The sequence below is a fragment of the Argiope bruennichi genome, chromosome 11 (assembly GCF_947563725.1).
Source record: "Argiope bruennichi chromosome 11, qqArgBrue1.1, whole genome shotgun sequence".
Classification (NCBI taxonomy): domain Eukaryota; kingdom Metazoa; phylum Arthropoda; class Arachnida; order Araneae; family Araneidae; genus Argiope; species Argiope bruennichi.
The window spans coordinates 7,803,850-8,092,207 of record NC_079161.1 but is presented as its reverse complement, the minus strand read 5'-3'; the positions used below and the strand labels follow the sequence as shown (position 1 = coordinate 8,092,207).

At 29.7% G+C, this 288,358-nt stretch overlaps 1 protein-coding gene across 3 annotated transcripts; it reads left to right on the top strand.

Moving 5' to 3' along the window:
* Nucleotides 1-96,086: 96,086 nt before the first annotated feature.
* On the top strand, nucleotides 96,087-269,240 carry LOC129957470 (sodium/potassium-transporting ATPase subunit alpha-like). 3 transcript variants are annotated; one of them, XM_056069789.1, is made up of 22 exons: nucleotides 96,087-96,169; nucleotides 199,514-199,579; nucleotides 203,850-203,993; nucleotides 211,162-211,221; nucleotides 211,964-212,167; nucleotides 217,156-217,269; nucleotides 222,925-223,177; nucleotides 227,124-227,392; nucleotides 231,074-231,272; nucleotides 235,254-235,365; nucleotides 237,510-237,642; nucleotides 240,192-240,384; nucleotides 240,920-241,095; nucleotides 243,659-243,795; nucleotides 244,715-244,932; nucleotides 247,328-247,429; nucleotides 247,621-247,775; nucleotides 255,850-255,944; nucleotides 259,509-259,683; nucleotides 262,877-263,007; nucleotides 264,536-264,637; nucleotides 267,221-269,240. In XM_056069789.1, the coding sequence occupies exons 3-22, from the start codon at nucleotides 203,931-203,933 to the stop codon at nucleotides 267,339-267,341; spliced, it is 3,012 nt and encodes a 1,003-aa protein (XP_055925764.1). In that variant the 5' UTR covers nucleotides 96,087-96,169; nucleotides 199,514-199,579; nucleotides 203,850-203,930; the 3' UTR covers nucleotides 267,342-269,240. The 3 variants fall into 3 exon arrangements, with proteins under 3 accessions (XP_055925764.1, XP_055925765.1, XP_055925766.1); XM_056069790.1 differs by lacking the exon at nucleotides 255,850-255,944 and adding an exon at nucleotides 249,665-249,759; XM_056069791.1 differs by lacking the exon at nucleotides 96,087-96,169 and adding an exon at nucleotides 96,381-96,524.
* The last annotated feature ends 19,118 nt before the right edge of the window (nucleotides 269,241-288,358 follow it).

The window sequence follows — 288,358 nt, the reverse complement described above, 5'->3', positions numbered from 1 at the left end:
ATTTCGATCAGAGATTCGGGCATGCGCAGACTTATTCCTTCTCATATATACATGGCTTTCTAGCAGGGATATGCACCATTATAAGATATAAATAAATAAATAAGCATGTGGCTTTAAATTCCACCTAACAACGGCTCGTACTTTGCCTTCTGGTCAAAGTGTCGAGCGGCCAACCAGTGGTCGAGCGTTCGAATCCGGCTATAAAAATGCGTTTTTTTTTCACTTTTATCCATTTTATTTAATTTTTTTTAATTTTAAGTATAAGGAAAATAATTATTATTCTTCAAAGTTACTATATTTTCACAAGAAATTAAAAAGACTTCAATATCTTATTTAAAAATACTTCCAAACTAAAGAAATTCAAGAATAAGAGTCTAGTTTCGATCATAGATTCGGGCATGCGCCGACTTATTCCTTCTCATATATACATGGTTTTCAAGCAGGGATATGCACCATTATAAGATATAAATAAATAAATAAATAAATAAACATGTGGCTTTAAATTCATCCTAACAGAAGCTCGTATGTTGACTTGTGGTCAAAGTGTCAAGCTGACAACCAGTGGCCGAGCGTTCGATTCCGGTCATAAGAATACGTTTTATTTTCAATTTTATTTAATCTTTTTTAAATGGTAAATATAGTGAAAATTATTCTTTTTGTTTCACTAGTTGCTATATTTTCACAAGAAATTAAAAAGACTTTAATATTTTATTTAAAAATACTTCCAAACTAAAGGAATTGAAGAATAAGAGTCTAGTTTCGATCATAGATTCGGGCATGCGCCGACTTATTCCTTCTCATATATACATGGTTTCCAAGCAGGGATATGCACCATTATAAGATATAAATAAATAAATAAACATGTGGCTTTAAATTCCACCTAACTACGACTCGTACCTTGCCTTCTGGTCAAAGTGTCGAGATGTCAGCCAGTGGCCGAGTTTTCGAATCCGGCTCTAAAAATACGGTTAATTTACACTTTAATCCATTTTATTTAATTTTTTTTAATTTTAAGTATAAGGAAAAGAATTATTGTTCTTTCAAAGTTACTATATTTTCACAAGAAATTAAAAAGACTTCAATTTTTTATTTAAAAATACTTCCAAACTAAAGAAATTGAAGAAATAAGAGTCTAATTTCGATCTTAGATTCGGGCATGCGCAGACTTATTCCTTCTCATATATAAATGGCTTTCAAGGAAGGATATGCACCATTATAAGATCTAAATAAATAAAAAAACATGGGGCTTTAAAATCAACCTAACAACGGCTCGTATGTTGCCTTCTGGTCAAAGTGTCGAGATGTCAGCCAGTGGCCGAGTTTTCGAATCCGGCTCTAAAAATACGGTTAATTTACACTTTAATCCATTTTATTTAATTTTTTTTAATTTTAAGTATAAGGAAAAGAATTATTGTTCTTTCAAAGTTACTATATTTTCACAAGAAATTAAAAAGACTTCAATTTTTTATTTAAAAATACTTCCAAACTAAAGAAATTGAAGAAATAAGAGTCTAATTTCGATCTTAGATTCGGGCATGCGCAGACTTATTCCTTCTCATATATACATGGCTTTCAAGGAAGGATATGCACCATTATAAGATCTAAATAAATAAAAAAACATGGGGCTTTAAAATCAACCTAACAACGGCTCGTATGTTGCCTTGTAGTCAAAGTGTCAAGCTGCCGAGCGTTCGAATCCTGCTCTAAGAATGCGTTTTATTTTCACTTTTATCCATTTTATTTAATTTTTTTTAGATTTTAAATATAATGAAAATTATTCTTATTCTTTCACTAGTTGCTATATTTTCACAAGAAATTAAAAAGATTTCAATTTTTTATGTAAAAATACTTCCAAACTAAAGAAATTCAAGAAATAAGAGTCTAATTTCGATCAGAGATTCGGGCATGCGCAGACTTATTCTTTCTCATATATACATGGCTTTAAAGCCGGGATATGCACAATTATAAGATATAAATAAATAAATAAACATGGGGCTTTAAATTCAACCTTACATCGGCTCGTATGTTGCCTTGTGGTCAAAGTGTCAAGCTTCCAACCAGTGGCCGAACGTTCGAATCTTTCTCTATGGGTATGTTTTATTTTCATTTTATTTAATATTTTTAAAATTTTAAGTATAGTGAAAATTATTATTCTTCTTTCGCTTGTTGCTATATTTTCACAACAAATTAAAAAGACTTCAATATTTAATTTAAAAATACTTCCAAACTAAAGAAATTGTAGAAATAAGAGTCTAATTTCGATCAGAGATTCGCTCATGAGCAGACTTATTCCTTCTCATATATACATGGCGTTCAAGCAGGGATATGTACCATTATAAGATATAATTAAATAAATAAACATGTGGCTTTAAATTCAACCTAACATCTCGTATGTTGAGTTGTGGTTAAAGTGTCAAGTTGCCAAACAGTGGCCGAGCGTTCGAATAAGACTATAAGAATACGTTTTATTTTAACTTTTATCCATTTTATTTAATTTTTTTAAATTTTAAGTATAGTGAAAATTATTATTATTCTTTCTAAATTGCTATATTTTCACAAGAAATTAAAAAGACTTCAATATTTTATTTAAAAATACTTCCAAACTAAAGAAATTGTAGAAATGAGAGTTTAATTTTGATCAGAGGTTCGGGCATGCGCAGACTTATTCCTTCTCATATATACATGGCTTTTAAGCAGGGATATGCACCATTATAAGTTTAAATAAAAAATAAACATGGGGCTTTAAATTCAACCTAACATCGGCTCGTATGTTGCCTTGTGGTCAAAGTTTCAAGACTAGAACCAGTGGACGAACAATCGAATCTGGCTCTTAAGATACGTTCTATTTTCACTTTTATCCATTTTATTTAATTTTTTTTAAATTATAAATATAGTGAAAATTATTCTTCTTCTTTCACTAGTTGCTATATTTTCGCAAGAAGTTAAAAAGACTTCAATATTTTTTTAAAAAATACTTACAAACTAAAGAAATTGAAGAAATAAGAGTGTAATTTCGATCAGAGATTCGGGCATGCGCAGACTTATTCCTTCTCATATATACATGGCTTTAAAGCCGGGATATGCACCATTATAACATATAAATAAATAAATAAACATGTGGCTTTAAATTCAACCTAACATCGGCTCGTATGTTGAGTTGTGGTTAAAGTGTCAAGATGACAACCAGTGGCCGAGCGTTGGAATCCGGCTCTAAGAATACGTTTTATTTTCACTTTTATCCATTTTATTTTATCTTATTTAAATTTTAAATATAGTGAAAATTATTCTTCTTCTTTCACTAGTTGCTATATTTTCACAAGAAATTCAAAAACTTCAATATTTTATTTAAAAATACTTCCAAACAAAAGAAATTGAAGAAATAAGAGTCTAATTTCGATCATAGATTCGGGCATGCGCAGACTTATTCCTTCTCATATATACACGGCTTTTAAGCAGGGATATATGCACCATTATAAGATATAAATAAATAATTAAACATGGGGCTTTAAATTCAACCTTACATCGGCTCGTATGTCGCTTTGTGGTCAAAGTGTCAAGCTTCCAACCAATGGCCGAACGTTCGAATCTTTCTCTACGGATATGTTTTTTTTTCACATTTTTTCATTTTATTTAATTTTTTTTTAAATTTTAAGTATAGTGAAAATTATTCTTCTTCTATCGCTTGTTGCTATATTTTCACAACAAATTAAAAAGACTTCAATATTTAATTTAAAAATACTTCCAAACTAAAGAAATTGAAGAAATAAGAGTCTAATTTCGATCACAGATTCGGGCATGCGCAGACTTATTCCTTCTCATATACACATGGCTTTCAAGTAGGGATATGCACCATTAAAAGATGTAAATAAATAAATAAACATGTGGCTTTAAATCCCACCTAACAACGGGTCGTACTTTGCCTTCTGGTCAAAGTGTCGAGCTGCCAACCAATGGCCGAGCGTTCGAATCCGGCTCTAAGAATACGTTTTATTTTCACTATTATCCATTTTATTTAATATTTTTTTTTTAATTTTAAGTAAAAGGAAAATAATTATTATTGTTTCAAAGTTACTATATTTTCAAAAGAAATTAAAAAGACTTCAATATTTTATTTAAAAATACTTCCAAACTAAAGAAATTGAAGTAACAAGAATCTAATTTCGATAAGACATTCGGGCATGAGCAGACTTATTCCTTCTCATATATACATGGCTTTCAAGCAGGGATATGCACCATTATAAGATATAAATAAATAAATAAATATGGGGCTTCAAATTCAACCTAACATCGGCGCGTATGTTTCCTTGTTGTCAAAGTGTCAAGCTGCCAACCAGTGGCCGAACGTTCGAATCCGTCTCTAAGATTACGTTTTATTTTCACATTTTTTCATTTTATTTAATTTTTTTAAAAATTTAAGTATAGTGAAAGATATTATTCTTCTTTCACTAGTTGCTATATTTTCACAAGAAATTAAAAAGACTTCAATATTTTATTTAAAAATACTTCCAAACTAAAGAAATTGAAGAATAAGAGTCTAGTTTCGATCATAGATTCGGGCATGCGCCGACTTATTCCTTCTCATATATACATGGTTTTCCAGCAGGGATATGCACCATTATAAGATATAAATAAATGAATAAACATGAGGCTTTAAATTCATCCCAACAGAAGCTCGTATTTGACTTGTATTCAAAGTGTCAAGCTGACAACCAGTGGCCGAACGTTCGAATATTGCTCTAGGAATACGTTTTACTTTCACTTTTTTTCATTTCATTTAATTTTTTTTTAATTTTAAGTATAAGGAAAATAATTATTATTCTTCAAAGTTACTATATTTTCACAAGAAATTAAAAAGACTTCAATATTTTATTTAAAAATACTTAAAAACTAAAGAAATCGATGAAATAAGAGTCAAATTTCGATTATGGATTCGGGCATGCGCAGACTTATTCCTTCTCATATATACATGGCTTTAAAGCCGGGATATGCACCATTATAACATATAAATAAATAAATAAACATGTGGCTTTAAATTCAACCTAACATCGGCTCGTATGTTGAGTTGTGGTTAAAGTGTCAAGCTGACAACCAGTGGCCGAGCGTTGGAATCCGGCTCTAAGAATACGTTTTATTTTCACTTTTATCCATTTTATTTAATCTTATTTAAATTTTAAATATAGTGAAAATTATTCTTCTTCTTTCACTAGTTGCTATATTTTCACAAGAAATTCAAAAACTTCAATATTTTATTTAAAAATACTTCCAAACAAAAGAAATTGAAGAAATAAGAGTCTAAATTCGATCAGAGATTCGGGCATGCGCAGACTTATTCCTTCTCATATATACACGGCTTTTAAGCAGGGATATATGCACCATTATATGATATAAATAAATAAATAAGCATGTGGCTTTAAATTCCACCTAACAAAGGGTCGTACTTTGCCTTCTGGTCAAAGTGTCGAGCTGCCAACAAGTGGCCGAGCGTTCGAATCGGTCTCTAAAAATGCGTTTTATTTTCACCTTTATTCATTTTATTTAATTTTTTTTTAATTTTAAGTATAAGGAAAATAATTATTATTCTTTCAAAGTTACTATATCTTCACAAGAAATTAAAAAGACTTCAATATTTTATTTAAAAATACTTCCAAACTAAAGAAATTGAAGAATAAGAATCTAATTTCGATCATAGATTCGGGCATGCGCAGACTTATTCCTTCTCATGTATACATGGCTTTCAAGCAGGGATATGCACCATTATATGATATAAATAAATAAATAAGCATGTGGCTTTAAATTCCACCTAACAAAGGGTCGTACTCTGCCTTCTGGTCAAAGTGTCGAGCTACTAACAAGTGGCCGAGCGTTCGAATCCGGCTAAAACAATACGTTTTATTTTCACTTTTATTTAATATTTTTTAAATGGTAAATATAGTGAAAATTATTCTTCTTCTTTCACTAGTTGCTATATTTTCACAAGAAATTAAAAAGACTTTAATATTTTATTTAAAAATACTTCCAAACTAAAGAAATTGAAGAAATAAGAGTATAATTTCGATCAGAGATTCGGGCATGCGCAGACTTATTCCTTCTCATATATACATGGTTTTCCAGCAGGGATATGCACCATTATAAGATATAAATAAATGAATAAACATGAGGCTTTAAATTCATCCTAATAGAAGCTCGTATGTTGACTTGTATTCAAAGTGTCAAGTTGACAACCAGTGGCCGAACGTTCGAATCCTGCTTTAGGAATACGTTTTACTTTCACTTTTTTTCATTTTATTTCATTTTTTTTTAATTTTAAGTATAAGGAAAATAATTATTATTCTTCAAAGTTACTATATTTTTACAAGAAATTAAAAAGACTTCAATATTTTATTTAAAAATACTTCCAAACTAAAGAAATTGTAGAATAAGAGTCTAATTTCGATCATAGATTGGGGCATGCGCAGACTTATTCCTTCTCATATATACATGGCTTTCAAGCAGGGATATGCACCATTTTAAGATATAAATAAATAAATAAGCAGGTGACTTTAAATTCCCCTAACAACGGGCCTTACTTTACCTTCTAGTCAATGTGTCGATCTGCCAACCAGTGGCCGAGCGATCGAATCCGGCTAAAAGAATGCGTTTTATTTTCACTTTTATCCATTTTATTTAATCTTTTTTAAATTTTAAATATAGTAAAAATTATTCTTTTTCTTTCAGTAGTTGCTATATTTTCACAAGAAATTAAAAAGGCTTCAATATTTTATTTAAAAATACTTCCAAACTAAAGAAATTGAAGAAATAAGAGTCTAATTTCGATCAGAGATTCGGGCATGCGCAGACTTATTAATTCTCATATATACATGGCTTTCACGCAGGGATATGCACCACTATAAGATATAAATAAATAAATAAGCATGTGGCTTTAAATTCCACCTAACAACTTCTCGTACGTTGCCTTCTGGACAAAGTGTCGAGCGGCCAAACAGTGGTCGAGCGTTCGAATACGGCTCTAAAAATGTGTTTTATTTTCAGTTTTATCCATTTTATTTAATTTTTTTTTAAATTTAAAGTATAAGGAAAATAATTATTATTCTTTCAAAGTTACTATATTCTCACAAGAAATTAAAAAGACTTCAATATTTTATTTAAAAATACTTCCAAACTAAAGAAATCGATGAAATAAGAGTCTAATTTCGATTATGGATTCGGGCATGCGCAGCCTTATTCCTTCTCATATATACATGGCTTTCAAGCAGGGATATGCACCATTATAAGATATAAATAAATAAACAAACATGGGGCTTTAAATTCAACCTAAGAACGGCTCGTATGTTGCCTTGTAGTCAAAGTGTCAAGCTGCCGAGCGTTCGAATCCTGCTCTAAGAATGCGTTTTATTTTCACTTTTATCCATTTAATTTAATTTTTTTAATTTTAAGTATAAGGAAAATAATTATTATTCTTCAAAGTTACTATATTTTCACAAGAAATTAAAACGACTTCAATATTTTATTTAAAAATACTTCCAAACTAAAGAAATTGAAGAATAAGAGTCTAGTTTCGATCAGACATTCGGGCATGCGCCGACTTATTCCTTCTCATATATGCATGGTTTTCAAGAAGGGATATGCACCATTATAAGATATAAATAAATAAATAAGCATGTGGTTTTAAATTCCCAATAACAACGGGCCTTACTTTGCCTTCTAGTCAATGTGTCGATCTGCCAACCAGTGGCCGAGTTTTCGAATCCGGCTCTAAAAATACGGTTAATTTACACTTTAATCCATTTTATTTAATTTTTTTTAATTTTAAGTATAAGGAAAAGAATTATTGTTCTTTCAAAGTTACTATATTTTCAAAAGAAATTAAAAAGACTTCAATTTTTTATTTAAAAATACTTCCAAACTAAAGAAATTGAAGAAATAAGAGTCTAATTTCGATCTTAGATTCGGGCATGCGCAGACTTATTCCTTCTCATATATACATGGCTTTCAAGGAAGGATATGCACCATTATAAGATCTAAATAAATAAATGAGCATGTGGCTTTAAATTCCACCTAACTACGACTCGTACCTTGCCTTCTGGTCAAAGTGTCGAGATGTCAGCCAGTGGCCGAGTTTTCGAATCCGGCTCTAAAAATACGGTTAATTTACACTTTAATCCATTTTATTTAATTTTTTTTAATTTTAAGTATAAGGAAAAGAATTATTGTTCTTTCAAAGTTACTATATTTTCACAAGAAATTAAAAAGACTTCAATTTTTTATTTAAAAATACTTCCAAACTAAAGAAATCGATGAAATAAGAGTCTAATTTCGATTATGGATTCGGGCATGCGCAGCCTTATTCCTTCTCATATATACATGGCTTTCAAGCAGGGATATGCACCATTATAAGATCTAAATAAATAAAAAAACATGGGGCTTTAAAATCAACCTAACAACGGCTCGTATGTTGCCTTGTAGTCAAAGTGTCAAGCTGCCGAGCGTTCGAATCCTGCTCTAAGAATGCGTTTTATTTTCACTTTTATCCATTTTATTTAATTTTTTTTAGATTTTAAATATAATGAAAATTATTCTTATTCTTTCACTAGTTGCTATATTTTCACAAGAAATTAAAAAGACTTCAATTTTTTATGTAAAAATACTTCCAAACTAAAGAAATTCAAGAAATAAGAGTCTAATTTCGATCAGAGATTCGGGCATGCGCAGACTTATTCTTTCTCATATATACATGGCTTTCAAGCAGAGATATGCACCAGTATAAGATATAAATAAATAAATAAACATTTGTCTTTAAATTCAATCTAACATCGGCTTGTGTGTTGCCTTGTGGTCAAGGTGTCAAGCTGCCAACCATTGACCGAACGTTCGAATCCGGCTCGAGGAATACGTTTTATTTTCCCTTTTAACCAATTTATTTAATTTTTTTTTAATTTTAGGTATAAGGAAAATAATTATTATTCTTTCAAAGTTACTATATTTTCACAAGAAATTAAAAAGACTTCAATATTTTATTTAAAAATACTTCCAAACTAAAGAAATTGAAGAAATAAGAGTCTAATTTCGAACATGGATTCGGGCATGCGCAGACTTATTCCTTCTCATTTATACATGGCTTTCAAGCAGGAATATGCACAATTATAAGATATAAATAAATAAATAAACATGGGGCTTTAAATTCAAACTAACATCGGCCCGTATGCTGCCTTGTGGTCAAATTGACAAGCTGCCAATCAATGACCGAGCGTTCGAATCCGGCTCTAAAAATACGTTCTAATTTCACTTTTATCCAATTTATTTAATTTTCTTTAAATTTTAAGTACAGTGAAAATTATTATTCTTCCTTCACTAGATGCTATATTTTCACAAGAAATTAAAAAGACTTCAATTTTTTTTAAAAAAATACTTCCAAACTAAAGAAATTGAAGAAATAAGAGTCTAATTTCGATCAGAGATTCGGGCATGCGCAGACTTATTCCTTCTCATATATACATGACTTTCAAGCAGGAATATGCACAATTATAAGATATAAATAAATAAAAAAACATAGGGCTTTAAATTCAACCTAACATCGGCTCGTGTGTTGCCTTCTGGTCAAAGTGTCGAGCTGCCAACCATTGGCCGAACGTTCGAATCCGGCCCTAGGAATGCATTTTATTTTCATTATATTTAATTTTTTTTTTTAAATTTAAGTATAGTGAGAATTATTATTCTTGTTTCGCCAGTTGCTATATTTTCGCAAGAAATTAAAAAGAGTTCAATATTTTATTTAAAAATACTTCCAAACTAAAGAAATCGATGAAATAAGAGTCTAATTTCGATCAGAGATTCGGGCATGCGCAGACTTATTCCTTCTCATATATACATGGTTTCCAAGCAGGGATATGCACCATTATAAGATATAAATAAATAAATAAACAAATGGCTTTAAATTCCACCTAACAACGGCTAGTACGTTGCCTTCTAGTCGAAGTGTGAATCTGCCAACCAGTGGCCGAACTTACGAATTCGTCTCTAGGAATGCGTTTTATTTACAGTTTTTTAATTTCATTTAATTTTTTTAAAATTTTAAGTATAGTGAAAATTACTATTCTTCTTTCGCTAGTTGCTATATTTTCACAAGAAATTAAAAAGATTTCAATATTTTATTTAAAAATACTTACAAACTAAAGAAATTGAAGAAATAAGAGTCTAATTTCGATCAGAGATTCGGGCATGCGCAGACTTATTCCTTCTCATATATACATGGCTTTCAAGCAGGGATATGCACCATTATAAGATATAAATAAATAAATAGGCATGTGGCTTTAAATTCCACCTAACAACGGGTCGTACTTTGCCTTGTGGTCAAAGTGTCGTGCTGTCAACCCGTGGCCGAACGTTCGAATCCGGCTTTAGTAATACGTTTTATTATCACATTTTTTCAATTTATTTGATTTTTTTTAAATTTTAAGTATAGTAAAAATTATTTTTCTTCTTTCGCTAGTTGCTATATTTTTTCACAAGAAATTAAAAAGACTTCAATATTTTATTTAAAAATACTTCCAAACTAAAGAAATTGAAGAAATAAGAGTCTAATTTCGAACATGGATTCGGGCATGCGCAGACTTATTCCTTCTCATTTATACATGGCTTTCAAGCAGGAATATGCACAATTATAAGATATAAATAAATAAATAAACATGGGGCTTTAAATTCAAACTAACATCGGCCCGTATGCTGCCTTGTGGTCAAAGTGACAAGCTGCCAATCAATGACCGAGCGTTCGAATCCGGCTCTAAAAATACGTTCTAATTTCACTTTTATCCAATTTATTTAATTTTCTTTAAATTTTAAGTACAGTGAAAATTATTATTCTTCCTTCACTAGATGCTATATTTTCACAAGAAATTAAAAAGACTTCAATTTTTTTAAAAAAAATACTTCCAAACTAAAGAAATTGAAGAAATAAGAGTCTAATTTCGATCAGAGATTCGGGCATGCGCAGACTTATTCCTTCTCATATATACATGGCTTTCAAGCAGGAATATGCACAATTATAAGATATAAATAAATAAAAAAACATAGGGCTTTAAATTCAACCTAACATCGGCTCGTGTGTTACCTTCTGGTCAAAGTGTCGAGCTGCCAACCATTGGCCGAACGTTCGAATCCGGCCCTAGGAATGCATTTTATTTTCATTATATTTAATTTTTTTTTTTTAAATTTAAGTATAGTGAGAATTATTATTCTTGTTTCGCCAGTTGCTATATTTTCGCAAGAAATTAAAAAGAGTTCAATATTTTATTTAAAAATACTTCCAAACTAAAGAAATCGATGAAATAAGAGTCTAATTTCGATCAGAGATTCGGGCATGCGCAGACTTATTCCTTCTCATATATACATGGTTTCCAAGCAGGGATATGCACCATTATAAGATATAAATAAATAAATAAACAAATGGCTTTAAATTCCACCTAACAACGGCTAGTACGTTGCCTTCTAGTCGAAGTGTGAATCTGCCAACCAGTGGCCGAACTTACGAATTCGTCTCTAGGAATGCGTTTTATTTACAGTTTTTTAATTTCATTTAATTTTTTTAAAATTTTAAGTATAGTGAAAATTACTATTCTTCTTTCGCTAGTTGCTATATTTTCACAAGAAATTAAAAAGATTTCAATATTTTATTTAAAAATACTTACAAACTAAAGAAATTGAAGAAATAAGAGTCTAATTTCGATCAGAGATTCGGGCATGCGCAGACTTATTCCTTCTCATATATACATGGCTTTCAAGCAGGGATATGCACCATTATAAGATATAAATAAATAAATAGGCATGTGGCTTTAAATTCCACCTAACAACGGGTCGTACTTTGCCTTGTGGTCAAAGTGTCGTGCTGTCAACCCGTGGCCGAACGTTCGAATCCGGCTTTAGTAATACGTTTTATTATCACATTTTTTCAATTTATTTGATTTTTTTTAAATTTTAAGTATAGTAAAAATTATTTTTCTTCTTTCGCTAGTTGCTATATTTTTTCACAAGAAATTAAAAAGACTTCAATATTTTATTTAAAAATACTTCCAAACTAAGGAAATCGATGAAATAAGAGTCTAATTTCGATCAGAGATTCGGGCATGCGCAGACTTATTCCTTCTCATATATACATGGCTTCCAAGCAGGGATATGCACCATTATAAGATATAAATAAATAAATAAGCATGTGGCTTTAAATTCCACCTGAACGCGGCTCGTACGTTGCCTTCTGGTCAAAGTGTCAAGTTGCCAACCAGTGCCCGAGTGTTCGAATCCGGCTCAAAAAATACGTTCTAATTTCACTTTTATCCATTGTATTTAATTTTCTTTAAATTTTAAGTACAGTGAAAATTATTATTCTTTTTTGACTAGATGCTATATTTTCACAAGAAATTAAAAAGACTTCAATTTTTTAAAAAAAAAATATTTCCAAACTAAAGAAATTGAAGAAATAACAGTCTAATTTCGATCAGAGATTCGGGCATGCGCAGACTTATTCCTTCTCATATATACATGGCTTTCAAGCAGGGATATGCACCATTATAAGATATAAATAAATAAATACGCATGCGGCTTTAAATTCCACCTAACAACGGGTCGTACTTTGATTTGTGGTCAAAGTGTCATGCTGTCAACCCGTGGCCGAACGATCGAATCCGGCTCTAATAATACGTTTTATTATCACATTTTTTCATTTTATTTAATTTTTTTAAAATTTTAAGTATAGTGAAAATTATTCTTCTTCTTTCGCTAGTTGCTATATTTTCACAAGAAATTAAAAAGACTTCAATATTTTATTTAAAAATACTTCCAAACTAAGGAAATTGAAGAAATAAAAGTCCAAATTCGATCAGAAATTCGGGCATGCGCAGACTCAATCCTTATCATATACACATGTCTTTCAAGCAGGGATTTGCACCATTATAATATATAAATAAATAAATAAACATGTGGCTTTAAATTCAATCTAGCAACGGCTCGTATATTGCCTTGTGGTCAAAGTGGCAAGCTGCCAACCAGTGGCCGAACGTTCGAAGCCGTCTCAAGTAATACGTTTTGTTTTCACTTTTATCAATTTTATTAATTTTTTTTTTAATTTTAAGTCTAGTGAAAATTATTATTTTTCTTTCAGTAGATGCTATATTTTCACAAGAAATTAAAAAGACTTCAATTTTTTTAAAAAAAAATATTTCCAAACTAAAGAAATTGAAGAAATAACAGTCTAATTTCGATCAGAGATTCGGGCATGCGCAGACTTATTCCTTCTCATATATACATGGCTTTCAAGCAGGGATATGCACCATTATAAGATATAAATAAATAAATACGCATGCGGCTTTAAATTCCACCTAACAACGGGTCGTACTTTGATTTGTGGTCAAAGTGTCATGCTGTCAACCCGTGGCCGAACGATCGAATCCGGCTCTAATAATACGTTTTATTATCACATTTTTTCATTTTATTTAATTTTTTTTAAATTTTAAGTATAGCGAAAATTATTCTTCTTCTTTCGCTAGTTGCTATATTTTCACAAGAAATTAAAAAGACTTCAATATTTTATTTAAAAATACTTCCAAACTAAGGAAATTGAAGAAATAAAAGTCCAAATTCGATCAGAAATTCGGGCATGCGCAGACTCAATCCTTATCATATACACATGTCTTTCAAGCAGGGATTTGCACCATTATAATATATAAATAAATAAATAAACATGTGGCTTTAAATTCAATCTAGCAACGGCTCGTATATTGCCTTGTGGTCAAAGTGGCAAGCTGCCAACCAGTGGCCGAACGTTCGAAGCCGTCTCAAGTAATACGTTTTGTTTTCAATTTTATTAATTTTTTTTTAATTTTAAGTATAGTGAAAATTATTATTTTTCTTTCACTAGATGCTATATTTTCACAAGAAATTAAAAAGACTTCAATTTTTTTAAAAAAAAATATTTCCAAACTAAAGAAATTGAAGAAATAACAGTCTAATTTCGATCAGAGATTCGGGCATGCGCAGACTTATTCCTTCTCATATATACATGGCTTTCAAGCAGGCATATGCACCATTATAAGATATAAATAAATAAATACGCATGCGGCTTTAAATTCCACCTAACAACGGGTCGTACTTTGATTTGTGGTCAAAGTGTCATGCTGTCAACCCGTGGCCGAACGATCGAATACGGCTCTAATAATACGTTTTATTATCACATTTTTTCATTTTATTTAATTTTTTTTAAATTTTAAGTATAGTGAAAATTATTCTTCTTCTTTCGCTAGTTGCTATATTTTCACAAGAAATTAAAAAGACTTAAATCTTTTATTTAAAAATACTTTCAAAATAAAGAAAGTGAAGAAAAAGGAGTAAATTCGATCAGAGATTCGGGCATGCGCAGACTTATTCCTTCTCATATACAGATGGCTTTCAGCAGGGATTTGCACCATTATAAGATATAAATAAATAAATAAACATGGGGCTTTAAATTCAACCTAACAGAGGCTCCTATGTTGCCTTGTGGTCAAAGTGGCAAGCTACCAACCAGTGGCCGAACGTTCGAATCAGGCTCTACGAATACGTTTTATTTTCACTTTCATCCATTTAATTTATTTTTTTTTTAATTTTAAGTACAGTGAAAATTCTTCTTCTTCTTTCAAAGTTGCTATATTTTAACAAGAAATTAAAAAAGGCTCCAATCTTTTCTTTAAAAATACTTCCAAACTAAAGAAATTGAAGAAATAAGTCTAAATTTGGATTAGAGATTCGGGCATGCGCAGACTTATTACTTCTCATACACACATGGCTTTTAAGCAGTGATTTGCACCATTATAAGATATAGATAAATAAATAAACATGTGGCTTTAAATTCCACCTAGCAGCGGCTCGTATGTTGTCTTGTGATTAAAGTGTCAAGCTGCCACCCAATGGGCAAACGTTCGAACGTTTCTCATGGAATTCGTTTTTTTTTTTTTTTTCACTTTTTTTCATTATATTTCATATTTTTTGAAATTTGAAGTATAGTGAAAATTATTATTTTTCTTATAGAATTGCGATATTTTGACAAGAAATTAAAAAGACTTCAATCTTATATTTAAAAATACTTCCGAAATAAAGAAATTGAAGAAATAAGAGTCTAAATTCGATCAGAGATTCGGGCATGCGCAGACGTATTCCTTTTCATATACACATTGCTTTCAAGCAGGGATTTGCACTATTACAAGATATGAATAAATAAATAAACATGTGGTTTAAAATTGCGCCTACAGCGACTCGTATCTTGGCTTATTGTCCGAGTTTCAAGATGCCAACCTGTGGCCCTACGTTCGAACCCGACACTTGGATTTCGTTTTTTTTACTCTATTTTTCGTTTCATTTATTTTTTTTAAATTTACGGCTTGTGTAAATTATCGTTTTTGCTTTAGAGGTGTAATATTTTTATAAGAATTTAATAGATTTCAATATTTTATTTAAAAAATAGTTCCAAAATAAGTAATTGAAGAAAGAAAAGTCTCAATTAGTTCAATTATTCTTTGCATGCTCAGACTTATTGCTTTTGATATGTACATATCTTTTAAATGTGATGAAATGTCTGTAAATAAAATAAGAAATTCACATTTATTTATTCTTGTTTGTATAATAAATAATTCTAATCGTTAAGCATTTTTCTTGAGATTTTATTAATCTGAAAAAATTTAGCAATTAATAATGATAAATCGTTTAAATTAACGAGCATTTTAAACAGCTGCTTCTTTTAAAAAAATTTTTGTGTGATTTAAATATAAACAATAGAATGCTGTCGATTTTCATATTCAAATTTCAACCAAAATATTCCTTAAATCATTTTTAATTCTTTTTATATGTAATCTTATTTCAGCGAAAGAATATTAAAGAAAGGCCATTCATTTACCAAAACAGTTTAAAATAATACTATCTGATATTCAACCCCTGACATTATACTAGCACGTCACATATTCTTTGGTCGGCAGCGATGGAATATGTGCTAATTCACAAGAACGTAACAGGAATGTATTGTGTATATGGAGAGCCTGATTGTAAAAATAATCATTTTTGAGGGATATTTTGTGGCATAGTTTATTAATTGAAGTGGAAATGATGAATGTTTTGTAGATATATTCATAATTATATTTACAATAGCAGAAAAAGTCGGTAAAATGAAAGAGAGAAATTCTGAATGACACGATTCAGATAAGAGCTGAAAGTCTGAAAAATAAGAGGAAGCTCCACGACATCACACTACCACGCCACAAGATCATTGGACGGCGGCCAAGTAATAAGCGTATTTTGTAAACAAGACTTCGCGTACTATATTACGGTATTTGTATTCTAAAGGCACAATGGATTAGATAGAATCACGTATTGTGCATATGAGGGACCCTGAAATCTAAAAATTACAATTTTTGTGCAGATGTTTTGCTGTATATTTCTAGTGTTTGAAATGAAAATAACAAAATGTTGGGTAGATATTTTCACTATTGTTACGAATCTGTGATGCGGCTTCCCAGCATAGTTGGTTCTTAGGAGGTCCCAGAGCTTGGCGACAAACTTAGTGACCATTTGGCGACTTTTGCTACTTTGGCGCTAAAATAGATTATACCCGAAACATCGAGAATTTTTTGACCTGTCCAGTAGGAACCGAGTTACGCCTCGAACGTTCCTGATTGGTTGAAAAGCTTCTAGCCCCCGCCTCCTGAGACCGATAAAAGGAAGCAGCCGCAGCTGCCGGGCAGTCGTGAACCAGAGAGTAGTTGAAGAGTGGTCGGGAATTGGGTCGCCGTCGGAAGCAACAGAGTAGTAGGAATCGACAATATAGAACTGGCCTTCCAGAAATAAGCGGAGCAGCGACGGAGTGAAGCTAGTGCTGAACTAAGCTGTGTGCTACTGTCTGCAGTAGAGTCTGTTGTATGCTACTGTTTATGCTGTTTTGTATGCTTCTGTGTATGCTGTTGTATGCTGCACGTCTCGGCTGAAGATAATCGTCTTCTGTGCTGTATATAGTTGTCGTCTTTGTGCTGTACTGTGTATCTTCGTGTAAATAAACGTCGTTGTTTTTATTTTCTACTGCCGCCTGGTGATTGAGCGTTCTTCACACCATATAACCCCCACTATCCAAACGAACCCCGGAAATTTCGTAACACTATTATATATAAAATAGCAGAAAACATCTGTAAAAAAAAGGAAGAAAATCCGATGACAGGATTCACATATTCTTCTGACGGCCTGTGAAATAAGAAAAAGCCTCCTGGCATCCTACCACTAAGGTACATAATCTTCTGACGACAGCAAAGGTATAAATGCTAATTTGTCAATAGGAATTCGTGCACTATATCATGGTTTAGCTATTCTAAAAGCCCAATGTATTGGATAGAAGAATGTATTGTGCATGCGCAAGATCCTGTCATCTTAAAACTGTAATTTTTGTACAGATATTTTGTAATATTTATTTGAAGTTAAAATAATGAAATATTTGGAAGATATATTCCTAACTATATATAAAATAGTATAAAAAATCTGTAAAAAAGAAAAAAGAAAGAAAATCTGAAAAACAGAATTAAGATTTGAACTGAAGGCCCGAAAATTAGGAGGCAGAAAACTGACACCATACCATCACGACACATACTTTTCTGCACCATCGAAGATATAATTTCTAATTTATGAAAAGGAATTCGTGTACTGTATTATGATATATCTATTCTAAAGGCATAATATATGGGTTAGTAGCAAGCATTGGTAAATATGGTTGATGTTAGTGATTTATGCATAATTTCATGTTCTCTTTCATATTCGACAACCATTTTTAATCTATTTTCGACAGAAAACGAGATTTGGAAATTTTTGACGTGTCGATTGCTTCTCGCAGAGAACTGACGTAATATGCATGTCTCTTCAATGTTATAGCATCGCATATTAAACAGAAGTTTTGTTCACAAATTAGAAGTTATTTCTTCTCCGTTTCTGAAAAGGCACGTGGAGTGGCGATATAATTACAATTATCTTACTCCTATTCTTCCGACCTTAAGTTCGAATCTGAAACTTGTTGTCCAGATTTTATCCACTTTTTTTATTTCGGAGATTTTTTTCTACCATTGTGTGCACAATACCGAATATATCTACAAAATATTTTATTATTTTTGCTTTAAATAATAAAAATATGCTTCAAAATATGCTTGTGAAAATCATTATTTTTAGATCTCTCACATGCGCAATACATACTTCTATCTTTATATTGTATTTTTAGAGTGAATATACAGTAACATAATACACGAAGTCCTGTTTTTAAATAAGCACTTATACCTTCGCTACCGAGTTTAGTTATATTAGCCTCCCGTTTTTGGAAAGGACCTCGTCATTTTGAGCCGCGGTCAGATGACGAGGACGGCGCCTGAACTGGCACCCCCACTTCACACCACACCACACCACACCAGCGGGAGGCCGTTTGGCTCTGACGGATTTAACGCGCAACAGGCTTCCTTATACGACGGTTCTTCGGTGGAATATCGGGTCACGAACCTGAAACCCACAGCTCACAAGCCGAGGCCTTACCACCAAGCCACCGCGGCCCCCCTTTCGCTCTCGATCAAAGAGTATGGGGCGTGGTGGAATGATGTCAGGGGGTTTCCTCTTATTTTACAGGTCTTCAATTCGAATCTGAATCCTATCTTTCTGATTTTACATTTTTTTTTTATTTTATAGATTTTTCTACAATTGTATATATAATTCTAAATATATCTACAAATTATTCTATATAATGAGCAGAATTTACCAGCACTTCTATCTATGTTTTAAATAGAATTAATAAATCTTTAATTCTAGGTTCAAACATCTATAAAATTTAGATGGATAAAAAACCCATAATAAAAAATTGCTCCCAGTTGAAGCGTGCTGGGCTCATAACGTGATGGCAATATTTGTTTCAGGTTCTCGAACATAGATGGCGTTTCTGTCGCGTGAGAATTTTTTGTTCATTCGTTGTGTATTTAACTTTCAGTTGAAGAACGGTATTCGAGACGTGGCACCTAATGCACTAGCATTGAGAGAGGTGTCCTAATCTGTGATTGTCAACTTGAAGTGGCACAAAATGTGCACGAAAATAAAATGGTGTTATTAGGCAAGAGTTTTTATTTGAAGATATTTACAATATTAAATAGAAGCTGATATGAATAAAAAAGAAATGAAAACAATAATACTTTAAATTGTTTGCAATGAAAAAATAATGGATGAGTTAAAGCTGAGAGCAATAATAAAAATGCTGTTTGCCAAAATAATATACGATAGATACGAAAAACAATCCATTGTTGTCATGCAAAAATGAGTCAAGAAATGTACAAAGGAAGAAAGTAATCACAAAATTATTACGACAGTGTTTTGTCATCCTGATGCACGCCAAATAGGAATTCAAGGATCAAACGTTTTCCCTCTAGCATTCTCTCGTCATTTGGCCACTGTTAAAATCGTCCTCATGTGGTTCCTAAACGGGATATAATATTGCCGTTCATTCAAAGTACGCCGCTATAATATTAAATGTTATTTACCGATACTAAAACGTATTTTTTGAGCAGAATAAGAGTTACTAGAGAATTTTGTTGTAAAGTGGAACCAAGTGCAATCGCCAATTGGCGGCGACGTTATGACGTGAGCATGCGAATTGACTTATGAAAGCAGAAGGACTTGAGACCTCGGTGTGAATACAAAAGTTTTACATGTGCACTTTGTGATTTATGTCGTCCATTGTCAATAAATGTTTTGTCTAAATGTCTTTTTAATAATCGGTACTTAGAATTCCTCAGCAGGATGCAAGCCCTTTATTGATATTGGAATCTGAACTAAGAAATTGGCAATGGATCTGTCACACTTGAAAGGGGGCGGAAAGCAGAGAAAACCGTCTCGCATTTCCATTACACAACGCACTGTTTACAACATTTTTCGAAAGCTCCCGAGCTTTAGAATTTTGTTCGCAAGGAAGTGAATGGACAAGAAATGAATAAATGATCTCTGACTGGTTTCGAATCCGAGCAAAATTGTAGAAGGATGGAATCCGTGAACAACAACAGCGGCTTTAGTTAAGCCTTGAAATATCACGTAAGAGAACTTATAAGTGTATTTTTTTTTGTGATAAGTCGCATTCCAGTTAAAATGTTTATATCTCTAAGAAAAATGTCATTAGCTACTTTTTTCTTTTCTTTTTTTTTTTTTTTTTTTTTGCTAAATAGGTGCATGTTTTACTTATTTAGCCATCGTTGGCGATCCATTTGCTCGCCTAGATTATTGAGTTTTTTCTTAATTCTTAATACTGTTAATTCTTAATACGGTATGTATTTCTTTAAAAAAAAGCCCTTTCCTTTGTGATTTCATATGGCTAAAACATATGAATTTGATAAAAGTAATTTAGGGCTAATGAAGTGTATATAATCCGAAATAAAAACGAAAGTGCAAATTCTGCTACAAATTTAATGATTGGCAAAAGCATACGCCTGAATGTTTTGATGGAGAGTTTGTTTTAAAATGCTATGATGAATTCATAGTTTCAAATTGTGCATTAAAGGGCTTATCTAAAATGGATAATGTTTTAACAATATCACATTTGCATTAAATGAATGTATCAGCAAATAAACTTAGGTAGCTTGAGGCTTTTAGGGATATCTAACTCATCAGAAAAAAGGATATATTGATTTCAATGATTTTAATGACACTATGAAAATCTGCCGAGGAATGTAGCGGATGACAAAACAGCCGGAGCTCTATGAACTCATTTCTTTTCCTACCAATACCAGGAGACAAAGTTTTAATACCAAAACTCACTGTTGTAATGCGTATTTTCTCGCTTCTTATTGAGTACTAAGCCCTCCATTTATTTCGAGCCACGTAGAATGTGAACACGGCTCATTGAATCGTAGAAGTAGTCGTCGGTTTTTATTAATACACCAGAGATTAGTCACTGTATAGCGTGTCATTTCTCATCCATAGTCACTACAACAATTTTTCGGTTATTGCCCATTTTGAAATCTTCACCGTGTGGGAAAGACATAAAAAATGATTAACACATTTTTTTTATACAGATTTTTTCTTTCTGATTATCAGGAAGGCATTTCAGGATTGGGAAAAATGGAACATTATTGAATGTGTGCCAGAATTAAATAGAGAATGCCCTTATTTATTACATTAGAAGTGGTTAAATTAGAAAGCCAGACTACAAAAATTGGCTGTATTTTGGTGTTTGTCTCTGAGAGGAGGAGTCCTTTGAACGAACGTTTATTTAAGAAAATAAATATTATAGAATTTATTCCTCATATGCTTGATCATTTTAGCATGTATCCTATCTGCTTACACAGTTGCGCTTGAAAAATAAAATTATGCCATGTGCGGTTAAGTCTGTATTAATTTTTTGGAAGTATCTGCAGATACATTTTTCCATCTGTTACTACATATTTGTCAGCTGAAGCTTTTAGTTTTGCCACTGAACTTAGCTGAGAACAGACGCCAGGCCCTATTGTCAGAAATCTGTCCTGTCATCTGAAGGTCAGCTTTACCGACAATGTTTTTTCTTTTTTTGAAGGAAATAACGATACACGTGAATTGTAAATGGCTTGTAGTCAAAGTAGAGTAAAAAAATATTTATTTGAAATGAGATGATATCTTAAAAGACACTTTCATTCATGTATATGAAATAATTCCAAATAAAAGATGCAGTATTATAATGGTTATTTTACTGGTTTGTGTAACGCGACAATTAGATTACTTTATTAATATATTATCTACATCAAAACATACTGATCGGCTATTAAGACTTAATGGAATGGAGTTTTATAATGGTTATTTTACTGGTTTGTGTAACGCGACAATTAGATTACTTTATTGATATATTATCTACATCAAAACATACTGATCGGCTATTAAGACTTAATGGAATGGAGTTTTATAATGGTTATTTTACTGGTTTGTGTAACGCGACAATTAGATTACTTTATTGATATATTATCTACATCAAAATATACTGATCGGCTATTAAGACTTAATGGAATCATACACAAATCAAGCAATCAGTACAACACAAGAAGAAAAATAAGAGCGTTGTTTCTTTATTATTATTTAATTTCTTGTTATTTAATTCCTTATAATATATAATAATTAGGTCCATGTCTAGAGAACAAACATAGATGTTCTTGTATGACTGCTTAGTGATAGGAAAGGATTGACAAACTTAATTTGTTGATAAGGGCTAATTTTTGCAATTAGTTAATTTATAATACAGGTTAAAAGAAAATGTATTCAATCACCAAATTTTAGCAAAGAAAGCATCTTTGCTAAAATTTTATGCTAAAAATGATCTTTTATTGAAGTGTAGTTTAGTGTGCCCCCCGAGTTTGTCGCCAATATGGCAACCCAATGAAAATATCTTCTAGCAACCCTAATACTGTTTTGTTTACTCCTTTTTGCAATGGTTGAGTTGTACATAAACTACGACTATTTTATGAAAAATGTTAAATTAAAAATTATATAAAATATTGATTAGATTTTAATTTAGTTCTGTATTATAATTAAAAGTTTTTACTACTAATAAGACACTGCAATTTTATTTTTAATGTGAATTCGAACAGAAAATATTTATTCTTTCGCAATTTTCAACAGTCGGTATGGGCTTTAAAAAATCGTCTGAATTCTTACTTTAAAAATCTTCTGCAATGGAATTTCTTGCAGTTCTCGTAATTCTTTTTGTCTTCCGATGGTTCCCTTGATAATTTGTTATATCAGTAATTGTGCAAGAATGGATGTCTGGTGAATGGGATGGCAGGAAGTATTTTGAACCTGCAGAATGGATGAAGGGTGAGTGGAATATATATATATATATATATATATATATATATATATATATATAAATATGAAACGAGCTGATGAAACTAAGAAAGGATCTTTGTTTGTATGTACTGTTCCTGTTATCCACACAGTCCTTATGCTCAATGTGCTAGCGAAGCTACTAGGTTCCCGCTCCCGCTGCTAGCGAAGCCGTAAGATGTTCTTTTAATGAAGCATCGCTAGCATTAAAAAAGCATCCATTTTTTAAAATCAAAAATGATTTGTCAGAAATCTATTTTATCTTAATGAGTCGGAACGCTCACTGTTTTAAGTAGGAAAAAATATAAAATAATGTTACTTAGAATTTAGAAGTGAACTTTATGGAAGGATTCTGATTCCCCTCATTTACTGTGTCAGTGCTGATGTACTAAATAACATTGCCAGGGATTAAAATCATTCCAATTTTAAAATCTCTAACTCAAGCATTACTTTTGTACAAACTATTATTATACACAAAATCCTTTTCATATATTTATATTTTAATTAAAATTAAGATATAAGTTGAAGGTGGTTAAATAAACATTCCATTTGCCAACCAGTAAATTATATTGACATGGACAGCACCCAAATGAGTAATCATAAATGACATGCAGATGCGATTTTAATCATTCGTTCGCATATTAAATTTAGTAGAAGCACGAGATTTTGAAAAGCAACTAACTATATCATTGTTTCCTTAGTTAAAAAAATGAAAAGAACAAAGGTTATGTAGAATAATAGCTTCCCATTATTTTAATTTTTTACACTCGGCTGGTACCTCCCTCGCTATTCAAGACCGTGCATCATTTTGACGTTTTATGTGTTTATTTTTTAATTTTCATTGTTCAAAATACCTATAGAATGACAAGAAAATATAAAGTAATTTTTCTGGTTAATTGGACTTCAAAAAAAATTAAAAATATGTTTATTTTTCGGTGCAATAAACAAGTCCGTGTATTAGGTGAATGATTTTGCATCGAATTACTTTTCCGAGTGCATTGGGTTAACATAGATCATCGCAATAGCAAATAATGAACTTAATTTGAAAATCATGGGAGATAAGAATTTCTATTCCAGCTATAAAGCATGGCAGAAGGTTTGAAAGAAAACTGAAATACTTCATAGAAAAGAAGTACACTTTATTATAACTTCGGAGATGTTTATTTCTGAAGTGAACTATCTCTATATATTCTATATCTTGGAATAACTTATATACACGTCGAACGCAGTGAACTCGCTAAATAACGCGGATACAAAAATAAAGAATTCAGTCTTGAATTTCTTTTTTGAACACTGAAATAATTATTTAAATTTTACTAGAACTTTCGATTGTTTAAAATGTGATTATCCCGTTTCTATAAAATCACTAAAATAAAAAAGTTATATTTTATATGTTACAAAAATGTGATTTTTAAAAATTGTTTTTTATTAAATTTATTTTCTATTCTTAAGATTCTGCAGATTTTCTTGCAGTTTGTTGGCAGTTTGTTTCTAATTACACTGCATTTCCTTATCACTAATTGATTCTTACAATTCTGTCACTGAAATTAAAATTGAAAGTGAAATTTTTCAGAAATAATGGAAAAAGGTGACCCATATAATAATGATTCTCTTTATTGTGTTTTAAATCAGAATTTTGGTTTGTACAATCATGATAAAATTTTTAATAACAATATTAGAATCTTTAAAATGAATGATTTAGTGTAGTTATTTAACATTAGAATTAATTCTTGTTCCAAAGATAGAGATCGAAATGGATCCAAGATCAAATTGCTGAATCCACGTTGCAAGATGAAAAAGGACTCGATATTACTGCACAATATAAATCGGTAAACAAGTAGATGTTATAAGTGTGTAACTGCAATGTCATCGAAATTGTGTTCATTCTCTAGTTGAAAAAATACTCTTAAAAGTATGGTAAAGCATCGCATAGTTTAATATCATAAAAATATTTATCCATTTTTTATTTTATAACTATTTTAATGATTTTGGAGATTACGATTTGAATTTTAGTTTCCATTATAAGCAATAGATGGCGGCACGATATGATTCATTCTAAATTTTATAAAAGTAAATCTCTATCAAACAATAATGGGATAAATTAAACACAAAGCTTTATATAAAGTACCAGTTAATCATTTTTGGAATAGAATATTTTTGATCAGTAAATTGCTCAATTTAATGATTGATTGTAATGGTTATTTTCAATTTTGATAAAATGATTTTCATACTGCAACAATCTTTCCGTCGGTGGTCTTAACCTTGCTTCAGTTTAAATTCAGAAAAAATCCTATTTGAATTACTTCTGGTAATAAATCTCATAATTGTGAAAGCTTTTCATACTATCGAAAAAAATTCTAGAATTATAAAAATGTTACAGAAAATTTAAAATTTCGTTATATATATATATATATTTTTTTTTTGGCAATTAATAGGGAAAATGATTCATTTTTTAATAAAGCTACTTGATTTATGTACAATTCAAGACGCGTTGCTTTTTGCTTGTAAATGTAGATTGGGACGTAAGGAGTTTGATTATTTTACCACCAAGATTGAAGATACAGTCAAAACAAAAATAAGATTCTTGGTGTTTGAAGGTTCGAAAACCCTGTTTAATTATACAATGCAACCTAATACTTTGTAAGGTAAAGTAATACATTGATTAATTTTTAATCCGATTTTGTTATACTGGTATTATACTAAAATGAGATTTCATTTTTAGTACAAATAATATGGAAACATCAAAAGACATTTCCAACAAATTTCACCGGGCGGTAGTTTTATAACAGTAAATTATTCTGTTTTAATAAAATGGACTTAATAAATAGCATTTTTAGAGAGAGGAAGAACATTATAGACCAAGCCGGAATAATCCAAGTTCGGAACTATTTTGGTTCTTCTGCAGGACCTAATGATCACAGTTAGTATCTCCAAGAAATAATTTACTGAAAGGGATGCCAAAAGTTATCGATCCACCTACGCAAGTAGTCAAATATTATTATTGCTCTCAAGTCGTAATTAAAGTTTATTTTGAATATCTAATTCGAAACATCGCAACATAATAATATTACCATGATAAGAAGAATCTATTTTAACGTCTGCGTTTTGATAAGAGTTTCCCGCCATCGTTACTAAATAAAGTTTATAAATACATAAAATTATATCAAAATGTATGATGCTTCCTATAAATTCAAAAATAAACTTCTTTCAGCAAATTGGAAGGCAAAGGTAAATCCTTATCTAAATTGTTGTTTTCAAACTTTTTTCCTTTCTTAGACAAAAACAATGAAATTTTATATTTTGAAGCAACAATAGATGATTTTATTGCTATAGCATAATTCTGTACTTAACTGTATATATATATATATATATATATATATATATATATATATATATATATATATATATAATATAATATAATATAATATAATATTATAAAAATCATATACAAATGTAGATTTTTCACAAAGTTTTTCAATAATATAAACTTTTTATGGGATGGGCAAGTTTCTAAGCAAATACCAATAGTTTGTATCAGTAGGAAAGAATTAAAGTTTCTCTACATTTTAAACAAATTTGAAGAAAATAAATAATGTTTTCAATCACTCTGTTGTTGTTGCATATCCTCAAGAACATCAAAGCTATACTAAGTCTATGAAATTGTGCACCCTAAAGAAGTCAAATATTAACAATAAATTGTCAATACGATCCAGCCTGGACAGACCCAGACAAATAAGAATGTGATCAGGTGAAGAATCTACCGTAAAAAACTTAAGACATACTACAAAGCGCTTAAAACCTTCAGAATTCAATTACTCCTCTTTCAATTCAATGCAAAAACTACCGTTTTATGAAACGAAGTATCAATTTAATGTTTGTTTTTTCAAATATATTGGAGGGAAAAATCATTTGCGCTTCTTAATTAATGTTAGAATTAAGACCTTATCTGTTAGGCTTCTGAATATTTCAATCCTATCTATTAATTGGAGTAAAAGGGTATGTAATTTAACGCATTCGCTGCCACGACTGGCGCTTGAAATTCAGCTATCTATCCTATTAGATGACCCCTTCTTTGCCATCTTTTAACTATTGTTGAGAAGGGGTCATCTAATAGGATAGATAGTTGGGTACAGTTACATATGATCTGTAAGTACAAGAGCGTAATGCGGCAGTCAATGTGTTAAAAAAACATACATCAATATCTGCGTATTAATTGCATTCTATGTACAAAGATAGTTAATAAACTAATTTAATAATTCTTACTTCATCAAACTGACATCCTATCGAGGCGGTTGGCCATAAGTCACAAGTGGTCAATCCCTAACCTTCCTCCTCATTTTCTCCTATATTTGTTATCCTGTTTTACGAGCAGCAGGTAACACTTTCAGAAAACCTGCCCAAATTCTCTGTATTTCTCCAAGTATATGTCCCACAACAGAAGAAAGGCAAACACTTTTAAACTTTAAATATTTGGCAAAAAATTGTCAATTTTTTAAAATCATGTCTTTCAGTATTTCAAAATTTTCTGGCACCATCAGCACTGAGCTTAAGTGATTATTTTCAACTTTTCGGTTCTTTCTTAGTTCTGAGATTTCTATGCATTCGTTTAAATAATGCTAAACAGTAACGAAATCTGAATATACATGGTTGGTAAATGTAAACATCCCTTTTCATCTTTCCCCTCGCCCCTTTTTTGATGAACTAGATGTTTCTTGACTCATGCACAAAAGATGGAAGATTTCCGAATCCATGAAAGAACACTATTGTAAGATTCGTGCTTCAACAGATGTAAACAAAAACTATCTCTTATCTGTTGACATCTCTCGATATACGAAACGTAATATAAAACAGTATTTGATACTTAGATTTATCTCAAGAATCAAATGGAACAGAAGAAAATAATCTTTGAATTATCGGGAAAAAATAGAAAATATCTTAATTGTCATAGCAAAAGCAAATTGTGATTGGTCATTACGCAATCACAAGACCTTCATATAAATTCGAAAACTGGCATGGGAAATTTAATAACATTAAGAAAATTTTAGTGTAATAATTAATGTTTGAGGCTTAAATAATGAAAACTTAAGAAAATAGATCAGTAGAGTGATTTAAATAGTGAACACATTCATTTTGCAATTGCTTACCTTTTTACGGATGCAAACTTCCTTACGTATATAGGAAGGAATCTTTACTAGTGTAAGCATCATTTAAATTCATCGTCATATAGGCTTGTGTATCTAAGAAGTAATCTTTATCAGCATAAATATAATTTAAATTCATCATCATATAGATTTATGTATCTAAGAAATAATTTTTGCTGGTATAAACATCATTTGAATTCATCACCGTTTAAGCTTATGTATCTATAAAGTAATCTTTACCAGAATAAACATCATTTGAATTCATCACCATATAAACTTATGTATCTAGAAAGTAATCTTTACCAGTATAAACATTATTCGAATACATTATCAGATAGACTTAAGTATACAAGAAATAATCTTTGCTAGTATAAAAATCATTTGAATTCAAAATCATCATAGGCTTAGGTTTCTAGGAAGTAATCTTTACCGATATTTGAATTCATCATGATCAAAGGTATCTAGGAAGTAATCTTTACCAATATTTGAATTCATCATGATCAAAGGTATCTAGGAAGTAATCTTTACCAATATTTGAATTCATCATGATCAAAGGTATCTAGGAAGTAATCTTTAACGGTAAAAATATCATTTGAATCCATCATCAACAATATTAATATGGATTTTTTGATACTTTAGTAGGCTGTAGCAATTTCCCGCTTCAGCTGAATGGTTCTTCTATTAAATTTATTTTCTTAATTTTTGATTCTTTGACCAGATTAATATTAATTATTACTGGAATGCATTTTTTACATATGTAATTTTTATCAGTTTATGGCTCGTTCCCGGTAGCCGGAACCAAGTAAAGGAATGAGATGTAGCGAACAGAATCGAAGGTTTTGTTTTGGCATTTACCTTTCTCCATTATATGCGTTTTCTTTGAATTATTATTTTTTCATTATTTTGAATCGTGGTTTTCTAATTTATTTGGGAACTTGGTTGATTTGATAATATTTATAGTTCATATGACTAATAGTTCAATTTTATTTCTTATCCGCGTTAGTTATTCCCATTATAACTGCGATTTATTGTATTACTAAATCCGATGTAAACATCTTACACTTTTTTTGGTGAAATCAAAGCCATCGGACACAAACGCGGAAGTACGAAGAGGCTTTGGATATGAGAATATAACGCATTTTCTTAGATCTTTCTCGTAATTTTTTTCTTATCATTAAATATTCTAGTGCATATTCTAGAGACAAAGCATCTCTTCCGCAGGCTACTTTGAAGGAAAAATTCAAGGAATATACCCTTTATGGCCTTATGGGACAGTTCCGTTACGAACTATTTCAGCCAAAATATATTTTAAAACAAATATTTTAATCAATGTTAAATCGCAGATGCACACTTCGTAACTTTTAGTACATTTCCTCCACAACAGATGGCGCTGGCTGCTAGTAAGGTGATTTGAAGCTTATTTGTAGGGAAACCTGGTGAGGATCCTTTCACTGAAAGATTTCAGGAATAGAAAATATTAATTCTAAAAATATTTTTATTCGATTATTTCTACATTTTTTTTAATCAAATGTTTCATGCTGTTTAGAAAAAAAAATATTGAAAGAATGCATTAGAAGCTATCTAGTACTTGCATTTATATATTACTGCAAAGCAATAGCTTTCACAGTATATTTTTACTTCTATGAAATACTTAAAAAGCACAATAACACGATGTGGGATAAAAGTCGCCCTTCTATTTTCTTTCTTTTTTCAAATTTTGAAAATTTAAGACGTACGTGCTATTATTAGTTATGAAAGCTATCAAAACGCACGATATTTTGTCAATTTTAAGATAGTGAAAGAGCGAAATTACAAGGACCACATATCAAACTTTATGATACTAGTCGCCTATGGCGTCCAGCTTGCTCGTCCAGGTCATTGACTTTTTAGATTATTACAAGATTGATATGGGATGCATTTTTTTAAATTTGATTTTTTATATGACTTAAAAATATGAATTTATTTGAAACAATCTGCATTAAATTATTATGACCACAAATTAAAAGTGTATTTACTACAAAATAAAAACGGTAGTGAAAATCCTATTTCTGAATGAATGCCCGAAAAGAAATTTTTTATTTCAATTTTAGCATTGGCAAAAAGTATGCGATTGAATAGTTTTATGGATGAGTTTTAATTTCAGAACATTAAAAGCTTCCTAACATTGCAGCTAAAACTTGAAGAATTTATTAAGAGAAAAGAAGAAAAAAAACTGTACAGAAATGAAATCGATATCGTCAAATATATAATTTTTTGAGTTATAAGATAATGCATTAGATATATTCATTTATTTCCATAAGTAAGTCATAACGAATATACGTCTAGTGACAAGGAAACCTTTTTTAACTCTCGATTAAACTTTCTGTTTAATGGCTATTTCTTGATTTCTTTAACATATTTTGACTGAAGTATTTAACGCAGTGAGCAGCACTTATATAATAATTTTATTTAATTTGCTAAGTTTTGAATTAAGTGCAACTTTAAAATTGCAGAATAAAGCAGTCTGAAACTTTCGCATATCGTTAGGTTTACATTTGATTGCTGCCATTCCATAAGTAATAAGATTTCTGTGTCACGTACGTTTGTCTTGTATAATATTGTATCTTGAATTTTAGAATTATTGTGCTCATATGCACACACAGAATAGAAACAGAATCCGCTAAATTTGGAATGTATGAAATGTGGTTATGTATAAAAGTCTTGAAGTATATTTATAGCAATTTATACTCTTATATATAATATAATCATTGTTGATTTTCGTAGCATTCTTTAAAATTTGTTTCAATAAATTAAATATATAAGAAAAAAATTTCAACAATTTTTAACCCTCTTCACTGCATAATCTTTCCCGCTATCAAAATAGATGATATATTTGTCTTAGGAAAGATATTGTTGTATTGATAACATTTGAAATGTTTGCGAGATTTGCGTAATTTATATTTCGAATTCTGTGAAAGGCCTAATTTCAGTTTATTTCTTGAAACAATCGGTTATTCGATACAATAATAACCATAGAATTATACGATCAAAACAGTCAAGGTGATAAAAAGTAAAGTATTGACTATATCTTATTGAGAAGGAATGGAATTTAGAAATTGTTTCGTGCGATTACTATTTCTCACTTTAACTAAAAATAAAGTAATAAACAATAAGAGGATTTTATGCATAAATTATTTTAAGATATCCGATTAGGTTGTAAAGATGCTTTTTCGAGAAAAACGAATTTCTTTTCATGATCTGAAAATAAAATCCAAACTTCGAGGATTCTAAAACAGTTTGGTTTTAATATATGAAAGATATAACTATTGATATAATAGTTTCAATAATACAGAATAAATAAAAATGAAATCGGAAACAGTGGTATTTTTAACCGAAAATGAGTAATTTATTTTATTTTTACCGTAAAATTCTCCAAAATAATATTTGGTATGTTTATATTAACTCTCTACCTATTTAGCTGAAATTTACTTATTTTTGGCATTTCTGTTAAAGAGTGAAAACTGCATTTGTTTCCAACACATTTGAATGAACTAATTTACAAGTAGAATATCTAAACGCATTTTTTGAAGAACGAATATTTCACTGCGATTGATTCAGGGAAAATATGATCTCAAAATCAATTCAATAAAATTTCAAGAAATGTGATATGAATATATCCAAAACCTTTTGAGGGTGTTATAGATCTCAGATTTTAAAATAGCTTCCTTTAGGCATGTTTTACAGGCACTTTAAGTTCAAAACATGGATAGATTTTGACAAAAAACATCATTAAGGGCAATTTCAAACGCTCATAAAATTTTTATTTATTAAAATAATTTTTATTTTATCGTCTGTTATATTTTATGTAGTTTTAGCTGTGTAAATAAAAATCAAATATTTCCATTATTTTTTATCTTTCTCTGTTTTTCCTAACATTGAAAATGTTGCTAATTTTTTGTTTGTTAAAGAAGCAGTTTTTTTCAAAAACTAAAGGCAACTAGTGTATTTTTGTGACCTTTCAGATATTTTTAGCTATCTGGCACAGTAAAACATGTTTATATATCATTTTTTTAAAACCATTTCCGAACCAAGTCGGAATAAAAAATAATATCTTAAATAAAAAAAAAATTCTTACATTAAAAATATTATGTATATTTTTCAAATGTGATTATCCATCTCTTCCTATATGTGTTAGCATATTATCAAGTTTAATTTAGACGTGAAAATTAAACGCCGCGCATATTAGCTGGTGAAAGCTTCAACTCGTTTCTTTATGCACTTTGAGACAAATGGATACATTTAAGAAATGTGTAAAGAAAACACCTTGCAGCTGCTTGTGTTTCCTTGAATAGGAAAGTGTTCCTACTCTCGCTTTAATGCGTATTTTCCATATTACTGCTTACATCTTTTTTATCGTCTGAATATTTTATGTCACGTTCAGCAAGAGGCGGGACACCAGCTGGAAAAATAAAATGCCAAAACCTCGAGTTTCCATCACTATATAATCGATGAACATTCATATCACTCATATAATTATTTTTCTGAAACACTGAGCCACAAAGTCGCCGCACGCTTTTAGTAACCACCGACAACAGAATTTCTCTTTTCCGGGTGGCAACGATTGTTCCCATCCAGTGGGAAAAGTGTGATGGACGTCCCGCTTGCACTTTTCCCAGTGTAACTGGCAACCGTGATGGAACGGCACTTTTGTTCTTTCTTTTTCCTTTTCTTTTTTCTTTCCTGGCTGCCATTTCCATAATTGTTCTCGCTTTTCGACCATACGCGGATCGAAGAGCCAATAAGAGGCTCACTATATTTCATAAAATACTAGTCGAGCACCCTGGCGTTTCTTAGACTTCTCTTCTTTTTAAGTGTTTTGGGAGGTAGGAAAAAGACAATTTTTACTTATAAAAGAAAGTGTTTATGTGTGTATCGAGGTTCTGCAGTACAAAACGCTAGCTCTATAATCACCAATTGGGACATAAATGCACAGGGTGTCCATAAAAAAACTGCGTACTTTTCATGTATTTTTTTTTTAATTCAACCATTAAATTAGGTTAATGTTTTATATATTAAAGGTTGATTTATCAAGTTTTTTACCGTTTCATGATTTTAATATGGGATCCAAATGGTATTCAACTTCTTTCCATGCCCTGGTCAGCATATGTGGATGATGTTTGCCACACAAGAGATTATCCTTTGGCTGAGATGGTTTACAGATTCTTGACATGTCCCCAGAAGAAAAAAGTCTATGGAGAAGGATCCGAGCTTCTTGTTGACCAAAAAATAGGCCTTGCCCTTCCAAACCACTTGTTGACGAATCAAGTATCCTATGCTTCCCGTACACGCAAAACGGTGTGAGGCGGTCTCTATCTTGCGAAAAGTAGAAAGGACCTTCTCAGTCTCAATATCAACTGAGAGAAGACATACTTTTGTAACATCTCACGGTAGACATCAACATTTATTGAATTTTCTACAAAAATGAAGGGACCAATCACTTGGTTATGCATAAGGCCGCACTAAACATTCACTTTGGCGAGTCATGTTGATGTTACACGAACTCATGAGGCAGCCGTGAACCCCGAAATCTAGAGTTGTGTCGGTTCACAACTTACGTCCACTTACATAAAAGATGGCTTCATCAGTAAAAATCGCATTTTTTTTTTGAAAAAATTGTTATTAGTATCTATCATGTCTAGCATAGTAACAGCAAACTTCAGTCTCTTGTTTTTGTCTATTGATGCGATTTTGTGTACAAGTTGTAACTCGTACGCAGTTAGGCGGAGACTTTTATGAACAGTTGATTTGGGTATGCTCAAGTGAAGACTGCGTCGTCTCATCTATCTTTTCGGACTTCGTGTACATGAAGAGCGGATTCTATTGACATTCTCTTCACACTCTTGGCCAACCAAAAGACTTTTGTTTTAACGCACTTCCCGTGTCTTGAAGCGCATGTAGCCATTGACAAATTGTTTTGTCCTTAGGCGCATTACCACCTTATCTGAGCCAAAAGTTCCGCCATACAGTGGTAATAGATCCGGTTTCTGTAAGCCCTGTGTTGAATAAAAAAAACTGAAATTAGTGTGGATAAAATGTAAGCTTCTGATTTATTCAAAATTAGCTGATTGCTCCTGATTCATAGCGTTAACTGGATATGACATTTTAAAACCCTTGAGTTCTTTTATGGACATTCGATACCAGCGATTCTCAACCTGTGGGGCGCCCCCCCTAGGGGGGCGCGAGCACACTAGAGGGGGGTCGCGAGAATATCCAAGATAAAATATTATTTTAAAAAATTGATCAACTGACTGAAAGGAAAGCACAATACACATATAAAACAAAATACATTTTGACATATTTAATAACTTATTAAAGTAAAACGGCTTACTGAATCAAAATTTACTTAATTAAAACATACTAAATTAAAAACAAATTTAATAACTACTAGTGACTTCCTTGGGCCTGTCTTGCAGAGCTAAGTTTTTCGAAGGAAGACTTAATGTTAGAAATAGTCCCTCTCAGCTCTTTTTCTATATTTAGCCGAGATCTGTATTTTGTCTTCCAAGAAGCCACACCAGAAAATCCAGTTTCACAAAGGTAGGATGTTGAAAATGGTAATGGAATGCGAAATGCACTTGTTTTTAGTGCAGAAAAATCATCCTCTACTACTGCCCAAAATTCAAATAGGGATTTATTACTAAATTGTCTTTTATTTCGCCACTTGTCGTGAAGTCTATAAATTTTTCTTCCTCATCAATTGAGAGTCCTTTGGGAGTCTTATGAAATGAATCCATAACCCACTCGTAACTTGCTATCAGTTTGTCTTCAACAAGAATATACCTTTTAAAATTCTTTGCCAGAATAGCTAAATGATTTTCAATGGTTACAAAAACAACTTTTACATGTTCTTCTTCAGCCTTGTAAGCTTTAGTACAATCATCCACATTTGCAAACATTTTTAGGGTTTTTTTGCTTTAAATTTCTGTTCCACAATTCCAATTTTCTAAAAAAAGCATTCATCACTCGTATCCAACATATGTCTATTTGCTCCTTGGAGTTAAAGATTCAAGTTATTTAATTTCTCGAATATGTCGACCCAGTAGTTCAATTTCATCACAAATAAACCATCGCGAAAAGTCTCGGCCTCTGGTCTGTTTTTTTTTCTAGGAAAATGGTGAATTCTTCTCTTAATTCATAAACACGTTGAAAAATTTCCCACGCGATAACCATCTTGCCTCGCAATAAAATAGTAACGCTGTATGTACTGAACCCATGTCTTTTCAAAGTGCAGAAAAGATTCTCGATTTCAGGGGTCTCATTTTTATATAATTTACTACGGTTACAACCGTAGTTAACACAATATTCAGACCAGGACTCATTTCTTTCGAAATCAAAGCTCCTCTGTGGATCATGCAATGTATCCAGACCCACTGAGTCGATTTTTGTTTTACAAGTTCTTGTATACCTTGGAATCTACCGGACGTTGAACGAGCACCATCGGTGCATATTCCGACGCAATTTTTCCATCCTATGTTTGCCTCATTCATAAAATCATTTAAAATAGCAAATAATGCGAGGGCCGTTGTTTTGAGTTCTATTGGTTTGCAGAAAAGTAGTTTTACTACTGACATATTAGCACAAAATCGAACACAGGCAATAAAATGAACATCTTTATTACTATCTCTTGCTTCATCAAGCTGTACTGAAAACAATTTGTCACGCAACTTCGAGAAAAGCTGACACTGTACATCTTCAGCTATATCACCAATTCGACGAGCAAAAGTATCATTTGAAAGAGGTATGGACTGCAATTGTTTTAAAAAAATTATCTCCAAACATAGTTTCTGCAATCTCAATTGCTGCTGGCAAAATAAGCTTTTCACTAATAGTGTGAGGGTTTTTACATCTGGCTATTTTATATGAAACTTTGTAAGATGCAATTAAAGCTTTTTTTATTCACAAAGTTTCTTTAAAAAGTAATTTTTGCTTTTTATATAATTTTAATTTTAATTCGAAGAATTTTCAAGGGTTTGTTGTACTCACTATGAAGCGTTTCCAAATGTCGTTGTTTAAGTTTATTTCATGCTGTCTGCGATCAACATTTTTGAGCAAATGATACACATGGGCCTTTCTTCTTCATTTACTTCAGTACTGATAAACCCAAAATTTAAGTATTCTTGAGAATATTTTCTTGGTTTTATTTTCGGAGCCACGCTCGTATGTGTATTTGTTGGTGCTTGGCTATTGTCTAATTCTCGCTTACTTCCGCTTAAAAATTTATCCACGAGTGTGCATAAATCTGCTGCCGTAAGTATTTAATATGGTGAATTGCAATTAACACGAAAACATATATAACATACACATTCACGATATATTCGATAGCGATAGAAGGATCGATTCGAATGAGACTGGCAGGAATTGAAACTTGCGTTATTGAACATTTTTCTTCTTTCTATGAGAAAACATTTGCTCTGCGCCTGCTCGAGACTGCATCGGTCGTGTGGATTCCCTTCCATAAACATATTTTTTTTTTGTTTAGTCGTGCTTCTGTTTTATTTCTTTTATTATTCGAAAAAGTGTATTCCCAGTTTCTAAATTTAGCTCACCCCGTCTAGGTTAACTTTCATTAACGAATTTTTCTACTTTCATATTCTTTTAACGTTATCTCCCTTTTTGGCGTTCATTTCAAATATAATATTTAAATTTTCCCCACTTTCATTCGCTTCATCTGTTCACTATCCGCTTGGCAAAATGCCAGATGTGGTTTCTCGCCAACGTTGGCTCGCTTGTGCTCTTGTTTTGGCAGTTAGTTAAAAATAATTTAAAAACAAAATCTAAAATACTCAATATGCATTATTGTTGTATACGTTTTATTGCAAGCGGGGGGGGCGATGAAAATTATGATTGAGACCTGGGCCGCGAGTACTGAAAGGTTGAGAAACGCTGTTCTATACTTTACTATGGAAGGTGGAAAATCAATGACAATATTAGGATCCACTTAATCTTATTGCACTACAGGCCAATGCAATTAAATTTGGTCTATATGTTATTCCGGACATGGAAATAATTTGTAATTTGTATTAATCTACATATTATTCCGGACCTGGAAATTTGATTTATGAAAAAAGCGCCATTGGCATAGTCTGTTAGCTGAAAAAGTAGTGAAATATTGTCAGAATTACATGCAAATCTCATTTGGTCAAGTTTAGCTGAAAACATCTTGTGTAATCTAGTGGAAATACTTCGCGTTATCTAATGAGCATTTGCATTTTGCGCTTTGTTTGAGAATGTCGTGAAATCCATGATTTTACTTAAATTTGTTTTTAAAAAATGATTCCATACTGCTCAACATGACCGCGGAGGTCTTGTGGAAAAAATCTCGGCTTCTGAATCTGATGGTTTCAGGTTCGATCGAAGTTGTGTGTGTTTAAAGCAAACCAGTAAAGATATGCATAAAATGTACTAGAAATTCATAACTTTATTCATTCTTGATGAATTAGATATTTTGTACACTCTTTAGCTCAGACCTGAAAATGTTATGGAAGGTAAAATTAACTCTAATATCGATATGAAACAAAATATAAAAAAATAGAATAAAAGGTTTCCTATTGCTTCTTGAGAAACTGCTGTGTGAATTCCGATTACTAATGTTGACAATGGCTGAGGTAATTCACTTATTGTTTTGGCAGTTGTAATGAGTGTGACAAAAGAACTATTTCTACCGGCCTGGAGATCCTGAGGGATTTTTGAAAAAACTATATACGAGGTAATAATTCAGTTAATGTCATATAAACTTGCTTTCTATTTCTTGCTTATTATTTTTTCAAACTAACTTTTATATTTTTAAAGAATGAATGAAGGTCTTTACAATGACTTTTTTTCATACTTTATATAAATAGCATTTTTCCTTTCATAGAATGTCTACTTATTATATTCAATACCTCTGTAAAGTATATAATAATTCATATATTTCATGCTTTCCCTAAAAACAACATTAAATAAAATTCCTAGGCATTCTGTAGAATGCTGGTATTTCATATAGTATTCAAAGCAAGCTCGCACATGAAAAATGAAACGGTAATAATTGCGTATGTATTTGAGAAAAGTTATTCCTAGGCATTCTGTAGAATGCCGATACATTGCCAATAACATATATATATATTATTCAAAGAAGCAGGCTAACACATGCGAGATGAAACAGTAACTTCCTACATATGCATTCGAAAAAAATTACTCCTAGGCATTCTGTAAAATGTCGTATTTCGTACAATGTTAGTAACATATATATTCAAAGAAGCAGCTCCCACATGCAAGATGAAACAATAACTGTTACTATATATTCGAAAAAATTATTCCTAGGCATTCTGTAAAATGTCGTATTTCGTACAATGTTAGTAACATATATATTCAAAGAAGCAGCTCCCACATACAAGATGAAACAATAACTGTTACTATATATTCGAAAAAATTATTCCTAGGCATTCTGTAAAATGTCGTATTTCGTACAATGTTAGTAACATATATATTCAAAGAAGCAGCTCCCACATGCAAGATGAAACAATAACTGTTACTATATATTCGAAAAAATTATTCCTAGGCATTCTGTAAAATGTCGTATTTCGTACAATGTTAGTAACATATATATTCAAAGAAGCAGCTCCCACATGCAAGATGAAACAATAACTGTTACTATATATTTGAAAAAATTATTCCTAGGCATTCTGTAGAACGTCTTTTTTTTCAGACATCGCAAATAATATATATATTATTCAAAGAAATAAGCTAACACATGTAACATGAAACCGTAACTACTACGTATGTGTTCAAAAAATTATTACTAAACATTCTGTAGATTGCTGGTAGCGTATGCATTTTTCAAAGAAGCACGTCACGCATGCAAGATGAATCTGTAGTTATTTCGTATTCATTCAAATTATAAAAATGTATCAACCAAATTCAAATTATGAAATTCAAAATTATGGAAATGTATTTTTGAAATATGCAATTACAGAGAAAGACAAATTTAATCAGATTAGTTTGCTACGTTTTCTCAATTATGGTTTTTCTTAGAAATCTTAATTCTCATAATTAATTTTTTTCTGACAGAAATATAAAACTTAGAAATTCGCCAAGATCTTAATGTCAAATTCTACGACGATGGCAAAAATTTCGATATCTGAATTTTGTGTACGATGAAATGACGATGAAATAAAAAAAAAGAAAAATCTGACGTTAGTGTATTAAAGCACGCCAGGATCATAAACATTATTAATTTCTGAATTGAAATAAAGGCAGGCATACTTCCATGACTTAACGGATCGAAATTCTATTGATCTTAGTAAAATACCAGAGGCCATTTTCGTCTGCCGATCATAAATTTTCAGATGATAATCAAAAATGCTTTTTTCCCCCAAATGTTTGCAACGTGCTGTTCCGAATTTCTCTTGGTTCATTTTCTTATTGATGTTTCACGTCAAAGTGTGCTGAAGCAACTTCTTAATCGATGTGGCTTTGGATCATTAACTTCAAATGAGGGAAATGTCATTCGTTTGATGATTGACTTTTGGTTTATTGATTATTTCTTTTCTTGTTTATAGCTACTGTTTCTATCGTGGAGGTGAGACTTTGAAGGTTAAATAAAATGCCATTAGTCCACTTAATGGTCTGAAATATCTGAGCCGAATTGATATATTTTCCCTTTTTGTATACTAAAAAAATACTCAGAAAGGAGTGCACGCGAAAAACCTCGATCTCTTGATTTATATATATCCCTGTTCTAATTACGATAGATCATGATATTTGCCAAGTCCCGGATTAAGCTTGTCTTCCTACCTGTGAATACGAAAACTCAAACACTAAATAAACTATAAAGTTTCGATTTGCAATCATTTCACATGTTATGCAGATTTCCATGAAAGTTTGGAAGAATTCTGTCCATCTTAAGGTCCAATTTGTCCGTCCATAAGGAATCAATAATTCAAAAGCACAAATGAAAAAGGCCAAATATATATAAAACACAAATAGGCACACATATATATGAAATTAAGCGCATAGATTTTTTTTCATTAAGATTGCAGGTTTTTATCAAATTTTGGATCTTTCCGTCTAAAGGCTGGTTATTTAGAATTGTAGTTTTGTATCAAATTTTGAATCTGTTTCGTCTAAAGACTAGCGATTTAAAAATGTAGATTTGTATCAAATTTTGGATCTATTCCGTGTAAAGGCCTCGCAATTTAAAATTGTAGTTTTGTATTAAATTTCGAATCTATCCCATCCAAAGTCTGGCCATTTAGAATTGTAGTTTTGTATTAAATTTTGAATCTATTCAGTCTAAAGTCTGACTGTTTAGAATTGTATTTCATATCAAATATTTAGTTTATTCCGTCTAAAGGATGATTATTTATCGATCTGTAAATTTGCATTTATGGGAACTCGATAATTCGAAAACGTATCTATTCAGAAAATGAAATTCGGTATGCTGGATCAGATCTACACTAATGGTAAAATATCTATCTACGTATATGAGCTTTTCAGTAACATTGGAGATATGTTTTAAATTTTAGGTTGAATCGGAAGAAAGGATGATATTCAAAATCCAAACTCAGAGCTCTTCATGGCAGTTTGAAATAACCAGTACGAATGTTCTTTTCATTTTTTAAAATAATTCTCCACTTTTCTAATAAATGTACTTGTATATTATTAACAGCATACCATTGCCAAACACTGGTTACGAAAGAGCTTATGAGTGAACGATCTTAGGCGATTAATCGCTTGGATGCGGTGAATACACTGCTACAAAACCAAATGTGTATTTTGGATATCTTAATACCAAATTTGGTCTACATCTTCAATTATAGCCACAAGATCACTTTCCAAATTTCAGCAATTTAAATCTTTGTGTATTTGAGTTATCGCGTTCCAATGTATGCAGAAACACAGACTGATAGATGGTCAAACCCCTGACAGGTTTGAATTTCAAATTTCAAATAATGACATATAATTTAAGTGCTAAATTTATATACCAAATTTGCTGCATCTAGTTTCTTTCGTTTGGTGGTAATCGTATTATCTTATTTTAGGAGAATCGGAAATCCTCTTAATGGATTTCGGAAATCTACAAATTTGCTCTAAAGACCATATATCAAATTTCATCCATCTAGCTCAAAGCGTTTTTGAGTTATCGTATTCACAGACAGACAGACAGACTGTAACCTGAATGTCGTCCATCTATCATGCTGCATTTTTCAATCGTCGTATTCACAAGCATGTAGATGATCAGATCCGTGCTACTTACGAATGATTTCGTTAAAAATTCTATAAGGTCTAATATGATATATGACGCACCGAATTTCATTGGTCTAGCTCGTTCTATTTTGGGATAATTTCGTTCCTAGACTGACAGACAAACATTATTCACAAACAGGTAATATGGCAGCCAATAAAATCTAAAATAAGTCGATCCATTAAAATCTCGACAATAAATTTTGATTTCCTTGCATAATTTTATATTAGAAAATACAATTAGATTCGAAATTCTAAGCTATGCTGTGAGTACTTCACTTCATTTGCGATTAAAACGATATTACTTCTTTTCAATAATTATTTCTCACTAAAGTAATACGAGTCTTTTTAAATTCTATTAAATTTCTATAGAAGGTAGAAAGCTGATTGTGTCCTTTCAGAAAAAAAAAATTAGTTTAGTAGGTAAAAGATTTGAAACTTGAAAACGTTTTTTTGAGGAAAAAGTTATTTTAGTAGATAAAAAGGATTTTAACCTTTCTGAAAAGGAATTTCCTTTATTTGATAAAAGAAATGGTTTTTTTATACACCAATAGCGTTCTGCTGCAGATGAAGAATTTCAAAATTCTATTTCTATCGCATTGTGAAGATGAATTGCCCAAATAGTATTCTCTCAAATTTTTCTATTTTAAAATGTTACTCAGTTTTTTGAAATATTGAGCTATAGCGAGGAGCAATGTAATTTCTTCAATATTGAAATTATTTTATTCCGTCTTTTTAATTACTGTTTCTTATTGAAGCTATAAGAGATATTCAAAATTCTACATTATTAAAATAAATGGTAAGTACGAGCTGCAAATTGTACTTTTAATAACGAATTTTACAATGAGACAACATTTAATGTTTTCAATAACGTCTCCTTTTCAACTCTTAAAATAAAAATAAAAAATTTGATTTATTAATCAAAACGAGTTCAAATGCAGAAATATGTCTCAGAATTTAATAAGAAACTGTTGAGAATTCGACTGCTTTGATTAAATCCATTTGTTAAAGAAGGTCATATGAAAGTCATAAGTTATTAGAAAATGGGGATTTCATAAAATTATTTTATATCTCGTAAAAATATAAAACTCATCGTTATAAATACCAATATAATTTTGTCGAAGATTTGTTGAAACATCCTTCCGATGAAATCAAATTGGCGTTATTTTAAAAGATTAAGAGTATTAAACTATTTGAATAGTTGCCTTTACTTTATCTTAAAAAAGGTATAAAGAGGATTATTAAAATCAGGGGGAAATTTGGTGCTGGTGTTTTCATAAAAATGAACATTTTGAATCCCCTTAAGTTTGAAAAACTATTCTTGGAATAATTTTTGTTTGTCTGCTTGTCAACGTGATAATACAAAACTTAGCAAACTATAAAGATAAAATTGTATATTTCTATCCAATTTTGGGCAAAACCACTAACGATCAACAATTCGCAACAAATGAACTCTGTGATATATTTTGAATTTGATAGCTAAAATTTGATGTTTTTCAGATTTTGCATCAAAAGCATTACAGAGTTGATTGTCTATTGTTCCTTGGATTTGAGGGAAAGTGCACAGGATAAATTATAAATGAAAGAAAGCTGGATATATGAAATTCTGAATGGGTTTTGACATTAAAATAAATAAATATCGTATTTAGGATGTAACTGGGCAAAAGAAATTACCTAATTTTTTCTAATTATTAGAAAGATTAATATAAAACATCATACTGATTATATAGTGAGAGAGAACTCTGGGGTTTTTTAATGTAGTCCTCACCTATGCATAAGACATGAAATTGAAACAGTAGTGCTGCATATAAAACTATCCTTGTTGCATTAAATTTCCTTCAATTTATCGTATTTCTTTCGAAGATTGTACTTCGTTTTCCTTTTCATTAATTTCTTAAGTTTTAAATTCCACTTCCATAATAATAATAATAATAAAAGGAATCAGCAGCATTTTCTCCCCTCAAGTCGTTCCCTGCTTTCTCTTTGAGATAAATAATTTAATAAACAAAACCCGTCGTGGAATCTTATTTATTCAAAGACATTCGATTCCTAATATCCCTGCATTCATTTTTATATTGATTTTCTCCATTTCCTGGAGAAGAACGCCTCCTTTTTATTATCGAATTACAGGCGCGAAGATTAAAGTCTTAAACAGAAGTATAGTGGGAAAAAATAATGAATTCTTTAAAATCCTGCAAAAATATATGAAATTTATTCGACGGAATAATTACAGATGGCATCGCTTATTCGACTGAGCAAATACATTGCTAAGCAACAAAAATTCCTAAAACAAAAAAAATCGTTCAGAAATATGATGTTACATTTCCATGTCAAAAAGAATAACTTCAATATAAATTCCTTGAAAAAATAATAAACTTAATAAAATAATTTTTAAAACATTTTTGTTAATGTTCTAAAAAGTAGATTAAATTTTTCACTATTTTATGCCTTTTAGATAAAAAAAAAATTCATTATTCCATTATTATTCCATCCATTATTCCATTTGAAACCCGTTATCACATTCATCATAGAATCGAGAAATGAATCTTTCTTTTAATCAGTTAACTGTTTCTACCTCTTCGGAAAATGCGTACTTGAATTATCATAAACATATACACTCATGTCCAAAATTAAGGTCACAAAAATGTTTTACAAAGTCATTCTAAATGACTACCAGTAAAATTTAAACAAATTATATTTTGTATATTGTGAAGGACCGACAACACGATATTAACCTTTGTTGTGGGAAAAAAATGTTGTTTAGCATTAGTTTTTGAGGAACTACTGAAATTAGACCGTTTAGCCATCTGGGATTTTTGCCTTCAATTTTGTGAATATTGCATTAAAACAAAAAATTTAACCTGTTTCCAGTGAGAATGAGTTCTCATAATCGTTTAGACGATGCCTTGAGATGGAGAACCGTTGGCAGGCTTGAAGCTGGGCAGTCTCAAGCGGAGGTGGCTCGATGGTTACAAGTGGCGCCGAAAATGGTATCCAGGTTGTGGAATCAATTCCAAACAAGTGGTATTGTAACCAGGAAGGCCGGCCAAGGCTGTCACAGAACAAAGAGGATCGCTATTTGGCATTAAGCGCACGACGGCATAGGCCGACAACGGCTCCTCAACTTGCTCTTAACCTTGCTGCTGTGTCTGGAATACGAATTTCCAGACAAACAATATACAGACGTCTAGAAGAGAGGGCCCTTTATGCCCATCGACCAGTGAGTGCGTCCCTTTGATTGCATCCAACAGAAAAGCCTGGTTCTTGTGGTGCCTAACACAGCAGTCTTGGCCACAGTAATAATGGGGGCGTGTTCTTTTCAGTGATGAGTTGAGATTTACCACATAGAATGACACTCGTCGAATCTTCATCTGGAGAGAGCAAGGAGTTCGCTATCATCCCTCCTACGTAAAAGAAATCGACACATTGGATGGCAGAGCAATCCTTGTCTGTAGTGGCATAATGTTGGGCAGTCGTACACCACTGCACGTCTTCGATGCAGGTACTGTCAATGCACATCTCTATAGAGATGAGATCCTTGAAGCCTCTGTGAGGTTGTTCCGGGGTGCTTTTGGCCGGGACTTCATATTTATGGATGATAACGCGCGTCCACAAAGAGCCCAGATAGTTGATGATTTTCCTGAGGAATAGGATATTCGACGTATTTACTGACCCTCGAGGTCTCCGGATCACAATCCTATTGAACATGTTTGGGATGGTCTCGGAAGAGCCATTGCACTGCGTAACACCCCTCCTAATACCATCCAAGAGTTAAAAGAAGCGCTTTTGGAAGAATGGGTTTTGTTGCCCCAAGAATTTATTGACACCCTCATAAACAGTATGAAAGCTCGTTGAGAAGCCTGTATAGCAGTGCACGGTGGTCACACTCCATATTAGACAGGCTTTTCCCGAGATAAATGCTTTATCTCTGATTCATAATGTAACACTTTTTGATATACCCTGTTTCTTAATTCTCAATTAAAATCTTTTCAATGTTGTTATGTGTCTATGTTCTTTCTTCCATTATAGTGTACCTCTGTGCCAAATTTCGTGGCAACACAGTGAATAGTTTTTCATTTTTCTCAGATTTTATGTTTGTGACCTTAATTTTGGACATGAGTGTATATATGTAATGATATTTTAAACTCTTAATTTCAACCAAATTTATTTTCAAAGCTTATCTTAATTTAGCTTATAGTAATTTCATTCTCTTATTTCTTGCTGCAATTCCAATTTCGGTTTAATTAATTCCTTTGTAAAAATAATGCGCCATCAGTATTACGTATCGAGTGAAAGTGATACTACCGTTGCCCTTCTCAAAGGTCAACACATGTTTTTAATTGGCGCGTGGCCGGAAATCCCATGTTATATAAAGCTAGTGATCATTTGTTTCGTTCCTTTTGCCCTTTTTTCTTCTGCTTTTGTGCCGCACTGCGTCTGCTTGTAAATAAATTGTTTTCCCGAGATGGATATTAAAGAGCATAAAACGAAATTAAAATACAACGTCTCGTCTATGTCTTCAAACCTGCACTCTGCTTCAACCAAAATAATGTTACATGTTGTATAAAATAAATAAAATAATCAATTATAAATATAATAATTAAACATTTATTATATAGATATAATAATTAAACATTTATTATATAGATATAATAATTGCCATTGAATAAACTCATCATAACGCAAAATTTTTCACTTCTTTCATGACGAGTATACTCGTCAACAATAGTTAACTAGTTAATTATCATATACTATGAAACTATTGGACTCAGAAGTTCATGAAATGAGTTGATAACTGCAAATTAGTTAAGTTCTGAAAGTATTCAGGTAGTGTTAGAATAGAAATGAAAGAATTAAATCCTTCTCCAAAAGAAGGATTTAATTATTTCGTTCAAATATACAAACGATCAAAATTTTAGCAAAGGAGGAAATAAAGAAAAAAATGGATTTAAAATTTCTTCTCAATAAACTTGAAGTGAAATAATTGAAATAAAAGTTTGTAAAAATGTCGAGAAAGCTGGAATTATTAAAAAGCAAATGAAATTTTGTTAAATAAATAAATACCATAAATAAATAATATTCTAGCAAGAGTTTTAAAGATCAGGCTTTATTCCCAAATTCTAGAAAATGGGTTTACTAGAAAATATCAACTTTCGTCGGCTTCTCAATTGTATCATAAGAAATGCATTCGCATCATATTTATTCCTAAAATTTATTAATTTCGTCTGTAAATGCACGAGAACTTTTTTAAGATGAGATTCCGGCAATTTTATGCAATTAAATTTTGACAAAAACTATTTGAAAATCCATCTCGTCCTCCAATTTTTATTGATACTCATTCTGATGTTACTTACTGATAAAAGGTGTAAAGTATAAAAAGCGCCAGGGGGGGTGAAAGAAATTAAATAAAGGCAGTGTATGTATAAAATTATCTAATGGTGTAAATAGTGTATATGTAAAGATATCTCCAGAGCGAATACTAGGTAAATGAAATGTAGTGTGTGGTTTTCATTCCAAAATTCAAGGCCTAAATCAAATTTTGGACGCTATCTGTCAAAGGAAAGAACGTAAAATGCACTCTCCATTTTCTTTGGTAAAACACAATTTATCACAAAAACATATCGCATTGTTTAAGTATAGAATGCAAAAATTCAGAGGGGAGAATACTCTTACTTTTTTAGAAAGAAAAATGAAATAGTTTTAGAGGAATATTTCTTGATCAGCACTGCAGTATTATCATAGGCAGTCAATCCGTTAACTCAATCACCGTATCAACTGATGTTCACGGTACGTTTTCGTCGCCAAATTCGTCCATCAACAAACAAATTTGCCGCCACGCGTTCATTTTCTTAAAAAGGAGGGGGGGAAACGCTTTGTAGGGTTACATTGAAGATTTCTAGACTGTCGCATTTGGCAAATTATCGGTTGCAAAAAATTATAGTTTGATGTCCGTACCTTTTGATGTATCTTTTAATTAATTATTGAGACTAACGGGGTATTCAAGAGATAAATTTCTCATTTAATTTTTTATCAAAAAATTAATACCGCTAAAATGTTTATCGTAAAAAAGCAGTAAAGCTGAACAGTTTTCTTTATGAACTTTTCAAACTTTTTACGAGCTTTTTAATAATAATAAATTCACTGAAAATATTGTCCAATATAATATAGAAAAATATGAAAAATTATTTTATTTTAAAAAGTCAGTCATATAAAGTAATAAACTATGGCAATTTGAAAAACCAAATGAAAGGTGGAATGAGTCCATCTAAATTATTCGGATGCTTTAAGATATGGAAATACTTTACAAAAGGATAAAATTATCTGGAATTTATGAAAGAAGTCCATTTTGTCAGTGAATGATGGTAAAGTTTAGTTATACAGATACCAGGATTATATGAAACAACAAATCATCTTTGTAGATCTTATATCATGAAGTTCTCCAAGAAAAGCTGGCAACTCACCAAATGGTTTTTAGTCTCATGAATCAAAAAGGTATTCAGAAATGGTTCCAGTTAAGTAATGTAAAGTAACGCCTCTGATTTATTTACACAGCAGAAAGCAATTTTTTAAACTTTTTGAAAAATAAAATTATTCTAGCTGAAATCTTTTCATTTACACCCATGTCGAAGAGCTATTTGTAATCGCTGTTTACAATAAATATAGTGATATTATAATGTTATGGAACTCTCCGAGGGCAATATCACAATTTCGGCTTCAAAATATTTCAAGTTTCAAATTCGCTTCCAATGAAAAACCACCATGCAAATGGACAATTTCGGGCTGAGAATCCAACGTTATTCCGCTGATGTGGAGTGGAACTTCGGAGAAAATTCTGATATCTCGCATGTCGATCTCGTCTTTTGACTGCTGCTCAAAAGTACGAAGTGCGAGTACAGCTCTCGGATTTCTTCCATGCTGAAAGTAACCATAAAGAGTAATTTTCTTGAATGGAAATTTTTGTGAAAATTGCACGAGAAATCCCTAGTATTTTTTTAACCTTTTGCACTCGGATGGTGCCTCTCACTCGCCATTCAAGACGGCGCATCATTTTGACGTTTTATTATTCATTTATTTTTTAAAATTTTTTTATAAATAAAAATATTTACTGAGTGGTAGGAAGATGTAGATTAATTTTTCGGAGAAATTCAGCAATTATAAATATTTTTTGCGGAGCAATAAACAAGTTCTTGTATTAGATAAATAATTATATATCGAATTACTTTTGCAAAGGTTAAATGTAGGATGTCATACAAGTCCATTTTTTTTTATTATTATTTCGTGTCTCTCTGATGGGACCTTGCCACTTGTTGAGAATTATAGATTAAAAAATATAAATTAAAACACAGTCAATAAATTCATATACTAAATGAAATCAATGAAAGTAATTAGTTATTTTTAATATAATAAGTCTAATAATTTATTAAAAATTAGAAAATAACTTTTCATCTAATATATGGATTTCCAAATAAAATCCTAAAAACATGATGGATTGTGATATTTCCATCGGAACAAATTCTAATTTTAATTAACATTTAGATTTTTTATCCGATTTTAATAGAATGTTTAATATTTTCTTCCCAGTGATATTCATTGCGGTTTAATTTTTTTTAGAAAATAACAGTAAGCATCCCGCATTTTTGCTATTTTGTTTTGTTGTCTATATTTCTGATTAAAAAATCTCACTTTTTTTCTTGAGTTTATCTTCATTAATTTATACTACGAAATTTTCAAAATACAGGGAGATTCATAAAGAGTATACAGTTTCAATGCATTATAAATGAAGAAAAATGTAAGATATTATGTTACCTTAACAGAATTGTAGGGGATTTTTTTTTTGTTAGGGACAGCCAAACATGTCCTATGTGTGACCTCTTAGAATGTTCGTACACTTTCTTTCTTGACACTGCACAGAACAAATTTACTTTAGGGGAATCTCGTAAGTTTGTGATTCTCTCTTTCCCAAAAGGGAACATTGTGCTTGTGTACCTTCCCACCGACAGGAAATGTTGCTTCATCAATGAAAATTGAGTGATCGGCAATACCATCATTTTCGAAAAGAAGCTGCACATCGGCACAGAATTCAAAGCACTTTTGTTTGTCAAAATCATTCAGGTTTTGCAACACCTGCAGTTCGTATGGGATTATTTTCAGCGTCTTTCTCAACATTCTCTAGATGGTGGGCTGAGAAAATCTACGTTTCACGACTCGCCCTCTGCTTTGATTTTTCCGGGCTTTTCTTGCGATGAAGTCTGTCATCCAGGACTTATATCTATGCCCGTAGTTTTAAAATTTTCATGATATTGATAGATGGATTTTCTAATTGGAACTTCTTTTCCTAATCGTGATCGAAAGGGCCATTGTACAATAATTGCGTATTCCGTTTTGCTAAATCAAAAAACACAAAGCCTCCTTCACTGCAGACGCCGCCATTTCGGCTGACTAGTCACGTGATACACATGCTGCCGCCTATGTGACTTCTGTCAAGGGCGTGACACGAACTTTAAGAGGACATCTACCTTACGAATCGCTAAAATGATTCCATGGAGCTGAAATATATCTCTATTTTAACTCTTTGGATGGCTTGTGTCTTTGACTGTTACAGTTTTACAACATCTGGAAAGTGTATATTTCTTTATGAATCATCCTGTATTATCATTTAAAATGCACTTTTAATATGTCTAGAATATCTTTAAATGATTTAACAATTCTTTTACCCCTTCGGATCTTTCGTTGACAGACTTTCAATTTACTTTCCACCCAGAGGATTCCATTACATATACAGGCAAATATACTTCTATGACAAAAGGTTTCTTTGTTTTCAAAGTAATGAATAATTCTTTGTGTTTTAACGCAATTTAAAAGAAGTTTGCAGAAATCTATGCTTTAAATAAAGTTGGGCATCAATATGTAAAAACTGAAAGAATCTCAATTACGTAAGATGTAAATTTGAGTCCGAAATCGAACTTTCTCGTTCCACTTTCGAAGCGATGTATCTGTTGGTTCTTGCCACCTCGTCCTTAAGTAAAGCACTGCAAACATTAACTCTCGGTCGAGTGAGTGAGTAGGGTCCATTAAATCTTTTCGGGAAAATTCCAAAAAGATTTTCTTGGGTGTCGTCTGTCCAATCGATAACCTAACGCAGCGAGTAGAATCAATAAAGTTAACTGACCTCATCGTTCTCATTCCAGCAATCGACCTACCTCTGCATTTGTCGAATATAGGGGACATTTTATCTTCCACTTTTGAAAACAATCCTGTCACTGATGCCACTAAATGTCGAATATAGGGGACACTTCCCTAACGAAGTATTTTTGCACTGTTCGAGAACCCATACCCTGTGTTCCTCTTTGCAAAAATTAGAAGATTCTACGCAAGAGAAATCAGGAAACAGTTTTCTTGACTATTCCTCCATTTATTCACATCGAGCCTCTCCTTATTTTTATATAATTTTCTGATAAGCAATTCCATATTACGGTTACGAATATTTCTTAAAGACAAAACAAATTATTTTCTTCATAAACTAATTTCACAAGAAACTCGCTGGGTCTCCGCGTGATAGTTAAAATAAATTTGCTCTGCTCTTCCTCTTGAGTTTTTGATCGCTCACATCCACGTGAACATCTACTTTTCTTGACTGCCAATCAAACAAGAAATCTTTTCTGCATAACTCTCAAGACAACGGGAAGGCGCTGCCATCTGGGGTTAGCAAGGGGAACCAATCCTGACAGCATTACATCTGCTATTGACGCTAAATAAAAAAAATTCAGATATGTGCAAAAAAGGTATTTGCTTTTCCCGTATATAAGATACAGGAGCTGTAACATCAGAATTATCTTTTATGTAGAAATTGATGAAAATGATTCATCACAAATCGCACACTATCTACTTTTATCGTGGTACTAGTTTTGCTCCCCATTGATTAAACTATAAGCCATTTTGTTTCGTAGTTTATCTTTTAATACTGTAATGAAACTTATACTAACTAATAAATAAAGTTGGACATTAATATGTTAAAACTGAAAGAATCTCAATTACGTATGATGTAAATTTGAGTCCAAAATCAAACTTTCTCGGTCCACTTTCGAATCGATGTATCGGTTGGTTCTTGCCGCCTCATCCTTAAGTAACGCACTGCAAACATTAACTCTCGGTCGAGTGATATACTAACTTGGCGTGATCTGAATGGCTCACTGGTAAAATGCTATGAACTGAAAGCGACAGCTCGCAAATTCGTATCTGACCGCTGGCCTGTTGCCTGAAAATTGTTTTGTTATTGACTTACTTTCTGTTATTTCTAGTTCTTTCTAGAATGTTCTTATGATTTCTGTATCCTTCTAAACTGGAAGATTCGAGTCGTTTCATCTTGTGTATATAAACAGATGCAATGTTTAGTTCCTTGAATAAAGTCTCGTGTTCAGAGTAGCGAGTGTTATTCTTTGTCTTTAGCTAATACACGATTTATTTACGTTCACTTCATCTACGCTACAATATCATAACACACTACACGCTGTGTAGCCTAACACTGGCTTGTGGCCTTGGTGGCTTCTGCTTATATGTGGATTGGATGTCAAGTTGACTCTTCTTTATAAGGAAATACTCGCTTCACGCATAAACATCTTATTTGTGGTGAAAGGGCACCAATGCGCCCAATATGTCAAGTTAATTTTAGTACAAAACACAATTTAATTGAATACTGTACTACTTTTAATTCTTATACTCTCTACTTTGTTCAAACATGGTTATTACCCATAAAGGACTTGGTGGGTGAGGAACACCACTGAAATATTTTTAATCTTTTAAAAATCATTTGCTTTTTAAATTGCATTTAATTCTTTCGCCAGTTTTTTCTGTATGTATTTCATAACTCGAAATCATTTTGAATCATTGTTCTCGCGTTTTGCTTGCAATTTAAATCAATACTTCTTTGCATTTTTAATATTTGAAATTTATAAATTTATTATTGTTTCGTCATGTTTTATAATTTTTATCACGGTCTTAGTGCTTTTATAAGTGTGATTTTAATAATTAATAAAATTTCTTTTACATTTTGCTTGGAGCAGTTCGACCAAATATGGATCTCCGTCATAAAATCCTACAAAATAATAACAATCCCGATCTTTAATATCATCTTTTGGTGCGGTCTGAAAGTTCAGATAGAAAAATAAAAACCAAAATAGGACAAGATATAATTTTCACCTTCGAAATAAGTGACCTCTCCGTTCTTATTCTACCATTCGACTAACTCCGCATTATCCCTGCAACTGATGCTAAATACAGAAATAAGTTTTTGAAAGGGATATAAAAGTTATTGACAGTTTCCTTGTGTAAGAATGCAGGAGCTACAACATCAGAATCGGTTCTTACGTAGAAATGGGTAAAAATGCTTCATTTCTGACCAATCATTATCTACCTTCATAATGGAATCAGCTTCGCTCTCTTTTAATCATACTGGAATTGTTTGTAATTCCAGTATGATTAATTGATTGTAAATCCAGTATGTTAATTTCTCCTTTAATCATACTGTAAATGAATTCAGTTCTTAGTCTCTCCTCTAATATCGTCTTCTGATATGATTTAAAAGTTTGTAAAGAATAGTTGTGACAAGTGAATATCATCGTCAACATCGAAATAATTTTTCTCTTTTGATCAGCTTTCAAGTGGCTAACTCTCTAATTACTTTGATGCTCGACGAAAATTTGGACAGAGGGGGAGGAGAGGATTTTCTTTTATATCATCGAAATAATTTTGCACTCTTCTAACTAATTTAAACGCATTTTTACTCCCACATATCTCTTACAATCACCGTTTTCTATATAGCACTAAGAGGAAGGGGAGAGGGCGGCACAAGATATAGAAGGTGGCCATAAAATAACTCCCTGTTTAGCGGCATCTACAGCTGAAACGAATGAACGAAATGAAAACACATGTCATATACAGACTGCGGAAAACATAGTAATATGAATTTCGCAGAAAAAAAAATTAGTACTAAAAATTGCCGATAAGTGAAATATTGGCGCTGCTGTCACGTACAACTAGAAAATTTGCATATCGAGATGGATGATGCAAAATTCCTAGTGCAAGCGTGACAGCAGCGCCATGTATTCCTTGTAAAAAGGGAAGAAGAAACAAACGACCTGTTAACAGTTCTTGTCTATTGTTCGTGATTGATTATTGATGTTTTTTTAATATGAGCACAACTTTACCTCAGCGTGCTTTACTGGTAAAACCGTTCTACACTATACAGTGCAATGCCGGGGCTGCTCCTAAGCAAGCCTGCATGTCTTGAAACAGAAAATAAGACTGGCTTTTATGAACATCGAAATTGGCAGCTTATACGCAGCAATGGAGAACGTCATGCACCGTATGCAATAGGTTGTACACAGAGAAGGTCAGCATATCGAAAATGTTGCGCGGCGTCCAGGTATCCTTATAATATTGACGAATAAAAGATTATTTTCCGTGAATTTCACGAATTTCTTCATAACTGTATTCCCACAGATTCAATATTTTCCCTATCGGTAACTTTTGGTACTAATTGTTTTCAGCGGAATTCATCTTCCCATGCCTTTCACACTCTGTATACGAAATGTGGTCTCATTTCGCTCATTGGTTTTAGCTGCAGATGGCGCCAAACAGCGAAAGTTATTACTAATTATGCCAGAAATTCTGCATCACTAACCATAAAGGATTTCCACTTCCACAGTCGATCTAATTTTACAATCAACTGATTATAAGAGAACAATATTAGAGAATCAAATCTCTTTATTGTAAATGTTCATCCCGCCTGACTGCTATTAAAATGTCTTTTTCAAATGAACCTCCAATCAAGCAACTTGAAATTTCGATGCTTTTGAGAGAGGAGGGCTACTGAGACAACTGTAAATGTAACTACATGAAATTCCATGAATATTCGAGACAATCAAAGTGAGTTTTGCATTTAAACGACTGAAAATTCTTCACAACTGCATTCCCTTCAACGAAATATATTGAATCTGTGAACCTATCGAAAAAGTCACCTCCCGTTAAATTTAGTTAGTATGATATCTGTATAGGATTACTGCCAATGCTAATGGAAGCACATTTTAATATTAAGAAAAGGAAGAAACTTATTCCGATACAAAAGTATCTACACCAATACTAATGGAATGGGAAGACAAATGAATAAAGAAAGCAAATTCAAGCTTGTCAGCGAAAAATCTGAAGGGTTGGAAGAAGGATTGTTAAGTCACGTCTCGTTTGGAAGGAAAAGGAGAAAATTATTGCATTTCTAAGGCAATTTCGAACAGAGTTAATTCAGAATCCCCAAATCGTGGAAATCAAAAGAGATTCCGCCTTCTTGTTATTCATGCATTACGTAGTGATTCAGGTCTGGATTTCTCGAACACTCGACTCCTTTTTTTCAAATTCTGATACGTCAGTCGTTCGGGCTTTTTTCTGGTCTTTTTTTCTATTGTCATAATATTAAAATATCGCATATATTTTGATTAGTTTAAAGCAAAGTGGAATTTTTAAAAAAATTTCGGAACTGTTTCTTTTACTTAAATGCGTCCGCATTTATTTTAAATAGTCCGTGTATGCAACAATAACAAGAGATTATAGAAGAATCAAATCTCTAACTTGAAATATCAAAATGTGACGAAGTTTGAAATCTGTCTTTATATTATTCAAAACAATTAAATTTAACACTACGACACATTTCATTCTTTAAAACTTCGATATAAAAATAACACTTTGAGAATAATATACTCTAAAATTATTAAATTAAAACATTAAAAATTTGATTAACTATTAATTAAAATCTATATACATTTCTGAAAAATTCGTCCATCGATTACTCAAGAAATAATTACGTGCCAAATTACGTGATAAAGAATATCGTATATGAAAATTACTCATTTTTTTAGTGGCTTTGAACTTATTAGATATGAATTTTATTACTTGTTCTGAATTCTTCTCGAATATTATTTATTGAAAATTAATTATAGAAAATAAATCACAAAGAATGTAAAATTGAAGTTAATATGCAAATTTAGAAATCGACAAACATCGCTACAGCAGGGTGAATTTTTAGTAACAATAATAAGATATAATTGATATTTTTTAGAAAAAACTTATTGTATCTTTATATATTTTTGGCACATTCTTTTTTGTCTACTTCTAAGTTAGGAGAAACATGAATAAATATTTTACAAGCATATTATGTTATTTGGAAAAGGTTTAAAGAAATAAAATATTGCAAAACAGTAGATAAATTTTTGCTCGTCTTATATATATAATACTTTTTGTCGCATATGAAAATATCGCTAAGGAGTATTAAGAATGATTTTTAAATATTCATTTATGATGATGACATAAACAATGTCGAACTTAGGAAGGAACCAGCAGCAGTTTCATTCTTTGGCGTGTTATGTATTTTGTTTCTTAAATGAAGAAAATGAAACATACATTTAAAACTATTTCCCGCAGAAAGCTTTTGACATAGAATTTTACCTTTAGTTTTATGGCCGCATACCGCATGTCTATTTCTATCTTATTATTGACTGTAGTTCTCTCATTCACATGCAAATAAATAAATACACTGACAAGATACAAGATATTTACCGCTGATTTTTAAAATCGTGCATTAACATAGTTTGCTGCATTTTTGAGATACCGCGTTCATATTAAGTAAAAACGGGTACAAAAAAACCATCCATTTGATGTATTTGATCAAACATTAACATAGATATACTATTAAAGGAATAAAAACACATGACCCAGTTTCACAGGAGATCTCGGACATAGTTATTCATTAAAATCTCGTGTTCGACTTTTTTTTTGTTATATTACGATTTGTTTTGTTTTTCCAACTGCAATCCTTTTGGCCTATATATCGCTTTGCACTCTGCTGCTAAGGTAGACGGACTGGTCTGTGTACGTTACTACAGCAATAAGCTTTTTTATGTATATTTCGTATACTAGTAAGTAAATATATTCAGTATCTTTACATCAGTATAGATAACTAGTCGCATGGATAATGTATTTTTTATTACAAGCCGCCTTTGGCGACCAGTTAGGCTGTCCACTTATTAGGCTGTTAAATTATTAATATAGGATGCATTTCTTTTTAAAAAACATTTCCCTTAGTTACTTAATACGACTAAAACACATGAATTCAATTAAAACAGTTTACTGCAATTTAAAAAGCGTGTATATATTACAAAATAAAAGCGGAAATGAAAATCCTACTACGGATTATATGATTGGCTTGTATGTACGGATATATGTTTTGATAGAGAGTTTGAATCCGTGAAAGCATTGTCTCTGATAATATATCCAATTGATTAAAAAATATTACTAAAATTAAATGAAAAATTGTATAAAAATGAAATTAAAAAGGTAATTTTTTTTAGTCTTAAGATTTCACAGTGCGATACAAGATTAAGTAAAAAAGCATTTTTTTTATAAAATAATTGTTTCGGAAGATATGAGTAACAATTACCGAAGGTAAGTGATAGTGGTTGTGGCTAGACATAAGATTAATATACAGAAAAAAAAACTGAAAAATATTTGAGCGATTTCTCGCCAAATATAATCGTGACAATTTTTGATTGGAACTTTAAAAGCCGTTTGTTAGCATTTTGGTATACACCTAGAATTACAGAAACATTTTTTGGACGATTGGCCCGATTTTGATGTGCTTGACGAAAACTCGTACATTTATTTTACCATGATTACATATCTGACACAGGTTAAGCGTACTTTTGCACTTGATTGAACTTTTTGTTTAAAGTTTATTTCTTGACTTCTTTTATATCTTCTTTCCTTTGACTGATTGTCCTCTTTAATGACACGGCGAGCCATCTTCAGAACACTTCTAATAATAGTTTACAGATTCATTGAGTAGCTAAGCGAAGCCTTTGATTCAGTACAGCTGTAAAAATGTTCAATAAACAAAGCAATTTGAAAATCGTAGTATGTTTTGCTCATATTCAACTGTTGCCATTCGGCAATTAGTAATAAGCTCGATTTATGTTATGTTAACGTTCTTTATATATAGAGATATAAAATTTGTTAGACTCGAAATCTTCATTAATTTTCTCACATACGGTCATAATTTATTTCTAGTTCAAGTTTCCCTTCTATCAGAAAGCATGCAATTTAAGAATAAAAGAAACAATTAAAAAATTAAATTAAATTAATTGAAATATGTTTAGAATTCAATTGATGAATGTCGTATTATCTGCCCAAATAAATAAATGTTGTTTAAACAGTATTCTTTTCAGTGTGGTAATTTTTAAATATGTGCAGATGCTATTCAGCTAAAAATTAATTTGGCGAATAAACATTAAGAGGAGAAAAATATGAAAACGGGCAAAACCCAGAAACGAAGAGCAAAGCAACAACTGAATGATAAAATTAAAAATGCAAAACTAATATTGGTTGCCATGGATACCGCGCACGATAGTCACGCATGGATAGATAAATGATAAGTGTTTTATGCTAACAAATAATTTGTCATGACTTAAAAGTTGTGGCTCTTTAATTCTTACGAGCGAACGAACTATCCAAATATGACTACATTAACAGAACTTCGCACGCACTTTCAAGCGTCATTCGTTGGCTTGCTCTGAGTTTCTGTACTTTATTTCCGAATAACAACGAATATTCGTTTCGATTACGTTTATTGGCGAGAAATTTCCTAATAAATCCAATTAATAAATCGTTTGTTTTCTGATTCTTTAAAGTATATTTTTACATAAAGAGTTGTAAAAATTTTATATTTCAAATGAACCTTTTCATTAAAAATACAGTCGTTGATATTTAAAAGTTGTTCTTATTAATTTACTTAGTATATTTTATCGAAATAACTTCCTTAGATTATTTAGGGTCGCGGTGGCCTGGTGATAAGGTCTCTGCTCGTGAGCCGTAGGGTTTCAGGTTCGAGACCCGATTCTACCAAAGAACCGTCGTGTAAGGGGGTCTTTTGCACGTTAAATATGTCAGGGCTAAACGTCCTCCCACTGGTGTGGTGTGGAGAGAGGGGTGCCAGCTCAGGTGTCACCCTCGTCATCTGACTGTGGTTCAAAATGACTACTTTAGTCCCAAAATATCCCTAGTGTTCCTTTACAACGGGACGTTAATATAACTAAACCAAACCAAAATATCCGTAGATTATTCCTCCTATATAAACTTCTGATATTTTTTTATTACGAATAGGTTTATGATTATGGGACAATTTTATTATGAAATTTAGTTTTGCCTTCTCGTAGTGTTTAGATGCATTTATATATAATACCTGAAATTTTTGAACAATGATTGTTTGAACAAAACATTGAAGCAAGTGTATTTTTTTTTTAAATTTTTTCCCCCTTAAAATGAAGTGATAAACATAACAATACGAATATTATATATGTTACGGTCAATTTGAATAATCTGTTATTATTAATACTAATCGGTTTGGTTATTATTAATAATGACCGGTTAGAATTAATAATAACCGATTATTCAAATTGACCGTAACATATATAAAATACAGTGCAGGAAAAGAAATCGGCTTTGAGTTTTGATAATTCATTACGTTGGAGACGCTCTTGGGGCTAAAAAAACATATTCAAAGTTATGTCTATAGGTTTTATGTTATAAACATATATATATATATATATATAATATGTAATGATATTTTAAAATATACTTTAAATATTAATTCATTTCCCAATTTGTATCTTAATTAAGCCCTTATTGACTTCATTCTAAAATGGTCTCTTGTTTCCTGATCCAATTCCACCTTTTTTATTTAATGAACGCTACTCGGTCCCTGTAAAACTGCTTTAATCAACAATTTCACACGCTCCGAGTGAAGGGATAAAAATCCATTAAACATATCTAAATTCCTTTTCCTAAATCGGCACGTGTCAAAGAAATGCCTATCAAAATCTCATAGTATATATACAATGACTAAGGGAAAAAATTTCGCTATCTTTTCAGTTTTTTTTGCTCTAGTTTTATTATCGTTTCTTGTACCTAATTGATGCTTCCCGGGATCGCATAAATCGAGTTTAAAAATTCAAGTGTTTTCTGCCTTGCAACTGCTTAAAAATAGGTTTTTACATGCATATATATGTGCAATAATATCTGGTAAATTTTATTCCTAAGTTTTTCTTTAGCCCACATTAATATAATTCTAAAGTGTTTTCCCATTTTTTGATCCAATTTCTACTTTTTTATTTAATTAATTCTACATGCTCCCTATAAAACTACTGATTTCAGCACTTTCTGACGCTCTGAGTGAAGGGGTAAAACTCCCTAATGATTACAACATTCTTATAAAGATGCCTAAGATTCCCTTTCCTAAGTCAACACGTGGCAAGAAATCCCAATAAAATGTCATATTAACCCTTTAAATAGCCATTTTTTCTAGTCATATTATATTAAAATATTTTTAGGATTGAAATTGGAATAAGAAAAGGGATTCATTTAGCTTATTAGATAAATTTAATTTGATTAATTAATTAATTTGGTTAATTAATAAAGTAACAAATCAAGACACATCATTTTGTCTGAGATAAAGAACTGAAGCATCTAAGTTTTAGACTTACTAAAAAAATGTGTCAGAACTTATACCAACCTACATAATTTCATACAAAGATTGATAAATTTGGTGGGAAGCATACTTCCCACGGCCCTATAAAGGGTTAAAATCTCTGAAGGGAAAATTTCTCTCTTGCTCTTGTATAACGATTTGGACTGACGCATAGCTTATTCTTTATATGGATATTAGGCCTCCTGTGAGGAAATAAATCGAAGTTGAAAATCACACACACACACATCGAATTATGACTCGCGTCAAAACTCTTCTGTGAATAAGCTATGCAAAAAACCAAAAAAAAACTTTGGTTTCCGTATCTGTCTAGTTTTTCTTCAGATGGTTAGGGTAACTTTCAGAATTACGCCTTCTGTCTGGTTGAATGACGTTTAAAGTAGTGAAATGCATCGAAAGTTTGAGGACAAAATTTTTGAATGACTGAAAAAATGGATGATTATAATACTTTCGAGTTGTTCATTTCGAGTATAAGAAAGTAAGAAATTCATTGAAAATAAGAGGCAATTTAAAACAATTTAAAGAACGGTTGTTTAGGAAGTAAATAAAAACATGTTTGCAAATTTTTCATTATTATTTTACATGTCAAAATTATCATTATCATTTTATAATTCGAATCTTAATAGTATGGTACAAATAAAAATTTTCCAAACCCAAAAAATTTCATTACTATTTAAACAGAAAAAGACACGTTTTAAATATATCTTTAAGAGTTAATATAAACCCTTTACATTTCCCAAACATATAGTTTAGAAAACTCATCTTGACAATCGGAGAAATATATCAATCCACTTTTTCACGTTTTTATATCATTTTATTTATAAATATATATCTCATTCTCAAAATTCTTTTTCCGATTCCTTATATAAGTTGAAGTCTCGCCAGCAAAATAGAGGATAAATGGCGTCTTTCGAAATAGAGGGCGTGACAAAATGATGTTCGCCTCATCACTCACCATCCAGATAGAGAACAGGTAATTCTTGGGAAAAAAAAGATTCTGCTGATCGCTGCGCCGTCTGGAGACTGAAAAAATTGGCTTTCTGTCTGTCACACTCGCCTCGTATTAGCAGAGTGGATTCGTGGGAGAGAAATAAGGCGATGACGTAAGACTTGGCTTTAATGGATAACAGACGGATGCTTATCTTTCAAATGGCAGACGCATAGATAAATAAGGCTTCATTTTCAGTTCCACTGATCAATAGAATTACAGTTTAAAAAGCACATAACGGCATTTGGTTATTGAAAGCGAGTGGAACCACAATAAAAATTGGATTAACCTAAAATTCGAATAATAATAAACTGTGTCTCAAAATGCGACCAATAACAAGAAATGATAATTTATGAGCAAAAAATAGCTATCAGGATTTAACTTTAATAAGTGAACATTTTAATAAATAATGTATTTTAATTCAAGAAGTAATTTAATAAATAAAATAAAAATTGTTATGAGTTTTTTTATAGTTTTTAAAAATAACAGTTTCAATAAATAAGTAAAAAAAATTTTCATAATTTTTTTTCTTAAATTCAACTTATAAAAAAAGATGAATGTGTGTATGCTTCTGTATTTTGGAGTTCTAACGCTAGACCAAATTTGGAGCAAATATATTTGAATGTGCACACCGGAGCGATTTTCTTAAAATTTTAAATTAAGTGAAATGTTGGCATTTTTCGGTGATAACTTTCAAAACTATTACAGCGCAAATTGATTTTGACGTCCTCTTAAAATTAAAAAATTATCTTTTCAATGATATCTATAATTTTGTTGTATAATTTGTTTCTTACTTTTAAGAAATTTTCTAAAATATTTTAATTATATTTTTCAACAATATACTTCAAACAAAATAAAAATAAAATTTAACTTGCAAAATCAGCTTACGAGTAAGAGAAAAAGAAATGAGGTTGATGAAAAAGAAAAGAAATTGGTTTCAGGCTGATAAAATCGCAAATTAAAAGATTAAGTTAACTCTCACAGGCAAACCAAATCTAGAAAAGTATAAGTTTCAGCTTGTGCCCGTATGAAATGAACTAAATATGAAAGTTGATATTTTCTGGGAAAATAAATGCGAGGTTTTCTGTAATCTTTTAAAATATCTGTATTAGGATCCGAAAATTCTGTATTATTGAAGGCAAATATGGTTCCTCTGTAGATATATAGGATATCCACTCTAATCGGGATCCAACAGTTAACTTCTTAACCTTAGTAATAGGCATATTCATCTAATAAGAAAAGTGGTCTAAACGAAGAAAAGATTTATATGTAGTTTGAATCAATAAATATTTTGATGAATTACGAATTTAAAATTTTTAATATAAACCCTTGATATTATGTATTACGTTTAATAATTTCTTTCATTGATGTAATAAATTTAATTTTATGTAAAATCATGAAATGTTTAATTGAATAATCCTCTGAGATATGGCATAAATTATAAAGAATATTTTACAGTGCATGTAAAACTTCAACGCTGGACGATTTTGTCTTCTGTACTCATGTTTCTAAAAAAGTGTTTGGTTTCAGCAAAACTGCTCTTCTATTAGCTAAAATGTAATCATTTCCTCTTCAAAATAAGTTTTCAAATTTAAGGTAAGATGACAGAAAGTTAGAGAAATGCATAGCACAATAATGAGAAGGGTGTAAAACTAAAATCTGAGTTATTAGACTATAAAATTATGAAATTTAATTATTTTGCTGAGAAATCTATTAAGATCAAGTGACATAAAACAGTAGAAAATTTTAACTACCATTAATCTCGGTAAACCAGTTGGTTGTTATGTAATTAAATGCGATGAAGGCGGCTACTAATAATTAAACTTCAACAATACTAAATTAATCTTTTAAGGTTGATGACTATGTTGAAAAGTTGTTTCTTTTGCGAAAATAGGAATATTTTTAATTTAATATTCTTAATGTTTAAACAGATTTCCTTATAAAAATCATTGGAATTTTGTTTCTATAATTTAGGAAGATACTGATTTTTATATATGCATTTACCCACGTTTTAATGCGATTTTGCATCTTTAAATGCTATTTTCTCATATAAAATTTGTTAGAATTTTCTTATGAAAAGCATCGTTAATGAGTATCTAATGCATAGTTTTTAATCAAATTTGGTATGATAATTTCTCAATGTGTTCGAAAATTTCTGAACTGGAGAATAAGTAATCTAATCATTTAGAAAAAAATTTATAGTTATTTTAGTACTTCACAATGTGAAAAAAATTGAAAATTCAGTGTCACTTATCAAGCAAACACCAATATTTAAAGAATGAATAGAAATGCAGTTAATTTTTTTGCTTCAGGAAATAAATAATATATTTATTAAACTATCTACAATATTTATTAGTCAAGTTCCAGTATTTAATGAATGAATAGATATACAGCTAATTTTTTTATCTGTATATCTTTAATAAATATATAATTTAGTTCCTAATTAACGATATACAGGTAAAAAATTACCTGCATATCTATTAATTCTTGAAATATTGGTATTTGACTAATAAATTTTGTAGATAGATTAAAATATATAATTTAGTTCCTAATTATATAATTTAGTTCCTAATTAATCTATCTACAAAATTTATTAGTCAATTACCAATATTTCAAGAATTAATAGATATGCAGGTAATTTTTTACCTGTATATAGTTAATTAGGAACTAAATTATATATTTATTAAACTATCTACAAAATTTATTAGTCAAATACCAATATTTCAAGAATTAATAGATATACAGTTAATATTTAGCTCAGGAACTAAATTATATATTTATTAATCTATCTACAAAATTTAAACAAATAATTTGATAAACCTATAAAATAAATTTTTGCTTTATACCTCTTTTTACTAAAAAAAAAATCATTTTCTCTAATTTTTTTATAAAAACTTTTGCCATTTAACTGGTATATTTTGGTTTCACAAATGTTTCTCCAATGTTTTTTATATACATATTTAAAAATATAACTATTTTCGAACGTTTTTCAAAGAAAGTATCCCGATCGAAGTCACATAACTTAATTAACTATGTGTTGCTAAATTTAAATACTTAGATGCAAATGCGATAATGAAGTACAAAGAAAATCTGTGCCAGTTTCAAATGTAGGTAACAAACCTGTAAACTGAATTTCAAAATTAAAAAAATATATATATATTTTGGCTTATGAAAAACTCTTATTTAGGATTGTGTGAAGAATCTTTTAAGAAAGTTGATTTAAAATTTATGATCATGGCGAAATTCCAAATTACTAACTCCCTAAACTAAGTTTAACCGCCACCATGAGTATTTTTCAATCAGAAAAGTGCTTTAAATGACTTATGTTGCTTAACATTCCGTTAGTTGCGCCTTATCTGACAGATACACGATTAATTCTATTTTCAATAACCAGATGCTATGTCTAAGATAATTTTTTTAGTTCGTTTTGAAATTTATTGTGTTTTCGTTTCTGTGTACTTTAAGTTGTGTTTATATATATATATATATATATATATATATATATATATATATATTATTCTATTACTAAGCTAAGGATTTACTAATGTTAACAATATATATTGTTTATTTGATGAATGAGCGCTACTTTGCTTGAAAAAAATACGACTACCAGAATGTTAATTCAATAAATGCACTGACGAAAAAAAATATGAAATTTAATTTTTTTATATAGTGGTCTAGACCTATTATTGAAATTTAACAAACATTATGCTTCATATATTAATATTTTAAACAAAAAAGCATTCTTTTGTGACGGAATCTAACCGAATGATGAATGAGTACCGAATATTTAGACGATCTTTGAGTATTTCAGTGATCGTCTCAACGAATCTTCACCAATAAACGGGCAGCATTTGATCGAAGCAGTTGTTGATTATCTTAAAATAATGAAATTCAAAGATTCATATCTCGACGAGTTTTGGTGAAAATAATGTAGTTTTTTTTATTGTTGGTTTAAAACGCTACCATGTCAATTATAATTAGATAGGGTAAGTACATAAAAATTTAAATTTTCAAACATTTTTTTTTGCAAAATACATCTTTTGATTTAAATAACATAAAACATATCGTTCGCTTCAGGATACTATTCCCATCTCTATATTACTCACTCCACAAAGGGGTACTGTAAATAGAGCAAGAACACCATTTTCTTGAGTATTATATCAAAGTTCTTTCCCGTTTGAGCAGTTGGTTAATTAAGGTGAACAATTGCAATCTGTTGTCATAAAATATGAAATTATTTCAATGCTCTTATGGTCCGATATTATGGTAAAAAAATGGGGTAAAATGAAAAAGAAACCTTACAGTTGTGATTAAATAAATTCGAATTGTTTAATTCTTATGATAAAATAATTGCAAAAAGGCATTACTTTATAATCTAGAGATTAAAATACATGTATCGCAGTTGATTATAGTGTAAGTATTTTTGTTAGGAAATATTGATTCCAATCATCAATTAAATATATAAAGTATTATTGACAAAATAAATGGAAGAATGTACGACTCACACAAATCTAATTCAAGATGTTAAAAGGTTTTCTTCAAATAAAAATTAAAGGTAGAAAATTATACAAATGTCATAAAAATGTATTATCGTTTGTCGCATTAAATATTAAAATATACTAAACGTAAAAAAATTGCCTGGTAATGTTTAAGAAGTTTAAATAACCTTGCAAAGAAATCGGTAATGTGAGCAACTTGTTTACTAACTTCTGTTTCCACTTTTGGCATGGTTCTTAACCTACATTAAATTTTTTTGATACGTGGGTCTTCCTTTTTTTAACGTTTCTTCATTTATATTTGTAAGCTGTTTCATTGTTGTAGGGTTTTCTTCCTTTTGTTTTCGGTATTTCAAAAGGCTAAAATTTATTAATAGATGCATTTATTGCGCTATTGTAAATATGCATAAAAGCTTACAATGGACATTATTAATCAAAGACATTTTGTTGTTTTTTCTACTTTGTGGGCATTTAACAAAACAAACTGCGGATAAAGTATTGTAGTGAAGCTTTTTGTTCCGCATTCTATTTTGTTAAATAGCTAACCACTATTTACTATATATTCAAAATTTGCTTTTTATCCTTTAGAAAGATATATATATATAGTCAAGACCAGATTATTAAATAGGAAAAGTAGGCAATTGTCTCTAGACCCCGACAATCTTTTTGCGATATTTTGAAAATTATTTAATTTTATATTTTATTTAACTTTATTTAGCCATACACTCGAACCTATTCAAATTATTGTTTAAATTAAATTTTAACAATAATTAATCTAGTAACCGTTAAAATTAGAATTATTAATCCAGTAACCATCATTAATTAGAATTATTAATCCAGTAAACATCTAATGGCCGTTTCAAAATTTTATATAATACTGTTTTATAATTTAAAATTATATTTTATTCTAGATCAATGTATTTTCTACCAATTTAAAAAAATCTGATTCTATTGTGAAAAATTATTTTTTAAAGTTTATATTTTTCTTATTTTATTTAAAGTTACTTTAAAATTTCAGATGCGTTGCTTTTATACGCGATATAATGAAAAAGTCGCTTTTAAAAGTGATCTGCGCTGAAGGGATCTGCCATTACAGTTTGTAAAAATGTGTTCATTAAAACTACTTATATAATGTATAAATTTGGAAACAGTGAAAGTTTGGAACAGAAAAGGAACAACAGAGATTTGCATTGAAAATGGTAGCCTTGAAACCTTAATAGTATATGGAGCCTTCTAAATTCTGTGCATTTAAAAAATTGTTGCATAATTTGTAACCTTTCAATGAAGCTTTTCAGATATAATAGAAGTTTAATTTTTTTTATAAAAAGATTCAACTTGCAAATACATTTCATTTACATTTGCTTAAAAAACACTATTTTCAACTTATTTTGTGGTTTATAATGACGCAGAAAAATGTTTAGATATTTATGAAAAATGGATAAAAATTAGATTATTTTTAAAAAATTATTTATATGCTTATTAACTAAATGGTATCAAAAATAGTCATTGAGTAAGGAATTTCAAACAATTGTTATTTTTGACAAAAATGAAAAGGGACCGAAAATACTCAAAAATGTAATATTAATAATTAAATGACAGTAACGTTTTCCTATTCGCATGTACCAAGTGTACCAAGAACAAATATATATCGCATTCATCAAAAATATTCGATCTCGAGATTTTTATCAATCTCCCCGTTTCAGACCTCCCTGTGTTCGTAAACACATTTTTGACATCGCGTCTTTCTGTTTTTACGTATGTTTATCTGTTCGTCCTTCAGTCTGTGATTGAAACGCTGAAGTTACAAGGATGAAATTTAGAATACGGTCTAACACGTTAGAAGGGTGGACTTTCGCATATGATTTTTACATTAAAATCTAAGATTTCTGGTTAATACAAAATTAACTGCCCACTAACGATCAATCGTCAAAAACAAAAAAAAAAAAACACCGAAGATCATGCGCTCATAGAATTCTTTCGTAACCAATGCTCGCCAAGTATTGATTTCTGTTAAAATTTGGACGAATTTCATTAAAACTTGTCTATCTGTTGTCCAAAAGTAGGCTATGAAAATATGAAAGTCAGAAATGTAAAAGGCTAAACGGATGAAATTTACCACGCAGTTGGATCATTGGGATTGTGAATCTGTATCGCTATTTGGAGCAAGTTTGTCAACCATCTGCGCACGAGAACGTAATTACATGAAAGCGCGACGTCACGAGTGGGAAAAAACAAACAGAATCCCCTTACAACCAGAAACGTGAAATCTGGCGGAAGACGCATCTGGTTGAATGTATAATGCGCCAGCATTTAATATCTATAAAGTTAGAGTTTGATTGTTTCTTTAAAAAAAGCATTCGCATTGCAATCACTAGATGTGATGGTGTAGAAGTTAATAACATTATTATGATATTATTTAGCAATGGAATAAAATAACATTATAAATTAAATAAAATAACATTATGCAAATTCTAAATGCTGCCGTATTTTAACTTTCTCGTGTACAAGATAAAGAAAATATTATAATCATAAAAAAATTCGAATTCAAGTTTTTGACGAATATCAACTTTTTAAAACCTGCTTGAACTTGAACCACACATTTTCAGCATCATGTATATCTATCCGTATGTGTTCTATGACAAAGAGAACTCAAAAACTCTTTGAGCTGGATATATGGAATTTTGTATACGGCCGTTACACCAAATTTCTTAATATCTATCAAATGTTGAGCAAAATCTATTCAAAAGAAATCTGTCTGACAGGTTATTCGGATATAGGTTAACACTATAACTACAAAATGAAGATTGCTGGGTGAGTGAAATTCGGTACACAGATTTAACATCTATAGTGTAGCCATCTATCGAAATTGGAGCCAAATCCAACGAAAGTTTAACCGTCTGTCGGTCTGTACTTTCAGAAACATATAAACGCGATTACTTAAGTATATCGAATTCGATAACTGATTTTGTGACTACAATTGTAATTCCGTGTCAAATTTTTGTATCAATCGGTTGGGAAAAATACGCCTAAAATACGAATTCGATTTTCGGATACTATTAATATTATGCCAGGGATTAATTGCCAAAAATTCGTCAAGGGTCACCCAATAGATTCAGTAAAAATGCCAAATTAATATTTCGTAACTATTGTACGCCAATGACAAGGTAAATGCAAGGCTTTTCTTGGGTACCTTTATTAAAGACTATGTGGGAAATTTTTTTTCGTTTGTTTTGTTTCCATTACTACCCACACTTTTAGAAGGTAATTATAATTTGGGTTAGTGATTAAGGGTAATCGAATAACTCACTTACATATAGTTTTGGTAAATGATATGAAGTTATAAAAGCGAATATCTTAAAGGATATAGCAAGTCTAAAAAGTTTGAAGGCCACTGACTTAGATGAATGAAATTTGGCATAGGGTCTTTCTGACAAAAATTGCCGTTATTAATACGTTGTTACTGTTGGAAGCGTTTATGTCCAAAATTCACATTTCACTACTTCTCTATACTACTATATAATTTACGAAAAAGTATTGGAGAAAACACTTCTGTTAGTTTTCAGTAAAATCTGAAAAGGATAATAAAAAAAATTTCTAAGGTATATCATTTTATACTAAAAAAGTAATTGGTAATGAAATTCAGCTTCGTTTTTCAAAAATTTCGCAAAACATTGAGGTTTGCCGTTTGAATGAATATATAGACGCATTTGCATAGGAATATTTTTACAAATAAAATCAGTTTAGCAACGAAAACCCCATTTCTTCCAAGCTCCCCCTCCAAAAAAAATTCTGCAATATTTTATTGATTACTTATCCGTACAATTTACATTTTATTAAACATTTCTTCCGTTTTTGACTTTCGTATCTCTTATATGCATATAAACTGAATTCAAGATCATAAAACCGGAGTGTTACTAAGTTTCGGTAAATGACTGTATCCACTGGTGTGAAATTCGTAAAGCCCTTTAAAGCTGTTGCTTTATGATGTACTGACTCGTAATATGACGAGGTTACAGAAGCTTATAACCCAAATATAATCTGGTGTTAAAATGGAAGCCGCCAAGTACTTTACATTAATATATGTTGAATAAATTTACAGGAGAGATCATGATGTGAATATGTCTAGAATTTCGATTTTTTTCTCCACTTTTCAAACCTGGAATTTGCAAATATGCTGTATTAATATACAAGATCTTTCTTGATTTTTCTTTTTTTTTTTTCTTTCCTTTCCTTTTTGAAGTAGAAGTCCTTCATGTTTTTCGAATTTATTAAAAAACTTATTAAAAATTCCTCCGATGGTATGATGAATAAGTTTGATAAATCACAGCTTAGTTTTTTTTTTTTTTTGCAGATATTTTTTAATATGTGGAAGATAAAAGCGAGCACTTTGGGATAGTGCCCTTTCTCCGCATTCAACATAATACTTATGGTTTGCACTGCTGCTTTTAATGTCTCGCTTAAATGCTAAAACCATCAGATTTCGGAAATGCTCAATTAGGGCAGCGATGGCATGTTGGTAATGTTCCGGCTTCAGAACCGGAAGGTTTCACGTTCTGGACCCCATTCCACAGAAGAATCGTCGTATAAGAGGGTTTAGGGGTCTTTAAATCCGTCGAGTCTAAACGCCTTCCCGTTGGTGCGGTGTAGATGCTTGGTGAGGAAGTCGCAGATCAGGTGTCGTCTTTGTCATCTGACTGCGGCTCAAAATGACAAGGTACGTTCCAAAATAACTCTAGCGTTGCTTTAAAACTGGACGTTAATATAACTATAACTAAAACTAAACTCGGAAATGCTCATTTTTGTCGACTTTATTCTGCTTTTGACTGATCTGAAAATATAGAAGAATGGATAAAATTAGAAAATGAAAATATACTATATTGAGAGGTATTAAATTTACCTTCTAATGCAAATGATTTTTTAGTTTCGTTTTATTTTTACTGGTCTTTTTAAATATAAGAAAATATATTATCATGAATTATGACTCAATCGATAAATCAAGTGTTTTTACAGAAATTTCATGTGCAAACTTTTTATTCGAAGTTAAGATAAGCTAAATTTCTTATCTTATTTGCAATACTCATTTGCCAATTTTTAAGTCGCGGTGGCCTGGTGGTAAGGTCTCGGCTTCGGAACCGAAGGGTTTCAGGTTCGAGACCCGATTCCACCGAAGAACCGTCGTGTAAGGGGGTCTGTTGCACGTTAAATCCGTCCTGACCAAACGTCCTCCCGCTGGTGTGGTATGGAGAGGGGGGGTGCCAGCTCAGATGTCGTCCTCGTCATCTGACCGCGGTTCAAAATGACGGGTCCGTCCCAAAATAGCCCTCGTGTTGCTTCAAACGAGACGTTAATATAACTAAACTAAACTAAACTTTGCCAATTTTTACTGAACTCTTTTCCCCCAGAATTATTGCTATAAAACAACGGAAATATTCTTCTTGGGACGTTTTTGTATACTCTCTTACAAATGAGTATTATTAATCGCATGCCATTGGCGAACAAATGAGAAACTAATAGTAGACGATTTTTGGCTATTACATTTTGGCCACTGTGGCCTGGTGGTAAAATCTAGGCTTAGGGACCGGAGGGTTCCGAGACCAGTTCCCACAACAGATCCGCCTACTCTAGGCTGATCCGGTGTGTGCTTCCGGCTGTCTGAGTGATTCTATCACCAGCTCCCCTTTTTTGCCTTACACCCAACCCGGGTAGGCTCGCGAGTCGAGGGTATGTTCTATAGATCCGCTGTGTTTTCGAGTCTAATACACATTAAAAGTGAAGTCATAGGTCAGATGATCTCTCGGTGGTATAGTGCGGAAGTTTTGAAAGAGGTTGTTCGTTCAGATGTCTTCCTCGTAATCTGAACGAGGTTCAAAATTATGATTCCTTTCCAAAATAAACATTATGTTGTTGCTTCCGAACGGAAAGTTGATATAACCAAATTTCATTTAATACACAAATACCAGAAAGCTAGATATGTATTTTGGATGCCTTTCTTTCTATCGCTTGAAATCAAAGTTTGATCTAAAACTGCAGTTGAATTTCAGTTTAGTATCACACATCCAATTTTATTTATTTAAATCATTGTGTTTTTGAGCTATCGAGTTTACATGCTCATGTACAGGACGACATAATATTAACTCTTTAACAGACATGGTTCAAATTCTGATAAAAAGCTACATTTTTAGACCCTAAAACTGCTAACCATATTTCATTTACCAAATTTATTATACCTTTAAATGTTGAGTTTAGATGTATGTAAAAGAAAGACCTACAGAAATTCCTTGACGGTAAGTACCAAATTTTACCAATCTAGCTCTCTTTTTTATAGTTATCGTATTAATTTATATTGGAGCAGATGGATAAACAGAGTTATTTTGAATGAATGCGTTCTCAACTTAATAGAAATATATCAGTTTGTTATAAAATCCAAATCCCAAATTACATCCGTTTATACGAGAGCATAAAATGGTTAAATGGTTAATGCGTCGTAACACAATTTAGTCACCAAAACCATCAGAAAGTTTGAAGCACCTTTGGGAAATTTCCAAACATAATTAATTTTAACTGCTAACAATAACTTAACTGCATAGTTAATAAACTTAATTTTAGCTGCTCTCATTACAATTTTTGCAAAATTTTGAAATTCAAAGTCACTAGAAACGATACACCAGCATTCATTTTGAAAGCTATTCAATACTTTAATTGCCTTTCTGATCCATCTATCTTATGTTGAATTTTACTAAAGCTGGCAGAAAAGTCTGAATGAGTAATTTTCGCTAAAATTATCGTGCATTTTAAACTATCAAAGTTAAATATATAACGTCTTAAATTTCTTCTATATCTTGAAATTTTCACTTCAAAACACAAGACCTTTATTGATTGAGTATAATTGTGCAAACTTTTGTATTTTTGAACTTTTTTTCTTGTGAATTTTAAAAACTAAAGGACTATGAATAAATAAATTCTAGGAAATAATTTTAGGATTTTAAAACGTAAGATATTTATTGATCAAATATAATTGAGCTTAGATAGTTTAATTTTGTTAACGTCCCGTTTTTAAAAAAAACATTAGAGCCTATTTTGGGACGGACCTCGTAATTTTGAACCAAGGTCAGATGACGAGGACGACACCTGAGCTCCCACCCTCGTCTCTAAGCTTCCGCATCACATTAGCGGGAGGACATTTGACCCTAATGGATTTGATGTGCACCAAACCAGCTTACACTACGGTTCCTCGCTGGAACGGTTCTTTGAGTCTCGAACTTGAAACCTTCCCGTTTCGAGGCCGAGATGTAAGTGAGCATAACAGTACAAGCAGTTATGTATTTTCACTTGAGCATTTTTTCCTTTTAACAACTTAATGATTTTAAATAAATAAATTAAACTAAATATATAAATCGTGAGAAAATTCTTTTAAATACAGAATATTGGGAAAATCTTGAACAGACTGCAAAATTACGAAAAGCAAAAACTATAAAATATAGAACCAAAATGTCTCTAATTATTTACAATAGATCATTGAGTCTAACAGTTAGTTAATAGATCTCAATATAGGAACCCTTGATTGCCTACACCATCTTTATGTGAAACTCAATTTCAACCAGTGCATTTCTGAACTCTTGAAAAGCTATAGATTGAATATCAATTGTGATATTCTTCAATAAAACCTGAATTACTACAAGACATCTGATATATTCAGTCTTCCCAGAACACCACAAACAAGAAAGACTAAAATCGCATGCTATAATTAATAAATGAAATTCTCTAATTCATTCGCACGCCATGTTTAGTGCATATTAAGTATTTTTTTCCATTAAATATAATAATTATGCATATAAATATAGAATTTTCAGAACATGTTTGAAGGATAATTATATTGAAAACTGTCCATTCGATTTACGACCAGTTCCCCCACCCTTAGGGAGAACCTCGTAATTGAGGATGGGAAGTTTCCAATATGGTTATAGACTCTCGCCACCCTGGTGGTACAGAAAGAAGTGGGGTTCTATCTCCTCCCATCGATGATGGGACATACTTCTTTTTGGAAGAGTTGCACTGTGGTCAGTCATGAACTTCGGACTCAACCATAGTTCTCAGCAGTGTTGCTGTTGCGGTGATCCGGACATTCAGATTTTGCCATGTGCCTCAGGGTGGTTCGGAGTAGCTAGTTTGTGGTTAAAGTTACGACCAGTTCGATTTATGATGTTTCAATTGTAAAACAATTCCATCATAAATCGATTCTTAGTATATTTTATTAATTATATTTACGTCCTTTTTTAAAGCAGCGCATGGTTTATTTCGGGACGAATCTAACCATTCTAAACTTTAATCAGATGATGAGGAAGATAACCGATTTGGCTCACCTCGTCCTTACCTTCTGCACTACTGCGATCGGAGGGCACTTCACCCCAACGAATCTAACTTGCACCAGCACACCTACATATGACTGGTTTTTAGAATAAGGTTTCGAAGTAGAAACCTGCAGATCTGCAGGGAAAAGTTGTAAATCGGGAAATAAAATGCATTAGAAAAAGAAATAAGTATCACTAACAGCCATGCTAAAAATACATGGTTTTTGGCAGCATCGAATCGAAATTACTTTACTAAAACAAATATTTCTGAAATGCCAAAATGTATCCAGTATAAAAAGACAACAAAAAAAACCCTTTACTTATTAACTGACAAAAGAGTTTCGACTTCCGCTGAGAACGTTCAGACTTCCCTAAAGAAATCTTCACAAAAACCAGAGCTCGAGTAAATGTCAAAAGTTTCACTTTATCGGAAAAACGAAACCTGGGAAAAGGTAATTCGATAGGTCAAAATGTGTGCTAAATAAATTCCGCCTCCTGTTCACGTGATCACTCAGCTCGTTTAGTATCTGGACCGTGTCCAGCACAGTTGAATAATTCCTGCAGAATAATATCGTAATCGTTTTCTTCTTTTTTCCAAATCAGCGCCATTTCCAAATTTGGATTTATGTCGTGCACAGAATATAAAGCGCAAATTAGTGCTTACTTCATGCAGAAGTTGTGTGCATTCTTCTCTTAGGAATATTCTTTTTTGTGGCTGCATTTAGTTTTCTCTAAATGGCAACAAGTGATAAAGCACGCGATTCATTCCAGTCATTTGTCATCGTCGGAGTACAAGATGTATTGGATCGCTGAAATAATTAGAATGCGCAAGTTGGCAGAAGTACAGAGCACGCCAACAGCAAATAAATTAACTTTTCAGCTCGGAAATAAATAAATACAGCTCAACTTTTCTTTTATCTTTATTGTTTACGAAAGAAAAAGATTTGTGAATGGAACTTTTTAAGCTGCGAAGTTGCCCTAAAAATAGATTAATGTTGAAATTTGTTGGTTTCTTATAATGAGATAGAGAAAATACTACATTGTCGGATTTTGCGTTCCTGGGAGGGCTGTCATTTATTGATTGGTTTAATTTAAACTTCTATTTCTTAACCAGTTAACTGTTTTAGACAAGTATAATCGTCATGGAAAAAGTACATTTTGCGTTATTCATCTGGAGTAATAAGTAGTGACAACTTGCAGTTTGAATTATAATTTTAATAGAAACTCAAGCATATTAGTAAATCACAAGATGTTTAAAATATTTTGAGATCAAGTCGAAATCAAAAGAACAAATAAAAGATTATTATGCGTTGTACCATGCTTTGTTCAATACCATTCTCTAACAGCAAGTGAAATAATAAATTAATTTTTTACGTTTCTTTTCGTTCATATGCAATAAAAAATATATGTTAGTTTAAATAAATAAATAAATAAATGTCATTATTGAAATAAAAAAATAAAGGTCATTTCATTACAACATAATTTCATATTGCAATACTCTGTATTTGACATGTGTACTCGTCGTCGCTAAATTTTCGCGTCACAATTTAAATACGCATTTTCCAAAGAGGTTGAAACAGTTGGCGGCTTAATTAATTTTGAATAATTCTATTAATAGTGAATGAAGCTAGTAATTGAAATTTGCTTTGATATGGGTAAATTTTAACAATAACTATAAAAATGTAACATAGCAATTATTTTTAAATAATGTTAATATCAAATTGGAGTTTAAAAGAAGTTTTTTTTTTCTAATTTTATTTCCATCAATCCTTATTTTTTTAAATAAAAATTTAGCTAACTGCGATCGAACAATAAAAGTTATGAAGTTGGAATCTTATAATCAGCATACATGTAAGAAAGTTATTTTCTTAATTATTTGAAAAAAATTCTTTTACTGATTATCAAATTTCTTTCATTTTATTAAACCTGAAATTTATTTTCAAATTTCATGCTTGTAAAGAAAATATTTCAATGTAAAAACATTAAAAATACAAGTTTTAATAATTATGGTAGTGTTTCTCCGGTTGACAAATCAGCGTTACAAATCAAGGCATGGCATGAATATACATTGTTGTTGCGTATGGACAAATTCCTCCTGAATTTAAACATTGTTGTTGCGCATGGACAAATTCCTTCTGAATTTAAACATTGTTGTTGCGCATGGACAAATTCCTTCTGAATTTAAACATTGTTGTTGCGCATGGACAAATTCCTTCTGAATTTAAACATTGTTGTTGCGCATGGACAAATTCCTTCTGAATTTAAACATTGTTGTTGCGCATGGACAAATTCCTTCTGAATTTAAACATTGTTGTTGCGCATGGACAAATTCCTTCTGAATTTAAACATGGTATTTAGGGAAGTATTCTCCCTCTACGAAAACAGGCACATCATTTTTTTTTCAGATATTTTCATGAAAACTAAAATCTCTCACGCTATTAAATAATAGGTGCAAAATTTGTTAATTTGTCATTCAATTTATACACAGGAAAAAATTGGCGATAATGGAGTTCCGAACAACTTATCTTTGAGTTATTACTAAAACAGTATAAATGTCAAAGAATTTCGATGTCCAGATTTTTATGCCTTAGAACACCACACCATGTTTAAGAGCACAGCAAATCTCAAGATAAAACATTTCTGGAGTCATGCCCGTCTGTCTATAAATATGGCCACAAAAAAAGAAAATTAGCTCAATAGATGAAATTTGATGATAACAAAACTCACTTCATCAAAATTCTAAATCCCGATTTTGGTCGATATTCATGAAAAGAATTTAGATTTTCTTCTTCTGTATGCGCCCGTAATAATTCAAAACAGATAACAGGTTAATCATGAAGTTTGCATTTCATTTTGTCGCCAAGTTGTAGATTTGTAGATTAAATGCTCTGGAGTTGGCGATTTGGAAAAGCTCAATACGCACTTCATTTTGTCGCCAAGTTGTAGATTTGTAGATTAAATGCTCTGGAGTTGGTGATTTGGAAAAGCTCAATAATCGGGTCGTTCTCGATGTAATCAAGAAAGATTGCTCTGTGATCAACACTTTAAAGAAAGATACCCTTTGAATAGCTCGCTTTTACCTTTCTCATTTTATAAAGATTTTTTTTCGCAGAGTATGAATTTTTATACAAGAATCTCTTTATCTAGGTTCTTGATATCGTCATAATTCTTGTATTTTCTAGAATCTCATTTTTTTGTCTCCAAAGTCGACAGCAGATTTTCATCTAAGGTGATGGAGGGATTATTAACCTCACATCCATTAAAATTATTGATAAGTCTTTTCTCAATAATAGTAATTTCAATAATAATTATTTCAATAAAAATAATAAGATTAATTTCGCAGGAAACCAATATTACAGACTCTTGAAAATACGTATAGAAATCTTTTTCATGTGTTTGAGTTGGTTATGGTACTAATTGATGGCAAATCTCCACATTAAAACTACTACAATATCCTGTGTTTAACATTGTTATGCAAATCCATTTTTTACCACCTCAAGCCGCTCTTGTTAAAAGTTAGCCAATTTTTTCGTTCATTCATACTCCACACATGTATGGACCTTAATACAATTTGAAGTAATACCCGTGAGATCTCTTGACTGGCTTATATCAAGAATTTTTCAGATCGCTCAATTTCCAATACAATCCACTTCGATTTTCACCAGTTTTAAGTTATTTTTCACTTTAATAGGAATATTTTTAATGTAATATATCGGTAATATTAAAGCTGTTTTCACAAAACATTTCGAAACACTGAGCATGTGGGTTATTTATTCTACGATCCGAAAGTAGTTCTGAAAACTTCGAATAATTCTCAACAAACATTACTAGATCTTCACAATTCACACATTCAATCTGCGAGGCAGTCTATTATCTTTAATTTGAAATGCTTAAAATTGTATTATCCAGATGGGAGGACTCAATCTAATTCTTGTAGATTTTTCTGATGAGCCCTCTCCTCCTCTCAGAAAATTGTTTAACTTTTGAATTTTTAATTCTCACCAAACTTATGATAAAACAAAAATGCATTCATAAAATAGCACAAAAATGCATAATTAAAACAAAATAATATAAAAATGCATTCACAAAATTAGACAAAATAATAGAAAATTGCATTCTCAAAATTAGACCAAATAACACAAAAATGCATTTACAAAATTAGACAAAATAACATAAATGCATTCACAAAATTAAACCAAATAAAACATATGTATTCATAAAATTAGACAAAATAACACAAAAATGCATTCAAAAAATTAGACCAAATAACACAAAAATGCATTCACAAAATTAGACCAAATAATACAAAAATGCATCCACAAATTAAAGAGAATAATATAAGGATGCATTCACAAATTAAAGAGAATAATATAAGGATGCATTCACAAAATGAGACAAAATAAAGCAAAATTGTACTGCTCCATATGTAAACACTTCTGCAGACGCTAAGCTTTCCTGAAAAATTTCTGAAACAAAAAAGAAATTACGATTTGTATGCATATCTTTTATACAAAATATTATTTTAAGAAAAAGGATTTTTTTTTAGATTTTATCATAAAACCGTGTCAAACTTATTTTCATGAAAGTAATCTCACAACCCGAGGAAGTTTTTTAAAACACTTCATTTGACCGAAATTAATTTCCCCTTATAGCCGAGAGCTACTGATTTTCGAAAGACGGTTGATTAAACGCATGATTAAATTCTTAAGTACAAAACAGAACGAGACATAAAAACTATTTGAAACCGTTTTTTTTTAAATATATGTATTAAAATGTTCTGAATAATTTTCTTTAATTTCAGGAATTAGTGTTCTTTTGATGAAATACTTAGGAAAAGAAGTATAATAAAACTTTTCAGCTGAGTTTGATTATATATTGAATCTATTTTTATCATTTAAGTGAAGCAAATGATAAAATTAAATTTTGCTTTGTGGGTAGAAATAGAATTAATATAAAAACTTAAGGGCTATTTTGGGAATTGCGTTTTTTATTTCTATTTCATGAAAAATAAATAAATAAACGGAATCCGGAATATCTAGTTTATAAGATGAAAATCAATTTCTTTTCGTTAACGTCCGTTTTCAAACTGCAAAGAAGCTTCTTAAGATACACGTTTTAATTGTGAATCTTGATTACATGACAAAAACTATACTTGAAGTGGCGCTGCAAACTCCAAGCTTTCAGATCTCGCTCATTCTGTCATGTACATTTAATCGGATTAATGAACTTTATCGAAAGTCCGCCAAATCTATAAAGCAGTATCTTCAGTAAAATGCAGTGTATAGGGAGTTTCTAAAATCCTCAGGCAAAAATACAAAGTTCTGCCCAACCCTTTTTCGAGCATACAAAATATAGATCTTTCAAACATATGCCACAAGAATTTATATCGTAAGCTAAATGTAGAAATCTGGAGCTAGTGTAAAGTAAATTTTTGTTTTACTTCTTTTATAGGACTCGTGTTATTTTTTCTGGATATATTATTACTTATATTTGATATGTTTTAAAGCCCATAGTTTGAAATCACTTTGAGATATCCTTTGAGTGTTATTGTTCTGTTAAATTACTAATAACATAATAGATTGCACTGAAATACTCTCTTGTATTCGGTCTTCTGTACAGGGGACAGAACACTATTTCAGAATGTTTTTATCAAATTTAATTATTCCGACAATTTTTCTTTAATTAAATTATATAAATTTTTTAATAAATATTCAGATTATTCTGGTATTTGCTAGATGTGCTTTTTAATATAATGTTTATATTGATCAGTGGCATTAAATATATTCTGTTTGCCTATTTTGTGCTTGATTGTTCCTTAATTTCTGAATTTTCTTTTGTATTTATTTTATATATATATTTTTTTTGGCATGGGACAATGTGACTGTAATTGTAACTAGATATTTTTATTTCTGAAATACGTATTCCCAAATAAATTAATAAAACCTTACGCTTAAAAATAGCACAATAATCCATAGAGTAGTGCACAACATGTCGTCAACAACAGTTTGATAATTTTGGATCAAATCTTAATAATTAGTCAAATGATTCTATAATTAGTCCTTCTAACTACTCCAATTGCTGTACAAACTGTAAATAACAGCATCCTTCCTATGAGCTCGCCCGAATAAGTTTAGCGATCTTTCCAGATTCTTCTCCTAGTTTTATACATTTAAAATAATATATCTTTTTTATATTTTGTACTTTACACACGTTTATCTTAAATTTAATAGCGGTTTGTGTCTATTTTTTATTTGATCACAATCTTTTTCTTTAAAAAAAATATTTGTAAATAATCTCAGTTTACAATATAGAGATAATACATTGTCACCTTATGAATTCTTGCAATTTATGAATCTGAAGCTATCTCGTACATGAATCTAATTCTCATCCTACTTTGGCTCAGTACAGTTGAGTCCAATTGGCGCATCAAAGGCTGGTAATGGAGAAGAAGCGTGGGATTGACTGTTGCCACATTTCTACTAGAAGCGACATAACCCTCTGTTGCCATACACATCTTGAAGGAACTGCAAAAGAACCTTAAATATATACATGACTTAGTTGCTGATTGAAATAGATGTATATTATAGAATTAAGATAATTTCTTGAAGGACATTCAGGGGTACACTGGGCCACATTCCTGCTCCTTTTTCAAGGAAATCTTTTCATAAGAATAGCGAACTGAACTTTTAACGTAAGAAAATAAAAACATTTCATTCTTAACTCTACATTATGTAACGATTTATATTTGCATCACCACCATTTTTATCTAATTTCAATTAAATTTGACTATAATTACTTGTTACATTTTTTGATTAAAAAGAAGAAATGCGTTTCTGACAACATTTTAATTGGACAATTAAAGTTTTTATTAAAAAGCAAATTAAAAATTTGTTCAATATTTATTTAATTTTTAATTTTATCTACGCATTCATTTATACGGAATTTTTTCAATTTTCATAGAAAAAACTGTATAATCGAATGATGTGATTTGTACATCGAATGATGTACATCGATAGGTTTTTGACACCGAAGGATATCAAAAATGTATAATCAAATCGATTCATTTACACAAATATGGTAATTAGAATGAGTTCTTTAGACAAATATGGTAATTTGAATTTTGCGAAAACTCAGTTTTTTTTCAACTTATAGTTAAAATATATTAATGAATATCTCGGTATATTTGGTATTCATAAAAACTATTTTGAACCTTTATTAAGAAAACCTGTAGAATGATATAGGTTTTCTTTCATGTAACTTGACTGCATCAGGCATTGCATTCTGTGAGTGACAGTTTTCGCAACGTGCATCAGAAACTATATTCATCTCTTCTATCTTGTTTTTCTTAAAGCAACCCTTTAAAATATTTATCTATTCCTTTAGTTCATATTCAGTGAAAGAATTTCGCATGACGAGTCAAACAATTAAGTCATCTTAAAATTACATTTATGTTAAAATAAACATCTTGCTGCAAAAATAGTAAATTTCAACATAAGATTCAATAATTAACCTTAGCATATACTGAAATATTTCATCCTCCTGACTATAAACAAACTGGAGTTTACATTTTTCTAATAACCTCAATTTCAGTTAAAAGTTTAAAAAAAGAATATAATGGAGTATCATTATTATTTGCAAATCATTATTATTTTCAAAATTTAAAGACTCTTTCTTAATTTCCCATGACCCAAAAATATAATGAAGTTCGTATTCCAATTTATGGCATCTTTTGCCCTCTTTCATCATTTGTATTTATTCATTAAAAAGAAATTCTGAGAATTATTGAATGTAACGTAGATTTCAAAAGTGTGAAATCCGCTAGCCTTGTGTCATGTTTTTTTTGCTATGACAATTCATTTAAAGTTTGTTAGTACACATTTGTTTTGAAATGATTTTTCTTCTTCTTAATTCTACTGAAACTCACTTTATAAATAAAATATAAAATGCTCCAAGTTTAAAGTTCGTTAATGCGATTTAGATTATTATAGTATTTTAGTATTAAGTTCCAGAAAATTTACTATTTATTAATTGAATATTTTACTATTTATTAATTAAATTTCTTAAAAGTTTTGAGAATTTATGATAAGTTTTAAAAATGCTTTAAATATAAGTAAGCATTTTCATAGCACACTTTTCCTTATAAGTCATTACCGAGTAATTAATTACATGGGAAATAATTTGGTACCTCAAAATCGCGATAGGATTTTACGGAAGCACTATTTTTGTAATAACAATATTATATTATTTGATAATATTTGAAACTTAAATGGTAATTGGTAATTTTATATATGGTAATTTTATCAAATAATTGTGGTAATATGTTATATCGTAATTATGGTAGTACCATATATGGTATATTACCTTATGGTAATTTTATCAAATTACTATGTGAAATTTTATGATAATTATATGGTAATCTTATCAAATTATGTGAAATTTTATGATAATTATATGGTAATTTTATCAAATTATTATGTGAAATTTTATGATAATTATATGGTAATTTTATCAAATTATTATGTGAAATTTTATGATAATTATATGGTAATTTTATCAAATTATTATGTGAAATTTTATGATAATTATATGGTAATTTTATCAAATTATTATGTGAAATTTTATGATAATTATATGGTAATTTTATCAAATTATTATGTGAAATTTTATGATAATTATATGGTAATTTTATCAAATTATTATGTGAAATTTTATGATAATTATATGGTCATTTTATCAAATTATTATGTGAAATTTTATGATAATTATATGGTCATTTTATCAAATTATTATGTGAAGTTTTATGATAATTATATGGTCATTTTATCAAATTATTATGTGAAATTTTATGATAATTATATGGTAATTTTATCAAATTATTATGTGAAATTTTATGATAATTATATGGTCATTTTATCAAATTATTATGTGAAATTTTATGATAATTATATGGTCATTTTATCAAATTATTATGTGAAATTTTATGATAATTATATGGTAATTTTATCAAATTTTGTTAAATTTTATGGTAATTTTATCAAATTATGTGAAATTTTATGGTAATTATATGGTAATTTTATAAAATAATTATGTAAAAAATATTTTAAAATAAAAATGAGAGAAAAAATAGACATGTAATTTACTTCAATGCAAAACAAATAAGTATTTGAGTATAAATATGCAACATATGGGTTTATAGGCTTCCATCTGGTCTTGTATCATCTTATATATTTCATAAATATATATATAATATAATCTTATATGCGTACAATGCAGGCTTCTATAGAGAAATAATATTTTACCGCGAAGATTTTTTATCGCGATAATCTAATTTTTCAAATATTCTTTATGACTGTGACACTTCTTTATAGTTTCAGAGAAAAATAAGTCAAATGAATATTTATTCAAGAACGTAATCTGCATGTGGTACAAATTTTGGTCGAAATAAACTTTACGGCTTATATCCAACGATCATATGTTCAAATTTCATCCACCTAGTTCATTGCAGTTACATTCAATATTCACAGATAGATGCACAAGCGCATTTCCGATTACAGCTAAAAAGTTAAAAAAAAAAATCTAGAATTTTGCTCGAAATAAACTTTACGGCTTATATCCAACGATCATATGTTCAAATTTCATCCACCTAGTTCATTGCAGTTACATTCAATATTCACAGATAGATGCACAAGCGCATTTCCGATTAAAGCTAAAAAGTTAAAAAAAAAAAATCTAGAATTTTGGTCGAAATAAACTTTACGGCTTATATCCAACGATCATATGTTCAAATTTCATCCACCTAGTTCATTGCAGTTACATTCAATATTCACAGATAGATGCACAAGCGCATTTCCGATTACAGCTAAAAAGTTAAAAAAAAAAAATCTAGAATTTTGGTCGAAATAAACTTTACGGCTTATATCCAACGATCATATGTTCAAATTTCATCCACCTAGTTCATTGCAGTTACATTCAATATTCACAGATAGATGCACAAGCGCATTTCCGATTAAAGCTAAAAAGTTAAAAAAAAAAATCTACAATTTTGGTCGAAATAAACTTTACGGCTTATATCCAACGATCATATGTTCAAATTTCATCCACCTAGTTCATTGCAGTTACATTCAATATTCACAGATAGATGCACAAGCGCATTTCCGATTAAAGCTAAAAAGTTAAAAAAAAAAATCTAGAATTTTGGTCGAAATAAACTTTACGGCTTATATCCAACGATCATATGTTCAAATTTCATCCACCTAGTTCATTGCAGTTACATTCAATATTCACAGATAGATGCACAAGCGCATTTCCGATTACAGCTAAAAAGTTAAAAAAAAAAAATCTAGAATTTTGGTCGAAATAAACTTTACGGCTTATATCCAACGATCATATGTTCAAATTTCATCCACCTAGTTCATTGCAGTTACATTCAATATTCACAGATAGATGCACAAGCGCATTTCCGATTAAAGCTAAAAAGTTAAAAAAAAAAAAAATCTAGAATTTTGGTCGAAATAAACTTTACGGCTTATATCCAACGATCATATGTTCAAATTTCATCCACCTAGTTCATTGCAGTTACATTCAATATTCACAGATAGATGCACAAGCGCATTTCCGATTACAGCTAAAAAGTTAAAAAAAAAAATCTAGAATTTTGGTCGAAATAAACTTTACGGCTTATATCCAACGATCATATGTTCAAATTTCATCCACCTAGTTCATTGCAGTTACATTCAATATTCACAGATAGATGCACAAGCGCATTTCCGATTAAAGCTAAAAAGTTAAAAAAAAAAATCTAGAATTTTGGTCGAAATAAACTTTACGGCTTATATCCAACGATCATATGTTCAAATTTCATCCACCTAGTTCATTGCAGTTACATTCAATATTCACAGATAGATGCACAAGCGCATTTCCGATTAAAGCTAAAAAGTTAAAAAAAAAATCTAGAATTTTGGTCGAAATAAACTTTACGGCTTATATCCAACGATCATATGTTCAAATTTCATCCACCTAGTTCATTGCAGTTACATTCAATATTCACAGGTAGATGCACAAGCGCATTTCCGATTAAAGCTAAAAAGTTAAAAAAAAAATCTAGAATTTTGGTCGAAATAAACTTTACGGCTTATATCCAACGATCATATGTTCAAATTTCATCCACCTAGTTCATTGCAGTTACATTCAATATTCACAGATAGATGCACAAGCGCATTTCCGATTAAAGCTAAAAAGTTAAAAAAAAAAATCTAGAATTTTGGTCGAAATAAACTTTACGGCTTATATCCAACGATCATATGTTCAAATTTCATCCACCTAGTTCATTGCAGTTACATTCAATATTCACAGATAGATGCACAAGCGCATTTCCGATTAAAGCTAAAAAGTTTAAAAAAAAAATCTAGAATTTTGGTCGAAATAAACTTTACGGCTTATATCCAACGATCATATGTTCAAATTTCATCCACCTAGTTCATTGCAGTTACATTCAATATTCACAGGTAGATGCACAAGCGCATTTCCGATTAAAGCTAAAAAGTTAAAAAAAAAAAAATCTAGAATTTTGGTCGAAATAAACTTTACGGCTTATATCCAACGATCATATGTTCAAATTTCATCCACCTAGTTCATTGCAGTTACATTCAATATTCACAGATAGATGCACAAGCGCATTTCCGATTAAAGCTAAAAAGTTAAAAAAAAAATCTAGAATTTTGGTCGAAATAAACTTTACGGCTTATATCCAACGATCATATGTTCAAATTTCATCCACCTAGTTCATTGCAGTTACATTCAATATTCACAGGTAGATGCACAAGCGCATTTCCGATTAAAGCTAAAAAGTTAAAAAAAAAAAATCTAGAATTTTGGTCGAAATAAACTTTACGGCTTATATCCAACGATCATATGTTCAAATTTCATCCACCTAGTTCATTGCAGTTACATTCAATATTCACAGGTAGATGCACAAGCGCATTTCCGATTAAAGCTAATAAGTTAAAAAAAAAAATCTAGAATTTTGGTCGAAATAAACTTTACGGCTTATATCCAACGATCATATGTTCAAATTTCATCCACCTAGTTCATTGCAGTTACATTCAATATTCACAGATAGATGCACAAGCGCATTTCCGATTAAAGCTAAAAAGTTAAAAAAAAAAAATCTAGAATTTTGGTCGAAATAAACTTTACGGCTTATATCCAACGATCATATGTTCAAATTTCATCCACCTAGTTCATTGCAGTTACATTCAATATTCACAGATAGATGCACAAGCGCATTTCCGATTAAAGCTAAAAAGTTAAAAAAAAAAAAATCTAGAATTTTGGTCGAAATAAACTTTACGGCTTATATCCAACGATCATATGTTCAAATTTCATCCACCTAGTTCATTGCAGTTACATTCAATATTCACAGATAGATGCACAAGCGCATTTCCGATTAAAGCTAAAAAGTTAAAAAAAAAAATCTAGAATTTTGGTCGAAATAAACTTTACGGCTTATATCCAACGATCATATGTTCAAATTTCATCCACCTAGTTCATTGCAGTTACATTCAATATTCACAGATAGATGCACAAGCGCATTTCCGATTACAGCTAAAAAGTTAAAAAAAAAAAATCTAGAATTTTGGTCGAAATAAACTTTACGGCTTATATCCAACGATCATATGTTCAAATTTCATCCACCTAGTTCATTGCAGTTACATTCAATATTCACAGATAGATGCACAAGCGCATTTCCGATTAAAGCTAAAAAGTTAAAAAAAAAATCTAGAATTTTGGTCGAAATAAACTTTACGGCTTATATCCAACGATCATATGTTCAAATTTCATCCACCTAGTTCATTGCAGTTACATTCAATATTCACAGATAGATGCACAAGCGCATTTCCGATTACAGCTAAAAAGTTAAAAAAAAAAAATCTAGAATTTTGGTCGAAATAAACTTTACGGCTTATATCCAACGATCATATGTTCAAATTTCATCCACCTAGTTCATTGCAGTTACATTCAATATTCACAGATAGATGCACAAGCGCATTTCCGATTAAAGCTAAAAAGTTAAAAAAAAAAATCTAGAATTTTGGTCGAAATAAACTTTACGGCTTATATCCAACGATCATATGTTCAAATTTCATCCACCTAGTTCATTGCAGTTACATTCAATATTCACAGATAGATGCACAAGCGCATTTCCGATTAAAGCTAAAAAGTTAAAAAAAAAAATCTAGAATTTTGGTCGAAATAAACTTTACGGCTTATATCCAACGATCATATGTTCAAATTTCATCCACCTAGTTCATTGCAGTTACATTCAATATTCACAGATAGATGCACAAGCGCATTTCCGATTACAGCTAAAAAGTTAAAAAAAAAAAATCTAGAATTTTGGTCGAAATAAACTTTACGGCTTATATCCAACGATCATATGTTCAAATTTCATCCACCTAGTTCATTGCAGTTACATTCAATATTCACAGATAGATGCACAAGCGCATTTCCGATTAAAGCTAAAAAGTTAAAAAAAAAAATCTAGAATTTTGGTCGAAATAAACTTTACGGCTTATATCCAACGATCATATGTTCAAATTTCATCCACCTAGTTCATTGCAGTTACATTCAATATTCACAGATAGATGCACAAGCGCATTTCCGATTAAAGCTAAAAAGTTTAAAAAAAAATCTAGAATTTTTTTATTAAAAAATATTGGTAACAAGATATCAATACAAAAACGCCAAAGTAAGAGGCTTTGACAGAATGACTCAAAGCACATTGGAATGTTAGTCACTTTATAAACATTGAATTCACAATTTTTTTTTTTTTTAATTTTAAATGCAAGAATTTTTATTTAATTTTCAACGTAGATGGATTTTTTAAATAGTTTATTGTTTTTATCGTACGTCTAACGCTTTCGTTTAGATGTTAATAATCTTTGATTAAATTTCCTACTTTTTAGATCAATAATTGTAAAAATAAAATATTTATATTTTTTTGTTCAACTTAATAAATTTCATAATTCTTTGATATATGCATTGATGATTCAATCAATCCTTCATTTATTTATTACCACTCATTGATACGCAATCTCGTTAATAACAGTCGAGTGTTTTATAATTATGTTCTAACTAAAATATTGCCTTATCATCGAGAGCACAAAATAAAACAATTTCAGAATTCTGATATATCGAGAATTCAGTGAAAAATGTATTGCAAAAGTTCCTATTTTGAAGAATGCAAGTGTCACCAGCACGAGGATTCTTCCAAAAAACTTTCCGCATACTCTTTAATAAATGTACTTCTGTATTACTCGTATCCATTTGCGAACAACAATAACTCATTTCACATATTTAAGTCATTGTGTTTTGGAATTTTCACTTTTACATACTTTTGAAAGTACATATCAACAGATGGTCAATTCCTTGATATATTGCATCTTAATACGATACAGATTTACACATTAAATATAAAATCTGTGTGTCAAATTTTGTCCATTTAGCTCACATCATTTTTTAATTATCGTGTTAACTTACAAACAAATAGCCAAAGTTTTTTCAGATCAGATTTTGCTAAAAACTTGATAAAAATCTACAAATTTGGTGTGAAGAACATACACCAAATTTCATCCATCTAGATTAAAGCATCGTATTCCTAGACAGGCATAATTCAAAAAATGTGTTTAGCTGACAGAGAAAGTTCTGAAACCTGAAGATTCACTAAATTTTCACCGATTAAAATATTTTCTCTTTAAATACGAGAAGCAAAAATGTTTCTTTTTTCGTATTAAAAACTTAAAAACCATTAAAAATTTCAGTTAGAATTTTTCATTGAGTACAAAACTCAGCCTATCCGTATCCTGTATTCGATAAAGTTAGAACGGACGTATATAACTAACATAGACTAAAAAGAAAACCATTTTGTAACCCTCTCAATACGTTGCAAACTACAAGATGATGACAATTTCTCACAAACATCATTCGCCATGCTAATCGGTTTAACTGCTATTTGCCGAGTCACGCCCACCATTCCCCGACAGAATAATATATTAGATACTCTAGAGCGCTTGGCCTGCATTTTGAGAATTTGTTTTGAATAATTGGATTGTGCAAAGAGGTGGGATTGTATTTTTCTCGGTTTGACGAGTCTCTTGTGTATTAGCAAAAGATATGACGGCAAACCCACACCGAATGTGCAGCTTACTTTCGAACATATATTAATTCAGAACATCATGAAATTAGCTCTAAATATAGCGCTGTATCTTAGAATTTGTTTCTATGATAATACAATTCCAACTAATTCAGGACATGATGGTATTAGCTCTGAATATAGTGATGTATCTCACAATTTTATTAATACATTTTCAACTAATTCCGGACATGATGTAATTAGCTCTGAATATTGTGATGTATCTCACAATTTTATTGCTTAATAATACACCTTCAACTTATTCAGGGGATGATGTAATTAGCTCTGAATATAGGGCTTCATCTCACAATTTTATTGCCTAATAATATGTTTGTCCAATTCAGAACACGATAAAATTAACTCTGGAAATAGTATTATATCTCACAATATTATTGCTTAATAATACACCTTCAACTTATTCAGGGCATAATGTAATTAGCTCTGAACATAGTGCTTCATCTCACAATTTTATTGCCTAATAATATGTTTGTCCAATTCAGAACACGATAAAATTAACTCTGGAAATAGTATTATATCTCACAATATTATTGCTTAATAATATGTCTTCAACTAATTCTGAACATGATGTAGTTAGCTCTGAATATAGTGCAATATCTATAAACATATATTAACATATACATATATAACATATATTAACATATATAACATATATTAAACATATATTGCCTAATAATACATTTCAACATTTACATGCAAAAGTAAAAAATATGAGAAATTGTTTGGCTTATTAACGGCATAAATACAATAAATCATATATTTCTAGCTATATTTCTTATAAATATAATATCCGCGACTTTTTTTTTTATTTTATTGCATAGGAAGTATTGTAATCGCCAAATAATTCGGTCTTGACGCATTTCCGAATTTGGAAAAATCCCCCTAGTCTGGAAAACACATTTTGTGAAATATTCCTATCCGTGAAGGGAATAACCGAGATATTTGTTTTGTGTCTTTACTATAGATTTATAGATTTAGATACTAATGTCAAATTTTGTGACGAAATCCATTGGCAGTTAATTTGTCTGTTTTACCGAATATAATGAAACCCGATAACTATAAAATGCAAAGAGCTAAGTAAGTAAAATTTGGTATACAAATTGAAAATTCATATCTAATTTTGAATCATTTGGCTGACCATCAATTTGCTTATTTTTGTCTTTATCTATTCGCATGAATATTAACTAATATCTCAGTAGCATTTTACTGTGCCTCTCTCAAGGAGCTAGGCAACTGAAATGAGTTATTTTATCACGAAAATTATAAAACTGGCAAATTTCTAATTTAATTCAAAATGTATATTTGAATTTATTTTTATAATTTGGAATGCAAGATATTTTACATGGTATAAGAAAAAGATAAAATCGAAAGAAGAATCTTTCTGTTGGTTATCAGCGAAAGATATGCAGACAAACTATTCATAACAAACATTTCTTTCAAGACAATATTCGTTCCTTGGATCCTTTATTAACTTTCAATCGATTTACCATAACTTTTTGAGTAATTTCTTAACGGAAAGCCAATGAATAAATATATCTGGATATTTTTTCTAATTTAGTTTTAAAGCTATAGTATTAATATGATATTTCATGAAATTCGAACCTCCAGTCCGAAGCATGGTAATATTATACTATTTTATATTTAATTTCATTTTTATTTAATTTTCAAAGTTGATCTTAAGGGGACTTGGTACTTCCCCCCCCCCCCATTTTCCAAATTTTGTGATAAATAGATGTAAACTGTGTGGAAACATGAATTTCAAAAAAAATTTTTAGTTCCAAAAGTTAAAAATTTAAATATTTTAAATTTTTTAAAAAAATGTTAAGCCTTTTTTTAAAAAATGTTTCTTTTTGTACATTTTTCAATATTTTTCAGCAATTTTTTTCAAAAGTGACCTTACTGCATTTAACAAAATTAGGGATCCGATTTTTGATATCTACATTAATTTCTGAGAACAAATATAGTTAATCAGAATTTTTTGAACCTTTTTCGAAAATATGAGATTTTTTTCACTTTGAATATTTTCAGAAAAAAATTCTAATCAAAATTTTTACAAATCCATTCTTAATTCTATAAAGCAGGCATTTAAAAGTGATAAGAAAAAATTTCATGAAATTATAATTAAATATGATTGATTTCCAACATTTTGTATCAAACAGAACTTTACAAAGAATTAAACAGAAACAAACTGAGAGAAACGTCTTTAAAGATTTCAACACGAAAAAATTGTAATAAAAATGCTCATATCAAGTTGGGTTTTTTCTCAGAACAATAATGTGGCATTCGTAAGTCCTAAGTTATCAATTTCATTAATATATGTTATTGTCATATTTATTAATGACCATTATTATATATAAGAATTATTAGAAAAAATTCGAAAATGTTCACTTTTTTTTTTGTTCAATAAAATATTTTCGTCAAAATATTTAGGAAATACTCTGCGTTTCTGCTTATCACTTATTTATCAATACACAGCATATATTCTAGATCATTTCATTGAAATTCAAATGAAGTTAGTAATTTTGAAGAGGATCACAATAACCAGTGGGAAATTCAATCGAAAAGAAAAGCGAAAGCAGTCAAACTATAAACAAAGATTACAGTATCAAACAACTGGCCTGCTTTTTAATTCGTGGAAAAAATTAAGCGGTTTGGTTACTTGCACATGAAATATATATGATATAAACACTGAAAGTGGGCGTGGCACCTGATATCGAGTGAGGCAAAATAATTCCATATCTCACTAAATATTTTCCCAATTGTTTTGAAATTTTCAGATTAATAAGTCAACGGTTCAAGGTTCCTTTTTCACACAAAATTGGAAAATCTATATATTCGTCAATTTTCCGAAATTCTCAGGGTACCGAGAATTTAAGAGTCCCCTTATAAAACAGCAATAACTCGGACACAAACATAGGTAATGTATTTAATATCATAGTCATGCGCATCTATATCTATCTAGTAAATAAAAAAATGAAGAGTGATGTTGTAAAATATATAATTTTAATAAATGTTCAAAATAAGAAACGGAAATAAATGGATATATAAAAAAAAGTATAGAAAAAAGTCATTTTTACGAAAGAGCATGAAGTCACGAAAGAAAAGACAATAGCAGCTAGTTACGTGGGATCCTTTATTTGATGAATTAAGAAAAGAAAGCGGACACAGAATTAATAAGCAGACTAACAGATATGATAATGGCACGTAGAATGGAGTATCAGCGACAAACGTGTGAAACTTGAAAGTGTTCAAAGGTCTTGTCAACTGAAGCTTCATGCTACAGCTGCAACCTTCATGTTGCGTTGTTGTAAATTTGCATTCCATTAATTCTGTGTTGCCTCTTTCGTGTGGCGTATCCGCTTCCTTTTCTAAATTTAATGAAAGGAGTGTAGCTACTATACTATACTCTTTTTTTTAGTTTGTGTTCGTTTTATTATAAAAATGACTTTTTTTTATTCGCGAATAGACAGTCAACCTGTAAATGGATTTAGTCCAAAATTTGGTACAAATATACAGTTCTGCTGATAAATCTGCACGCTAAATATTTTATTGTATTCTGAAACTATCGGGCCGTTTAACAAACTTCCTTCAGGCTGATAATGCAGATTTGGAATTTTAAGATCAGATATCAAATTCCATCTGTCTAGCTTTTTGTATTTTTGAGTCGTCGTATTCGTAAGCACCCAGACATGATGCCAAATTTATTTTCTTTGATTTATTTTTCAGTTATTTAATTTTACCGGAAGTCTAAAGTACGGAAAATACATCCAAACAGCAAAGTTTTATTTTCTGAAGGTTAAAATATATTCTCTTCCTCTGGTTTTTATCCAAAAAAAAAAAAAAAAAAAAAAGATTCATCTAGGCAACAATTATCCTTTTCTGTGAAAAAAAAAATAATAAGCTTGAAATCACAGTGCATGATTATTAGATAATACAGAATGAAACCAACCTATTTTCTCATTATAAGACTACGAATTTAGTGAAGGTACAGGAACATTCTTACTTCGTCGTCTGATGTAATCGTAGAACCAGATCTGAGTTCCTTTCGACTACTCGAAGGATTTCTTCTTCGTGCCATCAGCAAACATCCTGTTGGCGTGGCGTGGGAGGGAGTGCCAGCTCAGGTGTCGTCCTCGTCATCTGACAGCTTTTTAAAATTATGAGGTTCCTCCCAAAAGAGCCCTAATGTTGCTTTGAAAACAGGACTTTAATATAACTAAGCTACATTTTTCAACAAAGAATTTATCCGTCCCTTAAATCGTGTCACAAAAGATAAAAGTAGGTTTTACATCTACAGTGTAATTAAAAATTCAATAGATGACACCGCCAATTATGTTCCAGTTCGCAAGTAATTATAAAAAAAAATCTACTAATAAAACTTGTCTTTGATTAAATAATTAACAAAGTTTTAAAAAGTTTGGAAATTTAAAGTTTTCTCAGAATATATGAATAACAGAAAGAATGGAAAACATTAAAGTTTGTGTATTACCTTTAATATTTTCGAAATGAATCGCATTAATATAACAAATTATGCCAGGAGTCGTACACATACTTTGAGCGGTTTGATGTTGAAGATTTATTTTCTTACTATCAAAAAAACCTTGCCTCAAAATACGCACCAAATTTATCGAAGTAACAAGTATCAAGAAGCTGTAGGCGATATTCCGTCTATTCTTTCCCTTTACCTCATGGCTTAAAAATGGAAGAGAACATGTGATAACAGCACATTTAACTATCCGAATGATCATTACCCTAGCTCTACTGAAAAAATGTGCACTTTATAACAACCCTGACTGTCTGCCTTTTACCAAGAAAATGACATTGAACCTATTCTCGTGCCCTATTGTTTGAAGTATTCAACTCAAAGAACATACCTTTGGCACAAGCTCGCTTTCAATTACCAAGAAATTTCGTCTCTTAAATTTCTGATCCAAAACACTGTTTTCCATAAGCGCTTTCTTCAAATTTTTCTTCGCTCACTGAAATTTTTTGATATTTATTAACTCTGACTCTCTGGCATTAGGGGACGAGAGCCTTCGCTCCAAAAATCACAAATTTTCCCTTTAAATAATAATAATAACAAATTGTATTGTTAAATTTACGTTTCATTGTGCATTTTTATTGTCATATGACAAAATAAAATAAGATATGAGAGTGAAATAAGAGTAAAATAATATAGTTCGCAAACTTTTATCCATTTGTATACACTCTTCATATCCAATACCAAAAGTTCAAGAATTTTTATTTTTAATAATACCGAAACTGGATCAGATATGATAAATCTAATATTCTACAGATTTTACATTTAAGTTTTAAGAATTTGAAATATCAAAACTTCGTCACTTGTCTCCAAGTTTATTTACAAAAAAAAAAAAAAAAAATGCACTTTAGTTACTGAAAACAATAAAAAATTGGTCTAAGCCTTTATTTCACTTTTAATTATTTTGACCAAAAATTTCTCAGACGATATATTATATCAAACTTTTGACACATTAATGGTAAGATGAATATATAAGCACCATATGTTATTTTAAAATCTCATTGGTTGTCTTTAAGTAAGGTTAGTATTTAATTATATACTTTAGTAAAAATATCATGGAATGACTCGGTGTCGCAATTCTGCATAAATCCAACAGTTTTTGTATTGCTACATGTAGGTAATGGTAGTTGCAAGAATTCAAAACCGCTCTTAAATCCGATGGTTTTTGTTAACAATTGATCCAAAAAATTTTTGTAAGTAAAATTGATAAAAAAATGATTTACTTTAGTTGCATTCAATGTCATATTTTTTTAATATTAAAAATCAGTCAGATTCCCTGATTAAATTATAAATCTTAATAAAAAAAGTTTATAACCGTAAGAGTATGTTTTTTTATTTCTCTAAAAGTTTCTTCATATGTACATTTAAAATTGTATAGAACTAAATGGCAACTTTATTACCATTATTATGCATTGAATGCGCAAAATAAATCGGAATACACGAAGAGCTAATCTGCTTCGAAACGAATAGAGACGATTTTATATCTCTGCTTGATTTATTTTAGACCAAGTATACTCAGATATATATTTTTTAAGACTAAGATTCATATTTTCCACATTATTATAAGAAGCATATAAAAACATATAATATTTAGCCTCAAACAAAATGCATGTAATTTTGTGTTAGCGATATGATTTATACGGCTAGTTATTAAACTGTGTTTACAATTTTAAGATGAAAAAATTGTAAAGATTATAATTTTTAAATCTTAGATAAAAAGTTAGGATGCAAATTATAGACAATGTCGCCAGCTATGTATATGCTTATTATAAAGACAATCATTCGACATATTTTGCATTTTTATTAAAAATATTATATTTTTATTACATCTATCTTATATTTTATATTATTTGATTTAAAAAAAATCAGAATACATATGCAACTTTAGTTATTATCTTTCATGAATAAAAATATCGATGTTCGATAGAGTAAGTTCAGAATTTTTTTGTAAATATTCCAATTTCCTTTTCTATTAAACTATTACTAGCTGTGATATGTATAATCTTATAGTTTCATCTGTATTTTATATTAGGTTTAAAATATGGCTGGGAAATATTCTGCCAATTACCCAAATTTCAATTATAAAAAGAGATAATCGAAAATTCAATATAATTAGTATATAGTCAATATAATAAATATTTTTATTTTCATTTCTAATATATAAATTAAGAAGTTAGAAAAAAATTAATTCATAGCCTTTCAAAAGCATGAAAGAGGATGATTGAAAGAATGTTTTTAGTTATTTCTGTCCAAGAATTTCGATTAAGATATCATTTGCAGCTTAGTTCCAAAATATATTTCACAAACTATATCGAAGTACATATAAAATTGAGTATGAAATATTTCGTATCTATGTAGGTAGGTGCATGGCTTGAGTTCCGTGGGAAACAATACAAAGTTCATGATTCTCGTAATTTCATGATTCTCGTAAAATGAACACGTCGTTAATTTTTTGAATCTCGAAATCTTCTACAGTGTTTAAACTGAAGTTTTAAGAATTCCAAATATCGATACGAGATACTAGGGGGCTGTCATTAAGGCAAGGGGGCGATTCCCTCTTCCTCGGCCGGGGCGGACAGTTCCAGGAGGAGCTGACGTCACAGCCTTGCGGTCTCCACCGCCATCTTTTCCCGTGACGTCACGCCGAACACCCTCCCACATTTATAAAGGACCCGCGAACCGAGAGAGCAGCGTCAGATCCAGAATTCCACTCTTCCCAATATGGCGACCACCGACAACAGGGAACACGAGCAGGTATGGAAAAATCCCACTTCTTGCATCGCTTTCTCTTGCCTTTTTTGCCATCCGCACCATTAGTTGTACTTGAATTTGCCTCCCGGCGCTTCCTAGGAACATATGTGTGCCTCACTTTCTGCCAGAGCGCGCAAAATTCGCGAAATCTTCTCACCGGTAAGCGCTCGACTTATTGATTTGTTCGATCTAAAAGGAGCGGAGAACGTTCTGAAGGGCTGCTTGGTTTTTGCCCCGTTTAATTAAATAGCTTCGCTTCTATTTGTCCCGATCTCGAATTGTGTAAATAATTACTTTCTGCTGTTTGAAAACGATTCTTGCGGGAAGATATTAGGTAAAGAGCCGTGGCAACATGCTGGTAAGTATGAATTGTCCTGCCGGGATTCCGTTGCCCGTGTTTCATTTGACCTTTCGGAGCTGTTTCTTTGCTACAAGGTTATTGCTATGGCTACCGTCCTACTAAAAGTATTAACGAGTTCTTGGGGAATATTTCCACTTTTTTTAATTTTAAAATTTTATAAGTATCATCTACTACTAAATTTGGTTATAATTATTAATTTTTAAGTGTTTTAATTGGTTTAATTCTTGCATCCATGAACATTTGTTAAACAAGCATTTTTTTTCCACCATAGTTAAAATATTGCTACTCATTTTGTCTAAAATTCTAAAGCGAATGTTAAATGTAATTTTTCCTTTTAATTATTGAACATTTATCTGTAACTTTACATAACATTGGCATGAACTCTCATATTTAAAAACAATTTTGTTCTCGAGAATTATTTTTTAGTTCTTGATTTGGAAAAATACTTTATCTTTTAAACTCGCATTTCTTTATTACACTCTAGATATTAATAACATGAAATTATATAGCTTTATTACTTTATTCTTTGAAGTCACATTATATTGTGTTAATATGATTTTTATGCATGCTCAAATATATCATAAATAATTTTAAAAAATCTTCTTCATAACATTTAATTGTATTTGTATTAATACATTTATTAAGAATGCCTTATAAAAATTCTTACATTCCATTGTATTGTATCAGTTACTTTTAACTGATAAGTTTTGAAAATGTAATTCACAATTAAAATTCAGAGAATTTTTAGAAAGAACTAAATTAAATTTTAATAAAAATGAATATAATGATATTGCAAGCTTTATTCTCTGTACTAATTTTTTATTAGTAGCATTAGAAACAGGTTGGTTAAAACTGATAATAAAAACGCAAGTTTTCTTGTAGAAATTGTTTATATCAAATCTAGATTTAGATTCATGCAATTTAAGTAATTGACTTTCATTTTAATCAAATTGTTTAATAAAACATGCTAAAACTCAAATTTTTAAGAAACTATCAACTATTTGCTGTTAAGTAATCAATATATGTTCTAAACTTGAAGAAAAATTCAGAATATTAAATAAATGGCCTAAAGAAGATGTATTTAATCTTAAAAAATGACATTGATATAAAATTTGCTTGAATTGATTGTTAAAATTGTTTTCTTATGGTTATAAATATAATTTCCTGATTTCACAGTTTTAAGAAATCATGCTCATATCTTTAAAAAGTTTTTCTAAACACGTCTTTAAGTTTCTACAGAAAGTAATAAGTTTCAAATTTGAAGTATGAATAATACATTAATATTTTAAATATATCACTTATATAATTTTAATTTAAACAATAGTATATAGTTTAAATTAATGTTTATGATACTGAAAATTACCATCTGTGAATAAAGAAATAGATATAGTTATTTAAAAAATAATATCCACATAAAAATTGCTTGAATTAAGTTAAAATTTTGAAATGCTGAAGATTTATAAAAAGCCACTAACTAATTAAATAAAATGATTGTAATTGTTTTTTTTTATTTCTTAATAGGTATTAATATAAGAAAAACATACATTAAAAATTGTTACAATGAAAGTTTAAGGATATATCCTAATAACTCTAAGTTTGATTTTCACATACGATGATTTTAGGAAGCTACGGTTAAAGCCAGCGAAAAAAATTGCCTTTTGGAATTTAATTTAACTTACATTTCCTGAAGGATAAAATACTAACATATTATCTATTTAATATACTATCTATTGTTTAAGATTTAAAAATAAATATTTAAAGATATGTATTTTATCTATCTATTTATAAGACGATTTAAGATATATCTATATTTATATGATATATCTATTTATCAGATAAATATTTAAAGATATGTATTTTATCTTTAAAAGCGAAACCCTTAAAGACAGAGTATTAAATACATGACGATTTTAATAATAATATTTCATTATCTTTTCATCTTATTTCTCATTATAATATTATTTGCTCACTAATGGTTAAAGTAGAAAAGCTTTTAATAGAGTTTTATGAATCAAAATGAGCTCTAAACAAATGTACATCACATGCTTTTGCTATTGCATGGACGAAATAAAGTATCTTTTAATATTAACAAATAAATTTTTATAATCTATTTTTGAAATGATTAGGCAATAGATATTGTAATGATGATATTTGTTTGGTCTTAAAATCAGAATTTATTTACTTAAATATTGGTTCATTGCGAAAATCCTTTTTCAAAGTAAATAGAATTAAAAAATTTCAGAACATTTTATGATAAAATGGAAATACAGAGTAAATGTGAAAGCTGTTATTAAATATCATATGAAATGGTGGTTTCTTAGCATTCTCGATAATTTAAGCTATAAATTTATATATTAATCATTAAGATTATGAAGTTACGATTTGCTCTGTAATATAAGAAAATTATTATGGTTTTTGATTTACTTTTGTTATTGCATCGATAGAATAAAGTATATCTTTTATTCTTAGGAAATCAGTTTTTATAATCTACATTTAAAATAATTCTGCAATATACATTCTAGTATAAATCTAAAGATAAAAAGTATTTTTTATTATGCAAAAATTGCAAGCATTTCAATTTTAAATAAAAAATTAATAAAAAAGTGGTTAAAAGATTAAAAACCGGTGTCATTTAAAGACAGTATTATAAAAATTTATAAACTATTCAATTTATACTTCAAAACTAAATAAAATACACTAAAGTATAAATAAATGATTACCGTGAAACTAAATTTTCCATTTATCATTTACAAATCTATGCTGAAATAGTCTAAGCATAAAATAACTGTTATTTTATCACCTAAGTACTTAATTTAAACAAGACAAAACTAACATAAACATCATCGCTCGTGTACTACAAAATGATATGGTAATAGGTGTTGTAAAACACATTCATTAATGCCAATTATACTGCGAACATGAAGTGCCCGCGATATTTATCATACGACGTGGAATGCTGCCAACTCAAGACTAAATCGCTGCCCGCAGCACTTTGCCAACAAAATAACAATGGAGCGGTTTAGGATTTAACTCTTCTGTTATCTTAATGATATGGATGGATCGTGAGAGTTTTAGAAGTGTTTCAAACGGATGTCACACTTTCGAATCTTAAACTGCCTTTAAAAGACCTATATAAATAAATGAAGAATTGTCAGATTTTTTAAAAAATTAGAACACGAAAAGAAAAGCCAAGGTTTTCATTCATTGTATAAGATGGCTATGAAATTTCTGAGGACTTAAAATACAGTAACATTTGGTTAATTCGAAGCTGATTGGGCCACAGCGAAAAGCGATTTCATATAAAAATATTAATAACTATAGGAATCTAAAAATAAAATCGATAGTTATCTCAAATAAAATTTTTATTAATTATAAAAATAATAATTTCAATAAAAAATAAGTGAACATAGAATACTCTGATATTAAATTGTTTAACCCTTTAAAGGGTCATTTTTTTCTAGTTATATTATGTTAAAATATTTTTAGGAATGAAATTAGAATAAGAAAAGGGATTCATTTAACTTATTAGATACATTTTATTTGATTGGTTAATTAATTAATTTGGTTAATTAATAATTAAGTATCAAAGATAAAGGACCGAAGCATCTAAGTTTCTGTCTTTCTAAAAAATTTTGTCAGAACTTATGCCAACCTACATAAATTCATTCAAAGATTCATAAATTTGGTGGGAAGCATACTTCCCACGGCCCTAGAAAGGGTTAATGCAATTTCGAAATGAACGATATTATTCACGTCTCATATGTTCAGTGCATTTTGAATAAGTGAAGGATTTTTATTCTTTTTCGATTGACTTCAATTATTAAAAGTTCTGGAATGGATGAAAGACTTTAAAAATTATTTACTTACGATTTTAGAGGACGCAGTGTACGAATATTTTTTAAATAATAATTTTTCAGAAATAAAAGCCTTTTTTCTAGAAATTTCAATTTTGACAACTAATTAAATGAAATAAATTCAAATTATCGAATGAAATTTGACATTTTGCTTATAAAATATTCAAGATAGCATAGAAAAATTCGAATGAATTTATTTCACTGTAGTTTACATTTCTAATAAAAAGAAAAAGTTAGAAAGCAAGACTGAATGGTTTTGTAAGTGATTGTAGGAACAAGACTAGACAAGATATGTGTATAGACATTTTTCTGTCTTCAGCATTTTTTTAGACCTTTTATTCGTAAATTCTTACTTTTAAGAATAATTGTTGATCTATTTTTTTAGACTTTTTATTCGAAATTCATATTTTTAAGAAAAAATGATCTACTTTTTTTTAGATCTTTTATTCGTAAACTCTTGCTTTTAAGAATAATTACTGATATATTTTTGGACCTTTTATTCGTAAATTATTACTTTTAAGAATAATTGATCTAATTTTTGGAACTTTTATTTGTAAATTCTTACTTTTAAGAATAATTTTTTATCTACTTTTTTTAAAACATTTTTTTCGTAAATTCTTACATTTAAGAAAAATTGTTGATCTATTTTTTAAGACTTTTTTTCGTAATTTTTTACATTTAAGAAAAATTGTTGATTTATTTTTTAAGACTTTTTTTTCGTAAATTTTTATTTTAATTAACAATCGCTGATCTATTTTTATACCTTTTTATTTGTAAATTTATACTTTCAAGAAAAATTGTTTATCTATAGATACTACTAAAAAAATTTTTTTTTCATTCATTTGGATTTAAATTCTTTGTGTAGTGTTTTTTATCCTGTAATACGAACTTTACCATGTTTGGATATTTTATAGACTTTAGTTTAATTCCCCCAAAAAATACAGTTTACTATCTCTTTTATTAAACCCATGGGTCTAGACATAAAGATAAGGGATTTTTCAGTTTAAATTTTTCAGATAAAATACTGCTTTCAAGTGCATACATTTATCAAGTTATAACCACTTAATTTAAACATCTATTTAAATTATGGATCTCCCACATCATTTGAGTTTATTTGATTATACATAAAAATAAAAATATTTAATTTTATAGGTTGTTCCATAGTTATCAGAAAGAAGACATATCTTCGTTGATTATCAGTTATTGAATTTATAATTTAAGAAATATTTCTCTAATTAATAAAAAAAACGTTTCTTTTATTACTGTATTGAACTTCTAAAACAAATTCTTTTATTTAATCTTAATATAATTGTATGAAAAAGAGTTGATATAAAAAAATCAGACTTTATAAAAGATAAATGTTTTAAAATGATAACAGAAGCAAACGCAACGAACATTTAAAAAAAACTAATCTTAAAATTCAGCCCTTCTCATTCTATTCCATTAACCGTTTCTCAAATTTTGTTTGAAAATAGAACTTCTAAAAACAGAAAAAAAGAATTGTCCTTTAATTTTTCTTTATTAAATGCCAAACGATATTTTAAGATTTGTTTAAGAATTGATAAATGAATCAGTTAATCAGATTGAAGAATATGGCTACATTTTTTAAGAAAATTTAGAATGCATTTTATTTATCTTGGATATGAAGGATAAACCTCTATCAGAAATCCACTATAGATTTATATCTATATTGGATTCTGTAGATTTAAATTCTATTTTATCTTTATAAAGTCATCTATTTCAGAGTGAAAAATGCTTCATAAACTATTAGTATGTCGTGTCAACAAAATCCATTTATTTAAAAAAATGTCTGATTATAGTTAAATTTTATTCGTCTTGTTCTTGATTTATCGTGCTCACATGTTCACGGGCGAGCAGACAGACAGACAAACTTCATACAGAAGGAATTCATTTAAATGTATCAGTATCAAGTGACGGAAAGTCACTTATCCTAATTTCAGTTCTCCAGCTCATACTGTGTTTTTATTATCATGTACAAAAATAGGTATATTTTTTTAATGTTTTTTTTTTTCCTTTTTATTTTAGGGACGGTATGAAACAAACAGACGGTAATATATAAAAAAAATATGAAAAGAAATGGTCATAACGCATTTGACCGTCAAACTCTGAAGGTCAAATATTTTAATGGTTACAATCATTTTTTTAAATATCTTGTTATAAAAGAAACTCAAAACATACCTGAATATTTCAACACATTTGCATAACGGCTCGAATTCACAAAAGAATGCCCGAAGTGATTTGCTTTTTCATGCGATAATACATACCTCACTGATTAAAGAAAAATTGTTTTTTTTTTTTAAATACATGCCCATTATCAAACATTTGAAAATTCTGCTAATAATATGTAAGATAAACTGCCGCAACAAAACTAAACTATTCCAAATAATTCAACCACAAAGGAAAGGAAAAAAAATAGCAGAACAATAAAAAGGATGAATAAAGAATTTCCTGGAAAATCTGCAAAGAAAGAAAAAACTTTCCACAAGAAAAATCAAGCAGATATTAAAGAAAGTCATTATCGGTTGGCTCCTAAGTGCTTGAGAAATCTCGCAAAATATTTGTCTAGAAAACTGGTTTTTCATTTAGCTTTTCAAGAAGCATAAAGGAAGAAGCAAATAGGAAACTTTGCGTGGGATTTTGCGATGAAAGTATACTCGGAAAATCCTTTGTTTTGCAAAAAGGCGCCATTTTTCAGAATAGCCTTAAGGCAAAAAATTAAAATTCAGAAGTTCGCTAATTAGAATTTGAAAGGGAATCTTTTGAAGAAAGGTCATTAAATTTAAATTTGGAATCTTTTATGAATAACTACAAAAATCCTTTATTCAGCATTTTATAAGTGTTAAAAAGCTCAAGTTTAGTCAATTAGATATTAAAATTCCTAACATTTATCTGAATTAATGCATATGGTTATATCAAAAGATATTGAAATAGGGATACTAATTCACTGGGGACGAATAAGTTTTTATTCCTAAGGCAATTAAGTTATCTCAATAATTAATTTATAAGAAATTACATAATATATCGACATTCTAAGAACTTTTCTTAACTTAATTATGTGTGAAAGGCTTTCCTAATATTCTGCCAGCACACTTTTAATTTGACTTGGTTCATGATTATAATGATTAGATGTTTTATGACGATATTAATGGACATAGATCTGATAGTTGTGTGCTCAAAGAATCGGGAGTTTCGCACAGTTATATGTTCTAGATGTCAGCACACTATTTTAACATTTTCGGCACTCCATTATTAATAAATCGATTTATTTAATTAATTTTTGATGGAGGATACATTAAAACAAATTACTTTCATGATTCCATAATTTTTATAATAATGAATTATAAATTAAACACAAAAAGCCAGAAAATAGTTTTAAAAGATTCTGCTAGCTAGCATACTGATAAGTGTTTTTTTAATGCTAAATTTATTTCTCTTATTGAAGTTTTCATTCAAGAAATCATTCAAGTTTTAAAATTCTCTTAGTAGTTCATTTGTTCTGTTTTGGATTTCCGACTTTAAAGAGTTCATAAAAAGTCAATCATATGCTCCTGTAGTATAATAGCAAATATATCATTAAATGCTGTGTAGGAAATGTCTGCGAATCTTCAATTTCATTCTCTTGGCATAAGAGCGTCAAATAAATTATCATTTCTTACTTTATTTATATGATTATAAATTTGTATCACTAACCAAAAGACATAAAAAAAATGTATTCACTAATATATTAATCATTATATTAATTACTTTTGAGATGGTGTTAAATGCTATCAAATCTAACAAAAAGGCTTTTGCAGGCTTTTATTTTATTTCATTTCTTTAATATTTAGATTGAATTTTTATAATCAGTTTTTTAAATTACCTTCAAGTGAACTCAAGATCTAAAATTTTGTACAGCAGTGTGTTACCGATAAAACTGCAATATTATTATATTTTCAGAACGTAATTGCCACTTAATTGATTACTGTTAATTCATATCACAGTCTCAGCCTGGAATTAATTTAAGAGACAATTGGATAGAAAGCCCCATAATATTCAAAATAATAAATTAATTATGAAATATATTAAGGCATAAAGTAAAAACGAATGAATAGATAAAGATTTTTAAACAGTTTTCATTAATGTCCTGGATTATAAAAATATATATATAAAGTTAAGAAAACATAATAAAAGCGAGAATTACTCATATTAACTATTAAAAAATTTAAAATGTATTTCAAAAATCAATGAAATTCAATTTAGATATAGTGTCTATACCAGAGGCTTCATGACCTTGCTTTGACATCCATATTTTCTATATTTCAGCGCAGTAATATACGCTGATTTAATTTTATGTTTTCTTTGTTTTCCTACTAGTCAATACAGAAGAGAAAATAATGATAGGAATTTAAATATTTCGTAATTTTAAACAGAAGCTCACTATTTTTGCATGAAAAGTAGTAAACTTCAGCTCATTAATCGGCATTAAATTTCTATCTAATCATTAAAAATAACGATTGCATACGTTTTCCCCAAGAATTATTTCATCAGTCATTATTTATTATTCTTACGCCTCAATTGAGCTTTTCCCAGTTTCCTCAAAGGTGGATTTGGCAATTTCAATTTTAATGTCAATATTTGAACTGAAAGAAAATTAATTAGATTTCCAGAAACTCAAAGCACTTGCTTTCAATTAAAATAAAAATTTATTGATATATGTGTATGAAAAAACACCAAAAATTCATTCTTAGTAAAAAGAGCCAGAATTCAAATTCATTTAATAATTCTAAAATGACAGAATTCTTTTATAAATCAAGAATATTTTTTGATATTATTGACCTTTTATAAATTGGCAATTTTATGTGAATTGCGTTTTATAAATTGATAATTTAAGGAAAATTACCATTTATGAATTGCCAATTTTAAGAAAACAGATTTTTGCAATATACTCTTAACTCAGCCGCCTGATATTTGTAATACATAAAGCGTACAATCTAAGACAATTGCGATTTTGATTATTTGTTCCAGTTTCAAAGATTGTTCCAGATTATAGCGGTTTTTTATTTGTATGCAATTTACCCAAATTAAAGAATAAAAAAAAGATTATCAATTGTGAATTTTAATAAAGCACTATATGCATCTTTTTCACTTCTTGCCATGGTTAGAATATGGGAAACCTCGTCTGCAGAAAAAAATTTGTGAAATATATTGTTAGTGTTCTCAATTCCTCGCATTTTTTTGCCACTTTTAATATTTTTCATATTGTTTTAATTTTTTTAAAATTTTCACAACTTGGCAACATATGTGTTATGTCCTTTACGAATAAATGAACTGGCTTACAGTTTCAAGTTTCAATATATCTCTTTTGCTCTATTTTTATTAAACTATTTTCTTCAATTCACTTTGAATGTGAAGACGGTGACTCGTCACTTATTTCATTATTTCCGTGATGGAGAATATATGAATAGAATATTTCACCCTTTTTGAGTTCCAAATATATAGCGTACTGCTTGGAAACGGATAATTTGCTGTCTAGGAATTAACGTATTATACAAAGAAAAAGAAATGGAAATTGTTTCATGCAGTTTGATTTGTTTGGCTAAGACAGAAAAATGAATACTTCCCCATTCACCAGTTATGTAACCAGGAATGAGTTACCCCTGCTACATATGGGAATTTATAAGGGACTGCCTTCATAATAACTAAAGGCGGTAATTTTTTTAGTCTTAAAGGCCACGACTGAAACTCAGTTATATTGATATTACCACGGCTCTACCGTTCCCGTAGGAAGAAAGTTTCATCTTTGGAATGAAAGTTACTCCTAATATTGCAATATTCACCAGGGAAACAAAAGCTTTCATAATTATCTGAAAATTCCACATTTATGAACTCATGATGCTCTTCTATGAATAATTAGAAACAAATGTAAATTGTTCTGTGAAAATTAATTTGGCTAGAATTTCAGGGCATACAAGCCACTTCCTGCGACAAATTCAAAACATAATGTACAAATAACAATAAGAAAATAGCTTAAATTCAACAAAATACATAAAGGATAGACATGTCCAAAAGATTAGATTTTAAAAAGAAATATTAGTTATGAAAACAGAGAAGCAATATTTGATTCATCGTAATATTAACAAGATTGGCAGTCATATGTGTGATTGAAAAAGTTACAACATATAAAACTATTCACTTTATGATAATTATTAAATTTTTTGTCCTTTATAAAATAGCAAATATTCATATGAAGAATATTGGATAGCAAATCATTTGAATTTGAATAAAACTGCAAGAAAAATAGTTGGCCACTTCTTATGGAACGTGAACATTAAACGCAGACATGTACCTCAGAGTGTAACAAGTTCCTGTAATAAATGTAAATAATATGTTATTGATTAGGATATCTTTGTTTAAAAGTGTGGCAGATTTTCTCATAGATAAAGCATGCAATAGTTTTCTTTTAATTTAAATAAGCAGAATTTTACTAAAAAAATCTACATCCCAGCAATTAGTCTTTAGTAATGAAAAGTGAAAACTGCATTCTTTTTGATATCAAAAAATATCCAGTACCATGTCGACAGAGCAACTAATATGTCATCACGGATTCGTTATGAATATTTTTCCCAAATCAGCGATAGCTTATTTAGCACAATAACATTTATTTTATGACAAAGTCAATAAATAATACAGATCAGCACCATTTCGAAAGTAAATAGTTCAGGTTGTCAAAGAAAGTGAAGTCGTTGTGAATACTTTTTTCCAAAAGCAGCAGCACTTTGCCTCGCAGCATGGCGTTTATTAATAGTTAATTTCTATCACGCAGGCAATGATACAATTCCTTTCACAAACATACTGAAAGAGTGAACAAATAACGTTCAGAAACAAGTAATATTGTTAAGAAAAGTGGAAACATCCAAGAACAATGCCCTTACCATAAATAATATTTATCAAAACCCCCCAAAAGTTCTTTTTTTTTCTTTTTTTTTTTTTTTTTTTTTTCAAAAAACTTTAGTATTTTATATAGTTGCATGCTTAAAACGTACAAACACGATATTTTTATACATCTGACAAGAACTGAAACTTTTCTGCCTTCATTTTAAATTTATTACATATTCCTACGGATGTGAATTTAACTTTTGCAATCTATGATTTGCTGTCTCCACGAAACATTAAAGATAACCCAAAAAATGAAAACTTTCTTTTCAATAGTCTCTTAAGGAATAAATTTGAGGTGATCAACTGATATAGCCTTATATGCAACTAAAATATAGCATGAGAAATTCTAAATCTAACTTCATTTTATCTGAAAATCATATATATATTTTTTTAACAGAAAAAGTCTCAAGGAGAAAGTAAATAAAATTTAAAAATACCACATTAGATTTCATAAATCATTTGGAGCATTATATGAACATCCCTATTTGGCCCTTATCCAAAGCGCATTCTTTTCAACAAATTTCAGAATTTGAAAAACGGAGAAACTGTTTCTCTAAAATATCTTTATATTGAATGTGCACGTTTTCTGGAAGCAAAGGATTTTATTAACCAAACTTTAAAACAGTCAATGCACTCGGGTTTTCTTTACAGGTTGGTACAGATGTCATACCAGCAGACTTCTTGCACATTTTTTTCTTTGTTTACAGGCTTACATATTAAGTCCATAGAATTCCAAAGATTTCATAATATTGAATTCTATTGATAAAATACAATATTTTGAAAGGAAATAATGAAAATTCAGAAACAGAAAACATTTAAAGACTAATTACTTTAGAAAGTAGCTTAAATGATTTATATCTAGATATGGGAATCACTTCTCAGTTGGATCAAAGCTTCACAAACTTGGAATTAAAAAGCACTTAGGTGTTATCGATTATGCCCTACATTAAATGAGATATCGATTTTTTCATCAATCGCTGTAAAAGGCGAATGTTTACTTAAAAATTTTTTTTAAGTTTTCATTTGATGAAGGTTTTTTTGAGTCTTTAAAGTAATCCTTCGTTAATGAATGATAATTGCAGAGATTTTTTTGCAGGAAATGAAGATAAACGATGCTGATTGTTTTTAAATAACGACTCAAATTAAAATTTTCAATCAAATAACTACAGAGGGACCATACAATCAAAGTCACGCCCCTCCATTCACCCGTTCCCTGATTGGTTCTTAGCAACTAATATATACTATACTCTCACTCTTTTATAGATTTCAGTTATCTCTTTGCTTTGCCAGGTATACGACCTTTTTCGGCCCGATTTTGTCGAATAAATATAAATTATATTTTATGATTTTATGTAATTTTGTTGTTTTTTCTCCCTATTTTACGGTCTTTATTCACTCCGCTTTTCCACATTTTCAATATTAAGTAACTTGACTCTTTACTTTCTTCAACAATCAATATCTTTTTTCCATATAATTGCACCTATTTGGTATTTTTTCTACAATAGTGTTAAGTCTGGAGGTTAAGAACTTCGAATTCAAGTACTCCGCAATCTATCCTTCAAATCCGCAAATCCCTTACAATAGTGGTCTAATAACGAATTTCGAAACCGCTGGAGGTAGATATATATTTCAAATCTGAAAAATGCTCTAAATCACATAACAAATTGAATTTTATATTGTTTGAGTCAACTAATAAATAACTAGAAAAATGACAACCCCTAACTTTTTATACAAACTATTAGTTCTATTATTTATATTTAGTAAAATATTGTTGCCCAATTATTAACAATTTAAGAAAAATTTTCTACATTGTTACGAGTAAAACTGTCTTGGTTATGAAGTTTTCAATATCAAAAACCTTTAATATTACTTCAAGGGCAAATTATACAAACAACGCACGATACTTCCTTGAGATGGTTATTGATTAGTTACATTTAGATTATGAGATGAAGAAACAATACTTAGGCTATGATTATATTGCTTTTAAATAATGAAATCCAAAATGGTCATTTTCTGTTGCAGATGGGTTGAGATGCGAATTATGATGGGTTTTCTTTTCTTTCTTTTTTCATGCTTAAATGTTAGAGTCAAGAATATTTGCAAAATATAACTTAAAGGAAAGTGTATAAAATCATAATTTTTCCAGTAGTACATTTATGGATTCATGTGGCATAAAATATAATTACTGATATCATTTAGAGTTTTTTTTTAAACTGAAAGATAGTTTTATGATCTCTCAAAAATGCTTTTGAATAACATTTTTAAAGGCAAAAAAACTCGTTGAAAAGAAATATTTCTTCTTATATTACGAAGACACAACTTAATATTCTAGTATGCAATATATAAAATACTTATCTTAACACATCAAATATTACAGTTAAATTGCAAAAGTATTTGATTTAAGATATAGTGTTGAAAATGAATGAGTTCTTTGATAAAGCTGTAAATAGCTCAACGACTTTTTTGGTTTTCAAACAGTAAAGCAAGTCGATTCATTTTCAAACTTCAGTTATATAAAGAAGTCTGTAATTACAAACTCGCAAAGTTATTTGATATTTAAATCAAAACCAAAACTTTTTTGGAATGCATTTGCGAAATGAACAAGCGTTGGTATTAACTTTATAAAATCAAGCATAGAATTCAGTAATCACTACATTTTGCATTTTTTTATTTTCTATGGCAGACTCGTAAATCAAAAAATAATAATAATAAGCATTGCAATAAACTAATTGATTTCTATGGTATTCACAAATAATTATATGTATATTGTCATATATAATACAAGATAGATTAAAAAAATAACTGATATAATTTAATAATTGAGAAAACAAATGCGAAATCATTAAATTTTTTATCATAAAATTGGCATATTGCTCTGAAGTAGTACATTTTATAAATTAAATATCGCCACGATAAAAAAAATTAAAATTTTTAGATTTTAATACGTTTTTAATAGTCGTTAATTTGATTCTTCATTTTTTTATTTTAAATTCTCATTAAAATTTATTGAAAAGATTTGAAAAACTAGCATACTTCTTTGGCGAATTTCTTAATTTCATTTTCTGATAATTTATTTCCATTTTAATTGATAAGGAAATGCTATAATGAAATTTGGGATAAGTACATGCTTTTAATTCTTTACTTCTATAAATGAAAAATGGACTTCAATTTTAATAGTTTTTTTTGACAATTTAATTATAATCTGTAAGTTTATAAGTGCATATTAAGTTTATCTGTACATATTATTTTTTCAATATTTTATATACATAATTAAATTTTAATACTGATGAAATTTCTACTAGAAAGAAAAAAGAATTGGCAATTATTCCTTTTCAATATAAATTTATAATTTTTTTAAAAATGGCGAAATTAAAAATAATAAATTCTTGAAATCAAAATATTAGCCTCAGAATATAAATTTTTACTAACTTGATTATTTTGATACAGAATTTCGTATTCATTAGGCTAAGTTTTAATTTCCAGAAAATAAGCTTTTTTTCATTTTTTTTAAATCTTAATTTTTAGTACGATAAAAATAAGACGGGAAACTAAATTTCTTGAGTTATCGGATTTAGCAATGGCACTTTAAAATCAAACCTCTCTTTTTCTGGTATTTCACGGATTGTATGTGTTAATTAAAACAAATACTAAATTTAATTCCACTAAAATTTTTTTATCATTGTCTATCAAAATTGCAGTTAATAATTTCAATAAAAATCTTTAACAAGTATGGAATCGGTTCTTCTTTCAATTTTTTAAATTGCCTTAAAAAAACTATTAGTTTCCTTTTTTTTTTATCTTTTATATCTAATTGATGAAAAATATCGTACTTGATTACCATTTAAATTGAATATGCAACAGTTCCTCAATTTTTAAAGCCTACTCGCGTTTAATGGATCATTTATCTGAGTTAATTTTATTTCAATCTTTCGATTTAAATCTTAATTCCATTTTAGTACTTTTTTATTTTTAATTATCCTATTTCACATGAACAATTTGAAAATAGTATCTACTATGTTCATTAAGAAATTGTTTCTGAAATTATAGAAGTTCTATAGCGACGGTGTGAGAAAATTTTTATCATAAATTAGTGGAATAATGTCTTCTAATCAAAAACAAAATCAAGAATAAACTTTCTCCTCATAGATATATAAAAATAGTACCTTCAGAATTTCTTTCTTTTTTTTTATAGGATGAGCAAATAACGTAAGATTAAACTACAATTTCCTTTTTACAGCTCTACTAATATATATTTCTTCTAATCAAAGAAAAGAAAATAATCTAATAATCTATTTATTATTAATAGAAAATAAAAGTGCTTGTGAAGCTGACTTTTGTGGAAAATGTCAACACATTTTCATTTTTCAGTAGTTAAATTTAGACTTTTTATGTTTTCAGTCTGTTAAATCCTAAATTTCAGCAATTTTGAAATAGTTTATGATTTCTTTTTAATAAATCCGCTGTAAAATGAAGCACTTCCTTTCGGAAATTATTTAACTGCAGCGACGATGTTCTTGGAATGAGCTTTGGCATTAGTATTTTTGATTTATTAAAATTTCCATTTCAATACATGGTATTAAATTTTTAAAACGCAACATAAGAGTTTTTTTAAAATTTGGCAATATGAATGATTTTGCGTTCAATCAAACGTATTTATTTAAAATCAAAATTATAAATCTTGATATATTTAAAATAGATAGATATAGCATCAAACAACTCCTTCGACATAGTGGCTTAGACATTTTACATCATACGGCATTTTTAAAAAGGAATCAAGGCATATTTAATGAGCGGTTATGTACAAAAGGTAATTAGATTTGTAATTCAGTAATGCTTAAATCAGAATTCATGTTCATTTAAGGCAGTATAAAATTTTCACAAACAATTTTTTGTTTATTGATTTTATTAATATATTAATTCTTTGAACCCTTTATTATTATTTGACATATTATGTAACAGGAAAAAAAATCAATGTTTAGCATTTTAAAAAAGTTCTCCTGAAAAAAAAGTTTAAACGATGTTTTTTATCTTCTTCAAATTACGGATCAATTCGTAAGAATTCACATTTTCTAATACACAGACGGCACACTCTTATTCAACGGTATGTAAATATAAAACAAATTTTCTCAGTACGAAATTTTAACGGAACATTTTTGCACTTTTTCAAAAGATTTGAGCTTCTTAAGCGTTCCAGAAGCTTTTATTGCAGAATTACAGGGAAACGTTTTTTGAATTCCTTAATGCAAAACATAAAAGTGCCGGACGAATAAAAAAGAGAAAAAGAAATCCATAAGAGGGAAAAATTCTTCGATAAGAACTGTTTTCCACAAGTCTCTTGTGACTTGCAAGAAAAATTCAAGAGTATTTTTCACTCTTTTTTTAAAAATATTTTTAGTATTTCCTCCTAACTTGAAATTCAGCCAAACAGAGTTGAAGATACATTCTGATGTAGATCTCTGTTGATAGTTTTTGGTCACCTTATTTTTCATTCTTTTGTAGAAGGTGCAACTAGTTGCCAGTTTTCTCCGTCTTATAAATGGGGCGAAAAAAATGTGAGTTTGATTAAATCATTTTATTATTAATCGTTTTTCACAAAAAATAAATTCTTAATAAAATAAACTATGAAATAAAAATTTCATGATAAATAAAATTATTGGCAACAGAGCGTATTAAATCTCCTAAAATTTAGAAAAATCTTATACTAACAAAAGAATTTTGAAAAGAAAAGAGAAATATGAGTATTAATAATTGTAAATAATTTTAATTAATTATTTTATCACACATGAAATTCTGCCCCTAAATGTTACATTGAGCCTTCCTTCACTGGTACACAATCGGAATTTCGGCTTTAAAACAATGTATTTATTAATTATGCTTCATTATGCATAAGATTAAGCTCTAAAAGGTTTCATTAAACAAAAGAAAAGCCTTAAATGAAATAAAAAAGCTTTTTTTTCAATTTTATCAATAATTTTCAAATAAATGAATAATTTACATGGTTCTTGTTCAAAAGTTTTTTGTTTTCACTGAAGCTACTGTCTAAAATTTATTTCATTTATGAAGATTTATCATTAAAGTATTTTGCGTGAAATTTGATATTAGTTGAATTAATAAAGACATGATAAAAACGTTTTTGGCTGAAAATTATAAAATCCTTTTATCTACATAAATTTTAATAATAATAAAGTCTTCAATAGAATGAAATCCATAAAAAGTTTGAAACTATAAATTGTTCATTACATAAGGCGTTTGATGAATTTCAAGAAGTTTTATCAATAAAATTTTGATTTACATTAAATATTTCAGATAAATATAATATCTCTGTGATTAAAAAATGTATTTTAACTAATAAATTAATGCTAAATTAACATAGTATTTTTTTTCATTCAGTCTTTTTCACTTTCTATCATTCATCTGAAAATTCATTTAATGGACTGAAAAAATAGTTAAAATTTTAAATATTGTATAGTAAATTTCCTATTTTTCTTATAAAAAGGATCAATTGTTGCAAAATTTTAATAATTTAATCAGATTTTGAACGCATATCGTACCAATTTCTTTCTTTCTTTCTATTTTCATATGATGAAACGTTTAATAAAATGAAAATACCCTGAAAAATTCATTTGAAATTTCTTCAAACCATGTTTTATCCCAAAAGTAAGGCATTATATGAAAAGGAGAGCGTTTTCACGGATATTTTTTTCAATAAAGAAAAAAATATTTTAGGCGTTAATCATCGGTACAGTACTGAAAATGAAGTAACATAGGAGTTATAACTTATTTAGATAATTTAATAATTTCCAGAGGTTTTCACCTTGATATTGTTACATATACAAAATAAATATTCAAATTAATTTGACAATTTTTACAATTCCCTACTGCTGAATAGGAAGAGATCATATATTTATTATAATTCGTATATGTTACTAAAAGTTGCATCGATATTATTTTAATTATGAAAAAGAGTTAGAGTAAAATAAAGTGTAAAAGATGTGCTGTCAAAAACGCATTGCTTAGATGATGTTGTAATATATTTCATGCCTCTATTTCAATTTAAATTACTACTTTTAGAAACAAGGCTTGAATATATTACAAATTGCTCCAAAAGAAAATTTTACAAAATTAAAATTTTGTTTATAAATTTTCATTTAAAACTGCTTTAGTGTTTCAGTATCTTATGTTTCTCCTTTCTTTTCCAAGAAACAAATGTTCATTGAAAATTCTTTTTTTTTTTGCAAGTAAAACAACGATCTTTTTCAATATCATTCAATATATTTATTCCATTTTAAGTAAAATCTGTGCGTGAGTAGAGACTTTAGTAAAAATTGAATACTTTCAATTTAGTTCTCTTAGATTTGTGCAAAATATACCATTTAGATTTCAGAGAAGAAATATAAAATCCAATATTTCCATAGTTTTCCAAAAATATCCAGGACACGTTGCCCAATTTACAATCTTAATAGACTTTAATAGATCTAATTTTTAATATTCGTTATTGCAAGACACCAACATTACACTCATGTTTCTATGGTGAGATTCACTTCCCTGAAATAACACCTAAATATAACAACTCATAAATAGAGAGTTGATAACAAATAATCTGTATTTCTCTTTAATCTCTTTTTTGAGAACAAAGTGTAAAAAATGTAATCGAAGGATTATCTGATATAGAAGCAAAATGATAAATGTGTTTAGTATGTTATCTTTTTTAATCACACCAAATACTGTTCAGGAAGTTTATGTTCGTTCTTCCAGAAAATTTCACATTGGATTTCTAAATTAAATTAATCCATTGTAACTAACTATCTGCAATAAATGAGTCATTAAAAACAATAGTCTCTTTATAAACGTGATATACAACCGAAAGAATTGAATTCTTAAGATTAATCTAGTTATCTGTCACTTCATATTTAAAAAAAGATATTTCTCACTACATAATTTTCCAGACATAAACCAAAGGGAGTAGTCTCTCTAAAACTTTCTCGCACACTCGTTAATAAAAATATTATCTCAGCAAACAACTTTCATGGCATTTGAGTACAATAGTTACAAAATATTAATCTTTTGGGTAAATTTAGCATTTTTACTGAATCTGTGGTGTGTGCCTTCTTGGTTAATCTCTGGCATGCATAATCTTAGCAAATCGAATTTGTATTTTAGGTGCGTTCTTCTTAGACGATTGAAACCAAAATTTGGCACATACTTGTAATTACTACACTTTTAATTATAAAATCGGATACCAAATTTGATGTATTTAAGTCATTGAATGTTCGAATTATTTCGTTTACATGTTTTTGAAAGTACAGACTGGCAGGCGGTGGAACATCTGTGGGATTTAGCTCAAAATATGAGAGGAGTTTATATTATACATATTAAATCTATGTACCGAATTTCATCTATCTAGCTGTCTTTCTTTTGTATTCGTATCATGTTAACTTATATTCAGACATCCGAACAGTGAAACCATTTGACACAAAATTTGATAGAAATCTGCAAATTTCTTGTGAGGACTGCATACCAAATTTCATGCGTCCAGCTCAAAGCGTTTTTGATTTGTCTTTGTCAAAGTTATCAAAATGTATTTTTCGAACTCGGAGAGGTCTGGAAAGTGAAGATCGTCAAAATCTCGAATTCGAATATTTTGAAGATTATAATACTTTCTCTATCTTTAATATACGAGAAAGTAAAAAGATTCTTTCCAGATATTTTTCATAAAACTTCCGCATCAAATGAATTCAAAAGGTGTTTTTTAATGCTTTTGTTGTCAATATCCCTCCCAGCACTTCAACCCTTAGCGCACAGACGATCTTCCCAATTATCTGCCTCGAGTCGCGAGACACCTTCCGCGGAGAGCCTCACTTTCGGCAGCGAGGGAGACGCCGCACCTAATTGAGCGAGGACAACAACTCACGATGGAGAGCAAATACTCCACAATCTGTGTCTGTCGTAAATCTGTCCTTCCTCGGTAACCAGGTGGTAGTACTTCTGTACCCAGTACTGGAGGTGCTCGCGAGTGAGGCCTAAGAGTAATGAACAAGGGGTGGTGGGAGGCACCGATTGCAGGGTATCGATCCAGCCGCAGTACGCCAGTCTCGTTTCCTATCTTCCACCCCCGTGTGCGCCCCGGCAAAAGGCAGCGATCCGTTTTCTTTCGCTATAAATACCTCCAGGATGCATATGCATACGTGGCATGTCTTGTGATGTGAGATGATAATTTGGCGCGATGGTGATGGATGCGGGCGCGTGTCTCGGGTCACTTTCAAATGGATTTTTGATGCTGGATGGGAAATGGAAAAGAAGAGGAGCTTAAATTTAACTTTTTGGCACGGTTCTGAATTGTCAGAGTAAGCTCATAATGATCCATGATAGGACCTAACGATTGTAACATTTTTATTAATGGTTTTCAAAGAGACTTTTTATTACATTTTTTTTTTTAAATTTATCTATCCCTTTACATTCTTAAACACTTAATACTTTTCAGTTGAATTAAAGGTATGTGACTACGATCGGGATGAATTTTTTGAAAAATGTTCTAAAACTGTTAAAATTTTTAACATTTGCATGGGAAAGATTGAAAAAACTTCTATAAAATCAAAATATATTAGTTAAGTGCCAAAAGTTTTTTGAATTGGAAAAGGGGCATTTTTTTTGGCTAAAAAAAGTATAAAGCAAAATTCTTCTAGTTTAGAAGTTCATCAAATGATTTGTTTAAACCTTTGCAGATAGGCATATATTATCTTGTTCCTGAACTAACAAACAATCTGTATTTTTATTCATTCTTTAAATATTCGCGCTCAACTGACAAATAACATAAAATTTCAATATTTTTTTTTACATCGTGAAGCACTAAAACGAGCATAAAATATTTCTAAATGAATAGGCTATTTATTGTTTAGCAACTGCAAAATATATTAAGAAATTATTATATCAAATTTAAACAAAAAAATATGCATTTGATTTTAATTTATGAAATTTATCGTAAGAAAATTCTATCACATTCTATATTTCTAAAACAACATTTAAAGATATAAAACATGTGTTGCAATATGTTGTAACAATGCAAATATAAAAATAAATCTAATTTTCCAAAAAAATAAACTTGGAAACAAAATTCTAAAAACTTTACAAAGAAACCAGTTTAAATATTAAGCATATTCAATAAACAGAAATTCATAGTTTCGCAAAAAAATTGAATTTTCAACGTAGCCTACCTTAAATGTACAATATAGCTGTTTCCCGTGTAGATATCTAAAAAGGTGAAACCATCGTCCCAAAATGAATTATTACGATTACTTATAAACGCAAATTCATCGCATCTTCCACACTTAACTACAATATCTATAGAACTGTCGTCTTTGCATTAACGCCAATTTCTATGAAATAGCTATATACAGGTATTGTCTTTTTTTCCTATAATCGAGTTAGCTTACAACAGAAGTCTGTAGTACAATTATCTTTAGATAAAAACAAATTACGGGAAAATATATCTATATTCATGAAGTGCCTAATGAATGAGACGACAAAATTTCGAAAATTATTGGTATTAATTTTGGCACATATATCTTTCTTACTCAATGTGGGTCTTTAATCTTCCTACATCGAGTTTGTTACTTCACATATCTACATATTTATTGTAATTTGTAGTAAATTAAGTTATTGACAATGTTGGTATGGTTGCACGACGGTTCTTCAGTGGAAGATAATTTCTATTATTAGATATAGAAGAGTACTTTTAGTACTTTTTACATTACTTTAGTATCTTTTTTTCTAACAGATGCAGTTGAGATTATATTTTTTATAATTGATCTTTCCCATATAAAGTTATATTATTACATTTATTATTACAAACATAGAGTTATCGTTGAAAATAAATAGCTGGGAAAAGCATGTACATGCATGAGATATCTAGATTAGATCAAGTAAAATTAAATGAAAATTCTTTGATGGTAATTGATGTTGGCTCTTGTATATATTTTAGTTAGAATTTTTCATATTAATTGAAAAGAGAGATAAATAAGCATCTTAGCACTTTTTATCCATTTAGAACAACAATGAAAATATATTTTCTTATAGTCTACAATATATATTTCAATTAGTAAATATTAATATCATATGGCACAAATTTAAATTATGCACTTTTAAATAAATTTCTGTTAACATTCTAGGATAAAATTTTAGTCATTTTTGATATTTTAAAAATGGCGAAAATTTTTATAGTAGAATTTTTAAATGTACAAATTTACATACAACCGCTGCCCATATTTTCTCTAAAAGTTAAAACATAAGTAATCATGCATTTTATAACGTTTATTATTTTATAGCGTTAAATGACTTATCAAAATATTTTCCAGTTTTTAACTTTAAACCTTACCCAATATTCTAGATTATTTTACAGAAAATATAATCCTAAAAAATTGATTGTATGTAAGAAAATATAGTTGAGAAAAGAAATATTCAATGTTACAATAAAAGAGAAACGAACTTCAATAAGAATTGATATAATTACTTTACATTATAACATGTATCTTTATTTCGAAAAAATTAAATAAATTTAAAAGTTTTCATTAATAAAATTTCTTATTAAATAAACGCAGCAATCTCTGATAAATAATCAAGAGCACACTTATTTAGAATTTTCATTATTTTATATTTTCTACTTCTCAGATTTTTTAATATATGATGCACTATTGTAAATATTAATATTATCTAGACTATTATGAAATTATAATCTTGAAATTTTTTTTAATTCATTGTCTGGTTATGTCACAAACTTGAAATAAAAAATTAAATTAATATATTAATTTAAAAATTACTCTCTGAAAATACTAAAATAGTGTATTGTCACCGACAACCCAAAAATGTTCACAATCTCAAAGCTCTAATGACAGAAAGTGAATAAAAAATTTCTTACAGATAATTCAAATAAAATTGTCTGAAAATGCATTAAAAATGACTCCCAGTTTTTATTAATATCTTCAAAAAATATCAGAATATTAAATCTGGCGATTACCAAAGGACAATGTTTTCCATAGTTATTTTATCGTTAAGAGGAATATTTTGTTTTAATTTATCACTAATGACTCGTTTGAAACTAGGTCTAAAAAAATTTTCCAAAACGTTGAGATGATTATTATTTCTAAAATAATTTATAAATTAACATTCTACTATAAGATAAATCCATAATTCTTAATCGAAATAAATTAATTGGTTTTTGCTTTGCTTTAAATGTCTTTCTATTCAAATTTAAAAGACAACAGAATTTCAAACGATTAAAATCTTTTTTAATATTTATTTTGGTATCTACAATTATCATAAAAGTGTTCACAAGAGATTGTTTGATGAAAATGGTTATTCGTATTTCATTTGTAATGAAAGCTACTTCTACTTCAAAAAATCATTTATTATTAAGTTTCAATTAAAAATTGTAAAATAATATATATATATAAACGGTCTAATCACAGTGTATCGTCGATGAGAATATTAGTTCATTTTCTGTCCATTGGGGACATTAAATTCTTAAATTAAATTAATAAATTAAAACTAATAATATCAATATAATCAATAATTGATCAGATTGAAATTATTGATCAATAATTTTAAAAAATGCAATCAATTAAATGCAAATACTTTTGTTAAAAAATTCAAAATAAAAAATCTGCAAACCCTGTTTTCTTAAGCTATTGATATATGAATTCTCTACTTCAGTAGAACATTTTAATAGTATCCTTTTATTTCACCATTTTTAAAAGAGCTGCCGTAGGAATGTCTTTATTGAATCTTCACATAACAAATAAGCAATTTTTTCGAATTCGTGTAAAAATATGCATTTTGTAACACCTTCAAAAGTAATTTATATTTAAGAATAACGTTGCGCCGTTAAAAAAACGTAAGGAAACAAACATTCATAAAATCATACTATAACAATTCATGCTTATATTTCAGTTCAGCTCGTGAAACCTCCAATTCTTTGATTCTTTCTTTGATTCCAATTCTGTGATTTCCTTACAACACGACAGTAACTGTTAAAGAGCAACATTTACAGAGATGAGACACTGGAATCGGGCATCACTTACAAAAGGACTTTTTAGGACCCATTTTTAAACTCTGTTTTAGAAGGAGGGAGTCCTAGACTAGGACTAAAAATAAATCATAAAATCAAAAATTAAAAAATGTTAATAAAGATGGTTACTTAGCAAATTTCGTTGAATTTTTTATAGAAGAAATTATTTCTTAAAATTATTTACTCCTTTAACCCTTTCTAAGGCCGTGGGAAGTATGCTTCCCACCAAATTTATCAATTTTGGTATGAAATTATGTAGGTTGGCATAAGTTCTGACAAATATTTTTAGTAAGTCAAAAACTTAGATGCTTCAGTTCTTTATCTGAGACAAAATGATGTGTCTTGATTTGTTACTTAATTATTAATTAATTAATTAATTAATCAAATTAAATTTATCTAATAAGCTAAATGAATCCATTTTCTTATTCTAATTTCAAGCCTAAAAATATTTTACCATAATATGACTAGAAATAAAATGGCCTTGTAAAGGGTTAAGTGAGTGAAAAGGAAACCTAGTGACAATTATCAGAACTCTTAAACAATGGCGCCACGTGGTATTTAAGAATCTCTTAACTCACTAGAGAACATTTTTAGATTATGACACAACATTTTTACAATGAGTAGAATTACGTATTCTCCTTAGTATCTTCTTTGTTTTAGAGATTATTTCGAGAAAAAAATGACCACAAAGAGATTTGGTAAATTAAAAAAAAAGAACGCGTTTCTTAATTTACTATTCTAAACAACGAGAATTGGTTCATCATTGTAAATTATCAAATTATCATATAGTAATAAAGGAGATTTTATGGGAGAGTTTTTTCCGATTCTCGACTATTGTCCCTATTATAGTATTGTTTATTATAGTTCATTCTGTTTCCTAATGCTAATGTGTTTTCAAAGAATCAAAGCTTATTTTTATTTTTTATAATCGCTTTATAACTTTTTTTGGAATGCTAAAGACATAGTTTGTAGATGATCACCTACTACCTTTGCAGAACTTTTTTCTTTAAATTTTATTGATTATTACCTGAAGATCTCTTATGTTTCAATATAATGTGAATTATCTACCAGACATTTGAAAACATCTGGAAAAAGGAACAGTATTATATCATTACTTGTAAAATTGCATCACTATTCTAATTTATACTTTAATACTTTAAGCAAAAATTAAATAAGGCATTAAATGAATCACTTGTAAAATTAAATAAAGTCGATAAGCAATTATAATAAATATTAGATACATTCTGTTATTATATAACATATCGATTCCATTTTTTATATTTAAAAGATGAATTAAATATAATCACATTATAACACTTTAATTGCCTAGGGTTTAATTTTCGATCATTAATTATTTTTAATAAGCATTTACAGCGGTACATTTATTCTAATCTCGCATCATGGAAAAAAAACTCAAGCTGGTCAAATTATTATGAAACTCTGAAATTAGATTTACGTTTTATGCAGTTTCTAACGATTATTTTTTAATTCTGTGTATACTTAATAAATAGATAAATCTCATTTTACACCATAGATAGAGCTATTTTAATGCCTTTTTTAAAAAAATAATGGCCTTTCATTTACAGCTTAAAAAACAAAAATTCAGCATGCATTTATTATGCCCAGAAGTAATAAAGCCTTTAAGTAAATTTCAAGTGGTATCAATTCTGGATCCCACATAGCTCAGAGCAAATTCTAATAAGTTCTAATCAATAAAGGGTGAAAGTAATTGGAAAAACGCTGCCAAAATAAACCTTGGAACTGCTATTGAATCAATACCATCAAGTAATCTTGGTATCCTGCAATAACGGTCATCTCAACTTGGAGAAGGGGAATATTTTCGAGTACTGCAGTAAACTTATTTATTATCCGTAGCAATAAAAATGGCTCCGTAGGTCTACCACTAAATGAGACTTAGTATTTTCTCATTCGTCTGCAATGAATATTGACCTTATTCATTACTGCATAAGAGTACTTGGAAAATAATTGGGAAACTCTACATTTAACTATTAAATTCATTTTAAATTTCATTTAAAAGGGCATTTTATAAAAACTGAAAATTTTGAATGTATATTATTTGAATTATGAGCATTCCATCAAAAAATATAAAAGTTGATAGAATAAATAATCAATTTTACACCAAGACATAAAATATAGTCTTCATCCGATGTTATTTAATAATCCGATAAATAAATGAAAATAAAAAAAATAATCATTTTATATCTAATAATCTAGAATTTTAGATTTAAGTCAAATCTGTCTGAAAATTTTCTTATTGAAAGAGCTTTTAAATAAAATTAAAGACACAGACGAGAAAAAATTCCATATAAGTGAAGTTTAGATTTAATAATAACTTTCACTTAAATTTTTCTAAAATAATGTATTTGTATTTTATTTATATTTTATATTTAAATGTTTTAATATATATATATAATATAATATAATATAAATATATAAATAATATGAAATAAACATATAATTTAGTTGTTTTAACTTCTGACATCCAAATTAATTTTTAAAAAAGACTTCAAATCGCTAAAATTGAGATTTTGATGAATGTTAGCGTTTTAGACTGCAATAATAAAAAAAATACAGTTTTCTTTTTTTCTTTCCGTTTATAGATGGATACAAAAGCACAAAAATTCAATTAAATTGGTAAATGAAATTTATCAGTGTGTATTACATGAGAATTTTAGGTTTGTTTTAAATTTTGGACCAAATTTGCCAAAAGAAAGAGTTGTTGAATCGGAAAACATATTTGGTTTACGCAGTTTAAAAAGTCATTAGATTATAAAAGGAATGTATAACATAGAATTTCAGACAGCTTTTGACCTAACAGTTAGCAGATAGAATTTCAGTCATATGTTGCCTGAAGCCATTCGTATTTCATGTAACTACTATTATTGAATTCATTAAACCATTTTTAATTATTACTTAACTGTGCCTGTAAGATATTTACATTCTAAGAAAGCATTATAATACGTTATAATATAATAGTTATATTATTTTTGAGTACATCGCCACTTCTCAGAGTGAAATAAATCAGAACTTGCCATGGCAGTAATTAAAAATATTTTTTAATCATGTAAATTATTGAAAATTATTATGCCAATCAAAAATATGTTGATTTTGTAAAATTAATATGATAATCGTTCCTTTCAGAATTATTTTTATTTTGTTAATTTCTTCATTGGAATACTTTAAGTTTATGAAACTTTAAAAAAATGATTGTTTAAGAACGCCTATAGAAGTGGCCTTTTTAAATTTTTCTAAGGAATTTTCGAAAAAAAATGATTTTATCCAGCAGCATAATACCCAAGTACAATAATTTTTATTAAATATCGTGATTGCAGCGGTGCACACAGAAATCGATGTTCATTTTTAATAAAAAAAAAATGTTTTTAATTCAAAACTTAAATTTTTTATGTACTAGATTACAGCATGGAATAAAAATTTAAAAAATACTGAAGTATCGTTCCTGCTCGATTCATTTAGTTGCGTGCACATTCTTTTAGTTTTATATCATTAATTTTTGCATTATTTAAGTGGAGAAAAGTAACCAAAACTTTTGTTAGATTGCTACACAATAGATTCGCTTAAAAGATCCTTATGTACCAATGGAAATAATTCAAGTTCACGTGATGTATGGATCAAAATATTTTAATTTTGTAATCCTTTACACATGTTGTCGAAGAAAACTGGGTACAACATCACAGTACAGGAAAAGACAGCAATTTATTTGGTAATATAAGCAATTTTGCTTATCATGTGCCTGTGAATGGACTCCCTACTGTTATACATTGCCTTCCATATTGAAGCTTTATTCTGGGTATGATAAAAGTAAGCAGCTAGAATTCTATTGAAATTATTTTTAATTGCATCTTTTATAATTTTTTTAAAAAAATTTCCTTTGAACCCTTTTGGTAAAAGCAAGAATCTGCTTGAAATGAAAAATTTATTTTATATGCAAAAATGGAATATTTTTTCACGCCGAGAGGCCGTTTTAATATATAAACAGCAACATTTATAAATTAACTATTCCTGAAAGATGTTTTTCAACAGAAAAAAAAGTTCCATTTAATATTCATATCACTTTTTCAAAGTTGTATCATATTCATATGTATATCTAAAATAGAAAGAGAAAAAAAAGATAAACATTTGTTGCACCAAAAAATATTTATTTTAATTGAAAACGGAACCTTGCGGTCGAAATAAAACGCAATCATAAAAAAGGGCATTCGCTTGTCATCCACTTAGAATAATTAGATTATCGGGCTTAACCTCCCCCATTTGGGGAAGTTCATTATGCACTGGGGAAAAAAATATCCATTTCGTTTAAATTACAGAAGCTAGTCATAAATGTTGCATATGTAGAGAGAAGGTTGACCATTACTCTGGAAGAATGTGGGTTGTTTGAAACTTTGAAGTCGTAAATCCTCGAAATTGAGTCAAGTTCTGTTGTTTTTGTCTCAGGATATTTAGTGGAGGAAGTTTTAATAAGTCAAGGGGAAATATTCTGCACCGTTTGTAATTATTTTCCTTTTTCTAAAGCGGGATTTGTCTTTTTACAGGCTTTATAGGAAAAAGGATGTTGTGGTTAACTAGGAATTTTAGTTAAGATGTAATTAAATTTTTTCAACGAAAACGGAGTTTTATCTTTAAAAAGAATATGGTTCAAATATATTGTTTGCTGACTGAAAAAGAACACATTCCTGGATTTTTAATTAGTAATTAGTGGAGTGCATTATTAAAACTTTTTTTTACAATCTAAAAGGTTTATTTCCTACTTTTAACTCTTAGTATACCTAAATAACAAATATTTTTGATCCTAAATAGTTTATAAATTTATGAACAAATATATAAATTTTCAGAAGTTATTGGAAACTAGGTTTATGTAACGAATTCTTTTAAAATAAAAAAAACGATCGGAACAATATTATTTAAAATAATGTAAGTATAATAGTTTTTTTGGCACATTTCTTCCACCAGGGACACTGTCTTAAAACTCTAAGACCCCATCTATATACAAATTATTACTCCGGGAATTATGCATAATAACCAATAGATAAGAAAACGAATCGGTACTCGATTAATACTATTTCCTTTATTAATCAGTTCATAACAGAAATTCGGTTAAATACGGATGATTTAGAAATCTGGGGCAAGTTTAAAATTCAATAATTCACCAATGAATGAAGACAGGAAGTTTCCATTTGCATAAAAAGCATTGAAATGAGTTTGAGAATTTTTGTCACTATACCAGAATCCATTTGCTGAAAAATTTATGATGTAAGCCAAATATTAGTGTTTAGATATAAGAAATATACGTTATACATTAAAGGAAAACAGGCGAAATAAAACAGCCTACAAATGCTCAACGTATCGTAGTCTATTTAAAGCTATAGTTATCGAATGAGGAGAAGCATTTTTTTTCATAACATTAAGCAGCAACAGTATCTGTTGTTTTTTTTTCTATCATATTATCAGAAATGGTATTAATATTACGTAAAGAATCTACTTTTTCTCGGTTAACAACTATGTTCCAGAAAGGAAATCAACAGATTAGTCATTTGTAAGTTTTTATTCCGACTTGTCTCATCCTATATAAAACATAGGCCGACAACAGAAGTGCCATCTAGTGGTTTAAATCGTAAACGGTTCAGCCAAATCAAATCAATTTATAAACAAAATAAATTCAATTTTATTTTCATTCAATTATTTGTAAAAAAGAAAAATGAAAGGCTGGATATTTAGCACGATTTAAGATTTATTCAATATTTTTGCTACCTAATATTGATGAACCAGATTTTCTAAACGACTTGGAATCTTTATCTAAGATTCCAGCAGTAGAAGATTCCAATGAGAATGCTGAGATTTAAACCTGGGTGATTTCTCAAATAGCATCAGGCTGAAAAAATAATTTATACAGTAGAACTTTATTCCCAGCGGAAATTACTGAAATGTTCAATGCTGATTGTAACACTGATGTTGCCCTTCTACATGAAAATGGATCATATTCTGTTCAGAAATCATACAGAAAATAATATTTTATTTCATTTCTAACAAAGAGTCAGTTAAGTCTCTTATACAAATATTTATTATTTTCGATATTGGCTATTACCAATTATAGCTACCATTATGGGTCCTGTTCCTACTTTCATAGGACAAATATATATTCGCCCCAATAAACATGAATCACTGATAAGTCTGCAAGGTCCAGTAGTTCAAGAGTCAAGTGTAAATGCATGGAATAAATATGTAAAAATTTTGCTTTCTTTATCGCATATTGGAGACTAAACCATTGAAATATTTTTAAGTAATTTATCCATTCACCAAAGGATTTTATGTTCGAATCATGAAACATGGCAGAGAATCTGTTTTTATTTCAATCTATTGGTGACTAACGCATTGAAATCTTTCACAGATATTTATACATTCATAGATACCGCAGGAGTTTAGTTTCGACTTATGAAATATGGTTCGATAATTCGGCTCTAGATGTAATGTTTATTTATTGTCAAAAATTGTTTATTATGCTGTATTGCTCTATTTGCTTCTACTAGCTCTATTGTAATATAAGATTAAAGAAAATAACTACTGAGGCCATTTTCCTTGAACTTATTAATAAAGAAGTCTAAAGTCTTTAAGTCCGAAAATCAACAAGATTTCTTAAAAGTTTTTACTGAATTATTTTTCTAGTGGAAAAATTAAATTCAGTCCTAAAATTGAAATCAAAATTGGAACATAACCCAAAACAGAAACTAATATGAATCTATAAGTAAATAAAAAACTAAAAATACTTTGAAATTAACTCAAATTTTGAACAAATTTCGTCAAAATATTTTATGTTAAGTTTATTTTCTTAAAAATATTTCCTACAATGTTTTTGCAAAATTTTCTTTTACACTAATAATAATTACTTTCAATTCACTCTTTGAATTACTATCCATGATTTAAACCGCACAGCTACAAAAAATGTTTAGTTTGTATAGTATCTTATAAAATACTTCTAAGTTGGATGCAATGTTAAATTTGGAATAGCAAAGCAATCAGAATTTTTTCAAACAAGCATATCTCTCAAAAAATGTCAGTCAATTAAAGAAAATTATAATTTTAAATATTTGATTGAATTAACAAAATGTAAAGTTCTTTGCATTGTAATCCATGGATTTATTACCATAATTTAGTACTAGCAAATAAAGTTTGAATATCAGTCTTTAATTTGTATTGTCCAAATTAAACTTTTTAAACCAAATGAAAACAATTGTAAATTATATTCTTCTTCTCTTAATTTCTGTATTTATATTTTTTGAAAAATAAAAAAGCATTTAATATATGCAATGTATATTTCTCAAAATTCCCCAATCATTTTAATGCAATATTCGTGCAGTTAAAAAATACTTTAAATAAAGTAACTATAATCTTCTAAAATATAAAACGTGTATAAGACTTAAGAAAAATTTATAATTAAAACTGTATGTGTAAGACAAATTTGATGAAGCCTTAGATGATGTAAGATTGGTTATTTAGTTTATTTTCTTATTTATTTTTTTTTTCGTAACGAAAAAAAATTGCTGTATAAAACTGCCAACGCCAATCAAATAAAAAATGAGTGAAAAATTCTTTCAGACGCGTTGGCTTTGACAGTGATGGATGATTACCCTCATAAAAGTCAACAGCAAGAGCAAATATAAAGCATTAAATTTAAGGTCCAAATATAAGAAATGAAGAATTTAATAGTAATTGGTAATATCAGCATTGGCTTTTCTTTTTTCTCTTGCTCAAAGAAATTTTAAAAAATCAATGATAAAAATAGTTTATGTTTTAACAAAGAGTTTGAACCAGATTTTTCTTAGAATTGTATTTAGAAACATATTTAAAGAAATGTTGAATGCACAATACATTAACAAAGAAAAATAAATTTAATTTTGAGATTAAAAATAATGTACGAATTATTTTGAAAGCAAACTTTAGATTTTATAACTTGATATATCTGATTTTTCAACAATTTCTCTAAGGTAAATAAAATAAAATTAATTTAGTGCATGCATTAAATTTTAAAAATCAAAATGTGAAATCTACTTAAAATAGTTAAAATACCAATAAACCTGATTGCAAGAAACAAAAAATAAGATGTTTTTATTTTTATTGTTTTCTTTTTTAAAATCTAGTGTCAATAAATTTATTTGGCGCTCAAAGTTTGTCAGGTGAATTTCCCATTGTTCGCTTATTATTGCAAATGAGTTCTAAAATTTTTGTTTCAGAAAAATGTTTGATAAATCATCTTAAGATTAAGCATTCATTTTAACATCTTAATTCCTTTTAACATCATCATAATTTTCATCTCCCTCCCCAAATAAAACTCAAAATGACACAAACTCAATTTCCTCATGATAAAATAATATCAAATATGTAATTGTGTTATTGTTCCATCTCCACTCGTTTTGAACAATATTAACCAGATTATTCATTCTATTAGAGGACAAAACTTTCCACCAAGTAAACACAAGTAGTGTAAGTTGTTTTGTCATTTTTCTACTCATCAAATTTACATCTTCACATATTAAATGTTAATTTAAATAAAAAAAAATTATTTCTAAAACGTATGATCAATTAGTTTCTGCATAAATATAATTTACAAGTGTTAAAAGACCCTACAGATTTCTTGACAATTTTTTTTCGCCAAACGATTCTCATTTTTCAAAAGAACTTTTTCATTTTCTTTGTCAAAATTATGTTCTTTTGAAGATTTTTTCTTTCTTTCTGCATCTCATGAGTACTTTTTTTGATTATCTTTTTTCTAAAGAAACATTTAAAGAATATGAAAATACAATTGCATATATTTTTCTTTATTTTTTTCTTTCAGAATTAATATATTCTTCTTACACAATAGATTCATTTCTTTCAAAACTAGAAGAAAAAAAAGTAATCTGATGAAGTGAGCGACATACAATTAATTTTTCACAAAACTGTCAGAAACATCTTAAAGCTATTCAATACATATTCCATTCTAAAATCTTAATTCCATCTCTTTGTTAGCTGATATTTTAAACTAACTCTTTATTCGGTTGGAGACATCCACAAAGAATTCGATTTCATCGAACGACATTTAATTTGCATCAGAACACCCTCCCAACAAAAGGAAAGAGCAAAAAATCAATAGCGTTAAACACAAAGCTTGTCTTCCTTGAATAAAATATGCGCCTACGCCTTTAAACAAGTCCTTCATACATCCCATTACATTCTCTATATCGACTGACACCGCGATCTTGGATTACTCGAAGAATTCTTCTTCGATCAATATCCGCTACTAAACATATTTGTTTTTGTTTTTTTCATGTTCTATAATAAATTCTAATTCCTACTGGTAATAAAAAGTGGGAGAGAATTTCTAAATAACTGTTCATCGAAAAGCATAAAAAAAAAGAGAGAGATAGAACAGGAACTATGCACGGACCGAGAAAGCGAAAAGAAAGACAAAACTGGAGAACATAGAGAAGGACAAAGTATTTCTCCGACAAGGTCTCTTGAAGGACTTTCAGGACGAAGTCGGAGAAGAGTTGTTTGACGCCGGTGCTAGAAGAATGGATTTTCTTCTCGAGTAGCCATAAACTAAGCCTAATTCTTATAGCGCTTGCTAAGGGAAATTGTGTTTCTTCGACTGAGTGCTATCTATTTAACAACAATGTCATTTTTATATCGAATTATTAAATAATCGATATATTTAATTAATTCTTAGGAATCGTTTGCTTTATATTGTAGAAAAACGTTCCTTGCGATAGATTCCTTGCGATTCCTATAGATAAAAACAAAAGTCATGGTACTAACATACTTTCGTGATTATAAAAATTTTTTATATAATTTCAAAATAAATTGTCTATTGAACATAATGAAATAAATTTTGCAAGATTTTTATTATCATTAAATTTTTACATTCTTAATTAATTTTTACTTACTGTTTGCTTTATAGTCATAAGAATATATTCTTAATTGATAGTTTTTCATTTAATCCATAAATTAGGATAAAAAAAGGAATTAAATTCTTTAGGAAAAAAATTTAATCAGAGAATTATAACCTTTGTGGTTGGTCATTCTTATAATATAAACTATTTTAAAATAAACGTCTTGTGATTTAAAGAAGAGAATGTTTCATTAATTAAATAAATTCGTGCTTTTGTCATTATTTATACTTTTAAAAATATCGAAATTTTTAATTAGTTAAAAAATATCTTGCTTGATTGATACTATATTCATACATGGAAATAAATTTCATACAAATAATAAATGAACACTTGTCAACTAGTTGTTAAACGTGACATTCTTATATCACTTTTTAACGAGTCATCCATTTTGTTAACATAATGGCTTGAATCATCGAGCCCTGAACAGTTTTCTGGGAATCAGTTTGACTCATATCAATAGTCACTTTGATTCCTTGTATTTGAATAACTACCATATAACCTACCTAAGTAGCATTTGAATAACTACTAAATAATCTGCCTAACTAAGTAGTATTTCAATAATTAAATGAGCCTACACGAACAGAGCTTGTTTCTTTACTAACACCGGTTAGTAATATAAAGGTTTTTTTTTTCTTCTCTCTCTAATGGTGGAAACTAAATTGGAATTAAAAATGTAGACTTACTATGATTCAAGGTTTCCATAACATTACAAATGGAGAGCAAATATAGAAAGCAAAATAAAAGGCATTCTATTTAAATCCTTGTTTAGAAAATACGGTCGTTATATTCAGATATACTTCTGAAAAAGAAATAGAAGAATTAAAAAAATTAATTGTTATTTTTTATTCTGGTTGATAAGTAATAACTGTCAAAGAAAGGCTTTAATTCGTTAATCATTACTCTACCAAGCAATTCGCTTTCATTGACGAAAACAGAGTTGAGAAGAAATCGTCTAGATTATTTTATAGACCAATTTCAATCCGGGGATTATTGCTTTATCAATTGTTCAATTTTGTATTAAAGCTTTAAGTGATCATCTATATGTATTTAACACTATAATCAGTTCCATGTCTATCCGCCGAAATTCATATTTACATGTAAAAACTTCAAATTATCTTTTGCCAGTTTCAATTTCAAATTTATTACAGTTAGGTCCTTTCTTAAATTTAAAATTTCGGCAAAACTTAATTTTAAGAAATTTAAGATAACTTCAGAAAATAAAAGATGATAATGAATGTATTTTTGTTGCCTTCATTTCAGAGCTTTCAATGCTTGTTTAGTTAAACGAACAGAACACTAAGCCTAAAAAGTAATTCATGTAAACAATATTATATTTTACGTTCATTAATATTTATTTCGTATACCTAACATCAAAATTCTAAATGTTTGCTTTGTTGCAATAACAATGCATTAAGCCTAAAAACAATTCTACATTTATTATTTTTCTAATGATATCGTATTTAAAATTTAGAGATTGTTTAGATAATTCTACTCAATGTCTATTCTTCGTAACAAAAAAAAAAAAAACTATTAGCGACATTTGTCAACAAAATAATAAATTAACAAATAAATAAATAAAAATACTAAATCATAATATCAAATCACGTTCAGTATGCAAATAGCATTTTCCAAATTTCATTTGTAAGGTTGAGAGGCTTTATGAAATTTAGATTATATCCACACTATCGCAAAAGTAATTTATATCTTTTGATACAAAGGCAATTTTTTTCTATTCCACGATTTAAGTTTCTTTCATCCAATAGCTATATTAGATGCAAATTCCATCAAATCAAAAGCATATTTAAAAACTTCTCAACAACTGACATTAACTTTCAAGTTTAAAGTATATTTAATTCCGTTAACGTAACAAGATTTGAAACTAGCGAGAAAAATTTTAAGATGAAGGCAATATTTTATGTATAACTTGTAATGGTAATTTCACTTCCTTGTCTCCACTTAATTTAAAACCTTTTTCCCAAACACTCCAAAGGGATACAAAAGCACTTCTGAGAATGAGAATTACAAAATTTGAATAAATCGAATCGTATTAAGAGACCAGAATGAAATATAGAATGCAATTAAGAAAAAGCAACACATTTCAAAATGGCCGTACGTATCGAAATTAAAAATCATATTAATTTCATCCAAGCCTTTTGCGTAGATTTCTAGTGAATCATAATTTTAATTTTTATGCTTTTCCTTAGAAAAAGTTTTGTAAACAAAATTCCTGAAAAGTTCCTTTTATATAATTCTATCTAATTTTTTCTGGAATTTCCATGGAAAAATTCATTTCTCAACTTTACGAATACCAGTTGATAATTTTTCAAAACTGTTTCAAAGAGGGAATTTCAGAAGAGGAGTAAAAGGATTTACAAATTATTGTGAAATAAGATTTGTTATCAGTTTCAGATGTTCATGGGATTATCTATTTAATCAGCCATTAGAAATCGATTCATCTATTGTGCATTATTAGATAGGAATAAAGGATTGTATTACCTATTAGATGATTAACTACAAGCTAACTACTCCTGCCCCACCTTAAGATAGTCGAAAAATCCAATGATCTGGACAATGTCATAGCCTTTGTTTCAACTCTGTTGAATTACAGAAGCTAATACCAGCCATGATACAATCACTCCGGTGAAACGTACGTCTCATTATCAGCAAGGCGTTACCAGCCCCCACACCATTTATTATATCCAAAAAAGTGGAAAGAACCAATAAACATTCTTATCTTCTTCTTATCTCCATATCTGAGGTGTTCCCTGGTTAAGCCCTTTTAAGTGATTAAAAATCCAACAGATTAGCTCTGCAAGGAATATTGAAGAGATTAATCTTAATAGTTTATTTATATAACCTGCGTAACGTTCTGTAGGCAATATAAAATGTAGACAATCGTCCGATTGGGAATGTAAAATATAAAAAATAAGTCTATGGATACATTTTACGTTCCACAGACAATGTAAAAAAATCGACGCCACAATATGTGTACAACCTGCATAAAATTTTGCAGCTCAAAAGAAATACTAAATATTATGTAAGTTTTAGGTTTCCTTTCTCTTTAAATTACGATATTTCAATATGCTATTATATGTGTCAATAAATGAATTATAAAATAAATCATTTAATTAGTTATCAGAATGAATAAATTCAGTTATGAGTGAAAACTATTATTTAAATGAGTGAACCCAGTTTTCTCTACAGCAATTTATGGAATACTTTTATATTCACGTGATAAATGTCAAACACTCTGCGTTCAACATAATTTTGGAATCCATTTATATGTTAAATGCCGCACATAATGCCTGTAAGGCCATGTAAATTAAATACTTATAAAGCAAATCAAAATAAATAAGTCGTAAAAAATCAAACTAATGGAAGTATTTTCTCTTAGACATTATCATCCACTTACATTGCACACCATATTTTATGTTTAGATTCGCCATACTATAAAGAGATAAACCTATATGGATTTTTGACCTTTCCCGGGTCGGAAGTGCTATATCCATTGATGAATTTATTGCAAAATTAGATATCCACGTGTATTTCTGATGATAAAACTATATCCCTAGCTAGCCGCCTTCGGTGACCAGCTGACTGGGTTTCATTGCAGTTACATCTCTTAAGCATAACATGATATTCGTGATTCCCACAAAGAGCATTTTTAAGCGTCAAAATTGAGAAAGACATCAAAAGCACGTTCATTTAATGGTCTTTCAGTTTATTGTGCACATGAACATTACAAATCAAATCGCAAGATATCAGAGTGTCATCACAAACTTAAATATGCGGATAATCTGTTTAAAATGGCACACTGTCTTTTTCGGCAGTATAATTTCACTTTTCAAATTGTCATGGAAACTGCGGAAACAATAAATAATATAATTATTTATTAATTTTCAACAATAAAAGAAAGTCAAGCGATTAAATACTTGATATCTCAATGAAGGCGGCATTCATTTTTATTCATCAATGATACCAGTTGTTAAAACGAATAAAAAAATATTTTTTGAAAAAAACGCCAAAATAATTTTTCAAAAAACCCTTGATTTTAAACTGATACAATTAATTTTTTTTATATATTTTGAAATGTTAAAAGGTCAGAATGTAATAATTTTTCAGACGTTATCGAGGGAAATTTCCAAAATTTTATTTAATTTTTAATTTTCTGATTAGAGTTTTTAAAAAATCGCTCCAACCTATACAAAACCTAACAATATAAAAATTTATAGGTTTAGGATTTAAGGTTTGCTCTGTTCAACGCCAATTTATAAACACAGACACAGACCTTTATTATTAGTTGAGCAGAGATAAAGATTTCGCCTACCTGCCTTTAAACATTTTGAGATATTGTACTGACAAGCGCATAGGAGGACAGAGATGCAAATTTACTAATAGAACCTTGATACGAATCTAAATTTTCAAAGTAAAGATCGCCATGTTAAATTTCATCCAGGAAGCTAGGTTGTATTTATGAGTCTACAGAAAAACCGAGAGACAGTCATAATCCTCAACATTTTCATCTTTGGAAAGTCTTGGGAATCTGAATTTTTAAATTAAAGATCGCCTTGTTAGATTTCATCCAGGAGGCTAGGTTGCATTTATTACTTACAGACAAATCGAGAGTGTCATATTCCCAATAAATATCTTCGTGTAAGGAAAGTCTGAACCAGAAAATTCATAAAAACAACCAGAATAAATTTTTCATTGAGTATTAAATCGAAAAAGAAAAGAAAAAACAATATATTTTCCACTTCGAAAAGGCCTTCCTTATGTAACTTAAGAAATTTCACTGGATACCGAAATTAAATCACCCTGGACCCGAAAAAAATGACTTTATCCAGCTTTCTTATTGGTCTGAACTTTTCTCTTGAGTGCAGATACATTTTAATTTATTTTAGACTTTCACGATCCACCTTCCGCCTTGTCTAATACTTCTCAGCGACGTATAAAATTTAGGCGCCTTCTTCGAGACCCGATACCTCCCCCCTTTCCCCTCCCTCTGCCCTGTATGGATCCATATTGATCAGAGTGAAAGGTCCCGAAACGGGGCGCCCGCCTGTCTCCAGACCTTCCAGGAAGTGTCATTAGTTGAAAAGCACCTCTAACTAATGTGGTCCCAGACGCAGAGTTATTGATAAAAAGGACTGAGGTATTTGTCCAACAAGACAGGGTATTGGTACTCTTTTCAATTGGACATAAAATCGATTATTGGGAATAGCCATTTGTCTTATAATTTGTCTGTAATTATTTAGCGTTTAATAATTGAGGATTAAAAAAAGGATAAGTGCGTGAATTCGAAAAATATTTGAATACCTCGAAAATCTCTTCATTTTTAACTGAAAGTGTGTTCACATTAGCGATCCTTCAAGTTCTGTTTTGAATTATGAAGATGGCCATAATTCAATTTCATGTTTGAAACACAATAAAGCATCACAAATCTGAAACTTTAACCCTTTCACTGCGAACCCGGCGAAATCCGGCTATTAAAGTTTTATACTAATGGACCCTTTTCTGTTTCAAGAAAAGGGTGCAGGATGTAAAGCATGTTATCACTACGGATGCTCTAGCTTTACTTCTTGAATTCTGTGATTGAAAAAGAAACTAGTCCAATAATACCGAATTGGCTCGACCAGGTTGGGCTGAAGTAGTACTGAGAGGGTTAAAGTGATAACCCGTGATAGAATTCTTGCATCTGTATTCTTCGAATTTACAAACATATATTAACAATTATAGCATATTAGAAAATAGTTTAATAGAGGATTTTATAACGCGAGGTTGTTGTGCGATAATGCTGGCCAAATTGCGCAAAATAGTCATTTATAATACAGTCATCCATCAAAACACCGTCCAGCATTACAGCACTGTCTATAATGCTGGAAGGAGTTTTAAAATATCCACGCTATTTTCATATGAGTTATTTTCGGATGCAAATTCTAGACTTTTGTTTTGATGTTAAACAATCAAGAGATTTTTTTATGTTTAGAAAGAATAACATAAAGAAAACAGTGAAATGTATGTGAATAAATCTAATCATAAATAAAAATGTTACGGAATCGTAAACTTATTTTATTTATATTATTTTATGTTTCATCTACATTATTTTATGCTGGACTGTAACAAAGGTCATTGAGCTGAGGTCTAATTTTTATTGTTTTTTTACTTAAATTAATTCATTATATACTGCCTCGTGATTAAGTTACAGTTTTTGCTAATATTTTTTTCATTCTCTTTTTCATTTACTGGATCTCTATTTACTTCGAACAGTTTTTAATTATTAAATTTGATCTGAATGTTGGTGAAGTTAGTTCACAGAATTTTGGGTCTTTATTGTTTATCTTTAATATATAGTTGCTGCTATATAGTTTTATCTAAAGTGTGTTGCAAACAATACTTTTTTTTTATTTCTTAGACATTTTGCAATGTGCATGAAATTTCCTATTGCTACGTCCGTTTTTCAGTCCATGACAATCAAATCTAAGATACTGTTGATAGAATAAAATGTTTCTAAACAAGCACATCTTCTAGTCGGTATAATAATCAAAACCAATCCCTGAAAAGCGATCTTTAATCTTTATTGATCTATAAGCGGCTATAAAATTTTGGTAATGAATGTTAAAATTAAAACATGCTTAAATGAGGAAATGAAATTTTGTAAAACTAGGGAAAATCCAAAGAGCTTTAAATAAACACCAAAGGAACAAAGAAATTTATCAAGATAAATACAATTACTTATTCCATCTTCCTCCTAGTTTTAAAAATGCCTTTTGATGTGCGGTGACATCTGATGATAAATGTAATGGACTTCGGTATTAAATCATCGCAATGTATACACATGAATTGTTCATATCATTCCTGAAAAACAAATCAATAGATATTTTTTTCAAGTCATGAAATATCCGTGGATGCATTTATTTTACCTTTATTAACCTCCAGTTTGACGAAAATATTTAGCATTCCAATGAGATGGCGCATTCTTTTAGATTCTTATTTCAGTCTTTCTAAGACTGTTAAAGGAAAATTTAAGTGCTTAAAAGTGTCTCTATCTAATCGGTCTTATAATTAAATAGCTGTTTTGACAATAACAAATTTAAATATTAAAAATATTGTTATTCAATGCATGGTTCCAACATAATAATGTATGGAAGTTTTAACAATACATCTGTAGATATGAAACATTGATTACCTTACATTTGAACTCTTCTAGAGTTACAAATAGAAATAATTAAAAATAAGATGGATTCCAACTGTTGTTATTTTTCAATAAATACATTGAATTCTGAAGAATATCTATTTTCAAAGATCATCAAGCATTTTGCTATCTTTCATTGAAATAAACTTCTGAAATTTTACAGTTAACTTTTAGAGCATCTTTTTGCATTTGAAGAATCCTACAAGATTTAGTCAAAATTCCATGCTTTCATCCAAATTTCAAGTAAAATTATTAAAACAATATAAAAAATTTTTTCTATAAATGTGAAATTTTACCCATAAGTTTCAAAATAATTTTGAGGGAAAATATAATCCGTTAATAAATCGAAAAAGGCTATAAATGTATAGTTTTAGTTAACTTCAACTGTTTAATTTTTGTAAAGTCATTGTAATGTAAAGTAATTGTTTAATTTTGTAAAATTAATAATCGATTTTTAACTCGCAACTTGATGTCATAAGTTAATTGAAAACATTTATACTTTTTTGTGCACTAATAAAAGTGCGTTTTTAAAAACTCTTTTAATTAAATTTATTTTAAATTAAATTTTGGAAATGTTCATTTAAAATTTACATAAGAGTAGAAAAGAAAAATAATAAGGATTTAACTAAAAAAAATATCATCGCAGTATTTACTACAAATAGAAATATCACAAAAAAGAAAATGAAAATTCGAAAATAAATCGTATAAGGATAATATAGAACATTTTATTGTAAATGAGCTCGTTTCTTTAAGGTAACGTAGCTCGTAAAACGACATATTATCAAATTTTCCTCTAAACTTTTTTTGTTTCATTAGTATAATGGTATTCATATTATTGCAACATTTATTATTTCTAACAAGACTATGTTCTCAAAAGATAAAAATGTCTTTCCTGTATTTTTCCCTTGGTAATTGTCTCAGGAACAAACGATACTACTCACATATTACTTCAAATAAGTATCATTATGTTTTTTCAAAAGCTCTATTGCCTTCGTCTGGAACCTAAATGACCTCTTAATCGTGTCAGTTTCTCGAGCAGATCCAAGCATCGGATCATCTTCGACGGAGAGTGTGCCAATTATTTTGAGATTACTTTTCGCAATCGAGTGACAAGAATCCGGTTGCTAGGATTAGAGAATATAACAAACACTTCTAACACCAAATCGCGACGGAGAGCTGGAATTAAGAAATATTTCTTTTTATGAGGAAAAGGTTTCAGAATGAACCATCGTTTTTTAATTGTTTAGGTGTCTTCTGAGAAGTAAATTATGATTATTATTAGAAAATAATGAAACCTTTTTAAGTGGTCTTCCCCAAACTTCCTCGGATATTCTCTAATAAAGATATTACCTCAGAGAACGCCTTGCATGGCAATGGCGAAAAATAATTATGAAATATTTATCTTTGACGGGAATTCAGAGTACTCTTTGGCGATTAATCCGTAGCATGCAGTTAATAGTAACTGAAAATCGAATTTGTAATTTAAATGCGTTTCCCACCCGGTTAAAACAAAAATGTGACACAAAACTACAATGATGGTCATATCAAATTTGGTAAATTAAAGTTATTGCGCTTACATGTTTCTGAAAGTACTAATTGACAGATGGTTAAACATCTGTTGGATTTGGCTCGCAGCGTCTTCCCGTAACGCGTTTTCCCTTAGATCTGCTCGTCCCGGGTTCGAGCATGGTTTTTCTCTATCCTCTGTTCTATCTGTGAGGGGTGTGAAAGATCCCCCTGTAAAAACGGGTTGTGCAAGCGATTGTGTAGGTGTCATCTTCATATGACCTAGAAGTCTGACTTCTGCCCTCGGGTGCTCAGGGATCTTTACCCACAGAAACTACTGCACCACGTTTCCATTGTAACACGGACACGACATCATCATCATTTGGCTCACATCTTGATAGGTGTCTACAGTATAGATGTTAAAACCTATGACCCAAATTTTATTCATCTAGCGCTCTTTGGTTTGTAATTATCACGTTAACTTATATTCGAACAGCAGGACAGAATGACAGATATATTCTGAACAGATTTGGCTCAAAATTTGAAAGAAATCTACAAATTTGGTGTTAAGACTGTATATCATATTTCATCTATATAACTAGAAGTGTTTCTCAATGAACTTTGTCACAAACAGCCATATTCTAAAAATGTATTTTTTCGAACGCAGGAGGGTCTAAGATGGAAATTCTTCAAAATCTCCAGTTCCAAATTTTTGATAATTATAATACTTTCTCTATATTCTGTATACGAGAAAATAAAAAGGAGCAAATTGGATGGAATCTGCACTTGCACACAACAAAATCATTTTAATATCTTACCCTTGTATTCACAAAAAGAATTCAATTATGTTTAGGAAAATAGTAAAAATTTGAAAAATTTGAAATGTTTTAACAGCTTTCTGGCGATTCAAAAGTATTTGAAATTTCAATTTATTATCCTTTTATTTTGCAATCTTTTGATGGCAGCTTTAGACTTTATTCTTCTGTATTTCTTACGAAATTATGTCATTATTTCTTTCAAATGGTTCTTCCTACAATTTTTTTCCTTTGCATGAATTGATTAACTTAGTATTATGGTGAAAATTAATTTACATAATACTCACATTAAATGAAATGTTACCACTAAAATTTTAAACTTGCCGATGACTGCTCATGTTTTGATGCACATGTTTCGAAATGAAATAATTATGCTATATTAATTTCTAAAATATTTTAAAAGTATGTTTCATTTCTATATTTCCACACATTTTAAACTTGCCGATGACTGCTCATCTTTTGAAAGCAAGTGTTTGAAAATGAAGTAATAGTGCTTGTTAATTGTGCTCTAAAATATTTTTAAAGTATATTTTCAAGTCAATGTAAAGGATGCTCACCTTTTTTTTAAGCCAGTATAAAAGTATATCCGATATATTAAATATTTTATTATTTAGTATTATTTTAAAAGTCAATAGCAATAGTGCGTAGTTTAGTTATTTTCAGTTAAAAATAATTCTTATATGTATACTGAAACTTTCATTTATATTTGACATATGCAGTTAATTTCAAATAATTATGTAGAAATTACATTGTTAATTATAATTCAAATTTTTTGAATTACAATTTCAAATATTTCAATGATTTCCTTAATATGAAATGGATTCTATTTTTTAAGGTTAAAAACGGATCTGAGCACTATAGGAATGAAAATTATGAAATATTGTCTATTTTAAATCATTAAATTATTAAAATTTATTTGATGCCATCATAATGAAGTTATAAATATTTATTTATGAATTAATGTTTCCACATTCTTTTATATCAAATTTCATAAGAAATGAAAGAACTGTATGGAATCAGCTTCCAAATAAATACTCTCGTTTTATAATTCTTGACCCAGAAGATTGTGTGTTTTTTAAATAAAATATTGAAGGTTTTAACATAAATTGATTCTATTATATTTTAAACAAAAGTATTATACCTTTCTCGTTCTTTTTTCAATAGTTTAGATATAATTCCTCGTTCTGGTTATTCCAAATGTTCAAATAAGAAAAAGAATAATGAATTCAGTTTTTATGTGGCTTATTTTTAGGATTTATAATCCAAAATTGAGAGGCTTTGCAATACAATTCAATCTGCACTTAAAATAAATTCTTTACATTTCTCCTTTGTTAAAAAAAATAATTTATAAAAAAATTTATCTTTATCTTTCAGTTGCAGCACTCAAAAATGAGCCATAAAAGGCTTAAGCCCCTGTCTTATTATCTATTTTGAGAGAATATTTTATTTGAATTGCGTCCTCACATATTTGAAGAAGAACTCGAGGAGTAACATTTTATGACAAAAAATGGTTTCTTTTCGCATTCACGCTTCAGTCGTAAAATGGCGCTTTTACTTCTGGGCAATTTAAGTACAAAAGAAAAAGAAATAATCGAACGATTTTCCTTTCAAAATTATGGTATAACTCTTTGGCATCAATGTGTGTTTTTGATCTTTGCAATCCTATAAAAATGACTAGAACTTCTACAATATTTTATGTTTCCTTATTTGAAAACAAAAATATTGGACTTATAATAGAAAGGTAATAACAAAATCTATTTTATCAAATTCGAAAAAATGTATTAGATATTTTTCGAGCTGAAAATCCGTGTTTTATTTTAATCAAACAGACAATTATATTCTATTTTAATAAAATGAAATGCTCTTAATTTAAAAAAGAAAAATCTCATTTTTGTTAATAGAATTGTCTTATTTTTCTCAGTAACATATTAAAAGCGTAAAAATTGGTTGAGTTGAAATCGTCTGAAGAAGAAGGAAATCGAATAGTGAAATATTAAACCTATGCTTTTATTAATGTATTTGTATAATAATATTAAATTTTATAAATGCCAAAAAAGGTTTTTTAAAAATTTATTCTGTAACTGAAATTTTACATGAAAAAATATTACTTTAATCAAACAACATGCTATGAAAACATTACTTATTCAATTAATTTGTAAAATGACTCTTTTAAGCACTTAAATACTGAGATATATAAAATCTCAAGACGATGGAAAGAAAATGTTGTTTTTATTCATGCTTATGAAATTTCATCTTTCAACAAATGAATTTTGTGTAGGCTAATCCTTCGCACTTATAGTACCAGATAATTCACAGAAACGCTAAAAAATTATGTGCAATAATTTTAATTTATCCACATTCTAAAAACAATTTTCTGTTGTTGTGCTTTCTTACTGTATTTGTCATTTAAAAAACCCGCTGAAGAAGTCAGCGATTTTAAGCCGATAGAGCGTCTCTTCTTACAGTAGCGCCATCTAGGTCTATCCACTAGGTTTTAGCTGCTCATTCGTCACATTCGCTTGCATAACCCTTTTTTTGCATTCCACACCTCACAGATGAAGAACAAACATGCCCGAACAGGGCCTTGAACCCGGGACGCCCAGATCACGGTGAAGCCGCGCTACCCCTATCCCAGGACGTCGGCAAATATTTTTCTAATCACTAGAATGCATTTTTCACTACCAAGTTGCATGTCTCTTATTTTCTCAAGTTGAGTTTAACAATGCCGAACCAAAAATGTTGTATCCGCAAATTCTCTTCTTAAACTATAAAAGTTCAGCACACTTTCTCATGCTTTTCCCCTTTCTGTTTTTTTATATAATTGGAACTACATGTATTCTTGACCATGGTTCTAACAAAGAATTTTTCAGCCGCATATTAATAATAATTGATTTTTTTTCCTTAATCGTGATATAAATAATAATAATAATGTGATTACAGTGATATATATATATATTCTTCTTCCCGAAGAATCCATTTCACGCATACGAAATTAAATATTCATTTTTTCAATAAGATTCAATTCTAAAACTTTAAAAAAAATAATTCAAAATATTGGAAAAAAAATCAAGATTTATTCGACTTTAGCAAACACAAGAAGTGTCAATCTAATTTATTTTTAATTCATAAATTTCATTTTTAAGGGGTAATTATTTAAAATAAATATCAATTTCAGAAAAAAAAATCTTTTTCAATTTTAATAGAAAAAATTCAGGATTGCATGACAGTAAGAACACAATGCATTAAAAATTTCAAAACACTAATAGATCAAGAAATGAGAGAAAAATTTATCTCAAGATTCCATTTTTGCATTCAAGAAATAAATCACATGAAATAAAAGTGTGTTTATATTTTTTTAAAAAGTGTGTTTACATTCAAATCTCTATCCATGCTCATAATTATAAACAAAACTAATAATTTTAAAGGGTTAGAACTAAAATTAAACTAATAAAGCTTCAGAATTTAGAAAAGAATTCAAGCACATTTAGAAAAGAATCCTTTAATACACTGAAATCGGGAGCTTATTTAAAAAATTCTTTTATTTAATCTAAGTTATTATTGGCTTCGTTTCTGAAAAACGAGCTTTTCCGCCATAAAACATAGTTCCGTGCTTTATTGAATTCTTTGAGTCAAATTATTCCAAACAACCACCGCTCACTTGTACCTTTACAATACTTATGTGAAACAATCTAAAACACCAACTTTAACTAGTTTTAAACAATACCGAGAAACTACTTCGGCTTTTTACAGAGAGCGACGACTAGAATTTTAACTAACGAATATTATTTCTGTTTATTTTTATTAAAATTTAGTTCGTTGCTTCGATCCATATCTCACATATACAAATATATTCTATTTCAAACAATTTCCTTTAAAAAATGTCTTAATATAATGTTCATAAATGACAAAAAAATGTTAGATTTTATTCATTTTATAGTTTTAAAAAGTGATTATTAGATATTATTATTGATATTGACAAATAATTGAAAGATTTGAATAGTTTATATTAGTAAAATAAATATACAAAACGATTTGATATTTAACAGCAAAAGCTTTGAGCAGCATAGTCATGATAATATAGCAAATGACTCGGTTTCAAATTTATAAATTAAAATTAAATGCTTATAAGAGTAGAATCATCAATTTTATGTATTCTGAAAAATGTCCAATTAATCGAAGCCGCGAAACGTATTCTACATATTTTAAAGTATAACAAATTTTTACGGTATTCTTCAGTTAAATAAGAATGATCAGTTATTAGAGAATCAATGAATATGGCATTGGAATAAAGCATTGATTCTAAAAAAAATATTATTTTAATTAAAAATTATATAATTGCCGTTAAAAATTATTATATTATTTAATTAGAATGATGTCACTTCGATGGCTGAGAAGATTAAGCATTATTTATATTTGTTGCTAATTATTTATCTAATATTAAATTTACTCGCATTATTATTATTATATACATTTGAGACACCGTACAAGAACTCAACTGCTATTTTTCCTAAAGCCATTATAGCCATTTACGTAGATAAATAAAGAAAATTTTTAAAAATATAAATAAATTATTCAAATTTTAACATATTTAAAACTGAATCTGTTATTTAATTTGATAGCAAAGAAAATCTGATAGTAAAAAAAAATTAATATAAGAATTATCAAATTTAAAAATCGTTTCTTCTTTACAAGATATGTTTGTTCCTTTCATTAGATGACTATAATTATAAATTTTTACATAAAATATCATAAAGCATCATTTTTAAATTTTCATTATCATTAAAACATAACATCTTCCATATTGTGGCGGAGGGCATGGTTTTTTTTATGTGTGTTTTCAATATAATTATTCAATAAAATTTGTTTATTAAAATATAAAAAAGGAAGCGAAAATAAAACCAAATGATTTCTTCAAAAAGGATAATGATCTTTACATTAATATTTCAAACGAAAACAAATTGTCTAAGAATTTGTATTTATAACTGAATTCCTACGAATGAAGGTAAAAAAAGTTTCTAATGCAGTCCTCGTTAGGGCAAGCGATTATTCCTTCCACAAAAGACAGTTCTTAAATAGCGCTGGAACTTTTTCTTTTCGCCCATTAAGCCCAAACCAAGAAAATAATTCAAATGGAAGCTTAACTACAGTTTTGACGTACGCCCACGCTACCAGTATAAAATAAATGCACAAAAACTAATCTTCTACTCCGAAATTGGAAACATAGAATAAAGTCCTCTGCGTTCTGTTTCGTTAGAAAATCAATTTGCATTATAGAAAATGGCCACAGCGAAGGTTGCAAACGACTTTCTTTTATGCATTCGTTAGCTTTATTTGTGACTCAAATCAGACTCAGTTATCATCTCGAGTTGTAGCGGATTTCACTGCTACAACTTTCTTTATTATTTTTTATTTGGATGAAGTTATAAAAATAATATGTTTAATGGGTTTGTTGAATGGGCAGAATGATCTCGCGAGCATTTCACTGTCGTTTTATTACAGATATAGAAGCGAGTTTTTGCTGGCGCTCATGCGGAAATGAAATGGGTTTAAATATGTAAAAGCTCTAAAGCTATTTGCTCTATTTATGTCATTCCAATGAAATATATAAATATTATGAAAGAAACAACTTAATGAGAGGTTTTTTTTCGTTTTAAAATGGTTTAGTAGAACAAATTTTCCATAATTAAATAATAAAATTTTAGCAAATAATTTATAATTATATGATTCTTAGATTTCTTTGCTTTTTAAATCAAAATAAATTTATCACATCCCGTTTTGATTAAATAGTGTCTAAATTCAAATGAACGAAGTTTATCTAATGCTTAAAACACCCTTTTAAATAATTAAAATAAATCAGCCTTAGCTTATAAAGATGATTTAACAATAAAAATCAAATTATATATGTTTTTTTTTTTTACTTTCTGAAATGGCAATAAGGAATTTATCATACTGCTTCACGATTAAGTAATTTATCAGAATCAAATTATCTGTGTTTGGTATTTGTTATTTATTGCTTCTATAAAAACATTTTGTAATTAAAAAGTAAAAGGTTATTTTATTCTTTTATGATAAAAAAAATACTATATTAATGTAAAATAATATCAAAATGAATACAAATGTAATATTTTATTCTTGTATTCATACAGTATGCATAATATTTTATTGTTGGCTTAAGAAATTATTTCGAAATTAAATTAACTATCAGTTGTTCGAAAAATTAATTTTATAGCATATTTCTTTCATAAATAGGCCAAAGAAAGAAATTCTTTTTTTTTATTTCAAAAATTAAAACTCTTTCTGATATGATTAAATTGAAAATATCTTAATATTATTAATTATTCGATTAATTGTATTGAGAATTGTAATTGTATTGTATGCATATATAATTTAAAATATGTTTATTTTCAATGAAAAACATTTTCCTATTTGACGCGAATTAATATCTATATTTAAAGAAATAAAGCTAAAATGATATTTTTAACAATTTAGCAACATTATACGACAAGTAACAACGTTGGAGAAGTCAATGTTTTGAGAATATATGAATTTTTTAATATTTTTATATTTATATTTTTCAAAATAATTTTTACATATATTTGTATATTTATTTAATATTCTTACTATTTGAACTGTTTTTTATAGAACTGTTTGTATTTTGCTTTCCGGAAGTTAATTCTAATTTGGGAAGTTTTGGAAGTTAATAGGAAGTGAAATACTCCATTTTGGAAAGTTGAATTCATTTTTATATTTGCATTTATATGCTTTGAAGTACTATTTTTCATCTTTAAATGCCATTTTCTCACATTCTAATCTCTGATAGAATTTTCTTAGTTTCATAATGACTTCTCAATATGTTCTGCAGTTTCTGACCTACAGAGTAAATAATCTGTTCATTTAGAAATAAATATTCTACAGTTGTTTTAATGCTTCACAATTAGAAGAAAAAAATTTTTAACTTCGTGTTACTCATCAGTCGAACCCAAATAAATAAAGAGTGAATTGAAGCAACTTATTTTTTAGTTCAGGAAATAGGTAATATATTTTTTGAGCTGTCTATAAAATTCCAAGCAAATCATTTGATAAAGCCCTAAGCTAAAAGAGATTTTTGCTTTATAGTACTTTTTAGCCACTGAAAGACCCATTTACCAAATTTAAAAAAACTTTTGTCATTTAATTGGTATATTTTGATTCCACAAACGAATTTTTTTTTAAATCTTTTTTATGCAAAATTTAAAGAAACTATTTTCGAACGTTTTTCAAAGAATTCATCCCTAACGTAGTGACATTCCTTAAAATGCAAACAATCCGAACTTAATATTCCACTTTATGTCGATATACTTATGAAAAAGTTTTCTATATTTTAATTCACCCCTTTTAAGTACATGTCATAAAAAGTTCCTCTCAAACATTTGAAAGTGTGACCTCAATAAAGACATTTCCTTTCTGGCAGTTCTGAAAACTACTTTAGCTCGCTACTTCTTTCTTCAGAGAAACGATATCTTTGGAATTCGTAGACTTCTCCAACTGCACAGTGAGTGGAACTGAATGAATGTCAGGCAGTCGTCCTAAAAATTAAATTTGTCTCTTTTTCTTGATCAAATGGGTGGATGAAGCAGAGATGGCTTTTCTTTCCCCTCTCTAAATGGGTCAAAGCATTTAATGGCTTAGTAACAATGATTCGATTTCGAGTTCCGAGTAATAAAGGTTTGTTCTTGAAGGGACTTTGCTTTGATGTATCAAATTAAATAAAGTAAGCCCGCTTTTGGTTTTCTGATACACGAAATAGAAAAGCAAGAGTATTACACTCGTCAAAACATTTGAACTCAACATTTTGACTCATCTCCCCCTGTTCAGATCCCCCTGAATCTGAAAAATATATTTTTGGAATGATGTCTGCCTGGCTGTCTCTGAATACGATAATTCATAACCGCTTTCAGCTCGACGGATGAAATTTGGTATGCAGTCTTTACACCAAACATATAGATTTCAATCAAATCTTATACGAAATCCATCCAAAAGAATATTTTAGAGTAAATATTTAAAAAATGCAGTTTTTTGATGATTTTGAAACCCCTCTATTTTATAGAAGACAAGTTGTCAGAAATGGGAGAAAAAAAATCTCGTTTCTTTCAAACGTTTGAAAAATTATGTCAGTGCGAATAGCCAATATTTGATCCTGTTTCTTAAATGTGTTTTGCTAATTTATTTAACATACTATTTACATACAAAGCATACTTTTTAAATTTACATATATACTGTAATATAATTACTAATAAAAATACTTTTGATCAAGCCAATAAAAAAAGATTTTGGACATAAATGATCAATATTGATAAATGTTGAGAAATTTAAAAAAAACTGATACATTTCTTTTATATTTCTGAATGAAAAGAAGTGCACTTTTTCCTTCTTTTTATTTGAAAATATAAAATTTATTTAAAACTTTTTAAAATATAATATAAATTCTATAATTAACTTCTTTTTAGATCCCACACAAACAATTTGCAATGTTTTGTTTCAGCTGAAACAAAACATAGCAACAAGAAAAGTTATCTTTCTTTTAGAATAGATGAAAAATTATAGAATTAAGTATAAAGTATTTTATAAAATGGTTCATAATTTAAACAGTTGGTCGTACTTAACTCATAAACTGAATCAGTTCAAAGCAATCAGAGTTATTGAAAATTAAATAAGCATAACCTGCGACAAAGTTAACTGAAGTGATGCTTAAAAATTTAGATTCTTTGAATCAACTATGAAGTAACACTAAGCTTAAAAATATTTTCTAAAATTACTACCAAATTCTTCTTTTTTATTATCTTTAATGACTTTGCACACTAAATAGGATAATTTTTTTAAAAAAATTGTGAAAGTTAAGCAAAATAATGCATACTTTGACTAACTTCTTGGAAAAGATATTTGTTTACTGCGATATTACATAAATCCTTTTCCTGAAATAGATATTTCAGAATATCTTCAGTATAAACTGAGTAAAAACAATGAATTTTTATTATTTAATCAACTTTTAAAGAAAGAAATAATCTCGATAGAAGAAAATAGTAAAGAAGACTTTGAAATGAACCCTATATTACATATGAAATATTATGTCACTACTATTCTCAATTTCGTTGTAGTTTTTGTGACAAACAGGCAAACATTATATATATATATATAATGTTAACATATACTATATACTATAACATATACATTATACTATATATAATGAAAACATATTTTAAGTAGGTGCGTGGCCGAAGAGAAGACACTTTTGTATTTTTAACTTTGATTTATTCCATCCCAGTAGGCATAATTTGCGCACAAAGAATAAATGGGCAGAAATACGTCAGTCTGCAACACGACACAAAAACAGAAGAGCGGGGTAAGAAAACGAAATTTTTTCCTCAGTGATTTTACACTATGAGATTCTGATAGGGATTTCTTTGTCATGCGCCGAATTAGGTAAGGAAATTTAGGTATCTTTAAAAGAAGCATTAAGGATTTTTATCTCTTCACTGCGAGAGTGGGAAAATGCTTATTAAAGCAGTTTTACAGAGCTCGTGTAGCATTAATTAATTAAATAAAGAAGGTGGAATTGGTTCAGGAAATAAGAGACCATTTTAGCATGAAGTTAATATGGGCTAAATTAAGATAAAAATTAGGAAATTAATTGTTTAAATTAGATTTAAAAATATCATTACATATATGTTACGGCAAATGTGATTAAACTGGTGCTTATGTTCAATTACCATCGATTATTCAAAATCACTATTAAATTTATTAGTGATTAGGAATAATCACTTGTAATTATTTGTAATCACTGGTTCACTACATTTACCATAACATATACATTTGATTTAAGGCATCATATATTCCTCTAAAGCTCACAGATAAGTCACAAAGAAAAAGCTATTTTGAAGCTTTTCCCTTTAGACAAAGCATCGTAGATTTCACTTATTATTTCTTGGCATCTGTAATACTCATCTGTTGCTTTCTTAAATCTTGTGTTTGTGAGTTTTTTCTTCCGTTGCTCCCAATAACAAATGGCCCAGGCATTCTGCCAAGCCATGCAGACCCATTTATTTCCTGGAATCGAGAATGTTTATTGTGTCTGAGATCAGATGTTGCCGTTTCAGAAGATTATTCTTCCTTTTTGTCATTTCAGAAGCACACGGGAAGTGAAGGAAAGGCTCAACACGTTTTCATTTTGTTTTTGAAAAATTTTCTTGAACTTTTTAACTTAGTAAATATTGTATCTTTTATAAGCCTTTGTTTGCTTTCTAAATGGCTCTAATTGTGTTAGGAAATTTGCAAGAACAGTCATCATAATTCTATATTTAAAATACTTCAAAATATATAATCTGCATCTTTTAATTTTGTTTTGATTTTGTTAGTACACGTGATAGAAAAAAAATTAATCAAAAGAATGAGGAAATATTGCTAGTCAATGACTTATTTATTTGAAGCAAGTCGTCACTAAAAAAAGTTTTCGTTCCAGAAATTTCACAGATTCGCTTGTAATAATAAATGGAAAGTCATATCTCTAACTCTCCGACCCGCCCGAAAGTACACGGATAAAAAATACTGAATGACCGGACAACCGCAACAGCAACAGTGGCGGGAACTGTGGTTAAGGAACATCACCGGTCACGGTACAATCCTTCTCGAAGGAAGTACATCCCGTCATTGATAGGAGGAGCCAGATGTACCTACCAGGGTGCCGAGATCCAACCACCATACCGGAAGCATCTCATCTTCATTTCGAGGTGTCCCACGGGGGTTATAATAAATGGAAAATTAGACTTTTGTAACTAGCAAAAAAAATCTCAATTTTATCACATTTTAAGTGGGTTCGATCACAAAATTCAATCTTTATTTACTACATCTAGATGATATATATGCACGAGAACAAACAAACAAAATAAACTGCCTCTTGAACACTTGCTACCAGAATTTTGTAAAAAGGCAATGAGAAATATTTAAGTCTGTAGAGTGCCTCATACGTATTGATTTGCTTTTAGAAGAAAATTTAATACAAATCTAGAGACTTAAGGACAAACTAAAGTTTTCTTGAAACTGTAGTTCGTTTGTTGTTTCCATATTTCCGCTATACTCATGCATTTATACTCGCTTAATTATAAATATTTTGAACTGCATGCGTATTTTTATTTCCTTTCCTATATTTGAAATGAACCACAAGGTTCATATTATTTGAATAACAGTAGAATCCTAATGATTCAAGTTTACAGATAATAATGGCTCCCACATATTTTGTTAAAGTAGAGGAATTCATGAAATATGTACGTATATAAGAAAAATAACTATATATATATGTAAGCATAATTTTGAAGCAGAAGGCAGTTTCGAAGAGACTGAATTATTTAAGTTCACTTTATTGCGTCCCGGGAGGCATGACCAGAAGCGACGAGCACAACACAGAACGATACAAAACGAATTGAGGGAAAGCTGATGAAAATTTTATCACTGTGAATATATACTGTGAGATTTTTATAGGGATTGCCATCACATGTCAATCACAAGTAAGGGAATCAAAAGGATCTTTTAAAAAAAAGTCTTATCTGAACAGTATTTTATCCTTTCACTCCGACTGTGGGAACCTGTCGGCTTATAGCCGATTCAACAATTTTAGAACTCGTGTTGACTAAATTAAATAGAAAAAGTAGAATGGGATCAGGAAATAAGAGAATATTTTAGAATGAAGTTAATATGAGCTAATTTAATACAAAACTTTGGAAATTAATTTTTTAATTAGATTTTAAAATATCATTCATATATATATCAACGAATTGTCAAAAACATATGATAAATAACATTTGCTCATTAACTCAACGGATTTAGTAAAGTCAAATATTAATCCGTAATTATCAATTATATAGAATTTATAATATTGAATTGGTAATATAAATTCGTATTGCTTCAGTATGAAAATTGTAGAATCGATAAAATTTAGCCATTATTCGAACTCAAAAATAAGAATTACAAAAAAATTGCGCCCTAATTCAATAATGATCATCTAGTAAAGTGTATTATATACTCATAATATTTAAATTACGGAAGATAAATTATGCAGTGAATTTCAAAAAGTATTCAAACAGAATATTAGATTACAACTCATTATTTAATCAGTACATCTTGTCATCAAGAAACTAAAACAATTTGAAGTTTAAACAGATCTCATGTACAAAGTTTTATATTATATATATGCGAAGTATAGAGAAAGTATTGCGATCATTAAACAATTCAAGCTCCTGATTTGCCGAATTTTCACGTTTCAGAGTTATATGAGTTTGAAAATACATTTTTGGAATCATGCCTGTCTTTCCATTGGTCTGTAACAAAGATATATTAAAACCGCTTTGCACTAGGCGAATGAAATCTGGCATACGATCTTTACAACAAAATTAGAAATTTCTGTCAAATTTGGAGCAAACTTTGTCTGTTTGTCCGAAATCTGTCTGTTCAGCTGTTTGAATATAAGTTTACACAATACTTATAATATGGAGTGAGCTAGATGGATAAAATTCGGTACACAGATTTAACATCTATAATGTTGAATTTTGAGCCAAATCCAATAAGGAGTTGATCATCTGTTAATTTGTGTTAAAAGAAGCATGGAAACTCAAAAACTCTAAAAACGCAATGAATTAAATATATCAAATTTGGTGTGTGGTTTTGTGACTACAATTATAGTTCTGTGTCAAGTTTTTGTTTCAATCGATTAAGAAAAACTCATCTAAAATAAAAATTAGACTTTCAGTTACTATTAACTGTATACCAAGGGTTAATCTCCAAAAAAAAATCTTCGCAAGGATCACACGGTAGATTTAGTAAAATTATTTAATTCACTTCAAAGGATAATATTTCGCAAGTGTTATATGTCACTGCCATGCCTTTATTAGAGAGTGCACGAAAAGGTTTTGAGGAAAAACACCTTCTCTGGATATTTTCTTTTAATACAGTGTTTTATTTTTTGATTTTTAAATCGCTCTGAACCATTTATCTTAACGCATATTTTAGTGGCAAACTTACAGGTAATGTTTTTACAATAATACCAAATTAAAGGCTTTTCCCATTCATTGATTTATTATTCTGGTTTCGTTTCTCTTTAAAATAAAAGTGAATACAAACCACATTTTACTTCACTAACCACAAGTAAACTCTTCTTTTTAAGTTTAAAATAAGAACAGCTGAATGACAACATTTTCACATTTTTTTGGTTTTTAAACGCTGTTGATAACATTCTAAAAATGAAAATTCCCATCATTCTGACATGGTAAATCTTGTCCGATTTCTTGACATAAAATTTTATTTCTACCGATTGTTGTCTAGTCGGGCGGATCATCCAATCGCCTTATCGTTTCCCTCGGCATTAAGGTTTTTCGTTTTATGATTAGTTGTCACATCTCCACCAGTGCTCATTATTCTTTTCACTCCACTTCACTCAATGAAGTTCTAAACCGTCATTTTTTTTATCTCTGGTTCTTTTCGAAGATGGTTTTCTTTGATTCTGTCACGTCCGCGAGCTTACGAAGTTCGATGTTTTCTTTATGCTGTCTTATCGGCGGATTTTCTTTGAAATACAAAGTCTTTTCTATTATATATTTTTGGCTCTGAATTCCTTTTCGCTGAATTCATGTGAAAATTAATACTGACATTAAAGTTAATACTCCTTTCGCCCAATATTAGTTACCTGATTTAGATTTTTTTTATAAACTAAATCGAACAGGAGTTGCCACCCAGGAACTTTCCATTTATTCTCTACTAAAAGTGCTACCCTTCTTCTTCGTCCAGGAAAAGAGGATCTTGAACAGGGCTATGAGCACCATCAGATTTTTATTTTCAGAGCACCACAGATGGGAGAATTCTATGTCATAGCACAGTGAGAGAAAAAAACTTGAATACACATTTTGTATGGATTTTGCCTACTGATTGAAATTAAAATTTGGCACAGAATTACAAATTTAGTACCAAAATAATATACCAAATTTTTTTCATCTAAGTAGTTGCATTATTTTTTTCTTTCAGTCAATGCATTTATATACATGCTAATGAACACAGCGACAGGTTGTCGAATCCTTTATAGATTTAGTTCAGTCTTTGATACAAATCTATACAATCTCCGTATGTTTTGCGGAGTGAAGTAAATTTTAATGTACATAAATCTACACTTTAGGTGCTAAGTCTGTGTACCAAATTTCATTAATCTATAACTTTATATTTTTAAATGATGCGTTCAGACAGACAGACAGACATTTCTGTTAATGAATTTCGCTCCGAATTTGATAAAAATCTAGACATTTGGTAGAGACTACTATCCAGATTTCATACGTCTAGTTCAAAGCGGTTTAAAGCTATCTTTATTAAAGTCAGACAGACATAAGACCAAAAATATGTTTTGCAAATTCGGGGTGGGGGGGGGATCACTGCAGAAATTCGTCAAAATCGTGAAGTTGAGTTTTATTATTATTATCATTATTATTACAATATTTCCTCTTCGTATATTTCTTATCTAAAAGAATAAAAAAGATCAAGTCAAATTAAGAATATCTTACTTCAAATTGCTATGTATGCAAAGTACGGGCAAGAGCCACATTTAATAAAATTAAAAATGGCACATTAGAATACAATATTCGATTCTTTCTTTTTGTGAGTAAGGAGAATTATTTCCTTTTCATATATACGAAACGTTTTTTATAGTGTTTGTTGCATTGAAAAATATAAGAAGAAGAGGCAAAGCAATAAAGACTGATGGAAATTATTTTTTAATCCATATGGCAGAGGACATTTTAAAAAGATGGATCATTTTGTAATTTCCTCTCTGTGTCAAAGACTCAAGAACCGCTGTACTTCCGTGTGATATATTTAACCCTTTAACTGTTTAGTTTTCTTTACTATCCAATTAGACAGTAAAAATGTATTTCATTTAAATCAATAAGGGCTCATTGGAAGCTGGAGATATACAACGAATATAACATATGCGAACAGTGCATAACATATAACTATTGATTCCACATCATTTCATATCGAATGGCAACACGTATGAATGATGGCATAAAATCTGATTATTCGATGCTTCTGCACCACTCAAGAAATGCAGTGAAGAGATTAATGTTATGATTAAAATATAACAAGGCCAATGTATTCGCTTTATGTGTTTCCTTGCATTTTGGAAAAAATGAATAGTGGATTCCTTAGTTTTCTGAAAGTTTGACGGGAAAAAAGAAGGAAATAGGAAAATTAAATTCGGAAGACTCAGATAATAGATATTACAATAAAAAAATGAGAGGCGATTGTATGACTCTGGTGATATGTACTATCCAAGTGTTTCGTTTATCGCCAAAGAAATACTGATGCATCAGACTCGGTAATTTAAATACGAATTTTATAGATGGATTTTTTTAATTCTTAACTTATATTTTACTACCATTTGTTCATAACATTAATTTCTTTTATTTATGAATTAGATTCTAAATTTTAATAAACTGTGATTAAGTTTAGTTCATTTTAACCATTTTCTTGTCCTATAAATTTAGTTATGAATTATATAATTATGAGTTACTCAACGCATTTTAGGATTAAAGGATTAAAATTTAAAGATAGTTTAAAAAATGAAAAACAACTATGATATTTTGCGTAATAGATATTTTGCATTCATTCCAGTCTTCACAACGTTTTTGAATCGTTCCAATATATATTTTACCTATACAAGTAGTTTTCCAAGATTTATATTTTCCTTCGATCTATAGAATTATTTTACTGGTGTTTTGGAAAGTATAAAATTTGTTTAATACTGCATATATTTCGATAATAGTGTTAATGTTCACAAAGCTTTGATATTTTTATTTCACCTCTTGCGCCAGAACAAGAAAGTTCATTGTCTTTAAATTTAAAAATTAAATTTACTAAAAACCTACAGATGGCATGTTTATTATATTTTAATGCAAGGAGGTAATACTTTATGGTTCCAGTTCTTTAAAAAGAATGAGCGATACAAAATCATAAAAAAATAGGAATTGTATTTGACACAAAAGTCTAAAGACAAAAAATCTTATTAAAATTGGCATTTTGTCTTCTAATACAAAATAGTTCAGACATTGCACTCATTTTTAAAAACTTTTTGCTCCGTTTCTTGCAGAAAATTAGTTTCAGAAATGTACCATTGGTATTCTCTTTCCTCATTGTTTATTTATAACGAATAAAACATACAAAACATTTCAAAAGCCACAATTTGTCACTGAATTTGTAACAGTGGTAGTTCCGTGTCACTTTTCAATCCCCGCAATTGTCGTGCTTACAACGAATCCATGTGTTGATATCGCACTGGCACGATAAGTAGCGTGCGCTGCATGACAAAAAAATATTAACAGTGAACTCGAGCTGAAAAAAACATTAGGTCTTCACCTTTTACCAATATTGACAAAATAAACAGCAAAATGATATACAATTTGGACAATGATATAAAATTTTGTCACTAAGAAATCGATTGATGTTTTGAAAACGCCTATTCTTTATTCCCTTAAGTGCTTTTAACTTGGTATTTGTATTTGAGTCAACCAAAAATTGATAAAGCGAGAATGTCATTTAAATACAGTTATTCAACATTGGGCAAGTTCATATCTTTTCTAATTTGAAACTTTTTTTGTTTTATTATATGGAGATATAGAGAAATGATCGTGCTTTAAGGTTTTACAGAAAACCTAATGTTTTTTCTGGCTATAGCAAATTAAACGATTTCTTTCGGTTAGGTTTTCCGTTGATGATATGTCTTTGATCCACAATTTATTTATTTGATTTTAGCCTAATTCTCATCTATTTTTACTCATTTAAATTCAAATTAATTTATTTCTTTCAGTGAATAAGATTTGTTTCCTCACACATTCATTGGGCCAGCAGTCTTTTCATATTTTTAAACTTTTATTATTCACATTATGTTTATTTTTATCCTTATTGTTTATCGCTTTCCATTTGTATCACATTTCTGAATTCTTTTCAAGCTTTATTCTGGATTTAGATATAGATATATATTATTATATAGATATATAGATTATTGGTACAAAAACATGTTTTCATCTACAAATTCGGAAGTATTCAGATCTTGCATTTGAGTTGAGAACATTTAATTATGCATTTGATAGATTAAATCTGTCTACTGTACTTCTCCTTCAGCCAACTATTATTGCCACTTTTTACATATTTCAGGCTGTTTTTAATCAGTACGCATACAAATGTAGCCTTAAGTTAGGGCATAAATAAAATAATCATCGAGAGTTAATTGCTAGTTTCACAAGTATAAAACAAAAAAAGCAAACTTAATTTTTTTTTGGTTGTTTAAGTAGTAATACAATTATTGAATCAATCTTTATTAATTATTTAATCCAAGAAAATTCTTGGATTTATAACTCATCTGCACCAATAAGCAATTATCACCAATTATCTGCACCAATAAGATCAAATAATTGCTTCTTTAGCAATGAAAAACAAACTATTAATTATTTAAGCAATCTGAAGAAAATTCTTGGATATTCTATTCGTATTGGATTTAATAATGTCCAATTTACTTTGTCTCCAACATTCCATTTCGGCATTCCTTAAATTCAAAAATAATAAATAATGGCCTGATTAGTTCCAAATATTATATTTTACGAATGTTTCTCAAAAGTTTCTACTTGTCTTTGTTGGCTTGTTTGCCTTTTATAATAACAGTTTCTAGGAGCTATATTAATATTACATGAATGACTTATAAATGTGTCATATTTTTTTTTCTTTTCTTAACTATATAATTAAAAAAACTCAATGAGTAAAAGCAACAAGAAAATTACGTTGAATGCATGCATACCAGTTGTTTTGGAATGCACTTTCTTCGCTAGAACGATCCCGACGGATACAATCTATTCCTTCGAGATTCATTGGTTAAATGAACCGCATATTCAATTAGAAGATCACTGATGCATTGGGAAAAAGACAATCTAGGGGGGGGGGACCTTAATAGAATCAGATAAATTGACTGGATTATACAAATCATAGGTGATGCTTTGCTTTATATGCAATAGGTGATAGATTGATGAACATTTGCGATTGAAAGCAAACTGGATATTGCACCCTCCAGAGGATGATTCTTATGTTCAAACAACGACCATCTCACAGAAGGATTAATCGAAAAACACATTATGTTTTTGATTTACGAACACTTCTAACAGCGAGCAAATCGCACATTTCACCTACCTTCCAAGAAGGATTTTTGCATTCGTAAAACGAATATTCACAGTGTAATGAATAGAAAAAGACGATGTGTGGTTGGCTAATGAACAACTCTTATATCTAACAAATTGAACATTTCACCGTCCTTCCAAGAATGATTTTTGTATTTGGATAATGAACATTCACAATGCAATGAATATGAAAATACGCTGTGTAATTGATTGAAGAACAATTCCGATAATGAATAAATCAAACCCTTCCAAGAATGATTTTTACATTCAGAAAATAAATATTCATAGTGCAATGAATAGGAAAATATGATGTGTGATTGGTTAAAGAACGATTCTGACAAGAACAAATCGAACATTTCACCACTCTTCCAAGAATGAATTTTACATTAGGATAAAATAATATGAATAGAAAAATAGGAAATGTGATAACTTTATGAACAGTTCTGATTGCGAAAAAATTAAATGCTAAACAATTACGTGAAAGAATTCAAATATGATTTTTTTATGGTCAGAATTCGGACGTCTAAATCTAAACATAAAAAGTCATTCGTTATGTAACATTTGTAGAACTATATCTAATTGCCACTCGCAAAAAAATTGAATAGACGAAAGTGATATCAAAGATATAGCAGAAATAGCAACGAACTCGTCAGGCGACAGATATGACAAGATTTGGATAGAGTGAAATGTGAAATTTCTAGAAAATTCTGGCAGCTATGTTCATAAAGTTTTGAATTCTACATAATTGATTCAATATTTATAATATCTGAGATTCCATAACAACATTTCTGACCTTTTCATTTAAAAAATTTTGACTATATATATAGTTTTCGTTTTTCTTCGAAGGATAAATTAAATTCCTATAAAATTCTATGGTAAATAATGATAGGCAACCGGACACTTCTAGTAATAATCATTGTCTGAAAATGAAGTTTAGTTTGGTTTAGTTTAGTTACATTAACATCCCATTTTAAAGCAAAATTAGGGCTATTTTAGGATGTTCAGATGACGAAGACGACACCTGAGCTAGCACCCCACTCCCATACCACACCAGCCTCTAACAATAGAATATGTTCTTGAATGGTCTCTTACTATATATAAAGCTTATTAAAGAAGAAGAGAGTTAAAGATATAAAATTCTGAATTTTCGAAATGATCTCTGTCCTTGTTAGCTGAACTTCATTCTAATAATGATAATGATAGGCAACCGGACACAGGATTGTTTAAGGGTCAAAAGAAAAATGATTCATTAAGATACTATCCTCAGGCTTCGATACGTATCTCGAATATGTAATGTAAATGTATGTAACTCGAAATGTAAATGAATTGAAACATACGCCAATTTTGGCCACATCATATCTTGATACGGAAGTAAGCTAATTTCTGTTACACTCCATTGCATGAAAGATAATATTTTATCCCTGACTCTTCACATGTTACAACCTGTTTGATACATTACCACAATTTCAAGCTGTATTAAATAAGATTTTACTACAAAGTAGTAAATAACATAAAGATATTAAAAAATTGTCCTTTTACATATAATTAATGATAATTTGATTATCACGATTTTTAGATTTTACTCCAATAGAAAGGCTGTTAAAAAAGTCATTCAAAAAAAAAAAGTGGCGGAAATTTGAATATTCAAAGAACGACGGATTTTGCTTAATACTCAGAAGAATACTCAAACACGAAGCTCAAGCATTCATTTCGATTTTACTTTTTCCCTAGGATTATTTTACACAATTCATGTAATATCTATAAGCAGTTATTGTTCTCTTTGTATTTCTCCAGCTAAAAACATCGAATTTCTCGTTATTTCTCGGTAATAGATATCAGCTAACTGTGCTATGTTTGCATTTCAGTATGCGTTACATATTCGTGACTAACTGCTTGTCGGACTGCAGACGATCTTAATCACTCTCTAATATATGTTCATCCCTTACAAAGACAGCCTCCTGACAGAAGGCTTCCACAGAAGCAACTATTCACTAAGTTATCACAGGAGATGCGTTCAGGCGAGTTAATCATCAGGAACGATCCCCCCTAATTGTCAGATTTGAGCCTAATCGAACACATTCCGGACATTTCAATAACGTACTATCACAGAATGAAGGAGTACTGTGAAATGTTGAGACAATTATACTTTACAGAAGGGTTTCCAATAGATGATGTTCATTAAATTCAGTTCTGATTTAGGTTCAAAATCTGCCTCTGTTTATTATTTTAAAATGTCTCGTCCCCTTTTAAGAACACATCATGTTGGCTCTTAAAATTATGAAGTGTCCAAAAGTAGAGAAATAGAAGATATGGAAAATATATAAAAGATAAAATGTTGTGTTTGTATTTAAATGCGCAAGAACAAGATGTGATTATGCTGTATTAAGCATACGATAAAAAAAATTCCAACATATCAGTTTTAAAAGTTAGCACTGATAAAAAATACAACATAAGACTTACTGATTAAAAATTCCATATTTTTTATTGCTATCGAAAATTCAATAAAAGATTAACTTGTGGATATGTCCTACCCTGAGATTTTTCCATAATTGAACTCATAATTTTCATTATAAAAATCATACACCAAATATCATTTCGTTTGATTTTTTGAATTATATATCAAAAAATAACCAGACAATCAATGATCTAACGGATTGTGATCCACTTTTGACACAGATCTAAAATTTTAATGAAAAAAATATTCGACAAATTTTATTCGTCCAACATCTGTTGCATGTTTGAATTATGTTACACTCTAAAATACATTTAAGAAATGTCATGGATATAACGACGATTGTTAACAACACATTTTTGTTTTTGAAATTTAAAAATTTAGGCAACTTATTGGGTAAAGCAGAAGCTTTTAAAGTGCAATTTCTTGACGAATATTTTTTACATTATCGCTAAATTTATAAGCCTGTGAGGGGCATCACCTGATGCAATGGCTATTGAATCAAGTGAAACGTGATCTTAGTTTGAAAGTTAAAATATTTCCTAATAGTTCGGATGATGATGAATTATAATGATGGTCATATGTATAATCAGATAAATATTTATAAAAAAAAAAATTTTTAAAGCTTTTTTTCCATAAAAGTCCATGATTAAAAACATAAATAGTTTTAAATTTTAAAATAAACAGTTTTAAATTTTTGATAGGCTCTGAAACAGTTCAGTCAATGCGGGAATAGGAGTATGGATTTTAGCAAGGAAAAAAAAAGAATTCTTATGGGCTTTCTTCTATTGATGTTCATTGAACAGCAGCTGTCAGAAATTTCTTGATGGAATGAACAACATTGAAATTTCAGAAAAATTTGTATCTGAAGTAAAGGAAATAAATTTCAATTTCCTCTGCTTTTAATACTCCAAAAAAACTATTCTAGGCATCAACTGATGCACACATGCCTCTTTCAAAGCATTCAACTGAACTAAAAAAAACTTTCAAAGTATTCAACTATAAACTAAACCTCTTTTTCAGTAGCAGGTCCGCAAAAATAACACTTTTTTTTGTCCGCAATTCCATTTTCGAAGAATAAAAAACAACTCTAAGGACTAAATGGAAACAAGCTATAATAGCAGAGAACAAAAAGTTTTTGGTGAGGATTTAACAGCATCTAGGACAACAAACATAGGAATCGGTGTCCGTAATCACATGACAGGCTGTAACCATATAAGGTGATTCGCTTTCCCTTCATTTTGCTGGTAACCGTATTTGCTGGTCCGCTTGTGGTCTTATTGAAGTTTATAGGAAGCCTTTGACACCCTCTTTAAAGAAAAAAAGGCTTATAAATAGAAAGTGAGCTCATGAGATTTAAGCTACCGAGCTTGAAAATCCTAAAAGGATAAAAGAACAGAAAACGGTTTTTTTATGGTAGTTGCAGAGATATATTTTCCTCCTTTTTCTCCATTCCCGAACAAGTTCTTATAAAGTCTTGTCGAAATAATCCATTTACTTGCAAACTGAAGCATGAATCGATAGTTTAAATTTCATAAAGGTTTTATGTTTTTTCCAGAGATATTAAATATCAGAAAATTTGACTTTTCTATTTGCGAATTCTGAAAAGCATTTTTCTGCATTTCAGTTTATAAGATGTTCGTATGATGTGTAATATCTTTATAAGCGAAATGAAAGCCATTCGGTTGTTAATATTATAAGATAAATCCTAAGTGTTTTGCAAAAACCTTCAGGAATTTTAGTGCCTTAAATAAATTTGTGAATACAGTTATTAATGCTTTTCATAAAATCAAATGAAGCCATGGCCACTATTTCAAGTCAGTTCTAATATTGGAATCCGCAGGGCAATTAGTTCAAGCAGAGAGATTGGACTGTCCAGAACTTTTATATATATATATATATATATATTCTCTAATAATGATGTTATTTCCCTCTCCCAATAAAATTGCATATCTTGGTGAAAGCCATGAATGCTCATATTTTTATTTTCAGATTCCAGCTAATGAGATTTTTGTGGTTTCGTTCATATAATAAAGAAGGCCGAATATGCAGTTTGGGTGTTTCTTTCGAAAAGCTTATAACAAAATTTGACACAAGACTACAATTTAAGTAATTTTATCTATCTGGCTCTTTACTTTTTGAAGTTGTGAAGTACTGAATTTTCAGTATGTTGTATTGAATTTTATCTGTCAGACAAACAGATCCAATAAATGGATTTCATTCAAAATTTCATAGAAATCTAGAAACTTGATTAAAGACCATATACTAAATTTCATCTGTTTAACTCAAAACGTTTTTAAATTATCTCGTCCACATATAGGTTGACACAAATCTAAAAATATGTTTTTTATTCAAGGAAGTCTAAAAAGGAGAAATTCATCGAAATGAATTTTTTGATGGTCACAATATTTTTTTTTTATCTAAGAAATTTTTTTTTAATCATGCGATCACTGCATGCTATCAGATAATAACTGCCATACGCATGGAAGAACATGTTTTTGAAATGTAACCTTTATACATATATTTTTCCCTCATTTTTTTATATTACTTATTAAATTATTTTAGCTGATACCGGTATCCTAATAGCTGATTTGCTTGAATTGAAATGTATGGTAAAAAATTAATTTTTTCAACGAAACATTCGCTTCTTGTAGTAGTTTCTTATCTTAAAAAGATGTTCATCTCAGTTTTTGATGTAATACTTGATGGATTAAGCGGAAGACCATTGAAACTTGCCACAAGCGACAATTATAAAATAAAAATTTCCAGCATTTATCCTCTTCACTCCAAAAAAAAAATGCAAGCTAAAATAAACTATAATTTTTGAAAAGATAACCATAAAGATACGAAACTTCAGATAATTTATTGAACACATGTAACTTCCTACATGTGGTAGTTTGCTAAACCAATTTAATTAAATATTAATTATTTTTTTAATAAATTTGCAAAATTACATTATCTTATTTCATCAATGGAATAATTTGAAAATATATCCGAATGCATGCGTATCATATCAATAGATATTAAATCTATGAATATTTCTATATAGCAATATCTCATTAACCGTATGAATAATCTTAAATTAATATGAGTCGGTGAAACTCAATGTTTTGAGTGAATTGAAAATACACTTAAATGAGTGACATTCTGAATTTATTTAAAGATGAGATTTTTATTTATCGCCATTAATCCGAATTTTTGAAATTCGGCCTCCATCACCCGGATAAAAATAATATAAGTAAAAAAAATCAAAGGATCTCAGAAATAGCAAAAATCTTAATTTTTCTTCTATTTCTCGTCTATCCATATGTATGCATTTATTTCATTAACGAGCTAAATTTCAGCGAGGGAACCAAACTTTTCGATTTCCCGGGATAAACCTTCCTCGATTCCGGACCTTTCCGAAACCGGACGGAGCCCTTTTCTTGACCCTTCCCTACCGTCTCGAAAAGGGGTCACCTATTCTTAAGGTCAACAATCCGGACACCACGTTACGTCATCGTTCCCGTGGAACGCCGGGAAATTTGGCAAGTGGCCAATCCGGGATCGATACAGCAGGCGCAAAATGTCAAGGGTAATACAGCCCTTCCTTTCTGAGGGGAAGGACGTACATCCTGAGTCCGACCCAGATGAAATATGAACGGTAGATAGGATGGAACTCGTGTGGGGCGATTCTTTTTTAACGATCCAATGAAAGTTGGTTTGCGGTTATAGTCCTTATCGGGGAAAAATGACGACAATAAACCTGTCTGGATTTTGTCGAGTGGGTGATTTTGCCCCATTTAAAAAGGTTTTTTCGTTTCTAAGTATACAGAAAGTATTGTAATCGTAAGAAAATGAGAGCTCGAGATTTTGAAGAAACTCCACTCTTTAGACCACCTTGAATTTGGAAAAACACATTTTTGATATTAGTTTGTCTATCTGTGACAAGGATAACTCATAAACATTTTGGGTCATAACATTAGAGGGATGAATTGTCGCACACGATCTTTACAATAACGTCGTAAATTTCTGTCAAATTAGGAGCAAAATCTGTTCAGACGAAATCTATCTGCCGGCTGTTCGGATATAAATTAACGCGGTAACTACAAAACGAGGAGAGCTATATGGATAAAATTTGGTACACGGATTTAGCATCAAAATTGTAGACATCTTGAGCCGACTCCAACAAGTGGAGTTGAAGGTCTGCATTTTCAGAAATATGTAAAGCTCAAAAGTGCAAGGATTTAAATATATCAAATTCGGTATGCGATTACAATGTGACTGCAATTGTAACTGAATGTTTCATTTTTATTTCACTCGGTTGGAAAAAAAATGCATCTAAAACACAAACTCGCCTTTATCAGAAAACGTGCGAGAACGTTTGGAGGAGACTACTCCCGATGATGAAGAGGAGGGTGTCAGTTTCAAAACATTGAATATCATTACTATATTGTGTATTCCTTTTATAAACCACAATTGGTTTTCCTCACTTTCTCTTTTAATGACGGGAAATAAATGAGTTTTAGAAAAAGAAATTCAGCCATTTCCATCCTTTATCTTTATAGTAGGTACTCTTAAGGAAGAAATTCAAGTAGCATGTTACTATGAATGTTCATTCCGTAAGAAAGAAAGAATGGATAGAGCGGATATGTTTAGGATTTTTTTTTTCGGTTTTGTTACTGCTTTTATCATTATTACTATTAGCTGAGTGTAAGTTTATTTTAAGTTATAAGTTCTTATGACGAAAGTGGAAGCTGACTTTCGGTATAAGATCTTATGGTGAAAATATAGCTATAAATCCATTTATATCTGTCAAATGAATAATTTTTTGTCCTGGAAAAATGTATTTGTTTGAAATATTGGATTATTGCATATATTACCATATTTAGTTAAAGTTTGAAAAAGATCAGAAACCTAAAACTATCAAATAGAAAATTCAACTTATTTTATTATCAGGATCATTAAGTGGGCAATCAGTAAGGAATTTTGCTGAAATTTTTAAGAACCGTGCAACTAAAACTAATTCCTGGCTTGTGAACCAAATTCCTTTCAGTTTCTAACCACCAATCTAAGAAATATATTGCAAGGAGCCTTTTAAATTCTACGAGGTAAATATTTTATCACTGCGAAAAATGTAACTTTTAAAATAAAAGCTTATTACAAACAATGCTATTTATTCTATTTAAAGGCCAGTTAACTGTTTTTGCCGAGTATACTCGTCTTGGAAAAAAGGCCTGATTTTGTGTTATGACGAGTTTATTCGTCAGGAGTAATAAGTAGTCATTTTAAAGTCGGGAGTCATTTTTGTGACACATTTTAAATACGGATATTCCAAAGAGGTCTAAGTAGTTAACTGGTTAAAAAAACTGAATGGAAACTTAAATTATTATTAAAACTTTAATGCAGTCAAAAGTCCCAGAGGTCGGTAATATTTTTGAACAATTAAATTTTTAAAAAACTTAATACAAAGTCAAGAAATAATTCAACACGTGCGAATATACACATAAAACACAACAAACGCATCAACCATTCGTTGTGTCAGCTGACACTAACAGTTAATCCGGCTGTTTAGCGCATATTGTGTGAGTCGTCATTAAAGTTTTAAACGAAAAATTCAAGTGTTCTTTATTATAACAGACGTTAAAATGAGTAAACTCTGAGCAGAGTTTTGACAGATTATTTTAAATTCTATACGTAAATATTTACTTCTGTACTTACCGTTCCTCTATTGAAGGTCTATACTGAATTATATCCATTTACGAATCCTAATATGGTCAAGGTGCATCTTTTAGATTCTATTGAATGATAATTTTTTTTATTAAAAAAGGAAACGTTGAATTATTGCAAATAAGTTTAAGTTTTAATCCTTAGTTTATAAGTTTTAGTTTTAACAATTAAAATTTCAAAAAATAATTAAATAAAATGTCCAAATGATGCACCGTCTTGAATGGTGACAAAGAAGACATTCGAGTGCAAAAAGTTAAATGAATTCGGGATGAAACAACCACATGTTTAACTTTAAAATCAATAAAAGAGAATTCTAATACTTTCTTAAGATTCAATCTATTAAACGGAGTTCTCAAAAAAGCTTCAACTTTATCCATAACTGTATCAAAGTCAAGTAAATCCAAATTTCCACTTCTTAGAGTTATTAGACTTCCCTGAAGGAGAGTGCAGTTAATAAAGAGAGGATCTCTCGCGCGTCTGTAGATAACGACATGAAGTTGATAGTCCGCAAACTTCCGAAAAAGGCCGCTAATGGTCGTTAGGGTAATATGATCGTAAATGACATTCTAAATTCATTATACTAATGATATTCATTGATAACAAGCGGGGGGGCCCTACTCCATCTGTGTTTTATCCCACTTAGGGTCGTGATTTACTACTTTATGAGTGGCAAATACATTTACTTAAGGTACATGACGATGTTAAAAAGTCGATTTTTTGAGAATTTATAAAAATATTATTTAATATTCTTATGTTTGAGGAGGTGTCTTTTTAAAACTGTTTGAGTATTCTTTCTTAGTCTACTTTTTGAAAGATTACACTGATTTTAATATCTGCAATTACTTACGTTTTAAAATTATTTAAATCTTTACATGCTATTTTCTGAAATTCTAATATTTTATAGAATTTTCTTATAAAAAACCTCATAAATTAAAATCAAATGCATATTTTTTATTCAAATTTGATACAAAAATTTCTCAATATGCTCTACGTAACTAGAGAATACTTAATCTATTCATTGAGAATCTTTCTATGATTGAGTTTATTGTTCCACAATGAGAAAAAAATCGAAATGTTTGCACGTTATTTATCATTTGAAACCGGAATGGACAGATATACTGCTTATTTTTTACTTCAGGTATTATAAAACGTATTTCGTAAGCTATATATATATTTTTAAGCAAGTCACTTGATGAACCTCTAAACTAGAAGTTGTTTTTTTAAACCTCTTTTATAGCCAAAAAAAACTTTTTTTCAAATTTTTTAAACTTTTATCACCTAAATTTTAGAGCTTTTAAAAAAAATCATCCCGAATGTAATGGCATACCTAAGTAGGTTATACCAAAAAAGGTTAATAAAATATTTAATTAAAATTGATAGTATAAAATGTTTACTACCTACTTTCATACCCTAGAATAAATTTTGTTGGGTATCTAATTTAAATATTGTTACGAATTTTGATATCGTTTCTTTGCCTATCTATTGTTTCTTTAGTTTCATGGTAAGGAAGAGAGTATTGAAGATAATTTTAACATATGTTAAATAGCTGCCAGTTCAATACCAATATGTTAATATATGTAACTGTTTAACATAAACAGATTTTAAACGTTCAGTCGTTGGTCGCCAGTGTTGACGACAAATTTGGCAACAAAAATGGAGACTTCCGATTATTCGCGAATTTTGGCGATAACTTTATTAGGATTCAAATTTCGACATTTATTCTAGAATATTCGATGACTAATTAAGGAAGCTATAATGGCATAGGAGCACAGAAAAACAGATTGAACTTTTAAAAGAAATTGTATTTGACTGATGCCTTTCTTTGGAATACTGACCTTTAGCAAATTTTCTGAGTGCTTTATATTATTGTCTAATAACTATTAACAATTTGCGTGTTGTTTCATACAACACGTACTGTTCTTATGCACGTTTTAATTATATTTTTCTACTTGCGATTTCGTGCTTTCTAGTCAAATAAAGCATCGTTATTTTTTATTGATTCTGCATGACTTTACACTATATTTTTACTAGGCGTATATTTCCAGTAAAAAGTTGCGTATCTCAATCAGATTTCATACCGTAGTTTGTTTAATATGACAGAGTTGAAATCATTTAAATGTGACTATTTGTTTGTGGCAAGTAGGTTATATAATAATTGCATTTTCTTATTATGGTTTTTAATTTTTTTCTAAAGTCTCTTAAATTATGTTTTAACGTTTGATGTATTGAAATATTGTTTATTTTTTATGTTTTTTTATATAAAAATGTTTATTTTTATCAACGAACTTTCTAATTATTTTATTAGAAAGTTTATAACATTCTTCATCAATAATTGAGAGAGGATTTAAGCTCAAAATGATAAAGAATCATTCGTTAATAAAAATAAACATTTTTACATAAAAAAACATCAAAAATAAACAATATTTTCGTATTATATTTTTAAATTTTTTTCAAAGCCTTGCATAAAAATCTCTTAAATGTAGTGAAAAATTATTTCAGAAGTTGTCACATATAATTAAGAATAAATATTACTTAAATAGTTTCTTAAAATACCTCCTTAATAATTGGTAGATAATTAAAACTTCAATATAAATCTATTTTTCATTCTTCATTAAAAAAGAGCTCAAGGTTAACATTTATTTTGAACTTCTTTTACCGGTAGTAGGCGAAGATTTTTGTCATCCTATATGTTGGATAAATCCACCCAATGTATTGAATTTCAAATTCAAAATCATGTTTTAAGTTTTAAATATATCTCTTTCTTTATATTATCGATAAAAACCGAAATTTGAAGAAATCATAAATTAAAATAGATAAACCTTAGACAAAATAATTTGCATAATATCCATGTTTGGTTCACCGTGGGAATTCATCTGTTTGGAAACCTTATCTTCCCATAGATTTCAATATTCATTCGCTAAGAGAACATCTATTTTTACTACTTTTTATCCAAGTTGCAGTTTATTTGACCAGCACATGCCCTGATTAACATTTAAGGGCTTAACATTTTAAGGGCTTCTCTTTCACTGTCACCGAAATCACAACAGGAGGCTGAAAACAAGCCTTTTCACTTCCGTCAAGAAAAAATAAAAGAAGTATAAACACTGCAAAGGATTCGTGTAAAATCACTTTTAAATGGCATCCGTTCTTTCTATTTATCCGTGAAAGATACTCTCTGTTATTTAGAAGTGACATGATTGGAAAAATAAGACGTGACCTGCTTGAAACCTAACTTTAACCATTAACCATTTAAAGAGAACGTGCCGTGATTCTGATACGAGAGATACTCCAAAAAATATATAAAGTAACATAAATAGTCTTTCCACAGCATTTCAATAAACCGTGGTGAAAAAAGAAAATTTTTTTGTAATTTTTTACGCTGATTTCTAATAGGAATAAAGAATTTTTTTTTATCATTCTTAAACAAATAAATCGTTTGTCATTGTAAAGGAGACTATTGCAAATTAATATTGCTTTAAACTGTTTGCGATTCAGAGTTAAAAATTATATTTTACACCTGGTTACATACTTGAAAACTAGAATTTTCTTTCGAATCTGTTCTAATTTATATGCATGTTTTCCTAGATCTAGTTCTTATTTCTTAGACATTGACCAATATTACATATTTAAAAAAATGCGAATCTTATTCTTAATACGGAATTTCATATATTTAAATTACATTGTTTTCACATTACTGGTAAAAGCAGATTTCTGTATGTTGAACTATATGAAATAAAACTATATAATGCAGATTTTTTCTACTTTTTATATCTACTTTCTTTCAATGTCATTGCCAAAAGAAAATTTTTGGCGCTTCTTAAAGAAAAGAAATTTTATTTTAAATAATAAACACTAAAAGTAAAAATATTTTAATTTTTAACTCATTCTTTATTACTATCACTGACCTTCTAACAAACAAGTACCGATCTTGCAGACGATAGTATTAGAATTAAGTTGTTCCGTATATAAACTAAAATCTTTATTCTTTGGAAAAACCACTATTACTACATTAACTATCCAAGCCACTGTCTACCTGACCAGTACATGCCCTAAAAACAGCTAAGAGTAGTTTCTCCTTTCACTGTAACCGAAACCCCAGAAGAAAGAAAGCAAAACCTTTTTACCGTCGGCGGAAGGGACATAAAAAGAAGCATCATCACGGAGAGAGCATAAAGATCCCCCACGTGAAATCACCCCTAAATTATACCTACCCTTTCCGGCAGTCTCCGTGGCATTTAGAAGTGCAAGGCATGGAAAAATAAAACGTGCATTGCATGAGTCTTGGCACCAATAACTGTTAGGCTTCGAGGAACGTGTCGTTTTCTGTAACGTATCTTCTCCCTCAACGCACTGCTTGCACAGGAAAAAGTAAAAAAAAAAGACAAAATGGAGAGCGAAAAAGCCTTTTTTGCGGGTTATCGTATAAAGCTTGCAAAAGAGGAGAGAATTGAAAAAGGAGGAGATCTGAATTTCATTTTCAACCTCCTCGCTTCGGGCCTTTTCCTTACCAGGTCTCCCTTTTCTAGTCACATGTAAGAAGAGGAAAAACTGATAAGGAATATTCTTTTAATTTTAAATCAGACAGGTTCGAAAAATTGAATCTGTAAGAAATGACAAACTGTTTTAGCGAAATAAAGAAAGTGGAAAGTCCATTTATTTTGAGTTTTCTTCTTTCGCTCTTAGGACAACAGCAGCTGATAATGAAATATTTAAAAATAATATTAGAATAGATGGTTGTTTTACCTTACAAATATGGCGATTATTTTAGTAATGAAATAAAATTTAAATAATTTTGATTTTAGAGATCATCGCACAGTTTTTGAAAAAATAAATAATTTTTTATCTTAGTGTCAAAACTCGTAAACGATATCTTTCAACTATTTATGGTGCCATTATTCTGGTTGTTTTTCAGACTTTGTATCCTTCATGCATCGTATTCAAAAAAAGATTTTGCTTATATTTAAAATGCCTCTTTAGCATTATAAGGTTTATATGTAAAATACTTCTTCGGTTAAATTATTTGGTTATATTTCTTCAAGTAATAAATTTTTGACATATCAAATATTATAATTCAGTCAGTACATTAATTTGATCAAAACTGTTTTTCAGATAGACTTCATAATGCAATATGCATACCAATTTATATCTTGATGATTAACAAAAATATAATTTTGAAATACTCATCAAAAGCATCGTTTTAGCTAAATTAAAAGTAATATTTAGAACTGTTTCAAGATTTTATGCTTATCTACGTAGAATGCTTTTACTAAATGCTAAACTAAAACGTTAAAAGCCACATGAATATAAAATCAATCCATTTTTTTTCGCAATTTGCATGTAACGCTTGAGAATATATCTATACTTTTGAAACACAGATAAGTGCAATGGCATTAGCTGCACTTTTAAAATAAGCGGAATTATTGTATTACTTTTACTCATTCATAGAATATTTAATAGAGGTAAAATTGTTCATCCTTACTAAAGCTTTAGTTTATGAGTTTTAGAAAATATTCACTGCCTTGTCTCTCAACTCAGAATCACTCTTTAGAGTTCTCACCACATAGTGACACTGCTCTTGCAGATGGTTCAAGTGTTATGTATTTATTTATATGCAATTTATTGGCAACGTTTATCTGTTTATCAATCCTTCAATCTCAATGTATTTATATGCAATGTTAAAGTAATGTAATTAATTTAAACCAATATATAAAAACGTAGTCATCGAAATTATATAAAATGCAACGCTTTATCGTGGTATAACCAATAGCATACAGTGCAGAATATAGAAAAATTGAGACGCCCTTTGGTGGTATATTCAATAGCACACAGTGCAGAATATAGAATGAAACTGTACAATAGCCGTAATATTTCGTGTTAAAGAATGATATTGTACAATATTGTATAGCATGATGTGCCATACAAGCTTGGAATCGATAAAGAATTAAATTACCAGCGCTAATATGTTAAAAAGATTATTTACAGCAACAAAATAGAAAAAAGTAATATACGATAACACGACTTTTAAAGGAATTTTAATAACATTCACGTGACATTACTATTCCGAAATGACGAAATAGAAAAACCCACAAGAAAGTTGTATAATTGTAATAATACATATTAAATTACCAAAGCTAACATAATAAAATTATTATTTTCAACAACATAATAAAAAATAGTAACACACAACATTTAAAGGAATTTCAATGATATTTAATGGCGTCATTCACGCGACATGACTATTTTCACATGAGGAAATAGAAAATCCACAAATAAGATTGTAATAACGCATTTTAAATTACCAAAGCTAATATATTAAAATGATTATTTTTAACAAAATGGAAAACAGCAATACACAATCGCACGACCTTTAAAGGAATTTTAATGACATTAAAAGGCTTCCCTCATGCAACCTCCGTATGATGGAACAGAAAACCCAACGACAAGGTGGAGTGTTGTATCAATACACATCAAGCCAGTGTGCGGTTCTTCAGCTATAACAGAGCAAACATTGACTTACGTATTCCAGTGCGTGAGCCTGTACGCGACTCTCGTTTAATTTTCGGACCAATACGTGCGAGAGGGGATGATTAGTTGCGAATCAATTATTAATCCGTCTCGCGGGGCATCTCGCTATAATGAAACGCGGCTATCCCGCTGCCAGATACAAACATTCCCATTTAGGTTGGATGGAATTATTAGTGCAACAGTGTTTTACTAGAGATGTCTGCCGCTTATCTGTGTGAACAGAAATGGCAGTTTAATAATTTCCACCCGGATTACAGGCAGTTTAAATCCTCGAGTTTTAATTTAAAAGTCAATCCGCAGGGAACTGTTGGAAAGCATTTAAATTAAAATGCCTGTAAATCATTTGTATGAGGGTTACTGTGCAGATGAAATCGGCTTAAATGCCACATTGAAAGAGGGCGGGGAGCAGTGACTGTGATGATGTTGAAAATATAGAGCATTTCTCGAACATATTGAATTAGAATGGACCCTTCCTATAATAATACGATAGTTGCAATCATTACTATGTTGCAAACCGGCGGAAGTGGTCATTTCAAAATTCACGCGGTATTTAGATTTTTATATGCAGAATACCGCACATGAGCGTTTTTTTACTTTGCAGTATAACGAATAAAAATGCCGGCGTCCTAGCATAGGGGTGGCGCGTCTTCCCCGTGATCTGGGCGTCCTGGGTTCGAGTCCCGGTTTGGGCATGGTTGTTCTTTGTATGTTCTATCGGTGAGATGTGTGAATGTGCCCTCCTGTAAAAAGGGGTTGTACAAGCGAATCAGTGATGCGTGAATAGCAAAGTCGTACTCTTGGCCCTAGTTGGCGCTACTAAAAAAAAAACAAGAGACGCTCCCCCACCGGCTTAAATCGCTGTCTTCGTAATAGCGGGCTTGTCCATGGCAAGTGCCATGAGAAACAACAACGAATAAATTCGAATATGGATTATGGAATATGCATTTTACTGACCGATTAAAATTCACATGAAATTACAATAGTAACAAGATTATATACAAAATTTCATTTATTTAAATAGTTGCGTTTTTTAGTTATTGCAGACCAACAGACGGTCCATTCCTTGTCAGAATGTTTGCATCTCTTACGTTTCGCAGTTATGTTCTCAGAGAGATTGACAGATAGGCTTCCTATGAATATATTTAATTCAAAATTTGATAGAAATCTATAAATTTGGTGTAAATAGTAAATACCATCTACTAAATTCCATCGATCTAGCTCAAAGCCTTTTTTGAGTTATATTTACAGGTAGGTATAATCCCCAAAATGTATTTTTTGGACTTAAAAAGATTTGAATCGAGACGATTCGTCAAAAATTGGAGTTGGAAATTTTTAACAATTACGATATTTTCATACGTCATATTAAAGTTCTAGATTTTTGTCAAATTTTAGCCAAAATCCGTTCAGAAGAAGTCTGTTTGTCCGTCTGCTCGAATATAAGATAAACTGATAACTACAAAACAGGGAGAGCTAGATGGATAACATTCAGTATACAGATTTAACATTTATTTTGCATCTATAGAATTTTGAGCCAAATCCAACAAGGTGTTGAATGCCTTTCGGTCTGTTCTTACAGAAGCATATAAACGTGACACTCAAAAACTTAATGATTTAAATATATAAAATCTAATATGTGATTTTGAGACTGCAATTGTAATTATGTCTTAAATTTTAATCTTTTTCTGGATAAAACGTGTTTGAAACATCAATTCACCTTTATTAAATAGTGTGCGAAAAACTTTTGTAGAGACCCCCACCCCCATCCCCACCCCGCTGGTTGCTTGTAGAAAGATATCTTTTTTAGCAGAGAATGTAACTTTTTCCTTGCAATTTCTATGTGAAAAAAAACAGAAAATTAGGAATTTAGAAACAAAATAACTCTAATTACCCAATTATAGTTAACGTTTAAAGAACTTTAAAGTGTGTAAAACTTTATTGTGAATCTTTAAGTAACTCACAATAAGTATGAAATATTTCCTCAGAAACGACAGTAAAGGTTATACTCCCGACATCTATATTTAGCTTCTCGATTCGTATTTTACTACCAAATTATAAAGAGTGCAAATTCAAATTTAGGGAAAAGCTTTCTAGGTCATATCTTTTTACCGCCATTGTCATTTTTTATGATTAAAAATGACAAATAGGGTCATTATTTTCAATTTTGTATTCTCTTTTGTCTGCAATTTCGAAATCCATCTGATGGTACTTGTGCAAATAATGAAAAATGTAGAAAAAAGTGAAGTAACAAAAATGGATGGAGTTAATAATTACCGTTAGCCGGTAATGGCAGATGGGAATTTGGAAAAAACTAGCCAAACTCCAGCAGAAATATGTTATGACTTAGACTTGGTATCGAAGACATAACTTACCACGTATTTCTACGCAATAATATTTCAAGAAAGCTGAACAATTCACAGAGCGTAAAAGGCTTCTCGTGTAGTTGGCCAACATCCAGCTTTAATTCTGAACTTTTTTTGGCGACAAGAGACTTATAAAATTCGCAGATATGACGTTATTAACTTCAAATCATATTATCTTTTAAGAGTCGGTAACTGAATTAAGATAATTTACTGAATGTTTGCATCAAGCTCCTAAATTAGAAAAAAGACAAACTACAAAATATATATGAAGGTATGTGCTAATATTCAAGATAAAAGTTTCAGAATTATGTGTGGCTTATCTCTTTGAAAGATCAGTGCAGAGATAGAGAAAATGACTTAATGATTTCAAATCTTTCTACGTTTTAAATGCTACAGAAGACAAGCAATTGTATAAATTGAAACAGCATCATTGATTCTCACATCAAAAACTGAAACAGCATCATTGAATTGAAACAGCATGATTTAATCTATTCTTTCTAACCATATGATATACAACAATATATTCAAAATTTGACAGTTAAAAAAGATCTGCAAGGGGCATGGTTAGAATAGTTAGAGTTATAAGTCAATGCCAGTATGGTTTTTTTTTTAAAAAAAAGGGGGGGAATTATTTCTTAACAATAAATAACAGATATAAAAACGAATGAACCGCATCGGACTGAAAAAGAGGGATTTCAGTCTGTCATTTCAATTTAAAGCTAACTAAACATTTATTTTATTACTAAAATGACCATTATATATAGGGTAGGGGATTTTTAAATCCAATACCTAAACCTAAAGACACCAGATAAGATGTGCAACACAGGTTTAATGGAATGGAAATTTACAAAGCATAAAATTCAGTGGCATGAACAACAACGTGCGAAGTGTGTATCGCTTTCGACTGCAAATTCATTGGACAATCCAGAAGATAATGACACTTCTTCCTAATTGCCATAGATCTGTTATGTCATGAATGATTTGTAATAATAATGTTGTCACTAAAGTGCTTTTACCACATATTGACTTGAGAAAGGCGGCAACTATTGACACAAACTTCTCTCTCTCTCTAAAAAATTTGGATAGTTAAAATGTTCGATTAAATTATATAAATTAGTTATTGAAACAATTAGTAATTAAATGACTAGCAAACTAAATAAATAATTAAATTAGTAATTAAATAGTTAGTAAAAATAATTAAAATAAATTATATAAAAATAAAGACTTAATGCAGTGGCAAAGGGCTTCCATGACTCACTTCTTCCCTTCCTGCGTTTCGTAATCAATATTCTGTTTAAAAAAATGATTCATATCTTTCTGCCTGAACCTATTCTAACATTTGTTTCATGTTTTTAGAATAACTTACATAATATTTTTTTTAAAAAACATTACCTAATAGCTCACAGAATTATTGTAGGACTGAGAAGTCGGATTTTTTGCACTATAGATTCCATTTAATTATGTATTTGCACTATAGATTCCATTTAATAAAGGCTATATACAACTTACCATGAACTTTTCGTTTCTTTATTATTTCCTTCCTTCATAATACATCAAATTAAAACTGTGATCTGCAAAATGATTAAAATTGCAATGTTTCAAAATTTATTTTTACTATAAATTTTTATTTAAATAAGTCTAATGATGAAAAATAATGAGAAAAAAAAAACCTTTACATGATTTAAAAATTTTATAAGAATGGTCAAAAATTATGTAAGAGTTGTCAAATGAAATTGAAAGGAATTTTTAGATTTCCTGGGTATATTTGCACAACTTTTCTCACTGGAGAAATGTACATTTAGTACTTTTTAATACATATGAAATTTATATGTATTTTATAAATCCGAACTTTTATATATCACATATTGTATACCTAACCTATTTTAATTTATAAAATAAGAGTTCATTTTTATATTAGATACTTAATGTCTAATATGTAAATTCATTTGGTAATTTGGAAGATAGTTCCCTGATTGTAAGGCATTTATTTCATTTTTTGAGTTTGTCTAAAGTTTAGATTTTTTATTAACATCTGCTTATTTCTTATTGAGACATCTGAGTAATTTTCTGCAGTGTCACCGATCGACTTTGGTCTTCCAGTTTCTTACTTAATTACTGCTATCGGAGCTTAATGTGTCAATGCAGGCAATATAAGCCTTGCAAATATAAAATCAAAAGTTATCGGGGATTTTTCAAATTACTCTCCCAAAACTTGGGAGGATAATTAATAATGGTGAATCAGGAAATGTAACAAATGTTTCGAAACTCGTTCCGAATTCTCCGTGAAGAAAAGTTGTGAATACGATAAGTATTGCCACAAAATTTTGCCGAAAAATTCAGAACCCTTTGAGCGAATAATCATTTTTATTTTCTCGTATACGTGGTATAAAGTACTGTAACCTTTAAAAAATTAGAACTCGAGATACTGACAAATCTCTGCGTTTTCGACCTCTCTGAGTTCGATAACTCATATTTGTAATTATGTCTGTTTGTCTGTCTGTGACAAAGATAATTCAAAAACGCTGTGATGGTTGAAATTTGATATAATTCTTTACAACAAACTTGTAGATTTTTATCAAATTTTGAGAATATTCCATTCAGAGGCAGTTTGTCTGTCCGGTTGTTCGAATAAAAGTTAACATGATATCTACAACAGATATAGCTTCAAATATAATAACACTCACTACTCATATAGAATAACGCAAAATAAAAAATCGTAATTTGGAAAGCTTATTACCTTCAATTAGGAGAATATTAAATTTTTGAGAAAGCACTTAATTCATTCGTTAACTGAATATAGAATAAAAAAATGACGTCTGAAAACAAAAGCTGAAGAACTATCAAAAATAACAAAACCCAGATAATACATTAGAGTACTTTTGCTTTAAAATATCAATACAAAGACTGCAATTATTTAAAATTTTAAGCAGTACGCCGTAAACATTTGTAAGTTAGCGATAACGGTGTCATGAAAATTTCAGATTAACACTATATTAATAAATTAATATTCCGAAAACAAATTATTTCAATTAATTTTATGAATACGGTTAGGGAAACAGCATTACTTCATTTTATGAATTTCTTACTGAGTTTACAAACTGTGTTGCCTTTTTCAACTTAGTTTTATATATTTTTCATCTCTTTCATAAAAAAAAGGAACTTTGTTTTGAAACAGAAAAAGATCTTTTTGGATGATATACATCATTGCATGCAAGTAAGAGGGACATTCTTTAAAGAAAGTAATAACTGAAATGGATTCACCCATTCAGGTTTCTACCTATTTTATATCCATTGTAGAAATATTTGGGACATCCATTTAGATATCTGATGCACTTGGGATTTATCTTTATTTTAATTTTTAATGGTGGACGATTTGCCTCATTCTAACTTCATTTTATTGGGATTAACATACCAGATTTTTAATGCAGATAAAGCATTTTTTGTCCTTTTACAGACGAACAATAATCTCAGTAATATATGCGAAAGATAAAAGAGTCGGGATTTGTTGTTTTATAGCTTGGGATAATTATTTTAATATAGGCAGAAAAATTAGTAAAAATGAACCAGGAATAATACAAATGTTCAGTTTTGTTTTACTTTAAACTTACTACAACTTTAAGGTATATGATTACATTCAGGATGAATTCTTTAAAAAAGGCTCTAAAATAGACGTGCTTTTGAATTTTTCTATAAAAACAGATTTAAAGAATATCTTTGAAACCAAAATATACCAGTTAAATGACAAAAATTCTTTTAAAAAATGGGAAAAGAGCCTTTTTAGGCTAGCTAAAAGGGAGTATAAAGCAAAAATTATTTTAGTTTAGAAGTTAATAATAAGCTGTATTTCTATCCGCTCTTTAAATATGGGGATTCAACTTATAAATAAAGTGAAATTTCAATTTTTTTCGTATTATGAATCATTAAAGCAACTACAGAATAATTCTAAATAATAAAATTATATATTCGCTATCTCATAAATTGCAAAACATATTGAGAAAATTATTATACCTAACTTGAACAAAAAATATATATTAGATTTTAATTTATGAGGTTTGTCTCAAAAATATTTTACCAAAAGTTAGAATTTGAGAAAACGGAATTTAAAGAGACAAAATAATATAAAAATATATAAAATTCAGATATAAAAATCAGTTTAACTTCTCAAATAACGAATTTAGAAATAAAATCCAAACTGCTTTATAAAAAAAACTGTATGGACATTAAAAATATTAGATTTAAAAGATTTAATATTTTCAAAAAAAAACTTTTTAACGTATTTACCTACCTATAAATTTAAAATTTTCATTTAGAAACATGTACCTAATTTTATTCATGTATTTAATGTAGTTTTTCAGCTTTCATCTTTATGAGCTCAGTAACAGATACAAAATTATAAAATTAGGTTCAAACACAATATATACCAAATTTTATCAATTTTGTTCTATCCGTTGCCGGTTCATCATATTCACATATATTCAGATAGACAGAAAAATATTGAAATATAATTATAAAAAAATATTTTTTCAAAAACTAAAAAGTCTGAAATATTGACCTTGAAGTCGAATTTTTCGTTCATTACAATGCTTTCTCTTTATATACGAGAAAGTTCCAAATAGCGATTTTTTTTTTTTTTTTTTTTTTTTGTAAATGGCGAATGTATATTTAATTATTTGCATATCTCCCGAGATTAAATATGCGGAAATATTTTTAAAGAAACCCTTTATGCTAATTTTTTAATCTTTCGACTTATAAACTTGAAGGAAATATGAAATTGAAATTATCAAGTTTTAAAATTTTGCAAACTAGTAATTGCTTATTTTGATACTATCAAAGTAAATTCACTTGTGACGCTATTCATTTTATGAAGCAGTAATATTACAACTTCTAATTAGATATCTAAGAATAAAAAATATACAAAATAACAAAGACTTATAGCATATCTTAATATCATTAATTTATTATTTTATAAAAACTATCCGCATCAAGAGGTAATCAGTCAAAACATACATTTTAACAAAGTAATCATTGTAAAGCATCTTCAACTATTAATGGAGATTAAATAAGATCGGATAACATAATATGACTTCGTGTTCACAACGATTATCTGAGTTGTATTAGAGCTTAAATGAATTATGTAAAACGAACAATCTCATTGCCTTATCGTGGTTTTTAAACCTGAATATAATAAGAGTTTCAAAGGCTTCTTAAAACAGCAAACTGACTTAATAAGGGTGGGGAAATGTTTTATAAAGCTCGATTTAAATCGCCTATTCTAATTTTGAGTATTGCTTGTTTAAAAATGGTTCAAAATGAATACAAAATTCTGGAAATATACAAATTTTAATATACTTATTCAAATATTTACACTAAAAATGCATCTTTCAATTTCCGTTAGAATATGTAAAACATTTCATAAAAATTTTCTTTTAGTTTTTATCCGATTGGTTTTATTTTGTCCATTTCAACAACTCAAGAAAACGATTCTAAAAACTTTGGAGGGCGGGAAAAAATATTCAAAATGTTGTACAGATTATTGAACTACAATTATCGCATTGGGCACGTAATTACTTCTTGGATAATGGTGTTCATTAAGAAAAAATTACTCAACATTTTAATCTGATTTATTTTAATATGAATTTAATTTAATATGAAAATTAATCGAAATTTCCAAGTTTTTCTGTCGTTAACTTCGGACCATATTAATCCCCAAGAAAATATTTTTGACATGATTTTAAAAATTAAAACAACACAACAGTATTTTATAAAGTTTTTTATAATAATACTTTTTAATTTTTCAGTTATTGTATTTATGCACAGGCAGTTTTGTAACAAAATTGAGTTAAAATTTTCTGTGCGAACGTTATTGTTGCTACAATTCAGAATGTCTTTTAATAAATGTATAGTTTTATTTAATCAATTACAAATTTTAATAATAAAACAGGTTAATAGGAAACATAATAATAGTAAACATGGTATTGAATTCGTTCGAGTCTTGAAATTATAATAGATTTGTAACATATATTTGTAAAACATTTATGTTTGATATAACATTTGAATATTTTGCTTTAATCTAATAATATTCCTAATTTGCTTGAACACAGGTCTATTTCACTGTATTTGAATAAAGCCATAATTTTAAATTGTCGTTCGTTAAAATTAATAATATAAATTAAAGATTAAAACACCATTTATTTGCTTATTCCTCCATCTTATTGTCCTTATAAAGCAACTTAATAACAGATTTAATCTTTAAATATCAATTTACTAGAAAAGCGACAATTCGAAAACGAATCAAATGAATCAAAAGCGGTAAAAAAGATTCTCAAAAATTTAATAAACAATATATTGAAACTCGACCTTTAAGATTAATTGAAATATTATAGGTTCAATTTCTAAAGATCTCAAAAAATTTTAACCAGCAAACACGATGCATGATTGATTCAATTATTATAAAATTGGAATTTAAATTTTTTTACATTTCTCCAAGATCATCAATAATTTAAAAAATTGAACTTTCTTAGCCCAGTTTTTTTAACAATTTAACTCAACTAATCAGTCATGTAGCAAGAAACAACAGACGTTCTAAGTATTTATTCTAAAATGCCTTCATTTATGACTTGCGTGTTTCTTTAGTATGTTCAGAAGATAGTATTCAATACACAAACTTTTAATGAATCAATACATTCACCCTGGCATATAAAACAACAGAAATAGAACAAAATAATCTAATAGTTATTAAAATAAACATGTTTATTTAATTATCTAATAAAAACAAGAATTTAAGTAACTTTTCAACTTTATTTTATTTCAAAAAATTAAAAGATCAAAATTATTCATCATAACATTTTACAGTAAAATGCTGTCCATTAAATAGAGTAGCAGAAGATATTTTCTGTCTTTAAAACGTGGCTTGCAAGACGAAATTCGATTAGCTTATTCGACTGAGAAACAATCCCGGATTTATTTTCGCTCCCTTTGTCGGAATTTTTATTATCAGCAAGAGAAAAGAATCTATTGTTCCCCCTCTGTACTCTGATTTATTAAAAACAATTATTCCCCGAAAGTGAACGAAGCACAAATTTCCGTAACAATTGCAGAAAGTAATTGAAACGGCTCGGAATCAACTGTACCCGGTGACTTTCATCCAGTCGATCGATTCGGTTCACACGATCGATTCAGTCTAGAATGCGTTCAGTGAAAGTATTCGATTCATTAACTTCTTTGTAAACGCACATCTGTCTTTTATAGTCCTCACTCCGAGAGAATTCGGGTTAGAGGACTATTGCGGAAAGCTGGTCCTCTCTCAGGAATCTCATTTTGAGGGAAGCTCGAGCTCTGCTTTCTGGATCTCATCTTCCGAAGGTGACATTGAGGAGTTCTCACAGGGACAGAAATGGCGATTACGAGTATTTCGGCATTCCGAGCACGTTTGAGAATGACTCCTGCTGAATGATTCGGCAGGCTTAAGATGTAGTCTCTAGATTATACCGTATGTTGGCCGGTGAATACTCGGAATACTAAAAGATCACGATCTTGCACGTTTTGTGTAAGTGAAAACGGATTTGACTAGCTTTAATTAAGGTCAGAAAAAGTGAGAATCCTGTAGCGTCGCAAGCATTTACTGTTATTTTTTCCCCTTCTTCTTAAGAGTCCAAAAGAATATTTGTTATAAAGCAGAACAGAATTTTATTTCTTTTGGATATGACAAAGTTTTAAATCTATCCTTAGTTATTATCTTTAAATTATCATAAAATGACTTAAGTTAGCTTAACCCTTAAATGTTAGCTTTGCCCTTAAGCAACATGTTCAAATTTGTTTTCCAAAATATTATGGAAATAAGATGAAATTCTACTGCCTTTTGTTGACGATTAGATACATATTGAAAATATTATTAAATCAAATTACAGCAAATACAAGTTAATACGAATGCTGAAGAAAAAGTTTAGAAAAAAAATCGATGTTTTTTTTCTCTTGTCGCTGCGAATCCTTTTTGCTTCCTTTGTGCAATTAAGAATGCCATATTTTATTCTGTAATATTAAATTAAAAGTTTCTATATGAAAAAAAAGTTTATATTTACAATTGTTTTTCTTCAACTAAATTCTAATACTGCCTACTGGCAACCAGCTGTAGCTTGACTGTAAAATCTACTTAAAGCAAAATATAATTAACTATTAGTCCCATGATTTATTCCAGAAATAAAAATAGACAAACATTTTTAAATCAGTTGTTTGGGGTATTTGAGGATTATGTTTGGCAGTGTTGAAAGCTATTTATAATTAATATATCACGAATGAGAAGGGAAAAACTTATGTCCTATAATCTTACATATTTATTTCGAGATAAAATGAAATTATTTAAATTATTCAAAGACTAACTACGTTTTCGGCAATCAGTTAATTAGTCTCGAATATTTATTGTGCTAAATTTTAAGCAATTTTTTATGAATAACATGATATTCATAGTTCTCTTAGAATTACAGTTTAGATGAAAATTTAAGTAATGTTAATGAAATTGCCTTGAACTCGTTTTCATCTTCATGTGCATGAATCGTTTTAACGAAATTACATGTTAAATTCTCACGAAAATCGTATCTGTTTACTCTAACTTCTAGATGCACGTTGTCTCAAGCAATACTGTGCTTTCACTTTTTCATATTCTGTTGATTTTGCCTCGTTTTGTAGCTTGAGGATTCCTTTCTGGAATGGTAGAAGAGTTTTTTTAGTGTCCGTGTTCCCAAGGACCTTAAGAAACCTTAACGTCTTTTATAACATATTTATTCTTCTGATTTATTTAAATTTAAAAAAAGAGTTATTGTAATTAAAAATATGCTCAATTTTTTTTAAATAATCACGAATAGTAACACGTATATTACAACATTATTTGTAATTAGGCACTTATTCATGTAGCTTTTAATCTAGGTGTAGGAATATTTATGTAGATGTCACAATGTAGATTTTTGTGATTTTAGTTTATCATGCTTTCATTGACATAAACAAATTGATACAAAAAATATAATTCTTTTTTTTTCTTTTGTCTCAGAAAGATAGAAAAAAATCAAAACAACAAAATTAAAAGTTTTAATGATCGCCAAAAGTTTATGTAACTACGCATATGAATAAATCGAGAACATATATCTTAAACTTATTTTACAAAACTTTAAATCTTCTGTAGTATAAATATTAAAAACGTAATCACGAGCTTCGCAAGTTATTTAATAAAATTTAATTAGTAATAAATATGTATAATAATTTCTCTTTTCTCTTTAATTGCTAAAGCTTCCATTACTAAACAGTGCTATTATATAAATTATACATTGTACGTCGTGAAAAACTTTTCGTTTGTCAATATAAGTTACAACTAATCACAAATAATGAAAAAATATTAAAACTTTTGTTGCAAAAGTTATGGTCGATTGTTTATACATTTTAGGGGACAGTGGACTTTGTTAGACAATTTTGCGAATTATTGACTATTAAGCATATGTCTTTCAATTTAAGTACGTTAAATACCTTTAAAAAGTCCTTAAAAATATATTTTTTAAGAAATTAAAATTATATAATTTTTAAAAATTTCAACTTATTTCAAGCAGTATATATTTTTTTTTTCTATTTTTTTTTTTTTTTTTTTTTTTTGTCTTATGAAAATATAAATTTGTAAAACATTATTTTTAACAAATTTAGATATGGTTCTGTAATTCCAATTAAAAGTTCAGCAAACGTACCAAATTTTCATAAGAATTTTTTTTTCTGAACTAAAATTGACCTTTAACTAATTAAAAAAAAATCAAAACAAAAATGCACACCACTTTCTTTTAAATTCGACCGAAATTCTCCCCTCTTGATTTTCTTTTTCAGATTTCTTTATTATTATTTTTTTTCACTCCCTTCGGTGATTAAATTTCATTTCGCCGTTTCTTAACTCAAAAAATATAGAAGAATACATATTTCAATTTTGGACGCACCATTTTCAAGTTATGGAAAGTTCATAATTTTATTCGCAAATATCTCTGTCAATTTTAACGATAACTCCATGAAATTTTCAATGCGTTTATATTATCGCACAGTTTACAATTTTTCTTATGGTCTTTTTCGGCCGATATCTCTTAAGGTTTTTCGTTATTTTGCCTCAATAAATTCAACACAGTCACTTTACCTGCACATGTATCTCATACGCCCATCTAATCCATACTTGTACCAATAAATTCACCATAGTCAGTTTAGATACACGTTGTTTACCTGGTTATATGAAACACTGTTTTAAATTTGAAGAGATGAAAGGAATTCATTCTGTATATGTTTTAAATTATGGAAAGTACTGTATTACATATTTTGAATCTCACTATTCGATTACAAAACATTTTAAAGATGTTTCTAGAGACCGAAAATTATTGAAATTCTTAAATTTGACAAATGAGATGAAACGATATCAAAATGGGCAAAAAACGATCCTTTGCATTAGCATGCTTGTGACTTCTAAGAATGAAACAACTGAACATGCCACAAACTTCAGAATTTCTAACTTCTAATCCAGTTTCGAATGGAAAAATAAATTTAAAAAGTGGCGCAGAATTCAAGAGAATATAAAGGATGGAAACAATGACGAATTTGTAATTCGTCGAGATTTCTATATACCTATTTTTCTAGGAATTTTTAAATTTTACGCATAAAAATTCATTTACACTTATGCATTACCTATAATATTTTCCTTACAGTTGTTCCTTGTCTGAACTGAATATTAATAGATAAACCACACAAAATATAAAACAGCAATAATATCATAAATACTTTTTTAAACAAAAATAAATTTTTCAAGCGTAATTTTAATATAAACAAAAGTTTATGAGGTTATGTATGTATATATTTATTATATTTCCCCAACTCCACCTAAAACAATGGACCAAGTACAAACAAACTTTAAGACAAGAACAGGAATATTATCAACTTTCCAAAATACTAAAATTAGTTAAACATTCAATAAATTAGGAATCAACCAAATTCTGCAATTTTTCTGTAATAACCTTTGTAGCAAATTATCCCACAAGAAATATTTTTATGTCATTTAAAATTCAAAAAATTAATTTTTGAATAATATTACATTTTTTTCCTTCCAATCTTTCTATCAATTTTTTATTAATGTTTCAAAATTCCATTGATAATCGAGTTGATACAGAAGAATTTGAAATAATAACAGAGCAATTGCAAAAGATTTTGAAATAAAATAATTAATAAATAACTTTGAAGTAGAAGATTATGAAATAATATAATAATAAATAAGTAACAGATTATTTGCAAAAGATTTTGAAATAAAATAATTAATATCCCTCTTAAAATGCAAAAATTTAAAATTTTAATTTTTTAACAATATTACTTTCATTTCCTTCCAATTTTTCTATTAATTTTTATTGAAATTTCACAATTTAATATATAACTAAGTTGATGCAGAAGATTTTGAAAAAATAAAATAATAAATAAACAATAGGGTAGTAGCTAAAGATTTTGAGATAAAATAATCGATAAATAACTCTAATGCAGAAGATTTTGAAATAATAAAATAATTTATAGACGATTTTTAGAATCGTCTAATTTAATTGATTTTCTCATTTGGATTGAAAAAGCGTTTCATATGATAGCATATTTCATATATTACAATATTTCATGTAAAAATAGATTTTACATTAAAAATATAAGGCATGAAATAAGCTTAATCTTAAGCATCGATGGATAAATTCGCTAGTTTGCACAGCTCCGACACTAACAAGCTTCACTTTTGTCAAATTCACAAAGAAAAGTAAAGGAGTCTAAAACAAGAACTTAGTATCCAAGGCTAGAGAGTGCGGATCAATTTAATTTAGCATGCTATTCCTCTTTAATCAGAATACGCTTCAGAAAGTTGTACCAGAAGAACCTGATTGAAACGAAGCAGCTTTGAACGCTTCATTAACTAGCATTCCAACCAACAAAAGAAAGGAATGCACGGATAAAAACTCTTGGAAATTGTTTTAGAACTAGGGCGAGGAATAAAGTGCAAATGTTCTGAAGATTCGGTCCATACAAGTACTTCGGAACTCTAATTAACGTTAATTATTTTAACTACTTCAGTGAATTTACTTAGAATTTCAAATAATAGTTGGCTTATAGCAGTTATTTCATTCTTACGTTGCAATGTCCCTCAAAGTTAAGAAAGTTCTTTGATGTCAATAATTGTCATGGACAGAATTTTAATGAATATAAGATATCCATTCTAATTTGTAAGAATTCCATATAATTTTAAGAACATAAAACGTCCATACTAATTAATAAGAAATCTATTTAATTTTAAGAACATAAAATATATATATATTCTAATTAATAAGATATCCATATAATTGTAAGAATATAAAATATCCATTTAAATTAATAAGATATCCATATAATTGTAAGAATATAAAATATCCATTTAAATTAATAAGATATCCATATAATTTTAAGAATATAAAATATCCATTCTAATTAATAAGATATCTATATAATTTTAAGAACATAATATATATATATATATATATATATATATATTCTAATTAATAAGATATCCATATAATTTTAAGAATATAAAATATCCATTTAAATTAATAAGATATCCATGTAATTTTAAGAATATAAGATATTCATTCTAATTAATATCTATATAATTTGAAGAACATAAAATATCCATTCTAATTCAATCTGAATAGTTATATTCGAAACTGGTATTTCATATTGGAAATATTCTTCACATTTGGAAAACGCATAATAACGTTAAATGGTGTTAAGAATTAGATTTTATGTTTTGGCGTCAATAAATGAATTTGAAAAAATTACGCTAGAATTTTTATGCTAATTTTATAAAGACCCCTTCCACTCTCTATCTTATCAATCATAATTACAGAAAACAATAACATTTTAAATGAAAATATTTTCATTTTGGGAATTAAATTGGTCGATTTATGAAACTTTGAATATCATGATTTTAGACTATTTCATGTACCGTCTCGAGGAAGATCAGCCAATCACCATGCGACACTTTTTTAAGGCAGCCGTTCATTCATATCAAATATTTAAAATCAATATTTCATTACTTGGTCAATTTTGCTCATAGAAGAGTGGAACTTTGAAATGTAAATGTGCAAAATTATTTTGCAAAATCCAATCTATAAAACTGCATAAGAATTTAGATGCCTTAATTCTTTTCAGCAATGCATTTAATTGGCCTAAACAACAACAACGAAGTTCCTTACAACATTCAGAACATTTTTCTATCAGGAATTAAGTGTCCTATTTCCAACAATTTAGAAGGGCGGTGGAGGCCTGGTGGTAAGGTCTCGGCTTCAGTGGACTTCAGATTCGAGATCTGATTCACCTGAAGACGGTCTGGTGCAAGCGAAATCCGTCGGGGCCAAACATCCTCCTGCTGGTCTGGTGTAAAAGTTTGGAGAGGGGGTGCCAGCTCAGGTGTCATCCTCGTCCATCTTACCTCAATTCGGAATTACGAAGACCGTCCCGAAATAACCCTAGTGTTGCTTTAAAATGGGACGTTAATATAACTAAACTAAACCAAACCAACAATTTAGAAATTAGTTATTAGACCATGATATCAGAGTGAATACTATATCTTTTTATAGTAAGAAGATGGCCTTATTCTTGTACATTTATAATTAATATTTGAATTCCTTTCCTGGATATTTAAAAACTTATATTTCTCATATAAGAAATTTAAAAATGGAAGTATTGTAATCGCAATATATATATCCGTAATATCTCTTCATTTAAATTCTACTTAATTTCCTAATTTTTATCTTAAATTAGCCGATGTTACTTTATTCTAGAATTTTCTCTTATTTCCTGTCCGAATCCCGCTTTTTTATTTAATTATTTCTAACACGCACTCTAAAGTGTTGATTATCGCATTTCCCATGCTTCAAGCGAAAGAATAAAAATTTCAAACACTTATGCCATAATGTCAGAGAATTTCTATAAGAATTTCTCTGCACAAAGCACCGAAGAAAAACTTCTCACACTTTCCAAAGGGTGTCTAGGCGTTTTTATCTGTTCTTTTTTAAACTATCCAATCTATATATCTTTTTAAACTATCGAATCTATATTGTTAGCTACTCGAATCTTTTTTAAACTATCTTTTTCTCAAACAGACGGAATAAGGCGAAAAAGGGGAATTCCTGAAGGTCTAAAATGAGGAGACTCGTCAAAATCTCTTGTTCGAATTTTTTGATGAATACAATACTTTGTATTTCATATACGAGAAAACAATAACAAAATGCATAGCTTCATAGAGTATTTGGCAACAATATGTAATTCTTTGACGATTAAATAACTTTATTTGAACAAATATGACACAAAATTAAATACAAATTATCTTATTTATATAAAAGAAAATGCTTTTTTTTTGGCAAAATTTGCTTCCTGTTATTCATTAACCTTTTTCCGCATCCAAGGATAAACCTTTCTTGGTAAAATAAATAAACTTATGTAGACAAAACTTACTTCTACCTGCTAAGAAGAAATAACAATAATCTAATTTATATCGTCTGCCCACATAATTTGAGTTTCTATGCTATAAACGTGTTAGGTCCTTTTGTTTTCTCGTTCTTTCTGAAGTTCTCTACTTAGTACTTCCGCAGGAAATAATTAACCACTTGTTGAATAAGAATATTTTCTACTATACAATAGCTTGCCTTCCATAAACTTAAAGAAATTGGGAAACACATATTGTACTACTAATGAATTGCATATTTCAGAACAACTCAAACTGCACTTCGTGATCTATAGACAAGTAACCAAGGAAATATTCAAATTCCGTGTTTTGTAAAGCAGTAAAGAGTTATAGATTTAGATGCCTCCTCCCCAACAAATGGATCCAAAATTTGAAGTAAAATCTGTAATATTGTTGATGTACCAAATTTCAGTTATCTATGTCATTGCGGTTATGAATTCCAGCGTTCCGTTTCTCAGATCCATTCTTTAATGAATAAAGTGCAAATTCTGATGGAGATTACAATTCCAAATGTAAATTAATATGCTTCATTTGATTCATCTTATTATTTGGCTTTGAAATTTATATGTATTCGCATCAGTATAGAAGGAAGAATAGATAGATTTACCATACATAGATTCCAAATTTTAATAGAACTCTATAAAGACCGTATACTAAATTTCATGCTCATGGCTTGAAGCGTTTTGAATCATTACATTTAAACAAGCAGACATAGAATACCAAAAGAATGTGTTTTCAAGACTGAGGAAGTCTGATATTTATTAATATCTTGAATCGGAATCTTTTAACAATGATTTTATCGTTGTATATTGTATACAATAAAGTAGATTCCATTTTGCTAGTGATAATAATGAACTGAACAGTTTTTCAAATATTTATAAAACAATAATATAAAGAACTTTAATATAAAAAAACTTTAATATAACCTTATATAACCTTAATATAAAGAAACTTTAAATATTGTGGAATGCTACAATATGTTCTTGTTTCGTTTGGATTTGTAAAATTTAATTTTCGGGACTTTAGCCGATATGCACAAAAACAGATATATAAATTTGCAAATCTCGGTTTAATTACAATTATTTTTTAAAAACTTGAAAAATTTCATATATTTGAACTTTTACAAAGTTATCAGTTTAGTTTTATTACTATTTATTTAATATTATGATTACAATCATTGAATATTTCCTCCTAACAAATATTTGCAATCTTAATGGATTACCGTAGAGTCCTTTAGGGCATTGGAAATGCACTCGTTTTGAATTCACACTAATTAAAGTTTTGCTGCATTTCCTGCATTTGCATATAATTGGGTATCGGTTAGTTAGATAATAATTAGTTATTTCATACATATATTATTATTTTACTAAATTAAACTATTAATATTATGCATATTACAGATTTAATTATAAAAGTCACACATTATAGATACGAATACGTTCAAATTAATTCAGCGCTCTAACGGATATGTCGATAAAGTCAGAGACCATATTTGGCACGTATAGATTATTTTGCGAAAACTGTGCTTTCCTAAATCTTTTTATAATAACTGATCAACTTTATTTGTTAAATTTTCTCCTCGTTCATTTACCTCAAATTTTCTGAAAGATTTATTCTTCTAAAATTCATCAATTAATTAAATCAACCAAATTAATCATTACATCATTTTTCATCTAACTTTTCAGGTTCCGCCATTTATTCTTCTAAATTTATCAATTAATTAAATAAACCAAATTAATCATTACATCATTTTTCATCTAACTTTCCAGATTCCGCCATTTATTCTTCTAAATTTATCGATTAATTAAAAAATCCAAATTAATCATTAAATCATTTTTCATCCAACTTTTCAGATTCCGTCATTTATTCCTGCAAATTTATTAAAAGCTGAGTTTAAAAAAATTAATAGCTACATCAGTTTAATTAATCTAGTTTTTGAAAGTCTGAGAGTTTTCAATTAGTAATAAATTTATGTATCCTCATAAATTTATTACTAACTGAATAAAAAAATAAAAACATAGTCATTATATCAAATGTAAAATTCAATAAAAATCAATCGAATAAGCTTCAAAATTGAAAACGAAAATCACATTTCAAAAATCGTCTTCATATTGGAGATAATTTATTTTTTTAAATTTCATAAGAAAATATAGAAATATTTCCATGCTTAGTTTTTTTTTTAATTTCGAATTCCTTTGTTCATTAATACATAATGCAAACTTAATCAGTAAGCAGCAATTAAGTTTAACAAATAAAATAATAAATGTCAGAATAGAAAATAATTTCATTTCAAAGTATAAAAGTTTCAATGAATAAAGAAAACGTTTACTAAACAAACAGCATATACAACCTTACAAACTAATAATTGCACTATAAAATTTCAAAATGAGCGATAAAATTCACAATTAAATTATTCAAAACTTGCTTTACAAAAGGTAAGAAAGTTATTCTTGTTTTTATTTGATTATATTTTACAATCGTAAAATCCTAGAATGGATGAATATACTTCAAAAAAAGTAATTCCGTACGAACCAAGACTAGTTAATTAGCAATTCAAAAAAAAATAATTTCTTTTCAAAAGGAATTCAAAAATAAAGATAGTTGTTAGTTTTAATTTAGAATTAATCAAAATAAATTCGAATGATAGATGACATTTCAACATTAATTTAGAGAGAAATTCAAAGGAGAAGGGGCAGAGAAAAGTTTGAATTATTACAGAAATTGAATAGTAAACATTCCAAAAAACTAAATTCCAAAGATAAACAAATTTTATATAATTGATACAAAAATTAAATCCTCTTTTCAATATTCTACAACTATCTCAGAAACATTTAATAAAACTGAATATTATCATTTTCACCGAAGGTACAAATCATCTACAGGGATCTAAATTTTACTTTTTGCTAGAATTTTTTTTTTTTGCCCGAAACGTGCGTTTCTGCTTTCTTCCCGATTATATTTCATTAAATAGACAGCATTCATTCTTTATTCGAATAAATTTATAATATATAAATTTTTAAAAAACTATTCATATTGTAAAATGATTTATATTACCTTCTTGATAGAATAAAAATCTAAATTTTTAATAGCATAATATAGTGAGGTAGCAAACAAACTCTTTCCTTAAATAAATAAAGATCGTTCAAAGTCTTATTTATAAATGGGACGGAAGGTTTCAAAAATGATGGCACTTATGTTAAGGATAAGTAATGCTTACAAAAACAAATTTTTGGTGCAGAACGTGGGATTGGAAACGTAAAGAGTAAGAGGCGTTACAGAATGAAAGAGGGGGGGAGGGGCTTCTTGTCGGAGAATTGAGAGCAAGAAAAGAATATTGGAACATATATAAAACAGGTTTAGCAGAATAAAAATTTACAATAATCAAACAAAAGAAATGTACAAACGAAGAGTACACTTCAAATACTTTTAAACACTTAGTTCTTCTTAAGTCTGTTTGAAAACATTTAATTCTTCTTAAGTCTGCCCCTATTCCTATCACCCTGTCTATTATCTGCTTACGATTTTAATGGTATCATTTAAACAGTTGTATTATGTAATTGCAAATCTGCATTCTATTATTTCTGTGTTGTATATTTTTTCAGTGCATCAGTCTCTTTTAATTATTTCTATGGCAATGTGTCCTCTATAAAGATTATCTTTTTTCGTTTGAGACCTTGAGTTCTTTTGTAGAAAGGCTTGTTTTGCGGAATGATTTTTTTGAAAAATCTTGCCTTTTTGAATTTTACTCAGAAGCGCTTCTGAAATAAAAAGAGTACATTTTTAAAAGACAAAAGTATTAAAAAATATTGAGAAAAAAACATTTTTTTTGTAGAGAGAAGGGTACAAAGCAAAAGTATTCTAATTCAGAAGTGATCAAATGATATTGCGAGTGTTTCAAATGATTTATTCAAAATATCTCGGGTAACTTGCGACATATATTACTTAGTTCCTGGACAAAGAAATATACTGTATTTCAATCCAGTCTTTATATTTGGTCCCACTTAAATAACATGAAGTTTTTAGTTTTTTTCACATCATAAAAGCACTGGAGCAACTGTAAAATCATTTTTAAAGAATGGATTGCTTGTTCTATGCATCAGGAACTTCAAAACATATCAGCAAAATTATTGTATGAAATTTGAAAAAAAAAATGTGCTTTAGATTTGAATGAATGAAATTTTTCGTAATGTTACGAAAATTTAGACTTTGAGAATATAGCATTTAAACATGTAAATATAAAATTAAACATAAGATATGAAAACACAAAAAAAGGCAATGTAATTTCTCAATTAATTACCATAGAAATAAAATCCAAGTGGTCTTATAAAAACACTGTTCAGAGATTAAGCTCGAATAAAAACATTTTCGATATTTTCGCCAAAAATTAACCTTTCATCTACTTTAAGTAATCCTCTTTTATTGCTATTTTTTATATTTAGTTCTAACTTTCTATTTCATCCCGACAGAGAATAAAATAACTTATCCGTAAACCTGTTTTTGTTTTTTTTAACATAAAATGTGAGCGCATATATTACTTGGAGGCAACATGAAGCTTATTTTATCCATAAAAAAGGTATTACTTCAACTTCTAGGAAAAGAAATGTAGATGTATTCGTATTTTTTCTCACAACGAATAAATTTTTATCCTAAAAAAAATCCATTGATCTTCTTAGCTTGTGACATTTGGCGAGCAAAAAAAAAATTCAATATATAACTTTGGCGACTAAAACGGAAATTGGAGGCTTTATCGTAAGTATTAAAATAACGCTAAAGACGAGAAATATGGGACGAATCAGGCAGATGGGATTTTTTTTTTTTTTTTTTTTTTTGTTAAGAGGTTTTTGCAAGAAAATATGACATAATTTTTCGAGGCGTTTCCCGATATTATATCTTACCCGATCGATAAACCCACAAGATAGATGGGTCGAACCTTTCTTGGTAGAAGTATCACGCGATGTCCCTTTTAGGCCATTCGATTTACTTTCGCACGTCACACGAGTATTTGCTTTTTCTGATAGATGTGCCTTCCATTTCAAGTTGGCGAAAATTTCCCAGGGCATAATTACTAAATCGATCGATCTATTAGTGATGAAATATTTATTTATTACCACGCAATATTTTCGGCGTCATTTTGTAAGTATTTGCTGCATGTATTTCGCAAGTCTTAATCTGAAACATTGAAACGAGAATAGTGGTTTAGCCAACATTACAAAAATAGTAACGTTTTCGGCAGGTACTAGTTATAAAAATTAGTTCATCCAATGTTACATAAGTAATAATTAAGAAATATACCAATAAATAATGTATCCATGGTGCTTAGGTAGAAGCCACCGAAAATAACAGTGTATCCAAGGTTAAAGTTGCAGTTAACAGTGTATCCTATATTACCTAAATGGTAATTGCAAATGTTATAGTATATCCATTGATACTCAAGTAGCAATTACCAACGTTATCAAAGTAATTTTTATCAAATTTAATGCTGTATCTATTGTTACCAGTATTGTAATCACCGATCACAATGGTGCGTTCTATATTACCTATGTTTTAAATGCCACAGTTAATCTAGCATAGTAGATATATATAGTAATATACTTTTCAATATATGCAGTACCCCAAAATCATAAATATTATGATTAACAGTTATGGAAAACAGTAGTCAAACTATTAGTTCAATATCTCCAGTTATATAGTTTTTCTAACATAAAAGAACACTAAAATAGTAGCTATCAGTAATTAATATAGAACTTTGAACATTTCATGAGAAGCAATTATTAAAGTATATAGTTTTTCCAACATTACAAAATAAGTAATTACTACAGAAAATCGTTAATCCAAAAGAGTAGCTTTTTGCATTGTTACATTAAAAACCAATTACTACAGGAAATCTTTAATCCCAAGTAACAGCTTTTCTATTATCCAATAGTATACCAAAATAGGGTCCCTAAGATTAATATTGCTTTTAACATTTCAAAAATATTTGGTTTCAAGAATCTAGTTTCATACCATCATAGTACCTGCCAGTTATACCATATAGATAACCTCTATAAGGTAAACAATTTCTATCCGATTTTTAGAGTTTTCTAGAGTAATTGTTATTCAAGTTAAAGTACGTTAAATATCACTGAAATAGTGTTTCAGCACAAGTTTTATACCAAAATATGATTACCATATCTAATAATATTTTCTGCGGTACTACAGTAATAATTTTTAAAGTTCTTTATGAACTAAGATTACCGTTACAATAATTTATATAACATCTAAAAGTATATAAACAGCAATAATTAATAATTCCCAAAATTGATAAAGCATCTAACATTTTCCCCATATCCAGAAATCATTTCAGAGTAGTAGTGATCAAAGTGTCCATATTACTAAATTAGAATTTTTTCCAATATTATTTCAATCAATCACCAAATCTAATAGTGCATCATTCAACATTCAGTATAGCCAAATAGAATTAAACTAATTTGGTAATTCAGACAACATTATATTTAAAGTAATTATCCAATGTTCCCATTGTTTTCTTATTAAGGCACTAAAGAAGTATAGAAAATGTTTTTTTCTTAAAATAAACATGAATATCCTTGATGTTTTAATAGGCATTTTCTGAATTTAATTCGCGCACATTAGAATCAAAACTTGTAAAAGTGAAACAGTAATTTATCAGACATCCAATATTAATCAATTTTATTAAATTCGAACTTATATAAAAATAATACCTCCCAAAGTTAGAATTTTATTAAGTTATCCAAAATCGCATTCAAAATATCCGACATTTCTGGTTTCTTCGTAATTAGTTGATGTGTAAAAAACCGGTGACTACTTAGCAACTGAGATATTTCCTATTTTCCAATGAATGAATGTCTTAAGTTTTGATTTGTTTTCCTAATTGACTATATAATTATGAATTCCTTTACAGTATAATACGATTTTGGAAAAGAATACAGTACCTCTGGGATTACACTTCATTAAAATTCTATATACATGAATTTCTAATAAGCTCTTGTGATTCATAATATTATATTCTGCCTATACACATATACATTCTGCCTACATTATTATTATTATTATTATTATTATTATATTCTGCCTTTTTCCTCTCAAATTTCTATCTTCCTTTAATACAAATTTTATGCATATATGAAAGTTAAAGTGAGAAAATAGGGTAATATACATAGTATCTAAGTAAATCTGCAGATAAACTACTCCAATTTTTTAGTGAGCGGGAAATAGTTTCATTTCTCAAATTGCATTGGGTATTATTTACTAGGAACACGTTAGAGTGAAGATATTTGCTTGAAAAAACAGCAATATTTGTGTAAGCTTAAATTAGTGTTCAAATATAGAACGCAATGCACAGCCAATTTAAAAAATATGTCATACTTTTTTTTCCATAAATTTATATATAATTTATTACTGAAAGTGAAGGTTTAGTTATTCCTTGCAAAGAGGGAAAATGAAAATGGTGAAACACTAACTAAATTAACTAGGTAAAGTTAGGTAAAACTCCTTTTCTGTAAATGATTCTGCACTTAAAAGGAACAAAGTTAATCTGCAGAGTACACGGGTATTTCGGTGTTTGACGGTAGCGCGTGTATTTTCACAGCGCTAGATTATTTTTAAGGTAAAGCAACAACTTATTTTAATTTATAAGTATAAATATTTACATCTATCAAGTATTCAGAATTTGAATTGTAACTAATCTCTATATAGTTCAAAAATTCTTAAATCTGTCACACGTTTTTAAAAAAAAAACAATTTTAATTAACAAATTTCCTCCTTTGTCGTCTGTATTCTTGGGACTTTTTAGTATAGTAGTTTTTTAAAAATTCAAATTTAGATAAATTTGCAGTCCTTTTTTTATATTATATATACTTACGTTCAAATTCGAAAAAATCTAATTTTTTTTTTTTAAACATATCAACCACTGACAAAGATTGTGAAGTAATGACACTATCGGACAATGTCCAAACTAATAAAGCATTTGATGATGACATGAAACTAGAAATTGATGAGAATATGAAATGGATCATCAGTAATTATAAAATGTAATAGCTTTTCTGTACTTCCGCGAATCGATACTAAGAAACAGGTCATGCTCCAGTTATAAAACTTTGTCCATTACCTCCTGTTCTCAATTGCAGAATATCAGTTGGCTGGTAAATGTGAGCATTCAATCGTTTAAACTTAGAAAACGTTTTCATTGGGAAAAATATTTTTCTTTTATTTCCGAAAAGGAACTAGAAATGATTACGATCCATTTCAGTATCACGAAAACTACTATGGCATAGAATTCAAGAGAATTCAAATAAAATGACATAACAATAAATTGATATAAATACCCGCATACTTTCAAAAATTTCCATTAAAGAAATAAATATATTTATTTTTAATGTATTAGGTATGAATCTCTCTTTCACTGTCTTGTGTAGTAAAGTTAGCTATTATTTTGATTCTTAAAAAATTAAATAATTGCCGAGGAAATTCAGAAGTTATGAGATATCCGTTAATAATTTAAAGCTCTTCATAATCTAAAAGGCATTCTCATGCAGATAATAGCATCACCTGTAAACCGTCTAATGGGAAATTAGAACTTTCAAATATTTCACATAAAACGTGGGAATAATATAGAGCTGTCCAGCTATTCAATAAATAATTTTAAAGGTATTTACAAATAATCCTGAAATGAAATCTCTGACCTAAAAATTTCATTTGAACTCCATTCTTTTTAAAAATTAATAGTGTTTCCCAGTCCAGATCGATCAAAATGCCGACAATGTACAATAAATATTGTTTGATATTATGCAATATTATATGAGATTGTACAATATTATAATGATGTTGCAAATTATCATAGGATACTGTACAATATTAAAATTATGTTGCAAATTATCATATGATATTGTACAATATTATAATGATGTTGCAAATTATCATACGATATTGTGCAATATTATAATGATTTTGCAACTTATCATACGGTATTCTACAATATTATAATGATGTTGAAAATTATCATACGATATTGTACAATCTTATATGATATTGCGAAATGTTATGTTATACAGTATTGCGCAATGATATTTAACAATTGTAATATTGTGCAATATAGCACAATATTATACAATATTGCATAATATTAGGTGATATTACATAATATTATATGATATTGCATAATATTATACAATATACTATAAAACAACAACTAACTATACTACTTTAAACAACTAACTACTGTTTTTAAAATTCTTTCAAAATATATTTAGGAAGAAGCTGGATTATTTTGAAACTAAGTTTTTATACGCAGAATGTTCATAGTTGCATAACTCAAATATTATTTATTAGAAGTCCTTAAGATGAACATTACAGAGAAGGATACAAGCTTTCACATAGAACTAAAAATGATTGTTCGCTTAGAATATTTAGTATTACTGTATAATTTAGAAGTTATATCGTCTATAAATGGTAAAGTATAATGTAGCGTTAATACTGTCATTTATCTTAGACAAAAGTTATTAAACCATAGAATGCTAGAGAAAACATTAAAATTTAATTATCAAGGAATAATGAATCATAATATTAGAATTTACTACCAAGCTTAGAAAAGTTACTGTCAGAAATCTTTCAATGATTGTAAACTTAAAATACTTTTCAGATATAGAAAGTAATGGTAGAACAATGCAATCTGGCATAGGCTCTTAAATACTTACAGAATATTTGCAATCGCTTATGGCACTTGTAGAATAGTAGCAATGGCTATAAAATGTAGATGCAATTAGATTTCCCCGCCAAGCACAGTCGCAGTGATATGATGTTAGAATAGCAAGTTGAGATGTGGGTTTTGAAAGAGCGTTTTCTTTCCAGGTTGACTGAATGAGCGATCGGGATCTTAGAAGAGCGTTGTCACCTAAATGAAGAATTGCTCCTGAAGTGAGTAGCATTTATCTGAATAAGCAGCACAATTCCACTCTTTTTGCGTTCATTTTTGTGAAACAAAACGCGCGTACGAGTTAACACAAGAGTGCCAACTATGTGTTAATTCGTAAAGTAGCAGTCAACGTCATTTTAAACTTTCAAATTTGCCAAGCAATTTCTCTAATCTTACAGTTCGAAACGTGATCTGTATTATATTTTTCATTTAAATACCCATAAAAACATGTTATAGTAAACGTTATTCTATTTTCCTCACAAAAGGCAAAGGTACTACAGTAGTGAACTTCATTTCACCTTCATAAGAAATTATTCTGATTTATGATCTTGCAGAAGGCCAACACATAGACAAGCAAACATTTTCTTATATAATTAAGAGATTACAACTGTGATTGCATGACATGATTGTATTTGACAATTATTTTATTATGTTTATTTTAGGAATCGCCATACATACATTAAATTAAAAAACTTTTTTTATTCCATTCGAATTCTCAGATTCAAGAATATCAGCCCTAACCAATTGGCATATATACAACTTTTAGAGAAAATTATATTCTTTACAAATCTCTAAATAGAGACGCACTAATTCTAGTCACCCAACATATGCATAGTTTCTTATAGAAGATTCACTACAAAATTGTTTAGTGGTATATTAAAACAAATCATCTCATAATGCAGGATATCCTAAAAGTATAGGACCTTTTCTACAAAACTCTGCATAGAAACATATTATGTTAGGGAAAAAGAAATCCATTGTTTTTACGTGAACTTCAAGACTTTATTTAACATATTTCGGATTAGCAATTCTGGTGAAACATGCAATGTTTTCTTCTATAATTTGTTTCCATTTTAAAGATAGCTTTATAATACCTCTCTCATAGAAGTTTTGGTCCTTATTGGCGAAACACTCTAGTAATCGATTTTTAAAATCTTCTCTTGAGGCCAATTTCTTATCACTAAGAATGTTTTACAATGCAAGAAAAATATGGTAGTCGCTTGGTACCATGTCTAAACTATATGGCGGATACATCAAAACTTCCCAACTAAGCTCTCGGGGTTTCTGGCGAGTCACTATAGATGAATATGGCCTCGCGTTGTCCTGATGGAACACAACACCTCCCCTGTTGGCCAATTCTGGCCAATCGCTAGCTTTAAACGATCCAGTTATTGCCAGTAGAGACCCGAATTTAGCCCTTGGCCATCTGGAAGCAACTCCTAATAAATTATTCCTTTTCAGTTCCACCAAATGCATAGCAGAACCTTCCTGGCCGTCAGTCCTGGTTTGGCCACCGTTTGAGCTGCTCATCGAGCTTTGGCCAGGGGCGTTTCCACACAATGTTGTCGTGTGTAACCCATCTCTTATCCCCCGTCAGCATCCGTTTCAATTATTGGTCGATTTCATTCCGTTTGGCCAAAGCTTTGCAGATAGAAATTCGATCCATCACGTTTTTTGTGTTAATGGGTGTAGCACCCAAACATCAAGCTTCTTTTTGAATCCAACTTTGTGCAAATGGTTTAAAATTGTTTTATGGTCGATCTCTAGCTCCTAGTCGATGCAACGACTGCTTTCATGCCGGTCAACTTTATTTCTGTGATTTTATCGACATTTCCGACGACGGACCTAGCTTCTTCTTGCGTACAGCCGACCACCCCGCCACCACTGAACGTAGCAATATCGACAGGATTTGTTGTGGCCGACTGCTATCTTTAGCATTGTCCATCCTTGCATTGACCGATTTGTCAAACTGACATTCTCTTCGAGGTAATTGGCCACAAAGTGGTCAATTACTGTCCTTCTTCCTTATCTACAAACTCTCAAAAAATTGACAATTTTTGACATCATGTCCTTCAGAGTTTTAAGATTACCTGGTACCATTAGTACTGTACTTAAGACATTATTTATAATTCAACGGCGGGCCTACCTGAACGGAATCGGGGCGAAACCAAAATTGCTCGTAATTTGCTGATATAGTGTGGGGACTATAAACACTATTCAGAATTTCAGCCGCCTGGCTTGCCTTTTCTACTTTATCAAAGAAAAACTGTAAAATGTATCTAATTTTCTCTTTGTTGACTTCCATTCTCAACATTCTGTAACTCGCAACTGAAAGGACCAAACAAAAAACAGCAAAAGAATTTTGTTTAGTCTGAAATATCACATTTCCAACAAGCATAAATCTGAAATTGTTTGATCGATACTTCATGAGATATCGATCACTATAGCCATCCACCGAAAAAATAACGGATTTCTTTTTTCCCCAACTTAATATTAATTCTACAATAATATACATGATTTTTTTGGAATTATTATGCATTTCCTACGGAATTATGAATAGGAAAATAATAAATCTAACCCTTCAGTACAAGCATAATTTCGTTAAATTATAGTTCAAAAAAGAGGAGAGTTGCTGAAGGCCTTCTACCTGTGCATCTCCTCCAGAGGTACTCAGGGCTCCAGAGACACTTCCTGGAGCTATTGATTTTCAGATCAAAAATGCCAGTCATTGGTTTTCTAAAATAAGGATCCAGGTATCGACGTAATTGGGTGGGGACGTGTGCGTGCCCGACTTGAAATTGAAACTGGAAGGCAACGCCCAAATATTGACCTACCCTGCAAGAAAGGAGGCCACTTTGCCTGTACTTTTCCACCGAATGACCTTTTGCTAGGGCCAAAAATACATACCAGAAAATGGTTACTTTTTTTCAATGTGTCCAGCTTTTACCATTTTGTCCAAAGTATCTATTTGTCTGCATTAATACTTACATAAAACTTTTGCCAATGGGGTATTTCAAATGGAGAGTATTGAGAATACATAAATTTTTCTATTTTGGAAGTACTTTCATTAGAAATGAAACTACAGCTGCTTAAGTTTCACTTTCATTCAATTAACTGTCCACAATTTGTTCATTCTTTAAATATGTTACAGTTAGAAGCAATTTATCAAATTCTGTTTTACTTTTATCCCTTCACTAATGCTGATAATTACTATGCGTTATGAAGAATAAAAATTACCATGATCTTAACTGAAGAACTTGTGTTAATGATACTCTTTCGGAAACTATATAGTATTTGAAACACATCAGTAAAATACAAGCTATCATAACCATAGAAGTTAAATAATTCTGCAAATATCACTATATTTGTAAAATTAGATAAAAGTGAGGAAAACTACTTAACACCGAGGTTATCGCAGCATTTTTTGTTAAATGATCTTTATCTAAAGATAGTCTTGAGAGATACTTCTAAGAGTTCCACCAAATTTAGTAAAAGGGTCCACCAAAAAAGAGATATCCAGAATTGCCTTTCGTGAGGTATTTACAGTAACATGATGTCTTGCAACATTTGGTGCACTATTCTTTTACTATTCTCACCAACCTTGCAACGGTCAACGAAGCCACATGATCGTATGAAAAAAAAACTGGCTTAACAATAAATGCCAATCTCTCGGAATGCAACATCACTGGAAGACAGCCGATTCTTGCCTCTCTTCGGGTATAGTAATGGTGATAAAGTTGTATTGGCTGCATTTTCATTTGCGAATCTACACTACAACAGAAGTTGATGCTGGAGCAGATGATCATCAATAGGCAACAACCCACAATTGCCATCTCTATTAGTGCAAGATATTGTACGATGTCTCCAAGACGTTATTTTATATTCTGAATTCCATACAGTATCGTGTGGAAAGTTGTTAGGCATTTTATGCTAAAAGGGGTGTTACTACTGCGGAGATTGATCATTCAATAACACAAGAAATCGAGTAGAGATGAGGTATATCTATAATGATTATCAGCAAAATGGTGACTTGCTTTTTAGTTGTGTGGTGATGAGGGGACAAAGGATTATAGATTGGCGATCTTAGGCGTTAAGGATGCTAACTACTGGTGTGTATTTTTCGTTTATTTATGAAAAAATGGTATTACAACTGAGGCGTCATTTACCCTTAAAGTGCTATTACTCGGAGAGAGAAAAAATATTATGCCCTAGGTATTAACATCTCTTTCTGAGCTACTATTCCTTTCAAATTACTAAACAATTACTCTAAATTCCCCTTATCTGATTTCTGAAATATCAGCGTATAGAAATGAATCTTTTGATAAAAAAGGCTGTAATGTCTTTTAACCGAACGATAAACTGATGACGTTTTCCTTTCGTAGCCAAACGATGCGGAGAGTGTCTTTTAACCGAATGATATACTGATGATATTTTCCTTTCGCAGCCGAACGATTAACCGAATGATATACTGATGATGTTTTCCTTTCGCAGCCGAACGATTCGGACAGCTACCGGGCGGCCGTGACTGCCAACAGTACTTGGAGTGAAGAGCGAACCAAAAAAGGCAAAATCATGTTGAACAAAGGGAAAAAGGGGAAACCCGACCTCAACGACCTCAAGCAGGAGGTCGATATGGTGAGTCAACCTTCGTTCCTGTCTCTTTTTCTAGCGTTTTGTTTATTTAGGGCTTCCGACAAACCAATTCGATTTCCGGCGTGATATTTCTTAGAAGGTGATATTTTAAAAACATCCTTTGAAGAAGATTTCACATCCTTTATTTGAGGCGTCTGAACTTGAGGCTATTCTGAAAATACTAAATTTCGGGTTTGTACTTGTAATGCATTTTATATTTATTGAGTAAGTGAATATGTTTTTACGAAATAGTGCGACTATAATTGCTTTACCATCGCTTTTTATTAGTGATGTACAAACTTATCTTCAATTCATTAATACCCTGGTAGCACACAATTACTGTACAATATAGTATGACATGGATTAATATTCATAACATAGTATAATATTGTGGAATATTAATTAATATCATATAATATCGCACAGTATGGTGAAATAATGTGAAACCGGCTGTGCTACTAGGGTAGTCAGATGATACTAATCGTTTAAATTCTGTAGTAGTTAATATGACAGTTTTTTTTCCTTAGTTAACGAAACTAATAGGCAAAAGTAGCTTGGAATAAAATGAGTAATGAATTTGATGTTTTGTTAGGATGAGACAATACCGATTTGAGTTTGGTGCTCGAAACAGAAACCGAATGAATTTGGCGATTATATAAATTGGAAAAATATCGCATAGCAAAGTTTAGTAACTCTGTATAACCATCGCAAGATAATCATCTACATTTAATGACATCACAAGAGATCAACACGTAGAAGCTAAGCCAATGAATGTGAACAACAACATGTGAAAAACATATTGTTGTTGAAAAACAAAAACATATCTTTATTGCAAAGGAAAAAAAAAATTACAAGCAAGTAAATGACTTTAGCTTTAAACCTAAAACATCTTTGACAAAAGATATTTTTTTCTGATGCTTGCTACTCTGTTACATCAAATATCTTTTTCCCTTTTAAATGATTTAGACTCATGTTTAAGACTATTTAACTGTGAGTAATAATACGATGGAAAAAAATTTTCTCACGCTATCATCCTAAATTGCTGTTAAGTAAGTTGACGGTGTTTATATGGAAACCTGTAAGTCAAGCATTCACAAAATTATTGCATACAGGCTGCTACACTTAATTTTGAAATTAAATAATTTGCAACGGAAATCGGTAGATGAATAAAATCAGGATATATTCATTTTGAAAGCCACAAAAATGTCATGCTGAAGTTTCTGATTTACAGACTAAAATTGCCTAGATGTTGTACTATCTGCTATTGCAGATCTTCAAACAACATGCTCCGAAAAATTCATGCTGAAGTTTCAGATTTACAGACTAAAATTGCGCAGATGCTGTACTATCTGCTATTGCAGATCTTCAAAGAACATGCTCCAAAAAATTTCTTGAGATAAATGAACTCCATCAAAAGGTGCGTTGGATTTTCACCTCACTGCAAATGTATAAAGACATCTTCAATTATGGAAGATAGGGATTGAACACATTGTATGCAAGTAATTTATCTTCCTTGATGAATACTTTACCAAATCGTTGTTTTGAAAAATCCCATATTTAATGGCTCAGGAGTGGATATGTGTCTAAACTCATCTGATCTTACATTTCTTAAGAGGCTCATTATTATATCATAAGATACTGCAACACTAGATAAGCTTAAAAGCATCTACGTACATTGCTGTTGCCACATTGCAGAAAGTAACTTTAAGTTTCATTCCTTGTATGCGCCATTTATATGCCGAGAATATTGTACGTTCTGAATTAATTGGGAAGTAACTGCCACGAAAATTTTCAATGGGTATGCCTCTTTTCTCGAATTTCGTTCAACAACTTTAGAGTACGCCATTATATGTTGGCAACATTCATAATTAATTTTAAAATTTTTGTACTAGATTTTTCAGGCTTTCAAAATAAACAGATTATATTTCTGATTTTGCCAGGGATCTCTATTGGTGAATTAGTTAATTGAATGAGAAATCTTTTATGGGACATCCAGTAAAATCATTCGTTAAAACAAGCACAGCATCACTCCAATAACATTCATGAAATATTGAACAAAATGCTTGAACCAAACAGCTCAAAATTTATGATTATGTACAAAATTAGTAGCTATATTGTACAGTATTGTATGAAATCAACACAGTATCTTTCAATACATAAAACATTTCAATGTTTCAGAAATGTATTCAGAAAACCTCCTTCCGTTAATTTTTTAAAGAAGTTTGGATGTGCACATGTAAATTTTCATTAAGAATTCTGGAGATTTTCACAATTTTATATTTATTTTAAAAGCTTCTTGTTATACGCATTTTTTGTTACATGATATCATAACAGTAAAAAAACTATGATCATAGATAATCCACATAAAAATATATTACATGATATTCTATAATCATAGACAGTTCAAAAAATGGTATAATCAAATGCATTATAAAGTGGTTGATAAGTTTGAGAAAAAAGAATATTTAGATATTGTTAATCAGTATTCAATATTACTTAAATCTAAATTTGAAATAAAAGAATTCTAAATTTAATTACGAGGTATTTTTCTCCGCGTCAAATAGAAATATGCACTACATATTTTTCGGTTATAAAGCTTGTTATAGCATTCGAAGTACTGGAACTTGGATTGTCATTAAAATGTAATTTTAATTCATTCATTCATTTTTCTTAATTATTGCGATTTTGATATAATCTTTTAGTTTATTTCAATTTTATCTTTTTTGATCGTAGAATCAAATGCAAAATGTGTTTTTGAATTTTAACTGAAGACTTTAAAAAGATGTTTAATTACTGTTTAATAAATTCGAATCGATATATTTCTGCAAGCTTAATTAAATGTCATACTTTGATCTTGATGTTTAAAAATTCATTAATTCATAATAAAAATAAAATCATGAATTTAATTAAATAGTTTTCAGAAAAATACAAATAATGTTTAGAAAATAAAAATAATAAATAAACATATATTGGTATTATGAATTAGTTTTTTAAAAGTTAATTTATTATCTGGAAATAATTATATTTCTTTAAAAAAAGTCCCTTGCTGGAAAAAACTAATTCACGCACAGATTGCTTTCATCAGACTAGTCTTCAAAATAAATTTAAAAAATTCAGCAAATAATTAATTTTTCAACGCTACTGATTTCGTCAATATAAAAGCATTGTTGTGTTAGTATAAAAAAAAACTTTTCTTTTCATGAATAATTTTCTTTCTCTTAATTAAAGTCATTTAATAATTCAATTAAAGCTCATTTAGCCTTCAAATGAGTGATTAATTCTGACTGCCCCATTAATTATAATCCTTAAGTGATGATTAATGACTATAATTGTTAACTCGAAGGCAAGTTTCAAAATGATTTATAGTTTAATCAAGAAATAAAAACATAACGTCTCCCTTAGGGAGAACAAATTATGTTTCATCATATTATAACAAAGCATTCTTATGTTACTAAATTATTTTCATGCAAGTAATTTTTTAATATTTAGTAACGCATTGAAACGAGTTTGTGAGCACACAAAATCATGAAATTTCATTAAAGCATATATGATTTTTCTCTTATAATTAATTTAAAAGTATTTTTGTAATGAACATCAATTAATCCGAAAAGATTGCAAGAATATATCTTGCAATTAAAAGTGACATCAAGTAACAAAAGCAACATGATGTTTCGGGTGTTTAAACATTAATATTGAAACTGTTTTGAATAGTGTCTCATTTGAAAATACTAATACAAATTAATGAAATACTTAAAATAACCAGAATATTGTCAACTATTGTCACCTATGTACTCATCAAAATATCTTCTGAAAAAATAAGAGTTAAGAACATAATAATAATAAAGGAATACTAAATAAATAAAATAAAGAAAAATTTTCGAAAAATTAAAAATTATAGATTTCCAAGAAAATACTTTTACTATTCATTTCATTCAAAAAGCTCTGATAAATTTTCACTAAACAGTCATCTTAAAATAATGACATGAAAATATATATAATAAATCACCATCTCTGAATATTTGATAAAGCACAATGTTTAGTAGTAACTAACTTTTTCCTCAACTAAATTGATTACTCCACCTTTAATTTTCTGTCTCAAATATATGAAATTGTAAATACAAATAAATTTACATATGAAGTATACAAAATACATATTAGCTTGAAATGGATGTACATTTTTTAAACTAAAAATTTCCTTAAAAACATTTATACGTGGAGAGTTGTGAAAGGAAGCCGATTATTGATGACAAATCTAGAAATCTCTAATTTTGATGTCGAAAAAAATTGCCAAAATCGGTTCAATGTTGCGGCTGGCAGACTCTGTTGCGTGTTTTCTGCATGGAGAATGTGCCAGAACGTACATTTTTTTCGATTTTCCTCGAAATTGCTGAGAGAAGGAGGGCAGACATGAAGACCCAAATAATAAGTAATTATAAAATGCATAACTTTGAAATAAAAAAAATTAAAGAATAAAAACTATAAAAAAATTTAGTGGTGAGTTGACAGCATAAATATATCTTATTTTTCGCAATTTCTTCAAGTCTCTTTTCCAAAACAAGCTTTAATATCTTTGTTTTCATTCATAACAAACGAGGCGCCTTACCATGAATGAAATATGGTAATTACATTCGTGGTAAACGGAATCACAAAAATAGCCTTCTGTTTCCATCTGGATTTAGTCCAAACACTAGAGAATCTAACGCATTCTTTATTGACTAGCTTCCAAGCTGTTCTGTTAAGACACGTTACAGCTTGGTCATTCTATTCACGATAGGAAACCGACACCTGTGGCGCAAGAAAATAGCGTCGTTACGCACAGTGAGCATGTATACAAACACTACTAGTAATGCGTTTTGGCTTCCGTTCAACAACAGTTTCTGTGTATTTCATTGACTGGGTTTTCATTCACAAAAGTGTTTCTCGGATAGGTTTTGGAAATTTTTCAAGATTTCTCACGATAGTTCCCGAGAGTACTCAACTGTAAACATGCAATTATATTGATTAAATACTTAGTTGCCACAACAGATGGGTCAGTAGTGGAGATACTCGTGCAGTGGTCATTCATTTTGTTGCTACTTTGCGTTTTCAATAATGCTTGTCGTCACGTACATGAAATGAATTTTTATGAATGGATTTGAAACCAGAAAGAGAGTTCGATTTCTTTGTTATCTGCATAGCGCAGTACATTTTATGTTTCACTTCGTTTTATAATAAGGAGGACAGAATATGCATTCTGAGCATCTTCCCAATGATCTACTGGATCCGGGTCAACGTCAGAAAAAAAATAACATTTACCCTCCGTGTTTTGTTTTTCAATTGTCGTGTTTTCATGCATACAGATAAACAGACGAAAGTCAACCAAGTCTTTATCGTTCTAGTTCATATGTATGAATATGTCTGCAATTCGGGTCTCAATCCCATAAACGAAATTACATTTTTTCTAGCTTGTTCCATTAATTGATAATCAAGTTCATAAGTATAGGAATAAATGGACATACAGACAGTCAATGACAGAAATTTTCACAATTCGATACATATTGACACTTTTGGCGATAAAAAAAAATCATGCTAAATTTTCATCTGTCTTCACTTCTTTTCCACTTACACAACAGCCCATATGGTACTTGCGCCTCTTCAGAATTCCATTCCAAACCGTCCTATCCTTCATCAAAGTTTTCCAGTTTGTCACCTTAACGATTTTCCAGTCTTTTTTCTGGCAGTCCACCTAAGTTTTGGTCTTCTTCTTTTTCGGATACCTAATGGTTTAGCCAAAAATATCTTTCTAGTGGCTCGATTTTCATTCCAGTCTTATAAGCATCCTGCCCAGTTAATCATCTGCATTGCAATAAATTTAATAATATCTGCCTCTTCATAGAGTTTGTTAATTTCTGAGTTGGTTCTTCTCCAATTTTTATCACATTTAATGCCACCAAATATTCTGCTTAAAATTCCTCTTTCAAATATAGCAAGAGACTCTATTTTTCTCAGCCATTGCCCATATTTTAGCAGCATATGTGAGAAAGGACCAAAATGCCATCTATCTAGCTATATAAAATTTTCAGTAACTTGTTCATGTGCACATTACAGAGAGATGGGTTAAGATCCGTAGATCTGGTCCAAAATTTAATAGAAAATTACAACAATTATGTTGTAAAAATCGCATACAAAATTTCCTTTGTTTAGCTTTTTGAGTTTGCGTGTTCACAAATAAGCTGCTTTCCAACAAAAAGTATTTATTTGGACTCAGATATGTTTGGGCAGTAATGGGCAAAATTTTGAGATAGAATTTTCCATTATTTGCAATACATCTTTAAATTCTTCGTATGCAAAAAAGTAAAAGTATATAAATTTAAACTAACAAATTCAGATTTTTTTTTTAATTGAATCGTACAAAAAGCTCAAAACTTATTGACATATGAATATTGAAAATACAAAAAACTTTCTCGCTTCAAATAATTTTATGTAATGAAGTAAATCATATAGTTTCCCTTGGAAAAGTTCTAATGCACATTTTTCATATTAAAAATTGTTGGCTAAATAATCTAAAACTTAGCTGACCAAAATTAAAATATTTTTCTTTGATATTAACGATAATCGTCATGAGATATTCTCGTGCATGAAAGATTTTAAAGAGATGACGTATGTAGTAAGACCTGGATGCTAGGAGGCCAAGTATCGACGGCCAGCTTCTTACAGCAAGCATTCAACAATCAATTAACATTCACTTTTAAATCTCCTCCATTTCCTCTGTTTAAATGTGATTCACCACTCTTAGAATTTTTGTCCCACTTGCTTTCTATTGCTATATTAACCGATTGTATTTATATCTAACTTAGGGCTTCTATTTTTATTCAATCTTATGACTACATCCCTACACAATGTATGCTTTTGCAAATATTTTTATGTAATTATATTCTATCAGTGTATCAGTGCGCTTCAAAAAACTCATTATCTGGAATTCAATGGCATTATAACTGTTCGATAAAGGACAATATAATAATACCGGTGCTAACTTTTTGTGGAAAATATTGTTAACAAGCGTAACAACGATCGAAAAAACACTGTGATATAATATAAAACTATCTTTTTACAAAAAGGAAGACGCCTATTTCTTCTTTAATAGAATCATTAAGTGTATTGAATTCTGAAAATTCTTTTCCCTTTCCTACAGGATGAGCACAAGATCACCTTACAAGAATTGTATTCAAGACTAGGAACAGATCCCGAGAAGGTAATGTACTTTTTCCTTTTGAATTACTTTCCAATTTTCAAAGCTAAAAGAATTTGAATTAATATTAGTAAAGTATATAGAAATGTCTACCCTTTTATAATGCTGCACTAACAAAAAAAAATACAGGACAGAACTTTACCATAAATATTGTTTAGTTTTCCACTGATAATAATATTGCTGTTTTAATATTTCTTTACTATAAAAAATATCCATTTTAATCGTGACTAATAACTTATCGCTAAATCTTTACATATAGGCATATATTTCCAGTTGGAAAAATGTTTTGAATAAAATAATGATTCATATTTTATGTGGTTTGTATTAATAAATGTAATTAAAAATTTATGAAATTTTATAAAATTCTTATACAGCCTTCAAGTCATATTAGTCAATTTTTTAAAAAATATTTTTGGCACGACAACATTTTAAATTTAAAAAAGTCAGCACATTTATACAGAGCTTAAAATCATTATTTTAATTCAACCAACGGCCACTTCAAAAAATCATCATGCTTTTCTTCGCAGAACAATGTGCTGTTGAAATGGTTTAAAAACCAACTAAAATAATAATATTAGAGATGTTGTGAGAAAAGAAACTTTCAGTCAATTGTAATATATCTGGAATTCAAATGTCTGGACTTCCAGATAATTAGTAATATATTGGTAAATAAAAGACCGTTTTCACCGCTCACTCAACGCCCTTAAACACGAACTGTGCATCAAGATCCTTCTGTCTTTTCCAGGGATTGACCCAAGCTCAAGCGCGGACGGTGTACGAGAGGGACGGTCCCAACTCTCTCTCGCCCCCAAAAAAGACCCCCGAATGGGTGAAGTTCTGCAAGAACCTGTTCGGAGGTTTCGCCCTCTTGCTCTGGATAGGCGCCATCCTCTGCTTCATCGCATATTCCATCCAAGCTGGCACTTTCGAAGAGCCCCCAGACGACAATGTAAGCATCCTGAACAATCATTCATTTATTTATTTAGTTAGTTATTATCGGACTTTTATAACATCCTGAGAAATTATTGCATTTTTATTACATCCTGAGAAATTATTGCATTTTTATTACACCTAAGAAATTATTGCATTTTTATTACACCCTAAGAAATTATTGCATTTTTATTACACCTTAAGAAATTATTGCATTTTTATTGTATCTTGAATAATCATTGCATTTTTATTAAATCCTGAAAAATTATTGCATTTTTTATTACATCCGGAGAAATTATTGCATTCTTAACAATCGTTTCATTTTGATTGCATCGTTAACATTTATTGCATTTTGATTGCATCCTGAACATTTATTGCATTTTGATTGCATACTGAACAATTATTGCATTTTTATAACATCCTGAACAATTCTTTTGTTCTCTCCTAATGTAAAAAGTAAACGTACATTTAATTTTTAATGTACTTTTAATGTTTTACAATTCCATATGTAATGTAAAATGTTTGTTTTTTCCCCTGGACCAATATACTTTTTCTCTAGAGGGTCCTTTCTTGTTTGCAAGTGTCCAATATCATAAAATGTCGTTTGTTTCATCGTGCTAGGTGGGGCTGCTCTTCGGCGGCCCCTCAAGTTTCCCGCATGGCCTCTGGTTAGGTTCGGAGTATTGTTTGCATTACATCCTGAACAATTATTGCATTTTTATTATACGCTGAATACGCCTTCTAAACAATTATTCCACTTTTATTGCATCCTGGACAATTATTGCATTAGGACTTGAATAGCTATTACATTTTGATTGTTTCATGAACAACTAATGTATTTTGAAAAAGAGCATTGGTTATATCCTGAACAATAACTGCTTCCCAATTCCATAACTATTCCTACTAATGACGAGTTACATAATTAAGAACCAACTGCAAATTATTCATTTAAAATATAACTGTTTTCGCTAAACATTGAAGAAATCAGCGAATTGCCTTCGATTTGATTTTTTCGAATTATTTATTATGTCACTTTTTAAGTCAGTTTTATGTTTACTGAATAGTTGCAACAAAATTTTTTATACAGGTCTAATTCTATGACTTCTAAAACAATACTCAAATTTATATTCCTAGTTTAGAGCCTTTTAGGGTCATCGCATTCATTTCCACACTAACAGATAGATCAACAGAAAATAAGCCAGCAGATAGATTCAAAACTAAATCTGACAATTCTAGTAATCAAATAATTCCAAATTTCATTTATTCTACTATCTGTGCCCAAATATGATATTACATGCGCATATAATATGTCTGGCGCAGTATAGCCGTTCCTGGCTCTTTTGCTAGTAAAACCAAACCCACAAGCACACGGACGGACAGACAAACTTCCCTTCGACGAATTTCAACTAAAATTGATAGAAATCTGCATTTTATGTGTGAATGCATGTCACATTTCTTCTCACGACTCGTTGTGTCATGAAGCTGTTGTTACTAACTGTGCACTTTTAGCATGATCATATGAGACAACGTGCAGTTATATTTTAGATTATATGCAAAATGATTACGTCGACATTGTATTATTGTAATGTCATGAAAGTGTGACTCCATTGGCTTCTTCAAAGAATTATTACTTAAGAAATAAAATATAAGAAGTTTTATTGCGCGAAATAAATGCATTTGTAATTTAAATAAAATTTAAGCAAAGAAACGCTTTACTTTCATTTCTAATATTTGCTGACACAGAACTCTTACTGTTACCAAGTATTGTAAGGAATTTTCTTTAAATTAGTAATCAGATTATTCAGAGGAAGTGATATCAAGGCTTTATCATCTACTTCGACAATATGGGGCATTCTGAGTTTAACCTTGTCTTATAGTAATGAAATTTGAATAATCAATCTAATTGTTGAGTGCCCGACTTCAAAATTTGATACAAATTAATAATGTTACTGCCAAAACCATATATCGAATTTTATTTATCTCATCGTGTTTTTGAATATCGAATTACAAATCAGACCCCGAATAGACAGATTGATAAAGAGACAACTCCTCAACTGATCTGATTCAAAATTTAATTCCTATTTAAAATATGATTGATCAAACAATATTTTAAATTTCCTCCATGAAGTTCGTTAAATTATTAATTTACATGTTCACATACAAGCAAACAGACGGATTTCATCAATAACTTAATAGAAACCTAGATTTTTGGTGCTAAAACACCATGACAAATTGCATATATTTCGCTTTTTACTTAACATTTTTCTTTATTTGAATTCTCGAGTTTTGTGGGAAGATAAATATGATTCCAAAAAATGGTTCTTTCGTACTTCGAGAAGTCAAAGACATGAAGGTTTCATCACAAATTAGATGTCAAACTTTTTGACAATTACAGTTCCTTCTCTTTACATGCTTCAAATCTGAGAGAATCACTTAAAACAACTTTTTCAATTCCAATCGTAGAAACTTTTCAACCCCAAGTTTGAACTTCTTTTCAAACTTGGGATTGAAAAAAATTCCACGAAATTTTTTTCTCTAGCACAATGCTTCAATTTCGTACATCTTAATTTTGCTTATAGCTCAGACAAAACAAGTCACGTTATAAGTGACATACGAAATATTTACAGACGTGTTTTGGCATAAAAATTAGGCTTATATTGTTGGTAGTTCGTAGATCCAGTTAACTCATAGGCAAGTATTTAAAATCTCCTGGCAAAATTCTTACAAAAACCTTTTTAATTAATGCTAAAAACTTATTTACAAAAAAAATATCTTCCACTGATCTTTAACTCTCATCTTTGATCTATCTTCCACTCATGGCTTATTCATCAAGCCGGTTTCTATCCAACGTATTTCTTTTTGATTTTTCCGACTTTTTTTTCTTAGAATAACTGCGAATAAGTATTCCTTATTCAAAACTTTCTTATTTCTTTTCTTATTCCTTTCCATTAAAAATCGCTACTTGAGCACGAAATCTGACTCTTTTTTTTATTATTGGTTTTCATTACCTTTCTTTTTCGCAAAGTCAAAGAAAACATTTAGTTGAAAGGCTCGTTCGCGGCTGCTGTTATAATACTTTTCGCATCGTCTTTTTTGAATTCGTATTCTTATATCTGTGGGACATATTTTGATCAACATTTTGCTCTTTTTTTTTTTTTTTTTACTTTTTTTTTTACTTTTTTATTGCTTACGCGAAATAATTTTCATTTGTCGCCTCATTCTGAAAGCTTAGATCTTTTTTCGCTTATTAAAACTGATTATATCATAAATTAACAGGGAGGGATTTAAACATTTTGTGACCGTAGACAGTGGGTGTTATGAGATCAATCAATTGATAAATTAATCAAAAGACTGATTCATTTTGCAGTATATTTCAACATATTTTTAACTTAATATGCTGACATTTTATTTTAATTTCTTTTATTTTAGTAATGTGAGAATATGTATGTGTGCGTGTTATTATTTAATTATTTTAAAAAGATACATTTAAAAGAACTAAAATAATAGAATGAATGAAAAATTAATCATAAATATTCATTTATAATTTTCTTATACATAAATATAAGTAATAATAAATTTTTAGCAAATATAACATTACAAATTATACCTACGAAATGAAATATAATATATCCCATTAATGTCTCATTAATATTCCATCATGAAAAGTAATTATTCTCAAATTAATGATTATAACAATCCAATATGTACAAATATTATAACTCTGATGTTTTCAAAAAAATTAGTATTTCTTACATATTTATTTAAAAATTAGGCTAATAAAATATTTTATTATTCAATCTACACCTTTCTTCAGCGGCCCCAGACAATTGCTTAAATGAAAAGCTAAATCATTCTATCTAATATAACCCACCTGCTAAGTTTTTATAGCTTTATAAACAAACTATATTCTAACTGAAATTAAATGTAACAATGAAAATTTGAATTCTATATGGAATTGAAAATATGCTAAAAAAAGATGAGAAGTATCCTTGCACATCTCATGTGTTTTCCACATTTATATAATCCAGCGATTCCTTCTTTATGCGTATCTTTTCAAAACATGCGAAACAAAAAGAATAAAAAGAAATGGAAGAATGCAATTAATAAGTATCACATGCACGATCTGGAACTAACTGTGCATGTACACTGAGTTTATATTTTGAAAAGTGCCATGCCTCTAACCACCACGTAGCTGTTCTGGCCTTAACTCTGAAGGAGATGAAGTGAAGAGGTAGAAGCGGAGTTACGGGAATTGGTGGCTGACACTGTGTGTTAGTAGGAGCTCTGGTGGGAACTCCTAGAAATGAATTTAAATTTTAATCGGAACATATATAACATATCGAATTGTGCATTAGTAAGTAACCATCAATCATTTAATCCATAAGTTATAATCACAATAATCCATAATAAACGTGTGTTGCCAAGAAAAGTGTCATCATTTGTGTCACGGCATGCATCAAAAAGTTATGATTGCATACAGTTTTTCAAAAGAATAATTATTTTATCTTCAGCTTTTGGCTCTTATCATGTAGAAGAAAATGAAGAATGTCGTAGGAAAGCGATTTTAAAGTTACCTCGAAATAATTCTGAGTCATAGAAAGAACGCCAAAAATCAAGAAGAAAAGTTTTTAAACCCTCATTGCATAATGTATATATACGAAAAAAATTTAAAATATTAAAAATGTAAGTTAAAAATAATAAAAAATAAGAAATATATTTGAGTGCACATGAAAATTTATTTGAAATAATACGAATAAATATATACGAAAATATATATTACTAAAAATATATGCGAAATATATACGAAAACATTTGAGTAAATATATACGAAAACATTTGAGTAAATATATACGAAAACATTTGAGTAAATATATACGAAAATATGTATGAAATATATTTGAGCCTCATATTTAATGAAATCATTTCATTATTTTTATTGAAAATAAACAATTATGATATATATTGCATCAAAACATTCTTCTAAACTCTTTTTCTATTATTTTTCAGCTGTATTTGGGTATCGTGTTATCGGTTGTAGTTATTGTTACGGGTTGTTTCTCCTATTACCAAGAAGCTAGAAGCTCCAAAATTATGGAATCCTTTAAAAATATGGTTCCTCAGGTAATGTAGCTTTTTCTTATATATTTTTCATTACAACTAAATTTGAAAGCAATTTGAAATTGCATAAAAATTATTTTTGAATAAAATGCTCTTCCAATTTTATAATTTTCATGTACGGTTTTTCTAAAATCATTGGAATAAACTTTATGGGTAACCTTAAACCGACTACTCCGACCGCCCGAAGGCACGCGGAAAAATCTGAATGACCGGATCGCCGCAACAGCAAAACTGGCGAGAACGGTGGTTGAGTCCTAAGGGCCATCACAAACGGTACAACCCTACCCTTGGGAAGTACGTCCCTTTATCGTGAGAAGCAGTCGACCCCCATCTTTTTTTGTACCTACTAGGGTGGCGAAAACCAACCACCATACCAGAAGCTTCTCATCCACAATGATGAGGTGCTCCCCATCTTTTTTGTACCCACCAGAATAGGGAGAACCAACCACCATACCAGAAGCTTCTCGTCCTCAATTATGAAATTATGAGGTGCCCCCCCCCATCTTTTCTGTACCCAACAGGGTAGTGAGAACCAACCACCATACCAGAAGTTTCTTATCCTCAATTATGAGGTGCCCTTCCCAGTAGGAGAAACTTTATGGGTAAATAAGACCTACAAAAAATCACTTTTTTGCAACAACAATTCAGAGGGAGTCATTTTTTTGTAACAGACTCCTTAACACCATAGGAAGCTCTCTATATATTATTATCGAAGATTTGGAGAGGGGGGGGATCCCTACAAGATGATTAGGAAAGAATTTTGCCCATATTTATGAGTTTCCTTGTGATCATACTGTCTTCTCTTGTTCAAAAAAAAAAGGAAATTAAATTTTGTATGCAGATTTTTAAGGATATGCTCTCGAGAATGATGCTAAAATCAGCAGTTCAGCTCTAAAACTTATGGTCACTAAGATAAAAGTCTGCAAACGTCGAGTGGTAGCACTTTTCATTGGAATATAATCTTTATAAATCGTAAATAATATCAGTATGGTGCCTCTAACTTGCAAAACACCGACTCAAGGCAGTGACTAAGAAAAATGTGGTAATGAAACAAATGAAAATATTTTATTATGTTTCAGAAATTTTTATGTGTGTCGCAGAAGATTTAATGAATGAAAGCGAGCTTCATATATAGCCGAAGTATTGGTACTGCAATTCAGTAAAAGCTGCCCTCTGTTATCAGCCACTCTTTACGTTTGCGACCCCGTTCTCTATAGTAAAAATAATTCTTCTTGATAGGCGTACCCTTGAATTTTTCTCATGATTTTAGAAACACCCTGAATATGAACCAGCCTATATAGATCAGTCAGACTTTCTGGATCATGTCTAAATTTCATAAAGCTTTATTTAAGAGAATTGATATGAAGAAAATGGTATGCATTTTTCTGTCCCCTACAGAAAAATTGATAAAAAGCTGTAAGTAGTAGAAGGTAACGAAAGCAAACAATTTTTCTTAAAAGAAAAGCTCATTATCTTATATATTAAAATATGTTAGTTTATGATAAATAGGATTAGTTTGAATTGAAGAAGCAACGCTTTGATAAAGCCAGTATACAAGTTAAGATGACAATAAAGAAAATGCTATAAATTATTTTACATACTTAAATGTGATCCATTCAAAATTAAATTTCACACAGAAATTAATATATATTCTAACTGTTGGAGACTTATTTTTATCAATTGCTTGCTATGGATTCATTTATAATGGTATGTTCACCCTAAAAAGAGAATTCACGGTGGATTTGTAGATGGAATAAATGTTAACATCAAGTTATCATTATCTGCTTTACTTCTCTCAACATAAAAATCTTTCAGGTGTCTTTTCTAAACTTTGCTTATTGAACTTTCCGTGTTTTACTCCAAACTAGCCGCCTTTGGCGACCAGTCGGTTCGAAAATCTTAATGTTCGTTAAAATTTTAATAATTAAATATTTTATGCAATTTCTACTTTAATAGCTTCTTCATCAAAATATTTTAAAACTTCAAATTTTGATTATCATATAATTCATTCATAATATTATAAAGGCCTTCAGTCATAACGTAATATGTATCTCTCTCATTTTCTGTTAGCACCCGTAGAATTTATGCTTTAAATTAAAGTGGAAAGAATTTATCTTCAATTAATATAATAATATTTTTTACTTAAACAAAGCATTTTTTTATAATCTGATTACTGAAAATAGAGTCACTCAGCGTTTAAACTTTATGGGCACTAAAGAATATCTTTTTTAATTTATGTAATATCTCAAGAGTGGGTCAACAAAATTTTCTTAGATTCATTATGAGCAGACCGATTCATTAACAATGTTTAAATTTAAATGCATCAAACACTAAGAAAATAAAACGAATCGTTTAAAATAAACGGTTGAAAACAGGTTTTAAAAAAACTACTTAAAAAACGATGTACTTAAAACTATAAGCATATACAAAAAATATACTATAACTAACATAAATACAATTTACTTACAAAAGCATGCAACTAACCCAAAAATAATTTAAATCATCCATTGATAACATTGTCATGGCAACAATCAGAACAGAATGCGCATGCGTGAATTTTCTTCGCCGGTTACGTAACGCAAATACGTGATTTTTTCTACGCCAGTTGGGGTAACGCTATGCGGATTAGAAATTTTTAATTTCCTTTATTCTGTTTTATTTTAATTCAAAAGTACTTCAGAATGAATCTGAAAGATTGATTCATTAACAATGTTTCATTTTAAATGCATCAAACATTAAGAAAATAAACAGAACCGATTGAAATAATCCGCCGAAAAATTTTAACCCTAGCCTCATTACTGTTGGGAGAAAAAAAAACTGAAGCCTTTCTCGTTTGGCGCTGGGGATAATGGAAGATTTTTTTGGCGGAAAAGTTGGCGGTGGGGAAAATGGAAGATTTTTTTGGCGGGAAAGTTAGTTTTTAATTAATAATTAAAATTCTAATTAAAAATTCGAAAAAAGAAAACCCAGGTGCACATTCCCAACCTCCAAGGTATACATGTACCAAATTTGGTAGCTGTATGTCAAACGGTCTGGCCTGTAGAGCGCCAACACACACACACACACACACACACACACACATTGAGCTTTATTATAAGTACTAGCCGCCTTTGGCGACCAGCCGGTTCGCCAATCTTAATGTTCGCTAAAATTTTAATAATTAAATATTTTATGCAATTCCAACTTTAATAGATTCTTCAACAAAATATTTTAAAACTTCAAATTTTGATAGTCATATAATTCACTCATAATATTATAAAGGCCTTCAGTCATAACGTGATATGTATCTCTCTCATTTTCTGTTACCCCTCGTAGAATTTATGCTTTAAATTAAAGTGTAAAGGATTAATCTGCAATTAATATAATAATATTTTTTTACTGAAACAAAGCATTTTTTTTTAATAATATGATTACTGATAATAGAGTCACTGAGCGTTTAAACTTTATGGGCACTAAAGAATATCTTTCTTAATTTATGTAATATCTCAAGAATTTGTCAACAAAATTTTCTCAGATTCATCATGAATGGATCGATTCATTAACAATGTTTCATTTTAAATGCATCAAACACTAAGAAAATAAAATGAATCGTTTAAAATAATCGGTCGAAAACAGGTTTAAAAAAACTACTTAAAAAACGACGTACTTAAAACTATAAGCATATATAAAAAATATATATAACTAACATAAATACAATTTAATTACAAAAGCATGCATCTAACCTAAAAATAATTTAAATCATTGTAAACATGTTAAAAAAAACTACTTAAAAAACGATGTACTTAAAACTATAAGCAAATACAAAAAATATATAACTAACATAAATACAATTTACTTACAAAAGCATACAACTAACCAAAAAGTAATTTAAATCGTCCGTTGATAATGGTTGCCATGCCAACAATCAGAATGCGCATGCGTGAATTTTCTTCGCCAGCTCCGGTAACGCAAATGCGTGAATTTTTCTACGCCAGTTGGGGTAACGCTATGCAGATTATACATTTTTAATTTCCTTTATTCTCTGTTATTTTAATTCAAAAGTACTTCAGAATGAATCTGAAACATGGATTAATTAACAATGTTTAATTTTAAATGCATAAAACATTAAGAAAATAAACAGAATCGTTTGAAATAATCCGCCGTAAAATGTTAACCCTAGCCTTATTACTGTTGGGAGAAAAAACAAACAAATTGCCTTACTCATTTGGCGGTGGGGAAAATGGAAGACTTTTTTGGCGAAAAAGTTGGCGGCGGGGAAAATGGAAGATTCTTTTGGCGGGAAAGTTAGTTTTTAATTAATAATTAAAATTCTAATTAAAATTTCAAAAAAAGGGACCCCAGGTGCACATTCCCGACCTCTAAGGTATACATGTACCAAATTTGGTAGCTTTATGTCAAATGACCTGGCCTGAAGAGCGCCAACACACACACACACACACATTGAGCTTTATTATAAGTATAGATAAAGTAATGTTGCGACAAACACCTTTGGCAGAAAGACAATTTATATCATTTCAATTTTTAATATTTCAAATTTCCTCTCTGTATGATCGAATTTTATGTAATACCAAAGCTTTTTTCCTCTCCCCACAGTATCTCCAATTAATTCATGCTTTAAGAACGTTGCGTATTTTTATAATTGCTTTAGTAAAGAGAAAGCAATTACTAAATTTAGAAAAATAAATCATGTTTCATTTATTCAAAAATTAAAGTTTTTGTAATTCAGAATCAATGAAACGATTCTATATGCATATATTTTGTTAAGAGGGTAAGAAATTATAAGTTAATCAGATTTTGTTGCTTTCTGACAACTTTTGCATTCAAAAATATATTAAATCTTGCATAAAGATCCGCATTCCAGACTTGTCATGACAATCACCATTTTAAGAATCCATTCAGGTTTGATACCACCCCCTTCTAGTATCTTTCTTATGCTATTTTTTCATTTTGAATTTATTCTTTTTGAGTACTTTTATTTGCCTTGGTTTGTTTTATGTACGTAAAGCTGAAATTCTATAGTAATTTTTTCATTTATTTTCGATATATTAGAAAATTGAAATTTGGTATAATTATGTTCTTGGTGGCTATACACTATTTAAATCTTTTATAGTTTAACCCTTTAAAGGGCTATTTTTTTTCTAGTCATATTATGTTAAAATATTTTTAGGCTTAAAATTAGAATAAGAAAAGGGTTTCATTTAGCTTATTAGATAAATTTAATTTGATTAATTAATTAATTTGATTAATTAATAATTAAGTAACAAATCACGACACATCATTTTGTCTGAGATAAGGAACTGAAGCATCTAAGTTTCTGACTTACTAAAAAAATTTGTCAGAACTTATGCCAACATACATAATTTCATACAAAGATTGATAATTTCGGTGGGAAGCATTGTTCCCGCGGCCCTAGAAATGGTTAACTAACAGTTAATAGATTCATTTCATTAAATTTCGATTCCTTACAAGTGGTGTCATCTGGTAATGAACAGATAATAGACAAAATGAATTTCAAGAATGCACAATATTATTAAACATGAATTATAAACAAACGACTAAAAAATAGAAAATGAATCTGTTTTTTAGTTAAGTAAGAATGTTTTAAAGAACTAAGAAAAATGAGTTCATTTTTTTTTCTCCTCGAAATGGCAACAACAGTACGCTACCATCATTCGGGAAGGACAAAAGTACACGATTCCGGCAGAAGGCGTGGTGGTCGGGGACATCGTGGAAGTGAAAGGAGGAGACCGGATACCCGCGGACATTCGAATCATCTCTGCTTCCTCCTGTAAAGTGGACAACTCCTCGCTGACCGGAGAGTCCGAACCCCAAAGCCGATCACCTGAACTGACCAATGAAAATCCTCTAGAGACAAGAAATTTAGCCTATTTCTCAACGAATTGTGTGGAAGGTGAGTGCACTTAACCACTTCATTTGGTCACTGCTTTACATTTCTAAAGCAAAAGTAAAAGAAGATTTCAGTTATCACTAGAATTGGTTGATTTGGGGTGGGGGAGGTGGCAAGTACCAAACATTTGTTGTTATTATTGACGAATTAATTTATTGTCCCAAAAAAATATGAATAACTACATATTCGAAGTAATTAATTACTTTCCGTTCCTCGCGAACAAAAAAAAATCGAAAAAAATGAAAGTATTTTGCACAAAATAATTTAATGGATATCCACAAACTTGATGTAAAGACCGTACACCAAAGTTCTTCCATCAAGGTCAAAGCATTTTTGAATTATATATCTCACAAGCAGAAATAATGAAAAAAATGTCTTTTTCGAAATAGAAGAAATTTATCAAAATCTCGAGTTTGATTATTTTGACGATTACAATACTTTCTCTATAACTCGTATACAATAAAATAAAAATGAAATATTACATAATAAATGTATAATTATAATAATTGGTGCAAATAATTATTGCACAATAAATACCAAAGTACAGATATTATAAAAATAATGTACAAATCTAGGTTTATTCAAAGTTTTTATTATTGAAAAGCAGTGAAGTTTTTAGCAAATGTCAAAAATTTGTATTAGTCTACAAGAAATTTATCTCGGCATTTTAAATATATTTGAAAAAATTAACTATCTTTACAAATATTTGTATTTTAATTAAATGCAAATAATAATGTATTATGGTAATCACGAATTTATCGTTTAATTTGTCATTTATATTGGAGGGAAAAAATCGCTGCTTTTCTTAAATAATATTAGAACTAAAATCTTATTGTTACGCATTTTAATATTTCAATTATAAATATTAATTGAAGTTAAAAAAAATTTATCGTCAGTTTTTTTTTTTTTTTTTTTTTTTTTTTTTAATATCTATTCTTCAGCAAACTTCAGGCTTAACCACATGTCATTAGTGAACATAGTCAATAGATTAACTTTGCTCATCTTTTTTTAACCATTAATCGGTTAATAAAAGTACTCACACTTGTGTTAAAGCCATAATGGTTGTCTTTTATTATTTCAATATTTTTTAATGCAGTATATTCTCAGTAATGCGGCAGAGAATAAACCAAAGTATCAACAAATTAACAAAACTCTCGAGTTCGATTTTCTGAAGCTTACAATACTTTCTCCGGACTAAGTATATGGGAAAGATACGGAGAATTTTCATGTCTTAAACATCAAAAATGTAAAAAAAAAAAAGTTTAGAATAAAATGTTATTACCTAATGAAAATAATTTGAGTTTCAATTCAATGGTAAAATATATTGTTACAGAATACGTTTAAAATATTTTTTTTAAGCATAAAAATAGAAAAAATTATACGACAACAAATTTAGAGAGATAATTTTTGGAATTTTAAGATCATGTAGAAATTCTTTTATTCTATATTTTGGAAGTTATGATGAAGGAAACGTCAAAATTTTGCTTCATTTTTTATTCGATTAAAATTTCAAAAACATTTCTCAGAGTGGCACATTCCCAACATCTTTATTATAGGTATATAGGGCCAAATTTGGTAGCTTTAAGTTATATGGTCTTGTCTTACAGAACGCTAACGCAGACACAATCATCATTATTAGTAGTAGAGCGTCGCTAAGTTAAGTTACAAACATACAACAACATTAAAAGCATTGTCAAAAGTTAATATTTTAATAACAGAAGTTATTATCAACTCGTCGTTTGATTGATTTGCTAGTTGAGTTATTGGCGCAAGAGCCATTTACACACAAATATATGGCAAAGCCTTTCTAATCAGCTATGGTATAATATTATCATTCAAACTCAAATCGAATCCTTTTCTGCTATCTATTATATTTTATTTAACATTATTTTTCTAATATTAAAAAGACTTGCACGGTTTATGCGATAATTAGTTTCATGAAATAGAATGAACTTTAAAAAATCTTTAATAATCCAAAAATTTTGTTTAAGCTGTTTATTTATTATTATTATTTGGAAATACATTTATTCAAGTTTATTTTATATAAAAAAAAATCAATCAAAGAAATCAGCAAAAAGTTATGTAAGAAATAATTCAAATAAAAATACAATAATTAATAAAATATAAAATATTATATAAAAAATAAATTATTGATTAATTTAAAGCATTTAAAGATTTCATCACTGCGACTTGATTTCATGGGGAAAATGCCCGCATCGTTTTGTTTAAGCAATCATTACTAAAAAATGATTACAAACATTCAAAGTTGTTTTGAGTTATCAGCAAGATTTTGAATAAATCATTTGATAAACTTCAATACTAGAAGGCGTTTGCTTTACAATTCTTTCTATCCAAATTAAAAACATATTTCTTCCCATTTTCATAAAACTTTTGGCATTTAACGGCTATTTTTTGTTCCCCACACAATATTCAATATATTTTATGTATAAATTCAAAAATATGACATTTTATAAGAAATTATTTCCGGAATTTGAAACTTGCAGCAACGTCTGCTAATCCCTGTTTTCAGTTGTAGACATCAAGTAAATTCGTCAATATACACGCACAATAAAAAGAATCCATTTACAACTGCAATTTTTCCAGAGATTCACATATCTTTAAAAAAATTAAATCATACTTTGTTGCAAACCTTTTCTTCGTTCAAGAAAAAAACATTTTATACCATGATGATGGAGAAATATTTTTTAACCAAGCTAATCTTATTCGAATAGCTTTTTCCATCTCTCTTACCCTTTGCAGCGCACTACTTTTTAAATTTTAAACTCAAATAAAAAATATTATCGATAACCTATTTAGGCCTATAGGCGAACACAGGTTAAATTCCGTGAAGATTGTACTTATCGTTTTGATTTTGGGGGTGTTCCATCACCTGGAACACTGAGCCGCTAGAGCTTAGAAAAGTACAACAAAGCGAGCATTGCAGTAAAGCGCGGAAATATCTCTAAAATTTGAATTGAAAAAGGCACTATGTTACACCTGTGTAGAGTTAGCATAATCCAAGATGCACAGATGAAGGCACACTCAGGTTCGCTATTGAAGGGCAATTTTTGAATCTTTTTTATGTTTCGGATAGTGCTTTTTATTTGTTTTTTCAGCGCCATTTTTAATACAATTAATTTGCCAAAAAAGATCTATAATTGTATTTAAAATAAAAAAAATAAACTATAATATATATTATTAAAAATATTTACTTATTAAATAAAACGAACTGTAGCGAAACTCAAAACACAGAGCAGGAAACTACATGCAGCTCTAAATAAAGATTGCCAAGGCTATAGATAAAAAAAAAGAAAGAAAAAAACCCAAAACTCCATACCCATAGTAAGGGTTGATCATTTCCAGGAATTCTGACCCTCCAAAACATTATTCCTTGAATTGTGAATACGAAAAAAGGAAAAGAATAAAGGAATAAGTAGTTAAAGATACATCCAACAAAATAAAATTATAATTATTTTACTAACAATTACTTTTCACTAGAAAAAAAATTAACAAGATTCTTTGAAAAAAATAGACTTTTACATAGCTTGCAGTATCTAAAAATTATGGGTCAGGTTGACTTAAATTGTCATCTATTATTAAAAAAGAAGGTTAAAAGTTATTCTTAAACATTTTTAACCATTTATAGTTGAATTTAACGATTTTAGAAGCGAGCGAAGTTAAATGTTCCATTTAGTGGAGTATTACGCCGCAAAGGGTTAACCCGTTCACTACCATGGGCATCATCCATTGTTCACACATACTTTCTAATTGTACCGAACCATCTATCTCATTAGATGGTTCCTTCTCTACTATAATTAAGTGATAGCAAAGAAGGGATCATCTAATTAGATGGATGATTCGAATATCAGGCGTAAAAGGTGGCAGTGGACACGATTTGGCAGATATTTCACTAAGCTGTGTAATTAAAATGTGATTCTCCTCTCCGCAGGAACCTGTCGCGGAGTCGTCATCAACACCGGCGACCGCACCGTGATGGGCCGCATCGCCAACTTGGCGTCCGGACTGGAGATGGGCGACACTCCGATCGCCCGAGAGATCGCTCACTTCATCCATCTGATCACCGGAGTGGCCGTCTTCCTGGGATTAGCCTTCTTCATCACGGCCTTCATCCTCGGATACCACTGGCTCGATGCCGTCATCTTCCTCATCGGCATCATCGTCGCTAACGTGCCGGAAGGACTGCTGGCCACCGTCACGGTCAGTTGCAGTCACTCAATTCCATCCGTCTCTCATTTCAAAAATCGGAGAAAAGAGTTTCGATGTCTTTAATCACTGAATTCACACTTCAACGAAAGCCGCTTTTCAAATCATCATAAGAAATGAAATAACTGTTTTTTTTTTATCGCAGAAAAAGACATCTTATGTAAATAAGAAATTATTAAACTTATTAAGAAATTGATTTTTGTAAAATGCAAATAGAATGCAATAGAAATCTAGAAATTTTATTTTCCCACATAAGCTTCAAATGTTTAAGAAATCTATTGATTTAATTTAGTTATATCAATTAACATCCAATTTGGAAACAATAATAGAGCTGTTTTTAGACTGATTACTTAATGTCGAGGCCTGATTAGATGATAAGGGCAATATCCGAGCTACCCTCTCCCCAAACTTTCACACCATACCAACGGGAGGACGTTTAGTCTTCCGTGCGTGCAGATGTGCGAGCAATTACACGACAGACCTTTAATGAAATCAGGCCTGTCACCGAAACCAATCAGATATTTAAATGCTGATCAGATTGTAAAGCAATATATTAAATACAACTTTTCAAATGTTTTTATTCCACCGTCTGAAGATGGCTTTATTTTTCATTTATGATAGAAAAAAAAGAACTAATCATTGGGGGACAAATCAGTAGTATTTTGGAAGGTGAGGAGATGTCCCACTCAAAGCTTTGCATTAAATATTGTGTCTGGCACAATGCTTAGATGGTAATCTTCCCCATTCCATGTTTTCGTCCATAAGAGGCCCATTGCGGTTCTTATTTTGCCAAGACATCGATTTCCGTCCAGTTTCGACTTTCTAATTAGCAAAATTCGTACAAAGTTCAATCAAGGATCAACGACTAATTTGGAACAATGAACGCCCTCTGTTGGCTCATTAGAAAACTTCGCTCCAGAATGATTTGGTTACAAGATGCATAATCTGAAACTTATCTTAAACATTTTATTTTTCTATTAATCGTATGGAAAAACAAAATCTAAATTGTGGAATCTCATATAATGTGGGAAATGTCATCCTTCAGTAGCTGAATGTCGTGATTGTCCTTACAACAATTTGCTCCGCCAACTGATTGTCCACCATAGTCTAGTGAAGCAGAGTGGACAACCTTTACTTCTCGTTTTCTCTTGTTCTTTTGTTATCTCCTCACTTTATTGTCAGGCTGTTGATCGTTAAAATGCAAAACGATATTGTTTTAACTACAGAATCTGGAGTTATTTAAGGTGTACGTACACACTAGAAGATTTTTTTTTAATTTTAACTTTAAAAATCCAGTTTTTTCACTGTAGGTCATTAATATATGTTTAAACTCATTTCAGTGAGGAAAAAGTCATATTACACTAATTATCAATTAATTAAATACTTAATGAGCTAATGAGCATACTTTTTGAAACATGATATCTTAAATTCTAATTTGTACAGACACGCAACTCTAGTTGGAAATGATGCCTAATATTAGTCTTCATGTTGTCTGCCTCAATCAAGTTATAAAAATATATAGTTTTTTTTACCAATTTTTTCATCAATCGTAAATAGAAAAAGCGAGATTTTTTCTGTCATTTTAACTTTTAAATAACTATTAAAATTGTATTTCTATAAATATAACTTTGATTGAAGCACAAAACATCCACTGTTTCCTACAGATTATTTTGATATATAAATAATTGCATTTGGTTAACTTCTAGTTGAGTTATGATTGTTTGAATGAAGCAACATAATGGAAAAATATCATTCTTCATAAAATGAGTTTTAAAAAAACCGAAACTAGAGTTTTTAGTGAAAATACCTCAAGAAAAATAATTATAACTCGAGAAATATTCCGAATATTGACACTATCTTGATATCGGTTGAAAGATAAAGGATCAGACAACATTTTGAAGCAATAAAAATAATGTTCGATATTTTAAACGATTTTCGAAGTTTCAGGTGTGTACGCACACCTTAAAAAAATATTGTGAAAATTACAGCGTCTGTATCACACTCTGATCTTGACTTCAATAATACTGATAAACACATTGGTATGCACGTTTATGACTTACATTTAAAAATAAATTCTATTAATAAATTAATTTAAGTGCAATTCATTATAATTCAGGTTTAGATTTGCACAAAGGCGGATAATTTAACGTAAACAGAAGATAAATGAACCGTATAAAGTTCAAGAATTAATAAAAAATCAAACAACACGATTTAAATTCCATTATATAAACTAGAATTATGTTACCAAAGAATATATATATATATATATATATATATATATATATATATATATATATATATATATATATATATATATATATATATATATATATATATATATATATATATATATATATATATATATATATAACGCTGATATGCGTGACAAAGAAATCGCTCTTATTATTTATCTCCGAATAGAAGCAATTAAATGTAAACAAATCGTTATACGAACTACTTTATTACACTTTTAAAAGCTGGCTTTAATTTAACGCTTCGCTCATTAATGAATCTTAAAAATATTAATAGAATTGCTAGAGTGGGGACTCGCCGCATTCCCCAAAACTCCACTCAGTCAGAAGAAACAAGATGTAAATGACATCAAGAAATAGAAGTCGAAATTTTAATCGAGCGCAAAAATAGACCAAAACGTAGCCAAATGAGTAATTGTTATAACTTACCTCCCGATATTGATGGCCATATCTTTCAAAATTGTTATCTCAAAAACTCGGTTTTGCATTGTCTTAAAACTCAAGAAATTACCTTTTTAATGATATCACTTTTTTTGCACAATCTTTTTCTTTATTTCTTATATTTTTTATAAATTTAATTCACAATGAGTTAACAGTGTTTTTAATGTTACATTCAGATTCACCAATCAAAACATTCAACCACATAATTTTAAAATTAAGATACAATAAATGCCTACTTTGGACGGAACAATAAAGAAAAAATATTTATTTATCATAAATCATTAAATAAAGCTCTAAATAAAGCAACGAACACCTCACTTTGATACATGTATCTAAAATAAATTATTTCCTCGGGTTTTAAATCTTATATACTAAGTGGCAGGTAAGGTGCATCCATATCCGAAGTCGGATTCAGGCATTTTACAGCTCTAAGCAGTTACATTATGTGGCCTTTTAATTAACTGGTCCATTTAGTTTCACATTTCAGTAAGTTTTTAACTCAATTAACATGTTAATGATTCGTTTTATTTTCAGATTTTGTTTTAAGGACCTTGCAAAAATGTATATATAATTTATGTTTTAAGGCTAGCGAATGATTCAGAATACCACCATTTTATTTAGCAAACACTCAATGTTTATAAATATTGCTATAACAACTTGGACATAATGAAGCGTACAGGAACACGATTGTACTTGACAATATATTGATATTTTTCAAATAATTCACATAATTTGTATTTTTTGCAAATTTATTTATTTGGCAATAGATTAATAATATTCGTTAATTTTAAATGTATGCATCATTCTTTGCTGAAAAGAATTTAAATTAAGCTCTTTTCAGCAAAGCTTTGTGTTAAAGGATTGCTTTCTTTCCGCTATTAAAGCATTAATGATTGCTTTCCTTTTTCTGTTAAAATATTAATGAATGCTTTCTTTCTTTCTGCTTTTAAAGTGTTGAATGATTGCTTTCCTTCCGCTTCAGGTCTGCTTAACTCTCACTGCCAAACGCATGGCTCTGAAGAACTGCCTTGTAAAGAATCTGGAGGCCGTGGAGACCCTCGGGTCGACATCCACCATCTGTTCAGACAAAACAGGAACCCTTACACAAAACAGGATGACGGTGGCCCATATGTGGTTCGACAACCAGATCATAGAGGCTGACACCACCGAAGATCAGTCAGGTATCCACACTTCTTAATTATCCGGGGAAAAAAGGTCTGCCATAAACACTTTTGTTTTCTAAAAGATTGTTCAATCAGATTTCCATTGCGTTATTACAAACGGTATGAGTTACGAATGAAAGCTTTATTTATAAGCAGCATTTTAAAATATGTTCCTTTGATGCTTAAATAGTAAAATGCTTTGTTACAATAGATATGAAATGTATAAATTAAAAATTATAACTTCCCTTAAATAATAGTTATATAGCCAGTTATAAAACGGCCAATAAGACAACGCATGCCCAGAAAGGGACTGCTTTATGTTTGCCACATTTTCATAATTCATTTTCAGATAGATTCAGGCATTCCATGCTTGGCTATAAATTACCGTTTTGGCGTCCTGAATTTTTCTTTTTCACTGCGTATCGTATTAAAATGATGAATATTTACACAAAAAAAAACATCGTCAAATAAAAAAAAAGGTCAACATACCTAAATTTGGAAAACTATAGAAAAGAAAAGGCAAATTAAATGGAGAAAAAAACATCAGAAAGAACAAAGAGCAAAAAATGTTGGAATTAATCTATGATAAGTGATCATTTTTTTTACACCAAAAGAAGAAAAAAAAAGCCAAATTCTACAAACGCATGCGCAATAAGAAAAAAATACAATACAGCGGCATATTGTTGTCCTGCCCGGACAAGTACATGCCATGGACCGAACAGCAATTTTCAGCCTTTCTGCACATGCGCTGCCTACTTACAATGCATGACAGTCTTATAATTGGCCGAGCGTAAACCCACCTTAAGGATGACCAGGGTAAAATGGGAATGTACACCAATCTTTTATTTATTTATCAAAAACGTGCGCTTTTCCAAATAACAGTGAAAACAATAATCCTAATCATTGAGGGCCTGAAAACCATGTTGGCACCTTCTCATTCTATGTACAAGTAAATGGCTTCTTACGAGACTGACCATTCTAGACGAATAATTCTCAGTTATTTAATGTCATGCTTTTTTAAAACAAAAGATGAATAAGGCGCTCAGGATTAAAGTATCCCTATTTAAAACACTAAAAAGAAAAAAAATCGGCGAACAAGAGAAAGAAGAACGTCTATCTTAGAAGTATGCAATATGATTAAAATAAGAATTTATGCTCAACTTATGTACTACAATGTTCTTATTTATGACTAGGGTTATCAATTTTCAACTTTTAGAGAATAATGGAAATCTAAAAAATTTAACACAAGAGTTGCTTGTTGTGATTTGTCAATTATTTTCTTAATTTGAATTATTTTCCTACCTTCAACTGATAAGTAATTAGAAGGAAATGGAAATTTCATCAGAGACAATCTCCACCTTATTGAATGCTGGATGATCCACTTAAGCCCAAGATTTACATTCCCTATGCAGCCAATTCCCACTATTTAGAGAGCTGGATGACCCACCTAAATCCAAAACTTTCATCCTCCATACAACCTATTCGCACTCTTTAGAGAGCTGGATAATCCATCTAAACTTTCATCCTCCATACAACTCATTTCCACTCTTTAGAGAGCTGGATAATCCACCTAAATAAAAAACTTTCATACTCCATACAGCCTATTCCCACTATTTAAAGAGTTGTACTATTTGGATGATTCATCTAAATCCAAGATTTTTGTCTTCCATTCAGCCTATTTGTCATCCAATTAGATTTTATACAGAATGAACTGTATAATCATTAATATATGAAATTCTGATGTCTCACTTTATTTTTAAGAAAATATTCTTTTTTCTTAAATGGTGTCAGAATAAAACAAATGGCTGTCTTCTTCGAAAAAATAAATGCATTTCTTCTCGACATTGCTAATGTTCCCACTTCACTTTTAGCGCCGAATGTAATCAGCAATTAATAAGGTCACATTTTCTTCCGTAACAGCCAGAGACAGCTACTCTGATAAAAACCATTAGTTAAAAATGAGGCACTCAGCCAATATGTCCCATACGGAGAGTAATGATTCTTGGCTCTAGTTAGCTTAGACCCATACTAAAGCTGGAATTGTAATGTCATCAACGTATCCCATTCTTTGCAACCATGAGGTCAATATGAGTTCTGCTTTAAGATTAGCCTATTTTGAAGTATTTATGTATTTAAATCAACAAGAAGTATTTTTTATTTATTAAAATACAAACAAATGTTGCCTACATTCTATTTAAACAGGAAAATGCAAATACCATGATGCATTGCGATTCTTTTTAAATTATATGAGGTCAAAGCATGGCCATTAAGAGTAAGTAAGGCACAATCAAGATGAATCAGTCATTTTTAAAACAAAAGCAAATCTCCTATAAGTATAACTGAATATCTTATTCTAATTCCACAAGCGTTGTAAATTTAAATATTGTAGGTATCTTGAAAGAAATAACCTTCATAAGCATAACAGAAAATATTAAGTAATGAAATATCATGGTACGATGGGTATGCAAAAATACTAATATACTTTCATATAAATAAAATGACTCAATAAAAATATTAGAAATTAAATAACTGACTTATACCCTGAACTGTATATTTGCTTTTTTTAAATAATAGGTTCAAAATATGGAGTTTTAAAAAAAATTTATTAATCCAACTTCCTAATTAGATGGCATTCTATTTGGAATATTTATTAATATTTTAATTTCTATAACAATAAAAGGGTATTTGAGATATTGGCGAGTTTTTAATTGATTTTTGTATTTTAATTTACTCAATACTTTATTACGAACTCAAAATTTAAAAAAATAAAGGATTCTATGCGTGAGTCAGACTTATGGTGGTATGCGATGGGACTAAATACTGACTTATGCGAAATAGGTACTGAGTATAAATTAATATTCGCTGTAGGCAATGAAGTGAACCTGTAAATAAAACTAGAATGTTTTATTTCCGACTTCTTCTTATATGTATTCAATAAAATGTCTATTGTATTAAAACAGAAACACAGCAACAGAAAACCGCATGTACACTTTGAACCTTTATTCCTTGAATATATTGTTCCAAAATTTCATAGAGGTCAAAAAGTTTGATGCAAAGACCATACACCAAATTTCATTTATCTAGATTATCACAATTTAGAGTTATCTTATTCCCAGACTACAACTCTTCGACGAATTTGGTTTAAAGACTGAAATACATAAACAATTCTTGTGATGAAATCATCTCAAATTTCACCGCGAGACACGGGTGAACTTTTTATTTAAGGATTTCGATCAAAATATGATGCAAAGACATTTAATGTAATAAAACTTTATCCCAAATTTCGAACATCTTGTTTCTATTTTTGACTATCATGCTCGCATGTATCCGAATCGATAAACCTGGTATAGACGGATTTCGTCCAGAAGAAAATATCAAAATTTTTTATAGAAGGTTCATTTGTTTGTTAACATCGCATATCAAATTTCATCCATCTAGCTTTCTGTTTTGAATTGCTGTTCTCACAGATTAGTATAATTCCAAAATTGACTCATTCGGCAAGCGACAGTCCAAAATCCGGTGATTGCTCACCATTTCAAAGCTGAATTTTTTAACAATTCAACACTTTCTTTTTGTATACTTTGTACTCAAGATAAAAACGTAGCAATAAAAAGGCCTAGTGATATGACAATATATAACCCTAATGTTCCACATTCCAACAAAATTATGGAAACTTTTAACACTTTCAGGCATAATTATTTCCTGAATCTCATATAAGTATTTAACGCTTCATGGGTCAGTTTTTAAACTACTTAATGCATATGTATTTAATATTAATTAAAATTTAATTAATACTTTGATACAAATGGTTCAGAAAACGAACCATTGTGCTCGTAAGAGTTAAAGACCAAACACTTACAAATATGTCTATTAAGAAACGAGTTATTTTGATTATTAAGAGATTAGACAAAGTGTTTTTATTATTAGTGAATATGCACACAAATAAATAAAGTATAAAAATCTTACCTTTGTCCTTTTTTTTTTTTTCGTTTTTTCCAGGTGTGCAGTATGATAAAACGTCGCCCGGCTGGAAAGGTTTGTCCCGTGCTTGCTGCCTCTGCAGCAGAGCCGACTTCAAAGCTGGACAAGAAAATATTCCCATCCTGAAAAGGTAACGGACACAGTTAATTATAGGTTGGACAATCCTCTATCCAAAAGGAATCAGTGCGGGAGGGGGGGGGGAGTCCCTAAAACTTTCCCGAATAAAATCTAATAAATGAATCCCAGAAAACTCCTTGCATCTACCTTTACATTTACCTTTTTTTCAGATTTATTCCATTTTATTTTTAATTTAAATTTCCAAAAGATTAACAAAGTTCGTCATTAAAACGACGACTGATGTGGCTCTAGTTTTATTAAAAATTATAATAAATTCAAACTATAATTTTGAAACATCTCAGAATGCTAATAATTTAGATTCGTTTCGTTTGTCTTTATATATTTTTAAAAATTTATTATTAATAACTGCATATAATTTTATGACTTTCAAATGTAACACTTATATAAATGTAGTTTACAGATATAGAATTTTTAACATTTGAAGTCTTAATTATAGCATATAATTATTATAAATTTTTTAACTGAACACAAATTCCTAGATATACTATATAAATTTAATTTTGAGGTAAATCATAATTAATATAAGATTTCTAAGCAATTACATGTTGCTAGTTGTGTTACAATTTGGCAATAATACCTGGCACGTGTTGCCAACTGACATCTATCAAGACCGTTTTTTATTAAAGGATAACTAAACAAAATAAAAGTTCTAGAAATCGGTCTGTCAATACTTAGAAATCAGGAGAATGCAAACAGTAAATAAATAAAAAAAATTAAAAGTAACCAGCAAACCAAAAGTTTATTTATTTATTACAAATGCCCAGAAAATTGGCTTTAGATCTGTAGCTTTTCAATATGTCAGAGTCACAAGGAAGGGGACAAAGCCGTAGCAGATTTAGAGTTAATCAGGTTGCACCGCGTGAAGGCCTGCTACTTTACACCCCACAAGCCAAAAGTGAAAGTCTAATCAACAGACCAGAAGTTCGATGTGCTCCTCCAGTCAGATACGAATGAGTTGACGTGCACGAACTAACATTTTGCTTAATTATTATAATTTCAATGTATGCATTGGCATACATTGTTTAAATAAAAAATCCGGGTGAACCGGAGTTTAACCCCCTTTTTCGCCAAGTTGCGATAACGCGTCAAAGCTGGCAACAACCAGACTAGGAAACCTATTATCTTTCGCCTTTATTATGCGCTATAATTGGACATCTGCTCCCTCGATTTTGAAAATTTCGCAAAACATGGCGCAAGACCATTGTTGGCGAGTTGGCGGTTTTTGAAAATTGCGCCAAGCAGGAGGTTAATCTCCGGTCGTACCAAAAAGTCGAATATATCCAAGATAACTGCAAGATAAGTTGATTACAAAATGGCTTAATGTAAATATTTAGCATATTCCCTTTTTTTCTTTTAGCAAGATAACGCCATTTTAAAAGTGCTTTAAAGTACGACTCAAATGTATACGCATTCAAATGCCTACCACATAAACAGATATCATTTCAAGGCATTCATTTTTTTCATTTTTAGTCAGAATTGACTTCTCAACTTTTGTTATTTACCTATTGAATTAACTAGCCTACACACAAGATTTAAAAGGAATCTTAAATACTAGCTTATAAGAAAGATTAGTATCGTATCTTATAAAAAGTATCTTAAGTAGTATCTTTAAAAAAAGTTAAATAAAAAAAATCTTAAATCAAAAGTACTTTATAGTAGTTAACAAAAAGATAAATTTAATATATGTAAAATAAGACCTTTTACAGTCAATTCATCAAGCTTTCTGCGTTTGAGGATATTCCACTTTTTTTTTTTTTCAACACAAGTTATGTAGCGCCTATTATGTACAGCTACAGTTATTAACAAATACATTTAAAATATAACGACTAAGCAAAATATTAGTTCTTACACGCGAGTTCGTTCATATCTAGTTAATTCCTAATATCCAGTTATTAGTTACAATATACAATCACTGTATTTGCAGACAATAATATTCAAAATTAATGTATTACCTGCAATGATGTGGAAATAGAGGATTACTTATAATTACTGTCATAATTTTGTCTCAAAATAAAAATGTTCATAACTCGGAATTAGCGGTTTTATTAAACTTTTTTAGTTTAAAAATCTCAGATAACAATCAGAAAAGTTGTTAGTTCAACTACAGATAAAATTTATTTTCTTTTTTTTCCACAGGGAATGTGCCGGAGATGCCTCAGAATCGGCCATCCTCAAGTGCATGGAACTTGCTGTCGGAAATGTGGCCGCATACCGCGCCAAGAACCCTAAAGTCTGCGAAATCCCTTTCAACTCTACAAACAAATATCACGTGAGCTATTTTTTAAATCGTCTGCCTCCAAAGGATTTCATTTTCTTTTTTAATATACTTTGGGGATCCTGCTTTCATCAAAATGACGTCGCGGTTTAAGCTGCGCGCTCGTGCAAGCGGATGAATCATGCGATGCACGAGCCAACTGCTTTTTTTTCTGTATTCAGGAGATTTACATATATATATATATATATATATATATATATAAAGTTTTCCTTAATGTTTTTTAGATAAAAATGATATTTTTAAGCCGTTTTTGAATTGAATATCTGGACAGTCAGTCATCCATAATATTTATAAAGGTATAAAGATATTAAGACAAAATTGTAGTTGTAATATTTAAATTTAAAAAAAATTCGATTAATTCGCATAAAAGGTTTTTTTTCTATATAACCCCATAAAAACAGAATTAAATTATTTTTAAAATCAAATAGGGCCATTATCATATCTGCAATAAAGAAAATAAAACTACTGAAAGATTTTATAAATAATTTACAAAAAAATCGTTTTGATGGTAAGAAATTGTATGCTTGCTATCTTTGACATAAATTAAAACTAAATCCATATTAATACACTAACTACCTTGGTTAGAAAATATTTGATCCCGACGAGGCCCGTTAACAATCAATCTAATGAAAAAGTTAATTATATTACGTAACTTTATAAATGGAATTAAAAATCAAGCGATTTCGATGGAGTTGCAAAGTGTTTCATTTGCATCCACTATACTGTTCCATTATTTGTACTATTCAGATTCAATCTCTTTCTTAAGTCGCTGCATTTTTATTTTTTTTTCAAATCGCAATTTAGTGAAATTGATAATCATTTTTTGCGTTTCAAAATCTTAAATTTCGAATCCAAATTAATTAATAGGAATTATGAACTTCAAAACTATTTACAGATTTATCAATTTAGAAAGAATAAAAATGTAATATCTTAAGGAATCTTGATGCAATAATTAAATAATTTTACAAAATTGTATTTGTTAGCAAGACAGTATATATAATTCACTATTTACTAATCGGGCTATAGTTAATTTTGAAATGGTTCCATGGAATTTTCAATTCATAAAAATACCATAAATACGTCAAAAGGGAATGTGAAGTAATCTATTTCTAGCTTTGCAACTCACGACATTTATTATTTTGAAGATATTCTTTTTTTTTCATAAAAAAGGTAACCTTGGCTTTCGAAACATGCAATTATTTCTTTGCGATACAGTAAATTAATGAATTCTATCAAATGAATTATACTACTACGTTCAAAAGTTCGGAAATATTAAAATTACTTTCCAAATCTAAATGAAATTATGCAATCAATATCAGTTACAAGGGGAAAAAGCCGAATTTCGAATATAGTTTATATACAATTATGTGCCCTGGTATAAAAAGATTTTTAGTGGGATTTTTCAAATTAAGTCAGCATATGACGAAACATTATCGAGTCAGTTGGATAGTATAAAAAGCGCTGAAGGCTCAAATAAGAACTTATAAAATATAGAAAGTGGTGAGGGGTCAGAGTATCCATTGCCACAGTGAATAAATCGCCATTATCAAAGAAAATGAAAAAAAAATGCTCATCGGGTAACTGATACAGAAATTGAAGAACTGGTTGAGTTAAACAGCAGCATGACTCGATGCGATAAGAGCGACTAAACATTTAAAAAGTTCATTCGTCTGTTTTCTCTCGTATGTTTATGTGCTGGTTAATAGTCCCTCTTGGTGTCAAAATATTGTCGCATAGATGAAGTTAGCGTAGATAAACCGTGTGTTAACTAAAGTCAATGATAACATTAGCAAATCACAGCTCGAGACTTTATTCAAGGAACTGAACCTTACATCTGTAGTTATCCACAAGAGGAAATGACTCGAATCTTCCAGATTTAAAAAGATACAGAAAATATAAGAACATTCTAGGACAAACGAGAAATAAAAGAAAGTAAATCAATAGCAAAACAATTTTTAGACAACTTGACTGTAGTCAGATACGATTACGAACTGTCGCTTTCAGTTCATAGCATTCTGCTACTGACCCATTCAGTCCGCGTCATATAAAAGCAAGTTTTATTACAATATTACTTTCTATACTTGCATAAATAGCTTATTTACTGATCTCTTTCCATGTCATTTTTCTTTCTTTTATTTTTTTTATTAATAATTTGTTAAAAGAGCAACGATTCTCTTGTATTAAAAAGAACAATGAACAGCAAAAAAGCACAACAGGATATTTGAAAAGGAGGCATATTTGTATGATTGCCTCCATGCATTGTTTCCCAAGATAGTTACTTCGAAGAAAATGCAGATAAATGAATTTTACCATTCCACATACACATTTTTATATAAAAAGTTTAAAATGCACAGTTGCAAAAAATAGTTGCTTTAAACAATCTCTATCTGTACCAGTTCTTCCTTAATAAAGTAAATCCCAGAGTTTTTTTCAATGTAATAGTATCCACATTGTAAAGGCTATTGTTTTCAAAAATTTATGTTTAACCCTTTTCTGTTATGGTTTGCCTACTCTAATGCTGCTTCTGTTCTAAATCTGCGCAGGTCACGATCCACGAGATCGAAGAAAACAATGAACGCTGCTACCTCTTGGCCATGAAAGGAGCCCCGGAGAGAATCCTGGACCGTTGTTCCACCATCTACATCAACGGAGAGGAGAAGGTCATGGACGATGAGATGAAAGAGGCTTTCAACAACGCATACCTTGAGCTTGGAGGACTCGGCGAACGAGTCATCGGTAAGGCGAAATGAATCCTTTATTTAGACTGTTTCAAATAACTCCGTCAATATTTCGAAACAGACAGCTCCAATCTAAAGCAAATACAACGTCTGGATCTTTCTAGAACTGATCATTTACATAATTATATTTTCGCTAGGTTTCATGCGCTTTTAGTTTAAAGACGAGGTGGATAAGGGTTGATTATCCATTTGATTATCACTCATGACCCAATGATTCATTAGGTGATTCATTATTGACCCAATGATTCATTAAATGGATAATGATTGATTATCCATTTGAATCTTCTTTACAGAGTGAATTTGAATCTTCTTTACTGAGTGAATTTAAATCTTCTTACTTCTTTGGCGTTCATTAAACTAGCATCAAATCATTTGACTCAAATCGACTGTACGAATAAATAAACAATAAAATGCATCGTTCTTATGTAAGATATGACTTTATGCAGTGGGGAACACTTTTTGTTATTGAATGGACAATTACATTCATTCTCTATCCTCGAACAATTTATTAATTCTGGCATTTTACTTTGTAGGTTTCTGTGATTTCATCCTACCAGCGGATAAGTTCCCACCCGGCTATCCTTTCGACGCTGACGAACAGAACTTCCCCCTCTCTGGTCTTCGATTTTTAGGACTCATCTCGATGATTGATCCTCCGAGAGCAGCGGTGCCAGATGCAGTAGCAAAATGTCGAAGTGCTGGTATCAAAGTAAGTTGACATAACGATATATTTTTTACACGTATCTTCCTTCTAAGAACGCATCAGACGATCGTAACTTCTCAACTAGAATTTTTACTTAAAGACCTGAGTTTCAAAAACAGATACTGTTACAGTACAGATGACAATTTCGAAAGAAATGTAACTTTTATTATTTTCTCATATACGAAGAATGGAGGAAATATTTTAATCATAAACAACTTCGAACTCCCGAATTTGACAAATCTGCAAGTTTTAGACTTGCCTGGGTTCGAAAAATATATCTCTGGAAAACTTATGTTTGTGAAAAATATCTACAAACGCTTTGAGCTAGATGGTTGAAAATTGGTACATGGTAAATGACTTAAATATATTACACCAAATTTGTACATTTTTATCAAATTTTGGGCAAAGCCCATTCAGAAGAAGTCTATGTGTCCTGCTGTTTGAATATAAAATAACAATAAACCGTGGAGCGGTAGATGAATAAAATTCGGTACATAGATTTAGCTCAAACCTATCAAAGTTTGAGCCAAATTTAACAAGTGGTTGAACGTGTATCGGTCTATACTTTCAAAAGCGTGTAAAGCAATAACTCAAAAACCAAAAATATATCAAATTTCATATGAGATTTTGTGACTGTAACTCTGCATCGAATTTTGGTTTCAATCGACTGTGAAAGAACGCATCTAAAACACGAATTCACCTTTATAAAAGATTATACAAGAAAGTTTTGGGTAGATGATTCCCGTGAGTTTGTTAGTTAATGTTCTTCACATCTAAAACATGAATTCACCTTTATAAAAGATTATACATGAAAGTTTTGGGAAGACGATTCCCGTGAGTTTGTTAATAAATGTTCGAAAATATAGTACGTGACAACTCTTTTACGGAAACTCATATAAATACATAAAACGTAATCACACAAAAAGTCGATTACTTTTTAATATATTCTGATTGTTTTCAAGGCTATATGATCAGGAAAAATGAGCATCACTTAGTGTTCTCCATACACCCAATTTTTACACACATTAGAATCCTATTCAGCACTATTTAATCGGAAGTAATGATATTTATCTTTGTTTTCATCATTATATCTAGTTAATATCAATCCACTATACAATTAGCTTGTACATGCAATAAGAACATATTCAAAAGTATTCAGCTGAACATGGTATTGCATCTCTTAACATTTCCCATACTGATAACTTGAAAAGAAATTTGAGTCACAATCAGGATCGTTTCCCTGAATGCAATATCACTTATGATCCCTCATGTTGCGAACCTGATTTTTCATTGAGAATAATACCGAATATAATTCTTCTATCCAAGAAATAAACTATTCTGTTTTTGTGGTAGCTGTCTATATGTAAGGGTAAATTTCTTATTAAACAAAAACTTTTCCTACTAAAATATAGAAATTCCTCTAACAGCATCAGTGATGTCAATATGCTTCTAAAACATCTGCACGAAAAAATTTAATTTACAATTTATTTAATACTAGATGAATTGTAATTTTTATGTGGAGAATTTTATCACTTCTAATACATCTCTAAAACTCCATGAAGACAAGTTTCTTTGGCTTAAAACTGGGAGTAACTAAATATCTCTATAGTATTTTACGGTTATTATCTTTTGAATGATTCTCTCATTTACAAACAGAATATTTGTTGTAAAGGCAGTAATCACTTAATGAAATAAATTACCACGTAGTTTCTTGAACATTAAGTTGTAACAAACTATAAAAATTTTTAAGTAATTAATTTTGAGCTAAATCAATTACTATGGTGCTGTGTTTTTATATATACAATATTTCATGTCAGTAAGACACGTTTACTTTTGTTTAACTTAAATTTAAAGATTAAAAATAATATCACAATAATAAAAAAACGCCATGATATTCGTGTAACAATATGCAGTTATTGGAAATAGCTTTGATAAGGTAACATTCAACAATTCTACATTACACTGGTGCTGCTTTTTTTACATATATACAATATTTCACTCCAGTAAGGCATGTTTATTTTTGCTTGACCTGAATTTTAACGAAAATTGAAATTAATATCACAGTAATAAAAAAAATCGCCATGATATTCATGTAACAAGATATTATATGCAGTTGTTAGAAATAGTTCAGACAAGACGACATTGAACAATTCTTTTCTTAAAACATTTCTATTTCTCATATAAAGTGATTAAAAATATTAAAATAAAGAAATTACGAAATAAACACATATGCACTAAAAAAGAGGACAGACCTTAGGCTTTAGTCAAAATTCTACAACAGATAAACTTTTCTGAAAGAGATAAAAAGAATTCGATTATAATGTGACACATTTTTTCATTATAATACAATTGAATATTTTGCATTTCACGCATTTTTTGTAAAAAAAAATACGTGAAAAATTTTAATTGGTTTGATTTTTTTTTTCATATTAGAATAATTACTGAACTGTTTACAAATATTGTAATTTGAAATTTTATCACTTGATTTGAAAACAAAAAGCAACTGTTATTATTTAATTGTTTATATTTAACTGTTAACTGTTATTATTTAACTGTAACTGTTATTTAGGTCATTATGGTGACTGGAGATCATCCCATCACTGCAAAAGCCATCGCAAAAGCAGTAGGCATCATTTCTGAAGGAAACGAAACTGTGGACGACATTGCTCAAAGGCTTAATATTCCTGTAGAAGAAGTGAATCCGAGGCATGTGTACTATTTTTGTAAAAAAACATGAAATATATTTGCAGGTATTGAATACAGCTGTGCACCCAGTAACTAGTTACCAACACCTAGTAGCACACAAATACTATACAATATTATATGACATTTATCAATATTCGCAATATTGTATAGTATTGTGGAATATTTATTAATATCATATAATATTGTACCATATTGTGCAACAGGCTTGCTACCTAAGACTCAGTCTAATTCATGACTGTAAACTGTATTCAATTGTATGTGCTCAGTTTTGTAGAATTCATAAGACACATAATCTTTGTATAACATACTTCTAAGGTAGTTACTGATTTTCAAAAAGTATTGCATCATTTCTTTCCGTAATATTTTGCAAAAACTACACATATTTGAAAATGTGCAGCAAGAAACTGGTTCTGCAATGCATATTTGCGTTCAGTTTAAAGATTTAAAAAATCACGTAAATAAGAAGACTTAATTGAAAATTTTTCAATTAATATGACTCATGTATAAGAAAGAAATTCCAATGTCTTGATGAAGCATTTGCTTATTTCTTGGTATGTAATATCAGAAACTTAACATTTATTTCAAAATACAATTTGCCATAAAGGATCAAACACTGGAATATGACATTTGATATAAGAGCAAGATGTGTCAGTAACCATTATCACACATAAAAAAATTTTATTCATTAATTTTAACTAGAACTGCCCTTGCTTGCAAGATTCTACACTCACATTAATGAAATTTGTGCGATGAAATTTGAATGCCTGCTTCTCATTAACATAATAAAATGCAACTTTAGGGATAGCTAATGTTAATTATATCATTTTAGAAGATTTACATTTAACCACACAAAGTAATGTAGTAAACTATGTGTAATATAGTGTACATTTGAATCATGAACTCTGATTTATAATTGCAGAGATGCCAAAGCAGCCGTCGTCCATGGTTCTGAGCTCAGAGACATGGCCACTGACTACCTGGACAATATCCTGAAACATCACACAGAGATTGTATTCGCCCGGACCTCCCCCCAGCAGAAACTGATCATCGTAGAAGGATGTCAACGACAAGGAGCCATCGTTGCCGTCACAGGGGATGGCGTGAATGATTCTCCTGCCCTCAAAAAGGCCGACATCGGTAAGAAAGCACAAAGGTCTCACAATGAGACTTCTTCTTTACTTGGAAGGGAGTGGAATACAGTACTTTTGATAAAATATTTTTCCTTCATTTATTGACCAGCGCACTTGATATCTAAAAGTAGTAAATCTTGTAAGATCTAAAAAAGAAAACTGCTCGCTCAAGGATGTCACATAAGTTAGTTATGCAAAATTAAAATGAATTTTAACTTTTGCACAACATACTGCAAATGCATCTTTACACTACAACACTCTTTTGAACCTCCTAGAGGAGTATTTGTCATGTTTGTCCCATTAGGAGGCATTGAACTCCTGCCCTCAAAAAGGCCGACATCGGTAAGAAAGCACAAAGGTCTCACAATGAGACTTCTTCTTTACTTGGAAGGGAGTGGAATACAGTACTTTTGATAAAATATTTTTCCTTCATTTATTGACCAGCGCACTTGATATCTAAAAGTAGTAAATCTTGTAAGATCTAAAAAAGAAAACTGCTCGCTCAAGGATGTCACATAAGTTAGTTATGCAAAATTAAAATGAATTTTAACTTTTGCACAACATACTGCAAATGCATCTTTACACTACAACACTCTTTTGAACCTCCTAGAGGAGTATTTGTCATGTTTGTCCCATTAGGAGGCATTGAACTCCTGCCCTCAAAAAGGCCGACATCGGTAAGAAAGCACAAAGGTCTCACAATGAGACTTCTTCTTTACTTGGAAGGGAGTGGAATACAGTACTTTTGATAAAATATTTTTCCTTCATTTATTGACCAGCGCACTTGATATCTAAAAGTAGTAAATCTTGTAAGATCTAAAAAAGAAAACTGCTCGCTCAAGGATGTCACATAAGTTAGTTATGCAAAATTAAAATGAATTTTAACTTTTGCACAACATACTGCAAATGCATCTTTACACTACAACACTCTTTTGAACCTCCTAGAGGAGTATTTGTCCCATTAGGAGGCATTGAACTCCTGCCCTCAAAAAGGCCGACATCGGTAAGAAAGCACAAAGGTCTCACAATGAGACTTCTTCTTTACTTGGAAGGGAGTGGAATACAGTACTTTTGATAAAATATTTTTCCTTCATTTATTGACCAGCGCACTTGATATCTAAAAGTAGTAAATCTTGTAAGATCTAAAAAAGAAAACTGCTCGCTCAAGGATGTCACATAAGTTAGTTATGCAAAATTAAAATGAATTTTAACTTTTGCACAACATACTGCAAATGCATCTTTACACTACAACACTCTTTTGAACCTCCTAGAGGAGTATTTGTCATGTTTGTCCCATTATAAGGCATTGAACACTTTAAATTTTGATGTTTTTTGGCAGCTACACCGTTTTCAGTTATTGTACCGTTAAAATAATTAGATTTTATCCCTCTCATTCAGCAATTAAGTCTGTTAAAATTAATATTCTTAAAACCATCTCATTTACTCACTTAATGTGAATTGTTAGAGCGGTTGCTAAAAGGAAAGGAAAAAAATTGTAATCCCGTGGATGGAGGCAAAAAACGTACATTTTATACGGTAATGATTTAAAAAAGGGGAAACCAATTTGTTTCGAAATTTCACTTTTACAGGATTTTTGAAATGTCGAACCATACCGCTAAACAAGAACTTAAATGGTAGGGTTTTCTTTTTTTTTTTTTGAAAAATTAATTTTATTTGTTTTATACTTTTGGGTGCAGTTTTTACGCTTCTCTGTGGAAAAAAATTAGTTCGTAATATTTCAAATTATAACAAATTATTTGAGTTATAACTTAACTTCTTCTTCAGCATATATTTTAATTTAAATAATACAGTTTTTATCTTTCTGAAAAACTAATTTCGTTTGTTTTATACTTTTGGATGTAGTTTTTTACGCTTTTTACATTCCCCGCCTGTTGTGGTATCTCTAAAGGGTTGAAAAGTGTTAAAACAATCACAGTATCTTACATGAGACTGAGCTGTTACATTCAATTATGTCTTTTAAGATGTAAAAGGCAACTGAACATATAAATAGCTAAACAATTAAAGTATTTTTAAGCATTGTTAAAATGCATTCTTTTTCCCTTAAAAAGTTTATGACGTTCGAATTTTTAACTTAATTTTAGAAAGAAAAATGAGAAAAAGTGAGTAAATTGACAAACATAATACATACGAAATAAATTGAAAACATTATAGAATTGTAATGATTTATATTCTGTGGTTTATAAGAAATTGCTTTTTCTAATTCAAAATAAGGTTATTAAACAAAAGAATATAGCATTGAACTTTCAAAAATCATATTATTTCCATCAAATGATTTATTTAGATTTGAAATAGGAACATAATATGTGCCATCAGAAGGAATAAAGTAACATACATAATTGTTCTGCAAAATGCTTTATTGTAATGAGGTTTCTGTTTCTTAGGTGTGGCTATGGGCATTGCAGGAAGTGACGTCAGTAAACAAGCAGCAGACATGATCCTATTGGATGACAATTTTGCGTCAATTGTAACTGGTGTCGAAGAAGGTATGGGCTTCTGATGACTTTGGCTGCTTTCACCATTCATTTCTATCATTTTTTTTTCTTCTTGAAAGTAAAATCGTATGAGCTTCATCTCCTGAATTTGGAGAAAATGAGACATTAGTATAAATGACTGCGTTTACAAAAACTGATGTTTATTGCATTTCCTAATCGTCGCAAATGGGTTTTCATTTCAGGACGTCTGATCTTCGACAATCTGAAAAAATCTATCGCCTACACGTTGACCAGCAACATTCCTGAGATCACACCTTTCCTGCTCTTCATCTTGGCTGACGTCCCGCTGCCTCTAGGAACGGTGACCATCCTGTGCATCGATTTAGGAACTGATTTGGTAAGCAATGTTATTGATGCATGTTGCAGCGCATGGATGTGTGGTTGCCCCTCGTTTGCAAATATGAATGCTTTCATTTTTATTGATATGCAATATGTTTATCTCATCTCTCCCCAATAAACAACTCACTGGATTCTACTTATCTAAATACAGAAAGTTTATATAAACACAAAAAGATTATCTAAATACAAGATAATATAAAAAAAGAAGAAATTTTTCTTTTTAAGTGAATAAATATAATACAAAAATATTATCTAAATACAAGATTATATAAAAAGAAGAAAATTTTCATTTTAAGTAAATAAATATTATTCATTCAAAAAAAACTATTTTAAAAAACACTCGAAGGTCAATCTAAAACAATGTTCAAATGCACTTTTTATTTATATTTAAAATTTTTAAGGAGTTCAATACATTAAAAAATAAAATATTTTTTAAATTGTGAATTCATACATATATATATTTTTTTTTCTCATTGAATAGTTTTATAAAATAGTTTTTATAAAAAAGGCCATTTTAGAAATGATTCAACAATAATCATATTAAGTTAGTTTCTCCATATACATGATGTTATAGACATATTCTTTCTGCATATTTAATTTTAGTTTTCATTCATTTTATGTTAAATACAAAAAAAATTAATGTTTGTATTAATTTTTATTGTTCATTTCTATTTTATTTTAGGTATTATTGAATATTTAGTTATTTAATTATAAATAACATTCTAATGAACATTTTTTTCAGTTTTCACACTATAGAACTTTTATAACTTTCTATCTTTTGAGTCAATTGAGAGATGAGGTGATTCAGACAAATGAACAGAGGTTAGATTAGAACTGATGTAACAGCATCGTTTTTTAACCAATGCTGTTGTTACTTTTAGCCAGCATGCAGAATATCAGAATAAATTTGAGTCCGTTATCGGATTCGATTCTTCAACATTTCAAAAAAAATGTGTAGAGAAAATTTGATTTAAAAAAAACTGAAGATATTTGAATTAAAAATTATAATAATTCAGAACACAATAAGTAAAATTCATAAATACGAATTTGTCAGCTTATTTGATTGCATCAAAAAGCCTCAACATTAATTACTTTATGAAATAAATATAAAATATCTGTACCTTTAAAAATATATAATTGGACAAATTAAGTGTAGAAATTTGCTTATATATATATATATATATATATATATATATAATAAAGAAATATTCAAATTTAAACCAGTATAATTAATTTTATTCGTCTTTAAAATGAACACAACACATTTATTTAAATTGAAAAGAATAGTCCCGAACAATTAATAATCTGACAGTTGATTTCAATATGAAGGCAATGAAACAAAATAGATATTGAATTTCTAATTCAGCTTTCCAGTTAGTAATTAATAGATGTTTAAAAAATTTTGTAAACAAACTTTTATCTGTACACTAAAAACTAGAATTTTTTATTTTAGTTTTTTATTTATTTCGTTAATTGTAAATATTACAAACTCCTAAAATTATTTTTTTTTCAATTTCTCTATGAGATGGCGTTGTGAGTAATAAAACAAAATTTACTTAAATTAATACAAAATTTCAAAATTCTAATTCGTTAACAAAGCCTGGTAAAATCGGTTACAAAAAAATTAAACAAGTCAAATGAAATCAAAGTCTATAAGAACGGTTCTTTTGATGTTTTACATTTATTTATATTGATGTGTTGTTTTAATATTGTTTTTATTGCTTTATGTAAATGTTCGCCTATTTTTCCATGTTGTTGTGTGTGTTTGTTGTGTATGATATTCCTCTCTGTGTTTTGCCTTGTTTGGAATGCCATGTGTAGAATGTTTTCTTTGCATGTTTACGTGTGGGCTTTACTCTTTTCTCTGTGGTGGTTACTTTCCTGTAGGTTCCGGCGATTTCTTTGGCCTACGAGAAACCCGAATCCGATATTATGAAACGAAGACCACGTGACCCGCTAGTTGATAAGCTAGTGAACGAGAGGTAATTGCACCAACACGGCATCATAAAACACCGTGGAGGAAATGAAATAGTCAGTGGTTGGCGCCCGAAGAGTTACAAACTAAACACAATTATCCAAGCACGTAAAGCTTAAAATAATACAGAAGCAAAAATATGCTAAATTTTAAAAGTTAAAACACATCAGAATTCAGTTTCAAATCTAGGGTTCTAGAAATCAACTTAACAAAATTGAACCTATCACCTAAAAATCAAAATATTACTTATCAAAATTCAAGCTCAAACTGGTTTTTAAAAATTAAAATTTATTAAAATTCAAGCTTTAATTTCGGTTCTTAAAAATTAAAACTTATCAAAATCCATAAAAAAGTCTATCTTCAAAACATCCTTTGCATATTCAATCCTTTTCACTTTGCAGCTGCAATTCTTAATGCATGAATTTCTGTTACAGAATTTATTTCATATAAGAACTTTTCTCGCAAAAGTAGCTTCTCTTGAGTATTTAAGTTGCAAATATTTTAAGAAATTACACATTTTATAAAGGATCGTCCTTTCAGAAAATATATTTGATTTTTTGCAATAATAGTTATACTTCACTTTAGACTAATTTTTCTTTTTTGTATAAAGTCAAGTACAGATCAAATTTTTATCGCCATTTCTAAAATCAAAAGTGTTTATTCAAATTCACTAGTACCTTTCATATTTGTCAGCGGAACTCCATTCCACGAGTGGCAAAATCTATCGAGGATGAAAAAGTACTTTCCGGTGTGGGACTTCGGAAAGAGACGGGGATTCGTCGATAAGAGATTTCGTCCTCGTCATTTGATCGTGGCTCAAAATTAGGAGGTCTGTCGCTAAACGAGATATAACTAGACAAAAATATAATACATGCAAAATTTTAATGAAAAATTTAGCTTAAATTTTTTTTTAATGACAAGTTTAAAATATTGAGGTTATCATTAAAAAATTCAGACCGCTCTTGTGAAAACAACACACTGATGAAACACTTGTCGAAAGACTAATCTCTTTATTTAGCAAATGCATTTTATTCTTAAAGAAGTTAGATAATTCAATAAGTTTGATTGAAAAATTTATGAAGGAGAATATATAGCAGCGTTCAATACCAAAAGATGCATGATTTTTGGACATTCAACATGTTATGCTTCCTAATGGTCCGTTGCAGTAAGAGTTTTGTTTGTTAGTTTAATTCATAAACATGATGCCATATATTGCATTTTACATGAAATAATTCTCTATTTTTGCTAATAGGTGCAAAAGGATTGCTATGCAAACTCCTTTAAATTCTTTTTTGAATATCAAAAAGTCCGTTATTAAAGTAGTAGTCATTTTTCTCAAAACTTCTTCTGAAAACTAATTAATTGCCCAGCAAAATATTTAAAATCTGTTTCAAGACAGCTTCAAACTAATAATGACCATTATTATAATCATAATAAAGTACATTATTTTAATATTCCAAGTAGGTTCAATATTCCAAAGTTTTTTCTGTAACCATTATAATAAAGGAAAGGTAAAGTCTCAAAGTAATTTGACATTAAAATGTCATCAACATTCTGTTTCCAAATTATATTTTTTCGCGCATTTAAAATAAATCTTGAGGAAAATTACTTACATTTAATATACATTAACCTGATTTTAAATATACATTAACCTGATTTTAAAATATATTTTTGAAGCAGTTTAATGAATACTCCATAATCCGTTTAATTAATACTTAAAAATTATAAAACACAACACCCAATTTAACTGATCTCAAAGTGGTCCACTCCAGATAAAAGAGATTGATTATTTTAATCAACGATACTCATCTTATCCTTCAATTATAAATCAAATTTAAAACACACATAGAAACAAGAAAAATATCACCTAAAGCGTTTGATGAAAGTATATAGACAAAATTAAAGAATAGCAATATAAATACTAATAAATTAAATAATAATAATTTGATAATACATTTATATGAATCAAAGAATATCGAAGGAAAACATCCAGTGTAATTTTCTTTTCTAAAAACATCTACATTTTTCTAAATTCATATTATCATGTTGTAAATATTATTAAGGGTTCAAAATCCAGGCATTTTGTCTGTCATTTCATAGATATCAAGTTGATGATGAAAGACTAATTTTGTATTCTAATTCCTCAAATGCATTTATTGATTATTAAGACAATCAGCTTGAAATACATCGCTGTTATTTGAATTTTGAAATTCAGTAATACTTTTTGATCAAAAAATTACTGGCAAATTCAAATGGTAATTAAAAGATAAATGTATGTACGTTTTTTATCTTCAAATATTTTTATTTTATTTATGTTACCCAATTAGTAAAAAAAAATTAACAAATCTGAGTAAGAATATTATAAAAAAATAATTTTACCTTAGGCTACTTTATTTCCTCCAAGGTAATCATTCACTCATATTTCATTTCACTTTTCCTTACTCATCAAAGTTCCATGATGGTAGAAAGTGTTCATCTGTAAATTTCTAATTACATTTCAATGAAAACATAAAGCGGAACTTTCTTGATGCACATTCAACGAACCATTAACAAAAAACCAACTAAGAAAGTTCGAGAAGTTCATCTTTAAAAAAGTTAATAACTCACTAAGGGAAAATTTTACTGTGTTCTTTTTATACGTACACATTAAAATCTTTTATAACTATTCAAGAAAACACCTTGTCTTCCTCTTCGAGAAATTGTATGAAAAATAACTGGAATTATATCACCTATAGATATGATCTAGAAGCAATATTTTTATACTGAAATGAAAAATTGTTAGCTTTTTAACGAAATATGAATACTTCTGAATTACTTTTTAAATATTAAAGTTTATAATATATATATAATAATGTAAATCAAAGAAAAACACATCTGAAATCTATTGAATATTTTTTTAAAAATCATATAAAAGCAATAAATTAATTAATAAAAATATTTGTAAAATAATTAGTTCAGAAAAGATTCTTGTGGAATAACAATAGCTTGGAAGTTTTCGATCTAAAGGTGATACTCAAGATGTCTTTAATTTACAAAATAAAAGTACAAACTTTCTCTGGTAGATGGCGCCCTGAAAGAATAAATGAGGCGCCATGAGGAATTTGAAAATGCACGTTCTGAGATTGTTATTTTTTAAATCACCAGAATAGCCTTGAAGCTTAGTTTCTTTTTGCTTATGTGAAGCTCATATTGTCTGTCTATTGTGGAATCAGCTCTATAGATTCTACTAAGGACAAGATTCAATCTGCTCGGATATGTTAAATATCCATGTCTTAGGTATGTTCAAATATACATGAAATGAAAATAAATAAATTAGCATTGAAAATAAAATAATCACACAATAAGAAAATATAACAAGATGCTAGGATAAAATTTCGTATCATACTGATTTCACCTTTAAGGTGAAATAGATATTTAATTGTATATTGTCCAGCAAAATTAAACTTGAACAACTACCTTGTTCAAAATACATACTGATAAACATAAACATAGGGAAACGTCCATTAGAAGAAACAAAAAAAATTCTAAACCAATAGATATTTCGAAAATACCATTCCCAATTCGGTAATTTCACTTAAATTTCAAAATTTGCAGGATACATTATACTTCAAAACCAGCAGCAAAATCGATACTGCTTTCAAGAAATTCAGACTTTTCCGTTCTTTCAGAAAAATATTGAAGTTTATATAAATTATAAAAATAAGAGTGACATATTCGAGAAAGTAATAAATGGAACCTACGAAACATTGCACAGTGTTTCCAAAACAAAGAACTGCTTGCTTACCCCTCGTCGTTTTGCATTCCATATCTGCTTGTTTTGCATGCCGCTATGTATATTCTGATTTATAAAATGCTTACCAGTTTTCATTGGACGGTGAGTATCATGACTTGTACAGTGGCTGACCTGTTAAGCATTTATTGGTGTTTTTTATTTACGGCTGTTAACGAATCAGCTTTGTTGTGTTCAAATTATATTTTTTGTAAAATATTTTGTACACATTCAATTCACACTCATTCATTTCCAGTATTAAAAAATGTAGAAATTTTAATGATTTTTTTTAATAAATAGATACTAGAAAATATATAATCTATCATATAAAAATTACATTAAAAAATTAAAAATAACATTTATTCGAGAATTTAAGTTTAGTCGCACATAAAAAAAAATTAATAAATAATACGTAATCTAATAAATAAATTAGCAATAAATATTTTAAGACAACATAAAACAAATTTTAAAAATATTTATTTTGGTATTATTAACAATGGGGAGGATACACTACTCCTGGAAATTTACATCTCCATTGTATTAAATAACACTAAAAATATTTATAAAATAGTACTATAAATACTTTAAATTAAAAATGGGCTCAAATTTCAAATGTCTTTTTAAAGCAAAATATTTTATTAGCTGATTTTAGTGTTACTAAATTTACGAATATAATAAAATTTATAGAATAAAATGTAAACCATAATAAAGAGAAAGGGTTAATACTTTATCTCTATACCTTCATAAATTTATATTGAAAATTTTTATAGTTTTAAAATAATTATAACTAAAATTATTTTAAAACTAAATTTTTAATAGTTAAGCATACCATAACCATAGAAACATTGTAATACAAAAGCTAATTTTCTTGTTTGTTTCTTTATTTTCTGAGATTTCTACAATAAGATAATAATCATTCATTAAAAAGAAAAGCTATGAATTAAATTAATTAAAAAAAACGTCAATTGTGGAATTTTCTATTGCCTATTTTAAAAACAATTATTTAAAATTTCAAATATGATTTTTTTAAATTTTAAAATGTAATTTCCTTTTTTTTCTTTTTTGTTAACTTGTTATACGTATCACTAGAGAGCCTAAAATGCAAAAGGATTAAACAAATTGCTTTAACAGTTTAAAATTGAAAAAACAAAGTTACTTAAAGTACAATGATATTGATATAAAAATATAAAATATTACGAGATAGGTACATGTTTTTGTCAATTTGGTATTTTGATTATCAGTCCGTACTGATTACTGAAGACAAAGTCACTTATTACAAATTAATGCGTGTTTATGTATTGTGTTGGTGGAATATTGGTTATAATGCATGGCATCTTTTGCATGAATATGCATCGGTGTTGCTGAACTGTGCCGAAATTCGATGTTGCTTCTTCGTTGGTATTGGTTGGTATTCGATGGTTAAACGGTCACTAAAAGTAAAATGGTATTGCGCTCTTTCATTATTAATATACATATATTTGTTTATTTGACTTTATTTCATTTTGAAATTAGCATTTTAACAAATTTTATAACGATATTTTTAACAAATCATATTGTAAAGAAAATTACTTATGTTGCTAATGACATTGTCATGGCCATTTTTCTAACACTTTTCAACACGTCTTTTCCTAAATCAATAAATCCTATGAATAAATAGTTTTTTATATATATTACAATGGCATCAGTTCGTAAGAATTCATTACTGGCCTTATCATCTGATTGCACATTGTCTCATGCAGTGCAATGTCAACCTTTCCTTTCTGTTCTGGCGAGATCCGTAGTACTAAAACTCTTTAATGCTTTGCTGCTGATTTGGAACAAGGGCAATCCAAATTCTACAGTGGCAGGCCAATTTCTGTTTCAAGTGAGATGTAAAATGAATCATCAAGGATGTCTTCGCTTTACATTCTGCGCTCATCTTTTGAAACAGAAATCGACCCACCGTTATAAAATTTGGACGGCCAATAGGGCTGCGTTAGTAATGAAAGAGTTCTAGTTGTCTGCCAGAACTCACAGATTCGGCAAAAATTTGCCAAATCTGCGCATTCTTAAACTTTTTATATAAATAATCATTAGATCGCATCTTAAGTTTAATCAAAATTTCATCAATGGAAGAATTTTCTTTACAATGAATTTACACTGAAATTGCATTTAATTTCTCAAAAAAAAATCCATTGACAAAGTCGGATTGTTTTAGTCGTAACGATAAATTCTCATTCACTTAAAAAACTTTTGTACTGTTAAAAAAAAAAGAAAAAAGAGCGCAATTCCATTATGGGTCGTTGTGTGCTTTGAATGCTTTTGACATTAGGAGTATGGTCCCAACAGGTGCCTGCCATTTCACTAGCCTACGAGCACCCCGAGAGTGACATCATGAAAAGACAGCCACGTGACCCCTCCAAGGACAAACTAGTCAATGAGAGGTATGTTGCAAGCATGAATCACGTGATAATATAGTTATTTAGATAATTATTTCCTTTCTAAAATCATTAAAGTCTAAAATCATAGAAGGATTGTCTATCATTATGACAATATTTCGAAGTGGAAAACTCAAGTCATTGCAACTTGAAATTTCCATGCATTTAATTTTACAAAATAATTAGATAATTTAAGTTTATAAGGTAAGAGCATCAACGAAATTCCAAGTAACAAAACTGAAAACATCAATAAATCCCTTATTTTTAACTCGATGAACATATCATGATAGATTAATTGTCATGGCCTTTTCGTCTCCAAGATTTTATCATTATTCGTTCCAGCCTTCTCATTTTTCTCAAACGACAGGTTATACAGAAGAAGAATTATTATTTAATAAAAGTAGAATCCTAGTAGTTCATTCAATTTCATCTTTTTTCCCGTCCCTTATTTGTAACTTTTCCTCTCAAACCGATTTTAAGAGTTTTACTCATGGCCCTATTATGAATTCTGCGATAGGAACTTCATTACACTGAAATTTAACCCATTCACAACCATTTACGAGATATCTCGTATGAAAGTGCTCTAAAATTAAACGTCTGTAAATTTCTCTGGCAGTGAATGGCTTAATCTCCCTAAAAAGCTCAGACTTCTTTTTTTTTTTCTTTTTTTTTTGTTCAAAGTTTTTATAATAAACAAATTAAGGGGTTGAACCTCAGACAATTACCATTTTTGCATTCGTAATTTGGTAAGTTGTGTAAAATTTTAAGATTATTTATTTCGCTGTTTTCTTTAACCTTTTATTTACCGACAAAGCATAAAAGTATCGTTGAAATCAGACTGATATCTTCATAATATGATTATCCCTTCTGACGATATTCAAGAGAGCACCAAGAGGGTAGTTGAGACAACAAAAGGTAGATAACCACTAAAGGGGAAAATTTAAAATATTTAATAATTAATTAGGTTATTTAAATTATTTGAAGTAATTTAACAATATTTTTTCTCTTTTCTGAGCTTATTCTGTGGCAAAACTTGAGTAATGATGCAAAAATAAAGATGGAAAACTGATGTCAAAATTATTCAGTAAATAAGGGGTTCTTTGTGTTCATTTTTGAATTCTTCTTTGTATTTTTTCCATTGTAATAATGTCTTTGGTATCAAATATGATTTTCTACAAGTAAACAAAAGTGTTTTTCTCATTTTAAGCCTTCAATTATTGAAGTTTTGTTTACTACCAATCCTCTGAAAAGGAGAAGCTACTTTTAAAAACTTTAATAAACTTCTGGTGTAATAAGAGGCCAAAACGAAAAGCTTTCTGAAATTATTTGCTCGAAAGTTGCAGTTAACTGTTGAATCAGTATACTGATCTCAAATAAAGAAAATTTGGTGGGGGAATGACAAAAAAAAATTTAAAAAAATATTTCTTTCAGAGATAAACAGCTGGAAAGAAATTCCTCTTTGAGAATCAATCTATTCCATACAGCGATCTAAAAATATTGAATTCTTTTTTCATAATTGTTCAAGCATTGCTGTTGAATCCAACTTATATTCAAATACTCAAGAAATAACATAATGATAAACAAGCTGGATCATTGATATCGTCATATTTGGACATTCTACACAGAGCATTTGGCAGTTAATATTAGAAACAAATACACTCTTTGCAAAAATAAAGGGAACAATGTTCTCATTTGAAATTTACCCATTTCGCAAAATAACCAAAAAACACTTACCACTTACTATTTGTGTGTCTTCTGTAACTTCCCCTTTTTAATGCATCTCTACTTAAATTATGACAGATGAAATCAATTCGCCGTGACTTCCATTTCATAGGGGAATACAGGTATGTGGAAATGACTGAAAATGTGATTTGCTGAAATTATTTTGGTTGAAATTGCAGTAAAAAGATTTTTTAGTCTCAGTTCCGTGAACAATTCTTTTATTTAAAACTAAGAATTTGTATATGCATAAAAATGAAAACAACATCAGAAATAGAAAAAAAATTACTTAAAGTTGTATGCAAAGTCACGATCACATGATAATAGCAAGCAACGGTGATTGACATAATTCTTCTCATTTGGATCTCATCAGTCACCAGTGACTCTCACCAGCCTTTCAATCCGAATCGCGTCAGTTCTTTGGTGACTGACACCAATTATTCTGTTCAGATCGCGTCAGTTCTTTGGTGACTGACACCAATTATTCTGTTCAGATCACATCATTTCTTTGGTGATTGACACCAAACTTTCTAGTCGGATCACGTCAGTTTACTGATGGCTGTCATCAGTGTCTCTGTTCTGATCAAGTCAGTACCTGGTGATTGTCATCAGTCTTTCTGTTCGGATCACATCAGTTCATTGGTGATTACCACCAATCTTATGGTTGGGATCGCGTCAGCCATCAGTGATAGGCAGTGTACATTTCATTCAGGTCATACCAGTCAATGATGGACTGACGATATGAACTTTAAAATCAAGAATCTTCTATTTATAAATTTTCAATAATTTATAGATAACAAAATAATATCTATGAATATTTCTAATTATCGAAGAAATGAAATAAATTTCATGAAACTGCACGCTACCATGAATTACGAGCAACTAAATAATTGAAGATAAAGCATTTATAAAAAGAAAAAAAAGTTATAGAAATCGATGTATATATACTACTCTTAATATAATAATAATTGGTCATTAATAATACAACCGGTCATTGAGATATATCGATTAATCACTTTTATCGGTTATTATTTACAATTCAATAACCGATAAATCACACTAACCGTAAGGTATATTAAAAAAAACTCATCTGGAGTTCTACATCCTGTCTTATCATGACTTCACATAAATCTCCAGTTCCAATATATCGATGAAATGGGATATCACAAATTAAATGGAAAAAACGCCAAAACAAGTTTGAGGCATAACATGTTAATAATGACAATATTTAGAATATGTTTGTCTTTAAAGGAGATATATCGTCTATTCTCAATTTTGGAAGCTTTCCGCACTTTTGCGCTTGCGCCGGAAGGAGCTCATTTCACCAAAATGGGGGTGGAATAAAAAATGCAGAAGGAGACGCCTCCATTTTATAAAGCAGTGCAGTAAACTGCAATTATTAGCGGGATTAGATAGTGTGGGAATATTTAATAATAATACTGTAAATAATAAATAAACAAGTTTCGAGTTAAAATAATATAGGTTAAAACGACAAATGGAGAATTAGTTAAAAGAAGACGTATCTAACAAGGCAGAAGTCAAAACTTTAAAACCATCGAAAATGCGCTCATCTTACACATTTACCCCCCCCCCGCCCCCCAATTCATGGGTTAAATCGTACATAAGTGATAGTCTCGGGTTTCCGAAACGAGCACTACAAGACTACTATTACATCTAACTTTCAGAAGAATTTTTAGATAATTATAAATGTTATACTCACTTTTTGATTAAATTCAAAGGCCTTACGCTGTGAAGTGGGATGGTTTACCAAGGAATACAAGATTCAGTAATACATGAAATATAAATTTTAATCACTTTCTAAAACCTAATCCACGTGCAATGTTTCCACAGGCTAATATCCATAGCTTACGGTCAAATTGGCATGATCCAAGGAGCCGCAGGATTCTTTTCCTACTTCGTCATCATGTCGGAGAATGGATTCATGCCCGGCACACTCCTGGGGCTCCGGAAAGAATGGGACTCAAAAGCCATCAATGACCTCACAGACTCTTACAACCAAGAATGGGTAAAATATTCTCATTTTTCAATCATTACTGCCTTTTATTTTTCATGAAGTTTTGTATATTCTATGTATTGTTGCGAATATGTAAAACCGTTTCTCTGTTATGTTAGTCCTGTAGTGGGATAAAAAAAAGATATTTACAGAGATTCTTAATAGATGACTAGCCAATGTTACCAAATTAGACAACAAAAATAAAGTTTCTTGAAAATGCAAGAATTATGCCCCGTTTCTCTTAGGCACCGAGATCTGAAGACTCCTTTGAAGAATTCCATGTGACGTCACACCTAGACGGAAATAAATATTTGAAGCGTTCAAAGGAATTAATCTCTCAGAAGTTTATCTGTTCCGCGAGCTGGAAATTATTTGTTATGTAGCCTGCAAAAACGCTGTTGCTGTCATTTAATGAACGATTTGCCGCTTGTGTTGTTAATTTTTAAAATTTTGTATGCACATTGGAGCTTTTAAATTATCTGTGCTTCGTATTTTCTGGAATATTTGTTGAATAAAGCGTCGCTTTCCATCATCCAGTTTGTTGGAGTACATTGTACTTGTACTCTTATCGGATTTTTTTCTTTATAGTATTTGGGTGATTGTATCGATTAATTTAACATGAGCATGTAAAGGAATGTAGTGCATAAAAGCGAAGGAGAAAGTTACTTAAAAACAGGTCCATGTTTTTTTGTTGTTGTTGTTGCTTGAAAATAAAGATGAATATGAGGAATTTGTTGATTTTACATTAAATTCTGGAATCGATACAATTAAAGAAAATCTCTCAGTTTACTTTAGAATAACTTTTAATGAATATATGAAACAGGTTGACTCTGAAGGGTGAGAAGTTTATCTCAATGAAACATTTACCAAGTGTTATGTGAACCCATAAAAAAAAATAAACAGACGTTTAACATTTTTTTAAATGTCTGTGAAATTTACATTTTAAACATACCAAAATTGAATGTCAGTAAGAACTATTATATTATAATATATTAATTATGAATTAACTGTCAAAATATGCAGCAAACTTGAGCATATTTCCGTTAGGCATTTCCTATACTTTGAGTTGCATAACAGCAAAACCATACGGTATAGAACTTAATATGGAAATATACAACTAAAATAATACTATTTTCATATAGTTGGTAACATTCAATTCTAAACAAAGACATTTCTGTTATATCTTCAATTTATTATTCGTTAGAAATGTTGAATTTTTCTTTTGGTATTATGTGATAGATTACACATGGCATTTCTTCAATCGTGGCAGTTTAATTTAGTCTATTTAACCCTCTAAAATTTCTTGTGACAGTTTTGTTACAAACCACTGTAAGTCAATATTACAGCATGGGTATACACCGTTCTAGCAGTTTTAGTACACTTCTTCAAAAATAAATGGCGATGGCTGCTAGTAAGTCGATTAGAAGTTAACCGTGAAACTGGTGAGGATGTGTGAGTGTGTGTAAACACTACAAAAATCGAAAAACAAAAAACTCTACGCCCTATCTGGTATAGTTCATTGTTTGGATTGTACTTGATAGATTAACAGTTAAGTTCATTATCTGGAACAACATCATATGAGTTGCGAAAAATATTTAATAATAGTTGTATAGGAGGTAAATAATTATTTGTGTCATTATTTCTACTTTATTGTTAAATTTTTTATAAATAACTTCTTATAAACAATAAAACGTATTTTATTGTTTACAAAAAATTATGTATGTAACATTTTTAAAAAGATGATTTAAAAAGGATTAAAGGAATAAGTATCACAGCAGCCTGAAAATCCAGTTCTCTTAATATTGTTTCCATGGCAGTTGATGATGATGTCGTATCCGCGTTACCACAGAAAGAGGGTGCAGTAGCTTCTGAGGGTAAAGACCCCTGAGCACCCGAGGGCAGAAGTCTGACTTCTAGCTCATATGAAGATGAAACTCACACATTCGATTGCGCAACCCCTTTTCACAGGTGGGCACATTCACACACCTCACAGATAGAACACAGATAAAGAACAACCATGGCCGAACCGGGATTCGAACCCGGGACGCCCAGATCACAGGGAAGACGCGCTACCCCATACAAGGACGCTGGCTTCCATGTCAATTGTTCAGTAATTTGAAAATATATTTTCCGAGCTGAACAATTGATGGAATGCGAGTTTTTTGTTACACTGCACATTGACAAATTTCTAAATTATAATCTGCTCAAAAGCGTCAGCCGTGATCAGTTGATAACATTCTGCAATTTACTTATAAATTGGACGTTTATGCATTGCTATACATTTTGTAGCATTTTTTGATGGAAAGGAACTTTTATGCAGAGAATTTAAAGAAGTACTGCTACTGCTAGGTTATAAAGTACTGTCATCATCAGTATCAAAATGAGCGGAATGGGTCTCGCATATTCTCCCATAAAGGAGTATCCCCGTATCTTCCAATAAATTTGCAAACCTTGATAAAAGACATCAGTGTTCATATTCATATTTTCAGGTTTCAGCACATGAGAGTTTCTGCTCCATAATATAATAAAGAAAATAAAAATTTCATTTTGGACATTTTTTGCAAGTGGACCGAAACCAAAATTTAACACAAATTACAATTTTTGTAACAATATTGCATACCAAATTTGATTTAAGTGGTTACAGTTTAAAATGATCACGTTTATTTCGATGTGAAAGTACAGATAAATTAAATGTCTTCTAACGAATGGCAAATTAAATGCCTATTAATTCATCACTTTTTCTTTTTGTGTAGGAGAATTTATTTTTTTAATCATTTGAGAAAAAGTTATTTTTGCAATTATTTTGATTCATTTAAATATATCATTTCATGTTTTTATAGTTATTTATGGGGAATATAGACGATTGTCTTTCTTGCCGAAGCGTCTTCCAAAGCTTGACATTTAATCCGGTTTTGTTCGACACCATTTTTACAATTAATTTATCCTATTTTGTATATTTTAATCTTTATCTGTATTTTATTTTATAATATGTGATTTTATCATATAATCCAAATTCTTAAGTGCTCCTAGTAGTCAATTGAAATTACATATTATATATGAACAATATTTTTATCTGTATTAATAAATATATTTAATCTAAATATGAGAGTGGAACATTTAATTTATGTCTAGACGTTTTTATACTTTCACGCACAGACTTTCAAATCCCAGATGGCATCGTAATGACATTTTTTTTATCTTTTAGACTTACCATGATAGAAAAATTCTGGAATACACCTGCCATACAGCTTTCTTTGTTACAATCGTGATCGTACAATGGGCGGACTTGATCATCTGCAAGACTAGACGAAATTCAGTATTGCATCAAGGAATGAAGTAAGACTTGTATATCAGTAGTATACAACGCTTAATTCTAATGCAGAATTCTTATATACATTTTGACGGTTGTTCCCTCTTTTGCATCAAGGAATGAAGTAAGACTTAATAAAACCAGTACTGCACAAAGCTTAACTATAATGCAGAATTCTTATATGCATTTTGACGGTTGTTCACTCTTTTGCATCAAGGAATGAAGTAAGACTTAATAAAACCAGTACTGCACAAAGCTTAACTATAATGCAGAATTCTTATATGCATTTTGACTGTTATTCACTCTTTTGCATCAAGAAATGAAATAAAACTTAATAAAACCGGTAGTGTACAACGCTTAACTGTAATGCAAAATTCTTATATGCATTTTGACGGTTATCCCCTCTTTTGTATCAAGGAATGAAATAAGACTTAATAAAACGAGTACTGTACAACGCTTAACTGTAATACAGAATTCTTATATGCATTTTGACTGTTATTCACATTTTTTGCATCGAGGAATGAAGTAAGACTTAATAAAGCCAGTAGTGTGCAACGCTTAACTATAATTCAGAATTCTTATATGCATTTGACGGTTGTTCCCTCTTTTGCATCAAGGAATGAAATAAGACTTAATAAAGCCAGTAGTGTACACAGCTTAATTGTAATGCAGAATTCTAATATACATTTTGACGGTTGTTCACTTTTTTGCACCAAAGAATGAAGTAAGACTTAATAAAGCCAGACGTGCTTAACTGTATTGCAGAATTCTTATATATATTTTGACGGTTATTCACTTTTTTGCATCAAAGAATGAAGTAAGACTCAATAAAACCAGTAGTGTGCACAATGTTATTTAGCTTTAACATAAATTTTTAAAAATATTTTTTTTAAATATGCCTACAGTCAAAAAATTAGGTAGAAGTCTGCTAAAATAGCTTTTAAGCATTATCGCAATTTAACGCTTAAAAATTCTTTGCTGAAGAAATCATGAGATTTAAATGGCATTAAACATAGCATAATTCCTAGGCGAACCATCAGGTCGTAGAAGGAGGATAGTAAAAAATATTCTTGGGCTAAACAAGATTTTAAATTTTTACTAAATCTACATATTGCTCAGCAATAATAATGCTCGGAGGTTAAACCTCAATTTAGAGAGCTCTGTTCAAACTTCTATATATTTTGAAGATTCAAAGGATTGTCCTTTTTACACTTTGTAATTAATTTACAATGAACTGTCCTACACTTTTCAGTACAGGATAGATGAAAACTTAGCAGCGTGGTTCAGCTTCTAACTGCAGGATATCTCACGCTGTGCTAAGATATAGGAACGTTTTTACTACTCCAAGATGAGAAGTGGATTTCAAAGTAAGATTAGCCCTGCTAAGAATGGAAACTTTCATAGACTGAACCCCACCAGTCACGCACACGTTAAAGCTAAACCTGTTTCTCAGTTTAGAAAGATTATTTAAGTTTTTTTTAAGCTGTTAAATTATTTTCTATTAAATAAACGCATTCTTAGTTTTGTTTTTTTCTAATTCTTAATCCTTTCCAGAAATCATGTATTGAACTTTGGACTTGTGTTCGAAACGGCCTTAGCTGCCTTCCTTTCATATTGCCCAGGAATGGACAAAGGTCTTCGAATGTATCCTTTGAAGTAAGTAGCAATAATTCAAAGCCTTTTTTTTTAATTTTAAAATAAAAAAAATTAGTAAATTTTTCCGATTTTTAATGTCTACCATTTATTTTATTTCATCAATGAATAAAAGCTTTTTTTTTCATAAATAAAAACAAATAGAAGATATTCCTTCTGTTATATTTTGTTTTAACTGGTTTAATTGGAAATTCTAAGAAATCCCGATTAATTTCAATGATGCAAGTTTGGGCTCAATAAGACGTCTAATTCATAATATTTGTAATGCTCTATTTTCTTTTGTGTGACATAATCGCCAGAAATTAAGAGAGTCTACAATCCTGAACTTAATCCACAATCTTCTAGTAAAAATTCGGACATCGTTAATGCAGGACCTTTGTGCGGTAATCAAATCCTATAAGCTATATCCTATTCGCTTAACTGCATGTCATGTCAAGAATTGAGAGACATTAACTTATATGGTTTGAATTTTAAAAATATAATGAAGATTTCTCGAAGATGGAGTTTATTGCTGTTCCGGTATACTTTTGACAAGATAACTCATTAGAATATATAGCAATGATTTGTATACCTAATGGAACTCTATATGCTTCTTATTTTGTTCTGAGTACATTAAACTTCGCAGCTCTAGGAAAAGAGTTTAATGCTAAATCTCAATGCTATTTTATGAAATCAGAATCCATACTGCACTGAAAGTCACACAGAGGTCATAGTGGTATCTAGTTAATAAAAAAGAATCAACAAAAAAACATAAAATATATCCAAATCATTTACCATTAATTTAAGTCAAGCGAATCCATCCACTCCCCTCATTCTTATCCCCGGCTCTATTTATTCCTATCTTCTCCAATTTCCTGGTGAGCATCTCCCTAAAAATGCAGTTTATAGGGTTCATCGTTTTGCATTCAAAAGGTAATAACAACTACCCCATCACCAATAATCACTCACTGCATTTCCTCCATTATCCCATTCCAAAATACTTTGAGTGATGATACCTGGAACAGACTGGATTCCCAGCCTTCCACTGATCTTACCGATTTTCCTAATGGCCATCCATTTTAGCATTCAGAAGTCGGGTTTGCATGGCATGGAATATTTGTGCATGGCCAATGACATTTATATATCAATCTTTTGCGGTGAATTTGGTAAGGTAATCTCTCTCTCTCTTTTTTTTTTTTAGATTTGTTATTTACTTTCATTAAGCGATGGATTCTTATAAAATCATTTATTTCAAATATAATCATTTCTTTTACGAAGATATATGTTCATTATTTTTTGCGTTCATTTATTGTTGGGATTTTTCGAGGAAAAATTCGGACACAAAAATTTCTAATCTTTTGTCATTTTAACAAGAAATTCATTTACATCACACCGAATCAAACCAAAAGAATCAATCAAAGAGAAAATTGAAAGAAAGTTCAGAAACTAGTAGAAAAGAATCATCATACCGAAGTCACAAAAGTATGTTCATATCTGCAAGAAATAAGAGTCACGCATTTATTTGTGATTTTTACACAACACCATTTTTTGACAAATCACCTATGTGACGTGACTACTGCATAAGAAATCAAGCTTTGATTTTGCTGAATATTGATAAAATATGTTTACTAATAGAGCATTCCATATTGATTAATCTTTACTTAAAATGTCTATCGTATTCAATGCCCACTTGTACTGTAATTTGTATTATTGAGGTACAAGGATATCATAAATTATAGTATAATTCAGACAATTGTATAGAGAGAGTAAATAATTCCAGAATTCTCTGATGCTCAAGGTGTGATTTCTTTCGGCTCTGTTGCCGTAAATAGCAGAGAAAGAGTAAATGGTATCATTTTTTGCAGAGAAAGAGTAAATAGAGAGTAATAGCAGAGAAAAAGTAAATGGTGTCATTTTTTGTATCATATTCGGAATTAAAATTTGACATATTGAAACATTTTGAACTCCGATTTGCCTCCTCGGGCAGATGATGGGTGGGTACTCCCTTTGTCCACACTCACCCCTGTCTCTCTGCTACACAGTTTCTTTTCACACTTCTTGAAATTCCACCCAGCAGTTATAAATCATCTGGTAGTGGAATTTTTATCCGCTTCATCTAGCAGTGGAATCATTTAGAAAGGGTCATTAAAAAGAGCAATGAAGTCTCTGCAAGTCGCAAATCTCTGTGTCATCATAAGGTAACATTGCAGCTATTTTGTGATAAGTAAGATAGATATTTCTACGTGTCACTTCTTTAGTAGGACACAAACAACTCTGTGTTATCATAAAGTCACGTTATGGCACGGTTGTAATAATTAGACTTCCCTGCGTGTCACTTCTTGTAAAATCACAAATCTCTGCGTCATCATAAGGTAACGTAATTGTTTTGTGCTAAGTAGGATGCCACTTCTTTAGTAGGTCACAACTAAGACCTCTCTGTAATATCACAATATCACGTTGTGACTTGGGTGTAGTCATTAGATCATCTTTGCATGCCACTTCTTCTTGATAATAATCCTCCTTTGCGTTTGTCATAGTTATGTTTTTGGATAGGATAAAACTTTGTGTTATCAGAATAGAGACTTACGCTTTTTCTTCTCATTTCAGGATCAACTGGTGGTTTCCAGCCTTACCATTTTCCTTATTAATCTTCGTATATGACGAAGCTCGTCGCTTCATCTTGCGGCGCAACCCCGGCGGCTGGGTGGAAAGAGAGACTTACTATTAAAATTGCAGACACGCAGGCCGACCGTCGCACCGATTCAACAACACCAACAATCCGGCGGCCGACCGGGCCTTCAAAAAAACAACAAAAGAAAATAAAAAACAAAAAAAAAATACAAGTTAATAAAAAGCGTGAGTCAGCCATCGCGTTGTGTGTGACCCTCCCGCCTTCGAACATCTTAACGGGGTGGTCATCCTAGCTCGTACGTAGTCTGGTGCTTTATAAACGCTATCGATGGCTGCCACAATATGGAAATAGGTGTTTTTTCAGCGAAACAGAAGCTTATATATATATTAAAAATGTTATATGAGACTGAGAGAGATGGGGGGGGGGGCTATTATATATACATATATACATAATATATATTTACGTTTTCCGTTCTCTGCAAAACATATGATAAAAAAAAAGTTGTCCAACGATTTAAAATTTATCTATTTTGAAATGCTAAAAAGAAATATTATGATAAAATGATTCACACTGCCTGTGTATGGAGGTGGAGGCGTTTTGATATGAACTCAAGACCTTCGATTTCCGTTGCGCGGAATTCCGAGGTGAACTAATTGATCATATCAGAAATTGAGAGAGTGGATGTACAGTTAATCAATGTTAACTCCGAGTTTTCGCGGCAACACTCGCACCGTGATGATGTGCGGAGCATTTTGCAGTGTTCTTCAAATGTATCGCTATATGATCGTTCCCTATGACCACCCCATTGGAATCGTCCCGAATCATTCTTTTGTTCCATTGTTTCCTTCTACCATTTTTTCCAAGGAATCGTCGTGTTAATGTATGCAGCTCATATTTTACATGATATGTGTTTGAAGCAGAAAAAAAATAGAATGATGCATCAATGTGCGATGGACATTATCATGTGCATTCTCATTGCCATTTATTGCTGATAAAGAACGAAAAAAGAAATCGTTTGCTGAGCTCATTTTTCTTCAATCAAATCAAAGAGGTCTTCTTTAGGTGTTGCTGAATGGCAACACGGAACTGTTTGGAAAATGTTCGAAGCCGTTTTCTGTTTCCGTTTTGTTTTTCTTCATTCTTCCTCACAGAGAAGAACACACAGACACTCTCATTTTCATTTCGGTATTGACAAAATGGCGTCGGTTCATTGTTCTTTGCTTCAGTAGTCTGCTCTAGCCAAGAGAGTAGCTAGTCAGTTGGTTCGCCTCACTTTGTTTGAGATAAATATTTAAAGAGAATTCATAGCCTTTGAAATATAAATAATACAACTACAACTGCACTCCAGATAAACTGTGAAAATAACAAAATAAAAAGGAATTCTTGAATTTCAGAAGAAGATTAATAAAAAAAAAGCGAAAAACTTTCATTAGTTCCACAGATATAACAAATTAGCGAATTTGGTTGTTATACTTTCAACGGAATTCAAGGTTAGAAGTTGGCGATGCAAAATCAACAGGCAATGGTAGCTTCCTAGGATTGATTAATAGTCTAGGAGGAAACGAATTTTACAATTTTTACTTTTTAGCGCCAATCTTCTCACTTGATTTAGAACGAGAAAGCTTATTCATACTCTCACTCCACGTAGAAAAAATGAAATAAAATAAAATAAAAGTTGAAGCCACTGTCAAAGGAGGAGGGCAAGCAAAAGAACTGTATTGTAGTTTTTTCCATTATTTGTCGAGAAAAAAAATACAACTGTAGTTACTTAGAGAGCCAAGGGAATAAATTACAGATGTGATATATGTGTTTGTGAGATTATATTTCATGATTGTGCTGGCGAGTTTTAATTTACAAATAAAGTGATGACACGGACCACTCGATTGTCGGTTCCAATTCTCTTTACAAAATTTAAAAGGATTGCAAATTTCAATTGCTGATTGTTAAGAAATTAATCAACACACATGTTTATCGAATAAAGTAATTATTGATCCATTTAACTGAAATCAGTTCTTTATTTTCCATTCATCCAAATGATTCGAATTTTTTTAAAAAAAATTCAACACACCTCCATAAATTTAAATGAAACGGAGCTACATAATATTATTTCAAAATACAAACCAAACTTTTTCGCTTATTAGAATTTTAACAGCGGAGAAAGTTCTCAAAATAAATTTGAAAATAACGATAACAGATGATAAATATTTTTTAATACTCTAAATTATAAAATCATTCGGGAAATTCATATTGAGAAAACTTTAATTATATTCTTAAATTACTTTTACTAAACATCCCGCAATTCAAACATTCAATCACAAATTTTGTTTCTATAAAAAGGGAAAAATTAATATTTAATGACATTACTGTTGTGATAAAAGTTTTTTTTAATAAGATCTTGATTTAGCTATCAAACTGCTGTTTCGACAATTGTTACTAAAGACGTAATTTTATTAATTAGAAGGTCACTGATCCAAGTAAGACTATGAAAACTTTCCTAGCACTATTTTTGATATTTATTAATGCTTATAATCACATATACTTCTAATCAAATATATAAAATTCAAAAAAAAATGTCCGAACTTAATTTTCTATTATTTAGAATTACCATTGCATCATTTTCTTTTCCATTTTTTTTTTCAATTTTTTGAACAAACATCGGGTGAGGGTAGTGTTTTCCCTTCACAGATATCGAAAAATGTAAAATAAGTAAGCATTCCCTGTTCTAACTGTTTGATGAAAAGCTCAAACTACCACAAATGGCTCACGTACAGTAGCTGCTAAATAACTGAGAAGTTGGTTGATCGTTTAGATTTTTTTTCATAAACGTCAGATTGAGTCAAAAATAATTGATACATTGGTCATTTTAAGAAGTTCCATAATTTTTCGATATTTCTGTTAAGAGAAACTACCTAAACAGTTTTTTAATGTTTATTCTTTAAATCAACATAATCTTCCAATTCATAATTCTTGAAAATTTAAATTTTGATAATCCATATTATGTAGTAATATAACAAAAATATATTGCTACACAAATGGATATATAATAATAATAAAACTATATAGACACTTATAAGAAACAGAAAAAAATTATTTGTACTTGTTCAAATTGTAATAGTTATTTAGCCATTCAATTAAAGTTACTGACAATTTTCATGTAGATATATTTGATTTTAATAGATTTTTTTTTCTTTTTTGACAGAATTGCAAGGAGAATAGAAAACTATAAAAAATGTACAAAAAATAAAATATTTAAGTATTTCTAAAAAGAATTTTTCAAAGAAATAATCTAAAATAAATGTTATATAATTTTCAATTTTTTTTAAATTGAAAGACAATTAATAAAGATACAAAAAAAATGCAAAGTACACAAAAATTGCCAAGTATTTTGTTTTATTAAATACTTAACGAGTGAGAATATTTTATATACCAACTATTCAGAAGTATGTTTTAAAAAAATGCCTTCTCGGAAAATGCGTTATCAATTATTTGAATATATAGATTTTAATTTATTTCGGCATTTTTTAAATTCTAATAAGAAAAAATCTTTGGAAATGCACAGAAATTAAACTCTCGATGATGCGCAGTTGTTAATCTCAAAATGTTGTTTAAAACACTCCATTCATGATTTTTTTTACGTGTTTTAATAGAAATAATCAAAAAAATTATCGCTTTTTTTATTATTATTATTAAAGCATAAACTAATATAATTGTAATGCAGAAATATTTTGTTTATCTAATCACAATTGTTTGTGTAGGCTGAAAATAAAAATTGTTAATAAGTATTTTCGTATTGATTTGTGTATTTCTTCGGCCAATTTGCAATTTATTTGCAAATAATAGAGAATTTAAATTTGCGATTAATTTTGTGTAGTTTTAACTCTTCTGACACTTTTACAAAATATTCATGAATAAAGACTCAAATTTCTAGATATTTTCCTACAAATTAACAAAAATTAGTTTTTATTGTTGAACATATATGAGGTTCTTTTTTAAAAGCTATTTAGTCATTTTCAAAAGCATCTACAAAAGTCATCAATAGTTTTAATGTTTTAAATATAAGAAATGACTAACTAAATTTATTAAGAAAAAAAAACCTTTCAAAATATACGTATATCTAAAGAATGTAAAATACATCCTATGTAGTAATATTTATTGAACAAATAATCGTTCTAAACAAACATATCACAAAATTACGTAACATTTTTAAAATGTCAAATGCCTTTAGGAGAAATTATTATCAATCTCTGTGGTTGTCTGTCTCTCCAACGCAATACACACTACAAATTCTTGACTTTTTTCTTTAAATAATAAGAAAGTGCTAAAATATATAAGGTTATGCATTTTAACATAACATGATATTCTTCTTATAGGAAATAACTGAGTTCATTGTTCAGATTATGTATTTAAATTATCTTTTGTTTCGTCGAAAATCGATTTTTTTTTTTTTAAGAGTTGCCGCAATTACTTTTCTAAAAACAGTAGTTTTCTTTTACACGAACGCGATAATTAAGTCTTTTTTAGCTGAAATTAGAAACATTTTGGACGAAGCACTTAACCAAGCTCGGTTTCGTTTCTATTTTTATATCTAAATCTGTATAAATATAAAACTCTAACATACGTGGCACAGAAATCGTTAATAATACTTATTATAGAATGAAAACTATCAAATGTCAGCAAATCAAAACGTTTGTTCAATACGAATGTTTCAAACTGCTTCATTCGGCGATTTTACAGCTGCCCTTCATTCAACACTTCGCTAATCAAATAAAATTATTATATTATAAATGCTGCTTGTCGTATCAAGCACTTCATTCAGTCAGAAAATGTAAAAGAAATTAAGAAATAGGCGTTAATCAGAAAGCTTAACAACCAAGGGCGAAAACAGGCTTAACTAGATGGATACTCGCTATGATTTTCCCATGAAAATAGATGATCATATATTCCAAAACTATTAATTTCACCAAAGAAAATTTGCATTATCTTAAAATTCGAAATCTTTTTTTCTAACGATAATGGTTTCATTTTTGTATAATTTTTTTTCTTTATATCATCAAAATTTATTTACAATATTACGATGCTTTTAATGTTATAAAACTCAAACACATCCATCAAAACATTCAATCACATGCTTTTGCCTATGTTAAAGTTAACATTTTTAAAAATTTGCTTTCTTTGACTTTAATTCCGAAATAGGATTTTCAATTCCGCTTTTATTTCACTGTATATATGTTTTTAATTTTTGCTCGCAATAATTTGGTGCAGAATAATTGAATTAAAATAATATTTTAAGTCGTATCAAAGTCATTAAAATAGAACATTTTGAGTCGTAAATTGAAATATAAAACAATTCCATATTAATAGTTTAATAGCCTAAAAAGTCATTAATCTGGGCGATCAGGATGATCACCAAAGGCGGCTTGTATTAATGAAAGCGCTGAATAATGAGAAAATAAAAACTATGCAACCTGATGTAATATAACTTAAACAATAGTTTCAGACAAGTTATTCTTTTTATAATGTCATTCAAAGCTTTATCTTTTTGTAATCGACCTAAGATAAAGCTTTGAATGACATTTATTTGGGCATTTATTTTCTCAACAAATGATGAATCACCTAAGAAATGAAGCATGGTAATGATAGAATAACACTTTATACGAATGATTTACGAGCTAAGAGATAGTTTTCTTAAAAAAAGTAGCAAATTACATATTATTGTCTGACTATCCTTAAAATAAAAGAGAATGTGTGTGTTGGTGCTTTGCAATTTCACCTAGAGCTACAAAATTTGACTCGATAAGGTGGAATTGGAACATGAGAATGTGCACTTCAAAGGGCCTTTTATAAAATTATAATTAGAATTTTAATCAAATATTAAGCAAAATTTGGGTTTTTCAGTAAAAATATTATCGCACAAAATGTATTTTGAATTATTTAAAAATTTAAAAAAATACACTTGTAATGATATTATTTTAAAAGTCATGCAAAATTTCCCTGAATTTAGGTCATTTTTTTTTCTACTTAGTTTACATAACGAATAAGAAAATAAAGTTAAAATACTGCGGAAGTTCGAAGATACAACAACTGTGCGGTATTTTAGACGGAACAAATTTAAAATACCGCATACTGTCCTGAGACTTGATTCTATTAAAATGTTCATGAGCACAATGAACAGAACAAGGGTAAGGCTATTAAAATAGCCTTACCATTGTTTGTCACAAATTGATGTTTAAAAAATATTTCTTGAGAGGATTATGAATATAATATTATCCATAAAAGATTTAATTGATAATAAATATAACCAATTTTCCCCACAAACTTATAGTTCCATTTTACAGCGTGCCGCTTTTGACAACCAACTGTAAAATACAACAGAATCGATTTTTGTCAAGCTACAAGCTGTGAAAATTTAAGCCGAAGAAAGAATCAAATAATGACTCTTAAAAACTAAGGTAGGAATCTGGATAGCTGAAAAAACAATTTTGTATCCATTCATCCAGATGCTGAAAATCACTTAAATAATAATATTGCATACAAAAGTTTTAATTTTATTTTATTACGAAAAAAATAACATAAAAAGATACATGCTTATTTGCTTCGAAGTATCTACCCACTCAATTATGAATTTACGCTTGCGGCCTCCAAATTACCGCTGACTTATATTGTTAAGTACTTTCTATGATAAATTACCTAAAAAATAAAGTATGATAATTACAAAACCGTACACGGGGAAAAGGTTTTATGAGAAAAGCGAGTGTGTTAAAAAAAAGTTGCAAAATACATATACGAATACCTATTCCAAATCACAATAAAATTTATTATCCTCAGTTTATTGTGAAAGTTTAAAACGAAAAAAAAAATATTTGAAAAAAAACAGGCATGGAAGTTTGTGTAGCTATACTAATAATGTTATTCCCTCATTTCGTATGGTGAAAATCATTTGCAGTCTGTCGGTATATTGCTCAAAGCGACAAAATAAAAAATAAAAAATTATTAATGTGCTCAAGTTTTTTAAAGTGTCAATTCTGCAACAGAAAAAAAAATTACTTATCAATATCTGTCTTGTAATAAAATTTTGACAAAAGCGGCCAAGTCGCAGAACTTGGTCTTTATAGTTAAAAAAAAAAAGTGACTGAATGAATTTGATCATTATCGTGCGATAGTGTGTAGCATGGTAAAATGTTAAAAGTGACTTTTCCAAAATTTGATTACTCATATTCCGGGTGTCATTCGTTAATGCTTAAAAACTGCAAAATGTCGCAAATATTGATAATGCATCTATTAATATGAAACACAAGTTAGTGATTTTCCATGACATCTTTATTCTCAAATTTGTTGTCATACAAAATTTTAAAAGAGCGACTTACAACATTTTGGAGTCAGAGCACAGGTATATTAGAATGACTGTCTAAATTTAGTCACTTTTCAAGGCACCTAACTAGTTGAAAAATATTGACAAACTAGACTCGGTCTTGTTTACCTGATTGTTGATAAGGTAAGCATGGAAGAATCAGTTTTCCATAAAAAATAAATAAATAACATTCAAAATATATTACTAACATAATCAAAATCATATCCTCCCAAATTGTTTTCTGAACGGGGAAAAATTGTAATTAAACATAAAAAATAAAGGCTGTAAAAAATGCAGTAGATCCCCGATTATCTGGTTCAATGTCAAAGAAGGTCTTTGTATGTGAAGAAGGTATCAGAAAATTAAGTTAGCTGTGTTTTTCATCTCAGCCAATAATAGCGGTGTGTGTGTGTGTGTGTGTGTGTGTGTGTGTGTGTGTGTGTGTGTGTGTGTGTGTGTGTGTGTGTGTGTGTGTGTGTGTGTGTGTGTGACATTTCGCCGTTCTACAGAAGAGATCAAAATTGATTATATATATAGATATTGGAGGAGAGTGAAAAGGTGTGCCTCAAAACATTTTTTTTTCAATTAACAAAAAATTAGCCAGATTTTGGGGTCGTTTCATTATAACTACCAAAAATAATGTTACAGAAAACTAATTTTCGCACTTTTTAAAATTTTAAAATGCCTTTTTTTTTTTTAATGATACCAATTTAATTGCCAAGCTCATTCTATGGCAAAAAAAAAAAAAAATTCATTATTTTGAATAACAGCTTATTCTAATGAAATCCACGTAATTTTTATTGTTTCATGAAATATTTTATTGCGTGATTTTCTTCCACAGTTGGGAGTTAAGAAGTTTGGCTCTCATGAGAAAGCAAGATATGAAGTTGCACCGCCGCGTCAATTCCATAAGTCCGTTAGCAATGTTTTCAATGGCATTATAATATTACTATACTTGAAATCCATTAGAAATGTTCATGGGCACAGTTAACATAAGACTTTAACATTTGATGCTTAAAAATACGTCGTCATAAAGGCATAAGACTTTAACATTTACCACAATTCGATGCTTAAAAATACGTCGTTGAGAGAATCCTTTAATTAAAAATAAAAGAGCCAATATTTCTGGCGAACCAGCTGATCGAAATTTTCAGAGAGAGCATCAAAGTTTGTACAGGGACCGACACGGCTAGAAGGTCGCAATTAAAAAATAATTGTTCGTTATTAAAAGTTGAATTTTCGGTTGAAGTTATTTCAAGGTGGCAAATAAGATCGCTATTCCATTGTTAAGAACTTCAATCATGATAGATAAAAAAAAATTTCATGTATTTCATTAATGGTATTATAAATACATAATAGGGTAGCCTCGTGTTATTGACCAGGGGATATATTCATTTGAACACACTATTAAAGAATAATTAAGAAAATGCAAGGGGAAAAGCAGTCAATCAGTAATATTCGTGACTTCCCAGCGAGTGATCGACCTTTGAATTTGTTAAAAGTAATGGCAATACTTATTGGGACTTATTTTCATAATCTATACTTATAATAAAGCTCAATGTGTGTGTGTGTGTGTGTGTGTGTGTGTGTTGGCGCTCTACAGGCCAGGTCATTTGACATACAGCTATCAAATTTGGTACATGTATACCTTAGAGGTCGGGAATGTGCACCTGGGGTCCCTTTTTTTGAAATTTTAATTAGAATTTTAATTATTAATTAAAAACTAACTTTCCCGCCAAAAAAATCTTCCATTTTCCCCACCGCCACCTTTTCCGCCAAAAACATCTTCCATTTTCGCCACTGCCAAATGAGTAAGGCTACCGTTTTCTTTTTCTCCCAACAGTAATGAGGCTAGGGTTAACAATTTTTGGCGGATTATTTCAAACGATTCTGTTTATTTTCTTAATGTTTGATGCATTTAAAATTAAACATTGTTAATTAATCGATCCTTCAGATTCATTCTGAAGTACTTTTGAATTAAAACAAAACAGAATAAAGGAAATTAAAAATTTCTAATCCGCATAGCGTTACCCCAACTGGCGTAGAAAAAAAATCACGTATTTGCGTTACGTAACTGGCGTTGAAAATTCACGCATGCGCTTTGTGTTCTGAATTCCGTATTGTGTTGACGAATTATTATCAACGGATGCGGACTGGATTTAAATTTTTTTTAGGTTCGTTGCATGCTTTTGTAATTAAAATGTATTTATGTTAGTTATATATTTTTTGTATATGCTTATAGTTTTAAGTGCATCTTTTTTTAGGTAGTTTTTTTAAAACCTGTTTTAAACCGTCTATTTTAAACGATTCGTTTCATTTTCTTAGTGTTTGATGCATTTAAAAGTAAACATTGTTAATGAATCGATCTGCTCATGATGAATCGAAGAAAAGTTTGTTGACAAATTCTTGAGATAATACGTAAATTGAAAAAGATATTCTTTAGTGCCCATAAAGTTTAAACGCTGAGTGACTCTATTTTCATTAATCAGATTATTAAAAAAAATTCTTTGTTTCAGTAAAAAATATTATTATATTAATTGCAGATTAATTCTTTCCACTTTAATTTAAAGCATAAATTCTACGGGTGCTAACAGAAAATTAGAGAGATACATATTACGTTATGACTGAAGGCCTTTATAATATTATGAGTGAATTATATGACTATCAAAATTTGAAGTTTTAAAATATTTTGATGAAGAAGCTATTAAAGTAGGAATTGCATAAAATATTTAAATATAAAAATTTTAACGAACATTAAGATTGGCGAACCGGCTGGTCGACAAATTCTTGAGATATTACATAAATTAAGAAAGATATTTTTTAGTTCCCATAAGGTTTAAATGCTCAGTGACTCTGTTTTCGTTAATCATGTTATTAAAAAAATTAGCATTTATTGACGAACACGAACACACTAATATTCACCGTTACTCTGATTAGATGTTATAAAATCTGAATAGATAAACATAAACGTGTAAACAGCTGTGCGCCGGTTTCTATGGCAACACAGCTGGAAAGAGAAAAGAAGTTTCTAAGACAGAACATCTGCTTTACACAATTTTATAGAATAACTTTTCCCCTTTTTCGTTTCATTTTTTTTAAAAATTACTTATTTAATAAGAACACCTGCTTTACCCAATTTTTTAGAATAGTTTTTTCCCCCTCCTCGCTTGCTTTAAAAAAACATCTATACTTATATATAAAGTTCAATGTGTGTGTGTGTGTGTGTGTTGGCGCTCCACAGAAAAGACCATTTGACCTACAGCTACCAAATTTGGTACATGTATACCTTAGAGGTCGGGAATGTGCACCTGGGGTCCCTTTTTATGAATTTTTAGTTAGAATTTTAATTATTAATTAAAAGCTAACTTTCTCGACAAAAAATTATTCATTTTCCCTACCACCAAATGAGTAAGAGTTCAGTTTTTTTCCCCAACAGTAATGAGGCTAGGCTTAAGATTTTTCGGCTGATTATTTCAAAGGATTCGTATTATTTTCGTAATATTTGATGCATTTAAAATTAAACATTGTTAATTAATCGATCTTTCAGATTAATTCTGAAATACTTTTGAATTAAAATAAAACAGAATAAAGGAAATAAAAATTTCTAATCTGCATAGCGTTACCCCAACTGGCTTAGAAAAACTCACGCATTTGCGTTACCGTAACTAGCGTTGTAAATTCACGCATGCGCATTGTGTTCTGATTGTTGACATGACAACCACTATCAACGGACGATTTAAATTATTTTTAGATTAGTTGCATGCTTTTGTAATTAAAGTGTATTTATGTTAGTTATATATTTTTTGTGTATGCTTATAGTTTTAAGACCATCGTCTTTTAAGTAGTTTTTTTTAACCTGTTTTCAACCGATTATTTTAAACGATTCGCTTTATTTTTGTGTGTGTGTGTGTGTGTGTTTGATGCATTTAAAATTAAACGTTGTTAATGAATCAGTCTGGTCATGATGAATCTGAGAAAATTTTGTTGACAAATTTTTGAAATATTACATAAATTAAGAAAGATATTCTTTAGTGACCATAAAGTTTAAACACTCAGTGACTGTTTTCAATAATCATATTACAAAAAAAAAAAAAAATACTTTGTTTCAGTAAAAAATATTATTGTATTAATTGCAGATTAATCCTTTCCACTTTAATTTAAAGTATAAATTCTATGGGAGCCAACAGAAAATGAGAGAGATACATATTACGTTATGACTGAAGGCGTTTATAATATTATGAGTGAATTATATGCCTATCAAAATTTGAAGTTTTAAAATATTTTGATGAAGAAGCTATTAAAGTAGGAATTGCATAAAATATTTAATTATGAAAATTTTAACGAACATTAAGATTGGCGAACCGGCTGGTCGCCAAGGGCGGCTAGTTTTAAATAAAAAAGTTTATAATTCAATAAAAATGCAGTTTATAGAGACTCAATAAGTAATGATTGAATCTCTATAAATTGGTTCGTCGGTTAGCGGAATTGCGGTCTCAATCAGCTCAACAAATCGAGTTTCTACTATACTGTAATATCATTCACAGTTAAATTCTGATTTTTTTTTAATCAACGGAAGCGAAAATTCATACGGACTTCTTTTTTACCTGGTAAGTTTTAAAAATATGCTGGCATTACATTTATAAAATTAAGAAGTTTTGTATTTCATTTATTTCTTTTAAAAAATAGTTTCTTTCGCTATTCGTTTGGTTTAAAATTATTTCTGGAACCTTAAGAAGTGCAAATAAAATAATGAACGTTCATGAAATTTTGGAAAATAAGGATATAATTTACAAACACGTTCTGTTAGTGTAATTTACACATTGACAAAAAATATGCGAGATTTTTTTTTTATCTTATGATCAAAAAATATCTGGACAATTTATTTATTCATTAAATATTTTGTTTCTACAAAATAAAGATATGTTCCATATTTGCAAGTAAAAAATTTAAAGCAAAGAAAGGGGCAAAATATTTCTACCTTAAATATTAATAATAAATTCTTAAAAATCAAATGGATTGTTTCTATTTTCAAGAACCCAAATACGATTAGGGCATGAAATCAGAAGTCAAACCGTACTTTCATTTAAATCATGTCAATTGTATGTCATGTTGTATTTATCAAACAGATAAATACAACATGGTTTTTTCTCCACCTAACACACAAAAAAACAAATCTGCTTATTAAAATGCAGCATACGTATCTTTAACCAGCGAATGTGATTTAGTTTAGTTTAGTTATATTAACGTCCCGCTTGAAGCAACACTAGGGCTATTTTGGGATGGACCTCGTCATTTTGAACCGCGGTCAGATGACAAGGACGACAGCTGAGCTGGCACCCCCCTCTCCTCTTCACACCACACCAGCGGGAGGACGTTTGGTCAGGACGGATTGTAACGTAACAGACCCCCTTACACGACGGTTCCTCGGTGGAATCGGGTCTCGAACCTGCAACCCTCCGGTTCCGAGGTCGAGACCTTACCACCAGGCCACCGCGGCCCCAGCGAATGTGGTATCTCCACATTTCCTCGTATACTCTCTAATACAGGTGAACTTGTGATTTAGATGCATTTTTTCCCAATGGGTAGAAACCAAAATTTGACAGAACTATAATTGCAGCAACAGAATCACATACGAAATTCGATATATTTAAGTCGCTGCATTTTTGAACTATTGCTTTTCATACTTTTTCCAATTCCCTAGTTGGATTTGGCTCAAAATTTGACAACTATCTGCAATATTAATGCCAAATCCATGTACAGAATTTTATTCCTCCAACTAACTTCGATTTGTAGTTATCCTATTAATTTATATTCGAACAGTCGGACAAACAGACTTCTTCTGAATAAGTATGGCCCAAAATTTGATAAAAATTAACAAATTTGGGGTAAAGAGAGCATACCAAATTTCATTCACCCAGCTCAAAACATTTTCAAACTATCTTTGTCACAGGCAAATAGACATAGTGCCAAAAATCGAGCTGAGGGCGACTTAAAACGTGGAAATTCATTTAAATCTAGAATTCGGATTTTTTGATGATTGTAACACTTTCTCTGTACTTCTTATAAGAGAAAGTAAAATCTGCCACATTCTTGTTTATTCATTTAATAAATTTCACTGCAATGCCACACTTATTTATCAATGCCGAGGGTCATTATCATGTCTCGGGTTTGAGGTCGGGGGGGGGGGGGTAGGTTCGATCTCCGATTCTAACGAAGAGCCTCCGTGCAAGCGGGTCTGAGCACTCCAAATTCGCGCCAACCAGGTGCGGAAACCTGAAGAGGGAAGTGTCATCTCCACCATCGGTCGTGTGTTGAAATTACAAGATCCACCTCAAAATAGCACTTCATGTTTCTTTAACCCTTTCTAGGGCCATGCGAAGTATGCTTCCCACCAAATTTATCAATCTTTGTATGAAATTATGTAGGTTGGTATAAGTTCTGACACATTTTTATAGTAAGTCAAAAACTTAGATACTTCACTTTTTTATTTCAGACAAAATGATGTGTCGTGATTTGATACTTAATTATTAAATAACCAAATTAATTAATTAATCAAATTAAATGTATCTAATAAGTTAAATGAATCCCTTTTCTTATTCTAATTTCAAGCCTTAAAATATTTTAACATAATATGACTAGAAAAAAAAATGGCCCTTTAAAGGGTTAAAAGAATTAAAGCCGTCGTGGCCTGGAGGTAAGGTCTCGGCTTCGAAACCGGAGAACAAATATCCTCCCACCGGTGTAGTGTGGAAGTTTGTAGAGGGGGTTCCAACTCAAGTGTCATTATCATCATCTGATCACGGTTCAAAATGAAGAGGTCCGTCCCAAAATAATCCTAGAGTTGCTTTAAAACGGGACGTTAATATGTGGCTAAACTAAACTTTAAAAAACTTTAAAAGCATTACTAAGCGATTATTGTTAATACATTTGAACAAAATATTTATTAGTAGTACTTATTTTTCTGCGAAAAGTAAAAGCATGAAATCCAAACCGTCTTTGGAAATTTTTCATTTCCGTTTTGCAAATAACGGATTGAAACTTTTTAAATACTTCATTAATATACCTTTCATATAAGAAATCAGATTTTTGAAATTGTGAAGAGACTGTAAACATGAAATTATAAATTACTCTTTTTAAAAAAAGAAACTGTGTGATTTTATTTAAGATATAGGATTAGTTCAAACGGAATTTTGAACATCTTTTTTAAATTTTGAACCGTGATTAGAAGCCTATACCATCTGCAACCTCCAAGCTTCCGCATAACATCAACGAAGAGAAATTCAGCTTCGACAGATTTCTTCTGTATCAGATCCAATAGCATATCAGGCTTCTATGGAATCTACCGTGATCTCTGAATGATTTACAACACGTATAAAAACCTCGATTTCCACATTCATATGATTAGTTATAAAAAAAAATCTTATTCAATGATTTTGTAATCGTTATCTTATTTAGACATTTTACGTTCACATGACGAGATCCTTCTTTTAATAATTATTATATCGTGAAAAATAAGTTTCATCTGAAAATATAATGGCGGCTACGTTATTTTTGAAAATTAATTACAATTATAGTTAATTTTTTTTACTTATATATAAAAGCGTTTAATTATTTTGATGGATTACGAGGAAAGAAATATAACTATTAGCATACTCAGTATATATCATAGAATTGCAGTTGTGGTTTTAGGTATTTTGCGATTCTAAGATGTGTACATTGTGAAGTCCTTCTATAAATAAAATGGACAGTTTAGTTTCATATTTCAGCACAATTTTTAACAAGTTAACAATTTATTTCAGATTAATCTTTTTTTAATTTTATTTACTTTGTGTGTATGCACTTACCTTTACTTATAATGATTCCATACTACCCAGCATTCAGGTTTGAACACAATATTATTGAACTTACAGAACCTGACACTTTATGAAACATAACTGATTCGAATTCTAAATGTTTTATTATTTATAGAACTTGTATTTTTACTTCCTCCTAGACGAAGTATAGAAGTATCGCAATCGTCCAAAATATTCCAACCAAAAATTTTGATGAATCCTCTTGTTTTAGAACTCTCCGAGTTCGAAAAATACCTTTTTGGAAAATGCTCTTCAATATGTCTATTTATCAGAGATAACTCGATCTAGTTGAAAATTCTCCACTATAAATATAGAGGAAAATTATGTTATTTCATGTTTATACAAATCGGGAACACAATTAAACGCTTTTGAAAATTATCTAAATTGGAAAATTAGTTCCAACAAGATAATTTTCAAGAACTTTACATTTTTTCGTTCCGTCATAAATTTAATATTTGTTAACTAGATAACTAATTTGTTAACTAACTAATCGATTCTAAATTTTGTTGATATACGCCATGAGACAACAATCTCTCAGAAGTTCTAAATTGGAAATTTTAAAATTCATCATAGTTAAAATTGAATAGTTGAAACTTGAAATGAATGTTTATTATGAATCCATGCATCGGAATAAAAAGATAAAATAACCAATAAACTCCCATATTTGGATTATCAATTAAACTACAAAATTCACAATGCTTCATTTGGGAATATTACTAAATGATTGTTAAAAAATAAAATAAAAATCTTACCTTTCAAACACATTTCGTCGATTTCAAGTTCAGGATAACCCTAATCCGTTTTTAAACTTAACTTTCTCAACAATACATTCTTTGAGCGTTGAATATATACACCATAGAGACTCGCATTGAATAAAAGCAATGGCGATTTTTCAATCGTTTCTCAAGCACAAACTTCCATCGCATCTTTCATCAGGAAACTTATTTTACAATATGCATCCTTTTCAAAAATTTATCTTAGCAATTTCTCGATATAAAGATCGTGCTTTATCATGGAAAAACTTTTTAATGAATTCATTTGAGCAGCATTTTATAACAATGTCGGATAAATTACGTTCTTTAGAACCAGACGATTTCTTTTGCACGTCGGCTACGAGCAGTCTTATGACTGAAGTTTGATTTTTGCATCTGCATTTCAGACAATGGGAAAAATAGCAATGAATAGATAAACAAGAGGGATCTTTAGACACGGGCATAATCACTTAGTCACTCCCTAACATTTCTGCATAGATTTCGTAGCGATGTGTTTTGATTTTTTCTTTCTCCTCCAGAGAAAAGGTATACGTTATAATTTCTATGCATCTCAGTAGCGCCACATTTCTTTTTCTTTCTTTCTTTTTTTTCTCTCTCTCTTTTCCTTATCAAACAGAATAATTAAACTGAGAGAGTATGTTTTCATAGAGGAAACAGCATTTTGTAATACATTGATCTAAGCGAGTAGCGTTACTCATTTTGTGGTTGCCAAAATGTTAAATCTTTCTGTGCTGTCACAGCTTAGAAAGTAGTTACAGGGCCATACTCAATTGATTTAAGGTGGGTTCACACGAGGCCAATGGTTGCGCGCAATCGTTGTCTCTCTACTGTTGTCTCTGTATTGTCCTCGTGTCAACAATTGAGACAACGTCGGTGGGACAATGGCAAATGGTTGTCTCGACGGGACAACCACTTGCCATTGTCCCATTGCGGTCACGTGATTTTCTTGAAGTATTCGTGACCTTCTATTGCGCGCAATAGTTGGCCTCGTGTGAACCCACCTTTAGATGATTCATGTCTAAAACCAGAGGGAATGGTCTGCTCAAAACGTTCTCCCATAAAGGTATTATCCAATAAAAAAGGACTTGCATGACACTGACGTACAATAGTTGGGAAATATAAATCTTTGGTGTAAAAATAAATCCATCAAGTGACCCTTGGCCAGAGTTTTAGTGATTCATCTGTGCATGCGGTTAACAGCATTCGAAAATCGACAACATCCCAACAACAGACAAAATTTTATCATTTTATCAACAAAATTTTAACACAGAAATTTATGCTTATAGTCACAAAATAACGTATCAAATTTGATATTTTTAAATCATTCCGTTTTTGAGTTATTGGATTTCCATGTTTCGAATATCACAGGCCGACAGATGGTATATCCCTTGGTGTATTTGGCGCAAGATTTGAAAGTTTTCTGCACTATACATGTTAAATATGTATCTATCATTTTCAAATTTCATTCATCTAGCTGAAATCGTTTTCGAGTTATCTTTGTCACCGAAGGACATTTTCCAAAAATGCGTTTTAGGAACTCAGGAAGGTCTAAGACGCGGAGATTCGTCAAAATCTTGAGTTTGAATGTTTTCATGATTACAATAGTTTCACAATACTTCGTATACTAGAAAGTAAAAAGATAAAAGTAAAAAATTTTATATGAACATAGTCATGCAAATTTTGTGATTCTAATGATTAGACAGATAGTCCATTGTAGTAAAAACACAACACTTTTTAATTATTTGTCCATCTTTGAATAAAATTTCCCAAATAACCCATCTTTTTAAGTGGCCCATCCATTGTAAAAAAAGAGAAAAAAAAGTATTAATTGTGATAAGTTATATTTCTTCTGTACAGCATTATCGAGAGAGGGGGAGAACTATGACAACTTCTGTATTGGAAATGTAATTCTTGCTTTCTTTAAGTCACTATATCTGTTAATTCCTATACTTCCTTTATTAAAAAAATGTTAAATAATGTGAAAAATTAAATTCAAAAAGAGGATTTTCTTAATATGAGGTCTGTCTAAAAAGTATCCGTTTGGCCAGGAAAAATATATTACTTACATGACAAAATTGGGACTTTAATTAATCTCTTTCAAAGTAGGACCCTTGCGCCTTTCCTTTCAACAGGATCCTTTCAACGACATCTTCAATTTCTGAAACAACCAGAAAACGCAAGGAGCCATATCTGGAGTGGAGGGAGACGATTGGAATTCTGTTTCACCAAGAAAGTCTGGATCAGGTGTGACGAATGAGCCGGAACATTGGCATGATGCAACTTCCAGTTTTTCGTCGTCCAGAAGTCTGGTCTTTTGTGCTGAACTGCATCTCTGAGTCGACGTAGAACTTGTTGATTGTCACGGTTTGTCCTTCCAGTGCGTATTTATGATGCATTCGTGATCGGGCCCACCGATGTGCGGCCATTTTTGAATCAGTTAAACCACTCCTCCCTTATGTTACCCTGATAGCATCGTCACCAAACACTTACGTAACCTTACGAATTGTTTCACTTTGAGAATTGAAGGGTTTGCTGCAAAAAGATATAGCACCAGGGGCTACCTCTATGTTGCAACAAACTAATGAGACAAACAGATCCATAACGAGAACTAACGATTGGAGCTATATCTTTCTGGCATCAAACGAACAAGTTTTTATTTTACAACATGATAGTACATGTAACTCCAAATTCCCCTAATCGGAGCTGCATCCTTTTTTGCAACAAATCCTTCAATTTCCTAGCTTTTGACAAAATTTGATGCCGTATCTTCGCTTAACTTGTTCAGTTATCTCGAAAGAAATCGAAATTCCGACGAATACTTATGACAGCACCTTACTCATATTCTTCGACATCTAGGCAAAGTTGCATTCTTTTAACAATAGCTGCGATTTAGTTCATTACTTGTGACAAAAAGACTTTCTTCTGGAATTAGATGCAAAGATCCAAAGAGTGTATACTGCCGAAGGTAATTCAGCCCTTAAGGTGGGTTCACACGAGGCCAACTATTGCGCGCAATAGAAGGTCACGCCTACTTCAAGAAAATCACGTGACCGCAATGGGACAATGGCAAGTGGTTGTCCCGTCGAGACAACCATTTGCCATTGTCCCACCGACGTTGTCTCAACTGTTCACACGAGGACAATACAGAGACAACAGTAGAGACAACGATTGCACGCAACCATTGGCCTCGTGTGAACCCACCTTTAGTTCAGACTAATACCAATTTAAACTAATTGAATATATAGGGAACTATTCAGTATACTGTTGTATAAAGCAGGACTAACTGACGAGATTCTAAAAAATGTCATTCCACAATACATAAAAAATTGCCATCATGATGAACCTCTCGTATGAAGAATGGATTTTTAATGTTCCAAAAATGATAGTTTTGAAGATTAAAGTTCCTTTCTCGATCAAAGCGACATTCATTTATCCAAATTACCATTCGCAAAAAAGGAAAAATGTGATTTTACCCGACGTAGGACCCTGCAGAAATATTCTAAAGGGCGACATGTAATTGTCCATATAACTTTTGTAACAGTCCTTGGATTCCACGAATGCTAGATGGACAGTATCGCATTGGGAATGGTGAGCTGTGGCCTGACTGTTCGTATTCCAACATGAAGGAAACTAGAAAAGTGAATTAAACTAACAATGTTTGTATGAGGTCTCGTCTTCTCCATTCCTCCCGAGGGAAGTAAGGATCCTGCAGTCTGATATCGCTAAGCCGTTCTGTAAGCACACTTCCTAGAAAGATGCCGAGAATTCAGAAAATAATATTTGTATTCTTCTACAAAATCAGCATTACAATTATATACAGCATAAATCGCCAGCATTTCCAAATTCTCTCATTTTTTTTTATGAAATATGTTATGCTTTTAGAAAACGCACAATTAACAGCAAAGATTCTTTTCCCTTTCATTCGGCATTCCAGCACTTCTGTGGGGTATTTTTTTTTCCCCTGTATTGAATAAATTTGATTTTCTGAAATAAGTGTTGCCATGTAAATTTATCATTAGTCTCTAAATTTAAAAATAAGTATATCTCTGCAAATTTCGTAGATAGAAATGTAATTTTGTATGTACATAGATGAATGTAAAAGAAACATTTTACTAACTGACAATTTAGCATCAAGGGGAACATATAAAAATTTAAATTTTTAAGCGTCGATTTCCACAGAAGGAAAAATGTTTCCATACAATTTTGTACCTTACTTAATGAAACTTTGTAATTGGAAGTCATTCATTAAGTGCAATATTTAGGCAAATATAAGCTCGTTTCACTTTTTTGGGTCACTCTGTATATTAGACATAAATGATACTAGTAAATGTTAGCACAATAAATTAAGACAAAAAAAAAAGACGTCGTGGGTTGCCTTTATTCTCTGCCATTCAATTTAATGTTTCATGTCAATGTATTTTGATGCAACATTTAATCATATTATCTTTAATCATATTTTCTATATTATCATCATCATTTGGTCATAAGTAAAAGATTAATCTTCTGATCCAATCTTAGGTTCTAAAAGATCATGGAATTTTAATTCCATTTGCTACTTATTTACGCCAAGACGGGATTTCGGTGGTTACTGTGATTTCAGAGTAGGCAGACTAGTCAGCTACCTGAGATCACTCAGCTGATGAAGCGGCTAGCAAAGCGACTAAATAAACCTTATTAACTAAATGAAGAAGTTTATAAAAATGTCACGATATTTTGAATATAAAATATAAAGATAATATTAATTTTGTGGTACATAATTGGTCAGATCCGTCTCATAATGTTGACTTAGTTATCAAAGTAATTATAAAGAGTGAGGGTCTGCTTAAATAATATTGTGCGACTTCTTCTTGCGTACAGCCGACCACACCGCCACCACTGAACGTAGCAGTATCGACAGGAAATATTGTGCGACTGCCACCCATGCCAATAATTGGGATAATATTAATTCTTTGCACTCGGAAAGATAATTCGATGCATAATTATTCACTTAATACATGGACCTGTTTATTACACCAAAAAATAAGTACACGCAACTGTTTTAAATTGAGTTTCCCTGAAAAATGAATCTACATCTTTTTAACATTCTGTAGGTATTTTTAAGAATTAAAATTTAAAAAAATAAAATGTCAAAATGATGCA

Coding starts and splice junctions, on each gene's coding strand:
- LOC129957470 (XM_056069789.1), top strand. CDS start 203,931: ATGTTGAACAAAGGGAAAAAGGGGAAACCCGACCTCAACGACCTCAAG. Junction 223,178..227,123: donor CTCAACGAATTGTGTGGAAG/GTGAGTGCACTT, acceptor TCCTCTCCGCAG/GAACCTGTCGCGGAGTCGTC. Junction 243,796..244,714: donor GTAGAAGAAGTGAATCCGAG/GCATGTGTACTA, acceptor TTATAATTGCAG/AGATGCCAAAGCAGCCGTCG.